The sequence below is a fragment of the Zalophus californianus genome, chromosome 2, assembly GCF_009762305.2.
Source record: "Zalophus californianus isolate mZalCal1 chromosome 2, mZalCal1.pri.v2, whole genome shotgun sequence".
Classification (NCBI taxonomy): domain Eukaryota; kingdom Metazoa; phylum Chordata; class Mammalia; order Carnivora; family Otariidae; genus Zalophus; species Zalophus californianus.
This window is the reverse complement of record NC_045596.1, coordinates 21,359,710-21,610,298: the sequence shown is the minus strand read 5'-3', so window position 1 is coordinate 21,610,298 and position 250,589 is coordinate 21,359,710. Positions and strand designations below refer to the sequence as shown.

General features: G+C 39.2%; 4 protein-coding genes across 16 annotated transcripts; 3 read left to right on the top strand and 1 right to left on the bottom strand.

Annotated features, from left to right (window-relative positions):
• Positions 1-34,219: 34,219 nt before the first annotated feature.
• On the bottom strand, positions 34,220-230,877 carry TBC1D19 (TBC1 domain family member 19). Of its 12 annotated transcripts, XR_003520789.2 has the most exons (24): positions 230,496-230,877; positions 200,902-200,974; positions 199,900-199,945; positions 193,708-193,783; positions 180,248-180,322; positions 178,985-179,048; positions 177,968-178,014; positions 173,772-173,882; positions 166,456-166,528; positions 161,730-161,768; positions 159,891-160,003; positions 147,132-147,206; positions 143,837-143,899; positions 114,036-114,120; positions 111,826-111,870; positions 101,432-101,464; positions 99,679-99,788; positions 96,961-97,052; positions 91,011-91,126; positions 86,107-86,177; positions 84,186-85,099; positions 60,790-60,865; positions 59,876-60,052; positions 34,220-34,324 (listed from the first exon to the last, which is right to left on the bottom strand). XR_003520789.2 is itself a non-coding variant. In XM_027598897.2 (23 exons), exons 6-23 carry the CDS (start codon positions 193,720-193,722, stop codon positions 85,025-85,027), a joined length of 1,302 nt encoding a protein of 433 aa, XP_027454698.1. In that variant the 5' UTR covers positions 193,723-193,783; positions 199,900-199,945; positions 200,186-200,308; positions 200,902-200,974; positions 218,723-218,924; positions 230,496-230,619; the 3' UTR covers positions 78,909-85,024. The 12 variants fall into 12 exon arrangements, 9 of the variants coding, with proteins under 9 accessions (XP_027454698.1, XP_027454697.1, XP_027454704.1 ...); XR_003520790.2 differs by lacking the exons at positions 34,220-34,324; positions 59,876-60,052; positions 60,790-60,865 and adding exons at positions 78,909-82,331; positions 83,318-83,387; XM_027598897.2 differs by lacking the exons at positions 34,220-34,324; positions 59,876-60,052; positions 60,790-60,865 and adding exons at positions 200,186-200,308; positions 218,723-218,924 and having other exon boundaries at positions 78,909-85,099; positions 230,496-230,619.
• Positions 135,878-136,165, top strand: LOC113924738 (small ubiquitin-related modifier 2-like). Of its 2 annotated transcripts, XM_027598906.1 has the most exons (2): positions 135,878-136,031; positions 136,089-136,165. In XM_027598906.1, exons 1-2 carry the CDS (start codon positions 135,878-135,880, stop codon positions 136,163-136,165), a joined length of 231 nt encoding a protein of 76 aa, XP_027454707.1. The 2 variants fall into 2 exon arrangements, with proteins under 2 accessions (XP_027454707.1, XP_027454706.1); XM_027598905.1 differs by having other exon boundaries at positions 135,878-136,165.
• Positions 138,195-139,616, top strand: LOC113924737 (endogenous retrovirus group PABLB member 1 Env polyprotein). The gene has a single exon (XM_027598904.1). The coding sequence runs from the start codon at positions 138,195-138,197 to the stop codon at positions 139,614-139,616; it is 1,422 nt and encodes a 473-aa protein (XP_027454705.1).
• Positions 230,878-236,546: 5,669 nt separating the features above from the next.
• LOC113925950 (cytochrome c oxidase subunit 7C, mitochondrial-like) lies at positions 236,547-236,726 on the top strand. The gene has a single exon (XM_035726416.1). The coding sequence runs from the start codon at positions 236,547-236,549 to the stop codon at positions 236,724-236,726; it is 180 nt and encodes a 59-aa protein (XP_035582309.1).
• The last annotated feature ends 13,863 nt before the right edge of the window (positions 236,727-250,589 follow it).

Below are 250,589 nucleotides of genomic sequence, written 5' to 3'. Positions count from 1 at the left end.
GTTTTAAGAGTTTTAACATATTAACATAGTTTTTTAAAAGCCACCCAGCAGAGCAAAAGCAAATCAGTGGTGCCCACCAAAGCTAATCAGTGGGCTTCTGGAGTCATTTCTATTATTAAAAAGGATGTTTGCTGTGTTACTGCTTAATTTGAGGTGTTACATGAATACTATTGATCACATAATATCTCATAAGTGCTAAAGCAGTAGGAGTGATAAATGCTCCCTGTAGAAAGAGGAGTCAAATTGTGACGAAGACAAAAGTAGAGAGGTTCATAACTGAAAATGATGAGGAAATGAGCACTGCTTCATTTGCACACAGATGAGTCCTCGGATAGTATTGTTAATTCTGAAGACGAAAGACAAATTGTGCAACAGGTAGAACATGCTATGCCTACACTTTTGACAGCAAGAGACTGGAAAAATGATTGATGGAAAAAAATTTGAGTATGATGGAAGAGACTATGCTTCTAAATCAGATGCCTACTTACCTAATCTTAAGTCACATAAGACTAAGTGTTTGTTCTAGAACTAAAGCTTAGGATGGTAAAATATGTGTTTCGGGCAAAGTGTGGTCCCATGGGTCCACAGCACCAACCAAATATTTATAACATCTGTGAATTATGAGGCACGAAGTTGCTAAAAGGTTCTTACAACACTTGAAGAGATTATCTAAGAGGGAATTACCTACCGTCAATTTCAAAGTGTACAAGGTGTGTCTATTTTTGGAAAAGATGCCGTAGAATATACAAGAGCAAGGAAGAGAAAAATAGACTTATTTTAAAGTTGTAAAGGGTGACCCACCTCACTTTTTTGTGGAAAGTTCATCCAGATACTGCAGGGTTAAGCCTCTTCTTAATAAGTTTGAATGTATATAAATATGGCCATAAGTACAGCCATTTGGAATTGAAACCCTTCATGAGGAGAGGAGGAGCTCCTATATCTTGGTTCCAGGAAAGCCATGTCCTTACTGGAGGCTTATTTGAGGTATGGTGTCTTTAAGAATACAGATTGCGGGGGCGGGGGGGGGGGGGGTGTTGCATCTGGGTGGCTCAGTCAGTTAAGCATCCAACTCTTGATTTCAGCTCAGGTCATGATCTCAGGTTTTTGGGATCTAGCCCTGCATCAGGTTTCGTACTGAGGGTGGAGCCTGCTTGGGATTCTCTCTCTCCCTCTGCTGCTACCCCTCCCCCCAAAAAAAGAAAGAAAAAGAAAGATTATTGTGTTCACACGGCCGTTTACTAATTGTGTGACTTTGGCCAAGCTACTGAACATCTTAGCCATAGTTTCCCCTCTGTAAAAAGGCAATAATAATGGCACCCACACAGGGCTGTTGTGAGGTAAAAGCTGTTGTAAAGGTACCTGGTGCACAGTTAGATATTATTATCTGAACTCTTGAGGGTGTTAAGGACAGAGCTTGTTTTCAATTAAATTGTGCAAAAGAGGAAAGTGAAAAATAGAGCACATAAAACAAAGCTGGGCACATAAAAATGTTTACAGCACCATATGCCTGGGGAGGGGCAATCAGTGATGATATTTTAATCCAGGTTTCCAAGAAAACAGGACCCAAGGTAAAGGCTTATATGACAGCAATTCTTTAGAGAGTGTAACTCCAGGGAAGCAAGAGTTGGGGAAGGGGGGGAAACAAAGGAGGGAAGGAGATAGCAAAAAATCCAGAAGATGAAATACTGAGCTGGCAACAGCTATGCAAGGAAGAGTGCTTGCTGTCTTGCCTCACCTGATGTCCCCATAGAGGACTTGGGAGACCATAGTGTTTTGGAACAGAGACAGGAAGAACAATGGTTCCTAGTTCCCATCAGTCAAAGGTTATTGCAGGAGACATGAACCACCCCCATCCCACCGCCCCCATACTTTTGAGTCCTGCCTCCCGCTACTCCAGGCAGCTGCCAGGAAAGCCAGATCCCTCAACAGCAGTAGCATCATCCATGCATGAGCTCAGCTAGCAAGTGAATGACAGCCAGTAGCACTTCCCAACTGTCCATCTACAGTTTGGCAGTGTCTATCACCTCTGGAGCTACAGGGGAAGCCACCCCCCCAAAAAAGCTGGGGATTCAAGGCATTAAGTGAGACTTTGTTAAGTCATATTCCAAAGCAATATGAGTGACCTGGAGCAAACAGCCTCACAACATCAAGACCACTACCACCAAGGCTGCCGCAGAGTTCAGTAAGCCTCCCTTCAGTGAAGATTGAAATATTCTTTCTGCAATCTAGAAAGATGCTGTTGCAGTGTGGTAATGTTCTAGAATGGTAATCGTAGCTTTAAACAGAAAATTATGCAAAGCAAATCCAGGGAGGCACACAAACTGGGTTCAATATAATGATAATGGCAGAAACATGGGAGGACTAAGGCATTAAAGGCACTGTGAACTAAGAGAAGCCCTTCATGCTTTCAAATACTAAATGCATTTTAGGGGTCAGGTACTATATTAGGTGCTACAATCAAAGATAAATAAAATAATCCCTCTGTCCAAGACCTGAGGAGCTCACAGTCACACAACAATAAAAAGGTAGTCATTTATTTCATTCATTTATTCATGCTTTGTTATTTAATAATTTCTGTCACCAGCAAATGCAGGTTCTACAGCCTCTGCTGTGGTTAAATTGTTAAGAAAACAGGTTTGTTTCAAGAAGTTATTTCCTCGGGCACCTGGCTGGCTCAGTTGGTAGAGCAGGCAACTCTTGATCTCAAGATTGTGAGCTGGAGCCCCATGTTGGGTGTAGAGATTACTTAAAAATTTTTAAAAATCCTTTAAAAAAAAAGTACTTGTCTCAAAACATTAATATCAAGTGAGTTTATGAATAATTTCATATTTCACATAATGTAGCTGCCAGGAACTGGTAAATGTTTTAATATTTACACAAAGGTGCTCCAAAATGTGTTTGCAATAGGGAAGTGGAATAATGACAGGAGAGTTTGGGAGGACAAGCCTTCTGACATGGAAAGGAAGGAAAGCAGAAAGCCTGTAAATGTGGAGGTTCAAATTATGGAGGAGCACATTCTCAGAGCATTATTGCCAATCCAGAAGGAAGAAGATGATGCGATTTTAAAGTTGTCTCTCTAACTGGGACAAATTTGTGTTATTCAGCTAAAATTCATTGGGTTCTTTACTATGTGCTACAATTTAAAAAAAAAAAGAAAAGAAAACATCCCATGGCATTACATTCTTACTGGGGAAGCTGACGGCTGATATGTGAGATAAATAAGTAAAATATGTCATGTATTAAATACGGTAAGTGTTAAAGGGGTTGAGAGGGCAAGGAGGGTGGAAGTGACTTTTGAGTAAAGACTTGAACAAAGTGAAATAGTTCTACAGTTATCTGGGGAGAGAGGATCCCTGCAAGCAGAAAGGTTTTGGGAAAATGGTGTGTGGGGCTTTTTCCAGGAATAGCAAGAAGGTAAGCATGGCCAGAGTGGACCAAGGGAGTAGTAGAAGCTCTAAGAGAAGTCATGGGGACCAGAAAACGCAGGTGTTACAGGTCATGGTAAGAACTTTAGCTTTTTCCTCTGAATGAGTTCAGAAACCAGTGGAAGATTTTGAATAGCGTTAATGCCATCAGACATACTTTTTTTTTTTTTACTTCTTATTTAAATTCCAGTTAGTTCACACAGTGTAATATTAGTTTCAGGTGTACAATATAGTGATTCAACACTTCCATGCAACACCCAGTGCTCATCACAAGTGCCCTCCTTAATCCCCATCACCTATTTAGCCCATCCCCCACCCACATCCACAGGCCTACTTTGTTACAGCATCACTCTAGTTGCTTCACAGCAGGAACAGGAACAAGAGTTAGGAGCCTCCTGCAACAGTCCAGACGAGACGATGGAAGTTTGGGTTAGAATAGGGGCAAGAAGTGATGGTTAAAAGTGGTTGAATTCTTGGTAAATCCTAAAGGAAGAATCAACAGGCTTTATAGACCAACAAAATACGATGTTGTATTGTACAATATTGAGAGCAAACTGAAAGATAATGCTGAAATTTTTGCCAGAAGCAACTGGAAGAATAGAGGTGCCTCCCATGGGGAAGACTGTGAGGAGACTGGGTTGGAGGCAGGTGGTGGTGGTGGTAGAGGTTTAGAAGCTTATTTTGGGGTAGGTTCAACTGGAGATGCAATTAGGCATCTGGGTGAAAATATTGGTGAGCAGTGTAATATACGATCCTGGAGTCCAGAGGAAAAACCCACACTGGAGACTTTAATTTAGGAGCCATCAGTATATAGATTGAATTTAATGCCACGAGATTATTCACACGTTCTCTAAATGTACCCTCCTTGTACTGTTCTTCATGCGCTAACAGGTGCAAATAAAAGGAATAGTACTTATCACAGCAAGGAACAAATTTATAGACTTCACTACCCATAGAAGTAGTACAAAATAAATATTTGAACAACTGCAAAGAAGGAATTTAGTTCAACTGATGATCAAATGATCCAAAGTGACTTTATCAAGGGAAATTCAGCAGCTCAGGTTTACATACTGCACCCCTCACCCAAAGTTTGAGATGTCAAAGAGGGTACTTTGGAACCCATCAACCCTGGTATCGGTCTACAAATTTTTGCCACTGAAAAAACAAATATGCCTGTATTAGTTTGCTAGGGCTCCCATACCAAAGCACCACAGACCGGGTGGCTTAAACAACAAAAATTTGTTATACAATTCTGAAGCTAGAAGTCCAAGGTCAAGGTGTCAAGTAGGGTTGTTTTTTTTCCTAGGGCTGTGAAAGAAGGCTCTGTTCCCTGTCTCTCCCGTGGGTTTGTAGATGGTTATCTTCTCCCTGTCTTCCCTCTATGCACGTCTGTCTCCAAATGTCCCCATTTTGTAAGGATACCAGTCATATTGAATGACCTCATTTTGACTTGATTACCTCTATAAAGACCCTATCTCCAAATAAGACCACATTCTGGGGTACTGGGTGTTAGGACTTCAGCATATGAATGGGGGGGGACAATTTCAGCCCATAACAAGGCCTATTAAAATAACAAAGCTAAATTTCAAGATTCTGTTGAAGCTTAAATGAGTAAGTACCTGTTATCTGAGACAGTACTGGCACCTGATAGGCAATCAAATGTAAAGTGGCAGAAAATATGGTTTAAAAAGCAATAGTGATCTAAGTACAATCCCTAAAAGAACCTTCTGTTAACATGATACCAGACATAAATTGGCTATAAAAATAATGAAAATGTCACTTACCCTCAGAGCCAACCAAAAGTTGCAGATATAAGTGTGTTAAGTGATCCTAAGACCTGGAAAATCATTTAGGTTTTAGAGTTGACATGATACAGATTCAGAAGTCCACCCAACAAAAAGAAAGTCTTAATTTTTATGTGTGCTAATTAAAACTCTTCTGTTTGCAAAGGACATTCAGTTGCTCAGGTTTACACACTTTGTGTTACTAATAACACAATTACTGAGTGATTACTGATCAATCAACTGATCAATCACAGCTACTAATTGATTACTAATGCCAGTCACTGTGCTACTTGCTGGGCATCAGAGGTTAAAAAAACGGAGAATGTCTGCTCCCAAGCAGCTTTCCGTCTAATGATGGAGACATATAAATAAAGATTTACAGAAAAAATATGATGATACAGGAGAAAATAGAATGCTCCTTAACTACAGCCTGCCAGGGAGCTAGGGAAGACTCCTTGGAGGAATAATAATTGAGATGGCTTTCAAGGACAAGAAGCTGTTACCAAATCAAAGACTAACTACAGGGGCGCCTGGGTGGCTCAGTTAGTTAAGGGTCCGCCTTTGGCTCAGGTCATGATCCCAGGCTCCTGGGATGGAGCCCCCTGTCAGGCTCCCTGCTCAGCAGGAAGCGACTTCTCCCTCTGACCCTCCTTCTAGCTCATGCTCTCTCTCTCAAATAAATAAATAAAAAATCTTAAAAAAAAAAAAAACTAGACAAAGAGGAAGAGAAAGGCATTCTAATCGAATAATATCATCTGAACTTTTATTAAATGAATAAAGTAAAATCTTTCTTAAAGAAGAGTAAATATGCACTGTGAAGAACATATTTTGCTCAACAATAGCATGTAAATAACTGAAAAACAGACCTTGGCATTGCATGGCCTCAAACTCTTGTGTGTTTGTGTGTGTGTGTGTGTGTGTGTGCATTTTAATATCAAACCACTTCAAAAACTCTTAGTATACCCTATTATAATTTGAAAGATTTAAGCCTAAAAGCAGATTTCTACCTAATGAGCAATGTGGTTGGACAGATGGAAGAAAGCCCTAGTAATGTACATGCACAGGAGCAAAAATGGGTGGCAAGGGATCTTCAGAAAAGCTAGTGGCTTATTATTTTCAAGTAAGAGAAAGAGGTAACAATGGCAATAAGGCTTCTAAGAATTTGAGAAGTGATATTCATTCTTTGGTTGCCAGGAAGCTCAAAGTGAAATTTCCTGTGAGATTTTAATAATCATATAGGAACTTAAACCTATGTAACAGCTTACTCTCCTTTTTCAAATTCTTCTGCTCTATCAAAATGGTGATTCTCTACCTAGAACTGGAGAATGAAAGGGGAGAGACCATTGAATTACAGATAGAGTTAGTTTGAAATGTCTTTGGTACATGCAGGTACAAAAATACAGTAATAATTTCAGTATCAATCTATGACAGAGCTCCCAGAGAACAGGGTGTAGACCTCTTTTCTACCTACACTGACTCTCTGGTACTTTTATCTGCTCTCATGGCTTTCAATGCCATCATCTTTTGATGACTCCCACACTCATTTCTCCAGCTCAGAACTATCTTGTAAACTCTGGGCTCATTGACATCTCCACTTGAATATCTAACTAACATCTCAAATTCACACGTCCAAAAACCATGCTCCTGATACTTTCTCCAAAACCGGCTTCTCTTTATGGTCCCCATCTCAGTCAGTGACTGAGACCTTTCCTCTTATCCCTACATCTAGTCACCCAGCAAATCCTATTGACCTTACCTTTGAAATAATAAAATAATCTGACCATTTTTCACCACCTCTATAGCTACTGCTCTGGTCCAACCAAGTTGAGTTGCCTGGGTTATTGCAGTTGCCTCTTGACTGGCTTCCTTATTCTGCCCATGCCGTCCAAATTCTATTCTCAACACATCTGCCAGAGACCATGGTATTTCTCTTTTGAATACTCTCAAAGCCCATCTTTCTTGGAGTAAAAGCCATAAAATGGGGACAGGATCCTGTGTTGTCTGACTCCAATTACATCTCTGACCTCATATCTTATTGCTCTCCTTCTCCTTTAATCTGGGGGAGCCCCAGGGTCTCCTCACTCCTGGAACAAACCAGACACACTGTTCGCCTCAAGGCTTTTGCATTTGCTTCACCTTCTGAAATGTTCTTCCAAAGATAACCACATGTTTGCTCCCTCATCTGTCTCTTTCAGCTCTTTGCATAAAGGTCCCCTCCTCAGTGGGGCTTTCCCTGACCACTCAGTTTAAAACTGCAACCCCCACATCCACCCACAGACAGTTTTTAACTTCCTTGCCTGCATTCGTTTCCCCCATAGCTCTTATCTTACCTAAAAAAGAAATATATATTGTATATACTTGCCATATTGCCAGTCTTACCCACAAGTATGTACGTTTCATGAGAGTAGGCATTTTTATCTTTTGAGCCCAGAGAAGTGCCTGGTAGAGTAGATGTTCAATTACTATTTGGTGAATATTGAACGAATCAAGGACTGAACACATAGATCTAGAACCCAGGTAGGAGTTTCTGCCAAAGATTTTTTAAAAATGGCAGGGTGTCATTTGCATATAGATCCAAGAGGTGGATTACTCAGAGAGAATGTGCAACACGAAAAGAATAAAGAGTTGAAATCAATCTTAGGAACAGGTAGAGAAAGAGGTGGTGCAATGAAGGGGCCTGAAAATCAATAACAAAAATGTACAAGGAGAACCAAGAGAGAGTGAGCAACAAAAAGACAAACTTTCAAAAGGACTGGTTAGCAATGTCAAACGTAGCGGAAAGGTGAAGTAAGACTAGCAATAAAAAGTGTCCATAAAAATTGCTTAGCTATTTAGAAGGAAATAAATTTGCTGGTCATCTTACACTATATCCTAACTCCAGACAAATAAAGTGTTGAAGGCAAAACATCAGTGAAGAAATATACTCTTAAGAGGAAAGAATTTTCTAAGCTTAAAATAAATTACATAATTTACAAACATACTAACTGATAAATTTGACTCCATTAAAATATACAGTATTCTTTAGATCCAAAGAGAAGCCAAACCAAAATGAAGAGGCAAAAATAAACTGGGAAAAATATGTGCAGGAAATTTGACAATAGGAAAATTATCTTCTATTAAAAAAGAAAACATACTGTAAGAAAAATCTTCAGATTCTAATATATAAAAGGGTGAAAATATGAGCAGACATTTCATAAAAGTGGAAATATAAACAGTTGGAAATGGTATACATGACTAATAAATGAAGAAATACCAGTTAAAACAATGCTGAGACTTTTTCCTACTATTAACATAGTTTAAAAATATAATTATGTCAAGTAAACTGTGAAAAAGAATTACTTAAATACTGTCAGTAGACCTAACCAGTTATAGTCCATTGAGAAATTTATTTAAAAATAGAATAAGGGGTGACTGCATGGCTCAGTCGGTTAAGTGTCCAACTCTTGACTTCTGGTCAGATCATGATCTCAGGGTCGTGAGATCGAGCCCCACCTCAGGCTCTGTACTCAGCTTGGAGTCTGCTTGTTCCTTTCCCTCTGCCCCTCTCTCCCACCACTCTCTCTAAAATAAATAAGTAAAATCTTCTTTTTTTTTAATTAAAATATGGGGTGCGTGGGTGGCTCAGTCGATTAAGTGCCTGCCTTTGGCTCAGGTCTTGATCTTGGTGTCCTGGGATCGAGCCCCGTGTTGGGCTCTCTGCTCAGTGGGGAGTCTGCTTCTCCCCCCTCCCATGTGCTTCTCTCTCTCTTTTTCTCAAATAAATAAATAAAATCTTGAAAAATAAATAAAATAAAAAATAAATTAGAAAAAAATAAAATAGAATAAGTCACAATTAGCTAAAAGGTAGAAACAATCCAAATGTCCATTTACAGGTGAAGGGATAAGGTATGTATGTAAAAGGAATGTTATTCAGCTTTAAAAAGGAATGAAGTCTGACACATGCTACAACATGGTGAAACTAAAACATTTTGCTACGTGAAATAAGCCAGACACAAAAGGACAAATAGTGTATAACTCCAATTATATGATGTATCTAGAAAAATCAAAATCATAGAGAAAGAAAGTATAAAGGTAGTTGCCAGGATCTGGAGAGGGGGAAGTAGTAAGTTACTGTTTCATTGGTAAAAATTCCATCTGGGATGATGAAAAGCTCCGGAGATGGTTAGTGATGATGTTTGTACAACATTGTGAATGTATCTAATGCCACTGATTTATAAACTTTAAAATAGTTAAAAGTGGTAAATTTAATTTATGTGTATTTTACCGCAAAAAAACCCTCAAAAAACATATATAACAAGAGTCTTAAAGTGACCCAATAATTCACTTTTAGAAATTACTCTTGTGGTGGGGCACATGGGTGGCTCGGTGGGTTGGGCATCTGACTCTTGATTTCAGCTCAGGTCATGATCTCAGGGTCGTGGGATCAAGCCCTGCATCGGCTCCCTGCTCCCTGGGGAGTCTGCTTGAGATTCTCTTCCTCTGCCTCTGCCCCCTCCCCCACATTCGTGCTCTATAGAAAGAAAGAAAGAGAGAGAGAGAGAGAGAAAGAGAGAAAGAGAGAGAGAAAGAGAGAAAAGAAAGAGAGAAAAGGAAGGAAGGAAGGAAGGAAGGAAGGAAGGAAGGAAGGAAGGAAGGAAGGAAGGAAGAAAAGAAAGAAAGAAAGAGAAAGAAAGAAAGAAAGAAGAAAGAAAAGAAAGAAAAAGAAAGAAAAGAAAGAAAGAAAGAAAGAAAAAGAGAAAGAAAGAAAGGAAGAAAGGAAGAAAGAAAGAAAGAAAAGAAAGAAAAGAAAGAAAGAAAGAAAGAAAAAGAAAGAATTACTCTTGTGGAAATAAACCCCAAATTAAGCAACATGTTTATCAGAATGTTATTTGTCATTGCAAAACAACTCTTTGGAAACAGAATAATGGTTAAATAAACGATGTCAAACTTCTACTAAACTGGAAGCTCCCAGACACTGGGTACTAGCCTGTTCTTGCCCCCACTTCATCTCCATCAACTTCCTGTGCTTGGCACAGAGAAAATACCCCACAGATAGTTGTTGAATTAATTAATATGGTGAAATGTTATATATAAGAGTATTTATAAAGGGTTTCATGACATAGGAAGTGGCTTGATATAATAAGTTTAAAAATCAGGATAAAACTTGTATATACAGTTTGATTTCAACTATGTAAAACAAGGTTACTTTTTATGGGAGATAATGAATTCCCTTATTGTTTAAGCCAGGCTGAACTGTGGCTTCTTATTACACCTGAAAGCATCCCAACTGATCTTTGCACCCACACAAAAACTTCACTCATAAGGAGTTCCTCGTGCTTTCCCAGAGCTTAGTAAAGACAGACACAGAGGGCGCCTGGGTGGCTCAGTTGGTTAAGCGACTGCCTTCGGCTCAGGTCATGATCCTGGAGTCACTGGATCGAGTCCCTCATCGGGCTCCCTGCTCGGCAGGGAGTCTGCTTCTCCCTCTGACCCTCCCCCCCCTCATGTGCTCTCTCTCTCATTCTCTCTCTCTCAAATAAATAAACAAAATCTTTAAAAAAAATAAAGACAGACGCAGAAAGTAAAAAAAGTAATGGTACAATTAATAAAAGTTACCTGACAGCAAGGAAGAAAACAGGAAAATTATTTAAACAAAACACAAAAAAGCCATTGCGGTACCATAAAAACACAGCCGGCTGGAGCATTTAGTGGAGGATCAGAGAGTTTTACAGGCTTCATAATTTTTTAAGCTATTCTTATAATGATATTTGTAATAATGATCCTGAGTCACCAATAATGATGCCCCATTTTGGCAATGTATTCTGTTTGGGAGGATGGTGCATTATATAACACAGTTTGGAAGGATTTTCATTAAAATGTTTAAAACATTTAAAAGCTCCGGGATTTACGGGGGTATACTGAAATGAAATTCTTCTGGAAAACTCACTTAGATAGAACTCTTCATTTTCCCAATGTTGTTAAAGGGAGATGAAAAGTTGTTTTATTTGACCATCTAAAAATTATTGTATTTATCTTGCAAATTGGGTTTTCCTAAAATCTGGAGTACCTAATGATCACTTGGGATGGGATGGGGGGCTTGTTAAAAATGTAGTTTCCTCTGCCCTTCCTCCAAAGATTCTAATTTAGTCGGTCTGGAATGGGGCTTAAATAGTGGCATTTTTAACAGACACCCCAGATGATTTGATCCAGACATTCCGAAACAGTGGAATCAAGCTATAAGGACTTAATTTAGGAATTGCTGGAGAGTTCTCTGTTTTACCAAACCTCCAGCTCAGACCATATCAATGCTTGTTACTCTGCCCAAAAAGAGGTAAATTATTTCGGGGCACCTGGGTGGCTCAGTCAGTTAAGTGTCTGCCTTTGGCTCGGGTCATGATACCAGGGTCCTGGGATCGAGCCCCACGTGGGGCTCCCTGCTCGGTGGGGAGCCTGCTTCTCCCTCTCCCTCTGCCTTCTGCTCCCCCTGCTTGTGCTCTCTCTTTCTGTGTTAAGTAAATAAATAAAATCTTTAAAAAAAAAAGGTAGATAGCCTCACTTCTTAAATTAAAAGAGAGTACTAACCTACCTAAAATAACCTGCTGCATTTTCAAGGGATTTGTGGACCATGCCTACCCTGACTTTAGCGAATGTTTTATGATTCCATTTTTAACTTTAAAGAATTCCTGCTCTGCTACTACTAATATTTAAAGTTTGGCTTAACAATAGGCCTTATCACAGATTTCATATTTAATGTTAATAACAATGTAATCTATGTTATTAATGGTCTCTGATGTCAGTACAACACTTTTTCTTTTTCTTTTTCTTTTTTTTTTTTTTTTTTTTGATACCTTGGTGGAGGGTGGATTATGCGTAAGACACTGGGAAAAACATATAATGAGTTTAGGGGAGTTTCAACCAAATGTATGGCATGACTAAAACGTTTGGGGAGACATAAATTTACTTCACCATGGCATTGATTTTTTTTTTTAAATAAGCATGAAGCTTTAAAAAGTGTCACGATACCACTTACATGATGAATATAAAATAGTCAAACTCTTAGAAGCAGAGAGGAGAGTAGAATGGTGGTTGCCAGGGGCTGGGGAGGGGGAAGCAGGGAGGTGTTAGTCAAAGGATATGAAGTTTCAGTTATACAAGATGAGTAAGTCCTAGAGATCTGCACAGCACAGCAGCTGTGGTTAATAATACTGTACTATACACTTAAAGATTTGCTGAGAAGGTAGACCTTATGTTAAGCATTTTTATCATATCATCATCATCATCATCATAAAAGGGCAGGAGCAAACTTTTGGAGGTGATGGATAAGTTTACAGGATAGATGATGGTGATGTTTTCATGGGTATATACTTATTTCCAAGCCCATCAAGGTATATTATGTACAGCTATTTGTATGGCAAAACATTTTTAAAAATGAAAAGGGTTATGTAAATCCTTTCCAAAAAATGTTTTTAAGTATAGGAATTATTTTATCACTCAGTGATTTCTATTATATCATGTTTCTGCCAGTGGCAAGCAATATTTTTCCTGCTTCTTCTCATCCCCTTTTTCCTCTTTATGACAAGTCTGTGATTGAAATGAACATTTAGATACCCAGATATGGGGTCTACCTTCATTTTCTGCCCCCTCAGGCTTGGGTATCCCTAGAAAATAGGTTTACTCTCTGTAAGAATCTGCTTTTTCTGGTACCTGTAAATTCTGTCTTGTTTTTCCTGCACCACTTATTCATTTCCTGAGAGTCTCCAACATACTATGCTAGACATAAAAATATGCAGATAAATAAATATACCCTATCTTTGATTTGCTCACAGCCTAGTGGAAGGAAAACAGACATATAAGCGAATAATTACAGAACAGCATAATAAATACTGTAAAAACAGGCTGTTGGGTCGCAGGAGAAAGAGTGACTAATTCTGCCTGGCCAATTACAAAAAGGCTTCTTGGAGGAGGTAATATATGACCTGGGTTTTGAACAGGTATAAAACACGTAGTTCAGGCAGGCATGGGGAGAGGGGAGGGCCTGGAATGTTTGGTAGAACAGATGGAATTTGGGGACCAATTGGATATGGGAAATTGAGGGAAGGGAGAGAATTGAAACTGTTTCCAAAATTTTGTTCATTCATTCAATTTAGCACCTACTCTGTGACAAGAGAGTGACTAGATGAAATTTCATGAGGTGAGAAGGAAAGCAGAAGGGGAGAAGCTGATTTGGGGGATGAGTTCAGAGGTGAACATGTTGACTGCCGGTCTCCTGCAAAGCCTCCAGCTCCACTGGCCTGTCGTGCCCTCAGAAACATGGCTGGTGAGAGGAGGGGCAGGTCTGGGCTGCAGACGAGGGGCAGGAACCACCAGCGAAGGAGGGCCTGGACATGCCCAGACACACAACTTGTGGAGGCTGATGAAAAAGAAAAATGTGGGTCCCTTGTTCAAACAGCAGGAAAAGAGTGCCGTTAAAGTCATGGAATGTACTGAAGGCTCTAGAATACAAGAGTATTTTCCTCCCTTCTACAGTCTCTCAGCACGTCATGGAGGTTTTTATTTGCTGTTTAATGTTGTTCTAAATCAATAAAAATTTAAAATTACTGGCATGAATTTTACCATGAATCTTTGTAGTGTGCCATGCCAGTTCTCAATGTAAACACCAGAACACTTAACTTGGAATCACTAAAATTACACAACATAATTTCTTGGCTTGACCCTGGAAGGTGACTCAAGCTAGTCAGAAGAAATGAACCACAAGCTAGACTCAGGGAAATTAGAAGGAGGAAGAAGAGGTTCCCCCCTGCCCCGGGGCACAGTTTTGGGCCCAAAGGATTTGGAGATACTTACAGGGCGAACTCAGTGCCTTGCAAGTGCCAGGGGATCCGGCCTGGGACTGGCAAACCCTCCTGCAGGTGGACCGGACAACTGCCATGTTCCCCTCCCACCAGCGCCCAGGCCAATGTGCCGCACCCCAGCAGGGGGCCAGGAAGTCAAATCAGGCATCTTCCCTTTATACAGGCTAGCTGTCCCAACCCACTGCAGATGGGCAACCCCAAGGGTATCGCAACCTCTGTGCCAAGATGTGCTAGGTATTTGGATCAAGGGTGGTGAGGGGCTGGCCTTGGCCAACTCGCACACTGAATGATCAGTGCTGCTGACAACCAGCTGGGGGGCGGGGGTAGGGGCGACAGCCACCACTGCTGGGCCTCGCCCCGAGATGCCACTGGTTGTGACTTCAACTCTCCTCGCACCTGCGCTCAGATCCCTGCCAGGTGAAGAGCAGCCATTTGGGCAGGGGTAGGGGAGGCATGGGGGGATGGGAGCAGGCGGGACCCAGGGGTGCAAAGATCAAAGGGAAGGAGACCAAGAACCCTTCCCAGGGAGGCAGGGGGAGGAGAGATTGCACAGAACTGAGATGCCAAGGCTCTGGGACATGTTCCTTTGTCCCATCAGACTTCACCCACAAGACACACACTCAAAGATATTTTAAGAACTTCAAGACAGCAGCTGCACGGCATTAAAACCCAAGCATGGAGGCTTTCTGAGTGTGGGCTCCTGTGCAGCCACATTGGTTGCAAACCCATGGAGCCAGCTCTAGGCTCACGACATCACCCAAGAGGCTGAGAAAATAGAAGAGGGCCCAGCAGAAAGACTAGGGAGCCCCAACATGAGAGAGGAGGGTGGGGAGGGAGCCAATGCAAGGCAGAGATGAACAGGCAGAAGAGAGAGAGAGGTAGGCCCAGAAGGTGACAGAACTACAGGATCCTCTGCTAGGAGGCAGGTCTGCAGAGATATTTCCTGGTCCCACAAGCATCTCAAAAATCTGAGCCAATGTCTAAAAATTGGAAACATTCTCACAAAAACCAAGCTTAAAAAAAACAAAAATCAAGAGATTTTAACAGTGCTGGGTCTACAGGACTCCGTGGCCAAAATGGAGCCAGAGACGAGCAGCTGCTGGTCCCCTAGAAAGGGCACGTGCCCCCCCCCCCCGTGTGACGGGTCTTCACGGGCAGCTGTACCGGACCCAGTTTTGCCCATCACTGTAGGCACGTGGGTCAAGAAACCCGGGCCTGCACTGCTGTGACCAATGCTGCAGAAAGGTCAAGGAAGAGGGGCCTAAAAATAGGTTAGTGGATTTGGCAAGTAGGAAAACACGGGTAACATCTGAATCGGAGCAGTCTGAATGGAGCGATGGAATAGAAACCAGATGGCAGTGGGCTGGGACGTGAATGGGAGGTGATGAAGTGCAGCCGGCAAGGGGAGAGGCTCATTTTTCTCAGATTTATTTTGTCCTAAAGGAGGGTGATGGAGAAGCAGTTCGAACCCACCTCACCATCCGTGTTCCACCCGCATCCTCCTGCCCACATGCTTTATGACTAAAGAAAGAAGTAAAGCAACATGACTTGAAGGAAGATCTCTGTTTAAAATTTTACATTCTAGAAAAAAAAAAAAAAAAAAAAACAGCCAGTTCAAGACCAGCAGTGGAAATTAACTGGGATTTTAGTGTCCCCTGTTAGCACGTCACACTCAAAGATCCCAATCATGAGTATTTATTGCTGTCGGCCTTGGTGGCTAGGAAAAATAAAACTCGGCTATTTCAGACTAATTCAGAGGGAGTTGTTTTATTTTATTTTTTAAAGATTTTATTTATTTATTTGAGAGAGTGAGAGAGAAAGAGAGCACAAGTAGGGGGAGTGGAAGATGGAGAGGGAGGAGAAGCCGGCTTCCCGCTGAGCAGGGAGCCCGATGTGGGGCTCGATCCCAGGACCCTGAGATCACGACCTGAGCTGAAGGTAGACGCTTAACTGACTGAGCCACCCAGGCACCCCTTTTTTGTTTTATTTTTTAAGATACCTTAAAACATTCTATCTTAGGGGAACGTAATTTTTTACAGCAAGTTTCAGGAAAAACCCGTTATGTTTGTATGGCAGAACAACACAGAATTACACATTTAGGCGCTCCTTTAGAAATTGAGAAAACTATTTGACAGCCCTATATATTTTTTTTTTAAATAACAAGTAAACTATTCAGATCCTAAGCTGTTGTGTAAAATAAGCAACATTCCTCTTTTCAATTGTTGAATAAACTAATCTTAAAATAAATGGTGACACCTGTTTCCACCTGCTGCACCGTTGTTTGGATGTTTTAGAGGCTTGTTTGTTCACACAGAATGTAATTGAGAAGGCTGATATTTTATCATGGACATAGTTAGGTTTGGGTTTAGCAGGCTCTGCATTTTATGAAAGGTCTAACTTGGTCAAGTATGCCCTATCCCCAAAGTGGGACTTACCAGAATTTTGACAGCTGAGCACCCCTTGCTTGGTGCTACGAGAGATGCTCTGTTCTGATTTGTTAACGGATTTCCGTGAGGTGATTTAGGTCAAGGTTTGGAACCCTAACAAAGTACTCAGATTTTCACCGTGGCTTCCGCTAGCCCGTCAAAGCACAGGAAGCCTGGCGGCTCCCTCCGGGGCCTGCTCTTTGCCAACGACATACAGCGTGGTCTGCAGAGTTCACCGGGGTCTTGTGAAAGATGCAGCTTTCCCAACACTTCATCCTGGGAGTTGATGTGATTTGGTGACTTTGAGTGGAGGTCAAGTACACGAGACAGGCTACACTTACTAAAAAAAAAACGAAAAACAAGGGGGAGATTGTATAATTCTTTTCTGCTTCTTTTTAGTGAAGTTATGGAAGGCAACTAGCCTTGATTTAATACATTGCTGACATCATTAAGAAAAACCCTTAGCCTAACTCTAAATCCCCTTCATCTACAACTTTAAGCATCACTCTGACGCTGATAAATAACTTCAGTCTGCACAAGAAGCTGCTACTCTCTACACAAAGTGCAGACTTGCAGGTCAGGGACCTCGCTTTGTACACACGACCCCAACACCTGGTCCGTCCTAGACTTGGATGAAGACAGGATGGGGAGCTCACAGGCGCATCGTTGGGGGTGTGGGGAGGGAAGGGTTCTGTGGTAGGCCCAGGAAATGGATGCCAGCAGAGCCAAGAGGATGGAAAAATAGGTCATTCTCACTTTCTTACTTCCTCATTCTTCAACTGCTCTTTAGCCATTAGAAACCTAGATTCTGTCCCCACTGTATCATTGAAACTGATGTCTGCAAACCCCATGGAATTGTCTTCAACATTTATTCTCCTTAACACCTTGCAGGAGGTGACTGTAGAGGCAAGTCCCGTTTTTCATGAAGTCTTCTTTTCCCTGAACCTCCGGTGCTCAGAACTGTCTTGGTCCCCCTGCTACTTCTTTACCTCCTCTCTCGCACCTCCAGCACTTCGTCCTCCTACCCACCTGCCCACAGGCATCCTGTGGGCCTGGCTTCCCTTACTCTCGCCCTTAATGATCTCATCCAGTATTATGTTTCTGGTTCTCTCTTCTCTGCAGATGACTACCCAATCATGTTATATAAACCCAGCTTCTTTGCCAAGTTGTAGACCAATGCCAATGAGCAGTGTAGTGGAAAGAGCTAGAAAATTGGAATTAAACTCAAACGAGATGACAAGTGAAGAGTCATAGTGCTCCAGAGGCCGATTCTTTTCTGCCTCCCACAGCTTCCAAGTCACTTTACTTCTGTCTCCCCGACTTCTCCTACTGCCCCCCCACCTTTCTCTCAGTGAAACAGGGGGAGAATTGTGGTGCAACCTTTGATTTCTCCTCTCTCACTCACCTCACCCCCACAGCCTCTAAATCCTATATTTCTGGGAGGGTTTGGATCCTTCTCCTCCTTCCAACCCATCACACTCGCCACTAAACAGAACAGTCTTCTCATGCACAGCTCCAGTCACAGCACCTGGCTGCAGGCCTCAGTGAATCTCCTCTGTTAACCAAAACCAGGACAGACTCTTCTACCCAGTATTTGAGCTCCTCCTCGACATACACCTGCTATGCCTCCTGGCTTCTCTTCTCACCCCTGTCCTGTTCGATCACCACGCCCCAGCCAGATTGACGATTTCTCCAAATACCCCCGCAAACTCTCTCACCTCAGGGCTTCTGCTCATGGCAGTTCTCCCCGACAGAATGCCTTTCTGTCTTTACCCCTTATCCTGACTTTAAGGCAATATTGGTCTGCGTTTGGACAGGAGAATAGAAACCGCTCTAGGGAGGCACCTGGGCGGCTCAGTCAATTAAGCATCTGACTTCGGCTCCCGCCGTGACCTCGGGGTCCTGGGATCAAGCCCCACGTCACACTATGTGCTCAGCGAGGAGTCTGCTCGTCTCCCTCTCCCTCTGCCCCTCCCCTCACTCCTGCTCTCTCTGTCTCTCTCTCAAATAAATGGATAAAAGCTTAAAAAGAAAGAAAGAAAGAAACAAACAAACAAACAAACAAACCACTCTATGCGTTTCAAACACAAGGAATTCCATACAGAGAATCGATTTCAAAGATGCTGGAAGGGTTGGAAGAGCAAAAGGGAGGAGGAAGGGGGCTGAAGGAGCATAAAAGGAGCCACAGCTAAGCACCCTGGGGCTAACACCCCTCAATCTACACCTGCTGCTTGTGCCGCTTGTCGGTTCTGGACGTGCCAGAAGTTTGCTGCCTGGACCAGGCTTCGGCAGCTGAAGTGGGGCTGCTCGGCTGGGGCCGTGTCTGCGGGAATCAGTCCCCACTCCGCTGCCGCGAGTCCAGCAACCACCTCACTCCCAGAGCCGGAGCAGGACTCCTCGGCTGCCTGCGGATTTCCCGCTGCGCCCAGATGGCAGGAGAGTCTGGGAAATGTCATTTTCAGACACCTGGCCCTGCCTCTCCCAAGCGCAATACAGAAGGGCAGGTGGGACTGCGAGTCAACAGGTGAGTACCCGGAAGAGGGCCCAGTTCCGACGCCAAGTGTTTCCCAAAGTATTTCTTGACTTTTCTCTTTTCACTTCTCCCCATCTGCCCTCCCCACCACCCCCAGCTATAAGAAACTTCTCCCTCTTTGAAGTTTCATCTGAGAGACACACAATGAGACCTGCGATTACGACGTAGTTTGCTAAGCACCGAGACGAAGGGGTACAAGAGTCGGAGCCCACAAGAACGGTGTTTAAGCCAATCCGGGAGGGCCAGGAAGTGGTTTCAGAGGAAGCCAGAGTCGGAAGCCAAAGAGGTAGGGGTCAGGGAGAAATGGTCTTGCTAGAAAAGCATGTACAAAGGCCCGGTGGTGAGACAGGGCAGGTCATGTGGAAGCACCAGGATGTGTGCAGAGCAGTCAGCGCACAGATTTTGAAGTGGAGATCGGGAAAGAGGACGGTGGGGAGAGACGGGGCTCAGGGAGACAATAGGGGTGACATCCTGCAAGGCCTGTAAAGCCACTTCAAAGACTTTGGACTCTATCCGGCCAGCAAAGGGAAGCCACTGAAGGTTTCCAATAAGGATGTGACACGATCAGGTATTCTTTTAGGAAAGTTGTGTGGAAATAACCTATGAGCAGAAGTTCCACGATCCACTGAAGCTGTCAGGGCACCAGCTCCCTTTACCAACCGCCCCATGTGTCTCAAGGTGCTTTAGAGACATTTGATCTCCGAAAGGCTCCTCTCTCTTGAGATTAAAATCTCATTGTTGTTGTTTTTTTTTCTGCCACCCACTCTATGATTTCACTTATCTGCCATCCTGAAGAAGGAAAAACTAGAGGGACAGAAAGCAAATGGGCAGTTGCCAGAGGCCACGAGTGGACCCAGAAGTGGACTACAAAGGGGCACCAGGGAGTTTTTGGTGGTGATGGAAACAGTGTTTCATGACTGTATGTGTCAAAACTCATGGAACTCGGCACTGACAAGAGAGATTTTTTTCTGTTTGTAAATTATGCTTCAAAAGCCTGAATTCAAAAGACAAGAGAATATCTTTCCTCCCTACTGAATCCTGCACGGGCACTGCATCCCTGATTTCTCTGTTGCACCACCTCCTACCTTGGCATTTGGGAAGTCTGTTTACAAGTGTCAATTTTTTCTTTCTTTCTTTCTTTCTTTCTTTCTTTCTTTCTTTCTTTCTTTCTTTCTTTCTTTCTTTCTTTCTTTCTTTTCTTTCTTTCTTTCTTTCTTCTTTCTTTCTTTGAGGGAGAGAGAGAATCTTAAGCAGGCTTCATGCCCAGCACAGAGCCTGACGCAGGGCTCTATCTCACAACCCTGAGATCATGACCTGAGCCGAAATCGAGAGTCAGACGCCTAACAGACTGAGCCACCCAGGAACCCTTATTGATTACTGGTGTCAATTCAAATCTATCTGTTCCTTAATTTCTCTTTCTTCTGTCTCATTGTGAGCATATAGAAATGCAACTGACGTCTGTGCATTGATTTTATATCCTGCCACTTTGCTGGATTCCTGTATGAGTTCTACCAATGTGAGGGGGTGGGTGGAGTCTTTTGGGTTTTCCACACAGAGTATCATGTCATCTTCGAAAAGCGAGAGTTTGAGTTCTTCTTTGATGATTTGGATGCCTTTTATTTCTTTTTGTTGTCTGACTGCTGAGGATTTCTAGTACTATGTTGAGCAGCAGTGGTGAGAGTGGACATCCCTGTCGTGTTCCTGACCTTAGGGGAAAAGCTCTCAGTTTTTCCCTGTTGAGAATGATATTTGCTGTCGGCTTTTTGTAAATGGCTTTTATGATATTGAGGAACACACCTCAATATCGTAAAAGCCATATACAAATAGGAAACAAACTGAGGGTTGCTGGAGGGGAGAGGGGTGGGGGGATGGGGTAACTGGATGATGGGCATTAAGGAGGGCACATGATGTGATGAGCCTTGGGTGTTATATGCAACTGATGAATCACTGAACTCTACCTCTGAAACTGAAAATCCACTATATGTTAACTAATTGAATTCAAATAAAATTTAAAAAAAAATCTATCTGTTTGCCAGCAAGTACAATCTCTCCTTGCTTGTCTCTGTGTGTCTGCAACCACGATTCAGCTCCTCGAGGACAATGGGCAGAGCTTCCTTACATTCTGATTGCTTTTCCTGCAAGAAGTAACTCAGCACTCACTAATTTTGAGGGAGTATATTTCAAGCCAGAGAAGTGATTTCAGTTTTGATGGACTCATCGGAGCCTTTGCACTGATTTCCCTCTGGCTTCTCCAGTTCCCATCCCCAGCCTTTCCTTTCCTCTTCGTTCATTTTCTCGAGTCTCCCTGTGTGCTTCTGTACAGATATGAAAAGTTCCAACAAAGCAGCATGCACACCTAGGGATCAAACAAGAAGATAAAATGACTAATTGTTTCAAATGTGGAAAGTAAAAAGAGGACCAGCGTTTCCACCATTTTGCCTACGAAATGAAGGTGATCGCAGACTTCTGGAGCATTCTCCCCAGTTGGACAAGCAGCAGCCTGAAGCCTGGCAGCCACTGCCACCATGTTTTTGCAATGTCAGAAGCCTGTGATTCTAAAAGGTATCAGGTTTCCAAAAAAAACAGAAGGCTACCTTTGGAGGATCAGGGAGGGATTTCCCACCCAGAGTGCGGCCCTAGGGTAAAAGGATTATTTTACCGTAGTCATTTGCCAAAAATCTGATTTCCCTGAGTTGTGTCGAAAGACAAATCACATTTTAAATAATCCAGTTTTATTTTTGTCTTATGCCCTGGAAAAATCTGACACGTGGAATTCTTGATTTTAACTGTTAGGTGTTTAACATCACCCGTGGCTTGCCCAGCATGTAGAAATACTTGTTGAAATTACTTTCATTCCAATACAATGACCAACAGAATAACAAGATCGGGCATTTTGTTTTTGCTAAGTAGCTTGAAGTTGGTATACATTATAAACCTGGGATATGTGGGCCTTATCATTTTCATTCAATAGCATCTTGAAACTTAAAGACAGGTATCAGCAACCTGCTGCCATGGGCCAAATCTGGCCCACCACCTGTTTTTGTAAATAAAGTTTTATTGAAACACCACCACTCCCATTTGTTTACATATTGTCTATGGCTGCTTTCCACACAAGAGCAGAGTTGTGCAGTTTGGCAGAGATCACGTGGCCTGAAAAGCTGGAAGTATTTACTACCCGACCCTTTACAGAGGTTCAACAACTGCTGCTCTAAGAGACAGCATTTTCCAGAAGCAGTTTCAGAATTCTCATCAGTCCTGTGCTCAGACCTTATCTTTGAAGTTAAGAATGGAAAAGTAGCATCTGTGTTGTGATAATCTCTCTCACTAGTACAGATATTTTCTTTCGAATGAAAACTAGGAAAAACGTTAATTAAATTATTGTGGTTTTTTTCCCCTTGAAAATATCTTGGGCAAGGTTTTCAGTTGGCCTTCTTTGTGATATATAAAATTTATGCCCATGTGTCTATGTGTTTTCACACACCTCTAATGGTAAAAAGCTTCAAACATCTTATCAGAAAAAGCAATCACTCTTACACTTGGTGGGTTATTGACATTTTGGGGTACCAGCAAACATCTAAAGATCCTTTCTTTACAGTTAGACATGGGGAGATGCACATAAACCCAAACTCTGGGTATAATTTCAAGAGTTCACAGGGGTCTGAAGCCTCCTTGGACAGTCCGGGTGAATTGCTTCTTTATGGAAAGATGAGTCTCCACAGGTGGAACTGCAGGCACCAGCCACTTTGAAGAGGGGGCTGTGGATCGGGGCAATCCCCGCAGCTGTGAAAAATCACACCTCACAGGCAGTCACTTTGTTTTTCAAAACTGAAGTCTTAAAGGGTGTTTAGGCTACAGACGCAGATCCACGTCCTGGTTCTGTGTGGTCGCAGATACAAACAAAATCTTGAGTCAGTGTCTGAATTGCAGAAGCTGTCATCTGGTGGTTAGGGGATCTGCAGGAATTGAAGACAACTGCCGAGGTCAGAGGCGATAAACGTCCCAGGAATATGCAAACACTGCGTGGCTCAGAGGGTCCCACGAGGGCCCCTCACGTCCTTGCAAGGACCTCTCCCTTATCTCTTAGTTTTGTCTACACGTGAGCATGGAGTGGAAGTCAGTTCTACAGAAACCTCTGCTCTGCCGAGGCAGATGTCACATGCACTTCCTATAACTCAAACGACTACAGAATAATCCGGCCAAGTTAAAGATGGGCGCCGAGAACTCTCTGGCGAAGTTTCACTGGTATGCTGACCCATGGCACTCAAAAGTGGTGGCCAAACACTGGTGTTTATCTTCTGCATATAAGTATTGTTTATTCGTAGATGGAGGAGTGGGGGATTTGCAAGCACTTGCCAAGTTGAGTAAACAGTTATGTCATCTTCCGTCCAGATTCAAATGTGAGATTAAGTGCTCCTGTGGTAGGGTCAGCTTCTTACACAAATCTCTTTTGTGGACCTTGGCCACGGTGGGGGTGGTTGGGGGCAGGGAGCCATAACTGGATGAAATGGCCCAAATCACGGAAGCCCCGTTCCTCGAGGCCAGCTCCTAGATGCTTCCTGTAGCGTTGATGAGTGTGAATGGAATGCAGAAGCAATCGCCAAAAGCCAAGCTATCGATAAGGCATGCTGAGATCCTGTCCCAACGCAAAACTCTGGGTTGGCCCTGTGTCAGACTACCTTGCTTGCTAGAATAATTCCCGGAGTGCAAAACCCCGCCTACTAGGTAGTCAGCCATGTTCTTTGTTCTTTGTCCACGGGCATCACCAAGTGCCACCTGGACCCAATGCAGCAACAGGTTTTAGTCCTGATGACGTAAAAATAAACAAACAGAAAAATCGTACCTGCCTCTAATAAACCTTTATCTTGAACATTTGGTGAGTCACTGCTGAGCCTAGATAATTTCTCTGCTAAATAATAATTGTCTCTACAGGTAAGTGATCAGTTTATCCTTTTTTTCTGTTGAGCGGGGGGAAAACTGGAGAGTTTCCCAACTGCACTGTAGCACCCCGCCACCCATCTTCCCCTCTCTGTGCAATTGCAAATGTGTTACCTGTAAGGAACTGGGCTAGGAGTTAAGAAAGTGGGTGTTGGTTTTAGCTCCCCAGTCACTAAGTGGCCTCAGGCAAATCCTTTAACCCTTCTTGAGCTTGTTTCTTCAGCTATAAAAAGATCAGTTAGGAGATGATTTCTAAAGAAACTTCTAGCTCTAAAATGTGATTGTGTGAAGTTTGGGAATACCTCAGGACACTCAAAGGAACTTTAATTCCCACAGCGGGAACTGAGTCCCAGGAGGGACATGACCTGTGTATTATTTAAACAACTGAATCGCAATAAGGCTTTTCCCATTAAGGCATTTGGTGCAGGCACATACTTCATAATAACCTTTCCAGGAGCTCACTTAAAACTCCATTAAAAAGCAAACATATTTTTTCAAAATGAGCTCCTTCTACTTACCTGTTATTTGAGCTTTGTGTTTCCTTCCAATCTTGAGTTCTGGGCATCTGCGGATGCCCAGGCAAAGTTCGGAGCTCTCCAGAAAGATAATTGGTTTGATAAAAGTTGTAGGTACAATGACTAACGGGTATAAATCAAATGGATTTGTCCTATTCTCCCTTCCTGTCCTGTTCTTTCCTCCGACTCTTCTGCATCACAGCCTCTACCCTTTAAAACAGTAATGTGGGGGCGCCTGAGTGGCTCAGTCGGTTAAGCGTCTGCCTTCAGCTCAGGTCATGGTCATGGTCTTGAGGTCCTGGGATCAAGCCCCGCTTCGAGCCCCCTGCTCAGCAGGGAGTCTGCTTGTCTGCTTCTCCCTCTCCCTCCCACCCCAGCTTGTGCTCCCTCATGCACTCTCCCAAATAAATAAATAAAATCTTTAAAACAGTAATGTAAAAGCTAACATTTGCTCAGTGCCTCATTGCCAAACACTGTTCTAAGGGCTAACTCTGAATACAACACTTATAATATTCTAAGTCCTTTCCATTTGTTAATTAAGCAAATTTTCCCTACAATCCTATAAGGTAGGTACTTTTATTATCCTATTTACCAATGAGGAAACTGAAACAGGGAGGTTAAGTAACCTGTCCAAGGTCACACAGCTAATAAGTGGCAAAAGCAGGATATGAAGGTGATCAGGCTCCAGAGTCCACACTCTTTTAACTACTTGACCATAGTGCTTTATACTTGGGCATCGTGGATTCGAGAAGCAATGTTTTATAAGAGGAGTTTTTAAAATGTCATTCCATCAAATACTTCTCCATCTAAGCAAAGGCTAATCTAGAGATGATTCGGAATGATGAAGTGATTTCCATTTGATTCCAATGATTTCAGCCAGAAAGAAACAGCCACGAAATTGTGTGGAAATACAGAAACGGATGTTTCTGTACTCTCTTTTCATCCCATAGTAAATTTCTGGAGAAACTGTCAGAAGAGTCTGCTTTAGACCAAGCTAGAGGTCACAGATCAGGCTGCCTCCATTTAAGGCAGACAAGGCTACAGCTTAGGAGGCTTAGGAGGCTAAAATTAATATCCCTGGTTGGTGTACATTAAGTCAGTTTGGGAGCTGTGATCATAATGGGCGCCCCTTGCATTCACCCACACAGACCGCTGATCCTCTTTGCCCAGTTTATGGAAGAGGAACCCGAGCCTCTGAGTACTTGCTAATTCTCCTGGGCTCCACCCACCTGGTGAGAACCAGGACTGAGGAACTCCGACTTGAAGCACAGGGCAGGTTCCATCCAACCCCTTAAACCTGCAGACATCAAAGTAGCTGCCAAACCAGATTTTGGAGGGACGGTTTCAAAGTTCTTTCTTTTAGGAATCTGCAGATGTGTGTTAAGTGGCTTCTGTCCATCTCCAAGCCCAGGGAAATTGTCCCATCCTCAAAACCATGTGCTTGGATGTAGCGGTGAGTAGGTGGGTGCCCGCCTCATCTTTTTGACCCAAATGGTGGATCTGGTGACTAAGATGAGAGATCTTTTGAATAGTAATACATTTAAAGCTGAGTGTTTTAATCAAGCAAAAGTGCAAATAAAGTGTTTTCAGTTTTTCTGTTGGTCGTTTATTGTGATACAACTTGTGGTGGGGAGAGAATGCTTATGAATTGTTTTCTGTCTTGGTTCACCAGAGTCATGATGGGAAGGTCAAGCTATCCCGGTTAAAGTTAAAAATTAGTTACCGTTCCCCATGATACGATTGAATAAGCACATTAACGGTTTATACAAGAGGCTGTGAAAGCTTCTAGGGAAAAAAATATTATGTAACCAGTTTGGGGTGGGGGGAGACTTCCTCATCCCCATCTCAGGAGGGGGCTGAACTGCATGACTGGGAGGTTCATTCCTATTTCATAACTATTATTATTTCTCCGAAGGGCTTATCTTTTACTGCTAATAACATTTCTCTCTGAGCTGCTTTCTCTGCTCTGTCCTCTCCATCTACGTCACCACCCACACCTAGAGCCATTATAAACATCTCCCCAACACCGGGCACTAATCTTCAGTAAGTAGAAACAGCACTGTCTTTTCTGCCTGCCAACGGGGTTATAAACCTTGAAATGTCATTATGCCAAGCTTTACTGGATTTTGTTGTTAGGGTGTTTGAATATCCAGCTGAACCCTATCTAACAAAATGCGTGCGGACATCAACTATAACAATGACTTCCAAAATGAGTGTTTTGTAAGATGTATTGAAGAGCATTAAGAGGTATTTATGATTGTAACAGCCCTATTATCTTAACAATCTTCCGATTTAGAATGAAAAACACAGCAGTAATGCATTCATGTTTTTCTTCCCCTAAATAAGCTGTAAGTACTATAAGCAGACAATAAGGGCACTAATATATGTAAGCTTTAAATTGTTTTTTTTTAAGATTTTATTTATTTATTTGACAGAGAGAGACAGAGCGAGAGAGGGAACACAAGCAGGGGGCGTGGGAGAGGGAGAAGCAGGCTTCCCGCCGAGCAGGGATGACCTGAGCTGAAGGCAGACGCTGAACGACTGAGCCACCCAGGTGCCCCTAAATTGTTTTAAATATGCTGCTTTTCATTATTATTATCATCATTAACTATGTCTTATCTAAGTTGCTGGACGAAATTGCTCTAATATAAGATTTAAGTGCTTTTTTTAAGAATGTGAAGTTCTACCTGCAGTAGGAACGACATTTTCCTTTGATGACAAAAACATGGTCTTCAAATGAAAAATCTTTTTAAAAATGCAAAGAATCTGTCCTCTATATTCTCTCAGAGGCAATACAGATGGGTGTGAGTCCCAGTTCTGTACGCGAACAAGGAGACTTTGGCTGACTTATGTAATCCCTCTGCATCTGAGTTTCTTCATTTCTGAAATGGACACAACAAAACAAGTTGCTTCAGAGAACTGGTGATGATCACAGGGGTTGTTTATATCCTTTGTAACTCAGTAAACATTCTATATGGCTTAGCTATTATTATATCCTGTTACTAACCATTAATGTTTATTGAGGGCTTAACTTGTATGAGGAGGTCTGTTACAAGGGCTTCACTCATTTTATCTTAATGATATTGTAAAAACCCTATTAAATAGATATTATTATCTCCATTTTACAGATAGGAAAATGCGCAGAGATTTTCAGCAGTTTATCCAAGGTCACATAACCGCTAAGGGATAGGATTCGGTTTTGACTCCAGAAAGTCTGGCTCCAGACCCATTTTAATTAACTAGTATAATCACACAATAGTACCTCTCAAGTCATTCTACATAATTCATGGCAGGTCAATGATACAGAAAATTGTAGGAAAAAATTTAAAGCAATGGGCAATGTGTGTTTCCAACCAAAATGCATCCACTAAAGCCTGGAGTTTTTTGCACATATAGAAAATATCATTGGAAAAATAACTAAAATGTCTGATAATGAGGCATCACCTTATCTATCCAGTTACTCCTGAAAGAAAAGAAAAAGATTTCCAAACTTTAAGGTGTGAAGAGGCAAATCTAGAAATATAGAAAATATCAAGACATATTTGTAAATGATATATCCATTAAGTGGTTAATGTCAAAAATATATAAAGAACTTGTACAACTCAACACCAAAAACAAAAAACCAATCCAATTAAAAAATAGGAAGAGGAACTGAACATTTTTCCCAAGAGGACATGCAGATGGCCAACAGACACATGAAAAGATGCCCAACATTACTCATCATCATTCCCATGCAAATGGAAACCACAATGAGATATCACCTCACATCTGTTAGAATGGCTAAAATCAAAAAGACAAGAAATAAGTGTTGGCAAGGATGGGGAGAAAAAGAATCCCTCATGCACCGTTGGTGGGAATGCGAATCAGTACAGCCGCTGTAGAAAACAGTATGGCATTTCCTCAAAAAATTAAAAATAGAAATACCATATGGTCCAATAATTACACTATTGGGTGCTTACCCAGAGAAAATGAAAACACTGACTTGGAAAGATATATGCACCCCTAGGTTTATTGCAGCACTGTTTACAGTAGCCAACCATCAATAGACAAATGGATAAGGAAAATGTGGTGTATACACACACACACACACACACACACACACACACACACACACACACACACTGGAATATCACACAGCCATAAAAAAGATGAGATCATGCCATTTGAGACAAAATGGCTGCAACTAGAGGGTATTATGCTAACTGAAATAAGTCAGACTGAGAAAGATAAATACCATGTGATTCCACTCATAAAAGGTATCTAAAAAAAAAAAGAATAAACAAACAAAAAGCAGAATCAGAACTATAAATACAGAGAACAAACTGATGGCTGCCAAAGGGGAGGGGAATGGAGGGTTAAGCAAAATGGGTAAAAGGGAGAGGGAAATACAGGCCTCCAGTAACAGAACTGAGTGAGTCATGGGTTAAAAGGCAGAATATAAGGAATACAGTCAATGATACCATAATAGCGATGTAATGGGACAGATGGTAGCTACGCTCGTGGTGAACCTAGCATAATGTATAATATAAACTTGTCAAATTACTAATGTGTACGCCAGAAACTAATGTAATATTGTGTGTTAACTATACTGAAATTAAAAAAAAATACATAAAAATACATAAGATCAGATTTTTAAAAAAGAAAATATCGCCACAAATAGCCAACCAACATATGAAAAAAAATGTTCATTTTGATTGTACTTGAGACAATAGTAATTTCCAGTGTGTGTGAGCATGTGGCAGAACAGCAGACGTACAGACTCAAACAGCATTCTGCAAGGCAATTTGGCAACGTGTAGCAAAAGCCTTAAGCAAGCATGGCCCCTACCCAGCAATTCCACTTCTAGGAGTTTATTTCATATAAAGAAATGCATAAATGTGTTCATTTAAATATTATTGATAATAAAAATTTGGAAACAACCTAATGAGGAATTTATTATACATATGGCCATGTAAGTTTATTCTAAGGAAGTGGCCATGGGTGTGTGCAAAGATTTATCAACATAGATGTTCATGATAGGAAATAGTAAATTTAAAGAAAGAAGAAGAAGAAAGAAGAAAGAAAGAGAGAAAGAAAGAAAGGAAATGACTTCAGCTGTTAAAAAGAAGGAACTAAACAAATCATAAAGCACCTACATGATTTGGAAATTATGTTACAGAAGTCCATAAACATGCATATGAAAAGACTTAAAAACATACACTACAGGTTAGGAGTCATAATTACAGAGTTGTAGTATTAAAAGTGAATTTTGCTTTATTTTCTTTGTGTTTTCCAGACTTTCTGCATTAAGTAGTACTAGAGGGAAATAGGAATATTATAATAAATGGAAATAAATATTTATTTCGGTGTGAAAAAAATTTCTGGTCCATATTATACAAGATTTTAACTACAAGTGACAGAAAACCCAGATCAAACTGCCTTGACAAGAAGGAAGTGACTGCTTTTCATGCTTCAGGCATGGCTCAATCCAGGCCTCAAAGTTGTTAGGACTTGGTCCGCCTTCTTTCACTATCTCTTAAAGTTTCTCTCTCTCTCTCTCTTTTTTTTTATTGCTTCATTTTTAGGAATGCTCTCTCCATAAACATTCATGGTGCAAATATGGTGGTGCAAATATGCCCTCCAAGATGTTTCTATCTTCTTCCCTCTGCAAATTCTTCAACTGCCTTTTTCATAAGAGTTAAAAGTCCTGGATCTTATTTTCATTGGCTATCTTGGGACAGTTTACTTATCCCTGATCCAATCAAACAGTCCCATGAATGGAATGCCCTGACTGGTTATGCCCCGGGTCACATGTCCACTGCTGGAGCCAGGAGGTGGGGTCAGCTAGGGTGGCAGGCAGTGAGAGTGGGGGAAGGGTGGTTTCTAAGAGACAATGGTGTTCCATGTAGAAAAGGAAGAATGGAGGTTGCCGGTGAACTGAAACCACAATATCAGAGAAACAAAAACACATTCACCGCGGATTTCAGTTTCTCTAGATGCTGGCGATGCGTGGGTAAGAATAGAGTGAGCAGCCTTGAATCATTTAGGTCTCTTGTGTTTGCACCCGACAGAGAATCCAATTAGACCCGGCTTCACCAACAAAGAGAATTTATTGACTTACATAAATGAAAAGTCCAGAGGTAGGGCTGGCTTCAGGTAAGTCTAAGCCACCCGAGGAGCTGGCTTTTATAGTCTCTCCAGTTTTCAAAGTGGTGGCAGTTTTATCTCCAGATTCCACACAAAGGCTCCTGGCAATTCTGGGCTCTCTCCCCCCAAGGGGAGCAAATTGCTTCAGCCGGTCAGCACCTCACATCCTCACACCACACTGGGCGTGATCCGGGGACAGAGAAGCTGTAGTATTTACCATACAGGTCCGGGGAGTGTCAGCCCTGTCACTAGCTCAAATTGGAAGGGGGTGAGGAAGCTTGGTATTAATTCTTCAAATGTTTGGTAGAATTCACCAGTGAAGCCTCCTTGTCCTGGACTTTTCTTTGTTGGTAGCGTTTTAATTACTAATTCAATCTCTTTACTAGTAATAGATCTGTTCAGATTTTCTGTTTCTTCATGATCCAGGCTTGGTCAGTTGTATGCTTTTAGATATTTGTCCATTTCTTCAAGATTGTCCAATTTGCTGGCATACAATTGTTTAGTCTCTTATGATTCTTTTTGTTTCTGTGGTATTAGTCGTAATGTCTCTTGTTTCATTTCTGATATTATGTATTTGAGTTCTTTCTTTTTTTTCTTGGTAAGTCAAGCTAAAGGTTTGCCGATTTTTATCCTTTCAAAAAGCAGCTTTGGTTTCACTGATTTTTTTTTCCTATTGTCTTTTTAAACTCTATTTCATATATAATTTCCATTCTGATCTTCGTTATTTCCTTCCTTCTGCTAGCTTTGGGTTTCATTTGTTCTTCTTCTAGCTCCTTGAGGTTTAGTTGAGCTTTCTCTTTTTTCCTAATGTAGGCGTTTATCGCTATGAATCATTGGCCCAAATTGGATCACGAACTCATTCCTGACCCACCTATGTGGCCTGAGGAATGGGATACATGATTGGCTTGAGCCTGTTATAGTCCATTCCTGGAGCTGGGGGCCAGGTCAATTCCATCTTGACCCCCAGTAAGAATGGAAGAGGGGTGTATCCACAAGGAAGATCAAAGTTCAGAGGGGGAGAATCCGTGCTGGGGAGGTAACTGGCAAATGTCTATTCCAACTCTTGAGGAGTTTGACGTGTTCAAAACTCTACCAGTTGTACATTTTTGAATGGGAAATATTTATTAAAACTATATCTTGCTTGTGGCTCAGTGCAGAATATTTCTAAAGTGTACAGCTAAATGAAGAAGCATACATTGGTCGCAGATCTTTTTTTAATATGTATTTTCATGAAATTTCGTTGAGGGAAACATATGGGGCTTTGAAATGTCAGCACACTGGGAAGGAAGGCAGGAAGTGTAAAGAGTTTTGTGCTCCTGTCTCTTTTATTTACAGAGTGGGTTCAAAGTCGTGCAGGGTTAGCGAGGAAAACAAACACAATGGTCCATGCCTGCTTGCGATGACATCTGTCCACCAGGACAGTCACTAGCTTTTGGTTTTGAAGGGTTTTCGGTAGATGGCACAGGCGAGGGATGACATGTTTTCATCTCCAGAAGAAAGTTTGCACGAATCCTTTCAGAGCCAACCTCTTCTGTAATAAATAAACGTGCCTCTGCCAGAGAAAGCAACAAAGAAGCCCTCAGCAACTGACAGCTTAAGAGAGAGAGAGAGAGAAAATAAAATCACCAAGGCTAATGTCATTGCAAATGAGGGACAGCTTTGAAGGTTACATGATTAAAACTGCTCTGCGCAGACAACAGCAGGGCTCGGCATATGATGTGACTCACTGATCTGTTTTCCCACGTGGCAACGGCTGCAGAAAAATCCCCCATCTTGTCTCTCATGAGTCAGCGGAATTCTGCAAAAGTGTCACAAAATGTCAGTGAAAACATTTCTGCCACCAGGGCCCAGGAGATGATAGAAGTGGGGAGAGGGGATCCCAAAGGGAAGGGGTGTGCCTGGCCACCAGAGGTCTGCCACAGGTGAAGGAGGGTTCCTCGGCCGGCTGGTGCACAGCAGCTGACGGGGACAGAGACCCCAGCACAAGCCTGGGGTGCCCTGCCCAGGCTTCCTGGCTCCCAGCCACGCCCACAGAGCATGGACCCCTCACCAAGGACCCATAGTCTCCGGCAGTGAAGGGAGATTTCCTTTCTCTAATCCCAGATTCTTGCCAAGACCCTTTTATCTGTTGGATTTTCTGGGTCCAAGACTTGGGTCCGGGTCCCGTGAGATCCCAGGGGCCCACAAACTTGGCTGAGTCCCCCAAGGAAACGGTTACCAGCTCTAATGTTTATAAGGAGCATTTCCAAATCTGAATTCAGCAGTGCTCACATAAATGCCCACGGAGCATAGAATTATCCTGATTTCATTAACTGCTGAATTGATGAGTCATAAAAACGTCGCATTTGAAAGCCATTTTAAGGTTAGATTCTATTCCACTTCCAAAGAACTTCTGAGTGTATACGATGACCTGCTGAAATTCAGAGCCAAGTGTAAATTCACCAAGCGATTCCTTACCAAATGATTTCAAAAGCAAAAGTATAATAGCCCTTTAAAAAAGTCTCAGCCCAAATTACGTTTAAAATGGAAGATAGGTGCACTTAACTCTATTTGCTAGGATGTAAGGTGGGACCTTTAAGAGAAAGGAGAGTTTGGACTCAAATGCCCTTCAAACAGTCTGGAACCTGCTGAGTGTTTATGCACATGCGTGCTTAAGTCCAAAGGTGCTCTTGGCCATGAATCACATTAGAACCCACGCATCCGTACGCCGAGTGCAGCAACACAGGGCTCAGGGCATGCACAAACCTGAGTAGAGACATTCCCATTCGTTTAGTAACCAGTCAACAGATATTTATGTGCCTAGTATATTCCAGGAGGTGTTCTGGGGACTAAGAATTCAGCCATGAAGACAAATAAATCTCTGCACTGATGGAGCTTTCAGTCTAATGGGGCGAAGGACTATCACCAAATGTTAAATGTGTAGTACGTGAGGTGGTGGTAAGTGATAAGGAGAAGGGTAAAGCAGAGAACACGTATGAAGTTTGCAGTTTTAGACAGAGTGGCAAGAGAAGACTGCAGGGAGAAGGGGTTATTTGAGCAGAGAACTGAAATTGGTGAGAAAGAAAGGCCGTGATGTGAGGGAAAAGCATTTTTGGCAGAGGGAAAGGCAGGTACAGGTGCCCAGAGGGCATGAAATGTTTGGGTAGCCTGAGAAAGAGCAAGAGACCAGCACAGTTATAGGGGAGTAATCAAGGCTGGGGCCAGTATAGGATAAGGTCAGAGAGGCGTCTGAGAACCACACCCGGGAGGGCCTCCGGAGCCAGTTAGGGGGTTTGGACTTTATTCTGAGTGAGACAGGAAGCCGTTGGAGGCGACGGTGTGGCATGGCCTGATGTAGAGATTAACAAGGGGCGCAGACTGCAAGTGACAAGAGCAGAAGCAGGACCAGCATGGCGTCTGCTATTGCTATGGCATGACTAGGGCTACTGCAGTTGGCAAGGTGAGAGACACGGGCCGCGTGGACCAGTGGGAGCACGGGACGCAAACGATGAGGACTGATAAGAGGCTGGATCCAGTTAGACTTTCAGTTCTTACCTTTTTTTTTTTTTTTTCTGTGTAGACGCTTCCCTCCTCTCTCCACCCTTCTCCACTCTGTTCAGGGCACACAGAAGCAAAACAGCGTGGGGACGGGTGCACTAGGACCCCAGAAGCATCGGAACACTTTCAGTCTTCCCCGACAACAGGTGTTTCATCCTAGCCACTTTGCTGGGGACCATCTCTGGTCCCCAGAACCTTCCTGGGCTTCTGTCCTGGGAGAGGAGACAGACACCCAAGGTCAGAGCAAGGTGCTCACAAACACTAAAGAAAAAATTACAGCTACCCTTGTTTTAGGAACCAGTTAGTCACTGGGGATTTGTTTTGTCCTTGCTTCCAGCAGCAGGCCCCCAGGAAGCTGTTATCTGAGGAACACTGGACAGCCCAGAGACTCTGATCAGTGTGGCACTCACTGCCGGGACCCACAGAACACATCTGAATCTGCTTTGGAGGGTGTTTCTTCAAACCATGTTGGGCTTTTTTTCCTTTCAACTTGTTATTTCGCTATAACTTCAGACACAGAAAAGTTGCAAGAATATGACAAAGATTTGTCACGCATATCCCCCAAATGTTTACGTTGACTACATTTGTTTTATACAACCACACACGTTTTTTACGCGAACTTTTTGAGAGTCAGCTGCAGTGATTGTGACCAACTCCTCCCATTTTGCCTGGGACCTTCCTGATTTTAACATTGGAAGTCTTGCCTCCTTCAGGCCCAGGCCACCTGAGACAACTGGTCACCCTAGCTAGAGCCACAATGCCCCCTTACCTGTAAATACTTCAGCATGTGTGCACTAAAAACAAGGACATAACTATTGTATGGTTATCAAAATCTGGAAATGAACTTTGGTACAAAAGCCTCTTCAATCTACAGACTACATAAAGTTTTCAGATTTTGCCAGTCTTCCCAATCATGTCTTCTGTAAAAAAGAAAATCCCAGATCGTGCATTGGGTTCACTTGTCGTGTTTCTTTTTTTTCCTTCATCTGGACCAGTTCCTCAGTCTTTGTCTTTTGTGAGACTAATATTTGTGAAGAGTATAGGCCAAACATTATGTAGAATGTCCCTCAGCATGGGTTGGTTTGATGTTTTCACACAATTAGATTCAGGTTATTTGTCTTTAGCAGGAATCCCACAGAAGTGAGGCATATGGTGTTGATTTATGCTGGGAGCAGGCATATTAACTTTGATCACTTGATGGAGGGGGGGGGTTTCTGCCAGGTTTCTCCCCTGTAAAGTTACTATTTTCCCCTTTGCCATTAATAAGTAGGTTGTAGGGAGTTATTTGGAGACTATGCATCTTGTTTCTCATCAGGCTATCCCATTTGTTTTAATATCCATTGATGATTCTTGCCTGCATCAGTTATTTTTATGATGGTTGCCTACTGACTGAACTTTATTTTTGAATATTTTAACAGTGGAGAATCTTCATGAGGAGAAGGGGCTTATGGAGGAGACAAGTTAGAGATAATTATCGTACCATGTAGCAGGGGATGGCAAGCTACAAGCCCCAACACCAATTTTGCAAATAAAGTTTTATTGGAACACAGCCATGCCATGTGCTTCTCTATTGTCTATGACCTACTTTCACACTACAATGGCAGAATTGTGAGGTTGTAACAGAGACTATATGGCTTGAAAAGCCTAACGTATTTACTACCTGGCCCTTATAGAAAATGTTTGCTGACTCCTAATAAAAGGGGGAGACCTCCTCTGAATTGAATTTCAGTTCTGTTTAACTCACACACATAGGGAGCACTGATCTGCTCTGTAAGCCCTGAGGGGTGGGTAACGGGTAGTAGTGGGCATTTCTGCCCTAGAACTTAGAAATGTGTAAGGCTTCGCGCACATGGGTCAGCATACATACTACAGAGGTGTCATGCCATGTCTTACTTAAGAGAGATGAACTCTGTTTTTCTTTTAAAGTATAACTATAAATTACCAAGAAGGAAAATTACACCAAGACATGGTGATTAAATACAATTACTGTGATTAGCCTGACCCAAATCTTTGCATATCAAAGTATCGCCAAGTCGTGTAAGAATGTCCTCTCTACTTCTAGCAAATCTTTGGCACAACAGAACTCCAGGGATTAAAAGAACAACTTTCAAAGTGTGTAACATAAGGGGCGCCTGGGTGGCTCAGTAGGTTAAGTGACAGACTCTTGATTTTAGCTCAGGTCATGCTCTCAGGGTCAGGAGACGGCGTCCTGAGTCAGGTTCCGTGCTCAGCGGGGAGTCTGCCTGATTCTCTCTTTCCCTTTCCCTCTATCGCTTCCACCACCCCACGCTCTCTCTCTTTCAAATAAATAAAGAAATCTTTAAAAAAAGAAGTGGGTAACATGAAGACAGAATCTGTTTTGGCATTAGATTCAATAAGGATAAATAATAAGGGTTATTGGGAGGTTGAAAGTATCATCCAGTCATTTACATGTGAAATCACTTTTATTTCCAGAATGTATCTTGTTTACTAAAGCTTCAGGCAAGATTAGGCTAAACTGAATGTGTTGCTCAGAAGGCTCTGTTTTGTGATAGGAAGAGGAAGTTCTGGAAAATCAATGAAGAACTCAAAGGAACTTAAATCTTGTTGATTGTTCCCTTTTATGGGGAACACCCATGTAGTGCTGGAAAGACCAGCTCCAGGAAAAGATCAGGCCGAGCCTATATGATTAGAGAGTTACATATCTTTCTGACGAATTTTGTCTGAACACACGCACACACCCAAATCGATCTAGATTTTTCTAGAGCCCAAACAACAGTTTCTATTGGTAAAAACTATCCATAGAAGATTCTTGCTTGAGATAGTGTTGGGACAAAGAGGCAAAGAGAATTTTAGGGGCACCTAGCTGGCTCAGTTGGTAGAGCATGTGACTCTTGATCTCAGGGTTCTGAGTTTGAACCCCATGCTGGGTGTAGAGATAAGTCTTAAAAAAAAAAAGGGGGTGCCTGGGTGGCTCAGTTGGTTAAGCGACTGCCTTCGGCTCAGGTCATGATCCTGGGGTCCTGGAATCGAGTCCCGCATCGGGCTCCCTGCTCAGCAGGGAGTCTGCTTCTCCCTCTGACCTTCCTCCATCTCATGCTCTCTCTCTACCATTCTCTCTCTCTCTCAATAAATAAATAAAAATCTTTAAAAAAAAAAGAATTTTCACGACTGATAGAGTTCTTACTAAAGATTATTGCTTTATGTTCTAGGAAGCATGTGACTTTAAAGCAGATGAAGCAGCCCCAAAACTGGATAGGATATTGAAGACTTGGAAGAACATAAAAATGAAACCCCATGTAATTACAAAATGGTGGAAGATAGAAAAGGAAAAGTGGATTGATTAGTGTAAGACTAAAGCACCTGAGCTTCTGCCCAAGACACTCACTGAAGTGGATGATAGAAATTAAGCTCAGGCAGCAAAGAACAGCTGAGTCCTGAAATGGACATCAAGGAAGGAGATGGGGAAGACCATGGGCTCTCCTTTTTCAAGTCGCCTGTGGCCTCCTCTGGTCTCAGAACAGAGCATAGGTATCCTTTGCTCTAAACAAATTGTTATGGATTGCATGTTTATCACTCCCTCCCAGTTCATATGTTGAAACCCTAAGCCCCCATGGGATGGTAGTAGGAGGGGGGCTTTTGGGAAGTGCTCAGGTTAGAGAAGGTCATGACGGTGAGCCCTCTTGATGGGATTAAAGCCTTTATAAGAAGAGGAAGAGATATAGGATCTCTCTCTCTCTCTCTCTCTCTCTCTCTCTCTCTCTCGCTCTCATGTGAGGATGCAGAGAAGATGAGGTTATCCGCTAACCAAGAAGCGGGCTCTCAACCAGATACCGAATCGGCCAACACCTTGCTCTTGAACTTCCCAGCCTCTAGAACTGGGAGAAATAAATGTTGTTTAAGCCATCCAGTCTGTGGTATTTTTGTTATAGCAGCCTGAGCAGAGACCCAAAGCAAACACGCTTTTATCCAGAAGAGTTGGTGGGGGAGGGGTTTAGAATATTCAGAATAGGGGCGCCTGGGTGGCTCAGTCGTTAAGCGTCTGCCTTCGGCTCAGGTCATGATCTCATGGTCCTGGGATCGAGCCCCACCTCGGGCTTCCTGCTCGGGTGGCGGGGGGGGGGGGGGGGGGGGGGGGCGGGGAAGCCTGCTTCTCCCTCTCCCACTCCCCCTGCTTGTTTGTGTTCCCTCTCTGGCTGTGTCGCTCTGTCAAATAAATGAAATCTTTAAAAAAAAATTAAATTTCAAAAAAAAGAATATTCGGAATAACTGAATATTCTAGTTTCTTAAGAAACTCTCTGTATTTCTTTAGAGTTTCCTAGACATTTTCACATAGAGTGACTGGTTTTATTACCACAGCACACTCTGAAATAGGCATTATCAGCCCCTTTTTACAGATGGGAAAACCAAGGACCAGAAAAGTGAAGGGAGTGCCCCAAATTAGCCAATCCATACACTCGGGCCTCTTGAGTTCAGAACATTTTTCCAGGGCAGTACAAGGACTCTGATTTATCAATTGGTCTGTGTGCAGCCAGAAGCAAGTAAGTGTTCACTCCAGAGGGTTGAAATGGACAGACTCTAATAAAGGGGTTGCTTACAAGGTGTGGACAAGGTGCAGAGAACAAGCATGAAGTGGGTACATCCAGAGGTCTGCAGGAGTGGGGAGCTGGAGGAGAAGGGGAGGGCATACTCTTCCCCAGTTCGCAGCGTCAGAGCTGTGGATGTGCATTAGGCTGCCGGGCAGGAAGGGCCAGTGATGGACACTAAAGCCAGAGGCAGTGAGAAGAAATACTCCAGCCTCGCTCCCCCGGCCTTCAGTTCTCCAGCCAGTCCCTGCACTGGCCATCAAGTGAGTCAGCCAGAATGAGCTCATCCACTTGACTGGCCTCCCTGGGCAGAGGGCAGGATGGAGGAGTATGGATCCAGGCGGGGACAGGAAGGAGGCAGGCAATGAAAAGGGAAGAGCCAGCACTCCAACTTCATAAAAAAATGCTTACACTAAAGTAAGGTTGAACATAATTTATCGGCCCATAATCGCTTACCTGACGCTCCTTGGGTCAGATGCATTCTGGAATTCAAAATATTTTGTATTCTAGACAAATAATAGTGTTCATAAACTATATATTATATAATGCCCCCCAAACAGAAACTAAGGCAGCAGTCTGTAGTCAAACACATTCTATATGCCTGCAGCAAAAGGTATGAGTATTTGTTCTGAGGTAAGTGAATATAAATTAACTTCTCCTTAGTGTAGGTTGATTTTTGCTACCAAATGAATTTTGGAATTGTGGACAAGGGATTATTGCCATAGTTTAATGTTCAGAAAGCACCCCAGGATTTTGTGGCATCTTATTGTCATTATTGCAAATGCTGATTGTCTTTCTTTCACTACCTAGTTATGTATATGTATTTTTCTGGATCCTAGGGAAAAAAATGCAAATTTACCTCATACAGGCTTTTAAAAATATATTAATGTAAAAATAAAAGAACATGGCAATCCACTCTGCAAAAGAGTCTCTGTCCTGGAAATGATTCACAGTAGAATTCAACTTTAAATAGCAAGCATCCCGATCGTTACAATTGGGCTTTGTCGACAAAAAGTGGAGTGACACGCTACTTTTCCTGAGTGGCACTGGGTACTATGTCACGGATGGGCGCCTGAGAGTGAAGAGAACATCTCCGACCCTCTCTCCCCTTGGACGCTGGGCGTGCCCTGGAATGCCCACGTTAGCAGCACAAGGAATGGCTTCGTGGAATTCAGTGGGGATCTTTAGTGGTAATTTTGTTGGCAGGCATTCCTGGTCTCTGAAGCCCTGAAAGACACAGTTCTCAGAACGACTTAACAGGAAGCCTCACCCATGAACACAGGAAGCTGAGGAAGGAAGGAAAGATGGCAGTGCTGGGGGAGGGGCAGTAGAGGGAACAATAAGCAAAGTCACATGCCTTGGGACCGTGTCTACGTGGTCAGAGGAAGCACCCCATCCGCACCTTCCTTGCCGCCCCCAACACTCTTCTAGGTACCCTGCACTCTGCTGGCCCCAGATCACTCCTCGTTTCCCAGGCCGCCTCAGACTCGTCCCGCCCTGGGATATTACGCTCTGGAAAGCCTCCTCTCCCTGCTCCGCATGCTCCCTAAGTCCATTGCCCAACTATCACTGTCCTCCATGACCTTCAGAGCCAAAGCTCACCTCTTTGACGGGGAGGACTGGCTGCCTTCTCTTTGTTCTGGCAGGCTGCAAAGTGGTTTCGACTTTTCCCCAAGATGCTCACCCTATTTTTGTGTGTGTGTTAGAGGAATTGTTTTATTCCATTTCCAAAATTAAAAGCCTTGTCCACTTACTACTTTTTTCCCATTAATTCATCAAGCATTTATTCAAAACCTCTTCCGTGTAGCTAGGGGTGCTAGGCTTCAGACTTTGAAGATAAGTAAGATGGGCTTCCTGCATCACGGAGCTTACAGTCCAGTGGGCAATATGAGAACCGAGCAGTCTGGGAGCACGTAAGAGGGACAGGTCACCCAGCCAGGGTGCCTGTTTGTGGGGGGCGGTCAAGGAAGGCTGAAACCTCGAAGGCAGGTGGAAAGTAGACCAGTGAATGGAGGGGAAGGATGTTGCTGGCACAAAGAGAGCATGGCCCAGCGCCAGAGGCCTGAGGATCGAAATATATTCCAAGAACTGCAAGTCACTGAGCATAACTGGTACGTGGAGGTGAGGCGGGAGGGTGCGATGGCGACCGTCCTGGGGAGAGGTGAGGCTGGACCGTGAGCAGCGCAGCCTGATGCTGAAGGATCTTGTCAACTCTGCTATGGGATTCAGGTTAGTCCACGGTGGCTTCTGAGCGGCCTGGACCAATGAGGCACCCCATCAAGTCTCAGATCAAGGTATGATTATCTGGTATCTTAGAAGCAGATTTTGAGACAAAGATTCAAGTGCAAGCAGGTTAATTGGGAGGTGACCCCAAGAACTGTTAGGCGTGCGAGGAAGTGGGAAGGGAAGGCGGCCACCACAGGGAGCGTGGACAAGCAGATGTTGCTGTGAGGGGCTCCGCCTCTGGAAAGCTGTAGAATGAGTTTTGGAGTCATTCTCCTTGAGGGGTGAGGTATTACCCACTGGGGCTCCCCCTCGGTCTTTGTTCAAGGGCGACTCTCAGGGGCTTCAGCACCCCGGCACTGTGGTCTGCCCTGAGTGAGGGGCCACGGGTGCCTTCAGTCAGAGAGGACCTGCAGGCACTTGAAGAGGAAGCCTCTGGTGCAGATAGCTTGTGTCCTGTATACATCTGGTTGTCCGGATGGAATAATCTGGACAATCACGGCAGGTCTGGGAGTCAGGGCGGGAAAGAGATGGCTCACCCAAGGGGGAAGAGAAGAGAGTTTTTGCAGGAAGGCAGAGTTGACGAGGTGTGGGCAGGCGAGGCAGCCACGAGGAAAGGCAAGTGGCCAGGAGTCCCAGCACCCCGAGGTCTGAAGGGGGGACCCCAGCCTCCTTACCCCTCAGGAGGGACAGCCCTGAGGCTCGTTCTACAACATTGTTTTCCAGAGGTCTGAGCCCAATGTTCACCATACGCACCATGGACGCTCCCCGTCTTGGCCGCCTTCCCCTTCCTGGCCCACTTCCCCACTCCCCTAAACAGGCCTTCTCAACCCTGTTAACCTTCTTGGTGGGAGATGGTGAGAGCCGGAATGGAGGAAAAGAGGTCCCCCAACAAGAGTGTGGTCTTAGGGAGAAAATTGCAGCCCTGCCCATGGACAGCTTGCTAGACAAGAAGCAGAGGGCAAAAGCACTGCATCCCTTCTCATGCCCGGGCCCAAGCCGGAGGACGGGGAGCACCAGCGATGTGATGCATCCCAAGAGCAGCATCTCCCAGGGCACAGAGTGGGGAGGGCAGATCAAGAATACCCAACTCACCTCTCACACCAGAATACAGCCTTTAACCTGCACCATTCAGATTGCTATCTCTGCTGCCAACAAACTCATTTCATGGCAAACACGGCTTTATCCAACCCTGCTTTATGCTTGTGAACTCCTTATAATACAGTATCTCAATTACTTTTCATTGACCCCATACTTCTTTTGCCTCAAAATAACTGGGTCAGCTGGACAGAGCAGGTGTTAGTACCCATTCCCTATCGATCCAGGAGTCCAAATCTTATCTTTAGCCTCAAAGTCCAGCATTCGTTCCAGTACACTATGTCCTCCCAGGAGTCAAGGTCGTCGGTGCTCAGCAAGGCCCATGTTCGGAGTGTTCAACATACATCTCTGTAATTGCCTAGTTGGTGCTCAGAGTCAGTAACCAAACTTCTTGATTTCTGAAGGTCCCTGCTAGCATCAAATTTCTTGCTTTGATAATGATCTGACTTAAATTAGACGTGACCTAGGTGGTGCTACAGATCGTATTTTTGTGCCCCCCCCACCCACCAAATTCATGTGTTGAAATCCTAACCTCCAATGTGATGGTATTGGTATAGGAGGTGGTTGGGTCACGAGGGTGGAGCCCTCAAGCACGGGATTAGTGCCCTTATAAGGGGCTGCAGAGACCAGAGTTTTCCCTTCCACCATGTAAGGACACAGGGAGCAGACAGGCATCCATGAACGAGGAAGTGGGCTCTCACTAGACATGGAATCTGCCAGCACCTTGATCTTGGAATCCCCAGCCTCCAGAACTGTGAGGAATACATTTCTGTTGTTAATAAGCCACCTGATCTATGGTATTCTGTTATGGTGGCCTAGATGGGCTAAGGCAGGAGGGTACATTCTATCTCTTTAACTGTGGAATTTCATGGAAGATCTACTTAGGCAGAGGGAGGCTGACAGAACTAAACTTGCTGAATGCCTACTGGGTGCCAGACAACTTGTAAATGCCATCACTTTACAGCTGGAGAAACCAGAGCCCAGAGAGGCTGAGTAACTTGTTCAAGGTTACACATCCAGTGGGGCAGATCCAGGAATGGAATCTATGTCCCACTGACCCCAAATGCTTCGGTGAAGGTTTCCAGTGGATTATGGCTAAGAAAATCAATCCTATTTTTTAGAAACACAACAAACAAGGTAAGGAACCATTTTGGGGTCCTCAATGACACACAGTCTGCCTCTTGCAGAGATGTGTCCTTGAGCTGTACCATCAGCAGTGGCTCGAGCCTGGGCTCTGGAGCCATATTGCCATCATCCCACCCTGGCTTGTCATTGATCCTTTATTCCCTGCGTAACCTTAGATGAGTTATCCAAGCTCCTGGTGCCTCAGTTTCCCCCCCACCAAAGTAGGGTCAATAGTAGTCCTTGCCTCTAGGGGTGTAACGAACATTAAGTAAAGCTCAGGGTGCCTGGTGCAGAGCAAGCCCTCAGGAAGATCAGCGGCGAGGATGTCTCCGACTCATGACCTGTTCTAAAGACTGGAGGGGTGGACCTGGAAAGGCCGGGAATCCAGGACCCGGAGAGAGACCCACGGGGCCGAGGCAAACGACCAGTGTTCCCTGTGGGTGGGAGTGAACCAACCGGCCAAGCGAGTGGCACCAGGAGGGTGGGCGGGTCTCATCAGAAACGTATTTTGGTCTGTGGTTTCTCGGAGGCATTTTTATCTTTCCCAAATGACCCTCTGGGGAAAATGAGGCAGCTCGATATATAAAAATAGCGAGGATGTGAGAGAGGAAGTGAGAGGGTTCCCAAGAGTGGGCCGAGCAGCGGTTGCAGAAGCTGAGTCAGCCCCGCACCTCCACGCCGCGGCCTCTCCTCAGGGTTGTCCAACCACCTGAGGGGTCTGAACGACTTCCTCCTCCCTGGACGGAGGCCATTGTCTTGATGCGGTGGCGTGGCGGCTGTGTTTATGGCGGGCTGACCTTGACTGAGGCAGGGCAGTTACCGGGCTCTCCACCTCTAAGGCCCTCTAAGGCAGGAGGGGGAAGACTCTGCCTCCCCGCTGTGCCTCCCAAAGGAGGGAGGGATTGTGCGCCGACGCCCAAGAACCTCCTGCAATGTAACAGGGAAAAGCAGGAAAGACTTTGCCTTCTCGTGGGAGTCAGAGTGTGGGGGAAGGAGGTGTCTGAATTATTCACTCACTCACCCGCCCACCGCTCACTGGGTGTTGTGTTATTTCCCAGGGCTGTCCTACCAAGTACAAACTGGGTGGCTCGAACGGCAGGAATTTATTCTCTCACAGTTCTGGAAGTCCAAAGTCAAGGTGTCGGCAGGGTCACGGGCTCTCCGGAAGCTCTAGGGGACAATCCTCGGTACCATCGCTGCCTCTGTCACCCCACAGCCTCCTTCCCTCTGTGTCCTGTCTGTCTCTTCACGTGGCCTCTTATAAGGACACCAGTCATGGGATTTAGTGCCCGTCCTTATCCAGTATGATCTCGCCTTCGCTCGTTGCATCTGCAAAGACTCTAGTTCCAAATAAGATACCATTCTGAGGTTCTGTGTGCCTATGAATTTGGGGGGGGGGGTGGGACACTGTTCAACCCAGTTTAGGTGTCTTCTTTATGCCAGATACCCTGCCAGTTGGCCTGGATAGGGATGAGTAAGTCCCCCCAGGATGTCACAGTCTACAGAAGAGGTAGGCACATAAGCAAATTATTGTAATGCTCTGACCTGGACACAAGCTAATGCTTCACATTTATTGAGCACTTACTAAGGGTCTGGCACCATTTTAAACAATGTACATTTTCTATCAGCGAATGAACGGCTCAAGAAAATGTGGGATTTATATGCCAGGAAACATAATTCAGCTGTAAAAAAGAAGGAAATCCTGCCATTCGTGACAACATGGATGGAACTTGAGGGCATGATGCTAAGTGAAGGAAGTCAGACAGGGAAGGACAGACACTGTAGGACCTCACTTATATGTGGAATCTTAAAGAAAAAAAAAAGGAATTCAGAAACACAGAGAACAAATTCGTGGTTTTCAGAGGCAGGGGGTTGGGGATGGGGGAAATAGGGGAAGGGGGTCAAAAGGTATACACTTCCAGTTGTCAGCTAAGTAAGACCTAGGGATGTAGTACACAGCGGGGTGACCGCAGTTAAAAAGACTGTATTGTGAATTTGAAAGTTGCTAAATAGATCTTAAAAATTCTCATCGTAAGAGAAAAATCTGTAGCTACGCGAGGGGATGGATGTTAACCAAACTTATTGTGGTCGTCATTTTGCAATATATACATAAATCATTATGGTGTCCATCTTAACCTAATATAATGCTATGTGTCAGTTATATCTTAATAAAACTGGAAGAACATTTAAATTTTGAAAATTAAAAAAAAATGTGCATTCAAACTCATTTCATCATCCTAGAAAGCCTAGGGGGTGAGTACTGCTATTATCTCCGTTTTAGAGATGGGGAAACTGGGCTCCAGAAATGCTGAGTGACTTGCCATAGGTCACAGAGCTGGCTCCCTTGGCTCTGGAAGCCAGGGCACACCTCCCTGAGGAGCTGGCATGGAGGCAGAGACTTGTTGGAGGAGAAAACGGGAGCTATGGGAAGGCTGGAGGGCAGATGGGGCGAGCAAATGTTCCAGGCAGAGGGACGAGGCGGTGCCAAGGCCGTGAGTCAGGCCCAAGCTTGGCATGTGTGAGAGGGAGGGGGGTGGCGGCGGCTGAAGCTCTCGGGGAAGGCAGGGAGGAGCCAGGTGAGCATAGACGCAGGGGCCCTGGGGCCTGACTGAGTCTTTATAAGTCTCTTGGGCTGTTCCTGCAAAACGGTCCACAGCAGAGCGGGAGGGAAAGCTGGCTCAGGTAAGGGCAGAGGTCAGGAGGAAGGGCTGGGTTTGGCTTGCTGTTGACAGGACCGCTGGTGGCTGTGAAGGTTGTGGGGGGAGAGAAATCCCGCTTGCAGCCTGAGCATCTGGGGGCGCAAGATGCCCTGGGGAGATGGGGAGGGTGAGGCTGGGCAGGAGTACTAGCCTGAGTTTAATATGTGTTAGGCATTTGTTGGCTTTTGAAGCCGAGGGATCGAATGTGAATGGGGCCCTCCTGGGAGAGAATCTTGCTGGAGCCACTTCTGTGTGGCTCTGCTCCTGGGACCCTGGTTCCCAAACCTAGTGATCCAGTAGAAAACTCTGGGGGGCATGTTAGAAATACAGACTCCTGGGCCTTATCTCAGACGCACTGAGTCCTGATGTAAGAGCGTCCAGGAATCAGCAGTGTTAGGAGGCCTACCGTCCTTCCACAGTCAAACTTGCTTTTATTAAGCACTTCCTCTGTGCCAACACTTTCCAGTGCTTGTTTTTTTAATCTCATGAGTTCCATGAGATGCCTTCTCCCCTCCCTCTGTCTCAGGTGAGAAGGAGAAGGCTGAGAGCATCTCAGTCACGTGCCCCCTGTCCCAGCAAATGCATTCGGAGCGGCTGGGGGACGAGGAGCTGGGCCCACCGTCTGTAACCTTGAATGCATTTCATGAATCTCCTGAAATCTTCAGGCCTCTTTCTTTCAACGAAGGGCTTTCTCCAGGGCCTGTGGCTTACTTCAGAAAAGCGGTGTTCAGCTTCTTGTCCCGAGTCTGGGTTAGAATGTTGCAGCCGTCTGTGGATCTCCTCTTTGAGTAAACATTTAAATCGGATTTGAATTTTTCCTCTTCAACCTTTCTAAATAAAAATAAATCTCGCCCTCTGGACTGTGTCGGCTTTCTTCCCGTTTATTTAAGAGCTCCGTTTATCCTGCTGAGTGCCGGTGAAGTGGGGCGCAAGCAAAGAGCGGATGGCTGTGGTTAAAGGAAGGAGAAGGTTCTGCAAGCCCGGGCTGACGCCGCCCCGCAGCTGCTCCAGCACAACCCGGCCCCAGTCCTGCCTCCTCGCTGGGGCGCAGCCGGAGCCCCTTTTAGCGGAGCGAGCTTGCTTCCAGGCTCAGTTGCAACCCTTGAATTTGGCTGAGTTGCGCGGGCTCCCCCCCAGGGGACCGGCTCTGGAGGGAGTCACGTCCCAGATAGACTCCCAGATACCGGGGGGGGGGGGGGGGGGGGGGAATGCTCACGATCTACCCTCAGGGATCACAAGCTGTAAACTTTTTAATGACGCAAAGAAAAAAAAAATTGCTGCTTGCTTTTATTTTTTAGGCGTTAGATCCCCGGGCCCTCAGAGACAAGTCAACAGAATGAGAAATTAGGCTGACCACTCACTGACTTCCATCTGAAATCATTTTAATCCACTGAATTCCAGAAAATTGCACTTTCCCTACTCCTACTGCGCCCCCTCTTCCCTTTGTTTGTAATCTAGCCGCCCGCTTTCCAAAGACACGCAGGCAGTGACGATTCTCGTTCAGAAGGACCTGCAAAATCAAAAATGAAAAAGAGACATTCCGCCCCTCCCCTCGCCACCCCCCACCCCTCCCGGTTCCGCCAGACCCCCAGCGGCTCGCCAAGAGCCACCGAGGAACAGATTTCCTGTCACATCTGCTGCGGCTGGTCGTCCACTCCCACTCCCTGTTCATCCCCCCAAAGGCACCGCTGGCCACAAACGGGCTGCAGTCACGGAGCTCGACCCGGGCGCTGGTTCACGTGGGGGCAGCCCTTCTCTCTTCTGCTTCTTCCGGAAGCGCCGGGAAGCAGCCACCCGCCCTCCACCCAGCCGGGTGACCCTGGGCAACTCTCTAGTGGCAGGGCCACGTCCAAACCCCCGGTGCATGAAGCCAAGCCTTTACCGTCTATACCCTCGCTCCTCTACTCCTTGCCCGTGGCTTGCACTTAGCTGGGAATAGACTTCACCTTCCGTGCAAGCCACGGGAAGGTCAGGAGGCTCGGGTGGTGTTTCTGGCTCAGTAATTGCCTTGCTGGGGGGCTCTGGGTGAGGGAACAATCCTCTCTGAGCCAGCGTGTCTCCGACTGGAAAACAGAAATCTCCCAGGCAATAGCTATCGGGCTCTACAGAAATCGGCTACTAAAAGATAAATAATAGCTGAATCTTGTTTATTTTCTTCTCTTTCCCCCCTTTTCCTTTTTAGTTGTTCTGTAGCATCCTCAGTGCATCCTTGTTGCCCTAACCTGTGTAAACAACTTACTATTTATCTGTTAGGGACCGGATATTCGGGTTTCCCCAAGTTCACGTGTTGAAGTCCTACCTCCAAATGTGATGGGATGAGGAGGTGGGGCCTCTGGGAGGTCCTGAGGGTGGACCCCCATGGTGGGATTAGTGGCTTTCTAAGAAGAGGAAGAGACCTTGGAGTTTCTTCTCTTGGCCCCATGAGGATAAAGGTGGCCATTGGCAAGCCAGGAAAAGGGCCTTTCCAGGGAATGAAATCTATTGACACCTTGAGCTGGGATGTCAGACTCCAGAACCGTGGGAAATACATGTCTGTTGATGAAGCTACCCAGTCTGTGGTATTCTGTTATAGCAACTGGAGGAGACGAAGACATCAGCCTTACACTATTTTTCCTCCTTGTTCATGTAATCGTCCATAAACATCAAAGGACATCTGTATAAATACATATATGCTTATCATTGTTTTCTTATTTTTATATTTTTCTGTATCTAGCTTTTTTTCTCCAGCACCTAATGGAATCCCTCTTAATTCACTAAGGTTAGCTCCAATTTATTCTTCTTAACGACCACATAGAACTCTATGGTGTAGCTGTAGTACAACTTCTTTAACCATTCTCCCAAAGATAGTATTTACTTTGTGTCCAGTTTTTTGTTTGCTTGTTTAATCACTGTTTACAATGGAGTCCATTTCTGTGAAAACATGTCCTTAAGTCTTAAAGCTTTCACTCCTCAGGGATATCACGAAAGATGTTGCCATATTCCTTTCCAAAAAATTGCATTAATACGTATTTCCAACTAGATATGTACTAGAGTCCCCACATCCCTTTTAGCAATAGGGATTATTGGTCCCCCATTTTTCCATCTGATCAGTGTAAACTGATGTCTTGTTGTGACTTTACTTCCTATCTCCCTCCTAACACCTGAGTTTGAGCGTCTTTCCATACATGTGTTGGTCACCTGGAATTGCTTTTCTGTGAATTACCTATTCACATCCTTGGCTGTTTTAAGGGTGTTTATCCCTGACTTACTTGTTTTGTAAGAATTCTTTGTGTATTATAGCTGTTCACCCTTTGATCTCTGGGTTGCTCCCCAGGCTAGTGTTTATCTATTGACTTAGTTTAGGGTGTCTTTTCCAAGCCAGAGCTTCTCATTTTTATCTCATCAAATATGTATATATGTACTTTATAACTTCTGAATTTCCAATATTGATTGAAAAGCTCTCACCCACCCTAGATTTTACATATGGTGCTCCAATATTATTGTTGTTTTAATTTTTACATTTAGATCTTCAGTCCACCTAGAATTTATTTTGTGTATGGGGTAAGAGAGGGGCTCATTTTATTTTCTTCTGGTTGGATAGAGTCACTCATTGTCCCATCTTTATTTTATTTATTTATTTTTAAAAGATTTTATTTATTTATTTGAAAGAGAGAGGGAGAGCACAGGGGGAGGGGCAGAGGGAGAGAGACAGGGAGATAATCTCTAGCAGTCTCTGTGCTGAGCACAGAGCCAACTTGGGGCTTGATCCCAGGAACCTGAGATCATGACCTGAGCTGAAACCAGGAGTCGGACGCTTAACCGACTGAGCCACCCAGGCTCCCCTCATCCTTATTTAATATCCAATCCTTCCCCACTGGATTGAAAAAAAATCACTTTTTAAAAACAGCTTTATTTTTTTTTTAAGATTTTATTTATTTATTTGAGAGAGAGAGAATGAGAGGCAGAGAGCACGAGAGGGAAGAGGGTCAGAGGGAGAAGCAGACTCCCTGCTGAGCAGGGAGCCCGATGCGGGACTCGATCCCGGGACTCCAGGATCATGACCTGAGCCCAAGGCAGTCGCTTAACCAACTGAACCACCCAGGCGCCCAAAAACAGCTTTATTGCTTTTCAACAACATGGACAGAGCTAGAGAGTATAATGCTAAGCCAAATAAGTCATAGAAAGACATACTATCTGATTTCACTCATATGTGGAATTTAAGAAACAAAACAAATGAACAAAGGAAAAGAGGGAGAAACTAACCAAGAAACAGACTCTTAACCATAGAGAACAAACTGATGGTTAGCAGAGAGGAGGTGGGTACGGGGCTGGTTGAAATAGGTGATGGGGATTAAAGAATACATTATCATGATGAATACTGAGTAATGCATAAAATTGTCAAATCACTACATTGTACACCTGAAACTCATATAACACTGTATGTTAACTATACTGGAATTAAAATTTAAAAACTTAAAGAAAAACCAGTTTTATGGAAGTATAATTTACACACTGTGAAATTCATCCATCATTAAGTGATTTGAATAAGTCGATAGAGTTTTGCAACCATGACAATCCAGTTTTAGAACATTTCCATCACCCCAAAAAGTCTTCTTGTATCTGTTTACCATCTAGCTTAGGCAACCAGAGACCTGTTCTCTATGTCTATAAATTTGCCTTTTCTAGACAAGAAGAATCACTTTTGTCCTACTTGAAACTATAAATACATGGTTAGGACTCTCTGTTTTGTTCCATTGATTCATTTGTTTATCCTTCAACCCATTAGAAATATGAGCAAAGAATATGAAAAGTTTTTGAAAAGGAAATACAAATTACTCTTAAAAGAGGCTCAATCACACTCCAAATAAGAAGGAAAAAACAAGTACCAATGAAAATTATGCTAGGATACCATTTTCACCTTTTTAAAATGGCAATAATCCAAAAGTTTGTAACACACCATGCAGGAGAGGCTATGGGCAAACCTATTCTTATTCATTTCTGGCAAAGGCATAACCCCTTGGCGTAACCCGTATGTAAGGCAATTTGGCAGTATTTCCAATGCATATTTCTGGCAATAGTGATTTGGGGAAATTACTCTACAGATATATTTAGGAGAAAAGACGTGGGTACACACACACTCACATTGTAACAGTGCTTACAGTAACAAAACATTAGAAATAACCTCAACATTCCATAATAGGAAACTAGTTAAATAAATTATTGTGTATCTATACAATGGAAGGTGAAGCATCTAAACACTTTTTTTAAAGATTTTATTTATTTATTTGAGAGAGCGAGAATGAGAGAGAGAGAGCACATGAGAGGGGGTAGGGTAAGAGGGAGAAGCAGACTCCCCGCTGAGCAGGGAACCCAATGCGGGACTCGATCCGGGACTCCAGGATCATGACCTTAGCCAAAGGCAGTCTCTCAACCAACTGAGCCACCCAGGCACCTGGAAGGTGAAGCATCTAAATAATAAAGAACCAAAAAGCTCTTTTTGTACTACAAATATCTTGGAGATTTAGTAAGTAGAAAACATGATTCAGAGTGTATAATTTGATACCCTTTATGTAGAAAATATGGGAAAAAAAGATTCTCTATGTCTTCCTATCTATCTATCTATCTACCTACCTACCTACCTACCTATCTATTTAAATTCTGGAAGGATGTACGTATAGTGGGGGGTTAGATGAATCTGGGCAGATGTGGGACAAGGACAGGAGGCAAGTTTTCACTGCATAATCTTTTCCCTTAATTTTAATTTATATTAAATTTTTGCCTATTCAAAATTTTCTCTTAGCTATTCTCAGGCATTTATCCTTTTGTATACAAATTTATCCAATTCTCACCTTCTCAACGCTGCTGGCCTTCCAATTGTAATTGCATTAAATTTATATCTTAATTTTGGGAGAATGGATTTTCACATTATGTTATCTTCTCAACCAAGACTGTTAAGTTTTTTTTTTTCCATTTGTTAAGATTTGGGTTTAAATACTTTGATAAGATGTTATAGTTTCATTTAAGTGTCCTTACTTATTAAATTAATTTCTAGAAAAGTTTTTATTTATTGTGAATGAAACATTTTTTTTCAGCTGCTTATTGCTAGAAGACAGAACATTCAGTTCTTTTATTAATTCTAGTAATATTTTACAAGATTATCTTGGATTTTCTAGGCATATAACTGTATCTAAACAGTTTAGACACTTTCAACATTTATATCAGTTATTTCATATTCCTGTCTCAATGCATTTGTTAGAATCCCAAGACAATGTTAAATAATAGTAATGATTATGGCTTTCCATTCCAGTTCCTGATTTTAGTGGAAATGGTTTTAGCATTTGCCATTTAGGTTATTAGGTTAAGCCACATGTGATTGTTGTTTTATAGGTCTAAAAGAGCTGGACATTGGTGATTTCATATGATTCCATATGAATGTTTGCTCTTGGTTTCCACACCTCTTTTGCCTGAAGTTTTTATTAGAAATGGCTGTTAAGGGGCACCTGGGTGGCTCAGTTGGTTAAACATCTGCCTTTGGTTCAGGTCATGATCCCAGGGTCCTGGTCCTGCTTCGTGCTCCCACCCCCCCCCCCCCCCCCGCGCCCCGTTCATGCTCTCCTGTCTTAAATAAATAAATAAAATCTTCAAAAAAAGAGAAAGAAATGGCTGTTAAATTTTATCAAATGTGTTTTGGGCACTTGTTGGTAGGGTCCTTTGATTTTTCTCTTTTAATATCGTGGTGGACTGTTGCATGGATGACACCAATGAAATACACTCCCCAGTATTTCCACTTCTGTAGTTTTTCATGTGATTTCAGCCAACTGAACATTAGCAAGCATGATGCAATTGGAGCTTGAAAAGTCCTTGTACAAGGAAATTGGTCCTCTTAGAACACCTCCTTCCCCGGAAGCCAGACATTATACCGTAATGAAGCTTGGGCTAAATTACTAAATGATGAGAAGCCATCTTGGATGTTCCAGCCCTAGCTGAACTCCCAGTGAAGACAGTAACGAGTCACTCAGTCACACTGTGTGGAGCAGAACTTCCCGGCTGAAACCAGCCAAACCACAGAATCACGAGAAATAATACATTGTTATTTACTTAAAACACTGGGTTTTGGGGTCATTTGTTAAGTATTAATAGGTAATTGGGAAAATGTTGCAGTAATGAATTACGTGACAGATTTTCTTATCGTAAACTGTTGAATTATTAGAATAAATGCCACTCGATCGTGAAGATATTATTTTGATTCATTGCTGGATTCTATTGGCTAATTTAAAAAGTTTTTGCATTCTTAATTGATTGGTTGATCATCTCTTTTAATACTGAATTAGAGAACTTTCTACATTTTTCTATGGTCTAGAATTACTTAAGTAACATTTAATTATCCCTTTAAAAATTTTTTATTTTTATTGAGATATAATTCAACAAATAACATCGTAGAAGTTTAAGGTGTACAACATGCTGATTTGATACATTACCACTGTAGCATTAGCTAACATTAATTATCTGTTTTTAAAATCTAAAAACTTTTTAAATTTTCTTATGATTAATTTTTATATTATGTAGTTTGTTTAAAAAATCAAACATTTCTCATATTTTCAATTGCACATCCATTTATGACTTTTGATCTCTTCTGTATATGTGGTTTTATCTTTTTTATTTTTAGTTTTTTTTAAGATTGATTTTATTTATTTATTTAGGGAGCACGCACAAGTGGGGGGAGGGGCAGAGGGAGAGAGAGAATCTCAAGCAGACTCTGTGTGGAGCCCAACTGGGGCTTGATCCCAGGGCCACATCTTCTTTATCCATTCGTCTGCTGAAGGGCAAAAGAGATGGGTTCTTAATGATATTAGTTGAACCCTTGATCATTATGTCTGGAGCTGATTTGTCCCCTTCTAACATTCTAGTTATGTGAATAAATTCCACATTTGTTTAGTAAGTTTGAATTGGGCTTCTGTCACACACCATAGGAGGAATCCTGATAGACACAGCATGGGGTGGGATTGAAAGGTCCAACCCTCTAAACACATGCTTGGGTCCCCTGACAACCTGCCCTCATCCTTTGGTTACCTAGGGACTTTTCAAAAGCCACCTTTATTGCTCTCATCACTTAGGCTATTCCAAGGGTTTCAGGAGTTCTGTGACAGAAATGGGGATGAAGACAAAATATACATATATCTTACTGTAAATCACCATATCACAGGGAGGATAGATACTTTTACATTAAGACAGATATGGGTCAGAGTAAAAGGGGAAATTTATGTGAATCTTTAAGATTTCAAAGAAATCTTATGCTTATGGCAGGCTACTTCAGCCAATAAACTCTCGATTTTCTGGTGACATACAATTATGATGTAATTGCTCCCACCTTAAGGAACCCCCCCCCCCGCCGACCCCATATTTTCCTCTAGCTATGGCCCTTTTATTTACTTCCTTTATAGCTAAGCTCATTCAAAAGGTATCTACACGTATTGTCTCTACTTCTCTTCCTCCTAGTTCTTCCTGATGGGGTGGCCTTATCAGTATTCTGCTCCCATTTTGCTCTTTGCCCAAGTCTCCAGTAGCTTCCATGTGGCTAAATCCAATGATCTGCCTTCAGCTTATATGACTAATGCAGATCTGATGTAGTTTGTCAGCCTGTCCTGGAAACACTCTTCACTTGGCGTCTAGGACCTACTTTCTGCTAATCTCGTCTCTCAGAGTGGCCACTCCTTTTCCGTCTCTTTTGCTGGTTCTTCTTATTTCCAAGACCACTTGGAATGGGGGCCCCGCGGTCTTGGCCCTTTGATGTCTTCACTGTCCACGTGTTCTGAGTGGTGATCTTAGCCAGTCTCACAGCTTTAAATGCCATCTATATGCTGACAACTTCCAAATTTATGTCTCCAGCCTGGACCTTTCCCCCGAATTCCAACGACATACTTGACATCCCCACTTGGATGTCTAATATGCATCTGACTTAACACACCCAGAAAGGAAACTCCTAATCTTCCCACAATAAACCAGTTTCTCTCTCATCTCTTATATTTTTAGGCTTCAAACTATAGATTCTTCTTTTATTCTTTCACACTAATACTCTACATCCAATCAATCAGAAAACCATCTTGGATCTATGTTCAAACTATATCCAGAGTTTCCACTGGTACCAACCACCCCGGTCTAAGTTTCCATCATCCATCATCTCTTGCTCATATTACTATCTTAGGCTCCTCGCTGGTCTCCTGGCTTCTGTCTGTGCCCACTCTAGGCCATTTGCCGCCCAGCCACCAGACCAATCATTTCAATACATGTCTTTGCTTGGAATCCTCCAATGGCTTCCCAGTTCACTCAGGGTAAAAGCCAAACTCCATCTGATTGTCCTCTGGCCTTCACTCAATCTGGACTCTTCTTACTCATTGCATGCCAACCACACTGGACTCTGTGCTACCCCTCAAACGTACCAAGCCTGCTTTTGGTCCAAAATTCTTCCTCTGGAATGCTCTTTCTCAGCTCTGAACATACCCTGCTCCCTCATCTTCTAGGTCTTGGCTTAAATATCACTTTTCATGAGTCCTTCCCTGATCACTTTATTTAAAATGGCATCCTCCCACCCCACTCCTGATAGGTACTATTATTCCTCTATAATTAATTTTTCCCTGTTTATCACCTTTAATGCACCGTGATTTAATGTATTTATTCATTTATTCTCTATCTTCCTACACTCTAGAGTAAGCTCCATGAGGGCAGAGATTTTTTTTGCCTGTTTTGTTTGTTAACTGTTTTATCACCTGGTTGATAGCAGGTGATCAAAAACATTATTTGAGGGGTGCCTGGGTGGCTCAGTTGGTTAAGCGTCTGATTCTTGATTTTGGCTCTGGTCATGATCTCAGGGTCATGAGCTTGAGCCCCGCATCAGGCTCCATGCTTAGTGTGGAGTGTTTGAAATTCTCTTTCTCCTTCTCCCTCTGCCCCTCCCCCCACTCACGTACACTCTCTCAAATAAATAAATAAAATCTTTAAAGAAATGTTATTTGAATGAATTCAATCAATGATTAAAGAATACATGACACCAGTTTGTTCTCTACCATTATAGCTCTTCTCTAACACATCTGAGATTCTCTGCAAGAAACAACCAAGGGCCTTGCAGAGTTTGGAGCAGGAGAGAGAGGGTGACAAAGAAGGATTTTGAGGCAATTATCCTGAGGACACTGTGCTAGATGGATTTGGGAGTGGGCAGGGAGGCATGGGGAGCAAACAGGGAGCAGGCTGGCTAGTAGGAGGTTGTTGTAATAATAAAAATGAAAAAGAACTAATGCTGATGTTGGGGGTTAAGCCTTTGTGACTGGGACAGAAAGGCAGCACTGCAAGAGAAATACCAACATCTCAGAGGTGGTTACTGCTGAGGCGGGCTCAATTATTTTCTTTCCTTCCTTCCTTCCTTCCTTCCTTCCTTCCTTCCTTCCTTCCTTCCTTCCTCCCTCCCTCCCTCCCTCCCTCCCTCCCTCCTTCCTTCCTTCCTTCCTTCCTTCCTTCCTTCCTTCGTCCCTCCCTCCCTCCCTCCCTCATAGAAGCAAATTATCTCAACGATTATATGACTGGGAAAGAGAAGATACTATTTTTTGCATAAATACCATTATTTGGTTAAAAAAACTGTCTATTTCATCCAGACAGTATCTCTTTGAGAAAAGCAGTTGTCTTTTATTTTCCTTCAAGAAACACAGAAATGTACTAATAAATGCCTCAATTTATTTTTCTACAGTGCCTTTCTTTGCCCCCCAAATGCAAACTCTACAGCCGTATAGTAAAAATATATTTTTAATATTATCTTGACAATAATCTAAGAGCTAAGACTCTGGACTTAGTGGAAGAAATCAGACAAAGAAAAACACCGTATGATCTCACTTATATGTGGAATCTAACCCCAACAACAACAACAAAACTGACCAAACAAAAAACCAAACTCATAGAAAAAGAGATCGGATTTGTGCTACCAGAAGTAGGAGTGGGGGGCGGGGGAATTGGGTGAATGTGGTCAAGAGGTACAAACTTCCAGTTTTAAGATAAGTTAAGTGCCAAGGATGTCATGTACAGCGTGCTAACTTGAACTCTGTTGTATAGTACTGAAAGTTAAGAGAGTAGGTCCCAAGAGTTCTCATCACAAAGAAAAAAAAGGTATTTCCCCCCCCCTTTCCTGGGTATCTATATGAAATGATGAATATTAACTAGACTTACTGTGATCAGTTCATAATATATGCAAGTCGAACCGTTATGCTGCACACCTTTATTCAGTGCCGTTATCTCAATAAAACTGGGGGAAGAAAGACTCTGGCCACGTAACTTTGCAACCCTTAAAGATAATTCTGTCTCTCCCTTTCTCTAGGTCATTTTCTATCTATCCATACATTCAAATACCATGATAATGGCACTTATGTTTATAGCTCATTTATATATGTTCCAGGCACCGTGTTAGGGACTTTGCCTATGTTAATTCCTTGAATTCTTGCAATGACTTTATGAAGTAGACCTACTGCTATAGAAACTCATCGTAGATTCTCGGTATCTTAGAATCTTAACAAATACGAGATGTTTTCACTCAAGTAATAGTTCAGGGCTGGTATTTGGCAGGTGGCCTTCCACTTGGTGATTCAAGGACCCAGGCTCCTTCCATTTGGTGGCTCCATCATCCCACAGGGCTTCCGGGGCCCGCAGGCCCCCTCGGCCAGCCAATGGGACAAGACAGAATGTGGAGGGTGACCGCAGCAGTTTTTATGAGCCAGGCCTGGAATCAGTGCACCTCACTTCCCCTGGGAAAACCGAGGTCTAGAATGTTAAGAAACTTGCCCGAAGTTGCATCAGTAACAACCGCTGGGGCCAGGACTCAAGCCGCAGTCGTCGGCCTCCAGCGTGCGGCTCTTTACCGCTGCAGCTACCACGACGTGCCACAGAGGTCGGCTCAAAGAGACGGCTGGTCATTCAAATAAATGAGGACGAACAACAGCAACCAAAGCAACCGCCATGTGCCCCCACTTCCCCGCTCTCTCTCCAGCTGCTGTCGTCCCCGAGCGCAGAGCCAGGAGGGCCTGAGCCGCGGCCAGGCGCTCGCCCACCAGCCACCGGGGCGCAGCCGCACACGGCGCTCCGGGGGAGGGCGCGGCCTCCGCACAGGAAGTCAGCCCCGTGGGGGAGGGGCGCAGCGGAAGGAGCCGAGGCGCCGGGGGCGGCGAGACCTTCCCGTAGTGCCCCCTGACACATCGCGCTTCTGTCCACAGTAACAGAGAACGTCACCTTAGCGTCGGCTCTGTCGTGGGGCCAGGGCAGCGGAAGGGCCCTGAGCCTGCTTCCATCCTCTTCGCTGCCCACCGTCCGAGGGACGCGCAGAGCCAGAGGGAGGGTACACGTGATCAAGACGCGCGGGAGGGCTCAGAACCCAAAGGAGCGGATTAAAACGACGGGTCCTCTCCTCACAAAACGCACATGTCCCCGGAACTTTGCAGACTCTGCAGACTCCCGGAGGGGGATCCCGGAAGGACCCCGTTAAGATGCGCCGGACTCCGGGCCGTCTTGAGCTCCGGCGCTCGTGCTTTCTGAAAGCCGTGAGCCGAGAACCTCTCCCCTCGCCTCTGCTGCCTCCTGTTGAAGGAAACCTTGTAGGCAGGCACCTTGTAGGTTGTGCGTCAGCCTCCGCGTGGTCGGCTCGGTGGCGGGAAGCGCTGGAACCGCGCCCCCTGATCTGCGGGCGGCCCGAGGGCCTTCTGCACTGGGCCCCGTGAGAGCGGATTCACCGGCAGCATTTATCCGCCAGGGGAGTTTTGCGGGCCTGGTTTCCCTTTGTGCCAGCTAATCTTTTTTAAAAAAATCATTTGCTTCTTGGGCGCCTGGGTGGCTCAGTTGGTTAAGCCACTGCCTTCGGCTCAGGTCATGATCCTGGAGTCCCAGAATCGAGTCCCACGTCGGGCTCCTTGCTCAGCAGGGGGTCTTTTTCTCCCTCTGACCCTCTTCCCTCTCGTGCTCTCTCTCTCTCAAATAAATAAAATCTTTAAAAAAAAATCATTTGCTTCTTAACTGTCAAGGGCGGGTTTTGGGGCACAGCTGCCCGTGGGGAGGGAGGGGGTGCTGGCTGTCACTGCCCCGCGGCTGTCCTGGGCACAGGAAGTCCAGGGGCTACTTGTCAGAGGTAAAGGGAACTATAAATACTGTAGAAAATGAGAACCTCCAAGTTCAAAGGAAGTCCGGATGTGGCCAAGGCCGGAGCCCAGAGGGAGCCGTTCTGCTTCCTGCTGAACCTTCAGGATTCCTCACGGGGCCTCCGGGGAAGAGCCAGAACCCCTTGGCGTTTCAAGGCCTCCCGACTCAGGCCCCAAATGGACTTTCTGACCCCGCGAACCCGTGTCTCCAGTTAGCTTCCCCGAGCCACACTGCCTGTGCCTCCAGCTTTTCTAGGTACACGTTCTCATCACGCTGTTCTTCCAACAGATTGTCCTTTCCCCCTTTCCACCTCGGTCTGTCTTGTCTCAGGCCCGCTTCCAATTGCGTGTCCACCTGAAAACTTTTCTAGACCATTACCACTAGGAATAAACATGGTGGCTCTTCACTGAGTACCTGCCATATGCCAGTTGCTTTACAAACCTTATCACATTTGATTCCCTCAATAAGCTTGCAAGGCAAGTCTTATCATCTCTCTTTTATGGGTGAGGGAACTGGGTTTGACGGGGTTAATCACATCTCCTGAGGTCGTTCAGCTAGTAAAGGACAGAACAGCAGCTCTTGTCCAACTGGCTTCAAAACCACTATGTTATGGTTAGGCCACTGTACCCATGCACGTGTTCATCTCCCCATCCCCCCCTTCCCCATCCATCCATTCAACTGACACATCCTTTTGTTCCTCCCTCAAATACCTACATGGAGCAAGGCAGCTCTCTCCCTCTTCCAAAGTCCTGTGGCACTCAGTATCTGAACCCCTCCTGTGGCAGCCTGGTGTGGTACTTCTTCCCTCCTAGTGTAGACCTTACCTTATTAACTAGATTGGAAATGCTAAGACCAGGGATCAGGCGTTCCTCATAAAGTCTCCCATAGCACTTTGGGCAGACTGGATACTTACTGACAACTGGCGAATGATTGAATTACTCTGCTCTTATGAGCAGCTGAGAAAAGCCACGTTCCCCAGATGACCAGGAGCCCGGAGGCCATGTCTTCAGGTGACCCGGGTCAGGGAAAGCCATTCACGAAAGGTCAACAGACGAAAATGGCCTCTTGCTGGAGTCCTGAGTCAGAGTCTCTGGGAACCCAAAAGAACCTAGTTTACACTCTTTTAAAACCTTCTGACAGGTACACACACTGTCAAAAAAAGTCTGCAGTGAGCATGGAACTTCAGCCTTGAGACTATAATCACAGGAAATGTGTTCAGTTTTGTAGGCAACCGTAATTCTTTTTTTCCCCATCTTGCCTGCCCCTTTATATTACAAAGGGATCTCTGATAACTGGAATACAAATCTAAAATACTCTTCAATGGCATGCAAGGTGATATTTTTAAAAGCTCCTACAGATCCTGGTCCTCTGTAGCACAAGGAAAGGGAAATGATAAAGTAGCAGTTGTCAGAACCTCTTTCCTGTTTACACAATCAGACGAACAGACAAGCCGTCCTTTTAAGTCACAGTCATCCATGCACATACGCACCGTGCGTCTTTGTGTTGACTGAATGCTGTGGTCCCCAGGCACACCCCTGCCCCTAGGTTGGCTCAAGTTCTCCTCTCTCTCTGGTCCTGGTCCCCCTTCATGCATTATTCACACTGCACTATAGGATGATTATCTGTTTACCCGAGTGTTTCCTCCACCAGACTGGGAGCTTCTTGAGGGCAATAACCATGTCATCATCGTCATTATCACTGTTACCGTCACCATGATGGTGATAGGCAACATTTTCAATGCTGACTGTGTGATAGGCATCGTGTCAACTGCTCCACATGCATTACTGGAACCCAATCCAAGCAATCCTATGAGGTAGGTGCTCTTACCATTCTCAGGGGCCATTATGGTTTTCTTCGGTCCCAGCATGCATAGTTCATCAAAGTCTATCTTATTGTGAAAGTTCTTAAAAGAGAGAGAGAGAGGGAAAAAGAGAGAGATTTAGAAGTATTTTCTGTCTCTACTGCAAAAGAATTTGTCATCCCTGAAATACAAACTTTTTGAACCGAATTGTAAAGATTGCCAATACAAAGTCAAAATAATAGCTGGGGGGTGGGGGTGGGGGAAATAAAAGACAGACCAGGTGTGAAACTGCCTCTGTGACCTTGGGCAAGTCCCCTCACCACTCAGAGCCTCACTTTTAACATATGTGAAGTGGGGGTGATAAAATGTGTCTTGTGGTTCTTGAGTGTAGGCACAGTGTCTAGCATGGCATGTGACCCAAAGCTGGTGTTTAATAAAGTGTGGCCATTATCATCATTTTCATGATCAGTACTCACCCTTTAATATCAGACAGTAATAAAATCTGAGGTTTAGCATGAATTTATATCAAGGTAGTTTTTAACTCTCTACAAATAATTAGCCAATGTTCCCGAAGGCAGAGAACTACTTCTTCCTTCACAAATTCAAAAAATACTCAGTATTAGAACATGAACTTGCCAGGGTGCCCGGGGTGGGGGGCACTCAGTCAGTTACATGTCCAACTCTTGATCTCAGCTCAGGTCTTGATCTCAGGGTCGTGAGCCCAAGCCCCGCATTGGGCTCCATGCTGGGTATGGAGACTACTTAAAAAAAAAAAAAGAAAGAAAAGGAAAAAAAAAAAAAAGAATATGAACTTGCCATGCAAGAGATTTAAGGATACTCAAACATGTTATTTTGATCAAGAGTTAAGATCTTTTATGTCTTCAGAAGATTCATGGGACTCATTTTAGATTGGGGTCACCACAAAAATTCCTGTTCTGGGTCAAGAGTTAACATGACCACACAGAGCTCTTGCTTGGCAGTAGCTGGAGGCCTTAGAAGCTCTGCAGGTGGGGGGAAGCAGAGGCAAACAGAGCGCCCCTGGGAAGGTCTCTTGGGTATATCAAAAGACTAACTTTGGGAATGCCCACCACAAGGGTTTCTTGTGTGTTTTAAGTTGCAGCTGGGTGGTTTGCCCAGTCATTCACTGGCCCAGGCATTTGCCAGTAGCCTGCAGAGACAAGATGATGATGAGGCCAGCTCCAGGCTGGGTTCCTGGGCTCCTGCCAAGTGCCTTGGGCAGTCACTAGACAACTTTGAGCCTGGGAGATAAGAGGCTTAGACAACAGCCTTAATCTCCCTGGCTTTTCCATGCTGGAGAGCACAGAAGTGCTCACAAAGACACAGCCTCCAGGATTCTTTACTGGGAGAACTACTTGGGGTTAAAGGACCCTGGGGATCCTTGCCCTGTTGCTGTCAGTCACCACAGCCTTTGTTACAGCCAGGGAAACGGAGAAGGAAGAGGGTCAGTGCCTCCCCCCGCTGCCCCCCGCCCCGATTGGGTGTGAACAAGTTCATGCAGGTTGTTTTCTATCCCTGGTGAAGATACCGAAGGAGTTCTTCCTGAGGTTGGAAAACAGGAGAGGCCGTTTGAAACCAAAGCCACTGAGTGGCTAAACATCTCAATAAGGTTAACACACAGGGCTCCTGGAGGAAGGAGTGTGAGCTCAGCTCTGACCTGGCTCCCAGGTGACCAGTACAGAAGCTCCGGGAAGCTTCCCGGGGACAGCAGCCACCAAAAGGCAAGCTCCGGGAGCATGTCTGTGATGGCCTGAGCCATCTTCCCTCTTAGGGGAAGTACGAGGAACACCCATTTCTCTAAATTAAAAACTGTGGGAGAGCGTTCTTTCTCAATTTATTCACCCTGCCTCTATCCTCCTGTCTTATGTCTCCCGCATCTAGCTACTATTTTGACATTGTATTGCCAATCTTTACACTCGGTTCAAAAAGCATACCCACTTTATTTCTCAGAGATGACAAGTTCTTTTTTTTTTTTAAGATTTTGTTTATTTATTTGACAGAGAGAGTCACAGCGAGAGAGGGTAACACAAGCAGGGGGAGGGGGAGAGGGAGAAGCAGGCTTCCCGCGGAGCAGGGAGCCCGATGCGGGGCTCGAACCCATGACCCTGGGACCATGACCGGAGCCGAAGGCAGTCGCTCAACGACTGAGCCACCCGGTCGCCCCTCAGAGATGACAAGTTCTTTTGCATTCACGGGGAAAAATAGGATTGGCTAAGGTCTCTACCAAATTGCTTTTTTTTAAGTGTTTTTTATCTTGGAAGAAGATGTTCCAATTTGTTCTGATCTTCCTGGTCTATTCAAAATGTTCTTCAGGAGGCCTTCAATCTGAAACCATATTTTTCCTTTCATCCATTTCAATAGAAGGCCTTTCTCTAATGCATGCAAGTCATCATCAGTGATCAGCATCTAGAATCAATCACTCCTCATGCCCTTAATTAAATCTTCAAGCTGGAAACTGTGTAGTGAGATTCTTTATTCAAAATACCAAGAGAAAACATAAGCAGGCCTCATTTCTTGCTGTAACAATGCCAGTTTTCCATAATCTGACCTTCACCTGACATCAGTGGACCAGAACCTTTCTTCAAAGCAGTGTATATATTTTTATAACCTAGATGCACCAGATGACGACAGAGGATTATCTTCGGTCATTAAAGATGCTGGAACATTCTTTATTACAGAGGGAAAAAATAGCCCCGCGGTTAGTTATGATTCCTGTTTGCAAAGCTGACTTGAGTTGTCTTTTGTTGTTACAAGGTGTGGACTCCAACTGTAGGATTAGAAGTACCTACATTCTTTAGAACCAATATTTAAAAGCAGATTAGATACGTGACTCACACATTCTGCAGTCATATTTTGCAGAATAGCGAGAGATATGTGTGATCATTACATATGCAAATACACTCACAAACAAGGAAACTATCTGTATTCTTTTCCCTGAGCAAGCTATATTTATTTTCAAGGGAAACTTAGTGATGCAATGCTTTCGGGATATATGCTACGTTTTATTCTTCCACGATCTTTTGTTTGTTTTATAAGAAAAGAATCATGTTGTTTTCAATCCATAAATCATTCTGGAACATGAACAAATAAATGATAAGTTACAGGGAAAACTGGCATTGCCACAAGATGCCAATGTCAAAAGAAATTTAGTTCGACAATGAAGATTTTGGTCATTCCTAAACATAGAACAAATGATAGTAAATTTAGGACAAAGATGCACAGCTGTGCAAGTAATAAAGAGTCTAACTCCAGTTTTGGTGTTGGGCTGGTGACAGCTGTAGAGCTCACCACTCTTCTTTCCCTTTCTGCCCCATATCTGGGTAAGCTGATGAGAAAGAGCAGGGCACCATTCCTTCCGCACCAGTGGGAGGAGCAAACCACACAAGGCCTGGCCACCCCAGCCTTTCCTAACCACAAGAAAAACCAATGCCATTTGCCTTTCCCTGCTCTCTTGAGCCATTCTTGGACCTCTTTAGACACGTGTCCTGCACTCCCCTTCTCCCTCCAGAAAGCCTCAGAATGTGAGTAATAAATCTTATCATATCCTCTTGGTGTGTGCGTGTTGCATCACCAGTTTTGACATCTGAACCAAGTTTTGGGTGGGAGGAGTCCATCCCACCTCTGCAGGGTGATCACAGTATGATATGATCCCATTAAAAAGTTTTAATGTACACATACATATTAATAATCATACCTTTTAGCAGAAAAAAAAACCCACATAGAAATACACTGAAACATTAACAGCGGTCATCTCTGAGCAGTAGGATATGGGTGTTTTCTTCTTCATATTTCTCTGTGTTTTCTGAAATTCCTGCTCTAAAGATACGCTTTTTTATATGTACGCAAAAAGCATTGTAACATGCAACATGGAGTCAAAAATGTTCTGCCGTAAGTAAGAGAGAAGGAAAAATGCTCAAATCATTTTGATCAGTTTTAACTTTACCTAATCCTGAATTACATATACAAAAAAAACGAAAATCAAGCTTCACACGATCTGTTCTTCTCCCTCTCTTCACAAGAAAAAAAGAGGAAGCATAAGTGCATGAAGTTAAGTTTCACTTTTTAGGAAAGTTTTAATCTAATCTTTGAAACTATTTGGATGAAAGTCAGCCTGGGGAAACATTTTTCTGCTAAAAACAATTCTTTATCCTCGGGGCTCAAAGGCTGAACTGAACTCTTTTAAACCTAGAGCCATTTAAAAATGTTAATTAAAAATGTATTAACCTTAGCATCTTGTACATGTGTGGCCATTCCTTGTCTCACAAGATTTTCACTCTAGGGGCGGTGGGTCCTGTTCTGTAAATTTCCTATTCGATGGATTGCTGGGGGGAAGACAAGACACTCGCGCCTTCCTCTGGAAGAGGCATTACTCCCCCCATCCTAGAGCTGAGGGAACAGACATACAAGGTCACAGGACTAGGTGGTGACAAAGCTAGTCTTCAGAACCAGGCAGACCGATCTGAAATTCCCAACCCCCCTTCCCTCTGGGTGATCCAGATGTAAAAGGGGCTGAGCAAACAATGATGTTTTTCACTGGAGCAGTGTTTCGAGAACTTGAGCCTGCACTGCAATCCCTGGAGGGCTTGCTCAGACACAGGTTGCTGGATCCCACCAGGGCTCAGACTCAGTAGATCCAGGATGGTGTCTGAGAATGCTCATTTCTAACAAGTTCCCAGGCAATGCTGATGCTGTTTCCCAGCAACCACTCTGAGAACCAGCAGGGTGAAAGCAGAACCTTAACTCTGGGGCTTTTCAGGGCAGTTGGTTCCAGGCCTGGATCTTAAGAGCCCTTAGGGAGCTCCTCTAATTCACTGGATGCTTAAGGCTGCCAGAGGGTCTTAGTGGTGACGCTAAAACTTCCAGTCCCAAAGACAGCCCCCTCCACACCCTAGGACATTTCCCTGCTTGTCAGGGGATCTCCTCCAGAGCTGCTTCCTCCTCTGCTCTCTCTTGGTTAATTAGCCACCCCCCAACAGGTGAGATTTCATTAGGCCAATTACTCATGGAATACGAAATTTCTTCTTTTGTTGTAGCTCTCAAAACAGCTCCATTTAAATAGTACTCCCAAGAGGTGTTATTAGGATTAGGGAAGTGAAGAGAGGGGCTTATATCTACTTAAGACTAGTCATGGGAGACCAGACCCTAATCCCAAGAGGCTGGGTCCAACCCAGATTGCACCTGGCCGTGGATACTAGCTGGGACAAGGGTTTTAGGGAGATTGTTTGAACCTCATCTGGGGAATGAAGCCTTCCCTTGGCCAGGTTTCGGGAACAGTAAGGATTAATTATGCTACCAGCAGAGAGGAAAAGCCTGCTCAGCCTTTGAGCTACATTAACTCTTTTAGGTCCCAGAGTGGCTTTCTCTGAGTCCTTAGAAACTGGCAAGAAATGAAACAGAGTCTTCAGAATCTAGAAAATAAAACAGTGTTATTCCAGAGGGTCAACACGTGTCCTGATGACTGCTTTTGCCTGGCATGTGGAAAAGGCTTTGTAGGTAGTGCCCAGAAAAATGTCAGCGAGGGCGCCTGGGTGGCTCAGTTGGTTAAGCGACTGCCTTCGGCTCAGGTCATGATCCTGGAGTCCCGGGATCGAGTCCCGCATCGGGCTCCCTGCTCAGCGGGGAGTCTGCTTCTCCCTCTGACCCTCTTCCCTCTCGTGCTCTCTGTCTCTCATTCTCTCTCTCTCAAATGAATAAATAAAACCTTTAAAAAAAAAAAAAAAGAAGGAAAAATATCAGTGAACAAACCCCCAGGAAAAATACACAGGATGATCTCAATGTAGAAACTGAGATTTAAAGAATCTTCGACTTGGCAGTCTTTGCAATGGGCACCCTAAGGTCTCGGTTTTTTCCCTCCCCAACACCATCGCTCTTTTCTTTCTGTCAGACCTAGAGGAAAGTGAGTCAGTTTGCTCTGGCCACCGGGATTCTGGGTGAGTGTTCGGCCACCTCAGGGGCAGGGCCAGGTAAGGCTGGCAGGGGATTCCTCAGCCTTGGGGCGTCCAGAGGGAAGCCCTTCCTCAACCTTTGCCTCAGGAGCAACCATCCCCGCTCCACTGCAGGCCAGTGGGTTTGAGTCAAAACTCTGGGCGCAGCTCACCCAACCCGGGGCTGCCTCACACCCAGCGAGTCCCAGACAACCTGCTGCTGACAGTAGCTGGGGTCTTGCCAAGGGAGAAAAATATGTAAATTATAAGCTGGAGTGAGAACGTGTTAAGTCCTGCCAAGCTGCAGTCGTCAGACCAAACCTTGCATGTCATGAATGGGGCCGGGATGGAAACCAAATCGAGTTCTGTCCTGCTGTGTACACTTTTAGGCACTCGTCGCCGGGCGCTCGCTCTCCGGCTTGAGCGCCTCAGGGCTATGGCCTCGGCGTCTGCAGTTTGGACTTAGTCCAAAGCCCAAGTACGCAGCAGGTGCCCCAGGGAGGAACCCAGGGCGAAGGGAGGGAAGAACAGACTAGGGAAAGAAAAAGTAGACAGCCGGTGAAGGCGCAGGCAGCCAGAGAGAAGCGTGTGCTCGCCCCGTGGCTGCCGTGCCGCCATCTGATGCCCCGGGAACCGGCAGCCTGTCTGCTAGGTGCGGCTGCTTAGCCCAGCGCCAGGTGTGAAGTAACCTGGAAGGACCTAGAAGAGCCTGCAGCAACCCCCGCCCCCAACCCCCGTCTCCCAGAGTTCCTTGTTTCATCTCCCGCAAAGGTAAGCAGGCCAGGGCTGTGCCTTTTGGGATCCCGCCCTGATCCTGTCTTATTCAGACTGATTGGGGTTGCTGGAGGAAACCCCAGGTAGTTTGATTTGACACCAGAAACTCCTGGGACCAGCAACATCTGTCATCTGGGAACTCGTTAGAAATGCAGACTCTCAGGCCCCATCCTCTACCTACTGCCATTTCAGATGCTCCCAGGTGATTCGGAGGAACAAAAGGTCTGAAGAGAACTGCCTTAAGCACGGGTTCCCAAACCTGGCTGCACTTTTAGGGAATCTTAAAATATATTGATACCTGGGCTCCATCCCCAGAGATTCTGGCTCCATTGGTAGGGTTGTAGCCTAGGTATCGGGATTTTTAAATGATTCTGTAGTTATTCTTTTTTTTTTAAAGATTTTATTTATTCATTTGAGAGAGAGAGAGAGACAGAAGGAGCCCAATCATTTGAGAGAGACAGAGAGAGACAGAGCACAAGCAGGGGGAGAGGCAGAAGCAGACTCCCTGAGGTTCCCAGGGAGCCTGATGTAGGGCTCGATCCCAGGACCCTGGGATCATGACTTGAGCTGAAGGCAGATGCCTAACCCACTGAACCACCCAGGCGCCCATGATTCTGTAGTTATTCTAACATGCAGTAAAGTTTGAGAAACACTGTCTAGATTTTTCTGCTAGACCACTGCTTCTCAAAATTTAATGTGCACAAAAATTGCCAGGGGATCTTGTAAAAACTCAGTAGTCCTGAAGAAAAGGATATTCCTCAGTTCTAATGAGCTCCAAAGCTCATTAGATGCTAATGCTGCTGGTCCAAGGACCCTTCTTTGAGCAGCAAGGTTATAAGACATGGGAGAGTGACCACTGAAAGAAGGGCAGTGAAATAAAAACAGGGAAAATCAGGCTGTGTGACATATGGACCTGGGCAGCTGGGTAGTGTGGGAGAAAGCCCTCAGGATACAGAGGTAATCAGACTAGAGTTCTAGCTTTCCTGCTACCAGCTGTGGAAACTTGAATAACTTACATAATTTTTTTGATCATCAGTTTCCTTAGTTGAAAAATGGGAATGGGAAGGCCTATCTAATAGAGTTATGTAAAGATATCCGGTGACCTACTCTCCCAGGGTTTCCTGTAGAAGAAAACCCAAACAAGGAAATGCAACAAACACTAAAAATTATATTTCAAGAAAACTTTCTTGAAATTAAAAAAAAAAGGTCTGAGGGGAGTCTGAGTGGCTTGGTCAGTTAAGGATCTGCTGCCCTCAGCTCAGGTCATGATCCTGGAGTCCCGGGATCAAGCCCTGAATCCCGATCAGGCTCCGGGCTCAGCGGGGAGTCTGCCCCTCCCTCTGTCCCTCACCCTATTCTGGTGCTCTCTCTCACTCTCTCTCAAATAAATAAATAAAATCTTAAAAAAAAAAAAAAAAGATTTGAAATTACACGTTGAAACAGCACACCATGAACCTCAGAAGATTAACACAAGGGGCACCTGGGTGGCTCAGTCATTAAGCGTCTGCCTTCAGCACAGGTCATGACCCCAGGGTCCTGGGATGGAGCCCCACATCGGGCTCCCTGCTCCATAGGAGGCCTGCTTCTCCCTCTCCCACTCCCCCTGCTTGTGTTCCCTCTCTCACTGTGTTTCTGTCAAATAAATAAAAAATCTTAAAAAAAAAAGATTAACATAAAACAACCAACATCAAGGCATATTTTAATTACATGGCTTTAAAGAAAGAGAAAAAATCCTTAGAAAATGCAGTCAAAATCAGCAAGTGACTTATAAGGAAAAGATCCAAAATCCCTTTTGGGGGCAGAAGAAGACAGAATAACATATTTAAGATAGTCAAGGAAATAAAATGGGAGCCAAGGATTTTATATCCAGCCAAACTTACTTTCAAGTAAAAAAAGATGCATACAAGCTGTAATCAACATGCAGACTTTGGGGATTATTGTCCTTCTCTGAGTCCTTCTTCTTCTTTTTTTTTTTTTAAAGATTTTATTTATTTTATAGAGAAAGACACAGCGAGAGAGGGAACACAAGCAGGGGGAGTGGGAGAGGGAGAAGCAGGCTTCTGCAGAGCAGGGAGCCCGATGTGGGGCTCGATCCCCGGACCCTGGGATCATGACCTGAACCAAAGGCAGACACTTAACGACTGAGCCACCCAGGCACCCCTCTCTGAGTGCTTGAGAAATCTACTAGAAATCGAAGCTTCAGACAGCTAAAATGATTAGGAAGCCATCAGCATAAGTACTGATGGTGAGTATTCAATATAGTAGCTTGTAGAACACCAAGCCTAAATAAGGATTATATGGAAGAGGGGTGTAGTATTTCTGACTATATGCTCTGACATATGGTCAGAGATTTGGTGCAACTATAAATAATAGTATTAGAATGATGAGAACATATGACAAAGATATTTAAAAACCCTCTTGTGTTGGGGTGATAGTTTTGTTGTTTTGAGACTATGGTATGTGAATTGTTGGATAAAAGAAATAAATGGTTATAGATATTTTATTCCACCATCTCTTCTGTCCTTGAGAACCATGATTATCAATGTTGAGAAAAGGAGATATAGATATAATATAGAAAAGCTAAGATAAAAATACTGTAGTTTGTATTGGAATTGGAAATTATCTCTGAACTCTTGAAAAAGCCTGGTAACAATGACTAACCTAATAGCAATGAATGACCCTAACAACCAGGTTGTGGCTTTAAAATACTGTGTTCCAATAAAAGATACCAGAACTTCCTGAAGAATTAATTGGCTGTTTTCAGGTTTGGAGTGGAAGATGCACAAGATGAACCTGGAACATTCTGTCATACCAGACAGCAAGCTAGCTTTCAGTGATGACTAGAGTTGTGCCAAAAGGATGTAGGAGCCCCTTTGAAGGGGCAGTCACTGACCAAAGGTGGAGCAATTTGAGTTTCAATCATGACAAAAATTGCAATGGATTGAAACCCATAGAATTTCGCATTTAAATCCATTATGTTCCTAATGATATTTAAAAAAACAAATGACCATCTTTGAAGAATAATAAGGAGCTAACCGATGGCCTTGATAACTGATAAAAAGAAAGAATCAAGCATCGTCCCGGCTCTCCTATACATACTGTGCCAGATTATTTAAATACAATTCACCATATTAACACATTAAGAGAACAAAACCATATGATTATATCAGTAGATGCAAAAAAGTAATTTTATAAAATTCAGCATTAATTCCTAATAAAAACTATCTGTAGACTTGGACTAAAAGGTAACTTCCTAACCTGACAAAAGGGATCTATAAAAAGCCTACTGTAGGGGCTCCTGGGTGGCTGGTTAAGCGTCAGACTCTTGGTTTTGGCTCAGGTCTGATCTTAGGTTCGTGGGATCGAGCCCACGTTGGGCTCTGTGCTCAGTGCAGAGTCCACTTGTTTCTCTCTCCCTCGCCCCCTATCCCCAGCCCCCACCCCTGCTCTCTGTCTCAAGTAAATAAATAAATCTTAAAAAAAAAATCATCTACTGTAACACCATACTTAATTGAGAAATAGTGAATGCTTTCTTCCTAAAGTCAGGAACAGGGGGAAAGTCCACTCTCCCAACTTCTACTCAACATTTTATTGGTAGTTTTAGCCAGTGCACATAGGCCAGAGAAAGAAATAAAAGACATCCATATTGGAAAGGAAGAAGGAAAACTGTTCTTATTCATAGATATTATCATTTATGTGGAAAATTATAGGGAATTTACAAAAAACAGTAGGACTAGTAATGTGTTTAGCAAGGTTTCAGTCTACAAAAATATTTCTATATGCTAGCAACAATCAAAAATTGAAATTAAACAATAATGCTTATAATAGCATCAAAAATGTGAAACTTAGAGAAAGCTCTGACAAAGGCTGCGTAAGACCTATACACTGACAACAAATGCAGAGATATGCTGTGACAACATTGCTGAGTGGGATTCAAAAAGACCTAAATAAATGGACGTATACCATGTTCATGAAGTGGAAGCCTCGATATTGTTAAGATATCAATTCTACCGAAATTGATCTTTGGATTCCACAAAATCTCAATCAAAATCCCAGAAGTCTTTTTTGTAGAAACTGGCAAACTATAATTCAAATGTGTTGAGGACTGAGCTGGGTTGAGCTGAGAGTGCCCTGAGCTCCCAGGCATCAGAGTAGCCGATTAAGGCAACAAGCCAAAACCAAAGTATCAGTTGAGCCTTTAACCATTACTGCAATAGTATAAGCAAGAGGCTAACCTGACAAAAGTGTCACCCTCCTTTTCCATTTTGTCCCATGAAACAACTCCAGTTGAAGGTGAGGTGTATCAGCACCAATGCGGGGAATTGTCTTTTTTTTTTTTTAATTTTTTTAAAAGATTTTTATTTATTTGACAGAGAGAGAGACACACTGAGAGAAGGAACACGAGCAGGGGGAGTGGGAGAGGGAGAAGCAGGCTTCCCGCCGAGCAGGGAGCCCGATGCGGGGCTCGATCCCAGGACCCTGGGATCATGACCTGAGCCGAAGGCAGACGCTTAATGACTGAGCCACCCAGGCGCCCCGCGGGGAATTGTCTTAATGCTCAAGGAACCCCAAACAAAAGACTCCTGCAGGGGACCAGGAAGAGAGAGAGAGAGGGAGGAGACAGAAGTGGAAGAGTACCAAGTATTGAGTCAGAGGGGAAGACAATGTCTTCAGGTCCTCCTCACCCCCAGCACCCTGAAAAGAAGATCTTGGCAGAGCCCCTGAAGAAGGCCCCTGTAGAAGACCTCTGATAAAGAGGCTTCCATAAGAAGGCACCTGGGCTGGGAAGGCAGATATAGTGAAGAGCACAGCCATCCAGGGGAGGCTGGTCCACATTGCAACTTCTTTTAGAGGCCGCACTGTGTTGGCTGTGCACCAAATCTGGTGTGGGGGCCGCTCTTCCTCATGGGGCCTACCAGGTGAAGCCTTAGCAATTGCCTTTGAAAAAAAAAATTACGCATGGGTTTTTGTCCAAGATCAATTCCTCAATAAAAGATGCAGGCGTACCAGAACAGCCAAAACAATCTTGAGAAAGAACAAAGTTGGATGGCTAAAACTACTTGACATCACATTTATGGGCATAAATTATTCATAATATTTCCTGTAGCTATAGCATGGCCCTCATTTCTGATACTGGTAATTTTTTACTTCTTTCTTTTCCTCCTGATCAGTTGGGATAGAGGTTTATCAATTTTATTGATCTTGCCAAAGAAACAGCTTTTTTGTTTTATTGATTTTCTCTATTGTTTTTGTTTTCTATTTCATTAATTTTTGCTTTGATCTTTACTATTTCCCCTTTTATAACTATTTTTGGTTGAATATTATTTTTTTCCTAGTTTTTTTAATGGAAGCTAAGATGATTGATTTGGAATCTTTCTAGTTTTCTAATATAGGCCTCTATAGTATAAATTTCCAACTAAACACCAAAAATTTCCAGATACTGTGTTTTCATTTAGTTCAAATACTGTCTAATTTCCCTTTCTGATTTATTCTTTGATTCATGGATGATTTAGCAGTGTGTTAGTTTCCAAATAGCTCAAGTTTCCTCCAGTTATCTTTGCTATTGGTTTCTACTATAATTCCATTGTCATCAGAGAATATACTTTATATGGCTGGAGTCCTTTTAAATCTGCAGAGACTTGTTACACAGCCCAAGATATATTCTGTATTCATAAGAATTGTGTGTGCACTTGAGATGAATGTGCATTTTGCTGTTGCTGGATGAAAGCCTCTATAAATGTGATTAGATAAAGTTGGTTATTAACATTGTTCTTTTATATCCTGATTTTTCTGCCCACTTTTTCTGTAAATAATTGATAGAGGGCTGTTGAAATCTCTGACTATAATTTTAAATTTGTCTATTTTTCTTAGCATTATCAATTTTGCTTTATATATTTAGAAACTCTGTTGTGTGTATAAATGTTTGGGACTTCTATGTCTTCTTGATGACTTTACCTTTGCTCATGGTAATGATCTTTGCTTTGAAATCTGATTTGTTTGATTTAATACAGTCACTCCAGCTTACTTTTGATTGGTGATAGCATGCTATATCTTTTATTCATCCTTTCACTTTTAATCTAATTATATTTTCATATTAAAATGGGTTTATTATAAGGACGATGTATTTAGGTATTGGGTTTTTGTTTGTTTTTATCCAATGTGTCAATCTCTGCTTTTTAACTGAAATGTTTACATTTAAATCTTACATTTAACGTGGTTATTGATATGGTTGAGTATTTTGTTATTTTCTATTTTCTCTAGCTGTATTTTGTTTCCTTTTCACTCCTTTTCTGCCTTCTTTTGAACTGCATGTTTTTATAATTCCATTTGATCTCCTTTAGCTTATTAATTATATCTTGGTGGTTTTATTCTGGTGGTTGTTTCAGTTTTTATATACATCTTTAACTTATTACAGTGTACCTTCAAGTGATGACATGCCACTCACGTACAGAACCTTATAATATATAGAAATATATTTCTACCCTACTTGGCTATTGTGCTGCTCTTGTCACATATTCACTTCTACTTCTATATAAACTTGATGATTTATTGTTATTATTTTTGCTTTACATGGTTTATTTTTTTAAGTTTATTTATTTAAGTAATCTCTACACCCAACATGGGGCTTGAACTCATGACCCCGAGGTCAAGAGTCATGAGCTCTTCTGACTGAGCCAGCCAGGCGCCCCTACATGGTTTACTTTTAAAATGAATTTAAATACTAAGAAAAAAGTTTTTATATTTATTCTCATGATTATTATTTCCAGGACTCTTCATTCCTTGGTATAGATGCAGATTTCCTTCTGATCCCATTTTTCTTCTGTTTGAAGACTTCCTTTACCATTTCTTTTAAGGCATGTCTGCTTGGTGATGAGTATTTTCGGCTTTTCAATGTGTGAAAAAGAGTCTATTTCCCCATTCATTTTTGAGAGATATTTTCACTGGGTAAAGAATTCCAGATTGACTATATGTTTTTTGCAGCACTTTAAAGATGTTGGTCCATGCTCTTCTATTTTGCATGTTTTTTACAGTAATATGCCACTATCCTTAACCTTGCTATTCTGCACAGAATGGGACTTCTTGGGCTGCTTTTAAGATTTTCTCTTTATCACTGGTTTTAACCAAGTTTATGATGTGTCTTACACTTTTTCCAAAGACAGTAAAATACACATTCATTTCAAGGGCACACAGAATTCTTATGAATACAGAGTATATCTTGGGCCAGCTAACAAGTCTCCACAGATTTAAAAGGACTCCAGCCATATAAAGTATGTTCTCTGATGACAATGGAATTATAGTAGAAACCAATAGCAAAGATAACTGGAGGAAACTTGAACTACTTGAAAACTAACACACTGAATCAAAGAATAAATCAAACAGGGAAATTAGATAGTATTTGAATTAAACGAAAATACAATACATGGAAATTTTGGAATGCAGCTAAAACAGTGCTTAGTGGGAAATTTATCCTATATGCCCTATTTGGCACTGATTAGCATTTTACAGATGAAGAAATTGAGGCTTATAAAGATTAGGTAATTTTACCAAGGTTGCAGAGCTAGCAAATGTTGGAGCTGGGTTTCAAATCAATGTCTAATAGAGTATAAACAAAAATATAAGATATTGTGAAAATATTTGCTTTCAACAGTAGTGACTGTTCCCTCTGTGTCTAGCACAGGAGTTACTAAGATGCATGGTTCCCTATGCACAGGTATAGGAACTCTTCCTGTCTCTTCCAACCATCTCCCTCACATGGAATAGGTGTCTGGTGGTTCCTTAGAGGAAGGGTGTTGTTCCTACTCAACAGATGAGTCCGCTGACCTTATCCCGGGGCTGAAGTCCAGGGTTGACCTTCTGTCCAGGGGAGTCCCTGTTCCTCGTACACTGCCCCCTTACATTTCTGTACTTTGCCACCAGAGCCCAGACCTCTGACAGAGTTGGGGTTCTATCAGCCTGTCCACTGATCTAAATATTTCTTTCCATACATGTATTCAAGTCTTTTTATTTACTTCAGGCTCTCATACATGAAATAATCATTCAGTCACTTTTCTCCTACACTAGGGGAGGTTGCCCAACAACACAAAAAAATTGTGTGCCCTTTTTTGAAGGTAAGGTGACAAAGGTGACTTACAAAGGTAAGTCCTTTGAAAGGTGACAGAGAGAAAGAGAAAAACCTGCCTGTTTCTCCATATAGAGTCTTACCATTGACATTCTAATCCCCATTCATTCATTCATTCATCCATTCTCTCTCTCTGTCTCTGGGTCAGTCCATCACTGTACATGCTATGGGTGCAAATTAAGTTGTGTATTAGAGATAATTTGTTGCTTTCTATATTTCATGAAAACTTTGCAGTGATTCCATTTATAAAGGAGGGATCCTTTTGTCTGAGCAAAGAAAACAGTCTCTCCCCAAGCCATGAGTAAGTTGAAATAATGAATAGGCAAAAGCCAAAAGAGGGAGAGGAAAACTAAATTCCCTGGGTGGGGGGAAAAAATAGCTAAGTCACCAAACTACTGCAGTGCTCTCTCAGAGACAACCACAACTGCTGTCTGAAAAGGAAGCTGACTATAATTAGACCATGCCAGCCTCAGGATGCTGGAGGGAGCAGCTGTCCCACCACAGAGTAGTCTGGACCACAGCAGAACCGATGGTTCAGTCACCTCTGAGAGGACCAGCCCGTCCACACATCCCCGTCTATCCCATTCTCCATCAGAATTCCAAGCTTCTCAGTTATCAATTATCCAAACTTCTTTCCTTTAATGGGACCTAATCCCCACCCCACTTTTTATTCCCCTCCCTAGGAAAGCATTTCCCTTTGTCTCTTGGAATTCCCAGTTCCCAGTGTGAGATCCATAAACCGTATTTTTCAACCTCTTCTCGGAAAGTTCTCTTCACCTCCTTGCTTAACTAAAAGCAGGCTGTATCCTGGGGACACGGTTTCTTTGCCGCTCTCTTGAATGGATTATTTCTTCTCTCTTACATTCAAAGTGATTCAGCACCAGCCTTACTTGGCAATGCCAATTTGAGTTTTACTCCCCCTTCCCTCTTGCAAACCCCTTCTGCTCCTTTGAGGCTCACACCATCTGGTCACACCACTCTTCCTCCTCCAAGTTACAGTTACTAACTAGTAGCTTCCGAGTCTTTCCTTCTGAGTCTCAGAAAAACTAACTTGCAAGTCTGTTTTCTTCTTCTCCCCTACTTCTGTCATCCTCCTGGGTGACTTCAATATTTATACGGATGGTTCCTCCAACACCATGGACTCTTGGTTTCTTGACGTCCTCATATTTTCAATGATGTTCTCCTTTCCTCTACTCTATCCAGCATGCCTTAGATTTTGGCATCAACAAAAATGGCACCAAGTTCAAAATTTCAAACACAGATACCCCATTCTGGTTACGAACATTATCCTTCCAAGTTACTTGCTGAAGTACCCTGCCTTCAAAAATGCTTTTTTACTTTTTTGTTTTTACCTTTAATCCTCCCACCCCGCTTTATCCATATCTATCATCACCCCCTAGTTATCCTTCATTTCTCTTCTTTTCTAGCTTATATTCCATGACCCATCGTTGCAATTTCTCCCTTGCAACCCTTAACTTTCTGGCCCAGGTGAATAAGGCTTGGAGATCCAAGAAACAGCACCTGTTTTCCTGCCTGAGCTCTGAGTACTTGAGAGATAAAAATAAAACCTGGGCAAACGAAAGCTTATGAAGATGATATATCATCTATCTTGCTGATAAAGTTAATCTCAGGGAGTGTGACTTAATTTTGTAGCAAGGACAGGTTTTTCAAAACTTGTGCACTCAGTGATGCACTGAACAACTGTAGCCACCCCCTCTTGCCACCACCCCCGCCCCGCCATACCCTGGGATCCAGACTTTCTAAAGCCAGGGTGTAGAGGAGCAGTACAGAACATACACTTGCTTTGGGTTGTTGGATCCCAAGAGAAATATGTGAGAAAGGAGTTGGCTTTATATGCCTACTCACTGATCCCAACTTCATCAATAATATAATTTGCTCCTGTCCACGGGGGGAGGGAGTGAGGAACATTACGCCAGTGAACAACGTCCACATGGAAGGAAACGTTAGGACTTGGCAATACATTTCCCCCAACACTTCTCTTCCTCTGTTAACGCTTGTCTTAAAATCGCCCAACTTTGTGGGGTCTTTTCCCTGTCAGTACCGGAGAGAAGGTTGTCTTCAAAATACTTTTACACATTTTATCTTATTTGATCATTATAAAAAGCCCACGAGAGACACTGGACAGGTAGAATCATCTATTTCATAGGTAAGAGAATTGAAGCAATGTGAACTTACTATCATATGTCACAGTTGATATAGTAAATCTAATTTATCTGAGAGGAGGTGGATTGATTTCCTGTTGTTGCTGCAACAAATCACCATACACTAAGTGGCTTCAAACAACACAAAATTACTATCTTATAGTTCTGGAGGCTAGAAGTCCTAAAATCAAGTAATCAACGGGGCTGGATTCCTCCTAAAGGCCGTAGGGGAGAATCCGTTCCCTTGACTTCTGCAGCTACTAGAACGACCTGCATTCCTTCCTCCATTTTCAAAGCCGGTAGTACATCTTCCAACCCTTCCCTGACTCTGACACTCCTGCCTGCCTCCCTCGTTCCCTGATAAGGACCCTTGTCATTACACTGGACCCAGCTGACAATCCAAGATAATCTCCCTTTCTCAAAATCTAATTTAATCACAGAAGCAAAGTGCCTTTTGTCATGTAAGGTCACATATTCACCGGGTTCAGGGACTGGGACATGAACTTTTAATGGGGGACCATTATTCTTCCTACCACAGGAGGCAAGGCACCATTGCTTGCAAAAAGAGGGGTCAGTATGCTATTTATATAAGAAGTTCTGTCTCTTACCACATTTGTTACTAAGAAAGCGAACATACAAATACATATAAACATTGAGTGCTCAGCAGAATACCTTGTTCTGAGTAAAGCATTTAGTGTTTGTTGAATAAATATATACACACCACATTATCTGAAAACAAAGTTTTAAGGATAAATAATAATTGAAGAAGTAATACAAAAACAATCGCCTAGTTAACATAAGAAAGATATTGATAACACCTGAAGCCAATTGCTTAAGCTAAAACGAATAATTTGAAGAAGACATCTGGATCATCAGCAACATACAACTGACCAAATTTATCTTCACTGTGTATCAGTATGTCTCCCCACCTCATTCTGAATGTTTCATTTCCTCCCACTGTTTTATTCCTAAATTGACCAAACTATTACATGGGTGTATATTTAAAATATTTATTGCACTTATTCAAGAAAGAAGTACACTTAATTTAAAATTAGGTGAACTGCAACACTTCTATATTCTATTGCAAGTTCTAGTCAATGAATAAAAAAAACATGTAGATTTGAAAAAAATGTAAAATTGTCTTTATTTATAGATGACATATCGTATATGTAGAAAATCTTAGGGAGGCTACAAAGAGGGGTATTAGGAATGTTTAGCAAGGTCTCAGGATACAAGGTCAATATTAAAAAATCAATTGTGTTTCTATATATTAGCAAACCACTGGAAAGTGAAATTAAAAATACCATTTACAATAGCATAAAAATGTGAAAGAATTAAGGATATTTTAACAAAATATGTACAGGAGCTCTACATGGAGGACAAAATATTACTGAATGGAATTAAAGAAGACGTAACTAAATGGAAAGGTATCTCATGTTCATGGATTGGTAGGCTCAATATTGTTAAAGTATCAATTGTCTCCAACTGATTTATAGATTCAATGCTATTTCAATAAAAATCCCAGCATCTTTTAAAAAAATTTTGGTACCAAGTGGAAGAGCTGGTTCTAAAAGTTATTTAGAAATGCAAAGAACTTGGAATAGCCAAAATAATTTTGACATAGGAAACAAAATTCGAGGACTTAAACTACCTGATTTCAAGATTTACTCTAAAGGTACAAAATTAACACAGTGTGGTATTGGATAGACATAAATAGACATAAATAGACAAGGACAGACATAAATCCATGGAAGAGAATAGGGTCCAGAAATAAACCCACAGATATATGATCAACTGATTTTATACAGAGGTGCTGACATAAAAGGGATAGTTTTTTGTGTGTGGGTTTTTTTTGTTTTTTTTTTAGCAAAGAGTGCTGGGACATTGCATATCCGTATGCAAAAACATGACCCTCAATCCTTAACTCTTGTACTGTACACAAAATTAACTTAAAAAAAGCATTATAGGCCTAAATGTAAGAGCTCAAGCTATAAAGTTTCTAGAAGAAAACATAGGAAAAAAATCTTTGTGACCTTCAGTTATGGAAAAATTTCTTAGATAGGACACAAAAAACATGAGCCCTAAAAAAAAAAAGATAAACTGATTCAATAAAATTAAAAATTTTGCTCTTTAAAAGATACTTAAGAAAATTAAGAGATAAGCCACAGGATGGGAGAAAATGTTACAAGACGTAAATGTATCCAGAATAAGAAATTCTTACAATTTAAGATAATTAAAAATGGGCAAGATATTTGAACATTTTAAAAAAGAATATGTATACATGGCAAATAAGCATGAAAAGATGCTCAACATCATTAGTAATCAGGGAAATGCAAAGTAAAACCACCTATTAGAATGATCAACATGATAATACCAAGTATTGGTGAGGATTTAGTGCGATTAGAACTCTTACGCACTGCTGGTAGGAACGTAAAATGGTAGAACCACTTCAGAAGAGAGTTTAGAGGTTTCTTGGAGAGTTAAATTTATGCTCACGTATGACTCAGCAAGTCTACTCCTATGTATTTACTCAAAAGAAAGGCCGATCTATGTCCACATAAAGGCTTGCGCACAAATGTTTATAGTGGCTGTATCCGTAATACGCCAAAATATGAGTACATGGATGCCCTTAACAATGATGGATAAACAAACTGTATGAAATAGTCATTCAATGAAATACTGCTCAGTAATAAAAAGGAATGGACAACTAATCACACAACATGGATGAATCTCAAACATTATGCTGAGCAAAAAAAAACAGACAAAAAAAGAGTACATATGTGGAGTGCCATTTACACGCACCTCTAGAAAGGACCAATCTAAACTTTAGGGACAGAGCAGATGAATGGTTGTCTGAATGGGAGATCAAATGGGAAGGGGCTTAAAGAGAATTGTTTCAGATAATGGAAATGTCGTATACTACAAGTGATTGTGGTGGTGATGGTGATGTGGGTCTATACGTGTGTTAAACCTTACAGAACTGTAAAATTAAAATGCATACACTTTACTGTACATAAATTATACCTTAGCAAAGTGGATTTAAATGCAAAAATGAAGTGTTTCTAAAGTTATGAAGTGCTTATAAAGTTATGAAGTGTTTTTTTCTCTCAAGATATTCTTTTCTTTTGGGAGGGAAGTTATTCTCCCTGTGGAGGCAACTCCACAAGTCAACTTAGTGGGTAAAATAGTTGTGTGACACTGAACAAGTTATTACTCTGAACTGAGCAAGTTTCCTTATCAGTAAAATAAGTGAATTAGGTTAGATGATTTCATCTGTTCATTCAACAAACATTTATTAAAGCCCACTATGGGGTAAGCACAATGCCAGCTCTAGAGATATAAAGCTGAAAAAGAAACCATTTTGGCCTTTAAGGAGTTATAGTCCAGTGGAAGAAAGACAAGCTAACATATGATTATGATATAACTTATGTATGAGGAGAATTCATAAGAAAGCAGTCTTCCCTGATGATGCAACACCTGAGTTGGGTTTTGAGGTACAAGCAAGAGTTCAGTAAAGAGGGAAGAGAAGGCATTCTAAGCAGAGGGTGCTATATGGGCAAAGGGCCAAAGCTGAGAGACATACTGTGTGTTTAAGGTACTTCAGGTGGCTCAGTAGGTCTGGAACATAGAATTTATCCTTGTAAGGTCATGGTGTGTCTTGAATGAAAAAAAGTTAAAAAAAAGATTCCTCCAGTTTAAGCAGTGTGTAGACAGGAGTCCCGTACCACGTAATGATACTCCTGTTGTAGTGGGTCATCTAAAAGGTAAAATAACTGCACCTTCAGTTAGGATCCTTTCTGTTGCAAAAAGAATCTTTTGGCTCAGGTAACGAAACAGTCCAGGGGCAGATTGGTAGAATGTGACTGGGGGATCAACAAGGTCAACAGAGCAGCTTTTCATGCTTTCCATTTCTAGGCTGCAGCTCCAGACCCTATATCCTCTCTTTTTTATGCCCAGCTTTCCCAAAAGATTAAACCGAAGTCTTGTAATCAAGTTTCATTGGTCCTCACTGGTCTTAGATTTTTGCACTGATCCTGAAACAATCCCTGTGGCCAAGAGGGATGGTACACAGTGACTGGCTTGACCAGGACGCAGAGGTCCTGGGGTGGAGTCAGCTTCATCTGAAGCATACGGTGCCAGGGTGCAGGGAAATCTCCAAATAAAAATTAGAACCTTTGTGGAAGAAGGGAGACTAGTAGATACTTAGGAGGAATTATGTTTTAAGAAAAGCAGATCCCAACAATTTTTAGAATAAGTCAGGGGATACAAACACAATGGACAAATTCTTTTTTTATCCTCCATACTTAGGACCAGTCAATGAAAACTGACTTCAGAATAAGTGATGTGAGAATCAACATGCATACAAAAAACTGTCACTCAATATTCTTAGCACCCATATTAGTGGATGAGCAGTTTTATGAGAACAAAGAGAAAGGCATAATTATTCCAATATACAGACTCCAGGGTGTCTTCACAAGAGAGATTTTTTTTTAGTTGGGCCTTGAAATATGGAGGTCCTTCTGGCAGAGACAAAGGGCATGGCCACAGCTGGTTGAAGATGATCAAGTAACCTGGTGACAGTGAGGTATAGGATAATGGATCAGAGTGCGGGCCCAAGAATGGAAAGACCAAGCTGTGGAGAATTGTTCCTGCTATGCTACAGAGCCCAGACTTTATCCTTGAAGCAATAGGGTGTTGTTGAATTTTTAGGCATGGAAGTGAAAAACCGAGCCTGTATTTAGAGAACTGTAGGAATAGACTAGACACTTCCCGAGAGAAGAAGGAAGGAGATGAGTATAGGGAGAATAAAGCTAAGTTTGAAGCAGAAGGCTGAGGGGGTTCAACCTTAATGGTCTTTATTTTCTCCATGAAATAGGAAGAGAGCGTACCTGCTGAGTGTTAAGAGGGTGCTATGCCGTTAAGACCTGCTGGAAATTTCAATTAGCCAGAGTGCTGCACTACCAAAAGGTTCTATCAGAGAGATTGTTCAATAAACTCTTCCATCATATAAAGTCACACATATTACATTAGTGGGTGAACTGAAATCCAGAAGAGCCGAACACATTTTGCCTACTAGCTTATTTTGCCATCAGTGTGAATGCTGCAGACAGAAAGATTACCTGGTTAACACCGGTCACTCGGGGCCTTGTGACCACTAGCAGAGCATATGTGGGGGCTTCGGGGGTTGGTAGGAGGTGGCCTAGGAGGACACAGGAGGAAGGAAGCCAGGAGGGGCAGTGTGAGGAGTGCGGTGAGAGGCAGAGGGGGCAACACAGCCCGACTGCCCTTGATGTGCTATTTTCAACTAGCAGCTAAGCGCGGCCGGGAGGGGTTTGTGACGGCAGCAAAATGTGTAGCAGCTCTGGGGTTCGGATTCAGCTCTGCTGGCTGGAACCACCTGTTTCAGATGAAAGGATCTGCTCTGCCATGTTCCAGATTTCATTTTTTATAGTATAAAGTCAGACAGATGTTAATGAAGTTAAGCATTCTTCATTTATATCTTTTTCCACTTGGCCTTAAAATGTCATATTTAAAATTAATACCAACAACATCTTACATTTGCTTGGTGCTTTGCAGTTAAAAATCAATCACTTTCAAATATATCTTCTCATTTAGTCTTACTCAACCTGGTAAGGTAAACAAGAACAAATACAATAATTTCCTATTGCCCGCCCCTCATACCCTCCACCCCCTCAATTACAGATAAGAGGGATTAAATTATCTAGGGACTCACTGCTAGGACAAGAACTCAGTCTAGAGTTTTTCTACTAGACCACTACATTTCTGTTTTGGAAAAAGGCTTATGCATATTCTCTTAAAGAAGCCAACAATGGGCATAGCTGTATACAGTTGACCTTAACCATTTAAAACTCCAACAGGGAAGAAAGGAAGACAGTAGTCAAAGGTGTGTGCTTATCTTCATGATGAATGTGCATTTGCACACACCCAAATGGCAAAGCATATGATTATAACTGAATCACTTTCCAAAAGCAATGAAATGGGGTTTCTCAAGAATCAATCACTGAATAATAAATTATTATTTTGTTTTCAATAAGCACCGATGAATAAAGCATAAAGATTTTCAAATTAAGAACTAATTCTATCAAACTCCATCACACTTGCAGTCTTGTGCTAAACCTCAGAAATTCCCTAATTTATATATACTCTTCAAATAAAAGACTCAGGAAATACATCTGGACAAAACCTAATACAATTCTAGGCATTCAGTAAGAGCATCAATCTCTTGATTCAAAGTTGTGTTGAAATTTTGACTTTTTTTTTTCACATTCTATCATTCCAAATTACAGAAATGGTAGGTCTTTAGGAAGTGATATAAAATAAAACCCTTCACCTACAATAAAGACCAAAATAAGACTGATGCCCAGCATAATGTCTTCAGTTCTAAAATGAATGTCTTATCGTACCTCCCGCTAGTTTCTCAGCTGCTCTGCCCTGGAAGTAAATCTTGTTAAACCAAGATTCAGCAGAAGCGGATATGCCTTTGATTTTTCATTCCCTTCATTAAATCCGTGGGTGTCCTCTCTGCATTCTTCCAAAGTGACAGACTCCGGCAGCATCAAGTCTTCTAAGCAAGAGGTGGAAGGTTGAGGAGTTTGAAGAGATCACTCTGTAATTTTCTTTTTTCGGAAAGTGATGAAGAACATACTGTCAGATGGAGACAACTGGATTTGACCTGCCCCACTGAGACCTTTCAGGGAGAAATAAAGTGGAAGGGGATCTAGAAGATGTCCGGTGAGAGAAAAGTCGTTAAGAACACTAAAGTACGTTTGAATTCCATTACCTTTTTCAAATCTTCCCACATTCTACGCCACCCCTGGCTCTGAGTGAAGAGCAATTTACAAGACAAAATGATACATTATCTAGAGATAAATTTGCAAACTGACAGAAGAAAATTGTCCCAGAGGCTACATTACCTCTTCAAGTTTATTACAGTAGCTTGAGTTCTTATTGCATATATTGTTACATGCCTTTTACAAGTCAGGAGTATATATATATAGTATGCTCAATTTAGCAGAAGTTATGTCTATTGCTTCTCTCTTGAAAATCAGCAGCATGCAGTGCAATATTTGGTGTGCGGAGTTATTGTTTCAAAAAGTGAAAAACTACTTAGGTTTAAATGAAGAGGGAACATGATCTTTATTGGCTTATATGCAAAGTTTCATTTTGGTTTTATGCAGTTTGCATAGTTCATGATTATTTTCTAATGAAAAACTAGATGTGTTGTCAGTGACCTTGAAGAAGATCAGGTGACAGTAGCAAACAGAAAAATTTGAAGAAGAGGCATAACTTTTAAAGTAGAAAGGTCAGCAAGAACTGCCTGAAACAAAAAAACAGAAAGAATTATTAATATCAGTATTCTAATGGGCAAAGGAAGCCACAATAGAAACACCACTGCAATGTAAGTCTGGCATTGACACCCTCTCTAAGATCTTCACGTGTGTCCTAAATCTGCACTGAAGCTATAACCTCCCTTCTCTTTTCTGAACATCTTAATGTTAGAACATGTGCAAAATGCTAAAATGTGCAGTAGAAAGTAACCTGGACTTTTGCCTTGAGCCTTCTTCAAATATACAAAGTAGCAGGAGCTTATAAGAGGTCTAACATTTCAACTTGCTTCTATAAATAAACGTACATTGTGAATCTTGGTCCCGTTATTCTAGTATACGGAGTATCTGGCTTCAGGAAATCATTTTGAGATGGAACTAATGTTTATTCAATTGCAAGATGCATAAACATCCTCTTCCCTTTAAACAAAGAATGTAGGCAGCTATTTTAAGGGTAAAATTTAAATTTCTATGAGAGATAACAAATAGAGTAATATGGTAAGCCACTATTTAACTGAACTATGTTTCAGGTATAAATTATACTATTGAAAAGAAACCAGCTTTAAAGAATTAACTCATTATTAAAAATAACCAAAAAATCTTGTATCTTTACTGTATCATCTGAATGCATGGTCTTTAACTCTCTCAACTCGTTTTTCCTTGTCCTAGCAGAATACATGGATGTGAACAATAACAAGAAAATGCAATCGAAGCCCCAGTAGCTGCTACTAAAATTTCTGGGTATCTTGGTTCCCCCATAATGGTTATAATGGTTTCCTATAATAATCTTGTTTGTGATTCCTTCACAAGAAGATTGTCTTCAACTGATTAAGGAATCTTGAGTACTTAATATTACTTAGCTTGAAACTTACAGGTTTTACCCGAGTTAAAAAACTAGGCAATGAGTAATGTGTATCCTATGCATCTGAGACCACAGGGCCTGGGCCTGGCAATCTCTCAGGGACTATTCCCAGCCCCTCCGAGTGAAACTTATCCTTACTTCGGCTGCAGCCAGTGATGTCACCTCCATCAGGTTCACTGCTCGGAAAGCAAACACAGCAGCCGCCAGCACTGGAAAAGAACGCATACTATTTCAACTGCTGGACTACCCATCAGCCTGACACACTGACTGCTATGCCCACACCTGCCCCTCACCAGGAGGGCTCAGAGCTTGCGATTTACATGACTGCCCACAGGCATTCTGAGTTGAGGCCTTGTGATGAACGGAAACTGTCTGCTCCGGAGGACAGAGTGCCGGATGGCTAGATAGACCGAATCCCACAGGTTTGGGAAAAAGGAAAATTCAGTGGCCTTAAAAGAGCCATTTTCAAATTGCTTCTTTCCTACCTATGACTTAAGCCTAAGTTCTTAAATATAAATAAATATATAACAAATATAATAAATACAAATAAAGGTTTATTTTAATGCAGGTATTTCTTACTAATGCAACAGGATTCTGAAAAGTTATATGGAGACTGTATTTGTAAATTTATCAGATCATGTTTCGTATCTATCAAGGGTGTATCCTGATAGACATGTGCAATAAAGCCTTTTCTTAAAAAATATTTTTCTAGGGGCACCTGGGTGGCTCAGTCGGTTAAGCAGCTGCCTTTGGCTCAGGTCATGATCCCAGGGTCCTGGGATCGAGCCCCACGTCGGGCTCCTTCCTCAGCAGGGAGCCTGCTTCTCTCTCTCCCTCTGCTGGCCGCTCCCCCTATTTGTGCTCTCCCTCAATCTCTATCAAATAAATAAATAAGATAGGGCTGTGCGGAGAGCTGCTGTGGACTGATCCTGAAATTTACATTAATGTTGGCTATAGGAAAAAGAAGTTGAAACTTTGAAAAAAAATTATAGGACACCTTAAGGGTCAATACTGTACATGTAGTAGACAGCAACATTTGGATTTTTGTTTCTATCAATCATATGCCTATGACAAGAAAATAATGCTAACGTGTAATCCGTCTTATTATATAATCTGTCATAAAACCCCATGTGAGGGAATGCATCATCATGAACAGCAAAATGACCCGAATAAGAGGCAGGTACCCTGACAAGGAGATGGTGCTGCCTAAAGATGACTCTTGACTTCTCCCTTGTTTTGTCTTTTTTATCACCAGTGGTGGTAGTTTCCTCCCCATCCAATAAGTCCTTGAAATTTAGGAAATAAATGGTAAGGACTCCTCAAAATTATTTGGAAGACTGGCTCCTAAGTATATGGCATCGCTAATGCAAATATATATATCTTTAAATACATTTTTACTATGGGAATAATAATAATAATGCTAATGATAATTCACATCAACTCTATGAGTTAAGGACCACTGCTAGCCCCATTATATGAAGATGGAAACTGAGGCCCAGTGAGTTTGGAGGACATGTTCGGAGTCCCACAGGTAGAAAATAGTAGAGTGAAAACTTAACCTGGCTCTGGAGCCTGAGCATCTAACCATTCACTCTGTGATGACTTTATTGAGATTGAAAGTAAGTAGTAATGACTCTTCCCTGACATGAAAATCTGGGTGCTTTCCTATGAATCGACATCTCTGCTGTCCTTCAGAATGGTTTTCCAGAGATGGCCTGAAGCATGATGCTATGGTGATCCTGGGCTCTGACAGGTAAGTGGTTGTGCCTGAGGAGAAGTCAGCATCCAGACCTCTTAATTTCCCCAGACAGACACTGAGTGCAACCAGACCAGACTGGGAAACACAGGCATTTTTCTAGGGTACAACAGATTGTGGACAGCCTGGCAAAAAAAAAGAAAAGCATTGCAACTAGTTAGACAGGAGAACTCTGAGGACAAAAAAAAGATGGCACCAGTAAAACAAAATTTAAAAAGTCAAATCAGCTGGGATTATTTAATGTATAACAAGGGATACCAGAGATCAGGGACAAAAAATTTACCTTTTAACAAAAAAGGAGAAAACTTAAGTACTTTAAAGTCACTAAGCTTCTAAATTTATAAGAATATCAAAGAAAAGAATTTCTGTGGACCAGCAACTTCTTTATAGATTTTTAAAATCTGGAATCATTTTGACAATGGGGACATCTGAGAAGCTAAGGAGTGTGATTGCTACTTCCTTTTTTGTGTATAATTTAATAGAGTTGGTGAAAGCTTGACAGGATGGCCAAATTTTCTGCTGTAGCAGGAAAGAGTTTTACATGGCGGGAAATTGTTTTTCCAAAGGTAGATAAGAGGGGGGAAAAAAAGATCAGTTTGCTAATTGACCTCAGCATCCCAAGTGCTTATGTGCTCATAACCTTTATTTATCTTGGTGTCACATCACAGAAGTTCCTTTGCGTCTGCTTCATGTTTGATTTGCCCAGCCCTTCCGCAGAACACGTTTGTTTGCCAAGGAGTAAAGATCTCCACTTTGGGATATTCTCAACTGCAATCATGCTTCACAGGAAATAGAGAAACTCTAATATTTACCTGTCATCTTTTAAGCTATTCTCATCGCTTTAATTCTAAGCAACTCTATCATAAGCATTAAGACACTTGTGCTTTAAATTGTTTTTCAAAAGACCCTAATTAATTCAAAATTAAAGCCAGTAATATTTACTAACAATTTCTAAAGACTATATAATGACTAACTTGAGCAAAAAAGGTGGTTCCAAAATATCCATTCCAAAAAATGTCTGAAATAATAAAAACTACTTTGGGTATGCCTACACGAAATGGTCTACTCCATGGCTCTTTATCTGGATTCATGGTAGGGGAGTTCCTACCAGTCTAGTACCATTTCTAGATGTTCTATAATTCTTCTCTGTTGATTTAAAAAAACACTCAGGGAAAGTGGATGGATGCTACAGTGCAGACTGCATTTCTACCTCTACAGCAGTAACATTTTTATTAATGTATTGAGCTCACAGCAGAGTGCCTAGTTTAGAGCAAATGCATTATTCAACATTCATTTATTTCTCTCTCACTTGAGTTTGCTGGGGGGTTTTAAGTCACAAAATGAGAAAATTTAAATTGGAAGCGGTCTTGAAGGTCTTCCAATTCAACATTTCTTTCACAGTAGAAAACCTCTTAACCTTTGGGTGACAGTCAAAAGCCCATTCTGTTTTGAAAAATCTTAATTATTACTTTCTTATACTGAATCCCCCTAACATGCTCTAATATCTTTTTTTTTTTTTTTTTTTTTGAGAGAGAGAATGAGATAGAGAGAGAGCATGAGAGGGGAGAGGGTCAGAGGGAGAAGCAGACTCCCTGCTGAGCAGGGAGCCTGATGCGGGACTCGATCCCGGGACTCCAGGATCATGACCTGAGCCGAAGGCAGTCGCTTAACCAACTGAGCCACCCAGGCGCCCCGCTCTAATATCTTTTTGAAATGATACAAAAAACTATACACAACACTCTTCAAACTTTATGACATACCCAGACGAGGTTTATTTGCTGGAAAGTCTAAAATCCTGTTGCCTGAGAAATGGTAGCAGAAAACAAGGCTTCTTAGCCTGGAAAGTAGAAGCTTTGGGGAAAGGCAAGAGTAGAAAAAACATGATGATGACCGTGGTTTAACAGGAGTACATTTTAACAAGGTATATTGTCCAGAAGTGAAATAGGCTATGTTGTCAGACAAGGACTCCAACACTGAGAGTTCAAGCAGAGGATGAGAACTGCCTATCAGAAACATCTAAAAGAAGTCACAGAATTCCTCTACCTCTAGATTATAAGTATCACTGCCATTCAGCCAAGAGAAATGAGGGCAGACCCTTCTTTTCTAAGTCATACCTGTGTGGGCTTAAAATCCAGTTGAGATAGAAAGATAGTAGGAATTGTTAACAACATCAGTAAGTGGAATCTCTGATTACACCAAAGGAGATGTTTATCTTTATGGCACTTTATTATTACTGTAATTTTCCTTTTTGAAATGCCATACAATTACTCTAGACCTCTCAGCATTCAAGAATATGTTAATATGGTACCTAAAGAATCTTCTGCAAGAAAAGGGTCCTCTTCAATTAAGCATTATTTCCACAAACCCAGAGAGGTATCTTCACAATGCTATCAATATAAGGTAAGGAAATGATGTTCTCATGCAGGTTAAATAATTTATTCAATATTACACAACTGGAAAAGGTTGGGCCCAGCACTCTGCCAACTTTTCTGCTCTCCACTCATTGTTGTGAAAACCTTGTGCTATTTATTTGAATTTCCTGATAACCCCAATGATTAAAAATAACTGAGCCTATTTTGTATAAGAGAAGCAAAATAATATAATTAATAAGAAATCTGTGCCCTATGTATTATCCTACAGTTGTCTTGTGTGTATATTCTATTGTAAGAACTGCTTAATTATAAATAAGAGATAAATCTGTGGCTTCCTGAAAAAAAAAAAAGAAAAATTTTTTTTTTTTTTGGCTTAAGAGAATACCTAAAAGGGGAAACTCAACCACCAGAAGTCAGAGACTGTTAGCAAAAAGGAAAAGGTTTTGAATTCAGTAGAAGCTGAAGTCCAGAAGAGCTAAGATTTCCATTCTGTAGCGAGGCTCTGTGTCAGTCTGCATTTTAGGCAGTGGTTGGGAAGGGGCACAGAACAGACGCTGAGATATCTGGGGAGCCAGGAACAGAACTGCAGTATACACGCTACACAGACTTCACAGGTGCTGAGGGATAGTAAGCCCTTGCTCAACTAGAAATGAGGGAGGAGAAATGGACTTCCCTGGGAGCAAAGAAGAAAGACACCAAGAAAGAAGGAATATACCAGTGTTGGGATGTTACACATAAGTATCTAGACCTCAGAACTTCAGTACTTGTTTTCTAAGGCAGATAGATCTATTAAATATTTATGAGTTAGAAACGACAGATAACTATAGACTCAAACTGCAATTACAGATGATGAATGTTAGAAGGGAAAGGGGCTTTATTATAGAAACGTGTGTTTTACAACAAGCACTTATTACCAGCAAGAATTTCCAGGGAGTTGTATCCTAGGATTCTATCCCACAAAAGCAGGAGTTGATCTGTAGCTAAGTATCCAGAGAAAGCTCGAACCATCCATTTAAAGGATATGCGAAGTCTGTAAACAAAGAAAAAAGAAAATACATTTTACCAGTGGCTTTTCTTATTACAAAAAGGCAGTATCAGAAGAGTCAACCAATTCTATTGTTTAGGTAACTTCTCTGTGAGGCTTAGAAATCACCTATGCATTTAAATCTTACATGCTCTCTTAAAAGCTGCAGAAGGGCAATGGTGAGAAACCATGAGTCTTCAAATTAGTGGTCTCGACATATTAAGAGGAAAAATTATATCTGCTATGTTATAGTTCAGCCTTTAGAAAACTCACTCACTTCTATGTTCTGTTTTTCAGGGTCTGAACTAATTAGCTATGGATGAGGTGGTCTTAAGAGTCAACAGTTCTTAATAGTTTGAATCATGATTATTTGAATTTTTATTCCAAATACTTAAAAGAGTGCTTGGTAGCTGTATACTTTTCCAATTCAATGAATTATATCCCATTTTTCAGTCAAATGGCTACAAAGGATGAATAAAATAAAACAACAGGCAGAGTCTTTGAAGACAAAGAAAAATAGTTTTAAAGCTATAAAGGACCTTAGAACTAGATTTCTGATTTCAAACCCTTCATTTTAAAGGGGAGGTTATCAGAAATCTGAAAGGTCAACCAGAAAATTCAACTGATTTTGAAAAAAAAAAAATCCTAAGAGATATAAGACTCCCTTATTTACAAGTAGATTACATTACAATAATAATTTCTCTCTGCAATCAGGAAATGAACTCTGTAGCTTTGGTGCCTTATGAGAGAAACCAGTCCCTCACACTTCTGTACTATCTATTAGCATCTAAACATCACTTGACTGCCCCTGGGTGGTGCTAGGCAAACTCTTTGCTGGAGCTGTTATAATATTATGTAGATAGTATCTGTGCTATTTTCTTAAAGCAAAAGAAAGGGACCTAGAGATTGCCATTGTTGATGTGGTATTAATTCTCTTAAGAGAATTAAGAGATTCTTAATTAATTTAATTCTTAAATTCTCTTAAGAAAGTTTTGGCCACCTGATATTTTAAATTAAAAAGATCATTTGACTTTTTAGTCTAAATTATTAATGTCATCCAGTTTCATTTTACTGGATCTCTCATAGTCTTACTAGAACAATAGCACCACACATTGTGCCCCCTCCATATACAGTGCAGAATTAGTTTCTTAGAAATAGTTTATTGAGGTACAATTTATGGATAGTAAAAATTTACCCTTATTAACACACAGTTCTATGAGTTTTGTTAAGAACCAAATGGAAACTGTAAAACTGAAAAATACAGTAACAAAAACAAAACAAAAAACATCCCTCATTGGATAGATCTAATGGCAAAATGGTAATGACAGAGAAAAGAGCCAGTGAATTTGAATACAGATCAACAGAAAGTGTCTCATCAGAACCATAGAGTAAAAAGGATTGAAAATAAAATGAATAGAGTTTCAGGGACCTCTGGGATGAGACCAAAAGTTTCAACATTTGTATCACTGGAATCCTAGAAGAAAAGGAGAATAAGTATGGCACAGAAAAAAATATTTGAAGAAATAATGGTTGAAAATTTCTTAAATTTGGCAAAAGACATAAGCTTACAGATTCAAGAAGCTCAGCAAACCCCAAACAGGAAAAACACAACAGAAATCCATGCCCAGCCACATCATAATCAAACTGCTGAGAACTGAAGACAGAGAGAAAAAATATTTTTCCCTGAAATGTTTGGCAGAATTTACCAGTAAAGCCATCCAGGCCTGGAGTTTTTTTTTGAAGGTAGAATGTGATTAATTAAAAAATGTATACTGTAAACCCCAGGACATTGTTATGGACTGATTGTTTCTGTTGTCCCACCCCTCCATTCATATGTTGAAACTCTCCCCTGCAGTGTCATGGTATTAGGAAAGAGGTCTTAGGGTGGTAGTTGGAATGAGATGAAGTTATGTGGGTGAAGCCTTCAGGGTTGGGATTAGTGCCTTCATAAGAATCATGAGAGAGCTTGTTTCTCTTCTCTGCTCTCCAACCATGTGAGAATACAGTAAGAAGTCAGCAGTTGCAGCCTAGAAGAGGGTCCTCACTAGAACTCAACCATGCTATCACCTTGATCTTAGACTTTCGAACTGTGGGAGATGTTTCTGTTGTTTATAAGCCACACAGTTTATGGTAATTTGTCATAGCAGACTAAACTAAGACAGGTATCTATCAAAAAAATGTTTTAATAAAGGTATATAAAAAAAGAAAGGTATAAATAATAATCCAATAGTAGAGATAAAATGTAATAAAAATATTCAATTCAAAAGCAGGCAGGAAAAGAGGAAAAAAAGAATGAAAAGACAAATAGGGGCATCTGGGTGGTTCAGTTGGTTAAGCTGCTGCCTTTGGCTCAGGTCATGATCTCCAGGGTCCTGGGAACCAGCCCCGAACTGGGCTCTCCACTCAGCAAGGAGCCTGTTTCTCCCTCTCTCTTCCTGCCGCTCCCCCTGCTTGTTCCCTCACTCTCTCTGTGTCAAGTAAATAAATAAAATCTTAAAAAAAAAAAGACAAATAGAAAATGTCTACCAAGATAGTAGATGGTATCAATTGATATAACTTTAATTCAATAAAATCAATTATAAATGTAAATGGAATAAACACTCCAATAAAAAGACAAATTGCTGCACTGGAAGACCCAACTATACTTTTGACAAGAAAGGCACTTAGAAAATAAAGAAATTGATAATCAATACATTAAAAGTAAAAGGACAGAAAGAATATACCATACAGATTGTAACTGAAAGAGAGCTGGGATGGTTTTTATCAAACACAGTAGATTTATTACCAGGAATAAAGACATTAAATAATGTTAAAGGGATCAGTTCTTCTAAAAACAGAGCTTCTAATGCATGAAGTAAAAATATACATAGCAATGAAGGAAGAAATAGACATATTCACAATTATAATTAGAGACTACCATTTCTTGCTCAACAATTAATAGAAAAAGTAGACAGAAAATTAAGTTTGTAAAGGCTTGAACATTATCAAAAACTTGCCTTTGTTGCCATTTACAGAAAATTCTGCTGAACACTAGTAGAATATGAATTCTTTTCAAATGTACTTGGAATATTCACGAAGACAGATCACATTATGGGCCATATAACAAACTCCGACACATTTAAAAAAATTGAAATCTTATGAAGCATGTTATCTAATTGCAACATAATTAAAATAGAAATCAATAATAGAAAGGTATCATAACTTTCCAAATATTTAGAAATTAAACAACACACTTCTATATAACCCATGGTCAAAGAGAAAGTCACAAGAGAAATTAGGAAACACTTCAAGAGGTGCCTGCGTGGCTCAGTCAGTTAAGTGCCTCACTCTTGATTTTGGCTCAGGTCATGATCTCAGGGTTGTGAGATGGAGTCCTGCATCAGGCTCCATGCTCGGGGGGTGGGTGGGGTGGGTGGTAGTCTGCTCAAGATTCTCTCTCTTCCTCTGCCCACCCCTCCATCCCCCTCTCATGCATACTCTCTTTCTCTCGAAAGAAAGAAAGAAAGAAAGAAAGAAGAAAGAAATGAAAAAACATTGTGAATTGAATGAAAATGAAAACACAACATATCAAAATTTGTTGTGTGGAGGTAATGTGGTGCTTTGAAGGCAATTTATAATAATATTGCTTATATTAGAAAAGAAGAAAGGTCTCAAACTAATGATCTTTCACCTTAAACAAGAAGACAAGAGCAAAATAGACCTAAGGCAAACATAAGGAAGGAAATAATAAATATAAGAGCATAAATCAATGAAGTTAAAGACAGAAGAATAGAGAAAATCAAAGAAACCAAAACATGGTTCTTTCAAAGAAGAATAAAATTAATAAAGCTCTAGCCAAAGAAGAAAAAAGAGAGAGAAGATACAAATATCAATCTCAAGAATGAGAGAGGTGTTGGTCACTGTGATTCTCTAGATATTAAAAGGTTAATTAAGAATATTTAGGGGGGGCGCCTGGGTGGCTCAGTTGGTTAAGCGACTGCCTTCGGCTCAGGTCACGATCCCAGGGTCCTGGGATCGAGCCCCGCATCGGGCTCCCTGCTCAGCGGGAAGCCTGCTTCTCCCTCTCCCACTCCCCCTGCTTGTGTTCCCTCTCTCGCTGTGTCTCTCTCTGTCAAATAAATAAATAAAATCTTAAAAAAAAAAAAAAGAATGCACGTACGCAGAAAAAGGAAACTAACAAAAAAAAGAATATTTAGGGAATATTATGAACAACTTTATGTCCATAAATATAACTTAGATTAAATGAACAAAGTACAAAGCTTATTCAAGAAGAAATAAATAACCTGAATAGTCCTATTATCTACTGAAGAAATTAAATTCTAATTAAAAACCTTCAACAGCATCAGTTCTAATTCATAAAAGCCTCTGAAAAATTGATTTCTAGCTTGACAATTAAATTTTTGTACTTTCTTCTGCATAAGAATTTTAATGTTTGCCATAAGTCATTGAAATAAATTCGTTCCTTTTCATGATTAAAGTACATAAATAGCTAGAAAAAATCAGGACTTTAGTTTCTAGCAGTGAACTAGATGTCTTCATCCTCGTAAAGCCTCATCATATACAAATATTCATTTCACAAGAGTAAAACAGAGGCCAATTTACTACAAGTTTAAGAAAAAAAGACATGTGCAATATAAAATATTTCTGCCACATTCTTGTTTTATAATCTTAATCATTAACAGAATCTTGTTTTTTAATGGCTACAAAGGAAAGAGTATAATCTCAGTGTTATCAATGGATGATATGAAGTAGTGTTTTATAAAAGGTATTTCTAAGATCTAAGATGTCTGAAATTCAATGGTGCTTTAGAGAAAGTATATATATATATGTATATATATGTATAAAATTTTATGTATATGTATAAAATCCTTCACTATTGAAACAACTTCATGAGGTAGGAATTCTCTTGATTTTAAAGATGAGGAAGTTGAATTATCTTGATTTAAAGAAAGAAAATGAGACTTAGATGAATTAAATAATTTTATCAGGATTATGTAGTTTAGTAAATAGAATTTAAATCCTGGTCTGTCTCTTAAACCCACCCCCTCATCCATCCGTCCATCCATCCATCTGATGTGGATTCAAGTGTGGAGTAAACTAAACTATTGTATTTCCCATTAACTACATTTGTGGTCCCAAAGAGTTAATGCTCCTTTCAAATATGCCCTGCCAATAGGGGAAACTGGTTTCACAGAGGGGAAGAAGTGACAAAACATTAATAAATCATTTAGAAACTTCTGTTGCCTTAGACATTGTTATTTTAAAAAAAGAGAAGAGAACCAATAATATTGAAGTCCAGAGGTACCATACCTACATGTTCACTGATAACTCATATGGAGATAAATGAACAAATGTTCAAACTTTTAGAACAAAATAATCACAGTGTACAATCATTACTAGGTTAATTGATCTAGTTTCCTTTAACAAAAGACAGCAAACTTTAACTTATATAGCTTTCATTAAGTTGTTCTCTGATAAATTTAGCCTAAACTGACTTTAGTATTATCACATTTCTTATGTAGTATTTGTGTTCACAAATTTTTGCCTCAATTTTGGCCAACACCTTTCCTTATGAATAGAAATTAGTTCATTTTGGTGATTCTTATACCAGGCACAAAAATCTCAGCAAATAAGAATTTATTAGGATTTTGGAAATTCTTCCAAGAATTTTTGGCACAATGTAGAGCTATACTCTATTACTTGATAATTTTTGTTTTATTGGAGAAATTGTTAGTTTAATTTCTCTAAAGAATTACTGTATCTTTAAAGGTGCTTTACAATGATGTAACAGAACTTTTTGATGTCAATCTATTCTTCAATTAGGAGAGAAAGGTACTCACGGTTGAGCCCCAATTTCTCGGAGATGATAGAAGAGCTGGGGGAGATAGGTTTGAAGAAGAGTTTCAAACAGCAAACAGAGGGACACAATACCCTGGATATAATAACAAAACACAAGAGAAATACATATTTTAGTATTTAAAAATTAACTCTGGCAATAAATTATTCAAATGGAAATGAAAAAATTATCAACATAAATATTTTTTATATTGTCTAAGAGTAAAAAACAGGAAATGCTCTAATGATCTCTAATACTTTGTTTTTTAAAGATTTTATTTATTTGACAGAGAGAGAGAGACAGCGAGAGAGGGAACACAAGCAGGGGGAGTGGGAAAGGGAGAAGCAGGCTTCCTGCTGAGAGGGGAGCCTGATGCGGGGCTCGATCCCAGGACCCTGAGATCATGACCTGAGCCGAAGGCAGTTGCTTAACCAACTGAGCCACCCAGGCACCCCTCTAATACTTTGTTTAAAGATACATTTTTTTCCCTATTTATGGATACTTACTAATATAGGTATGCTAAGGAACCTCCTTTTTAACACAATAGGATCCCCATATAATCTGGTGTATAATATTCAGAGAATCCAAGGAAAACATCATTTTATAGAAAACCTGCTACTTTGTAGGCCCTATTTTATCACTTATGTCCAGCAAACTAGTTTTTCCTGGCTACATTCCAGTTTCCAGGTATTTCTCTGGTACTATAGCCACACCCTTGACTCTCTCCCTCCATATGTCCCTTCCCTTCCGGCTGCCTCACCCATCCAGGAAAATATTTCCTGCTTTTCTCACTCTTTCTTTGAAATCCATTCCCAGGGGAAGACTAACTACAGACTGTTTGAAATTTGCATCAGGAAGTTATCAAACAAGCATGTTTCATTACCTTAGTATAAAGATATATATATATATTTATTGAAATCTACTTTGTATAAGGGCATTATTTGTAGAGGACAAGAAGTAACGAATTTAAGCAGATGGTTTTTCAAGTGCATTTATTACTTGACAAATCTGAATAAAGTCTTTCTTGTAGCTCAACATTCCTCAGGGTTGATCTTTGTGAGGAAGTTTTTAATCCTCTTTGTGAGTTTCTAAGGAAAAAAAGGCTGGCATGGTTCCAAATAGTTCAGTCTGGCTACAAGCCAGAAAAGGAGCTGACTGCCTGTAAGTCTATTCCACTGAATAAAGAAAGGGCAAGAGGCAGGGCTGACCCCACCAATTCAAAGAGAAAGGACACCTCAAGGTCAGCATGGAGCTAGAGAAGGAATATCCAGGGTTGCTCGATGTCAAGATTCAGTGCTCTGCACAAGGAAAATACTGTGGGTGTATACTGGGCAGCCAGTTAAAAAAAAATTTTTTTTTAACTCTGAAGCATAAAATGATACAGAATATGAGAGTAAGAAATCTGAGGCTAAAAATGAGGTTATTAGAAAACAGAATTATTGGTATATTTCTGATTACTCTAGACTAAAAAATTAATGTAAGATAAGCACTAACTCTAGTTGTCTCACAGAACAGGAACCCAAGATAATTGGTGGTGCTTCATTTGTTCATCAGAGACATCCTGGATTTCTGTTACTTGTCAGCTTCTACTAGCAATGTAGGAGAGCAAAGTTGGAGACTGAGGGAGGTGGACTAGGAATACACAGGGTTAAACTGTGCAGGATAAAGAAAAGCAATTCAGTTTAATAGCAGTGACAGAGTCTTCTCTTCAGGGAAATCTGGTAGCCCTGGTACATTCCAATTTAGTGTTTCTTCTGGAGAGTCAGTTGAGTTATCCACAAGTAGACCACAGCAGGCCCAAAGGTGAAAAAAGGATAACTAAAGTAAAATAAATACTGTTTTTACTCAGGCTCATGGGTGGGGAAAAAAAGATGTGATAAGGGACCAGCCAACATGAAATAGATAAAAATGTTCGACTCCCAATAGGCTCCTCTTGGACGTTCATATTGAGGTCAACGGAGCTATCTACTGAACACAAAGAAAGTATCCATGGTAACTGATAATTAGTCAAATATGAAATTGAAAAACAAGTGACAAATAAATGTTTGATTTTCATTAACAAAGAAGAAAGTATTATGATAATCACAACAACAATAATAAAAACAGCAGCCACTTATTTACTGAACACCCGCCAGGAGCCAAGTGCTACCGTGGTGCTCTGTAGCCCTACAGAGACGTATTAACCTCATTGCCTAGATGAGGACGTCAGTGCTCAAAGAGGGTAGGCATCCTTGTCAATAATACAGACATTTTTATATGTGTTTTCTGTTCATATATAAAAGATAATGTAAATGCAACTGATCAAGACCCTTTTCCTCCCTAATTACCACCGTAAATACTTAAATATCAATTTCTTCTTCTCTTTCATTTATTCTGTAGAATGCTTGACATCACAAATTAAAATTTGTTGCTTTATAATTTAACTGAGTAGGAGACTTTTTCTTTTTTTTATTAAAGATTTTTATTTATTTATTTACTTATTTGAGACAGAGAGAATGAGAGAGAGAGAGAGAGCACATGAGAGGGGGGAGGGTCAGAGGGAGAAGCAGACTCTCTGCCGAGCAGGGAGCCCGATGCGGGACTCGATCCAGGGACTCCTGGATTATGACCTGAGCCGAAGGCAGTTGCTTAACCAACTGAGCCACCCAGGCGCCCAGGAGACTTTTTCTTAAGGAAAGAAAACAGATTAGAGTCTAATTTGACCCAATTTTTATGAACTTACAGAAGGATGAGAAGAGATGGAATGGAGTCTGAAGAAAAAACGCACATACATCTCACGGAATATCTGATACAATTTGGAAGGTTCATGGTAGAGAAAACAAAGCGGTGCAACTGAAAGAATAAAGAAATTAATTGATAACATTGCAGAACTATTAAAATTTTAGAAAATAAATTAATGAAACATGAAAGAATAAATCAGTATTTTATAGTAATATTCAAAGACAAGTTTAAAGTCATATATATTGCTTTTTCATGTTGAAAAGGAAATATATACACATGTAAAAAGTTCAGTCATTAAAAATTATAAAGAAAGGGGTAATTAAAAACCACCATAATCCCAACTTAATGGAATGACACAATGGAATTACATACTTGTTCTGAGTAAGTGGTTGTTGCTAAGGTGTTTGTGGCTGCTTAACATACATTTCTAAAATAGTATAAAGAAACTCTATCAAACATTTTGCCTCATCTACTTCCTTAGGAACATTAAACCTTAGCCTACTTAAGTGACCAGACATGTGAATAAGCAGAGTCGGAGTCAATGTTGTATTTTGTTCCCTAAGAATCGCTAGATTTAAACCTTCATGACATCATTAATGTCCTCCAAATCACTCAAGTTCACTTTTTAAAAACTGTTTACTTGAAAAATTCTTGCAGTTGGAATTAAAATAGATAACACGCTAACATTTTTATTATTAGATTTAAAAATTTATATTCTTAACCTTTTTGGGGTTTTCTATTTTAAATTCCTCACATATTTATAAAAGAGAAATGTGCTGAAAGGTCATCATAACGTTATGTATTATGTTATGAAATTTTGGTTGCTCAAGAGAATAAAGCAGAGTGCCTTGTAATTCAAGCCTGTGATCAACACCATCAAGGGTAGCATAATGCAAAGTTCCTAGGTCTTCTGAACCCTTTTCGTTGTCTGCTAGTTTTAAAAGTCTTACGTTATGTCATTCACCATTATTGCCCGATGTTGAACACAGAGGGGCTTTTACAAAGAAAAGTGTTAATGTGTCGCTGATTCTTTTTATAAAAGTAAAACATTAAGGTATTTCTGTTTAGTGTAAAGGTGGGGAGATAGCAGTTGGGGTGACAACACTCTTCAACATGTTTAAATGTAATATGTGACAATTTAAACATTAAATTGCATTAAGGTGCAGAGCATTCTTCCTTTTGCTCATCTTCATCAAGTTTCTTGCATTCCTCCTTCAGTGACACCTAAGGATGGAAAGGCATTCAGGGTTCTCACGCCTGCACATGCGCTTTTCACATGGTCCCTCGAGACGTGCGAGCCTTCAGTGAAACCTGCTGTCTATGCCAGCAGTCTGGAGAAAGCATAGACTCAAACTCAGTGTTGGCCCTCCCTTCACATTCTTTCTGACCTATTATTTGTTTAAAAGACTTAGGAGAATTAGTTCAGGAATTTAAGCAACCTCATTTTCCACCTATGAGAACTAAATATTAACATGTATCTCTAGTTTCCATCAGATTAGAACCTGGTCAACACAGAAGCACTTTCACAGTATGCTCTAATTTTAATTTGTTAAGCAACCATCATCTGAGAAATCGTGATGACCCTTAATTTTTAAAAAAATTTAATTGGAGATATAAACAAATACTAAACTCAGTGTTTAAAAATATTCACAATAACTTGTTAAGTGGGTGGGTGATGTGGTATAAAGTATGATCTTCGCGTTTAATTTTCTAAAGTGTGATAAAAACAGTGAATATTTTAAGGCTCAACTTACCATACATTGAAAATCCATGGAAAGGGATTACACCTAAAAAAAATTTAAAAATGTTTCTTTTCAATTAGTATACCCACTGAGTTATTGGTAAACTTCAGGGGATTAAAACTGAAAATAGAAAGGTTTCCTATTTTTGCTTCAACTTTGTTCATGAATGTCAGAAAGACTTAGTGACAGTAACCAACAACAACAAAATGCTTTTTAATACTTGTATAAAAACAAACTAGAAGTTTTCAATATATATCCAGTTAACTTTCTACTGATAATGTTGAAAAACTAAAACTATGAATATGTTACAAAACAAGACAAAAACAGAACAAGGCAGATCACAGAACTAAGTTTAAGAACAAATTATAATGGTCTCAGAAAGTCAACAGATTATGTGCTTCCTGAAACAACTTCATCCTGTATATTAGAATCCAATCTGTTAAAAAGATAAGTGGTTGGCTTACACAAACCAGCTGGGTAACCTCAGGAAAGTCACCGAACTTCCTGAGTTACAGTAACTGCTTGTCATGCACAGGAACTAAGACTGTCTCTGAAATATCATCTAGCTCTAAAATTCTATGTTTAACAATTTTGCCTAGAGCAAATACAGAAAAATTTGTAAGATCTAAAGAAAACTGGACATAGGAGGACCTTCCAGTTTAAGAATCTTTACCAACTTAAAGGTCTTTTGCTTCTAGAAACTGAAAAAATTTAAAACCAGATTAGATTCACATTACAAGTCAACATTCCTAATGATGTGATAGCCACCAGCTCGAGTTCCAAGGAGCACTTAGAATGAGGGCCCACACACCATCTTTCTTCAAGTTTCTCTCTCTGCTTATATCTTTGGTTGAGTCTCTTTTTCTTCTTATGAATGATCATCTTTTTCTACCTTCCCTCTCTGCTGCTTAATTTTATTTCTTTTACTAATTATAGGCTTTTAACAAATAATAAAAAAGTCTGTCTTTTCTAACTTTCCTACAATAAAATTGTTGACATCTGAAAAAAAACTGAGAGGAAAATGAGTTAATAGACATATTTTGATGCTTTACAGAAATGTAAATACATATTACAATAGGTACTAAATACTACATCTCAAAGCAGGTGGCTATTGTACCAAATCCCTATATCCTTACTGCAAAAACCCTTTTTCTTTCCTCTGTAAGCTACTGCAGCAACATTTGAACAAGCAGGTTAAGGTAGTCAGAAATGGAGGTATTACTATTAATATTTTCATCTTCTACAAATATGTATTAAGGATCTGCTAAGGATAGGAATACCCTAGTCCAGATAAGCCACTTCTAATTAGGAAGCTTATTGTGAGTGAATTCATGAACTACCAAGCAGGGAAAAGGGATGCATACATTAAGACGACTAGTGGCTAATTGCACTTCCCTCACATTTTCCTCAAGTTCTGAAATCTACAGCTGCTCTATAAGCAGCTAGGTTATAAGCTATTTGAGGCAAGGGGCACAATTCATACTGTGTCTTATCTTCAGCACCCAGCACAGTATCTTTTACAAAATGAGATATAAACTGATGGAAATTTGAGCATTTATAATCAAGTCTTTTAAATAAAATGTTAAAGTACAACAGAGAACAAACTAATGGCTGCCAGGGGGAGAGAGTAGGGAGGGGGATAGGCAAAATGGGCGAAGGGGAGTGGGGGAAACAGGCTTCCAGTTATGGAATGAGTAAGTCATGGAGATGAAAGGGACAGCATAGGGAATATAGTCAGTGGTATCGCAACAACGCTCTATGGTGACGGACGGTCGCTATACTTGTGCGCACAACATAATGTGCAGACTCATCCAGTCACCCTGTTGGTCACCTGAAACTAATGTAACATTGCATGTCAATCAATGATACTCACATAAAAAAAAATTAAAAAGTGAAAAAAACATTGAAGTGTAAGATTCATTTATGAATAAGTAATTAACATGTAGGACAGGAAGCTCTCAAAAACTCAGTGTTTAAATTAGAAATGGGCAAGAAGTCATACAGACATGAATATGAATTCTGTGTGACTCCAGGCAAGTTACTGACACTCTCTGAGTCTCTATTTTCATTTTTTAAAATGGAGATAAACAAGACCAACTTCACTGAGCTGTTCTAAAGCACCTGTGAGTTAATGTCCTTAAAGTGCAATAGTCTAGTATTTAGGACACAGGAGATGCTCAACAACCGTAGCTATTTTATGGTCTCAGAAGGGAGAGTACCACTTTTAAGTATCAGCTTAAACCTAAGAATATCTTTTTTTTTTTTTTTGTATTAGATAAGGGTTCACTTCAGCTTTATCAAGATTAACCAGGGCTTACGATTCCAAAAAAGGGTGCACAGTCTGCTCTGTTGAAGAAGGACAAAGTGAAATTCTGGCAGACAAAAGTAGAAGGCATAAGAAGCAGTGAAGAATCCATTAACACTCTCAGGCACATATCGCCTAGAACATTTCTTTGATCTCAGAGGTTGTCATGTTCTTGGCCAGTTTTCCAAAATCCTTTCCTTTGCCTCTCATCACTTCAGCCTTTCAAGGGTCAAGTTTCATGTGCGTGGCCATCATCCAAGAGTGTACTTCTAACAGGCGTCGGGATGCTTGGGACACTATCTTTTCTCTGGCCTTAGAGTTCTGCAAGTCTGCCATAACTGATTATTTTAAGATGCTAAGCTTCCTTTGTCTATCTAAAGAAAGTCTAAAATATGAACTGCCTGTCCCATTCAATAGGAATAACTTTATAAAGTAATGGTTTCATGGGCCTTTGACATAGCTCAGAATGGTAAGCATGGTCAACAAAAATAAATCTTGAACTAGATAAGATATAAATAGTAAATATGACTCAGAAAATACACCAAATATTAACATGCTTTGCACTTACTAAATATTTTCCCTTCATTTCCTCACTAACTCTGTTAATACATAGCATTTATAATTGTATCACAGCTCTCACATCTGACTCACTTTAACATCATTCCAAAGTTTTATACTCCTTCATTTGGGATTACTTAGTACAGTTTATTTAATTCATTTGTGGAAATAATCATTTCCTTTGGTTATTCTCATTCTACATGTAGCCTACAGGTAAGAGTTGGCATTAGGACAAAGGTTACATTGTTTTCTAGCTATTTCTGTTATCTTTCTGAATTAGAACTTCAGAATATGACTTTATTACTTTATTTCAGTAATTAAAATTTCCCAAATATTGGACCACAACCATATTTAAAGATCAACCTAAAAATCATACTTTAAATACAATTTTCATTAGGCTTTCAATTTATGTCTAAAGTTATACATCGAATAAATTTTGGATTATGAAATGTTTTTAATCTATTTAATTAATAAAGATGACAAAGTACATTGCTATTTATGAACCTGACACTTGTAAGAGGATTTAAAATGACATATTTTCACTATGTCTTCCAAGAGGCTTTCCTAATCTTTGTTGTGAGGGGCTGTCCTGTGTACTGTAGAATGTTTAACACCATCCCTGGCCTCTGTTCACAAGATACTGGTAAAACCTCGCTTCCCCTGGCTCTGACAACCAAAAGTGTCCACAGACATTGGCAAATGTTTCCAGGGGGAGGGGGGTGGGGCATGGAATTGCCCTTGGTTGATAACCACTGATCGAGAAACCCACACTCCTCTGCCTAATGTCACTAGCAACTAATTATTTTCTCTTTTCTTGTAGGAAACCAATGGTATTAGCAAATTGTGGTGTTTGTTTATTGAAGTCTCAGTCAGATCTGTGTGTATTTCTCCTGTAAGTCTTGTCCCCTTGCTTGTATTCTTGTTCCTCTATGTTTTTCTGTATTCACTCCCTCTTTCATTTGCTCTCTCATTCCATAATGTTTACTGAGCAGTGACTTTATGCTATGCATGATTCTCGGTGCTAGATATGTTGGTCATCAAAAGGTCCTTGTTCTCTTGGAGCTTACGTTAGAGTGACATTTTTATTCCACATAGTAGTAAGGACGATCTCTGAAGTGGAGAAGAGATGTCACTGAGAAGAGTAGAGTAGGGAACTCCAAAACTCCGTCCCTCTGCTAAAGCGATGGCTAGAACTGTTAGATCAACTTTTTTTTGAGTTCTGGAATCCAATAATAATAATAAACCTTATAACCAAGGAAATGCTTAATGAAAAAAAAAGCTGCTGAATTTTGAAAAGAGAGCATTATGATATTTTAATTTACCTACCTATGATGGCCCATTGTACAGTTTGGTGGCAGCTATGAAGATATAGCCCCCCATGTTCCTGAGGCAGCTTGCTGGGCCCAGAGTGAACAATATGGGTCTTGAAACAAAAACCTGTGGTTGTGTGCCTTGACCTGTCTAGTAGCTACCTGAGGGACTAGGCTGAAGCGACCTACCCACTATCAAAAGCCTTTAAGTGTAAATATACTCCCTGCAGCTCCCTGGGGCAGCAAGGACAATGGATGAGGTAAGCAGTAGACAGACTGACAACCCTGGGAAGGAAGAGGCTGGGGAAGGATAAAGGCTTTGAAAAGCTCCTCTCTATTCAGGGGAATCTAGAAAAGACCTAAGAAGCACTTCAGCTTTCACTTCTGCCAGACTCCTAGGCTCTGCTTAGGCAGGAAGCGAAGGCTAAGGTAGAACTATGAATGGCCTCGCTAAGCCTTGAAGGAGTACTAGCCTGCAAAGCCTGGAGTAATTTTTTTTTTCTTTTGGTTTCAGATGTTCAGGGAAATCTCCGTCAGATTATCAGCTGACCACTAAACTAATGGAACAGAGACTTTAGTGGGCACTCAATACAAAAAACACAATCCTGACAAAAGCAGTTTAGAAAAGTCACTAAACAAATTAGTTTTTAGCACACAACAAGCAACAACAAATTCTGGGGAGGGAAGCCAATCTGATTCCTAGTTACCACCCTCTAATAGTCAAGATATCTAGTTATCAACAAAAAATTTACCAGGTGTGCAAAGAAATAAGAAAGTACAGCCCAAGGGGATCAGGAATACACTTATCATGATGAGCACTGAGTAATGTATGGAAGTGTTGAATCACTATATTGTACATATGTACTAATATAACACTGTATGTTAACTAATTGCAATTAAAATTTTAAAAAAAGGATAGCTCATTCACAGGAAAACAAGAAATTAACAGAAACTGTCCCTGAGGAATCAGCCCAGACACTGGACTTACTAGACAAAACTTTTGATCAACCGTCTCCCTATCTGACCTGGTCCCTAAGTCTCCTACCTCACCTTGTGCCAGATTATGTTTTGCTCACTGTCACCAGTCATGCTGGCCATCTTGCTCTTCAAACCATCAGGTATGGCCCTGTCTTAGGCCCTTCACCATGCTATATACTCCCTCTGGAATGTTCTTCTCCTACCTCTTTGAACGGCTCACTCTGCATATTCTGGTCTCTGTTCATATTCTACCTCCTTAGAAGTACTTTTCCTGATCACCTGACCTAAAATAGCCACGCCCCCAACTATCAATTACTGTTTCCCTTCATTGTTCATGTCCTCACTCTCTGAAATTATTTTCATTAGCTATTTATTTACTTGCTTTTTGTTTGCCTCCCTCCCTCGAATGTAAGCTCCTTGACAGCAGGTACTTCGGGTTATTACTGCAGATCACCCAGCTAGAATAGAAGAGGGAGCCAGAGCAGGACTAAAGTATTAAATTAATAAATAAAGACAAGTTATATAAAGTGAACAAAAAATAAAAACAAGAGAAGCTTATATAATTCCTGTGAGGAGTCTCCTCAGCTCAGGCATTTTGCCTACCAGTCGTTTAGTGAATCTACTACAGAAATCCTGTCCACTAACAAGGCCTCAAATGAGGTGAGAGGGTAATGTCCAATGCCACTGTGGCCTGTCATTTCAACCCCAGGAAAGGAGATACAGGGAGGTGCCCCTGTGTAAGCACCTGCCTGGTCAGGGATGGGGAGTGTGTCAGTGAGCTGTAGGCCAGCCTCTCTGTGTGGGCCTCTGAGACCAAGAAAGCCAGGTCAGTTCTGGTGCCAGTGGTGGTAGAGGTATCCTTAAGATTTTATTTTTTTATTTTTTAGATTTTATTTATTTATTATTTGCAAGAGAGAACACGCGGAGAGGAGAGGCAGAGTGAGGGGGAGAAGTAGGCTCTCCCCTGAGCAGGGAGCCCGACGTGGGGCTCGATCCCAGGACCCCGAGATCACGACCTGAGCCGAAGGCAGACCGTTAACCGACTGAGCCACCCAGGCACCCCAGAGGTGTCCTTAAGATTTTTTTTTAAAGATTCTGTTTATTTATTTGAGAGAAAGAGAGAGAATGAGCAGGGGAGGGACAGCGGGAGAGGGAGAAGCAGGCTCCCCATTGAGCAAAGGGAGCCGGATGCGGGGCTTGATCCCAGGACCTTGGGATCATGACCTGAGCCGAAGGCAGTCGCTTAACCGACTGAGCCACTCAGGCGCCCCTGTCCTTAAGATTTTAAAGTAATCCTATCTTTGGCAGAAGTGAGTAATATAAAATGTTGCTTTGTATTGCCTTAAGTAAAGAATTAAGGGACAGCTCACTGACTAGTCTTTGTCTCTTCTTACTCTGCAATTTCAGACTCATTGCCCAGAGAGGAAAGTTCTCTCTGATTCTGGTAACATTCTAAAATAACCGGAAAGAAGAAATTATTCTGAAGAATTAAGTTTATGAACAGCTGTAGGTTTACCCCATTTAGCAATAAACTATTTTTATTCCGAATGAAAATCTTCCTAGAACCTATTCTACACATCTACTTTTTCACTATATTAGCCCCTTCCTTTTCTTCTGAAAGACACTTTAGTGTGCACAGTAACATTTCCCAAGGCAATAGGGTATGGTGATAAAGAATACTGAAGTCAAAGAGCTTTGGGTTCAAAGCCTGGCTTCGACATTCACCAGCTGGGCAAGTTGACACGCTATGCCTCAGTTTCTTTATAAATAGGGACAATATTCATATCTGCCTCAGAAGGTACCTGCCTTGCAAGGATTAAGTGACTAAGCACATGCAATGTGCTTAGCATGCTACCTGGAACACAGCTGCTGAGGCTACCATTATTACTATTACAGCAGTATGTTTCCTTGGTGCCTTGAGTTCCTAATAAAAAGTGCCTTAAATTATGGTAGTAGGCTACGACCCAGTGAGACGTTTTGAAGAGCTTTTACATAACATGGTCCCAGGCTGATTTTCTGGAGTTCTCTTATGTGCTGGTTTATTATTTTTCTGTTTTCCTTTGTGAAGCCTCCGATTTTCATTTCTACTGTTGTTATTAAGGTCCATTTCCAAGCTTCCAGTTTTGTATGGGGTGGGGGAGGCATAAACACTGGTAAACCAAGCTTGTTGGGCATGTGTGTAAAGTAAGAGCTAAAATGTTCTTTTTTTTTTTTTTTTTAAGATTTATTTATTTGAGAGAGGAAGCGCGCCCATGAGCAAGCGAGGGGAGGGGCAGAGGGAGAGGGAGAGAAACCCCAGCAGACTCCTTGCTGAGCTCAGAGCCTGATGCTGGGCTCGATCTCACAACCCCAAGATCATGACCTGAGCTGAAACCAAGAGCTGGATGCTTAACCGACTGTGACACCCAGGGGCCCCAAGCTAATATGTTCTAAACTAAGTTGAGAAAGCTCTCCTAGGAATGGAGAGAGGAGGAACTTGATGCCATGGACATCTCTTTGGGCTCTTCAGAGGTATTTTTCCTTTGATTTCCTGATTCTTCGATAAACATAAAAAGTTATCTGAAAATTAGGTTTCTGAGGAGGCAGAAGTATAACATAAATACATGTTAAAATTAAAAATCCTGTAATTTAGTTCAAATAAATACTCGTTAAACTCCTATGATGACTAGATGCTGGGAGAACAAAAATGAATATGGCCTTACACCTCAAGGAGCTTGCAATCTAGAGGAGAAGATAAAGCATAAACAAGTAATATCAAGACAATATAACAAGAGATATCAAAGATTTTCACACTGGATACTATGGGAGCCTAAAGAAAGAGTCCTTAACCTAATGTGGGGATGTGGGGAAGGCTTCCTGAAAAGCTTCCTGAGGTGAGCCCTGAGACCAGGTGAAGAAAGGCTTCTCCACACACCCGAATGGAGAGGTAATGAGGCAGGAAGCAGCACGGAGCTCTGAGAAAGTACGTCGGGGTGCATGTGCATGTATGTAGCTAATCATTTGATATTGCTATGATAAAGAGAAAAGTGAAACAGGAAAAGGGGGGATACAAAGCTAGGCGTCAGACTGAGTAGAGGCCTGAGTCAAAAGAGGTCCCTGAACGCCAGGCCGAAAGGCCATTAGACAATACTTGTGAAGAGATGGGAAGCCATTAAGAAAACTTTAAGGAGAAAAATGGCAATTTTTAGATTTTCCTTTTAGATGTAAAACTCAGACAGCACTGTGAAAAATAAAGCAAAGCTAGAAAAGGTTGGAAAAAGAGAGGCCCGTGAGGTGTCTATTACAATTAATAAACTAGAGATGGTAGAGCCTGGCTGAGGACAAGGCAGCAGTTGTGGTGAGGAAGAGAGGGAGGAGAGGTTCCAGGTGCATTTTAAAGATAAAATTGGATGGCCCTGTTGACTTATTAGATGAGGCGGATGCAAGACTGAGAGGAGACAAGGGTGACTACCCGGCTTTAGGGCTTGAATGACTGCTTAGATGAGAGCACAATGAACTGAGAGAGAAATAGCACAGTTTTTGTTTTGTTCTTAATTTCATCTTGTTTTTGTTTTCTTTTTTAAATAGTGGGTATAGGAAGACAAACGAATGCGTTCATGTTGAGATATGTTAAGCCTGAGGTCATTATTATAGAAGTCAGAATTGAAGATGTAAATTTTAGAGTAATGAACAAAGAGAACCAAGAAAGCAGGTAAAAAAGCCCGAGGAAAATGTGTGAACAGAAGAGCAGCAGACGAGGGGTGGGGGGGGCCATGGGGGAACTCTGGTGCTTCAAGAGGGGCAGAGGAGGATGGTCCGTGGAAGAACCTGAGAGGTCAAACTGACAGGTGCATAGGCAGAACAGTGCCCTGAATGCCAAGCATGACCTTCACATGGGGAGGTTGACAAAGAAGTGAAATAGAGCAGTAGCAGCTGCATGTTTTGAGCACTGGCTACATATCAGTCACTGTGCCCTTTTTATAGATTGTGTCTCATTTAATCCATCTGAAGCTCAGCAAAGTCATGTAACTTACCCCAAGGTCATAGGGTGAGCTGGTAGAACTGGGATCTGAACCCACGTCTGCTGGATTATAAAGCCCATGTTCTTAACTCTACTGGGGTGAAAGGACTTCTTCAGGATGCATTTAAAGTAGTTTTAAAAAATAGCTTTCCCTCAACTCTTAAGGTCCTGAGTTTTTTCCTGCCTTCCACTGAAATCTTTAGGTAGCTTTTATCTTGACATTTTTTCCCCCTAATACCTTTGAGTCTATTGAAAAGTCTCATGCATTCTTGCACTTGGCTTTAAGGTAAGTTTTTAATGAAAATTTTTTTGTTGTTTTTGTTGAGAGTGGTGGCAGAGAGGAGACAAGAATAAAGAGCATGAGCAATTTAGGTTAGAGTGGAGATAACAAGGACTACTTAACATTATCATAATGAGGAATGTTCTATATTGTTTTTCCGAAAAGCAGATCTTAAAAAATGTCCAATAATTTCGAAGGAATACTTAATATCTAATGAAGTCATTACACATTTGATCACTTTATATAGTCAAAATAGATTATCTTGGTGATATATTTCTTCAGAATCTTTTTAGAGATTTTATTTTATTATTTATTTGACACAGAGAGAGAGTGTGAGAGCGCACAAGCAGGGGGAGGGGCGGAAGGAGAGGGAGAAGCAGGCTCCCCGCTGAGCAGGGAGTCCCCAGGACCCTGACATCAAGACTTGAGCGGAAGGCAGACGCTTAACTGACTGAGCCCGCCAGGCCCAAGGCCTTCCTTTGACTTCACTGCAACAGTGATCGAATCAGTTGAGTGCATTGCCTGGTGTTAAACTTTGTTATTCTCATAATTTGGCAAGTGTGGTACTTACGAAATAAAAAGATTTCATTTTCTGCTCCCCCTGCTCTACTGCTCTCCCTGCTTGGGCGCTCTGTCAAATAAATAAATAAAATCTTAAAAAAAGAAGAAAAAAAAGGAAGGCCCTGGATGGACCCAGTCAGTGTCCCTTAGAGGAGAATGAAGCACCCTAGACCTAAGTCGGCTAAGCTTTCTCACAGACACCCCTACTGGTTTCAAGGAAAACCAGAGAGGGTGTGCACTGGCTTGCACAAACCTACCACAAACATGGGAAAGTTCACTAAAATAGGTATTCTATAGAAGGTTTACTTTAGATAATAAATTATTATCCATCTCAACAGTGGACAAGGTCACATTTGTTATAAAAGTTGTAATTTTCCTATTTCCCACTAGAGGAAGCAATAGTATTAGTCTTACCATTTGGTGGATAAAAGACTGCATATTCTTCTAGTCCTAGCTTTCCTGTAAGAAAAATCATAGAAGGTTTCAATATGATTAAAATAAATCTTTAAAAATTAACTAATTTTGTGGATGTACTCATGATGGAATTTTAAAACTACTATAGTACAATCTCCTTTGACTTCATCGAAGGATATGGAATTAATTTGAAAATCTACCAGCTAATCTTTTGATATTAGCAAATCCCTTCCTCAAAGTCAATAATATAAACTTAAGTATGAGCAACTGACACAAAGTAATTTAAAAAACAAATGCTTTCAACTTCCTTAAGCAGTTAAGAAGAGAAGCATCTATTTGGAAACATGGATTTGTTTTGCTAACTATAAATAATTCTAATCTAGTCATTAAAGTAAGTCCTAGGCTTTGCAATGCCTCATTAGTTTACACTCCTTTGGAATGTGCTGAAAAGTTAAAAATTAAATGCCTTAAACCATATAGTGGTAATATTTTCTGAATCCTAAAACAGTTCATGTGGTCCAAGAATGAGGCTAAATATTGGAAATCAGAATTGTTTCAGAAAATTAAAGTAACTTCAGCATAATCAAATGTTTAAAGTAGTTTTAAAAAACAGCTTTCCCTCAACTCTTCAGGTCCTGAGTTATTTCCTGCCTTCCACTGAAATATTTAGGTAGCTTTTATCTTGACAGTTTTTTTTTTTTTCTAATACCTTTAAGTCTATTGAAAAGTCTCATGCATTCTTGCACTTGGCTTTAAGGTAAGTTTTTAATGAAAATGTCTTTGTTGTTTTTGTTGAGAGTGGTGGCAGAGAGGAGACAAGAATAAGGAGCATGAACAATTTAGGTTAGGGTGGAGATAACAAGTCCTGAGCTTGTGAGTAAGGAAAGAATAGAATAATGAAAAGTGGACGTGAGAGAGAGAGAGGGAGGGAGAAATAGAGAGGGAGAGAGATATGGATGGTACAGAATGGGTACTAAATACGGGGCTAGTGAAAACCCTTCTAAAGTTCTAAGTGATAAGAGACTGGGAGCATCTGTTGTTCTATTGGTGTGACTCTGGTGGACTTCTAGATGAGGACTGGTCACCAGAAAGACCAAGTCATGATTAGAACCTTGGAATTTTCAGCCCCGTCTGCCATTTTCCAGAGAGGGGGACAGGTGCTGGAAATGAGGTTAATAACTGATCATGCCTAGGCGAGGAAACCTCCATAAAATCCCAGTAGTAAGGCGTTCAAAGAGGTTCCGGGTAGGCAGACACATCAACACTGGGAGGATGACACACCACCACTCCATGGGGGCAGAAGCTCCTATGCTCAGGACACTCCCAGAACTCGCCCTATGTATGCTTCATCTGGCTAGTCATCTGTCTTATCATGCCCTTTAATAAACTGGCAGAGGTACATGTTTCCCTGGGTTCTCTGAGCTGCTCTAGCAAATTAACTGAACCCAAAAAGCAGGTTGTTGGGCCCTCCCAATCTACAGCCGGTTGGTCAGAAGTACAGTGGGTAGCATAGGCCTGTCCTAGGGCATGGGTTGTAGTAATCAGGCCGACAGACTTGGGAGGTACAGGAGAAACAGTTTCTTTCTTTATGGGAACAGCAGAACGATCATACACAATGGGGTTATAAGCTTTCAGTGCTGGGTTTCACCACTTAATAAAAAGGAGAAATTGAGAAAGGCTTCCAGCTGAAATTAGATCTGTTGTCAGGTGATAGTAGGATATTGAAATAGCAATACCTTGTGGGCAGCTAGTGATAGAGAAGAAAGCCCTCAAATAGAAATTAGAGAGCTAATAGCATATAAATTACATCAAATTTTAAATGTGGTAGACCATTTTGAGGGAAGGAATAGAGAAGGGAAAAAAAGAAGTAGAAAAAGCAAATTCGTGTGATAAACTCATAATTAGGAGGGAAAATAAAAGTCAATAGAGATGACAAAAACAGCAACAGAAGGGAAGGTAAACAGGGAAGATAAAGGAGGTAACTCTAAGTGCTGCTTCTGACAACCACTTGCCTGTGATTGTGATGAGTTGCTCGGGCCCCGATGTGAGTAGGAGTGAAAGTATGGTTACAATAATCTGAGAGAAATCTTATTAAGTACTTTACAATGAAAGAAAAATTAACAACACCAATAAATGCTATCAAATATAACAGTCTTGGTATGATTTTGTAAGTCTTAAAGAATACTTCCTTTATGTAACTAAAATTTTACCTCTTATGTATGATTTTGGTGGTGAAGCACTGTTGTACGCAAAATGACCCAACACAGATGTATCCCGGGAAAAACAAAGTAATACCTGGGTACAACAGTGGAAGAAACAAACAATTAAGCACTGTTTTATAACAGGTAATTCATTGCTTTTTCCCTGCTCGGCAGGCACAGAGGTAGAATCTTTCCAGTTCAGTGTTGTGCCTGGAAATGGGAGGAGTGCCCTCTATTGGTACACCTATGCTAAGTGTTATAGTGGATGCCAAGGGTGATGGCCAAAGTTCACCGAAAGATTTCTCACTGTTAGCCACACAAACCTTGAACAACAGCAGATAATGTAAGTTACTACCAGTTGATTCTTTTACTGTTTTCTATCTGGAAGAGAGAAACAGCTGGGAGAAATTTAACCCGGTGACAAATGCGTAGCGGGGACCGTAGTTAATTACAGTGGCACAGAGTAGTCTGGGAAGTGCCGGAAACTGGACCTAGAGTCTTTGCAGGAATGCAGGAGCCGGCGGTTGGGCATTTCCTCAGGGTGGGAGGAAAGGTAACTCATGGCATCTAGAAGGGATGGCAGCTGGAGAACAAGTGGCAGACCAATACAGCTTAGGAGCTGGGTGTCCTGCCCAGCAGGTGGAGTGTGGTGTCTGCCTAGAGACAAAAATAGGAAGGGCAGAAAGTCAGAATCAAAGAGGTCCTTTGGAGGAACCGGGTTGCTGACACCAGCTTGGAACTTGGGGGGCGGGAGGTCCATCCCAAGGTGATCAGTGACAGGAAATCTGGGTCCTGGTATTAGAAGACCTGGGATTCAAAAGACGTTACTGAGAAAAGAATTGGGAATGACAGGAAAAGTCAGATGCCCAGTTAACAGAGCGGCACAAGGTCAGGACTGGACTAGCAGCAGGAACCAATGGAGAAACTGTGGGTCCAAGGCATAAGAAGGGGGCCCAGCTTTAGAAAAAAGAATAGATAAGGAGACTGAGCATCAGTGAGGCCCAGCGGTGAAATGTGTACCAACCATTGCCACTGATTTATTTTTATTATATTTTAAAAGACTATACAAGCAATACAAGGTTATGGTAAAAATCAGAAGTACAGATCATCAAAAAAGGACTTCGGTCTCTAGGTGGGCCCCTAAGCCCACCTGTGTTAACATTCTGATGCATATCCTTTCAGACTACTTTTATACATACACACATTTTTCAAACAGCAGAGTTATGTATGCAGTTCTACAATCTATTTTTTCTCAATAATATAAATATTCCCTGCCCACGTTTTTTAATGCTGCAGAAAATGTGCCACTATAGGGATAAACAATAGTTAATTTAACCTGTCTTTTATTGTTGAACCCTTAAGTATTTCCGCTTTTCCCCAACTATAAACAATGCTTCAGTAAAGTTCCCTATAGCTAAATATTTATGTACAGCTTTATTTAAATTCCTAAAACTGGACTAGCTGTCTGGTCAAAGCAATGGGCATTGTAAATCTAGAACTTTTGATACACAACTGTCCTCTAGATAGAGTCTGTTTTCTCTTTGTTTTTAATAAATACAGCAATAACATGGTACACCTTTTATTCTTTTTTTAAGATTTGATTGATTGATTGATTGATTGATTTATTTATTTATTTATTTATTTATTTGACAGAGAGAGAGAGACAGTAAGAGAGGGAACACAAGCAGGGGGAGCGGGAGAGGGAGAAGCAGGCTTCCCGCCGAGCAGGGAGCCCGATGCGGGGCTTGATCCCAGGACCCTGGGATCATGACTTGAGCTGAAGGCAGATGCTTAACAACTGAGCTACCCAGGTGCCCCCCTTTTCTATTATTCTCAACAAAATGGGCTATCAGCATCTTATAAGTAAAAGCAGCATTTTGCTTATTACTAATAAAGTTGAACACTTTTCCATTTGCATTTCTTTTGCTATTTTCCAGCTCATCATCTTAGTCCATTTTTAAAATTGATGTTTTTAAAATTGTTTAAGTTTTTTGCACATGAAGAATTCTAACCTTAATATGTTATGAATGGCTTTGCTCAATTTGTTATTTCTGACACAGAGATGTTCTTAATTTTTATATGCTGAAATCTACCAATACTTTCTTTCATGCTTAGAAAACTCCTCCCCACATTTAAAATATTCTCTATATATTCACCTAGATTATGAAAGTTTTCAGTGTTTTCATCAAATATTTCTGGTTCTTCTCCTTGGGTAATATATGTCAGCTTGTCTTTTCTGGCCACTTTGGGGTTAGGTGTGGCCATGTGACTTGTTCTTTAGTCAATGAAACAGATACGTGTCATTTGAAAATTTCTAAATGGAAGTTTCAAGAACTAGAGCAATAACCATGTTCCCTCTTTTCCCCTTCACAGCAACCATGGTTACAGTAATAGTGGTTACTCCACCAGCCTAGGTTCTGGAGTGAAGATGACACAGAGCTAGGTCCCATCCTATCAGATGGACATGACCATAAGCAAGAAAAAAATCTGTGTTGTTTTAAGCCACTGAGATTTTGGATTTGTGTGCTATTGCAGTATAATCTAGTACATCCTGACTAAAACAGGAAATTTTGTCTGGCACTTTTTTTAGTGGCTTAAAACAACAAAAATTTATTCTCTCACAGTTCTAGAGACTGGAAGTCCAAAATCAAGGAACTGCAGGGCCATACTCCCTCCAAAGCTTCTGGTGGAAAACCCTCCCTTGCCTCTTCCTTCCAGTTTCTGGTGTCTCCATGTGTTCCTTGGCTTGAAATCTCTGCCTCTGAATTCACATGTTCTTCTCTTCTCTCTCTTCTAGGTCTCTCTTTCTCTCTCTCTTTTTTGTTGAAGTATAGTAGACATACAATGTTATATTAGTTTTGGGTGTACAACGTGGTGATTTCACAATTCTATACATTATGCAATGCTCACCTCAGTAAGTGTAGTTACCTTCTATCACCATACAAAGTCATTATAATACTAATGACTATACTCCTTATGCTGTACTTCTCATCCCTATGACGTATTTATTTTATAACTGGAAGTTTGTGCCCCTTATTCCCCTGTTTTGCCCATCCTCCCACCTCTCTCCCGTCTGGCCACTACCAGTTTGTTCTCTGTATTTATAACTCTGTTTCTGTTTTTTGTTTGTTCATTTGTTTTGTTTTCTTAGATTCCACATATAAGTGAAATCATATGGTATTTGTCTTCCTCTGTCTGACTTATTTCACTTAGTATAATACCCTCTAGGTCCATTCATGTTGCTACAGATGACAAGAGAGACGAATGGATAAAGAAGGTGTGGTATATAAATACAATGGAATATTACTCAGCCATAAGAAAGAATGAGATCTTGCCACTTGTCTAGCATTTCTAATAAATTCATTTTATGGTAAAATCATTAACCTATCTAGAATTAATTTGAAACTGCACTGCTAGCATTCAAATTCTAGTTCCACCACTTATTAGCTGGTGACATTGGGCAAGCTACTAGACTTCTTGGTGTTTCAGTTTCCTCACGTGTAATATACATACCATAATAGTATCTACATCAAAGGCTATTGTGGGGATTATTTAATATATATAAAGTATGTTGGGGTGCCTGGGTGGTGCAGTCAGTTGAGTATCTGACTCTTGATTTTGCCTCAGGTCATGATCTCAGGGTCATGAGATCGAGGCCTGCGTCAGGGGGGAGTCTGCTTGAGAGTCTCTCTCCCTCTCTTTGCCCCTCCCACTTGTGCTCTCTCTCTCTCTCTAGAATAAATAAATCTTAAAAAAAGTGTGTTGAACGGTACCTAGCACATGGGGAATATTATTAAAATGTTAGCTGCCTACTACTACTACTATTACTTTAATTTTATTTTATATTCTGTATTCCCCCACTCCCTTAGTATATTTAACTTGGGGTTTGTTTTTATTTATATGGCTCAAGACTGTCATGTTTCTTCAAATTTAAATTTTGTTTATCCCCATTTCTGGAAAAGTCTCAGCCATTACCTTTTTGAATGATGCCTTTACCCCATTCTCTATTCACTTCTACTTGACTTCTACAAGATGTAAGACTGAGCTACACTTATTTGACCTGCCATATTTCTTAATTACTTTTATTCTGTGCTCCATTCTGAAGGACATCTACAGATGTTATCTTTTTAAATCAGTTCACTAATTCTTTCCTTCTGTTTCTCCTATGCACCAGCACTCTTCTAGGTCCTTGGTGTTTGGGATACCACAAAGGAAACAGACAAGCAAATACACAAACAAACAAAAAAACCTCTCTGTGGAGCTTAATTATGGTGGGGGCAATAAATAGCAAGCATTATAAATAATTACATGATATGGTATTTTAGGTTGTAAGTGCTATGGAAACACAGTAAAGGGGAAATGGAAAAGGATGGTTGCCATTTAAAAGAGAGTGCTCAGAACCCTCTTACACTGTTGGTGGGAATGCAAGCTGGTGCAGCCACTCTGGAAAACAGTATGGAGGTTCCCTCAAAATTTGAAAATAGAGCTACCGTCTGGCCCAGCAATTGCACTACTGGGTATTTACTCCAAAGATACAAATGTAGGGATCCGAAGGGGTACATACACCCCAATGTTTATAGCAGCAATGTCCACAATAGCCAAACTATGATGGCCAGATGTCCACTGACAGATGAATGGATACACACACACAATGGAATACTACTCAGCCATCAAAAAAATGAAATCTTACCATTTGCAATGACGTGAATGGAACTAGAGGATATTATGCTAAGTAAAATAAGTCAATCAGAGAAAGGCAATTATCATATGATCTCACTGATAAGTGGAATTTAAGAAACAAAACAGAGGATCGTAGGGGAGGAGAGAAAAAAATAAAACAAGACGAAACCAGAGAGGGAGACAAACCATAAGAGACTTTTAATCAGAGGAAACAAACTGAGGGTTGCTGGAGAGGAGGGGGGTGGAGGGATGGGGTAACTGGGGGATGGTCATTAAGGAGGGTACGTGATATAAGAAGCACTGGGTATTATATAAGACTGATGAATCACAGGCCTGTGCCTCTGAAGCCAATAATACATTATATGTTAATTAATTGAATTTAAATAAAAACATGTCTAAAGGTTAAAAAACAAACAAACCAAACCAAACCAAACAAAAACAGAGTGCTCAGGGTAGGCATCACTGAGAAGATAACATCTTTTTTTTTTTTTATGTTCAGTTAGCCAACATAGAGAACATCATAAGTTTTTGTTGTAGTGTTCAATGATTCATTAGTTGCATATAGATAACATCTAATCTAAGACTTGAAAGGACTTGAGAAAGTTAACATATGGATATCTAGGGGTGGAGCATTCCGGCATCCAGCAGTAGAACTCTCCAGGCAGAAGAGTCAACAATCGAAAAGGTGCTAAGGCAGGACTATGCCTGATATGTCAGAGGAACAGCACGAATACAACTGTGGCTGGAGCAGATGAGTGGGAAGAGATATGTGAGAAAGGTAAAGAGAGACCGAATTATGTGAGGCATTGCAGGCCATTGTCAGGATACTGGCTTTCACTGGAAGTGAAATGGAGAGCCACTGCAGAGGAGTGTAATGATCTAACTTATATTTTATAAGGATCACTCTAGCCACTGTGAAGAAATTGGCCGTGGGGGTGGGGCAGGTGCAGAAGGATGGAGACCCTTTAGGAAACTACTGGTAATGGCTTGAACTAAGCTGGTAGCAGTGAGTGCTGGGCACTGGGATGTGCCACCCAGATTCTCGTTAGGAATAAAGGACTTAGCTGCTAGTAGTGCTGAAGCAGACAGTTCTCAGCTGCTCTCAGCAGTGAGCTCCTTTTAGGGAATGCCTCTGCTGAAGAGAGCTATTTTGCTCAAGGATCATGCCCCTTTCCTGGAGTGGCCTGCATCCAGTGACAACTCATACATGGCAAAAAGGTCTGAATTTCCTGCCCCCATCTCAGGACAGGTCTGAGGGTTTATCTCATCTTTAGAAGTCTCTGCAGCATTAGCTGAGGCTTCCATTTATATTGTATTGCAGCTAGACTTCGTTCTCTGCTCAATCCTGCTTCATTCACTGCCCTTCTACAGGTGTTGATCGCAAGAGCACTCCCTAATAAATCTTTGGCATGCTAATCTCAATCTCAGTCTGCTTCCCTGGGAACTCAATTTGCAACACAGTGGAAGTGGGGAAAAATGGTCAAATTCTAAATATAATGTCAGAAAAATAGGAATCAAGGATAATGCCAAGTGGAAGGATGTCTGATTTGAGTAAGTGGAAAAATGGGGTTACCATTAACTGAGATAGGGAAAGTTGAGTGGAACAATTTCAGAGTGATTTCAGGGCTTCAGTTTTCAACGTACTAAATTTCAGATATCTGCAAAATACCTAGATGAGGTACTGAATAGGCAGTTGGAGATACCAGTCTGGAGTATGGGAGAGAAGTTTGGACTGAAGATACAAGTTTAGAAGTTATCAACATATAGATGATAATGAAAGTCACACGCTAGTTGAGCTTGGTGAAATCAGCAAGTAAGTAGGTATTACTAGAGAAAAGAACACGAACTGAGACCTGGGACACACTTTAACATTAAGATAGGAGGGAGAAGGGAAGGAACCAGTCTTGGAGATTGAGGAGTAACCAAGAGAGGTGAATTTCCCATGATGCTAATGAAGGGTCTTTAGGACCTCTATTAGGATGGGTCCCTTTGAGTGCTGGGGGTTGCTGGGAGGTGGAGTGTGCTGGGAATTGCTGGGAGGTGGAGTGTGCTCTAAGTCAGGAGGGGAAGTCAGGCTGTGATCAGAAAACATTTCTATGTATGCATTTCTAGTAAACTGCCTAATAAGATCTCAGAAAAGGGAGACCTGAACCTCTTATTGTTCTAATAATTTGTTATGATTTCCCCCCTTGTTTTAAGCCATTATGCATGTGCTTACCTAATTATGATTCATTTGTAATACTGTATTTTCTATGTTTAAAGGGTTTTCCAAATGATATAAACTTTAGGTTCCCAAAATGCTAGATTTGCCTCTGGTGACCAGTGAAGTAAGAGAAGAACCAAAAAGAGTGCAGTGTCTTAAAAGCCAAGTGAAGAAAGGGCACAATTGGGTCAAATGCTGCTGAGAGATCAATTAAGAAGAGGACTGACCATTGGTCATTGGATTTAGTTACTGGGGACCTTCACAACAGCTGTTTCAGCTCAAAAGGTAGAACACCATATACAATGTACAGTATCTGACTTTTTTTTAACTTAATGAATTTTAGAGATCCTTTCATACCAGTACATATGAATATATTGCTGCTTTATATAGAGCTGCTTCATTTTAAGAGCTACATTGTATTTCATTATAAGTATATACCATAATTTATTTAATGGGTTAGTCCCCTATAAATGAACATTTAAGCAATTTTCAACTTTATGCTATTTCTGGCAATGCCAAAGTAATTTGCCTTTTACTGTGTCATTTTCGCACATATATGAGTATCTCTGTAGGACAAATACATAGAAATAGAATTGTCCAAAGGATATGTGCATTGAAAACTGTGATGAATGTTTGGCTATGTATTCACATTCTGTTATCTTCTATCCAGCATTTCTTTATGTTTATAGTGTGAGTGAGCTTAGCTCTTATGTTGTCCGACTCTTTTTTCCACTGTATATTCTAAATGATTACTTCTCATATTTAAAAGAGTAAATAATTTTAATATTTTACTTGGTAAACAAACATTTAACTGAATTATTTCATTAGTTCTAAAAGCTGTCAGTTAATTCCTTTGAATTTTTATTTATCTATACTTGATAATTTTATATTCTTTCTGATATCTGTAACTCTAATTTATTTTTCTTATCTTATACATTGGCTAGAAAATCCAAAATGATTCATGTTCTTTCTTTGCTTTGGTGGGAATATCTCTAGTATTTCAACCTCAAGTAACATTAATTATGTTAAGATGGCAAATGTTGGTTTCACATAAATATTATTTATATGTCATGAAAAAAATATTTCCATTCTTTTATATAAAGTGCAAAAAAAAGATGTTAGGTTGCATAACAGTGTGAATATACTTAACACTGTACAGTTAGAAATGGTTAAGATAGTAAATTTTATGTTGTGCTTTTTAAAAAAATTTAATAAAATAGTTGTTATAAAATACAGTTTCAAATATGTTTCAAATATGTTTTGGTCATCTATTGACATAACCATATCTTTTTTGTTGAGATATAATTGACTTATAGTAACATTAGTTTCAGATATACAGATATACAGCATAATGATTCGATATTTGTATATATTGTGAAATGATCATAATTATATAATTTTTATTTTTAGACCTATAATTGTGATGAATATTTGCCAATAATGTAGTAAAATCATTAAGTTCTAAAAAATTCTAAATCTATAAAATTTTATCAAATCAGTAAATAATATTAATCTCTTTCCTTGTCAAAACTTCCTGTACCACCATGGTAGGTAAAAAAATAATGCCCCCACAGAGACACCCACATTTTAATCCCAGAATTTGTGGACATGCTATCTTACATGGTAATAGAAATTATGCAGATTTGATTAAATTGAAGATCTTTAGAGCAAGGGATTATTTATTATTTATTATTTTTTAAGTGTTTTTTTTTTTAAGATTTTATTTATTTGAGAGAGAGAGAGGGAGCACATGGGGCAGGTAGGAGAGGGGCAGAGGGAAAGGGAGAAGCAGATTCCTGGCTAAGCAGGGATCCCAACTCGGGGCTTGATTCCAGGACCCCAAGATCATGACCTGAGCCAAAGGCAAATGCTTAACCGACTGAACCACCCAGGTGCCCCTTAAGTTTTTTTTTTTTTTAAAGATTTATTTCTATTTATTTTTGAGAAAGAGAGAGAGAGTGAGTGCAAGTGGGGGAGGGGAAGAGGGAGAGGAAGAGAGAAAATCTCAAGCAGACTCTGTGTTGAGAGTGGAGCCCAATGTGGGGCTTGATCCCACAACCCTGAGGTCAGGACTTGAGCCATAATCAAAAGATAGACGCTCAACTCACTGAGCCACCCAGGTGTCCCAGGAAGGGATTATTTTAGATAATTTTGTTAGGTCCAACATAACCACAAGGATCGTTTTAAGTGAAAGAGAGAGGCAGCAGGGTCAGAATCAGAGAAATTTGAAGATACTGTCTACTAGCTTTGAAGATGGAGAAAGGGACCATGAGCCGAGGAATACAGGTGTATTCTAAAAGCTGGAAAAGGCAAGGGAATGTATTCTCCTTCAGAGCCTGTAAAAGGAACACACACAACTCTGACAACACCTTGATTTTAGCTCACTAAAGCTCATTTCAGACTTCTGATCTTTACAACTGTAAGAAAATATACTTGTTTTAAGCCACCAAATTTGTGGCAATTTGTTATAGCTGCAATTAATAAGCTAATACAATTAATATAACTAATAAAGTAACATAGCTAATATAATAACAAACTAATACAACCAATAATAAATTAATATAATTAAGGTAAAATAAAGCAAAAGGAAAATATACTTATGAATATCTTTCTAGCATTGCCTGGAAAGAGAACAATTTCTAAAGAAATGTTTGTATTAACTCTCCCTTAGCAGGCTGGTGGGAACATACTAATATTAGGAGAAGATCTGTGCTTAAATATACACTCCTTGAGGCAAAGACAAGATATCTGAGACTGCTCTAGAGAGAATACCGGTGACTGACTGTAAGGTGATAGTGCTGGAGGTGGTACGTCAAACACCATGCTCCGGTGTGCCACCCTAGCGTACGAGCAAAGAGCTGCCAACTGCCACTCTAACCTGGGCTCTTTGAGCTTCTGAGATTCCAAATTTGTATCTGTAAGGAAGTAACAGTTCAATTGTAAATTTGCTATAAATTTTTGTGATTATATAAAGATGACAACTTCAATTAACCAGAAACTCACAAGCAAATTAACTAGAAAGTTTAACTTTGATTATTTAGTAATTAAGTGAAAATTGAACTTCATGAGGATAAGGTTATACATGGTAATGATTTACTTTATTCAGGAGAGCTGTAAGAAACTGCATGTGTAAGTCCCAACTATGGTTTATACAGTAGAATTACACCTAAAATGTCCACATGTAGCTACAAAAGATTTACTTGAGCCTATAGTTTTCTTCAGTCTCCTGAAAACATATTTCTGGTGAATGTTTCTAAAAAATAAGTTATTTATGTAATAAAAAGCACATAAGAAACAATGGATATCAACTGGAAATCACTTTAACTTAGAACTATTACACAACTGTTTTCAAACCAATTTGGAGAATTTCAAATGATGAATTTTCAAAAATGATTCTTTAAAACACTCTTCCCTGATTTAAATTTTCATAAATTAAAGGGCAAAGTGGCTGACAAGAACTTTGAAATTGGGCAGGCCTAGCTTGGGGTCCTGGTAGCTGTACTGAGCTTGGGCTCTGAGCCTCTGCTTCTCCATCTGTAAAACGGGAATAATCCTACCTTACAGGTTAACAATTAGCTATGAAATATATCTAGAGCAGATCCTGGAACCTAATAGGCAATGCATAAATAAATGACAAAAGTGCTGACAATTTCACTTGCAATGACTGGAGAATAGTGGGAGAAAATTAAAAAAAAAACAACAAAGCCTTTTTTTCTGGACTAGTTTCTTGCTTAGGCATGGGCTCTCACCTTCTTAACACATTCTTATAGAGAAAAACAAACATTTAAAATCTTTCCCTTCTCTGTCTCCCTGGCTTCCAACCTATACATTCTTTCTGTATGACTAATCTGAATTCCTGGAACCATCAAGTTTACAGCTACTGAAAACCTGAAAATCCAGTCATTCTTGATTCTTACATCTCTCCCAACCTACTATTTAGCCAGTCACCAAAATCTACCTTTGATAGTTGCTCTTCCTTCCTCCCCCCCCTTGCCTTCCTTCCTCCTTCCAACAGGTATTTATTGAACACACACTACATGGCAGGCACTGTGCAAAATATATTGTATGTCACATAGTAAATGCAATGGAAAAAAATAATGCAGACATGCAGGATAATGCACGCACACATGCACATGTCTACACTGGGAGAAGTTTAAGTTTGCTACTTAAATTAGGACCTAAAAGTGGTCAGGAAATGAGCCTCGGGTAATAAGGCTTTTTGGCAGAAGAACAGCTCCTGGGAGCACATATATAAGCCTGGAGTTTAAGGGAAAGGTCCAGAAAATGGGGAGTGGTCATTACATGGATGATATAAAGCCGTGAGAATAGATGAGATCACCAAGGGCAAAGACAGAAAGAGAAAAGAGGTCTGAGGACTTATCCCCGGGGTATTCCAGGATAAGACAGGGAGAGGAGGAAAAACCAGGTGAATGAGAATGCCCGCTAGTGAGACAGAAGGAAACCAAAAAGCACAATATCCTAGAAGATAAGTGAAGGTAAGTGAAAAAAGAGAAGAAGACAAGGAGAGGGGATGATTAACCAAATGAGAAGAGTAAGATGAGAAGTGGGAACTAACTGGATTCAGCAATATGAAGTCACTCGTGACTTTAGTGGAACAGTTAGGCAAAAAAAAGTAATAAAGAAGGATTCAAGAGAGAATAGGAGGATAGAAATTGAAAACAGTATCTACAGATTTTTTTTAAAGACTTTTATTTGTTTGAGAGAGAGAGAGCATGAGCACAGGCTCCTTGTGTATGACCTGAACCGAAGGCAGACTCGTAACTGACGGAGCCAGTTCCAGGATCTGCTCTAGATATATTTCATAGCTAATTGTTAACCTGTAAGGTAGGATTATTCCCGTTTTACAGATGGAGAAGCAGAGGCTCAGAGCCCAGATTTTTTAAAAGAAGTTTTGCTGAATAAAGGAACAGAGGAATGGTGCTGTAGCTGGAAGGAACAGGGATCAAGAAAGATTCTTGTTTCAGGGTGCCTGGGTAGCTCAGTCAGTTAAGCGTCTGACTTGGTTGGGCTCAGGTCATGGGCTCAGGTCATGATCTCAGGGTTGTGCTGGGCTCCCTGCTCAGTGGGGAGTCTGCTTCTCCCTCACCCTCTGCCCCTCCCCCCAGCTCATGCGCATGCGTGCTCTCTCTCTCTCTCTCTCTCTCAAATAAATAAATCTCTCAAAAAAAAAAAGATTTTTGTTTCATTTTATTTTGCTTTGTTTTTTGGATGAGAGGAATAACAGCATATTTGTATACTGAGAGGAGGGATCCAATAGATATGGGAAAATTGACAATAGAAAAACTAACAATTGTACTGCTTTTGAGTACCAAAGTGACATGAGTTTTAGCGTCCAAATGTAGAGACTGATTTTATCATAGATCAAAGCAGGGACAGTTTATCCATAATAAGAGGAAAGGAAAGCTGAGTATAATGGGTACAGGCGCAGGTGGGTGCAGTACACGTAGTGGTGGGAGTATGTGGGGTTCTCTTCTCAGAGCTTTGACTTTTTTCAGAAACAGGACTCAAAGCCATTATCTGAAAGAGAAAGAGGTGGAGGTATGAAGAAGACAGGAGGTGCGCAAAGTCATCAAGGAGAACGGATGGATGACTGAACTGGGGAAATGAATAGAATTTCTGGGCAGAAATAACTTTTGAGGTCATGAATGTAAAGCATACTAAGGTCATGAATGTAAAGCACAGCTAGTTACCATGGCTGCATCTTTCTCTCCAGCCACATACAAAAGCATACTGCTGCCGCAGAATTGGTAGAGAATCGTATTTCACCAGGGTTAAGGTTTTGTCAGGTAATTACTATTAGAAAGTGGGAGGGAGGCAAGGGAGTTGGACATGTATTCAAGAGGAAGTGACTATAATGACTGATCATGGTATCGACATTTCTTTGTTTTCTCTTGTCTATTCACACAGACCTTGCTCTCTAGCAGGTGCCCATTAATGCGTTATCACCTGAACCACTGGAGCTGTTCATTGCCATGCTAAGCTAATCTCTCCTTACCAGTCACCGTATGCATGTGGTTCATGTGCATTTTTGTTTTTTCCCATTCTCCTCCTAATTCCTTGCCTTTAAGAACCAGACATTTCTTACAACATTTCTGTTCTGAAGTCACCCCTAAACTGTACTACTCCTAGAATTTATGTCTACTTTAACTGTATTTGCATGGCACATTACCTAGACTTATATCAGAACATTTATCAAATTATAACTATGCATTGGCCTTTCCCCTCATTTTCCACTAAAACGTGAGTTTGATAAAATCCTTTTATGTGGCACCTAACACAGTGCCTGTATCAGAACACACTCAATATAATGTGACGTGGATACATGAATAAACGATATTTGATTGTCCCTCGGCCTTTCTTAAACTCCATTCAGTGGCATTAAAATATCTGTAAGTATGGCATACTCTGATATGTTAGTACTGCTGAGTATATGCTAGATAAGCCAAGCATTGGATAGAAGATTTGTCACACAACAGAATGAGTAAGTCCCCATGTCTTCCCTTTACTATCTAGGAATTCTTCCTTATGAATATTTTATACACTTTGGACCACAAGTTAACTTTTATAGGTTGTCGTGATGTACTAGAACCCCAAAATGATTAAATCACCCAATTTACTTCTGTGGAATGAAGAGCATCTTCTGTTTGAAAACATTTTAAAACTGACAATTTAACACTTTAAACATCACAAAGTATTTTTAAGAATTTCATGCAAAATAAAAACTAACTAAACTCTGGAATACTAAAAAGTTGGCCTATTACTCAAAGCATTATTTGTATAATATTCAGTGTTGTTGCCTATAAAATTTAGGTAACTAACATGAGACACTTGGGAGCAGTGCCTGGTGTATCCTTGTAACACAGGCCCAGATTTCCCTTAAAGAGGGATTACTAGACGTTTTCTCATCTATCTATGGACATAGCAGTGTCACATGCCATCTAACTTTGTAGTCTAGTCACAAAACTCAATAAATGGGTTAGGACCCAGGGCATGGCCAGAAACATTAAAATTACTCCATTATCATCAACAATTTCCTCACAGAGCAGTTGTGTAGCTAGAAGTTCTGCCAAAGGAAAGCCTATAATTAATGATTAAAAAAAAAACACAACAAAATAAAACAAACTATGTCTTCTCTCTCTTTCTCTCACACACACATAAATTCACATATATAAATAATTCTTTTCCCAGAGAAAAATCAGAAGTCAATTTCTTTTAAGAGAATATTGTTTTTAATACATACTATTACATATATTTTTACTACATAAAATGAACTTCTCTCTTCTTTAGTCAGACTAATTGTAAAATAAATCATTAAAAGGTGTGATCATGGAAAGTGTTTCCTTAATAACTATCTGCATAATTCCCAAAGACAAAGCTTATGTATTATAATTACCCTTTTCTTTATTTTATAGGGATAAAGATCCGCATTAAAGCTTATTTAGTATTATTACTGAAGTACTAAAAGTAGCAAAGCCCATGAGATCTAGCTAAAAAAAATACAATTGGGACTGAAATATTGATAAGAATGGAAAATAAAGGTTAAAGCACCCTCCTACAGTATTACTGTCTGTGATATGAATTAATATCCAATGCTTTACATAAACACCTTAAAACAATTTCAAAACATTTTTTATGTTGTTTTGTCTCCTTAGCTAGAATGTAAGCCCATCAAAGGTAGTATAATTTACATATAATATAGAGATCAATAAAGATCAATAAATATTTACTGATGATTACTCTGCTTTTTTCAGAGATATATCCATTGTTCATAAATAATTCTGTTTGTCAGACTTAGTCACTTGTAAGTTTCCAAGTTTATGTGAGAGCGGCAAATATATATATATATATATATATATATATATATATATATATATATATACTGGGCTTCTTCCTACATATACATACCTATGAGAAAGCTTAATTTATAAATTAGGCACAATAAGAGATTAAGAACAATAACTAATAATAAAGAAGAACAATTATAACAATACTCTGTAATATAAAATATGTGGATATAGTCTGTCTCTCACAAAATGTCTCGTACTATACTCAACTTTCTTCTTTTCGTGAGGATGTGAGATAATGAAATGCCTACGTGATGAGATGAAGTGAAGGGAATAATGTAGGCATGTGATGCAGCCTTAGGCTACTATTGACCTTCAGACTATACATCAGAAGGAGGATCATCTGCTTCTGGACCATGGTTGACTATGGGTAACCGAAACCATGGAAAGCAAAACTATGGATAAGCAGGTACCATTTGTACCTTCAAGGGTTAATTCTGGAACTTATTTCAAAAAATTGTTACCACTCTCATTTCAAACAATACCCTTACTGATTCTGTTTGCTGAAGGAGGCAGATTTGTAACCTGGAAAGTCCCTTTTACCACCACTAAAAAGCTTTTCTAACTGTAATTTGAAATTGACGATCCTCTTCTCTCCAGTCACCAAAGGAGATGAAATTGTCAACTTTACACTTTCTCTTTACACTTTACCCACACACTGAAGTAGAATAGTCAACATGTTATAAATCATGTCATTACTGATCTTTAGTTGATATTATAATATATATATTCATATATTTAGTGTTTCATGTTCCGGATTGAAATAATTAGCACAGGAAGGACCAAAAAAATTTAACAAGTTAGTTAAAATTTTTGCCAAGCAGTAGATATTTAGTTTGTTTGGTTTCATTTGTTTTATATCTTTAATACTGAGCAACATTAACTAATCTGTTTCCCTTAGGAGTGAGTTCACAAAAAGGGTCTATCACATCTAGACCTAAACTTGACTTAAGGAAATCTCGAACCCTGTACAATGACAGCCAATAATTCCTAAAATTAAGCCTTTAGATAAAAGAAGAAAGCTTCCTTCTCAACAATGAAAAAAAAAATCAAACCTCATCAATGAAAAACACATGATGTTAAGATAAGCATTTTCATTCAGGATCTACAGCATGGTATGTACTAGGATTAACAATGAGGACCAAAACACTATGGAATTTATATGGGAGAGACGATCATAAAATAATCAAATAAGCCATAATAAGAGCTATAAATAAAAGGTATGAAAAGTACTACATAGTACTTTAAAAAGCACATTTCAGATGGCCAGACCTTGTTTGTGTGTTTGCGTGGGGGAAGTAGGGTGTAGGTCAGGGAAGGTATACATCAGGAAGTGATACTTTAGCTGAGAGCTGAGGGAGAAATAGGATTTACTTGGGGAAGACACGAGGGTAACAGTCTTTCACATCAAAGGAACTGTAGGTCTGATGGCCCTGAGGTAGAAAGGAACACAGGGCACTTGAGGAGTGAAACAGTCAGTGGTTGGAACACACCGGGCAGGAGAATCAGGACAGAGGTAAGCAATGTGGCTGGGGAGGTGAGCCAGGCATGTAGGGTCATGGAGGCCCCATGAGGGATTTTGATCTTTTTGGTTTTAATCACACAAGTGGCATGGATTGATTGGTGTTTTTAAAAGAACATTCTGGGCAATCAGATAAGAAAAAGAAACAAAAGACATCTGAATAGGCAGAAAAAACAAACAAACCAAATTGTCTTTATTTGTAGATGATACTGAGACAGGGAAACTGGAGGGACCCCAAGAGAAAAAAATTGTTTTTTTTCCCCCTTTGCTTCTGTTCTTGCTAGGACCTGCACCCTTGCCCTACGCATGCCTTAATGTATGTCCTCCTCATAAGGGATGAAGATTTAATGATTTCTTTGGAGTCTTCCAGCACGACAGATACCATCTAAGGAATGACCAGGTGAGGCCATCATGTGCATATTCCAGACCACTGTCACTGAGCACCTTGACACTAAAACCTTCTGGCTCTAGGGAATAAGTGACTATGACGGACACCTGGACCCTGTCCTTGTTTTGACCAGTTCCTGGATGCCTGAGAAGACACGTGTACCAAACCACAATGTCAATAAAAACCCAGACCCCAAGCACAGGCTCTCTTGTTTCCTTTCTGAGGCTCCCAGACACTCTATCTGATCTGCTCACTCACTACTCTTCCAATAAACTCTTCTTTTGCCTCCTGCTGGCTTGAGTTTGATTTCCATCCCGTGTGCAGCCAAGGACTCTCTTGGCTGGTCCTGTGGGACACCTTCTGGGTCCTCAGACCCAGCTTGCCTGCATCATCTTGGCGACCACAAAGGGACCCACAGAGGAACATCGGTATCCCCAAATTGAGTCTGCGAAGCACAGCTTGGCTTTCGGGAACTGGTAAGTTCCTCCTCTGGGAAACAGAGCTGGTTTAATGCTGATGTAATTTTTGTCTCTGTGCTTCTCTGTTTTCTTCCTCCATTCTCCAGGGAGGAAGAGAAACTGGGAAAACTGGTCTGTGAACCTGCTCTTCTTACTCCCCACTCTCTCTGTGCTCTGAAACTTTTTACTCTGGCTTCCAGACAACTTCAAGGCTGTTAGTTGTCATGAGGGACTGAGTCACTCAGCTCCGAAGAAAAAGGACACTTGTTCCTTCCCACTGAAAGGTGTTCTGAGGCAACTAAGGACCAAGGGAAGTATCAGAGATGATTTGGGACAGGTGTGGTCCCATAGAAAAACTTCCTCCCAACCATGGTAATTAATTTTTGCCTCACCCAGGGATGCACACAGAAGGATTGATCATCCAGGGCTCTGAGCCCCCATGGTGGTTTTAGACCGCCACTGGGACAAACAGACAGATAAGTGGGGAAGATAGGCCCCCTGGTTCTCCCCATAAGTAGCACATTCGATCTACCACATGCTTTCCCTAGAATAGAGTCTGGACTTCTCTCTCTCTCTGTTTTCCACTGCCAAGTGGCTGTCTCCTCACGGCAATTCTGGGACATTGGAATTATGCTGGGGATTGGTGGCCAATCTTGTCGAAGACCAAAACTCTTAGAATAAAGAGTGGTCCTGGTGCCCCCAGTTGCACTGGGTTTTTGGCATATAGGGATGAGACACATGGCATCTTGTTAGATGAGGGAGAAATGTGGCAAGCTGGAATCTTTTGGACCCTTTTGCTCACTATATGCCAGACCCTATCACTCCTCTACACTTATTTCTATCCCTCTGAATTTTCGCCTTTTTGGCCCTTTAAATTGTTCACCCAGTCATTGAGGAATTATATTGTCTGACCATAGTATTCAGCATTAGCAGGCTTCCCTATCCTTAAGAAATTATCTCTCCTTTTGGTTTCTAGGAAACCCCATGACTTTGATCTGATTCATTTGGCCGGGGCCACTGTAGCCAATGACGCTCTCCTCTGCCTTAGATCTCTTGCATTCTGAACAATATCATCCTAGAATCTTTGCCCCAGTCTGACTCCTTGCTTACGGTCCTAAATGGGGGCAAGAGTGAGCATTCCCATGGATTCCCGTTTGTTTATTACATAATTAGGCACAACTTATGCTGGAGAAGTTGAAAAAGAAGAAGCTAATATTCTATTGTAATGAGGCCTGGCCCCACTATCACTTGGGGGACCAAGAAACCTGGCCCGCAAATGGGAGTTTGAATTACAATACCATTTTACAGCTTGATTTATATTGTAAGAGGGAAGGGAAATGGAATAAAGCGCCTTCTGTGTTACCCTTTATGGCCCTGTATCAGGACCCCAAAGGACAATGTAAAGTTTGTGTGGCCTGAGTTCCTAAATCAGGGAGACACTTGACATCCTGGAACTGATTTTGATGTTTGATCTGACTTGGGGGAAACCTACAGATCTTATTGATTCATTGCTGCACTGTAGAGGAGGGAATGAGACCATGCATAGTTAAGCCAGTTAATTCGATAAAGTAAGGGAAGAAACTCAAGGAAAGGGTGAAAACCCGGCTCTCTTTGGAGGGTCTCTGATGGAGGCTTTCCAGAAGTATACCAGTACTTTCTCCAACTCTCCAGAAGGGCGGTCAATACTCCCAGTAAGGGCCCAATTCTCCAGAAGGGCCCCAATTCTCCAGAAGGGCCGTCACTGTTGGCTGTGCATTTTATCCTGCAATCTGCAGCAGGTTATCAGGGGAAAATGACAGAAGGCAACTGGTGGGCCCTAAATTCCTAAGAACCAATTATTGGATATGGCTTTTGCTGTCTTTAGTAATAGAGACAGGGCAGAGAAGATGGACCTGTTTGTCCAAAATAAATGCCATGCCCCACTTTTGCCACAGTAATGGGGAACTCCAGGATGGATCCCCATGTGTAGAAACCTACAAGGCCGGACTCTGGCAAAGCCTGGCTCACAAAAGGCTGGGGTTCGCAATCAATGTGCCTTCAGTAAGACGGACAGCCACTGGAAAAAGGATTGTGCCCACCTCAGAAGGAAGGTGGGTCCAGCCCCAAAACCTTTGCTGGCCAAAGTTACAGAGACCTGAAGGGGCCCGAGCTCTCCCTATGGCTCCTCCCGGACATCTCAACATAACCAAGAGCCTCAGGTGATCTCTGGTGGGGAAAGTAAGGATACTGAATTTCTGTTGGACACAGGAGCCACTTACTCTGTCCTGACTCAGCCTAATGGGCTTCTATCCCAGCACTCTTGTACAGTTACTGGAATAGACGGATGGCCACAGGTGAGACAACTGACTTGTCCAGCAGCTTGCGGCATGGGCTGTCTCTTGCTTTCACATAGCTTTCTCCTGTTACCTGAATGCCCTACTCCCTTACTGGGAGCAACTTACTTGCTAAGCCACAAACAAAGGACTGACAGACCCAAATGTGGAGAAAACAAAGTTTATAATGGTAATGGGCCTAGACATGCAAGTGGGAAATAATATTTATGTGCCAGACAGTATACCGTCCCATATTACAATCAGAATAATGCCCAATGTATGGGAAACAGAGGTTCCTGGGAGAGCCAATAATATTTCATCGTTATCTCCCTAAGACCACGTGTAGAATATTCTTGGAAAAGACCAGAGACCCAAGAAGGTATTCAGCCTTTAATTAAGACATTTTTGAAATATGGATAATTAACCCCTTGTAAGTGACCCTGCAATATCCCCATTCTACCAGTTAAGAAGCCAAACGGGGAGTACTGCTTTATCAAGGATTTGAGCACAATGAATGAGGCAGTGATTCCTATTCATCCGATAGTCCCTAACCCTTTTGCTATACTGACACAAGTTCCCCCAGATGCAAACTAGTTTACGGTATTAGACTTAAAGGATGCTTTCTTCTGCATACCGGAACACCCTGACTCCCCATATCTTTTTGCTTTTGAATGGACTGACCCTGATACTTGTGAGATCCCCCAGCTGACCAGGATGGTGCTGCCTCAGGGGTTCACAGACAGCCTACATTTGTTTGGGAATGCTTAAAAATGGAACGGGGGCGGGGGTTACAACAGATTAATGGAACTTTACTTCAATATGTGGGTGATATATTGATTGCCATCCCTACAAAAGAGGATTCTGATGAAAATACAACCCTCACCCTTAACTTTTAGGACAATGGGGATACAGAGTACCTCCCCAGAAAACCCAGACTTCTAAGGAAAAGGTTCAATACCTGGGCTATGTCCTCACTCCAGGGGCACGGACACTGGCCAGGACAGAAAATCAGCCATACTGAATATTTTAGTACCACAAACAACAGGCAGTTAAGAACCTTCTTAAGCATGCTAGGCTTTTGTTGCATTTGGATTCCAGGGTTTAGCCTTATGGCCAAATCCTTTTATAAAGCATTACAAGGAAGTGATTTAGAACCCCTGGAATGGAATGATGATTGCCACCAAGACTTCAAAGGTATGAGAGAAAAACTGAGCACTGCTCCTGTCTTGGGGCTCCCAAACCTGGAAAAAATCCTTCACCTCATATGTCTGAGAAAGGACAGGAATAGCCTTGTGTGTCCCAACTCAAAAACTCAGACCTGTTCCTAGCCCAGTAGCTTCTTTCTCCAAACAATTAGATCTGGTAGCAGAAGGATGGCCAGGATGTTTACCAGCAGTGGCTGTGACCACCCACCTAGTTGGAGAAGCTAGCATATTTACTCTAGGAAAACATCTGGATGTCAGGATCCCACATCAAGTCCAAGGGGTTTTAGAAGCCAAAGGGCACGAATGCTTAACAGGAGAGAGATTACTGAGGTATCAAGCCCTCCTCCTTGCTACCCCTGATGTAACTAACCCTCCAGGTGTGTGGAGGCTTAAACCCAGCTCCTCTATTACCTGATGAAGGCAAGCAGGTACCTGCTTTTTCAGTGTGGACACTGAAAAATAAGTGTGTTCAAGTAGGACCGATTTAAAGGACAAACCTTTGCCCAATCCAGAGGCCGAATGGTTTACAGATGGAAGTAGGTTTATGCATGAGGGAACCAGAAAAATCAGATGTACTATTGTCAGCCTACAGGAGATAACTGAGGCACAAGCTTTCCCTCCCCATACTTCAGCACAAAGGCCCGAACTGTTTGCTTTAATCTGAGCACTACGACTAGGTAAAGGGTTAAAGTTAAATATATGTCCTGATTCTAAATATGGCCTCTTAATATTTCATGCCCCTCCAGCCATCTGGAAAGGGGTACTATCAAATTCAAAAATCTCCCCTATGAAACATAAAGGGAAAATTTTAACATTATTAGAGGCTGTACAGCTTCCTTGGGAGGAGCCAGCTGTACATGGTAAAGGACACCAAAGAGACCAAACAATAAGGAGCAAAGGAAACGATTTTGCGGAAAGAATAGCAAAAGGGGCAGCAAGGAAGAAAGAGCTTGCTACACAGGTTTTAGCTTCCAGAAGGTCCTCTGCAAGAAAGAAGCCCGAACTATGCTCCCTCTGAGGCTCAATGGGCCTTACAGAAGGGATCTGAAATCGACTGGGATGGTATATATTAAATAACAAATATGTACTCCCCAAGGCATTGCAATGGAAAATAACTGAGCCTTCTTCTGCCACTCCCGGGGCTGCTTGTGTGCTCGCTCGGTGTGGACCTGGCACCTCTTTGGTGAAGCGGCAGCTGAGGAGACTCCAGTGCTCGCCATGGCTGAGGAAAAGCCCAAGGAAGAAGTCACGACTGAGAACAACAATCATATTCATTTGAAGGTGGCGGGGCAGGATGGTTCTCTGGTGTACTTTAAGATTAAGAGGCATACGCTACTTAGTAAACTGATGAAAGCCTACTGTGAACGACAGGGTCTGTCCGTGACGCAGGTCAGGTTCCGATTTGACGGGCACCCGATCAAGGAAACAGACACGCCGGCGCTGCTGGAGATGCAGGATGAAGATATAATTGATGTGTTCCAGCAGCAGACAGGAGGCGTCTACTAGAAAGAGAACTCGCTACTTTACTCCAGGACCCTGTTCCTCCGGATCAAGAAGACATTCTCAGGTAGAAAACCACAATTTGGTCCCACCACACCCTGACTACTGCAGTATAGTTTTCTCTGTTCTTTCATTTTCCCCTCCCGCCGCCCTTGTCTTTCATTTTCCCCTCCCCCTTCCCTTGGTGGACATAAAGTAACTATATATGTGCACAAGCACAATTGCCCTTTTTTTTTTTTTTAACTAAATGGCCAATGGTATGTTTTGATCAACATCAAATGGAGATGGGATAGGGGAAAATACTGGTTCTGTGAGACTACCCCCTCTTTCCATTTGTGGCATGCTCAGTCAGCTCTTACCTTTATATTCCAGCAAGTTGTTTTGCTCTCACGGTTTAACAAAAAAAGAACAACATAAAAATCTTTGCATACCTTGTTTGACTGGAGAATTTTAATGTTTTTCATTTATCATTGTAAAACCAAGGACAATTTTATAACTTTTTTGTATGTAGCCATTACATGTAAGATGATCTGTCTTTAAGTGGGGATAAATTACTCTAAAAGAAATGAATCCTAGATTGTTTTCCTTTCAAGAGTCTTGTTGTTTAAATAAACTTCTTGTTTAAAATGAAAAAAAAAAAAGCAAAGCAGCAAATACATGACTCCACTCACTTTGGCAGAGACACTATGGAAAATCGATTGCAGCAAGTATTCAGAGGAAAGAATCTAGCCAAAACTCTTAAGAGAAGTTACCAGGGCATGTGAGATCTGTGTCAGAAGTGACGCAGGGCCCCATCCTAAGCCTCCCCTTTGAACTGAGCCAGTTCAATAGAGAGGCACTTACCATGGGGAAGACTGGCCAACTGACTTCACTCAAATGCCACCCTCTCTGGGATAGAAGTATCTGCTGGTTTATGTGGATACATTGACAGGGGAGGTAGAGGCCTTCCCTATTAGAACAGACAGGGCTTTAGAGGTTTCTAAGACCTTTTTAAAGGAAGTCATACCTAGGTTTGGACTTCTCTGGAGTCTGCAAAGTGATAATGGACCCTCTTTCACTGCTAAAATAACACAATTATCAGTGACCCTAGGGATCTGCTATTAACTTCATCTCTCATGGAGGCCTCAATCTTCAGAAAAGTGGACAAAATGAACCACATCTTTAAACGAACTTTGGCAAAACTCTGTCGAGAAACTCATGAAACATGGTATAAACTGCTGCTGATTGCTTTACTCAGAACAAGAGTGGCTCTTTGGGCGCCTGGGTGTCTCAGTTGGTTGAGCGACTGCCTTCGGCTCAGGTCATGATCTTGGAGTCCCGGGATCGAGTCCCACATTGGGCTCCCTGCTCAGCAGGGAGTCTGCTTCTCCCTCTGACCCTCTTCCCTCTCGTGCTATTTCTCATTCTCTCTCTCAAATAAATAAATAAAATCTTAAAAAAAAAAAAAGAACAAGAGTGGCTCCAAAGGGGAGCCACTTAAATTGAACCCCTTTGAAATGACATATGGAAGACCTTTTCTCACTGCAACTTTATGGTTTGCTAAGGAAACCAATCAAATTTTAAAATACATTCCTAGTCTGGGTAAAGCACTAGTCTCTCCAAAAGTATGGAAATAAAGTACTTCCAAACCCCACTGAAGACAAGCAGTCTGTGCCAATGCCATCAGGGAGCAAGAGACCATTAAAAACATGGAAAAGGGGGTCACCAGAAGATGAGCTCAAACCAAGGTGGGAAAGGGCCCTATCAGCTTTTACTCAGCACCCCCACAGCAGTAAGACTTAAAAGGTCTCTTGAGCTGGGTTCACTTGTCCAGAATCAAACCTATCTCTCCTGAGTCTCTGCAGGAGCCAACTTTGATACCGTCTCCAAGGGAAGAAGGGGACACATATGCCTGTGAGCCTGTCAACGAATTAAACTATCTTTTCAAGAAAATACTGCTGCGGTGTCTACCTGAAGCTCCCAGCATCCACCCATGCCTGTGAACCTGAGGAAAAGACTAAAGTTGCTGCTCTGAAGGACCAATAAGTAAGGCTTGATGGCGCTTTTAAAATCTTTCACTTTTCTAAATTTACTCTTTACTTACCTATCTCTAGGAAAAGCTAATGGCCCCAATTTATTTTTGCAATGGGCTCAACACTACGCTGACAGTTTACAGAAAAGTTCCTGCTGGATTTGTGGCCTCCTCCCTTTATCCAGCACCTCAGGCCTCCCATGGTGGGTTTCTCCTTTACAAGGCAAAGATTGGCATTACTTACACCAATATGTAAAAGATATGGTTTTCCAGCCAAATACAAGCATATATAGGGACATCTCTATCACTAACGGCAATGTTTCTTGTTGGCCTATGGTAAATATTACCTGGAATTCTCCAGGCCATAAAAGACCTTTTTCCTACCCCCAGACTGCCAAAATCATGACTGAATACGCCAACTCTAAGATGGAAAATAAGAAAGCATTGTGGGGAACAACTAAGCCTAATAATATGAGATATACCGAGGATGGCTATTTTCAAGTATGGGATGAATTTATGTGGCTTACTCCTACCATAGGCCAATTAAACCAGAAAGCTCTTTTATGTTGGGAGCAAAGAAATCACACCTATGATGCCTGGCCTAATAGCACCCGTGAATTAGGATGGCTCTCCCCAGGAGCTTGTACCCATATCATTGTTTTACAAGCAACTGACTGGTTTGCTACTGATTGGATAAGACGACCAGGCATCAGATGGTTAGCACCCAATGGAACTCAATGGCTATGTGGCACAAATTTGTGGCCTTGGCTACCCCCTGGATGGATAGGGCGTTGTACCCTGGGTTTTCCCTGGATGCAGGGGAGATTGCGTAAAAAATTATCTATGCCTGCAAATTATCCCCATCTACTCCATCGCTGGACACGGTCAGTCTTCCACTGGTATGATCACCTGTTAGGTATTTTCCTGCCCCAACTGGGAATAGAAGACATAATCTGGCACATAGAGGCCCTCACAAACTATACCACACACGCCCTTAATGATACTATGCATGCACTCAGCCTGTTAAATTCTGAAGTTGCATTAATGAGAAAGGCTGTATTACAAAATAGGATGGCCTTAGACATAATAACAGCAGCTCAAGGAGGAACCTGTGCTATCATTAAGACTGAATGTTGTGTATATATCCCAGATAACTCAGCTAATGTATCTAAACTTTTATCAGACATGCACAACCAAATTGAAGCAATGTCTGACTCCTCTAGTTCCCTCAATGATTGGATTTATTCCTGGTTTAGTGGAAATGGATGGTCTTGGTGGAAAAAACTTCTTTTACTAGTAGTAGCAATAGTTCTGCTAGGGCTTTTGCTTTGCTGTGGGAGCTATTGTTGTTGCATGTTCTGCATAAGTATGTCAGAAAAATTATCAGAACGGATATTCTCTAGGAGGCGTTCTATTTTAATGATGAGGCCTCATGAACATCTTTGACAATCTACAAGTAGGGGCCCTTCATTTAATCGGGATTTTTATGCGTTCCAATAGGCAGGGTCTACAATCCCTTTCAGCCTGAAGAAGCTACAGAAGATGAGACCTTCGCCCTTCAACACCCCTTAAGAATACAAGAATGAAAATCCCATAGCAGGGAATGAGACAGGGAAATCGAAGGGGACCCCATGAGAAAAAAAAAAAAAGGTTTGGCTTTTTTTTTTTTTTTTTTCCCTTTGCTTCTTTTTCTGGCTTCTATTCTTGCTAGGACCTGCACCCCTGCCCTACACATACCTTAATGTATGTACTCCTCATAAGGGATGAAGAGTTAATGATTTCTTTGGAGTTTTCTACACAACAGATACCATCTAAGGAATGACCAGGTGAGGCCATTATGTGCACATTATAGACCACTGTCACTAAACACCTTGATGCCAAGACCCCCAAGCTCCAGGGAATAAGTGACTTATGATGGACACCTGGACCCTGTCTTCATTCTGATCGGTTCTTGGATGCCTGAGAAGACACATGCACCAGACCACAATCATCAATAAAAACCTCAGACCCCAAGCAAAGACGCCCTCTTTTCCTTTCTGAGTCTCCCAGATACTCCATCTGTATCTGCTCTCTATACCTTCAATAAACTCTGCTTTCACCTCCTGCTGGCTCATGTTTGACTTCCAACCTGTGTGAAGCCAAGGACCCTCTAGGCCGGTCCAATGGGACCCCCTCTGAGTCCTCAGACCAGACCCACCTGCATCAATATGAACTTATATACATAAAAATCCTAAAGACTCCACTAAAAAGCTGCTAGAACTAACTAATCAACCAATTCAGTAAAGTTGCAGGATGTAAAACCAACATCAGAAAACAGTTGCATTTCTTTTTTTTTTTTTTAAGATATTTATTTGAGAGACAGAGAGAGAGCATGAGAGAGTGGCAGAGGGAGGGGGAAAAGCAGACTCCCCGCTGAGCAGGGAGCCCAACACAGGGCTCAATCCCAGGACCCTGAGATCATGACCTGAGCTGAAGGCAGACACTTAACCGACTGAGCCACCCAGGCGCCCAACAGTTGCATTTCTATATATTAATAACAAAACAGCTTAAAAAAAAAACACCCAATAATTCCATCCCCACAATAACATCCAAAAGAATAAGATGCTAAGGAATAAATTTACCCAGGGAGGTGAACGATCTAGACTGATAAGTATAAGACTTTGATGAAAGAAATTGAAGAAGACACAAATGGAAAAAAATCTCCGTGTTCATGGATCAGAAGAAATAACATTGTTGAAATGTCGATATTATCAAAAGCCATCTACAGATTTAATGCAATCCCTATCAAAATTCCAATGGCATTTTTCACAGAAACAGAAAAACCGATCCTAAAACTTGTAAAAACATGTGAAGGACTCTGAATAGCTACAGCAGTCTTGAGAGAGAACAACAAAGCTGGAGGCATTACACTTCCTGATTTCAAAGTACACTTCAAAGCTACAGTAATCAAAAGCTTATGGTACTGGCATAAAAACAGATACAGAGATCAATGGAACAGAATCAAGAGCACAGAAATAAACCCCTGCATATACAGTCAACTCATATTTGACAAGGGAGCCAGGAATACTCAATGCAGAAAGGATAGTACGTTAATAAATGGTGCAGGGAAAACAGGATATTCACATACAGAAGAATGGAATTAGACCCCTATTTCACATCACTCACAAAAGTAAACTTAAAATGGATTAAAGACTTAAATTTAAGACCTGATCCATAAAACTCCTAGAAGAAAACATAAAGAAAATCTCCTTGACATTGGTCTTGGCAGTGATTTCTTGGATATGATGCCAAAAGCAGAAGGAACAAAAGCAAAAATAAATGAGACTCCATCAAACATGAGTTTGCTTATTTGTTTGCTGACTTGGTTGAAATATCTTATTGAGGTTCATTTCTCTCACAGTGTGAAGCCTCTGATGTATGTCAGAGGATGCAGCCTTGTGGGTACAGTCACTCCTCGATGACACAAGTTTTAGCAGGGCTCTCTTTAATCGTCTCTCTCTCTGACCTCTCTGTTAAGCTTTCTGCCCACCCCCCCTTCCGTATCACAACCAGATGTTCAGCTCCACTAACTGCCAGGTGATTGCTCTACTGTTTTCAACAACATTCTCGGGTATAAATTGTACCACAGTCAGATACAATTAAATTTTGAATCCTTTACAGAAGATATTTTATAGGCCAGTCTTTGAAATTTGTTATTACCCAGGCAAGGCTCTTCCCAGCTGTCTCCTTCTCTGGTCTCTCTGGTAAACTAGGTGGCTTGTAGTTTTAGCTCGCTACTCTCATGAAGCTAATTGCCTCCTCTTAATTGCCTATCATTAAAATCTCCATTGTTTTAGAGAAGCCCATTAAACTTGAACTTTCCCACATTCCATTTAAAGTCAGTTCTTTGTGGACAGCTTCATTGGTCGCTTTTCTTATGTCCCTGGACAAAATCTCTGAGTCACCACTCCGGAGCTAGGAGTAAGACTGTGGCCCACTTCTGATTTCTGAGGACATTGGTTGGGGACAGTAAACTTCTGGTGTTCTCAGCTTGCCTCTCCCAGTGGGGAACTGCCACCCTGTGAGCAAACTGGGGTGAGGGAAGTGGGGCCCCAGTGTTCTCAGCCTATTGAGAGCAGGCAGAGCATTTGGGGCAGAGGCCTACCCTATGAGTGGAGGGTAGGTGGAAGAAGGGAGCTTCTGACTTCTTGGCAGCAATATTCTGGAATTTAGCATCTGCAACAAAGAACTAAAGGATATGAGAAATACTGGCTACCTACACCTTCTATAGAGCTAGTGTAGCCCTTGACTGGAAGTTAAAGGGAAAGGGAACCCCATCTTCTTGGTCACACTCAGATGAACTGAAGCTTCTGTCTTGTTGATCTGGGGGTGAGGGGAAGGAGAGAGTGTGTCTTGGCTCAAGTGTCACAGACTGTTCTTACTGGGATTTAGTAGCTTCTCTTGAATAATTTTCTTTTTTTTCTGATTTGATGTATGACCTTAGGACCATTTTCAGATACTTAAAATATTTTTGTTTTTAAAATAATTTTTCACCAGTTTTCTGCTGGGGATGGTTCCATAATTCCAAAAGTGCTAATATCCACTCAATTTTCTTAAGTTTAGAGGTCATCAGTAAAATAACACTAATATATAAATGAAATGTTAACTTTACCCATATATTCAGAATTTTACTGATTACTAACAATTAGACACTGGGTATACATACTGGTGACATAAGTAAACTTTCAGATTTTTGTATTTTCTAAATTTTAAATAACTGACTTTACATTAAAAATGGAATTTTAAATCCTTACTATTTTTTGTAAAATAAAAAATTAATCACATATGTGAAATCATTAAAATCCTCTTAAATTTGTTTCTAAGGTTATTTCAAAATTTAATTTTATCAATAAAGTCTTTGGATTTCAGTGCTTTGAATAAATAAACTTTGAGAGATTCCTTTTTAACTCTTTTTCTTAAACAGACGCATACTACTACCACTATTACCAACAGAAATCTGTTAATCCAAACAACTAGAACTGATTTATATTTACCCAAGCTGAAATTAGTACGTGGAAACTAGATATTTTCACCGTGACATTTATACTGACACTCAAAATAAAATTATTAACATATATTTGTGATCTTTTAAAAAAGAATATCATCTAGGCAATTCTATATAAATTACACATTTTCTATTTATGATACAATGTTTTAATTTTAGTAGATATGAAAAAGACTTAGGTAAGGACCCAAACATCTACAACATCAGCATATGAGATGATCAAAGAATAAACAAGACACCTGAAACTGATTTAAAAACATTTAATTATTTATTCAATACTTTTAATAGAAAAGTGTCATGTAAAATGCTTTTTCTAAACATCTTGGGATGGCTTAAGTATGTATTTAACACCCAATTTAAGAATCTGTGCCTATACCTCTCCTAGTCATCACAAATATGACCAAAAGAAACAGTCTAAACACTCATTTGAGAACTCTTATTCTCCCACCCAATTCCACGTAAGAACAAAAGTTAACCTTATTCTAAACTGAGAATATTTGATAAAGAACAAACATGATTTAGATTTCAGGAGGATTCAGTTAAAAACAGAGATATCTCCTAAAGTATGATGAATTAGAGCACTTAAAACAAGAACATTATATGTTTTGATTTTTCAACTTACCTGATATAAATAATCTTCAAATACAAAATAATAATCATCATTGCTTGCTGTCAACTTCACATCCTATAATTAAAGGTAGAGAGTACTGAAAAGAACCTAAAGGAATATGTCTATAGTGCTATGACATAAATGCATTATTTAGAAATAACACTGTAATGATTTTACTTATGTATGATTAGAAATGTCTCAATTAGATTTCATCACTGTATAAATTTACTTGACTAATATATATACATTACTGGACCTCAAATTGCCCACAACTTTTTAGGTTCCGTTAGTAATTCCTTATTATTTATTTTAATTTTTATCTTCTTTTAATCTAATATTTAAGTGTTTTAAAGTTGGAAAAGCAGATGCAATCATAACATCCAGAAGAAACCATAGCAAGCTGGCCCGAAATTACTGTTCCAAAATCATCCTCTACTGTTCAAGTTCACATTCTTGCCATTCCCTTGAAATACCAAACATCTTCCATACCATTGTGATTATTCATTTGCAGGTCATTGCATATTACCCCACAAACAACTGTTTATCTTCAAGAAGTCTATAATCTCACCACAGAAATATGGGAACAATTATAAAGAAATATTAAAGAAATTCAAGATAATATTGCTCAACCTATGAATTTCAACCAGGCCGTTGAGTATAGCAGCAATCAAGGGAGGATGAAATGAATTATGGATGATTCTGGAGGTAGTGAATATGTGCTAAGTCTAGAAAAGCTTAAAGACACAAATTAAGAGAAAAGAAAGGGGTCAGTCTTCCAAGTCAGAAGACAATATGGGTAGAAGGAGAGGTCATGCATTCTCAATAGCGATGATATTACCTCTAAGGGGGTGAGAATTAGTTCTCCAAGGCCAAAAAATTTCACATATTACAATGGTTTATAGACCCCCAAATCTTACTCTTTGGTATTTAATTTTTTATATTAGAGAAAAATTAATTTTTCTCTTCAGGGAGCTAATAATGAAGAAAAGGTTGAGAAACACTGGCATAAACTGTCAGGTCACAGTAAGTGGTGCAAAACTGTAGAAAGTGTGGATACAAGGCAACTTTGTGGGAAAAAAAAGTACAGTCCAGAGAAAACATTGAACAATTTGGCTTAGGGAGGGTTTGGTGATGTTCTAATTTAGTATTGCCTTGTTCCAACCATTCCTTCAACTACTAACATAATTTTACTTTATTTTCAGTTAAATTAAAAATTAGTCTTTGCCATAGGGAGTTGTAATGAAACTTCAAAAAATTTTTTTAAATGCCCATTCTCTCCAAAGCTGACTTTAATAACATTTGGAGTTGCTCCAAAAAGATCAGCGAAGGTCAACACACACAAATCAGGAACAACCAGAGACAGATATCTTCCTAAAAATACTCAAGCTGTGGACTGTCAGGATTGATTCTACTAAAACTTACATTTAATTTTTCAGATACAGACTGTTTACCTCTTCCTTTACTGATTCAAACTGAAATTCATCTTGGCAGCAAAGAGAATTCTCATGCTAGCCCTCCCTGACTTTCTGAACTTCTTCCCTTGTGAGTCTTCTTCATTTGAATAGAAAAATGGTTGAAAGGTCTGAAAGCTCAAAAGATCTCTTAACGCTAGTGCTAAAATAATCCCCTGAGCACGACTGTTTGACCTCAGTTAACAATAAATAGTACCTGTGATCCAAACCTATGTAAAACTTCTGAGAAAGTCAAGACTTTGCTTCCTGTAGTGAATAGTGATTTAAAAAGTATGGTTGTGAAGTTATCTACATTCAAATCTTGACTTTGCTACTTAATATGTGAATTTAACTAATTTCTCTAATCTTTCTTTACTTCAGTTCCCTCATCTGTAAAATGGTAAAACAACAGTACTTCCTATTTTGCTATAACACATGTCAATATGTGGCTGGGGGGGTAAGGGAACGATATCTGTTATAACATGGAAACTGTGTTGGTTCACATGCAACTTTTCTTTTACTGGGGGTGCCAAAATTGCAAGAGTAGAATTACAACCTCCAACAAGAAAGGAAAAATGCCCTCAGCTCAGCTGCTGCACAGGCATGAGCCCTTATAATTGCATTTCAAGAAAATTAAAAACAAATGACCGTTTGAGGGGCTCCCTCTCCAGACAGGCGCACCCCTGGCCCACACATCTCCCCTAGGTGCTTCCTCTTGTGCCCACCTTAACAGCAACCCCAGGGGCTCAGTGTACCACTTCCACCTGCATTCTGTTAGCACTTCTACTTCATTATATTTGTACATTTTTAATAGCTCCTGCAGGAGTAGCCTGCTGGAGCTGTCCAATTCATCTTCCAAACTATCAATAATTGTTTTTGTTCGTGCTCTGGTTACAAAGTTGCAAAAGCTACCCCAACACTATTTTTCCCATAAACTCTATTATCTTTAATGTATGATTTTACTGAATGTAAGGCTTTTTCCCAGGGGAAAAAAAAAGGTACATTTATCTATAAATGATACCTAAATGCTGGTATCTGATACTCTTAAGGTAGTTTTCAGGATTAAGGACAATCTATGTGAAGAGTTTGAAACACTGTATGGCACATGGTAGACAGTCATTAAACACCAGGTGTTGTTATTAACCTTGGTCACTTTCCACCCATAAAAATCTTCAGGTCCTCAATGTGTAATTTTCTCTCTCCCATTTGTGAGGCCTGAAATAACATGTCCTTCTTCTCTATCTTACAAGTCCTAAATTAAAAATCCAAGTCTTTTAAATAGCCCAATTATTAATCCAGAATCAGGCATATCCTGTATCATGCTTATACCATCTACATCTCAACCCTCAACTCAGTATCAGATGCCTGGAGACAAAAACTCAACGTATCCCTATCATAAACCTTGAGACGTGCTTGACCAGATGTCTAAAACTACAAAAAACTAAAAATAAAAATGAATTCAATACAAGAGAATAAGCAAGTAGGCCCTAAAGAATCATGAGATAAATAAGATAAAAATATTAGTCTGATTTTGACTCTGAAAAATATAGTCTGATTTTTCTTTCAGTTGAATTTTTATTTGGTTTGTGTGGAAATGTTTATCATTCTTTTAGTCAAAAATGAGAGTATCAGGAAAGAATCATGAAGACAGCTTCAAAGGAAAGGAGGATAATATTGACTGGAGACTACAAATTTTGAAAATGAACCTTACCTTTACAAGTACAATGATCACTTACAATTATTTTTCAAGGTTAACACGTATGATCATACAAAGCACAGGTCCTGTATGTTAAAGACTCACAATAATTGTTTAATGATATTACTGAAATGAAAAAACTATGTACACCTTCACTTACTTTATAGATTAGACTGTCCACCAAAAGGTCATGTTGTATCACATTGGTCTTAAGCTGCTCATAATATAAGATATCCTAGATTTAAAAGTAAAACAAGCAAACAAAATTAAAGGTCAATCAAATTTATAAAGTCAGCCTCAAATTTTAATAAATAATAATCATTAATACTATCATAAACACCAAGAGGACTTCATTTTATTCACTTCTATATTGCCATGCCTGGCCAATAGTAGATACTCAATAAATATACCTAATCCCATCAATTTAGGATAAGATCTGGGCACCTGGTGGGTATTCAATCAATGTTTGCTAAACTGATTAACCATTAAACTTTAATAGCAAATACAATAATATTTATTAATTATTAGATGCCAGAAACTGTTTATTAACCCATACATGGGTTAACTCATTTAATCCCATACCAACAAAATAAAATAGTTCAGTGATTATTATTCCCAATTATATTTCAGAAACAGATCCAGAGAAAAAAACAACTTGCTGTCCAAGTCCACAAAGATAGTAAGATTTGATCCCAGGAAACCAGGCCCTAGAACCTATGCAAAAACTACTCTATATGCTTTTCTAATATCTAGATTATTATAAAATAAAAAGGTTAAAGATCCTAAATCATCCCAGCTAGTAAAAAGCAATCATATAGCATATGAAGAAGTCAGGTTTTTTTTAATATTAGAATATGGTCCCATAACACCATAAAATCTGATTAATGGTACACAGTGAAAAGATTAGGCTAATGTTTAATTTAACAGAGAGTAAGACACAGAAGATAGAGAGGGGAGATGGAAAGGAGAGAAAAAAGGAAAAAGGAAAAATAGGGAAAGAGGGAGGAGGGATTTGAGACTATAATCCAGTTAAGCATCAGGTTAGTAGCTGATCAGGGCATTCAAAAAATAGAATGAAGGTAAGGATCAAGTGGATAATAGTTGTCTTAAAGACAGATGGAAATATCATCCCTCATTGCTTTAGCTGGCCCTTGTGTTCCTCCCAATGCCTCCAAACATCTTTCAGGCACTTTTAGCCCTGGTTTCTGCCCATATCCAAACACGGCTTGGCTCTACTCGTACACACCAACCTGTATGACTCTTTCTGAAGACATTTCCTCAGACAAGTAAGAGGTGACGGAAAGGGTCGTTTGGGACAAAGAATATCTGTTGTGAGCAGCTGCCTTGGCAGGATGGTGTCCGACCCTATGTTTCCTGAAATATGATTTCTTAATCTTGAAAGATGCTTAATGCACAGTTCTCTGGTTTGGGTCAAAGTGCTTTTTGCCTAAAGATAATCTAGAGATTTACTGGCTATTTTTAGTCATTTTAATTTTAATAAAAAAGCCTTACTTTGTTCTTATTTATGATGTTTTGATTTAACTTCCATTTTATCTATTGAATCCATTTCTCTCACTAGAATAAAAGAACATTCTTTTTTTTTTTAAGGTTTTATTTATTTATTTGACAGAGAGAGAGAGAGTGAGAGCAGGAACACAAGCAGGGGGAGTGGGAGAAGGAGAAGCAGGCTTCCTGCTGAGCAGGGAGCCTGATGCAGGGCTTGATCCCAGGACCCTAGGAGCATCACCAAAGCTGAAGGCAGACGCTTAATGACTGAGCCACCCAGGAGCCCCATAAAAGAACATTCTTAAAGACAGGAACAGTACCTAATTCAAATACCAATCCTTGACAACTGACAAAGAGCCTAGTATTATACTTTAATGTTTTCTAGCAAACTTTAGAGTGGAAAAGCTAGTAAGTTTAGAGTTATACCTCTTTTTAAAAATCAAATAAATTTAAAATCACAAACTGATACGTGACTATTAAAGAAGTAAAAGAATCTAAAGCTGGATAAAGAAAAAGGTAATAATCCTTCCTTTTCCCATTCTGCCTTCCCAAAGAAACTAATGTTATTTGTATTGTATTTGTAACATTATTTGTAATTTGTATTCTTCCATAACTTTCTCTATGCTTGTATAAATATACACTTATATGTAGGGGTTTTAGTTTTCATTTTTTAAACATAAACTGGAATCACACTATACTCATTATTCAGCTTCTCTAACTTAGCTATATAGCATGGTCATCCCTCTATGTTAATAGGTATACATCTATCTTTCTTCTTGACAGCTACCTATACTTTAATATTTTTTAAAGCTCTGCCATAGACAGATCACCATTTATTTAATCATTCTCCTATAGACACTGAAGTTGCTTGTCACTACAAGTAGCACTGTAATAAATATCCCTATACACGTGTGCTTTTGTATCTATGGGATACACTGGCAAAGGAAGGAACATAGGCTGAAGGTTTTATATATATATATATATATATATATATATATATATATATATATATATATATATATATTAGCTGGACTACAGTTTGCCTGATCATTTTCCAAAAATCATCAATTCAAATTCCCACCAGCAAGACATGAGAGCAAAAACTTACCTATATCCTCACCTCTTTTAATTTTCTCACGGATGAAAAATGGGGTCTTACTGTTGTGTTAATTTGCACTTTCCCAAATATCAGTAAAATTGAACATCCTCTCATATGCTTATGGGGCATTTGAATTTATACTTCAATGATTTACCTTTCATAACACTTACCTATTTTTCTATTCGATTTTATTTATTTTATTAGTTTTTGGGCTATTTATAGTGAGGAATTAACCCTTTGTCGTTTGTATTACAAATACCTTTTCTTCAAAGAAAAAAGTGTTGTTTAATTCTTGTTTAGGGCACACATTGACAAATTTTTAAGAAATTCCTTATGGCAGGGCGCCTGGGTGGCTCAGTCGTTAAGAATTTGCCTTCAGCTCAGGTCATGATCCTAGTGTCCTGGGATCGAGCCCCATGTCGGGCTCTCTACTCGGCAGAAAGTCTGCTTCTCCCTCTCCCACTCCACCTGCTTGTGTTCCTTCTCTCTCTGTCTCTCTGTCAAAAAAAAAAAAAAAAAATCTTTAAAAAAAAATAAAAAAATAAAAATTCCTTATGGCTTTGGGTTTTCTTGCTTGCCTTAGGTAAGGCTATCCTATCACATGTTTATACAAATATTTTTCTATTTTTTCTAAAATTGCTACTTTTTATTTAAATATTTATAATCTACCTGAAGCTTATTTTTATATGTCATAAACAAAAGGTCTGTTTTCTTTCAGGAAGATGGTTAATTATCAACATTATTTATTAAGTGAACCATACATTTCCAATTGAAATAAAACTTTATTACTTCTCTATCAGAAATGGACAGATTCAGCAGGTAGAAAATCAGTAAAGGATAAAGTTGAACACAACACCATTAACTGGATATAATGGACATCTATTCATTACTTCACCCAAAAATAGCAGAATATACATGCTTCTCAAGCTCACATGGACCATTCACCAAGACAGACCAATTCTGGGTCATAAAACATCCTAAACAAACTTGAAAGAATGAAAATCACACAACATCTGCTCTCAGATCACAACGGAATTAAGCTAGAAACCAGTAACAGAAAGATAACTGGAAAATGACTGAATACTTGAACATTAAACAACATACACACGGGTCAAACAAGAACTCTCAAGATAAATTTAAAATATTTTGAACTAAATGAAAATGAAAACAACTTATGAAAATTTGTGGGATGCACTGAAAGTAGTGCTTAAAGATAAATTTATAAAAGCATTGAATGAATATATTAGAAAACAAGAAAAATCTAAAATCAATAATCTAAGTTTCTACCTTAGGAAACTAGAAAAAGAAAAGCAAATTAAATCCAAAGCAAGCAGAAAAAAGTAATCATAATATTTAGAGCAGAAATAAACGAAATTGAAAACAGAAAATCAGTAGAGAAAAATCGTCAAAACCAAACTGGTTCTGGGGCACCTGGGTGGCTCAGGTGGCTAAGAATCCAACTCTTGGTTTCAACTCAGGTCATGATCTCACAGTCATGGGATCGAGCCCCATGTTGGGCTCTGCACTCAGTGGGGAGTCTGCTTGAGATTCTCCCTCCCTTCCCCTCTACCCCTCCCCCACTCACATATGTGCATGCACATGCTCTCTCTCTCCCTCTAAAATAAATAAAATCTTTTTTAAAAAAAGCTGGTTCTTTGAAAAGATCAATAAAACTGATGAACCTCTAGCCAGGCTAACTAAGAAAAAAGATGACACAAACCACTAATATTAGAAATGAAAGTGAAGACGTCACTACAGATCCTGTGGACATTAAAAGGATAATAAAGGAATACTATAAACAACTGTATACCCACAAATTTGATAACCTAGGTGACATGGACCAATTATATGAACAACACAATTTGCCAAAATTCACACAAAAAGAAATAGACAACCTCAATAGGCCTATAACTGTTAAAGTAATTGATTCAATAATGGATAACCTTCCAAAACAGACAATACTAAGCCCAGAGGGGTTCACTACCAAACGTTTAAGAAAGAAATTCTACCAATCCTCTACAATCTCTGTCAGAAAACAGAAGCGGGGGAATACTTCTTAACTCATTCTACAAGGTCAACATTACCCTAATACCAAAAACAGACAAAAACAACACAAGAAAATAAAAATACAGACCAATATCACTCATGGAGACCAAAAAAAAAAAAAAAATCCTCAACAAAATTTTAGCAAAACTGAATCCAATAACGTATAAAAAGAATTGCACACCATGACCACATGGGATTTACCACAGGTCTTTAAAGCTGGTTCAACGTTCGAAAATCAATTAGTGTAATCTATCACATCAATGGGTTAAAAAGAAAAAAAAATGATTAAATCAATAAATAAAGGAAAGCATTTGATAAAATCCAACATCCATTTATAATAAAAACTCTCATAAATTAGAATTAGAGGGGAACTTCCTCAACTTTCTCAACAAGAATATCTACAAAAAACTTATAGCTAATGTTAATCCTTATGCTGAGAAACTCAAAGCCTTCCCCCTAAAATTAAGTGCAAGGCAAGTGTGTTGCTTCTCACCACCATTTTCAATATCATGATGGAAGTTCTAGCTAGTGCAGTAAGACAAGAAGAGGAAATAAAAGGTACACGGGCTGACAATGAAGAAATAAAACTCTTTGTTTGCAAATGATATGACTGTCTATGTTGAAAATCCAAAAGATTTGACAAAAAAACCTCCTGGAACTAATAAGCAATTATAGCAAGGTTGCAAGGTTAAAACATTAATATACAAAAGCCAATCACTTTTGTATATACAAGAAATGAACAAGGGGAATTTGAAATTAAAAACACAGTATCATATACATTAGCCCCCCAAAGAATAATTTCAACTTACGTATAAATCTAAATAAAACAAAATATGTATAAGATCTATATGAGCAAAACCACAAAATTCTGATGAATGAAATCAAAGAAAAACTGAATAAGTGGAGAGATGTTCCATGTTCAATATTGTCAAGATTCAAGATGTGCATTCGTCCTAACTTGATTTATAGATTCAATGCAATCCCAATCAAAATCCCAGATAATTATTTTGTGAATATCGACAAACTGATTCTAAAGTCTATATCAAGAGGTAAAACCCAAAATAGCTAACACAATATTGAAGGAGAAGGAGGAGATTTTAGTCTATATAAAGGGCGCCTGGGTGGCTCAGATGATTGGGCATCTGCCTTCGGCTCAGGTCATGATCCCGTGGTCCTGGGATCCTGCTCTGCGGGAAGCCTGCTTCTCCCTCTCCTGCTCTTCCTGCTTGTGTTCTCTCTCTGGCTGTCTCTCTCTCTGTCAAATAAATAAAGTCTTTAAAAAATAAATAAATAAAGTCTATATAAAGAGATAAAAGACCCTGAATAACTAATACAATATTGAAGAAGAACAAAATTGGAGGGCTGATATTACTGAACTTCAAGACTTACTATAAAACTATAGTAATCAAGGCAATGTGGTAATGGCAAAAGAAGAGACCAATAAATCAATGGGACAAAATACAGATTCCAGAAATAGACCCACATAAATAAAGTCAACTGATCTTTGATAAAAGAGCAAAGGAGATATGAGGGAGTAAAAAAAACAAAAAACAATCTTCACAAAAAATGATGGAATAAGTGGACATCCACATACAAAAAAATTAATCTAGATACAGACTTCACACCTGTCATAAAAATTAACTCAAAATGGATTACAGACCGAAGTGTAAAGTGCAAAACGATAAAACTCATAGGAGATAACATAGAAGAAAACCGAGATGACCTTAGATGTGGTGATGCCTTTGTAGATATAATACCAAAGACATGATTCATAAAAAGAAATAACAGATAAGCTTGCTGCATTAAAATTAAACACTTGTGCTCGGCAAAAGACAATGTTAAGAGAATGCGAAAACAAGCCACAGACCAGGAGAAAATATTTGTAAAAGATACATCTGATAAAGAACTGTTATCCAAAATATACAAAGAACTCTTAAAATTCAACAATAAGAAAACAAACAACTCAATTAAAAAATGGGCTAAAGAGCTTAACAGACCTTTACAGACACCTCAACGAAGAAGATGTACAGCTGTCAAATGAGCATATGAAAAGATGCTCCACATCATATGTCATCAGGGAAATGCAAATTAAAACAACAAAATACCACTACACACCTACTAAAATGGCCCAAACCTAGAACACTGACAATACCAAATGCTGGTGGAGGTGGAGCAAAAGGAACTCGTGTTCATTGCTGGTTGCAGTGCAGAATGGTACAGTCCCTTTGGAAGACAATTTAGTGGTTTCTTACAAGACTAAACATTCTGTTACCATACAATCCAGCAATCTTGCTCCTTGGTATCTACCCAAAGGAGTTGAAAATTTATGTCCACATAAAAACTTGCACATTCATGTTTATAGCAGCTTTATGCATAGTTGCCAAAAGTTGAAAGTAACCAAGATGTCCTTCAGCAGGTTAATGGATAAACTGTGGTATATCCAGACAATGGAATATTATTCAGCACTAAAAAGAAATGAACCATCAAGTCATGAAAAGACATGGAGGAACTTTAAATGCATATTACTATGTGAAAGAAGCCAATCTGAAAAGGCTGCATAATATATGATTCCAACTATGTGACACTCTGGAAAAGGCATAATTATGTAGACAGTAAAAAGATCAGTAATTGCTAGCATGTTGGAGGGGAAGCGATGAATAGGTGGAGCACAGAGGATTTTTAGCGCAGTGAAAATCCTCTGTATGATACTATAAGGATAAATACCTGTCATTATACATTTGTCCAAACCCTTAGAATGTACAACACCAAGATGAACCCTAAGGTGAACATTGGATTTTGGGTGATTATGGTATGTCAGTATAAAAGTTCATCAATTGTAGCAAATGTACCACTCTGGTGGGGGATGTTGACAGCTGGGGAGATGATCCATGTGTGGGGCACAGCAGGTATATGAGACATCTCTACACCTTCCTATCAGTTTTGCTATGAACCTAAAATTGCTCTAAAAAAATCAAGCCTTAATAATTTTAGTTTGAGTGATTTGAGTGATTTTATTTTTATATTTTTTAAAGACTTGTTTACTTATCTTAGAGAGCGCATGCACATGCATGAGTAGGGAAGGGGCAGAGAGAGAGAATCTCAAGCAGACTCCCTGTGGAGCGCAGAGCCCCACACAGCGCTTGATTTCACAACCCTGAGATCCTGACCTGAGCTGAAACCAAGAGTTGAATGCTTAACCGACTGGGCCACCCAGGCACCCTGAGTGATTTCAATTTATCATTTATTTAATTTGCTATTTTAAAATTTTGGGTTTACATTTATATTAACATAAAAAAGTGAAGTTAAATCAAAGAAAATACTTCTTTAGGTAATATATACTGCAAACATGTATTCACATCTATATTATTGCCTATAATTCAGAAATTCCCACAGGGAATTTCTTTTTTTTTTTTTTTAAGATTTTATTTATTTGACAGAGAGAGACATAGCGAGAGAGGGAACACAAGCAGGGGGGAGTGGGAGAGGGAGAAGCAGGCTTCCCACGGAGCAGGGAGCCCGATGTGGGCTTCGATCCCAGGACCCTAGGATCATGACCTGAGCTGAAGGCAGATGCTTAACGACTGAGCCACCCAGGTGCCTCCCACAGGGAATTTCATTTTAATTGCTATTCTAAATAGTAATTTGTAATTGCATTTGTAATGCTTTTTATTGTAAATTAATAAACATCCTTCATGACCAATGCTAGAAAGCTAATAAATATTTTAATAAAAGCAAGTCATTAAAATTCTAATTTTAGGGCAGTATGTTTCCATAAAGAAATACATCTTCAAAATGCTGTGAATAACTAAACATCTATAACTCTTGACATCTAACAGTGCTACTGACAAAAATCTTTTAATTCTAGAAAAAAAAAACATATGAGATAATTTGAGACCTAGAAGGGACCTTTGAAATATCTAGTCTATTTGCCTTATTTACACATTTAGAAAATGAGATCTGGTCAAGTTAACTGCCTTAGCTAACATTATAGAACTGGCTAGTGACTGAACTAGTCTTCCCAATTCCAGTCTATGGTGTTTGGTTTCAATAACTTTTAGTGTAATTTATCCATATAAAATGAAAGAAAAACATGTATAGGAGAGTTGAAATTATAACAATGTTATAGTGATAAGGGATGATTTTTATATTAATAGCTTAATTTTATTCTATAAAATACATCAGTATTTATAAAATGTAATGATTACCAATAATATAACAGGATATTCTTAAAGAATATTTTGTATAAGCTCCAGTAATATAGATATTTAAGAGTAATAAATTATAATTATAAAAAGCAATCTCTGAAAAACAAAGTAGCCCAAATTTTTAGTATCAGAGAATATTTAAAGTTTAGTATATATATTTGTTTGGTATTTTATGCAGACTTACACTACTGTAACTAAAGAAAAAAAGGAAATGTACTCTCAGGAAATGAAAGACCTCAAAGAACATTCCTAACATTTTACAGTTCATTAAACATCTAGACACTCTGCAAGATACTGACATTCACAGATGGTGAAGAGGGAAAAAATCTCTGTCCTCAGGCACTCAACCTAGAAAAAGTGGCAGCCAAAAAAGTAAGAAGTATGGTACATTTTTCTCTGTCTTTAGGCCTTTGCTCCTGCCCTGGTTATGACGGGAGACAAAGAGAAGGAAGTATCTAACTGTAACGTAACGGTGATGGAGCTGGGAGAAGACAAGATAGGGGAGAGAATGTTAGAAAAGCTTCTCAGAAAAGGTGATGGAATAAGCTGTGTTTGAAAGACGAGTAGGAGTCTCCAAGCAGACAAAATCTGAGAAGGTTGTTTTCAGGAAGAGGACTGCGTGGTGCAGAGAGACAATAGCGTATCTCTGGTGGTCCTCAATGTGAGGACCACAAACACATCTAGGTAAAGATTATGCCTTTTCTTTTAGACATCATGAGTCTGGCATACTTTCAGAACACATATTGGGGTTCTTTTTTTTTAAGATTTTCCTTATTTATTTGAAAGAGACAGAGCATGAGCCAGGGGGAAGGGCAGAGGAAGAGGGGCAAGCAGACTCCCCACTGAGTGGGGAGCCTAATGCGGGGCTCCACCCCAGGACCCTGAGATCAGGACCTGAGCTGAAGGCAGACGCTTAACTGACTGAGCCACCCAGGGACCCCCACATACTGGAGTTCTGTAGGCAACTGGAAATAAAAGTTTTAGGGTTAAGAGAGAGCTTGGTTGAACCCAGAGTCAAAGCCATTGGGGAATAAGTGACTTGTGGATGAGACAGTCCAGGAAACATGTACAGAAGGAAAAGAGGATCAAAATGGCACTCTTAGAAATACAAGCCCTTAAGGTCTAAAAAAGGAACTCAAATGGACACACACACACACAAAGGAGAACAAGAGAATGAAGAACTAAGAAACTAGGGCAAACTAAAGACCAATATTTCAAGGGCGGAGTAGGCAAGAGTATCAAAACGCAGGAGATGTAAAGACTAAAATGTGTCCACTGTTCTTTGGTGACTTTAGCTAGGGCAGTTATAGTCCTGTAGTGGGGTGTATGCCCAGACTATGGTAGACTGAGTGATTAATGATTTTAAAGAAGTAGATGCTGCCACCATAGACTTTTCTTTCAGAAGGTTTAGCTATAAAAGTTGAGGAGGCAAGAACAGGTGCTGGTGCAGTTAAGTTTTTACAGGTTTGGTAGAAGGAATCTGAATGAGTTTTAGGATGATTTCTGTTTTCTCTGGGTAGGAGAAGGTGTGGTGTTTCGCTAAGACTCGGAAAAGAAGTGCTGAGGAGAGTGAAGGTCAGAAACAGGCACTGTGAAGACTAAATGAGCTGACCAGGAAAACCTAGGAAGGTCAGGAGTTGTTGTGGACCCGCGTAAGGTTGTGGGGAACCTTATGAACTCACTAAAGGAAATGTTAAATATTAATACTCATCCTGGCTTATTTTATCAGTAAGGAAGTGCCTAGAGCAAAGTATAGAGAAATTTTTTGTATTCTTTAATTAGCAAACTGAAATTAGGCAAAAACGTTTAAAATCTGAATAATGTTTACTAATTATGTATATTTTTATATACACCTAGAGATTTGCATAAAAGAAAATATATAAAAAGCAATCCTTTTAAACTTATCACATATTTTCTTAATAAGAGAAAAAATCAAAGTTAGTAATGTTCTAGTGAAATAAATTACTAGGAACTTAAAGCATTATATCCAGCTTTCTGTTGAGATAAGATTTTTAAAAATATCCTTATGGGTGTGAAATGTGAAATATCCCACTTATCTCTCTAACTCCTTAATTATGATGCTATGTGTAGCTTATTTTAAGTGATTGAAAAGTAACTGAACAAAAAGTCCTGATAAAGTATTCTTGATAAGAAGCAACCACTCCCCCATTCTTCCCCCACCCCCCCAATGTAGTACCTATAACAAGTATTTTGGAACTGTTTGTTCCAGTTTGTTGAGGTCATACTTTTACAGCTGAAAATAAGTGTAAGCGATGGAAGGTGTTTTATTCAATAAAATCAAAACTGCTTTTCTGATAATACCAATTTCTATTTACAAACTTGCCATTTTGCATTTAAAAGTTAAGATGACTATTAGCTCCAAAATTCAAGTGTAAAAACTGCCTTTGTATATTATAATAAACAGTCACTATCTGGGATTACTACTTTGATTCTAGGGTGATACTTCTGGAAAAATTCTAAGTTTGTTCTTAAAATAGCAGCAGTTAGTTCCTCTGGAGAGACAGATTTTGTTAATCTAGCGCCTGATTAGTGAACTTGGTAGGTCATCTACATGGTTAGATCAGAACAAGAGTTACCATCTCTTCTCCAAGAGCTGATACACTCACAAAAAATGCCCAATATACACTCAACATCTATACCGTAAGCTGTTACTTCTAGTGTCACCACAAAAGATCAGCAATATCTGGGGCGCCTGGGTGGCTCAGTCCTTAAGCATCTGCCTTCAGCTCGGGTCATGATCCCGGGGTCCTGGGATCGAGCCCCGCGTTGGGCTCCCTGCTCAGCCGGAAGTCTGCTTCTCCCTCTCCCACTCCCCCTGCTTGTGTTCCCTCTCTCACTGTCTCTCTGTCAAGTAAATAAATAAAATCTTTAAAAAAAAAAATCAGTAATATCAGTTGGTCTAAAACTTCTCTGAAATAAATCACAATGTTTATTCTTTCAAAAAGGAAGTGATTTTTGACAGTGCTGATCATGGAGATTTAAAACATACATATACACACAAGCACACAAGTATTTAATTTGCAAAGGTTAGAGGTGTAGTTTTTATTATAATATTTAATTTTCTTAAAACTGCATTATTATAAATTATAATTAAGTTGTTACATAATAAATGCTACATGTAAGTATTACTTTATTACTTCCGTTAATGGTGACCATTCGTGTCAGGCCCTGTGGTAGAAGACTAACATACATCATTTCCTTTAATCACAACCACTCTATGATATAAATATTATTACCTATATTTAAGAATGGGTAAATTGAGGTTTCAAGCAATTTAAATTGCTCAATGGCTCATTTCAAATAAGTTGAGTAAGCTAGGAGTTAAAACCAGGTCCATATGATTCCAAAATCCATGCTTTCAAGGACTAGGCTAGGGAAGTATCAGTTTGCTATTTATTAAAATCTTTAAGTGGATTGATTATATGATCAATGGGCTTAAAGCAAAAAAAGTAAAATTTTTTTTCAAAAGGAATCAATGTCTTATATCATTTTTCCTTATTGAATCTATTACCTGTCTGTTGATTTCTCTTCATATTCATTATATTTCCTAAAATAAAATGTTCCTATACTTAGAAAAATAATATTCCCATATAGTATGTCAATTTTTAGAACCATAAAAATAGTGCATGTTTCAAAAGTAACTGTAGGGAGAAAGGGTTCATTTACATATACTGGGTGGTCCTTCTTTATTTCTCCCTATTCTAACAACACAGTTCTACCAGATGTCTTCACTGACCTCCACTGGCAGACTCCATTTCTTAAATTTTATTTACTGGTTTTTGCACCTGTAAGTTTAAAGTATTCAACTAATTATCAATAACAAAAACTTCTATGTTAAGCACACAGTGATTAAATTCTGTTAATCTTGTCTTGGAACTCAAAACTATAGTGACTTTGAAAAGAAAAAAGGGGGTAAATATATTAGACTAAGAAACCAAAGTAGAGGAAAAAAAAGAAACAAAAATATTTCTATTTTGAGTAACTGGTCGTTGAAGAATAAATATTAATAGCTCAAATCTGACCCATCCTTTTTCCTTCTCACCTCCGGTTGACTGGAAATATTCAAAATGAGAGCCCATAAGTCTGCTCTCAGTGCTGTGGGGCTTCCTTGTCGGATATACTGTTGAGCAGCTGCACCATCTTGTTCTGCTAGAACTGTCAAAAATGTAGAAAGATCTCATTAGAAAATTCATAATGTAAGAAATAACACTGAAATCCTGAATTAAAATATCTTCGGGGAAGCTAACATTTCATCTTATATCTAACATTACATCATGTCTGGAAAACCTTCTTTTACTCTCTGAATTTTGATGTGGCCCTATTTACAGCCCTATATGTGTCAAGCCTTAAATTCTCCCACCTTCTACCTAATCTGGTAAAAGTTTTTAATGTAAGTATCTGGAAATCACTTTGCTTTAACTATAGCTGCACATATATATATATATATATACATACATAATCTTTGGGTTCCATGATTGAGTAAAGTCATATTTACAAAAAACTCAAATTTCTTATGCATATTCTCTAAGTCATGAATGTTCTAGTATTTGGAAGTAGTATGGTATTTGAAGTATTATGGTTAAGAATTATAAAGATGATGTGCCCTGGGTGTTATATGCAACTAATGAATCGTTGAACACTACATCAAAAACTAATGATGTATTATTATATGATGGCTAATTGAACATAATATTAAAAAAAGAGAAAAAGAATTATGAAGGATGTAAGATATCTAATCTATTAGATGACTTCCTAGCTATCTGCCAAAATCAACAGAAAAGAGAGATTTTTTTTTTAAAGAAAGAGGTAAAAAAATAGAAGATCTAATAACCTTTAAGAAGGCCAAAAACTATTTGTAAGCAGCCAAGTTCACAAAATTAATATATTATCCTTTTGCTTTCATTTTCATTTTTATTTTCTTTAATGAAAAGACTAACAACTAAGTCTGGAAATAAAGGCTCTCCCAAAACAAACAAACAAAACAAAATAAAACAAGCAAAAAAAAAGATATACCAGACAACTGCTGATATTTATCTAACATAATGTTTTCTTATTATTTTCTTCTTAAAAGGGAAAAATAAAAGCTTATACTAAATGAAAATGACATAACCTAAAGAAATAAAGGGATCATATAAAATAAAAAGAGATGGGACATATTCTTTAGTTTGCAATTGTGTTTAATACAAACATCAAACATATGAAGGAAAAATGATGAAGTCTTGAATAAATATGATTTTGAAAAATTGAACTAGGGAGTTTAGAACATGACAATACAATTGCCATAGAAGATACTTTGTGACACAAAGACTTATCTGTACTTCGTATTTCAAAGACAAAACAAGATTTATAAAAACAAGGAAAAGAATCTTCAAAAGGTAGGGAAAAATTATTCCCTGGAACACTAAGAGCCGCTTTGGCTATTAAGTCTTACCATTGTGAAGAGTCATCGAGAAGCATGAAAGTTACAGTTTCTCCTGATGCAAGGGCATATTCCCATTAACACTAATGAGAAGTGTGTCGGTGCATCAAAGAGAGAGCCTGCCTTTTTGATATTAAAATGAAATTCTATTGCTGAATGGAGTAAGCTAACATTCTTGAAGAATGTGTGTCTGCATTTATCATTTCCTTTTTAGTGAACCATCTGTGTACTTCTTTATCTAACATTTATTGATGAAGCCAAAATGATGCATTTCTCCTCTTTATAAAGATTCCCATTATACTAACTACACAACTAAATATTACTCTTTTTTAGATTTTTAACTTTTTAGAGACTGAATTTCAGTTGGAGGTATAGAATGCAAACATTGACTTCAGACTGTATACTTTCATATATGTATATATGATATACTTTCATTTTCAGAAAGTATAATGAAAAGCTTACCTTTTTGCCCAATACGTACGTGCTCATTTTCAAAAAGTTCTAAAAATGATAAAATAAAATTATTAGACACAAATATGATCAACCACGTTTAGAACAGTATTAGGTATATTTTTTCTGCTGTTGATACTGTTTTAAAGCTGAATGGCTCTATAGAGAACTACAAGAATATGTATCTTTATATGTAGAAAAATCTTTTTTCTAAGTTGTTTAACGTTTATGGAAATTAAAAATAAGTACATTTAATCAGAAGAAAAAACTGATAATTTTCCTTTGTTAAAATAAAATAGAATATCTTTTCACAACATTTTTCTGTTGTCTACTCATCTTGACAGCTTCATTTGCAAAAACCCTACTTCTGCTCTCTAATCTGCTATGAAAGCATAGCTGAAAAAAGCCTTAATGCTATTATAGGTAAAATTCCACTATACAAATGCCATTTTAAAAGATTATATGGGAGAAACAAAGATTTGCTTTTTTTTTAAAAGATTTTATTTATTTATTCATTTTGAGAGAGAGAAAGAGTGCGCAAGTGCAAGAGAGCAGGGGGAGGGGCAGAGGGAGAGGGAGAGAGAAGATCTCAAACAGACTCCATACTGAGTGTGGAGCCCAATGTGGGGCTGGATCCCATGACCCTGGAGATCATGACCTGAGCCAAAATCAAGAGTCAGGTGCTTAACTAACTGAGCCACCCAGGCGCCCCAAAGATTTGCTTTTAAAGTACCAAACATAATGGGAAAAGACTCAATAAACTAAATCACATTAAAAAAAGAAAAAACTTCTATTCCTCAAAAGACACCATGGAGAGTGAAAAGGTAAGTCGCAGAGTGGGAGAATATATCTGCAATACATATACCTAGCAAGGGACTTGTATCCAGAACATGTAAAGAACTGCTGGAGAAGATAGACAACTATCTGACACAATAGGCAAAACACGTGAACAGGTTCTTTACAAAAGAGGAGAGACCCAAAGGACCAGTAAAGTTACGAAAAGAGGCTCAACCACATCAATCCTCAGAGAAATGCAATTAAAACCATTATGAAATACACACCCATCGTAATGGTAAAATGAAAAACAGACAATTCTACATTCAAAGGAAATGAAGCAAATGAACTTTTCATACAAAGGTGGTGGGAATGTAAATAGTGCAGCCACTTGGAAAACTGGCAGCACCTGCTAACACTGAATGTATGCACATCCTAGGACAATTAGCATACACCTTAAAGCATGCTTATGTGCCCCAAGGGACATATACTAGAATATTCATGGCAGCATTACTGGTAAGAACCAAATAGTGGGGACAACTCAAATGACCATCAATAGTAGAAGTCATCAACTGTATGATCCCATATCTGTAAAGTAAAAAATAGGCAAAACTAACCTATGATGCTAGAAGTCAGTGTAGTTGTTACCCATGGAGGTGGTAGAGTCTAGAATTATACTTGGAGGCTTCTGGGATGCTGGTAATACTCTATTTCTTGATCTAGTTAGAGGGTTCACAAGTGTTTTCACTGCATAAAAATTCACTGATCTGTATACTTAGGATTTGTGTCCTTTTCAGTATGTACGTTATACTACTATAAATGTTATTCAAAAATTAGAGCAAAAAAAAGATTTATGAAACTATGAGAGGGAAAGATTTTAGCTCTTCTCCCCATCCCAGAGAAAATCATTTTTTCAATTTCCTTTCTTCTTCTTTCTTCCCACCAGCTGAGAAAGGAGGATTTGTTAGCTTCTACAACAGTGATTAGTTTGCCTTTTCTAATAAATGGGATAACCATGTGTTAAGGGCCATGAACTTACATGTGACTGTCTGGGTAAGTAGAGCCTGGGTCCCCTGGCAACCTGGTGACCATCTTGGCACTTGATTCCCGCCTCCCAATTTCTAGCAGTCCTGCTTTGAGGAGTAGAGAATAAAAACAACTGCATCAACTAAAGAGACTATCAGCCTCCTCTAGCAGATGTAGTTTCCTTCCTCTGCTCCAACTGTCCCTTGTATGCCTTGCATGTAATAATAGCAAATACTACACTGATTCTTATCTGAATCTTACTTTCCACTATATCTTCACCAAGAGTAAAGATTATGTCATATCTTTGTGTTCACTAGTCTCTGGCCCTTAGCGGGGTCTCACATTTGTTGCGTCACAAGTGAATCAAAGAAGAAAGAACTATACTCCAGATTAAGAAAACAATTAGGCTTTCTAAAACATAGCTACTATAGGATTTAGAATAATATTAAGCAATTCTTTTTTTTAAAGATTTTTATTTATTTATTTGAGAGAGAGAGTGAGAGAGAGAGAGCACGAGAGGAGAGAGGGTCAGAAGGAGAAGCAGGCTCCTTGCTGAGCAGGGAGCCCGATGTGGGACTCGATCCCAGGACTCTGGGATCATGACCTGAGCCGAAGGCAGTTGCCTAACCAACTGAGCCACCCAGGTGCCAATATTAAGCAATTCTTAAGGGTTATTTCAAAAATGAAAAACATAAATATCATTCAAGGTTGTATTATTATTATTTTCTTTTCCTTTTGTTATATATATATGGCTATCACTGGCCATGAACAGAAATAGAAGATATCTGTCTTAGTCTGTTCAGATTACTGAACACCCACAGACTGGGTTATAAACAACAGAAATTTATTTCTTACAGCTCTGGGGGATTGGAAGTCTAAGATCAGGGTGCCAGTATGGTTGGGCTGTGGTGAATGTCCTCTTCTGGGTTGCAGACTGCTGACTTTTCTCTGTGTCCTCACATGGTGGAAGGAGCTAGAGAGTTCTTTCACAAGGGCTCTGATATTATCCGTGAGTGCACCACCCTCCTAACCTACTCACTCTCCTGAGGCTCCACCTAATACCATCACCTAGGGGATTAGAACTTCAAAATAGTTCAGGATAAAAACATCTAAACCATAGCAATATCTTCTTCTGTAAGATATCTGATACCTTCTTATAAAATGAAAAAGGACTATCAAAGGGGTTAGGAGGGGAGGCAGCATATAATGGCAGACTTGGGAGGCAGACTGCTTAGTTTTGAATCTTGGTTCTAGCACTTACTAGCTTTGTGACCTTGGGCAAATTACTTAACATCTCCACTTCTTCAACTTTAAAATGGTAGTAATACTTCTATCTCACATGACACTAGAGAATTAAAACCGTAATGTAGTATAACTAGATGCCACCAGAATGACTACAAAGAAGATGGCATACGTCAAGCATTAGCAAACATACAGGACAACTTCTACCCTCACACCTTGTTGGTGGAAGTGTAAACCGGTACTACCATTTCTGAAAATTCTTTGGAAATTATCTACCAAAGCCGAACTTATGCAAACCCCAGGAGAGAGAAATTGTCTTCCCAGGTGTATACTCAACAGAGGAGTATATGTATGCTCACCAAAAGAAACATACTAGGATGTTCATAGCAGCCTTATTTGTAATAGCCCCAAACTTGAAACTTCCCAAATACTCATCAACAGCCGAATGAATAAATAAATGTGTGGTATATCAATACAGTAGAATATTATAATGCAAAAAAATTGCCCACAAATACATACAATATGGCTGAATCTCACAAACATAATGTGGAATAAAAGAAGTCAAACATCAAAGGGTAGATACTATATGCTTCCATTCATATGAAGTTCAAGAACTGGCAAAATTAATCTATACTGCTAGGAATCAGAATAGTAGTTATCTTTGACAAAGGGAATAAAGATTGAAAGAGAGTAGGAGGGGCCTTCAGTTTATTGATCTGGATGGTATTTTAATAGGTGTGTCCCATTCATAAAAATTCAATGAGCCATTCTCTTAGGATATATGTATTTTTCCTTTTTTAAAAAAAATATAATCTCTACACCCAACTTGGGGCTCAAACTCACAATCCAGAGATCAAAAGTCACACTCTCTACCAGTTGAGCCAGGCAGGCTCCCCTGTACTTTTCTATATGCATTATACATTAATAAAGTTTTAAAAATGGTAATAGTACATACCTCCTAGAGCTGCTGGGGTTAAAATGAGATAATACACAGGTAACATATAGTATGTACTCAATGATTTTATTATATTTACTATTATTACTAATAAGAAAGAGCCAACTTCCTTATTTTACAGAGAAAGAAACAAGTCCAGAAATGTAAAGTGACTTGTCCAAGTCACATAGCTAGCCAGTGGTGGAGGAAAGACTAGAACAATTCCCCTACAATATAGGCCTCCATATTTTAAGTCAATTTTTACTTCTTGTTTATTACAGCTAAATACTAACCTGGTCTTTTATGAAAAACATATTGTATTTATGCACAAAAAGAGAAAAGCTGGGGAAATGTTCTGTTTGGTTAAGATTTAAAAGACACTAATTTTATAGCCTAAGTTTATACAAGGTAGAATATATGTATACAATTAACTTGTTGATACAAACAGTAATAAAAATAGATAGTAATGGCCAGAAAATGAAAATATGAGTGCTGCCAGTGACAATTTTACCAACAAAATGACTTAAGTATGTTTAATGACTTTTCAAAATTAAAGACCTTCCAATAAAAAGACAAAATCTTGTCGAATTCTGATAATTATACAGAATTCTATCAATAATTAACAGTAATCAAGGAGAAGCAAAAAGTATGCTTAGTTTTCAGACATAAAGAAGTTACTAGATTAATTTGGAAATGACAAGAGGAGCCTTCAGCTCACTCTCATTTATCATTAGTTATCTGCTGTATGGGGGAAACACTCACCAGGAGGTACTTGTGTAGAATCATCTATACCCAGCTGTCCTGTAGTTAAGCCCAGCTCTACAAAGAATTCTTTCTGAAAAATAACACACTGAGAATTAACATACATCTCAGGCTTTGCTACACAGTATCAAAAAATCAGCCTCCTCGAAACGTAAGCTTAAATAAAAATCACAATGTAAAATGAATCTTTGCTTCATTCAAATATCTTAAAAAGAAGATGATATTATTGAGCTTTTCAAGAGTAATGTGTTAGTCAAAATTTTGCCTTTTTAAGTAATAGACTAATCAGTAAAGTAAGACGTGATAATTATACTTCTGAGCAAAGAACTAGTAACATTCAAATCTTTCCTGAAACATACACACACAGTATGTGTAGAACTCAACAATTTTACCTTCCAAATTCATTGTCTAAAATTCCCAATATGATTCTCTACCTGTTTTCTATGGTACTGTACTTCACTTTGCTTTTAATCAACTAAACACTGCAAACATCCAAAACAACTTAAATTAATTTTTAAGTAAAATTAGACTTTCAAGTGTTCTGCTAAACTAAGAACAAATTAGATTTATTTTCCAGACTTCCTCCACTTATCTAGTAATGTCTAGGGAAAGTAATCATGTTTGTCTGTTATTTTTTAAATATACAACAACCCCATATTATTCACATTATTTTTATTCCCTAAGTAATTAAATATTTCTATTAATATTTGCCTCAGTGTTTTGTTATTATTCTAATTGCTAAAACCAAACTTCCTTCTCCTTGGAGAAGGAAGATGGAATTAGTTTTAATCCTTCATAATTATATTATTATTTAAGTTAGTGATTTATTTCTGCCCCTCATAAGACAGTTATCCAGCCTAACATGCACAGTCATTTCATTTTTGTATTGATTTTAAATAACTGATGCTATACTTCAATTTTTAACTAAACTTGATTTTTATATATACTTTTAAAAAGCACTTCAATTTATGTTTCCAATTTTTAATGACTAAAGAGGAAAAGTCCCTTCATACTACAGAAGGGACCTAGATCCAATAAACATGTCAATATTAGCTTCTGTAATCACAGTGGAGAATTTTACTTATGGTAAGACATGATAAGGCACAGAAACAGAACTCTGAACATGCATTTTCTATTTCACTGCTCTGTACTATTTTTCATTCAATATCAGTAGACCTGCACCCCAATCTCAGATTTCCTTCAAAACTCACCCAACATACTAGGCCTTCTGGGATGCCTTCCTTGATATTCTGGGCTAATGGAAACAACTTTATATGCTGTATGTATTACCTTTTATAAACCTCTACAAAGCATAGAATCACATCATATTGAAATTATCTTTTTACTGTCCATCTCTCCATTAACCTGAAGCTCCTGGAAGGCAAGGACTCTGTCTTAAAAATATTTGTACCCCCAGTAGATTGTGCTAAGTGACACATAGCAGAGGGGCTCCATAAATACTGAATCACCCTGTTGAGCTCTAGTTTCCAACCTGTTGCCGCTATATGACTGAAACAGTAAATAGGAATGAGTTGACAATTTCACTTTGAAGTTAATAAATTTCAGTTTATTTAAAAAAATGTCTTTTTAACATGGATGAGTCTACATAACATTGTAAACTAGGTTTGAAAGCCATCTATTATAAGATCATTTGACTCAGTGAGCCTCACCAAGTTCAATACTCATACACACAGACCAGGGTCTCAAATAAACCATGCATCCTGGAGCCAGACACCAGGCCACATGACTCAAGGAAGGCAGGAACAACTAGCCCTAGTCACAGCAGGAAGAGAAGGACTAACCATACTCTTAGTGGGGATAGCCACAAGTTTTTTGAAAATTAGCCACAGGCTTTTGGTTCTTCAATAGTTAAGAATGAATCCACATCAGCTCCAGGTCCCCCCAGACAGACAGAAGACATACCTAGTCCCACTCACACACATGCTAAACCTTTTCATACAGTATCCTTCCCCTGCTTCTTTACCTAGCAAACTCCTTCAAACTAGTCCAAATGGCAGTAACTCTAAGAAGACTTCCCACCACTTCCAGCAGAAGAATCTGCCACTTCCTCTTCTGTATACTTTGTATAAACTACTACAAACAGGACTTCTAACATTTTTAAAAAATAACTTCTTAAAAATTAATTTTTTAAATTGATTAGATTTTTAATAGTAATGATTAACAGTTATATACTGCTTACTAAGTTTCAAGTACCATCTACATGCTTTATATTTTAGTTTCCTAGGGCTTCCATTAAAAAAAAAAAAAAAGTCCTACTAACTGGGTGGCTTTAAACAACAGAAATTTATTCTCACAGCTCTAGAGGCTAGAATCAAGGTGCTAACAAGGCCATGCTCTCCCTGAAGACTCTAGGGGAGATCTGTTCCAAGCCTTTCTCTTAGCTTCTGGTATTGCTGGCAACCTTTGGTGTTCCTTGGCTTATAGATGCCTAACTCCAATCTCTGCCTCCACTGTCTTAAGAAACTCTCCTCATCTGTCTCTCTTCTGTGTCTCTTCTCTTATAAAAACACTGGTCATATTGGATTTTGGGCCCATCCTATTTCTGCAAGATATTACCTTAACTTGATTGATCTGCAGTGACCCTATTTCCAAATGAGGTTACATTCACAAGTACTGGAGGTATGGACTTCAACATATCTTTTTGAGGGACACAATTCAACCTATAATTTACATCTTAACTTGTTGATCTATACAATACTTCTATGAGATGTTATTATCTCTCTTTTACAAATAAGAAAACTAAGGCTCAAGGTCAAGGAAACTTGCCGAAGGTCACATAGCCAGTAAGGGGCAAAGCAAAACTTTAAACCCCAATTAGGTGGCTTTAGAATCTAATCAACTAACCATCATGCTATGCTGTCAGTTTAAGAAGTCAAAACAGTTAAAAACATGTAACAAGAAAATAGCAGTTCCTTATCTTATACATTCCTCCTCCATACGCACACACACGCACACACACGTACACACAATCATAACTGGCCACTACCCAGGGACAACCACTTTCAGCTTTTTTTCTGGTATTTATCTCCATATGTCAGGTAACATATATTGCTATTTTTATCAATTTCAGATATCTATTGATTTTTTATTGTAAATAAGGATTTTAGCTCAGGTACATTCTCTTTTCCTGCACCATTCCAATATGATTATATATCAATTCTTGATTAAATCCATATTAAGAGTTTGCATTATGACTATTTAAATATTATTCACTGCTGAGCCATGTAGTATGCTATAAATGTTTCCTTTGTTGTACTATCTTTTGTATAGCTCATAATTGAATCATTTTTTCACATACACAATTTTCTCTAATCGTTTATCTCTTCCTTTACCCTTTAACAACTCTGAAAAGACCCTTCACAATATAATTTTGCATGTGGTCAAACTTTTCTTGGCAGGCATTCATCCTGGAACCCTCCACCTCCTGCTTCAATCTGGAATCCCTGTGCTCTCGTCCTACTGCACACCCTTTGCCCTGAAACTTCTTTTCACTCTCATTCTGGAAATTTTTCTTCTCTTAGGTTGGAACCCTATTTCCTGGGTTCCCCTATTTTGCTCTTTTTATGAGCTTGTTTTGGAGGTTTTGGTAACAGTTCCCCAAATAAGAGTAAATATTTTAGATCACATATATCTGAAAATGTCTACTCCAGCCTCACATCTGATTAACTGTTGGCTACATACAGAATTCTTGGCTTGAAATCATTTGGATTGTTAAAGGGATTACTTCAGAATCTTCTGGCTTCCAGTTTTGCTGCTGAGAAGTCAGATGCCACTCTAATTCCTGACACTTTATATGTATTCTATTTTCCTTCTATAAAAAGTTTTTAGAGTCTTCTTTTCAGGGGCCTTGATATTGGTCTTCTTTCATTCATGGCATTGGAAAGTGGGTGGGGACCTTTTCATACCAGAGATTCCTATATTTCAGGTCTTGGGAATTTTAAGAATTCCCTTACCACTGTTTTCTCTTTCTGGAACTCCTACTAGTCAGATGTTAGACCTTCTGGATTTATCATCTAGGTTAAAAAAAAAATCTTTTCCCTCTTATTTTTCATCTCTTTGGCTTTTTGCTTTTGTTTTGTCTTTTTTTTTTTTTTTTAAGATTTTCTTTCTTTATTTTGACAGAGAGAGAGGGAACACAAGCAGGGGGGGTGGGAGAGGGAGAAGCAGGCTTCCCGGTGAGCAGAGAGCCCAATGTGGGGCTTGATCCCAGGACCCTGGGATCATGACTCAAGCTGAAGGCAGATGCCTAATGACTGAGCCACCTAGGCGCCCCTTGTTTGTCTTCAGATAGAGATTTCCTCACCTTTGTTTTCAACTCTCCTACCATATTTTTGATTCCTAAATGTTCTTTTTCATTCTCTCATGTTTTGTGGTTTTAATGAAACTCTGTTCTTGTGTAATTCTTGTTTCATGAGTAGTGTCTTCTCTCTGAGAATATTAATGGATTAAGTCTTCTATTGGAAAGAAGTGTTTAATAGGCTAATCTCTTTGTCCATGTGAAGATGACCCCGGGTTTACCTTCTCCCAGCACTGTTGCCCTGAAAATGTTCTGGATCTCACACACACCACATATACACACATACACACAAACTGTGGCAAAGGAATGCCAGCTACATTACTAAGCAATGGACTTCACTGAAAAAATATGACCCTTGATGATAAATTACATTTGAAATAGAAAACTGTGAGTAGACTATAAAAATCTATTAGAAAACACAGGTCTTAGCTGCCTGGTGTGGTGTCTCTTGATAGGACCTGGAAGTCGTGCTCATGTGCATTACAAGAAACATTTCCTATTGTGTAGGACTTCCCTATGTTGTACCTACATAACTGTCACTTCCAATTGCATGCATTCCTTGTCGGGGCTGGGAAGTAGCACAGGATTGGCTGTAAGGACTCCCAGTGAAGATCCACGTAATAAACAGACATGCTATGTTTTCTGTCCCGTCCTATTCTATAAATCTAAGTGAACCTGATGCCAGGTTATGACCTATTGTACCCTGTGAGTGCGAATGTAACTCCAAACCTAAAACAATTATTAGTGCTCATGATAAGTGTTCATTCCCTAAATTGGTTATTTTTCTTTTTTTGGTTTTAACTTTGGTTTCTGCCTTTCAAATTGGAAGATTTCAAATATCTGGAGATCCTAGGCTGGTCAGTCATATTCAGGAATGAGGCAATCGACAGGAAGCTGTGTCTGCAAGGATAGGGCGTAGGATGCAGTAGAGGGAGCGAACTGGGCAGGCACAGTGATGGAGGTAAGGGATGAGGGTATTAGTCTCATCATTGGTCAACTTTCACTTAATTTGTTTTCAAAATAGTGTCTCATTCCTGTACTGCTCTAAATCCGAAGTCTCTGAATTTTTAGCCTCTCTGATTCTTTTTCTCTCATGAATATGTCTCTGGTCTCCCGTGGGGAAGGAGGAGTCATCTGAATATGCAAGGTGGTAGGAGTCTATAGGTCTACTCTCTCCTGATATAGACTTTCACACAGTCTCATTTTCAACCCTATTGCTCACCAAGGCCTTCTATAACATGTGGTGTCCCCAATTCTTGAGCCTTTCCAAAGTTCTATAGAGAAAATCATCTTGCTTCTTGTATCAGTTGTGTCCAGTCAGAAAATAGAAATCATGCCAGAAATGTGAACAGGGAAGAATAGAATTAGCAAATGCAAAAAGCAACTATGACTTCTAGACTGTTGAAGAAGGAACCAAGAAGGAACTAAGAACTCAGGAAAGGGTCCCCCTTGCCCTCAAGACTGAGATTCAGACTTTTTTTTTTTTTTTACAAAATTCTCACCATGGTAAGTTGTAGTTACCATCTGTTATCATACAAAGTTATTACACTATTACCGACTATATTCTCTATGCTGTACTTTTCAGTCCCGTGCCTTATTTATTTTGTAACTGGAAGTTTGTACCTCTTAATTCCCTTCACCTATTTTGCCCATCTCCCCACCACTCCCCACTCTGATACCCACTAGTTTGTTCTCTGTATTTGTGAGATTATTTCTCTTTTTTTGTTTTCTATTTTAGATTCCATGAGATTCAGTCTTTTTTTCTAAGATTTTATTTATTTATTTGAGAGAGAGAGAGAAAGCAGTGGGGAAGAGTAGAGGGAAAGGGAGAAGCAGGCTCTCCACTGAGCAGGGAGCTCAACGTGGGGCTCAATCCCAGGACCCTTGAGATCATGACCTGAGCAGAAGGCAGACACTTAACTGACTGAGCCACCCAGGTGCCCCAGATTCAGTCTTTTAAGGAGAGAGAATGGCTACCCCAGGAATGTTCATGGGGGTTAGGGGATGGGTGAAGAAACTTGTCAGAGGGCACAGTCTGGAGCTGGTTTCTCCATGCTGATAGGCTGCCTTCCGAACATAGGAACCAGGAAGGGAAGTTCCTTTTTCTTGTTATGGTCTGCAGTGCTCCTCCAAAACCTTCTACTGATAAAGCCTAACATCAAGCCAGTTAGTAAAAAAGGAATGTTTGTAAGATCTAGCTCCAGCATAATAAAGCAGAGCAAAAAAAGGTGGATATAGAGCTAAAAGATAAACCGATCATTGGCATGCCTCTCATCTGTATCTCCCATCTTCTAGAGAGAGGCATTTGCACTTGACCTTCTTTCATGTTTAAGTCATTTATCATTTTCCTACCAGTTCTCCAACTGAATACATTAACAGAGCTATAAGTTGTTTCCTAGTTTCACCAATGACAGTATTTATAGTTCTGTGCTCCTTATTGCTTTGGGGTGATTAGCAAAAGAAGGAGTGATAATTTCTTAACTCCATTAGGAATTCTCCCCACCTTTCTATAATTGCTCTATTTTAACACTAACTTCCTCACCAAAATGTGATAGTTTCCAGAGCAAAGACAATCTCTACCTCATCTTCCCTTTCCTTTTCTCCCTCAGTGCCTCATCCTGTTAAGCTTAATAAAGGTTGGTTTAATTAAATAAAATGTACATTCTTTAAAACTTTTTAATAAAATTCACAACTTGTTTCAGTGAGTTATATTGCCATAGATCACGCACCTGAATCCCAACAAGCTGTCTTATAAGTCTATGCTGTTGATTGAAATGAGAAAAAAGCAAAAGCATTTATAGGTCCATGAAAGCTCATCTTTAGTCCTACCAGCAAAGTAACTCACTGTCTATATAACATATTGACAATAAAAAAAAAACTTTCACTTAATTTATTTAATAAGCAGACAGTCCTGTTGCTTTAGATATATGCTGCACTAAAATATTTTTCTAATGGCTGTCTTCTAAAATATGTAATATTTTGAAATGCCTATACTTACCAATTCAGGGATGTCTTTTACTTTCAGAGGTACTTGGATTAAACCCAAATGAGTCCTGAAACTAAGAGAATCACCATTTTCATAATTTGGGTTGCGAAGATTAATTAACACCTTTAAAAACAAATCCAACAAAATTGGTTAGTTTCTTAATAGAATGTTTACACTTACAAAATTGGCAATAATATTCTTGGTGTATCACCACAAAATTAAAAACTATTTGGGGCTATGCATATACTTTAATTACATTCTAAAAAACTATTCAATTGTATTGAAATGTTAAAATACCATAAACATGCTTTAAATTTAATATTCCAACTGGTGATCTACCATATGAAAGTCTAAAAAGTTAAGAATTTAGTTAGAATGAAAAATCTTTTGATGGTAATAAAAAATAAAAATTGCTTGATTATAATATTTAACCAAGGAAGGTGATAGAAAAATAAAAATTGCTTGATTATAATATATGCCAGGGAAAATTTTAGAATCAACTCTAGCCCTTTTAAAAACAGCCATTGACAACATTTTTAGAGAGATAGGGGAAATAATACTGAAGGGTATTGCCTCTAAACCAAACCCACAAGGAAAAAAAAATTCAGAAGCCAAGCTAACAAGAAAAACCATTTACATACTTTTCAAAATTAATCAGATAAAAAAAGTCTTAGACATTTACATACCCTTTAATCTAGAAATCGTACTTCTATAAGTATGACTATCGAAATAATTAAGATGTTTGCAAAGACAGTGCAGAAAGAATGTCAATGAAGTACTGTTTATAGCAGAAAAATATGAAACAACTTAAACATTCCATTAGAGGGAATTACTTAAGTAAATTATAGTTAATTTATATCATAAAATACAATGGCATTTGCCTCAATTAATATAGGTAATGTAAGTAATGACATGGAAAAATATTCACAATATATTCAGTTAAAAAATGTATAATAATGTAGTGTTTATTCCTGTGTGATGGCATTAAAAGTAATTTTTAAAAAATTTTCTTCTTATGTGTGTTTTCTTATTTTTCTAACAATTAACATACATTTTTATGTAAGAATAATTATAATTTAAAAAAGATTTTTAAATTGAAACTCTTGAGGAAAAAAAAATCAAGAATCCAGTGCAATGACATAGATGGAACTAGAGAGTATGATGCTAAGTGAAATTAGTCAGTCAGAGAAAGACAAATACCATATGATCTCACTCATATGTGGAATTTAAGAAACAAAAAAATGATCATAGGGAAAAAAAGAGACAAACCAAGACACACAATCTTAACTATAGAGAACAAACTGATGGTTACCAGAGGGTAGGTGGATGGGGGATGGGTAAAATAGGTGATGGGGATTAAGGAGCACACTTGTGATGAGCATGAGACAATGTATGGAAATGTTGAATCACTATATTGCACACCTGAAACTAATATTACACTGTATATTAATTAACTGGAATTTAAATAAAAGCTTAAAAAATAAAAAACATCCAGTGAAGGAGATTATGGTAACAGAAATACTATCATATCTGAGAAAGGGATTAATGAACTGATAACTAATCACTGATAAAATGCAATGTGCTATGATGCCAAAACAGTTTCCTAAAATTGCAAACACTAAATTGAAACTAAAAATATCAATATTATTTGTTAAAAAAATAAAAATATAGCAAAGAGTCAACAGTGCTAAATGCATACTAATATAGAACAATGCAATTTTAGCCTAATTACACAAACAAGGGATTATACTATACAGGAACCTCACAAACGTAGCAGAGAAAAGAGAAAGAAACAATGAATATGTGGGTGATAAAGAGAAAACATTAGAAATGCAGGAACTATAAGGATGTAATTATAGACAATGTTTTTTAGTTAAAGAAGAATCTCAGCCTGAATAATAAAAGGATCAATGCATCAACAGTCCTGAAGGAAACAGAATGTTATGACTATTAAGGAGAAAGCATAGTTAAAGATAACCATACAAAAATTACATGAACTTTTGGCCCTTAAGTGCTAGAAAAGGGAAGAGTTTAGGAGAAATCTTTAACAAGCTATGAGAAATAACACCATCACCATAAAGGCAGTTTCTGACCAAACTAACTTCTCCTTAGAGTTAAAAGGAGATTACAGTTGGGGAGCCTGGGTGGCTCAGTCAGTTAAGTGTCTGACTCTTAATTTCAGCTCAAGTCCTGATCTGAGGGCTGTGAAATTGAAGCCCGTTTTGGGCTCTGTGCTGAGAATGGAGCCTGCTTAAGATTCTCTCTCTCCCTCTTCTTCTCCCCCTCACTTTCCCCACCCCCCAAGTTGGTCTCTCTCTATCTCTCTAAAAAAAAAAAAAAAAAAGACATACTACAGTTGACTCTTGAATAACACAGGTTTGAACTGCATGGGTCCACTCAAATACAGACTTTTTACAGTACAGTACTGTAAATGTTTTCTTTTCTTTATGATTTTCATATTTTCTTTCCTCTAGCATACTTTATTGTAAGAATACAGTATATAATACATATAACATACACAGTATGTGTTCATTGACTATTATGTTATCAGTAAGATTTCCAGTCAACAGTAGACTATCAGTAGTTAAGTTTCGGGGGAGTCAAAAGTTTTATGTGGATTTTCGACTATGCAGGGGATCAGAACCCCTGCGTCGTTCAAGCATCAACCACATGTTTTATGCAGGCAAACTAGTATCAGAGACAACAGTTCAGAAAAGAAATAAAAATAAAATGTGAAAGATTTATTCATTCTTTTACTTATTCATTCAAGACCTATTTATTGAGCAACTATGTGCTAAGTACTACTCTACCTGTTGGAGATGGAACAGTTAACTTGCAGCTGGTTTGTGGTAGCTCTATGCTTATCTCCAGGGACACCTGGATGTCTGGGAGTGACCCTTGGCCAAGATGGGATGAAATATACTAACTAGTCATTTATACTGTGCTATTTAATGTCCCCTGGAGGCAGTCCATATCAGTTTATTTAAATTGTTTCTTGAAAATGTACAGATCGTTGGTTTCACCTGATTTACCAGTGGGGATATAAAAGACCCCTGGGGAAACTTGTGTCTCAACTCCCAAGGCCAGGGTATCTCACTTGTATCTTGATAGTTCATAACCCAAAAACAAAGCATGTCCTATGCAACTAAGAAAGGGCCCTAGGAGCTATGCCTGGAAGTTTGTGTCTCTTTGTATTTGTATGTGCTTTCTTTCTCTTGCTGAAACAAAAGCCTTCTGTGGTTAAATCCTGTAAAGTCCTGTGAGTGTCTTCCATTATCTGACTCTGTAATTGTTGCAGCAGTGCACAAAACAGAAAGAGAAGCTCCTGCCCTTGCGGATCTTCCATTTAATAGGGGGAGGCAGGCAATAAGCAAAATAGAAAAAGAGAATGTTATATAGTGATAAATGCTATGAAGAAAAAAAGTAGGAAAAGGCTAACAGGAGTTCCAAGCAGGGGGTTTGGGGGAAGGCTTTGCCAAGAAGGTGACATTTAAAGCAAAGACATAAGAAATGAGGGAACATGCAGACAAGTATCTGAGGAAAAAGCACTGTGGGCAGAGAAAACAAGGAGCAAAGGCCCTCAGATGGGAGGAAGCTGAGGGAAAGCAAGGAGGCTAAAGTAGCTGGAGTAGAACAAATCAGGACAAGTTATAGGAGATGAACTCAGAGAGGTAATGGGGTATCAGATCAAACAGGATGTTTGACGCCACTGTCATGACTTTGGCTTTTAAGTAGAATGAGGTGGGGAAGTGCTGGATACCAGAGGAGTGGTTCATTTGGAATGGTACCTAAAGGGCTTCCTCTGGGAACTGCACTGAGAACAGATTCTGGGTGGGCAAGGGTAGAGTAGGAAGACCAGTTAGGAGGCTACTTCATGTCTTCCCTAGACTACTCAAACAGGGGAGGACTGAAAAAGGAAAAAATTCACTGAGCATCTATATGGGCCAGGCAACAGACTACCTGATTTACAATTACTATTTTTTAATCAAAATCTTCCTAATTGATTTTCTTGCCTCTAATCTCTCCATATTCCAATGTATTTTCCAAGAGCTATTTCCAAACACAAATCTGATCATGTCATTCTACTGCTTCAGTGACTCTAGGGCTTTATACATGTGATTCCTCTGCCTGGAGATATTCTTATATCATCATTTCTTCCACATTTTTTTCCCTCATTAATATACCTATATTGATCCAATATAACCTACCTCCAGAAAATCCTTCGGTGCATAAACAGGTCTGAAAAGGCTTAAATCTGGAATTAATAAAATAGTTTAGAACAAAATTTCAATTAATACAACATATGAATGCTTATTAATATCAATGTTAATGACTCTTTCATACGTTACTATGCAGCTAGATTAATTCAAACTTGCAGAGTATTGATAATTTGTCACTCATTGTCTTAGGCACAAAAATGAAAAGGCAATCACTCCCCTTAACAGCCTAAGATGACATATTCTGGAAGAAATTAAGAGACTCCCCTTCATAAATCTGTAATAGGTTTATAACTGAATTGAAAAAACAATGTCAATATAACATAAAAGCTCTATATGAGAATTCTCAAAGTACACAGAACATAAATAATACTTTCTTAGTGAATTCCTCTAGTTGTATTGAACTGTTCTCCCTTTTGAGCTTGTATAACACATTGCTCCTCTAGTACAGTACTTATTTCTTGCCCAGTCCCCACACTTATTTTTAAAGGAGTGGTGAGGGATTATGTGCATGTCTATCTATACAATTATATGCATATATTTATCACAGTAAATGAGATATAGTTGTCATTCATATGTTTATAAAATTGACTGACTCCATTTTAACCATCAAAATGAACCCAAATAAATACTTAAAAACATTAAGAAGCCTCAAAACTTTTCACCATTTAACCTATCTTTAAAGCCTGAAAAATATTTACCTTAATTATGAGCCTAAGAAATCCACTGAAAGATTTAATCTACTTTACTATAAAAATGTTTTCAAATGCTGTTTTAAAAAAGGATAATTGATTTAAATATTCTCGAAATAATGTAAAACATTGGCCAAAGTTAGGAATTTTTAAACTGCAAAGTAGAAGTTTAAGCAAAAAGGTAGAGGAGAGTAATTAGCAGGGAAGGAAAATTGCTATCTTTCCAAAAGAATTGTTAAATTTGTTATTTTGGATCCACAATTAAAAAGGCAATTTGTTTCCTACTACCACATTTTGAAAAAAGTTGTTCATATACCTGGTTCATCAGTTCCCATTTCATTCCATTTACTGAGCAGTTCTTTCTGTTCTCCAACTGGCCTCTAAAAAAGGTAATTTTAAAATTGGTTTCATTTTGTGAAGTTTAGCAATGCAGCTGAAAAATAAGAACCAATAACTTATCTAAAAGTTTGAATAAGCTACCATAAGAAAAAATAATTTCATTACATATGGTGAACTTTTTTTGGAATTACTCTTAAATTATTGTTATTTAACTACTATATCTAGTCTCAAAGGCTCAGGCAGAATGTGATACTAATGAGCCCAAGAAAAGAAGGTAAATGATCTCTACTGGCCAGTAAATTTCACAGAAAAACTGCCCCTCAGCCACATACTACATCTCTTACCCCATCCAGCAACCTCAGAAATGCATCACAAGGGGGACAGGCCAAGAGAGTATGACTGTGAGTCAGTAGCATCATCTTCCTATATGAAAGACAGTATATTACACAATACTACATACTTTGACAGTTTTCCATATAAATTTATCCGTTTTTTTACACCATCCTTCTGGTGCCTTCACTGACTTGTCCTTGGGTATTATCCAAAGTTCATCTACTATATCCTGTCCCACGACAAGGAATAAATAGCAAGTAGGGAGAATAAAGTGAAGAGAAACTTGTTTTTTTCCTACTCAGGAGCAGCCAAAAAGAATCCAGAGCATTCCTCAAGTGGCTTTTCTCTTCCTCTTTATCTCTCCCCTCTGAAAGCCCATAGTGACAGATAAATGTTGAGAATTAGATCTCATACTACTACTATTAGAACTAAATAGTTCAACAGAGAGATGACAAATCACCTTTCCATTCTCTATTTTAACCCTGAAAGATGGTACCATACTGGCTATTACAAGATGATAGTATGCCTGAACCGCATCTCTAATTCAAAAAATATGGTTATTGTGCTAATTGGCCAAAAGTAAGGAGACCAAAGATAATTAAAATTCTTAAAGTACATTTATAACACTTATAACCTTTACAGCAAAATTTCTAAATAATCTATATGTAGATTATATACTGTATTTTTATTTATTCTCAAGATATGCTTCATTAAAAAAAGCATTACAGTATATGTAATAGAAATCTATTTAGAATACACCCATGTAAGTGGCCTTTTACAGATTTTTATTTCAAAACAAACTGATATACTGGTTTAAAAAAAAAAAAGATAAATCTGCCTAACAGTTACAACTTCGTGGTACTCCTAGTATTTGATTCACAATAAAATACTTAAATGTTAAAAGTACCTTTCGTGCCAATGGGATACTCAGTTCAGTGCACATACTATTTAAACTCTTCAAAATTCTTTTTTCCCAACTTCCCTGAAATATAAAGAACAACTTATTATTGTTTCTGATTAACAATACCAAAAACAAATTTTTAAAAAATTAAAGATATTATGAGTTATATAGAAATGGTAAGGTTGGTTGAGATTGGTTAACTTCATTCATTAGTTTACTCAAATATTGATTACTGCCTACTATGTGCCAGATACTATCCTTAGTGCTGTGAATTAAGCCATGAACAGAAGGTTTCAGTCCTCATAGAACTGATGTTCTAGGGGAGGATGGCAATGAGGATAGGTAAAAAAAAAAAAAAAAAAAAAAAAATCAACAACCCATATTATAAGAAAAAATAGCAGGTAATAAAAAAGTAAATTACATTTAAGCATTTTATAAATGTTCGATACTCAGAAATCCCATTAATAACCTAGTAAAAATAAAACTTTACAGGAATTATTATATTGTCATTTTTCCAACCAAGACATTTCAGTCCTAAATACTTCAGCATGAATGTTCTAATAAGAACCTTCTCCTACACAATAACCACAATATCACTATCACACCTAAGAAAATTAGCAATAGTATTTCACATCATCTAATACTTAGTCCACCATCAAACTTTTCCGGTTGTCTCCAAAAGTTTTTTTTTAATCCACAATCCATTAAAAATGCATGCATTACATTACATTTGGTTGTTATGTCTCTTCTCATGTAGCTGAATCTAGAGTCTCTTTGTCCTTTTCTTTTTCATGATATTGACTTTTTTGAGGAGTCCAGGCCAGTTATCTTGCAGGATGTGTTACAATCTGGATTTGTCTTTTTTTTTTTTCTTGCAGCATTGATTACCTTCTTCTCTAACCCCTGTATCTCTTTTAAACTTGAAATAATAAGTTCTTTTCAATAGTGAGTCATAAATTGATTACGCACGTATACCATGTTTTAGTAAATTATTCTTTTTAACACCAAGCTAAAATGTCATAACATTTTTTTTTTTTTTGGTCTTTTTACTAAACATGCCTACAGGCCACTTCCAACTCACTGAAACCAAAACAAAATAATACCAAAGCTTCAAAATTTAGACCAAGAGAGGAGAAGAGAGCTATCTATAACATTATTGATAATGGACAGTTATATCCAGTCAATAGAAGTAGAATAATAATAATAATAGCTCCTTTATGTGGTTGTTATAAAGATTAAAGATGTAAAGTGCTTAGAACAGTGACATAATAATGATAATAATAATCAGTCAATAATGATAACTTTTACTATAGCTATTATTGTTCATAGCTTCCTCCTTAACACATGTATGTAAATGCATTACCCTCTTTATCTGGAATATACTCTCCATGCTCTACTCTCGTCCCCAACGTACTTATTCCTATTATCTGAATAAATCTTATTCACCTTTCAGGTCTTTACCTCTATTAAGCCTTCTCTTCCTGGTCCCTCACCCCAGGTGGTATTAGGCACCTTTGCTTATAGTCTCTAACAGCACCCACCCCTTCCTTCACCTACCATAGCACATAATCACACTTTGTCTAGCACATTATAGATACTCAATGATGGAACAGATTTCTACTCTAAGTAATGTTGCAAGCATTTTAAAAAATTTCGATACAGGGGTGCCTGGGTGGCTCAGTTGGTTAAGCGACTGCCTTCGGCTCAGGTCATGATCCTGGAGTCCTGGGATCAAGTCCCACATCGGGCTCCCTGCTCAGCGGGAAGCCTGCTTCTCCCTCTCCCACTCCCCCTGCTTGTGTTCCTGCTCTCGCTGTCTCTCTCTGTCCAATAAATAAATAAAATCTTTAAAAAAAAAAAAAAAAAAAAAATAGAGCTGTATGAAACATATAAGCCTTGGTTCACTAAATATATAGAAATAGATTTTCAGGAGTAAAGCTTCATAAATTATATGAAATACTGACAAAACTAATCCCATTTACTGGTTTATTTTCCATTCTCTCTCTCTTTTTTTTACTGTAAATATTTCTCTTAGATCCAAGACTTAAAATACATTTGAGCACCTTATTCATGATCAAACATTAGTTATAACAATAAAACCCACTTCCACCCCCAACATCCTTATCCTCAATTTATCTCAATAAATCTTACTCAACTTTCAAGTCTCAGCTTAAATATCATTTCCTCTAATAAGTCTTCTGTCACTCCCTTCCCCCACTCCAGACTGTGGGGGGAAAAAGATACAAGAAAGCTTATTTTGGAAAAGAAAAAAGTAATTTTAATTCAATAATTACTACAAAAATAAAATTTGCATAAAGATTAAAAATCCAATCCCTGGCGTGCCTGGATGGCTCAGTCAGTTAAGTGTCTGCCTCCAGCCCAGGTCATGATCCCAGGGTCCTGGGATTGAGTCCCCAGTGGGGCTCCCTGCTCAGTGGAGAGTCTTGTTTCTCTCTCTCCCATTGCCCCTCCCCCTGTTTGTGCTCACTCTTTCTCTCATTCTCTCTCTCAAATAAAAAAATAAAAATCTTTAAAAAAATTAAAAATAAGAAAAATCCAATCCTTGATTTGTATCACTTATTTTATTATATAAAGAAGCAAATTGCTATTATTGAATTATGATTCCAAATATTCTCATTTTCAGTCATGCATAAAAAGGCTCTTGAACTGATAAAAAGACAGTAATCATGGACATAAAAACAAAAAGTTACAACAGACATCAATGTGTGGCTCATAATACATACATAATACATAGATACATTTTTAAGACTGCAGTACACAATACTGTATAAAGCCTATTAAAGCCTACTAAAAACTCAAACATGAAGGCCATTCAAAATAGAATGACATCTTCTGGAATGACACTTCAAAAAGATATCCCGAAACATATTTGTTAACGTCTCCTTTAAAAAATTATTTTGGTAAAAACATCTCATTCAAGTGTTTTCTAGAAAGTACAATTTTTAAATGATTAATCATAGTTCTCCTAAATGGATAGCCCCTGCTACCAAGTATTTCAATTTACCAACCTGAAATTGAATGTAATTCAATTAGATGTAATATAGAGAGAAAATAGTTAAGGCAAAAAGTTACACAGAAAAGGAATCAGACAACAGAAGAAAGCATTCTGAAAGAAAAGAGTTTGGAAACTGCCACATAATTTACATGTATTTACACATGTTACTTTATTAATCCTGTGAGACATGTATCTTTACCTTCATTTTATGAGTGAGGAAACTAAGATTTTATTTATTTGCAAGAGAGAGAACATGAGTGGGGAAGGGGCAGGGAGAGAGGGAGAAGCAGACTCCCCACTGAACAGGGAGCCCCATGCGGGGCATGAATGAGGAAACTTTTTTTTTATTTTTTATTTTTTTTAAAGATTTTATTTATTTATTTGACAGAGAGAGACACAGCGAGAGAGGGAACACAAGCAGGGTGAGTGGGAGAGGGAGAAGCAGGCTTCCTGCTGAGCAGGGAGCCTGATGCGGGGTTTGATCCCAGGACCCTGGGATCATGACCTGAGCTGAAGGCAGACGCTTAATGACTGAGCCACCCAGGCGCCCCTAAATGAGGAAACTTTTAAAAGAAGCACATGAGAGTAGAATGAGAAAGAATATTAAGAACTGAAGCAATGTTGAACAAATCTTTATTCAATTATCATTTTTATGTGCTCCACAATTGAAGCAGGAACTTAGAAATAATCCGGAAAAGAAGAAAGCATAACTAAAAATAAGAGGAAAAGAATATTAAATTCAGAAAAATTGGGATTTTTTGTGGCTAGAAGAGGGGAACATGAGGTGTTATAGCTGAAAATTCAAATAATGAAAAGATTTTGATTCAACAAACATTTATTGAACACCTATTAAACACATGCCACTAAAGATGAATAAAACGGCATCCCTGTCTCTAAGAAACACATCACTTTTGTTGCGGGAGTGGGGAAGATAAGACAGACACACAAATAACATGAGACAGTTTCAAAAAGGTCACAAGGGCTATATCAGCCCATATGCCATACACACAGAAAGAACAAAAAAGAATAAGCAAGGAAACAGGGCGCTAGGTATGTCAAAACTTCTAGTTGTTAATAAAATACAAACCACTTTTTTTAAAGCCTAAAAATACTGAAAGAAAAGTAACTCCAGGGCGCCTGGGTGGCTCAGTTGGTTAAGCGACTGCCTTCGGCTCAGGTCATGATCCTGGAGTCCCGGGATCGAGTCCCACATCGGGCTCCCTCCTCGGCAGGGAGTCTGTTTCTCCCTCTGACCCTCTTCCCTCTCGTGCTCTCTATCTCTCATTCTCTCTCTCTCAAATAAATAAATAAAATCTTTAAAAAAAAAAAAGAAAAGTAACTCCAGTGGTTCACCATGTCTTCCTCCCCACTCCCTATTCCATATTTATGACACAATGCAAGGTCAGCAGGGCTTTTCCAAGGTACCGCTTTCAAGAACTTCAGTCAGATGATCGGAGAGGTTATTTCCATAGAAATCTTGGGTAGTCAGAAAAGTCATTTCTATTGACATCAGAAAGAGGAATAGAATTTCCTGACAGTGAGGGGAAATCCAAGATGAAGAAAGCAGTTGCTCGCAACCTGGGTTATCCTTTAGGTTCCCTCAAGAACTCTAATCTGAATTCAGGGGTACTCCTTCATTGCTTTGTTTACTTGCTGCCTCACTGACTGACATGTGTGGAACGCTTTCTCTGTGCCAAGCAGAAAACTATGACCAATGAGTAATATTATAAGGAGCAAATGACCGTTTAATAAGAGAAAGAAACTTTCCAATAAGTAGAAAGGCTTAACTGAAATGGTTCATGTGAGTGAAATCCCGAGTTCCCTGTTTCCAGAAGTATTCAAGCAAAAGGACATGAACTTGAGAGGTTGGATCCACTTCCACTCCCCAGTTTTATAGATAACTTTTCTCAGGCTCCATCTGTACAGGTGACTAAACAAGCCCAAAGTCTCAAAAATAAATGCTCAAAAAAAAAATCATAGTCCTGGCTATTATTGAAACTAAAATATCAATATATATTTAGCACACACAGAAAAAGAAGTGGAAATGGCAAATAAACTATTGAGAAATGACAGCACACTAATGCAAGATATAAAGAAAATAATGGTTTCTGCCCAAAAGACTTATGAAATAAATAAAGCCTTAAAATGCTATTTAAAAGAAAAACGAATGGCCTTTTACATTTAAAATGTTTAATAGGAAGACATTACCTTTTACCTAAACCCATATCCTCTCCAAATGAAATTATTGTTGCCTTCAAATCAGTTTCCCTAACAACTGGAATCTATGGTATTAAGTCAAAGGATTTCAAGAGTTTTTTATAAATAAGGTAATTTCTAAGCCATGAGAAGCAAAAAAATTACAAAAGAATCACAATTGTATTGAAATCTCTAATTTGGTATTACCTATTGCCTTGCTACTTTTTTATAACAACTAAAGTAAATAAGTCTTTAAAAGCCATATAATTTAGAGTGTATAGACTATAAAATTATGAAATTAAAAAATTATTTCCTTAACTCTGAAAAAAATAAAGCACAATAGTTATAACCCAGCTATCTAAAGGAGAAAGATTTTAGTAATTCTCTCACTATAAAAGTAACACATTTATTCTAGATAATTTGGAAAAAAGAACAATATGTAAAGAATAGAATAACAAATAAGTATCCATAAATTTCTATCAGCCAAAAATAACCACTGTTAGTATTTTGTTCTCTTCTTTCATTTTTCCTATGCCTGTGTGTGTACAATTGAGATACACACGGGTGTGTATACATATACACATGCATATACATATTTAATTAGAGTGGAATTATACTGTTTTATATTTTGCTTTTTCCACTTAAGATTATATTGTATACACTTTCCTATTTCATTATATTCTTTCAAAAATAATATTTTTGATGCCTGTCTTTTGGAGATAACATGCTATATATATACAAACCCTACTGTTATTCATTTAGATTCTTTTAAATTTTTTAACATTATCATGAACATAAATTTCTGCATTTCCCTGATTCTTCCCTTTAAATAAGTTTCCAGAAGTAGAATTACTAGGAAAAAGGGTGTGAATATTTTCTAAGAGAGAACATTTTCTATTTTTTGTTTATTCAATTCACCCATCATTAAAAAAAATATCCACTGAGCATCTGCCATGAGGCAGGCACTGTGCCAGATGTTTGAAGATAGAGTTGTAAAAGGAGAGAGACTGATCCTGCTTCACAGAGAGGGCAGAATCTAGATGATAATACACACAACCCAAGTACTGTGGTAGGAGGCATAGGGGGCTTCCTGTATGGAGGATTGGCGACAAAGAAAAAGTACCTGAGAATCTGAGATCTCAAGGTCAGAAACCATCGTGTAACCGGACACCTGAGAATGTGCAGAAGTTGGCCAGAATATGTGGGATTTGTGGGGAGGCAGTTCCAGGTAGAAGCATGAGCAGCAGTTCTCCTGCTGGAACAACTGAAGGAAGTCAAGTATAATTAGACAGAGAAGGCAGATGTGTGTGGAAGTGGGCAGGGGAGTGGCAAGATGAGGAGGAACAGTGTGAGGACATAAGAGATAGGACCTGACTGGTAAAAAGGAGCAAGATCATTTATAGTTTTGTAAGCAGAAATAAGTTGCAATTGTACTCTAAACGTCTGGGAAGTTTTGGGTTTTTAAAAAAAATTGTATTTACTTATTTGAGAGAGAGAGCACGCTTGCACCTGGGCTTGAGCAGGAGGAGCAGCAGAAGGGGAGGAAGGGGGAGGGAGAGAATCTCAAGCAGATTCCCCGCCAAGGGCGGAGCCCCACGTAGGGCTCCATATCGCACCATGAAATCATGAGCTGAGCCGAAACAAGAGTCCGACGCTTAACCAACTGAACCACCCAGGAACCCCCTAAAAGTCTGGGAAGTTTTAAGAAATGGAGTTACTAGGGACACCTGGGTGGCGCAGTCGGTTAAGCACCTGCCTTGGACTCAGGTCATGATCCTGGAGTCTCGGGATCGAGTCCCTCATCGGGCTCCCCGCTCAGCGGGGAGCCTGCTTCTCCCTCTGCCTGCCGCTCCCGCTTGCTTATGCTTGCTCACTCTCTCTCGCTCTTGCTCGCTCTCTGACAAATAAATAAATAAAATCTTCTTAAAAAAAAAGAAATGGAGTGACTAAACAGAAGGCAGAAAGATCAATTAGGAAGAGGATGAGAATTGAAGTCACATAAAACTAACAAAATTTTCCTTTTTATTTAGGTTACTGGATTGACAGAGAACTGAACAAATTCCACCACATGGCATACCTTGAATTGAGCATTTTGGGAGTGGATAGAGAAACAGGCTAAATATCATCTGGTAGTACAGATTCTAGAGCCAGACTGTCCAGGTGGAAATCCCAACTCTTCCACCTACTGGTTTTGTGAAACTGGACCTAAGATCCTAAGAGTAACACACCTCACAGGCTTGTCATGAACATTAAATGAGTAAATACTTGTAAAGCACTAGAATGGTACCTGGCACATAATTAGAGCGCTATGTGCTTACTAGTACTATTTCACAAGAAAATTCATATAGTTAATCACACACCATATATCAGTTTCTTCAAATACTGCTTTCTCTAAAAGGTGTAGCAAAGTAGTTCTCAAATTATTTTACATGGAAATAGGGTTTCACGGTCACGTAAGCTTGAACAACACTGGATTAAATAAAATTAAACAGTTTCTTTACTGAAGAATATCTTAGAGCCTAAAACAAATTGTGTGCAACTAAACTAAGGACTACTGAACTAAAACCCAAAGTATAAAATAAACATCCATGAGTCCACAGTGATATAATAACTGGGGGGAGGGAAGCAACTCTTCCATGCAGAAACACTCCAAATAATTTCTGTAGAGACTCCCACCTCAAGGAGGGGGAGCATAACTCTCTCACCTTACATGTGAACCATAAACAGTGACTTCCTTCCAAAGATAACAGTATATACAAGGGGGTGGGGGGCAAAGAGTGACTTTGCAGTGGAGCAACCTCACAAATACCACCCAAGCCAGGCAAGCCAGGTCAACATCAACAGTGCCAACCATGTTGACAGTATATACCCTGACATGATGTGAGGACCATAAATGGCACTCTCTGTCTGTGGTCTTCCTCCAAGAACCAGCCCCCCCCAAGTCTAATCATGAGAAAAACATCAAATTCCAACAGAGGGATATTCTACAAAATAGACCAGTACTTCTCAAAACTGTCAAGGTCATCAAAAACAAGGAAAGTCTGAGAAACTTTCATAGCCAAGAGGAGCCTAAGGAGACATGACAACCAAATGTAATGTGGTTTCCTGGATGGGATCCTGGAACAGAAAAAGGACATTAGGTTAAAACTAAGGAAATTCAAATAAAGTATGAACTTTAGCTAATAATAACATATTAATATTGGTTCACTAACTGTAACAAATGTACCATAGTAACTTAAGATGTTAATAATAGGGGAGACTAGGTGTGCAATCTATGAGAACTCTGTAATATCTTCTTAATTCTTCAGTAAATCTAAAACCTTTATAAAAAATTAAGTCCATTAATAAATCATAAAATAAATTGTGATTCTAGCAGTGAAAGGTACAGCACAGGGAATATAGTTAATGGAACTGTAACAGCATTGTATGATGACAGATGGAAACTACACTTCTGGTGAACATAATGTATAGAGTCATCAAATCACTATGTGGTATACCCGAAACTATGCTGAACACCTGAAACCCTGAAACTAATGTAACACTGTGTGTCAACTATACTTCAATAAAAAATCAGTTCAATTAAAAACCACACATTTTTAAATAAATAAATAAACTGTGATTCACCAAGAGGAAGGCAGTGTGGGCCTCAATCTCCAAACTTATTTGTCCATGGCACCCTTTTTTGTGGAGCATCTCTCAGGGCTAGTATTTAGCAGAAAACACTCTGGAAAATGCTGATGCAGTATAAGAAACCTCTTTCCCTCATCAGTCCAGAAAACTGAACACCAATCTAGCTTGCCAAAAACTGCAGAGAGCTGATTTACATCCCAACTCTGAAGACACAATCAAGATCTAAGTGAAGTTCAAATAACTCATGCAACTTTAATAGGAAAAAAAAAATCAAAATTTTCCAGGCTCCAGTTCCAAAATATTTTCTGCCGACCTGTTTTACTTAATAAAAGGGGAAGGAAATACTAACTGGATTTTTTTTTTTTTAAAGTTCTTTCTGATTGTAAAGAGCAAAGAACAACTTAATAAGGAAACACCTATGCCCAAGTCCTCCCTAGTGCTCCTACAGAATGTTTTGGCCACCTCCCCCACAGCACATAGCACTTTCTACCTTACATTACAACTATTTATGCCCATGTCTTCTTTCAATGATTAAACCATGAGTTACCCATAGGTGGAATCTTTATCTAATTTTTTTCTTTCTTTTAAGATTTATTTATTTACTTGGGAGAGAGAGAGGGGGAGAGCGAGCTGGGGAGAGGGGCAGAGGGAGACAGAGAGAGAAACCCAAACAGACTCCACGTTGAGCACGGAGCCCAACATGGGGCTCGATCTCACAACCCTGAGATCATGACCTGAACTGAAACCAAGAGTCAGATGCTTAACTGACTGTGCCACCCAGGTGCCCCATATCTAATTTATTTCTGAATCTTCATAGCACATAGTAGAGAGTCTTTTAGCAGGCATTCAGTAAAGATCTTTTAAATGAATATCACAATAATTGGTAGAAGAGATGGCAAGGTATTGAAGTACTGGTCAGGTATTAACATCTAAGGAGTATTGAACTGAAACCCAAAGTATAAAATAAACATCCATGAGTCCACAGTGATATAATAATATCAAGGAGTACTGAACTAAATTATTTCCTACACCAATAATTAATAATTATCATTAATTTGACATAAACTTCCTAAGTTCTTGCTACATAAAGGTCAGTATGTTAGATGTAATGGGTATAAAAAATGTTTTTAAATTGTTACTGCTTTCAAGAGGCTTATAACAAAAGTCAAAAAGATGTACATAGAGATTGCTATAATAGAATGCAATTTGTGATAAGAACCATAAAATGACAGTGTGCTACAAGAGTCCAAAACAGGGAGAGATTCTTTTCAACAGGGATGGTAACTATCACAGAGAAGAGATGTCATCTGAGCTGACCCTCACAAAATAGATGGATTTTCATAATGCTAAGCAGGCAGAAAGAGCTTTCCGGGACAAGAAAACAAAATAAGAAAAGTGTTAAAAGATGCAAGAGGGAAAGGCACAACGATTCCCTTGGAAGGGCACATAGGACAGTTATAAGAGAGCAAAGATTGATAAGGTAGAAGGGGAAGCTAGGGACAAACAGTAAAAATCCTTAAATGTTGCACTTTGGAAAAGGAACTTGTTAGGCATTCGTAGTCACTGAAGACTTGGGAGAAGGCAGTGAGATACGTTGTAAGGTTTCACCCACTTGCAGCTAAAGTTAATTGTAACAAGAGTACATATGACGATGGGGAGGGAGACAAGTTGAAAATCAGGATGCGAGTTAATGTCTGAAACAAAGTTAGCACTCAATAAAAGGCAGTCGTCCTCCTCATCATCGCTATGATCACCATGGTAATGGCCTTGATAATAAAAAAGGACGAAAAGGCTGTAAGACTATGGGAAGAAATAACTTACAGAACTTAATGACTATTTGGACATGGAAAACAGAGACCAAAGATATTTCAAGTATAAATTACTATAGTAATGATGAATTAATAGAAATAGGAAGGTCAGGAGGAGATGCTCATTTTAGGAATAACACAATAAACTCAGTTTTTGACATATTGAGTTTGACCTCACAGAAGAAATGTACAGTAGATAGTTGATTATAGAGGATTAGAGGCAAAAAAAGATGAGGCGGCAAAGAAGAGGGAAGCTGTGGAAACCTGAATGAGAGGACCTGAATGTTCTTAATAAACGAAGTGGCGAACGTTAAAAATATTTAAATGTTTAAAATGAGAGAGAGGTAGAATTAGGGGCTACACAAGCGTGAAAAACTGGGAAAACCTAACTGGAAAGCAGATAACGCATGATGAATAATAATAAAAGGACTGACAGGCAGTAAAATGAATCCACTGAAAGACAAAGAAATGGATTTAGACTAAACTGAGGGTAAACATAGAATTCATGTGACTTTCCTAAGTAATTCCACATTCTGGGAGAAGAAAATAGATGACAGAGGTAGGCTTAGGCTGACGACTGGAATGGCAGACAGAACAGAAGTCTAATGCGGCAAGAGACAATGAGGTGCCAGGGAGCACACTGCTGGAACGGGAGTTATGCCATCCGGACTACAAAGTGAGCCAACTGCCCAATACAACAGGGAGCTTAAGAACTAGATGACTCAGGAAGAGCAAATGAAAGAAGACAGGCAGACACTAACTGGCAGAGGAGGTATTTAGTGTGACCACAGTTAAAGAATCAATTATTTCAACAAATCCTGTTCCATGGGCTAAGCACTGTGCTGGATGCCGAGGATAAAAAAACACAGTCCCTGCTCTTAAAGAATGAATAATGTGGTGCAGGGATTGACAAGCTTCCTGTGAAAAGACAAACGGCAAATATTTTAGACTTTGCGGGTCATACGGTCTCTATGCAACTACTAACCTCTGACATTGCAGTGCAAAAGCACCCACTGACAATATGTAAATAAATGAATGAGACTATTTCCCAATAAAAGGTATTTTATTAATTCCTATAATTTTCACGGGTCACAGATATTATTCTTCTTTTGGCTTTTCTCCCAGTTGCAAATGTAAAGAAAATATTCTTAGCTTGCCTGCTGTACAAAAGCAGGTGGCAGGGCAGATCTGGCCCACGGGCTGCAGCGCACCAAGCCCTGAGTGAATGGGCAAGTCTGGGAAGAAAAGAGAGGAGTGGCATGTATCTATAAACGATACATACACTTACCCTTCCTATGCGTTCTCAGCAACTAGCAGCAGGCTTGAAGAATGGACCTATGATTTACCTCTTTGCCTCTTCTTTTCCATCATGATAGGAAAATAACTTTATTATCTTCTTTCCTATACCTAATATGCTAAAACTGATACTTTCTCCAAACCCTTTGGAAATTTTCAGATTTCACCAAAAAAATATTCAGACCCAATCTTTTTATTTTTTTGAGTTTATATCTTTACAACAAAAGATCGAACAATTTTTTCACACATGTATCATTTAATGATTTTGCTTTATGACATATCAATAGTACTGTCTGATTGTTAGACCTAAAGGTACCACCCAGAGATACAAACATATTACATATTTCCTCAAATATCTCCATGTTTCTTGTTTATATTGCTTCCTTTCACCATCCGATTTTGAGAGCTTTTAAAATGAAAATAAAAGTTGAAAAATAAAAAAGCTGCCCCACACCCACTGCTTGGATTGTGATAACTCAAAGCAGCAGATTCTTTCTCAGGAGCAGAACGAACCACTGTGACAAGTGAAGCTGGGTGATGGGTTTATGGGAGTTCTTTGGGGTATATTTGAAATTTTTCATGATAATCTCTGAGACCACAGTTGAGAAAGGTCGACTGTGTGGTGCCCATTAAACCCCTTGGCAGCGGTAGAGAGTCACACTCAGTAGCGCGAGGAAGGCTTGCAGAGGTGCGCCAGGCCACACTGAGGTGAATGGTCCAGAAGGCAGGGGCATGTGACAGGGCCTAAGTTTCTACTTTAACAGTTTTTTACAGTTTTTCTGTTTAAAAATCATTCTTTTTTGGGCACCTGGGTGGCTGAGTCGGTTAAGTGACTGCCTACGGCTCAGGTCATGATCCCGGAGTCCTGGGATCGAGCCCCCCTTCAGGCTCCTTACTCAGCGGGGAGTCTGCTTCTCCCTCTGACCCTACCCCCTCCTGTGCTCTCTCTCTCACTCTCTTTCTCAAATAAATAACATTAAAAATCTTAAAAAAATGAAAATAAAATCATTTATTTTTTTAAAGTGAATTTTAGTTGTTTCAGCCCATTTTAGGTAGCAGGTTCATCTGAGTTCTGTGACAGAATACAGTGAGTATACAGCAGCTTGCTGTGAGAACAAACCCGTTTCAGATACAGTATCGGTATCACTGGCTTCAAAAGCCAATATTTTAAGGGAAGAGTGAGTCAGTTCATTCCCATTTCATTCTTTTACTATCACAGAGCAGGAGGAATAAACGGTCACATAATACTTTTATCACATTTAAAATTTCAGGCCAGTACGGTACATGATTTTTTCTTCCTTCTACTCAACATTTTCAGGATTACTGTAGTTAAGTAGGTGTGCTCCTTAGTTGCTAAAAGTAGAAAGGAAGAGCATGCAAATACTATTCACATCGCTGGACTGGTTCTTACCCGGGCTTCCATATAATGAATAATATATACTCCTGACGATTAGGATCTTTCATTCTGTATTATATAACTTAGCATGGAAAAATAAAATTAAAAATGAACAATAGCCAACCTGTGCTTTCCTCATGTAAACCAAAGGTTCTTTCAGATGTTCAGGAGGTGCAGCAGGATGACTAGGTAAAGGAAACCTAGGGATAAAAACAGGCAGCTAAATATTGTGCATTATCTTGATAACTAATTAATTCTCTTTGTTAGAAATTACTTACCTCTGTGGTCCATGTCATAAATGAAATAGAATATCTGTTAGCAATTTTGTGTGTTTATAGAAGGCACAACAACATGATAAAGCTTTCTTATCCTGCTAATACTGTAGTTTTAGATTAGCAATTTACTTGTTAAAAGTTGAACTGCACAATAATCTGAATTCATAATCTGAAGTAATTTTAAAATTACTTAGTTTTGTAAATGCTCATGTAAAAATTGTCAGAGCTGTTATTTTTAGCATATAAATATTGTAACATTTAGAGGAATTTTTTAAGGTTGAAAAAAATCCATGAACTTGCTAACATATCAACTGTTTTCATTTATCCCAATTTCCTTTTCCATATGATTACATATTTTTTACATAGTTGAAATGATAATATAAATACCATCTTTAAAAGAGCCATGTTTTAATATATAATACATGAATTTAATAAAAATTTAAAAGTGTTAATGTCTTGTTTTCTAGGTAACTTTACATTCATATTCAAAATGCACTGTTTTTATTAAGAAAACATTTACTTATTCAACAAATATTTGAGCCATTCTAGGTACTAAGTATACGGTGGTAATTGAGACAACACCCCCTGTTCTCATATACCTAACATTCTAGTGAAGAAAGACAGTCAATAATTATAAAAAGAAACAAATTAATAGAACAATATCAGATAGTAATACATGCTATAAGAAAATGAAAGCAGGGTAATGAGATAGAAGTGATGTGCAAGGGTAGGTATCTAGGGGAGCTAATACTTGAACTAAGACATAGGTGAGAAGGAGCTGACCATATAAAGATCTAGGAAAAGAATAGTTCAGGCAGAGGGGCAGCAAGCACAGGACCCTGAGTTAGGAACATTTGGAATGTTTAAAAATCAGAAAAAGCCAGAATGGTTGGAATATAATGATTGAGACACAGTGACATGAAATCACAGAAAGCACAAAAGGAAAATGTAACAGTTCAACATTTACTTAGAGATTCCAGTGTCTTTCACAAGAACAAATAACTCCTACTGAAATTAGTCATAACACTTGTACCTACAGCAAAGCAACCATGTTCCAATACTCAAGAACCGCACAGTGAATTTTCCTTTCTTTTTTTAAAATTTTATTTATTTATTTTTATTTATTTGACAGAGAGAGACAGCGAGAGAGGGAACACAAGCAGGGGGAGTGGGAGAGAGAGAAGCAGGCTTCCCGCTGAGCAGGGTGCCCGATGCAGGGCTCGATCCCAGGACCCTGGGATCATGACCTGAGCCGAAGGCAGACGCTTAATCAACTGAGCCACCCAGGAGCCCCACACACAGTGAATTTTCAAGAAATGCCTCATCCAAAGTGGGACACCAACATGTAAAGTGTTTATGACATACCAAGCTTAATTAAACCTACCCCAGGACCTAAGAGTAAAATGCTCAACTGTCCAAAGGAAACATTTCTGGAATAGAAAAAGCAACCTGTTCAACCCAATTTTTAAAACAGTTTCACTAATTACTTCTAGCTAATTGTTTTTTCCACTAAAATCTGTACTCCATGTACCTAAATAAATCTTTCCCCACTCACAAATGAAAAAATAATGATATATATACCTCAATATTTCTTCATATATGCAAGATAGTTTAAAAACCATATATTTCATACTGTTCATTATATCATTTGTAAGGGACCCATACTTTAGAATTAAATATTGTTTCAAAATCCCTTCATTTTAATGATAATTATTTCTAAATTTAATAAAACTTAGAAATTTAGGATTGAAACTTGAGAGAATTTCTGATAATCTTGTTATTTAGTACACAAAGAAGTTTATCCATAAACAGGTAAGAAGAGAGAGCAACCCAAAAATCATTAATGTTAAGCCAAATCAAGTTAGATTTTTATTCATTCAGAAATATTTAATAAGAACCTACTAAGTGTTTAAGGTAATAGAAATATCAGTAAACACAATAGGCTAAAATTCTGTCCTTGTAGAGCTCATGTTTTTATATGAAGAGATGAAGGTTGAAGAAACTTGTGCATCACTCTTGACTCCTGCCTCTTCCTGTGCCTTAAGTCCCTGGAAATACTTCTCTTTTTTCCACCCACTGACAGACAACCAACATCTCTTGCCTGTATTCATCTGACAGGTTCTTAAGCAGTCTCCCCTCCTTCCATACAATTTTCAACCTACTTGCCAATTTGGCTATTTAGCCAAGAGCAATGTATTCCTTATTCACCAGTAACTGCATTTCCAGTGTCTAGCATAATGCACGGCACATACTAGATAACCAGTACATTAGTGAGTGAATATAATATGCAAATATGATCATGTCACTACTCTGCTTAAAATTCTAAAATGACACCCAAATGCTCTTAGGATCCAGTCTAAGAAAGTTTAGAGGGGCGCCTGGATGGCTCAGTCGGTTAAGCAGCTGACTTTTGGTTTCAGCTCAGGTCATGATCTCATGAGTCGTGGGATCAAGTCCCAAGGCTGCACCCGGCATGGAGTCTGCTTGAAAAATTCTCTCCTTCTGCCCCTCTCCCAGCGCAGCTCCCACGTGTTCTCCCTCTCAAATAAATCAATCAATCTGATAGACAGATAGCAAGCCTTGAGGGAGAAGCACATCCCCACCTACATATCTGGGATCATCCTTCACCATGTCCCTTTCCCCGTACCACTCAGCCATACAACTTCGCTCCTCCAATGTGCCACACTTTTCCACTTCTAAATCTCTAAGCTTGTTGCTCCCTTCTTCCTAAAGCACTTTTCTTCTCTACTCCTTCCCCTGACTAATGCTACCTTAGCTTTTTTATCTCAATCAGAATATTGTTTCCTTCGGTAAGCCATCATGATGTACCCAGCGTGAGTTAATTGCCCGCCCTGTGTGTTCTGCGTACTTCCTCATCATAGTACTTATACTGTACTATAATTGCCTCCTTAAACCGTGTGTGCTCCACTGAGATATAAGCTCCATGAAAGCAAAGACTATGCAGCTTGTTCATCATCCTCAATTCCTAGCTCAGTGCATAACACATAGCAAGTACATTTAAAGTAACATTCAAAAGAAGGCAACGAAGAACTATATGATTAGTATTTTGGAAGTACTCTGGTCTACTGCCTGACACTCTTCCAGCAAATGCCATGAATGTCTATAAAGACTTAACCATATCTTGTGGTCTAGTGAAAGGTACACATTATCTAAAATCTTTCCATTTTTGGTCCACTACTGTTCAACATTCACACCTCTCTAAAGTATGGCAGATATTTGCATCTATCTACTATAAAAGTAGACTATGGTATATGTTTTTATAATATATACCTATATAGAAAGACTTTAAAAAGGTTTATTTATATTCCTTCAAGGATGATAGGTAACCTAATGCTTTATCAACTGTTCTACACAAAGTACAACTAAGACAGAAAAAAAGGTGCATGTTCCATGTAAAGACTGTCTTAATTAAATCTTTTTAGTAAGTTTAGGATTAATAACTACTGGGTATACTCAATTCAACAAATATTTATTGTGTGTTAGCATTGGTTGGTGGCCCAATAACTACCTACCTGCTGACTCAATACCATTTATTTGAAGGTACTAAAAGAAATATAAAATATAATTCTTGTTTCATAACACTTTTAATCCAGGCAAGAGATAAGATAAACACATACGTGAGATGTAGTATCAAACAGCTGGAGGTCAAGACCCATTCACTACCATTTACTAGCCATATGATCTTCAGTAAACTATTTAAGTAATTTGAGCCCCAGTTTTCTCTTCTGCAAAATGGTTATAATAATAAATTCCACAATCATAGAGTTGTTGTGAAGATTACATTCCATAAGGCAATGTATTTAAAGTGCTTAGCACAGTGCTTACATAAAAGGCTCATTTAATTATGTAAATTGCCTATTAAATATTAACACAACAATAATTAAATAAGATTGATCCCATGACCCCCAAATCATGACCTGAGACGAAACCAAGAGTCGGTCATTTAACGGACTAAGCCACCCAGGCACCCCAATTAAGTAGTCAATTTTAAGTGGGAAGAACTAACCTAGGCTACAACTAAAGTTTCAGGTAAATAACAGAATACAAAAATTCTTCTCTCTCTTTAAACAAGAATTAGACAAAAATTTCTTTTGACATGTTTACTAAAATGAAGTGAACAATTTTCAGGTATCATCTGTATAGTTCATGTGTCTACACCTTTATTAGGTAAGAACGTATTTTTTCTACTCTGTTTAACCTAGTGAATTCTTCAACTTTACTTTTTGCGCTCTCTACTTGTCCATCTAATGGTTTCTGCCAGTGAAAAATGCAACACAATATACTAAGTCCACTTTATTCTTCTGATTTATGTTAGGGGAAACATTTCTTCTCCACCCTGGATGTGTCCTTCCCTGTGAAAAGAGCTCCATTACTGTCACATTCTGGGCCTCTCTCCAGGGTTTTACTTGCTACACCACAGAAGAGGTTTAGTGCCTTATCCAACTTTTAAATTTTGGAGTACTAAACTGAACATGCTCACCAATGTTATTTAACTGGAAGATTAAGTCCATTTAATTCTGGAGTTCAGTTAAAGGACTCATTTTGCTCTTGCACTAAGCTGTGTCCTCTTATCTAGTCTTTATCAGTAATCAAAGTATAATTTTGATCACCCACTTGCCTTTATGTTTTATCTTCTCAATTTCTTCAAAACCCAAATGAGTAAAAAAGATAGTATTATTTACTCCTTCAAAAATCCCAACAAGTTATTCAAAAATATTTATTTAATGTCTATTGTTAAGGTACTGAAAATAAGACAATGAATGAAATACTGTCCCTGCCATTAAGTAAAAAGGCATTCACTGTTCACTCATTGAACAATTTTCAGGAATGGATTAGACTACAAAAATAGCAATCACCCGTAAAATCTCCTCAGATGAGAAGCCACTGTTTGTAATTACATACAACCAGATGCTTTTATTCCACCAGTATTGGAAACAAAGAACGTTAACAAGCTTCCTGTATAATAGGCAAAGAGAAAAATCACCATGTTCATATTAATTTAAGTAACCTGTGGCATCTCTATACATATCGTACACTTAAAACCTTACTTACCATGATAAACATCTATTCCTTGGTGACTAGTACCAGGGATATGGTCACAGTCAACTTCAATAGCACTTAAATATATTATTTAAGAATTTATAAATCAACTGGGAAAATGGTGACAAGCAAAGAAGTAAATACTAATTTTTAAAATGTGCGTCCAAGCACAGGTCCACAGGCCTTCATCTGCGTCTCTGTTTTAGAAACAGTTCTGATAAACTAGATTATCTTGTTTCCCAGTTAACAGCAGATTAGAAGGGACAAGTTAGGAACAGAAGTGTTAGAATCTAGAGAATGCTAAAGACACAGGCACACTGATAGCAGTAAAAAAAAAAAAAAAAAAAAAAAGACGTAAGAACTCCATTAGACTATAAACTCCATGAGGGTAGGAACTGAGTTCTTGTTCTATACTATATTCCCAGTGCCTAGCATAGTGCTAGGTAGGTGCTCAATAAATAACTAATGAACAATGGAATACTGAATAAACTATAAAAGCTAACTCTAGATCTTTATTCTTTATAAGGACAGTTTTATATACCTCAACAGACTCTGAGGGCAAGTCCAGATTAACAAAAACACTGATTTTCTTAATAATGACACCAATTTTGCAAAAAAAAAAAGTAATTATATTTAGAATGGTTGCTTTATAAAGACAGAAAAAGGGTAATATCCAAAATGGCAACAATTAAAAGAAGTTGATAAGCTTCAGTTATCTGAAATAGTAACTTATTTCCCTAACCTACACTGGATAAATGAATTGTTAATATAAAAATTTTGGTGGTAAAAACCCCACCTATTCATTGTTCATTCTCAGGCAGGACTGTAATTTTTAAATGTATTAACTTATGTGAAATGTTATATAAATACTAATGAAAAATAACAATATAACGAGTGTACACAGCAATACTATATTCATTACTTACAAAGTAAATACAGCTAAACATAACAGTATCTCAAAATAGGTAGGAAAAACTCACACACTCAGCTCACTATAAACAGCATTCTGAAGTTTCTTCTCCCAACCTATTTTTTAAAAAAAGAATAAAATATAGGAATGTGTTAGTTTTAAAAATAAGCATACATTATAATTAATCTCACTAAAACTCTAACATCATATTCATTCGTGAAAGAATTTTATCAATTGCCAACTGCTGTGTAAGTGTTATTAAGGAATTATTTCCTATACATACACTATGTCCATTGGCAAACACTGAGTAGCAAAATTATCAGTATGACACTATTTTTTAAGTAAAACTATTGTACCATTTTCTCAGGATGGGAGAAATCCTTCTTCCATTGCTCAATGAACACCAAAACAGTGCTGGCTACCACACTACTAGTACTATCAGGAATGTGCCAAGGGAAGGGCAAGGAACAGCCAAGCACCTGACAAAGATAGATCATAAGCAATTAGTTACAACTACCTAGTCAGTAAACTCCTGAACAACAGAAACATTATTATGAGGTACCATTAGACCAGTGAGCTTGGCTGCTAATTACTTGAATTTTTCTGGGTAAGTAAACCACTTAACATCTCAATTTCTGTGTGCAAAGGTTAGAATAGGGAACTTCTCTTCTTGCTCTAAAAGAAATTAGGATTTTCTTTTCTTTTCTTTGAAAGGATAGAAAAGAGGAAGGGGAAAAAAGTGTAGAAGGAAAAGAAACCACAAATGAAAAGTAGAAGAGGAATGCTTAGAGAGGGAGATCCTTCATACATTGAGGATGTATGTTGATCCGGAAGTAAACAGCATTCAAAACTGATTAATTTAATGCAGTGATTCCCACAGTGTTCCTGAATTTTTGCAGCATTTTATTGAAATATCTGAAAGTTCTGATTCTCATCAAATAGAAACCTATCCACCCACTGTTTCACACTTTTTAATGAGTAATTGGAAGTTTGAGGATAAAATATTCCCTCCAAATAAAGTATTTCCTTATTTTGCCTTAAAGAATTAGGAGGAAAAAAGCAACTTACAAACCTGATATTTTAAAGAATTCCTTAATATCTTCTTTTAGTGATTCAAGTTTAATCTCAGGTCTCTGAAGACAGGCCTAATTTTAGAAAGAAGAAGAAAAAGAAGAAAGGAAAAGACAGAAGTCAAAAGTAAGTCATTTGGGTTGATATTTAATACGAGTGAAAATTTTAAAAAGGATGTCCAGATGTGCATACTATTTTAAAAATCCCTTTTTGAAGTCAGAGCACTTTAGAATTATCTAAATAGCTCATAAGAGAGAGGACTTTTTCATCTACTCTTAAAATACAGGATCTGTGATGGTACACTGCAGTCTACTCAAAATATAAAAACTTGCAGCTTATGAATACTTAAATTTTTATCTTATGAATATTTAATATCTATTTTCCTAGTAGGAAAAATACTCAGATTTTATAAATTCATTCTCTTAATATTATATCAAACATATACGGTGGCATTTACACCTAAGGACCAAAAAAGCCAGTTGCATCCCTTATAAATAGATCTTTGAAAAGTGTCTTCCTCTTCAGATTGCTGCTCAATGCAAACCTTCATTTGTTGTGCATATTTATGGAAAACACAGAAAACTATTAGTTCACAAATACTTATTAGTGTCTCCTTCATCTTTAAGTGCATGCTTTCTAGCCTATTGGTTTTTCACACTGTAATTTTAACAAAAAGTAATAATTTCTCCAATTTATAATGGCTTTGATTATTTTCAGTGTTGATCTTTCATCACCTAGCTCTTTCTATTAAGTTCTAAAAGTCTATTTCTTAAGAAGGCAGTAATTTTAGGATAACTCATGATAAGCATTTCAAACCTAAGAAATCAAAAATTGATCTTATCTTCCACTCATACTTTGTTCCTTCTCTTCTATTTTTTAATCTTCATCAGTGAAATTAACATGCACTAGATCTTCTAAGTCAGAAACTTCAGTTATTCTTAATTTCACTCTAACTCCTCAAAGATTCCACCTCTTTCTGGGAAGATGGCTTTGGAGGCAGTGAGTTATTTTTTGGTTTGCGTAGTTTTTTGTTTTATTTTTTAATCTCCCTGATTTCCACATAAAAACAAACCAAGCAACCGAATAGGAAAACCAAAATCCCATGGAAAACATTTATAAAACTTGGGGATGATAAAGTTAAAATACAAACAGCTAGGGACAAACCAACAGCCACAGACCTGTATGGTATTAGCATTTGTGCAGGAAAAAGCAAAAGGAAGCAGTGGGATATGTGATGGATGTGAAAACAGGAGGAACCCCAAAATAGCCAACACTGTTTTCACTGGAACATATGAAAAGCCAATTTTAGAACAGGAGCTAAAACTTGGAGGGGTTTTGCCTAACTAAAGATAGCAGATGAGGTGTGAAGAGACTGTGGCAGCCTAGCACCTATGAATTCTTGACACTGACTAACCAGCGCCCTCTTTCCAAACGAGGCCATAATGAGGAGAAAATACTGATAGAGTAATAAAAATTGAGGATGACAAAGAACCAATGCATTACCTTGAAAACCAGTAAATAAAGGAAAAGGCATGTATCTTGCCTTTCCTACAGAAACTGCATCACAGGGTAACTAAATAATAGATAAGGGGAAATTCTCTTGATAAAAGTATTCCAGCTAATAACTAAAACAGATGTGATATAATTAGAATATCACCATTTTGCAGCCCCTAATAAATTACTAATTCTAGGCATTGAGAAGAAACAGCTGTTAACAATGCAAAAGAAAACCAGATATTATGTGCTTCTTAACAAAAGAGCACTCCACTTGCCAACAGTCATGGCCAAAGGGATGACACCTCAGTCTGACCAAGACCCTGGTCCAGCTGTCAATTTACAAGCCATACAAAGGACAGAGGAACATGTTAAGCTGCACCATGAGGGTGCAATCAGAAAAACCCATGATATGAGATATACCAAAGGTCAAATGGCTCTGTTCTTTAGCTCATAAAGTGTAAGGAAAACAAATGGAAGGAGAGAAAACCTGTAGATTTAAAAAGACATATCAAAAAAACTTCTTTAGGGGTGCCTGGGTGGCTCAGTCGGTTAAGCAACTGACTTTTGGTTTGGCTCAGGTCATGATCTCAGAGTTGTAGGACTGGCCCCAAGCCAGGCTCTATGCTCAGTCCGCTTGAGATTCTTTCCCCTTCCCTCTCCCTCCCCTCTGCTCCTCTGCCGACTCCTGTTCACGCGAGCTCTCTCTCTCTCAATCTCAAATAGATAAATCTTTAAAAAAGTTTAAAAATTAAAAAAATTTTTTTAACTTTTTAATTGGCAAGACCAAGTTAGAGTGTCTTCATGTGAGGGATATATATTCGGTCAATAAAACTATTAAAAAATGCAGGAAAGTGATTACCATAAAAATCAGGCTGCTTGGGAGAAAGGAGTTTGTGATTGGGGTGGGGCAAATGGAGGGGTTTCTGGTTTGGCTGGCAAAGTTTCATTTTTTTACCAGGGTGGTTGTTACAATGTCATTCATCTTATAATTGATGACATTACAGGTTTGTATTATACTAGAATGTTTTATTTTACAATAAAAAGCTATCAAAAAGGAAAAGGAAAAATATGTTTCCCAATTTATTCCTTCTCTCCATTCTAAAGTCCCACACTTAAGCCTAAATCCTCATCATTTCTCATTTGGATCACTGTAACAGCTTCCGAACCATACATCTTGCCAATTTATTCAAACTGCAGCTACTCCCCACCTGGCATTTTTACCTCCCTTAGTCTAGTTTTTCTTCTTTCTTACCATTTATTACCTCCTTATACGCCATATGATTAATGTATTTACTATGTTTATTGGTATATTTTCTACCATCCTACATTAGAAGTGATAAACTCCACTAAAACAGATATCTTTGTCTTTCTGCTCACTGTTATGGCTCAAGTGCTTAGAATAGTTACTTTCACACCGTAGGTGATCAGTAAATGTTTATTGAGTAAATGAACCAATTTCTCCCTTTAATAATCCATCCTCCAGCATTTTCTTCCTGAAACACAAGGCTTTCCTAACTGCAAATCTCAATAGCATAAACAAGAAATCTAAATTTTTCAACAAGGCACACTTGGCCCTTCACAGTGCAGACCAAGTTATCTTTCCAAATTCATCAGCTGCTCTTCCACCAAGCTAACAACATCCTGTCTTTTGTCACACCTCCTCCCCCCAAGACACCCTCCTATTTAGTCGCAGTGGACTACATTCACTGATTCCCCCAACTGTTAAATATTTTAAGGGTTCCAGGCTTTTGTTCATGTTGCTCTTCAGATGCAAGTGCTCCCTCACCACCCTGGCAAATACCTACTAGCTTCCAAGACATCCCTCAAATACCGCCTCCTTTCTCAGTTTGTCTCTACCACTTACCTACAAAGATAGTACACTCGGTTCCTCTGGTACAGCACTCATCAGATTATATTGTCATTTTCAGCTCACCTATTCTTCTTTTTGACTCTTAAATTCAAAGGGCCATGACTTCATTTTTGCCTCGCAGGCACGGACTCAGTATTAATTGTTGCTTGACAAAATTATATTGATCAAACCATGTGCTATCCTTTTTATCCAATTTTCACCCAAATAAACAAGGAACTTTATAAAAGTTATTTTTAACTAAGGAGACCGGTTTCCGGTCTGTTATTCCTAGGATTGTAAAAGCGGCAAAACCTTGCTCATTATTCAAAAGTATCAAAGCAAAAGGAAACAGGTTTTCTCTTACTAAGTCTGTATTTGGAAATGACTCTGAGGTGGCATAATTAAAAGAATTTCAAGAGAAAAAATTGGTTATTCCTTCTAAACATTTTCAATATTTTAAGGTTGCTAGACCTCCTAGATATATTTTTTAATCAAAGGCAAACCAAATTCATAATCATCAATGTTATTATAAAAATCTTGAGAAATTTGGGGCACCTGGGTGGTTCAGTTAGCTGGGCATCCGACTCCTGATTTCAACTCAGGTCACGATCTCAGGGTCATGGGATTGAGCCCCATATTGAGCTCTGCGCCGAGCATGGAGCCTGCTTGAGATTCCCTCTCTCCCCCTCTGCCCCATCCCCCCACTCACAGTCTCTCAAAAAAGAAAATTGAGAAATTTGAAAATCAAAAGCAGGCCAGTGACAGGAGGACAACATGGTAAGGCAGTTTTCAAACATGTTTCAGCAGCATAACGCTTTTTTCAAATGAAATCTGAACCCAATTAAAAATCCTACTATAAAAAAAATCTACTATATGAAACATATTGAAAGTGATATTAGTAGACAATGAAAATAAGTATTCTCTCATTGACTAAGGTATAATTACATTATAAGCACATAGCTTTATTATGATATAGCCTCAATATCCAATCTGTTTTTGTATTTGGTTTTGGTTGCTCAACATAAAGAAGAAGTCTTGATTCACAGAGATAAGTTGTTGCACTTTTAATAGCCTTCTTGGCAATCTCAGCACACTCCCAAATTAAACTGCTGTGGGAAATCGAAAGAGGAGTACTTGGAAATTTTATTTTGAAAACAAATCATTGAAGGGGCGCCTAAGTGGCTCAGTCAGATAAGCGTCCAACTTTTGATTTCAGCTCAGGTCATGATCTTAGGGTTGTGGGATTGAGCCCTGTGTCAGACCCCACACTCAGCCTGGAGTCTATTTGAGATTCTTTCTCTCCTTTTCCCTCTGCCTCTTCTCCCACTCATTCTCTAAATCAATCAATTAATCAATAAAATCTTTAAAAAAAAAACAAATCACTGATATTAGTTATCATAAATACAAAATCAGACAAAGAGCTTCTGATGCTTATGACTCTCAGAACTACACATATCATGGATATTACTACCACATGATGGCTCACTTGTCCCACATCAGTGCAGTATACCATGAAGGGAGCCTCTCTGAGCAGATGCACCTGTGCTCTGCCTACCCCCTGCAGGAGTACCCTCACTTGCACAATGAAATATGAACGCACATGTGCAAACCCAAATATTTTGAAAGACCAGCGCAGAATTATATCCTTCCTCATCAATGACACAGTTACAAGTGTCTCTAATATATGAAGATGATGAAAGCAACAGCATTTTTTCCTGGGACTTCTCTAGAGACAAGTTAACTTGGAAGCATAACAGTGGATTATGAAGTATTTAATATAACAACAAAGCATTTGAAAGAGTGGTGCTTCTTAATATATTTTTTAAATTAAGAATTTTTAAATAAATAGGACATTTTCTGAGTCCTTGGGTATAAAAGATTTTAAAACTATTTGGGACTAAATGAGGACAGGATTTGGCATCACAAGATTTTGAATTATCTCTCTCTTTTATTTATTATCTTAGTATAATATATACAAGTATACAAGTCATTTGACTTGTATCTCAGTGTTCTTTATTTAATAGGGAAGGTAATACCTGAACTAGGTTATTGTGAAACTTAAATAAAAAAACTTTCAAAGTTATTTTTAGTTGGGAAGTCCAGTGTAAATTGAAGTTGTGTTATAAAATATGAGGTATCCAGCTGACAATGGACTAAACGTAAAAGACTAGCAGGGAGGGAGTGCCTGGAAGTAAAGGTTTTTTTAAAAATCTACAACAAAATTTAACCCTTTCTTTAAACAAAACACCTCTAACTCACTATAAGAGCTGGTAAAAATATGATAAAAAATATAATCCAGGGGTGCCTGGGTAGCTCAGCTGGTTAAGCATCTGCCTTTCGCTCAGGTCATGATCCCAGAGTCCTGCGATCAAGTCCATCAGGCTCTCTGCTCAGTGGGGAGGTTGCTTCTCCCTCTCCCTCTGCCTCCACTCACCCTGCTTGTGCTTACTCTCTCTGTCAAATAAGTAAAATCTTTAATATATATACGATATATATACATTTATATATTATATATATTTATATATTAATATATATATAAAATCCAGCAAGTGTTACATTACCCTGCATATATTCTTCACTCATTTATGTTGATATTTCTGACATCCTCCACCATTCTGCACTCTAAAAACACATGACCATCTTTGCTCCCGCTGCCCTTGACACACACACACACACACACACACACACACACACACACACAAATTCAGTTTCTTTCTACTTCCACCAGAACAGTCTTAATCCAAAGCACTGGCCACTGGCAATCTTAAATTTCTAAATCTGGTAAGTAAAGAAAACGAGAAGCAAAGTGGCTGATGTTGTGACTGAGTCCAAGAAGCTGGGAGGTAACCTGAGACTAAATACTGCATGAAGTACTAACCAGGGCATAGCAAGGTCTAAAACAGGGGTTCCAAGGATCTTTTAACTCCCTTTAAAGAGACCCCATCCTCTCCACTTCTCACTATGCCATCATGCAAATCCTGGACTTCATTTTTCTGTGTCTGAAGAATCACAGAATTTCAGGGTTAAAAGAAGCTACAGAGTTCTAGGTCAACTAACCATTTAATAAAACTCTCTTCTTCAAGTGGTTTTCTAGCTTAGAAACTCTAAACTAGGGTGAGAGTTAAGATGGCCAAGTGACAGGGAGACCCTGGGCTTGCCTCGTCCCTCAAACACAGCTAGACCAACATCAAATCATTTTGAACAACTAGGAAATCAATTTGAAGTTTAACAATCTGCACAATCAGAGGGAGATGCAAGGTTCAGAGTCGTGAACTGGGGTAGGGAAAAACCACCAGGCCGTGGAGGGAAGGGAGCCCTTTACATGGAGAGAAGTCAGGGAGAGAGGGGGAAAGAGCAGTGGGGAGGGTTCCTGCAAGACGCTGTGGTGTGGGGATCCCCTGGATCACACTGGGAGAGAACATGCCCCTTCCTGGAGTACATTTGGAAGAGGGTATATTGCCTCTCCAAGGACAAAAGGCCCATCAGGTGCCGCTGAGTGACTGTTCAACAGCCTGGGACAGAAGCTCACTTGGAGGGCAGAAAACCTGATCACAGTTTTTCGCTGTGATCATAGACTCCAGGCACCTGTGTGGCCCTGCAGCCGCTTTTCTGAGACAGAGCAGTGCCAGGCACAGCACTGTGAGGCTCTCCTCCAGGGGAGGGAAGTAGGTCCACGCCTTGTTAGGTCCTTTAAGATTTCAAGTTTTGAACCCCAGCCATGCCAGAGATAAAACACAGGAGAACTTTGGCTTGGGCACAGACAGATTGAGGGCAGGAATCTGACAGAAGCCTGGGACACAGGAGGGGAGACTGTTCGCTTTTCTATAAGAGCTTTCTGAACAACAGCACCCCTGAGTTCCCCTCCCTGGGGGAAGAAAGAGAAGGGTGATGCCATCTTCCCCCCACACACACCCCCTCACCCACCAGCACCATCAGACTTCAGAGAGAAACACAGTGCCCCCAGTGAAGGCTGGAGTTGCTTACAACAAACCCCACCCCCCTATGCCTGGTATGGGCATTTTTCCTAGGGCAGGTCTGACTGTGAGCCAGTGCAGCAGGCCTCTCCCCCAGAGGACGAACACAGGCCCTCTGCAAGTGTCAAGTCGAATGATCACAGAGTGCTCTAAAGCATCAGTTTCAGTTCTGGTGAAAATAGGACCAGGCTTTTGTTTTGTTTTGTTTTGTTTTTCCCCCCTTTCTTCTTTGGAATCAGGTTTATAGTTTTTTGTTCATTTGTTTGTATGTTTGTTTGTTTCCTTTTCTTGTTTTTTGGATCAGGCTGTTTTTTTTTCCTATTCTTTTTTTTTCCTTTGGAATCAGGCTTATAGTATTTTGTCTGTTTGTTTCTTTTCTGTTCCTTTTCCTTTTATCTTGATCAGGGTTTGTTTGTTTGTTTGTTTCAGGCTTATCTTAACAAACAAATCAAGGCACACCCAGTTAAAGGTCCAAACACTTCCCACAGCAAGCAAGGAGGAACTCTGCAGAGGACTGACCTGTGGGAAAGGGCAGCCAAAACACATTAGCAGAGTACACACAGAAACACTTCCTGAAGTGCCAGACCCTGGACAAGGTATGACCCCCTCCTTAATATAGTATTACTCTTAGGAGCAGTAAACATAACATGCAAAAGACAGAAACCTAGACAATGACAAAATGGAGGAATTCTCCCCAAAGTAAAGATCAAGAAGAAATCACAGCCAAAGATTTGCTCAAAACAGATATAAGCAATATACCTGATTAAGAATTTAGAACAAAACTCATAAGAATATTAGCCAGGCTTGAAAGAAGTATAAAAGACACCTTGCTGAGGAGATAAAAGACCTAAAAAGTAGTCATGATGAACTAAAAAATACCAAAACTGAGATGCAAAACTGACGAATGTAATCACAACACAGATGGAAGAAGCAGAGGAATTAACAGTTGATACAGAAGATAAAATTATTGAAAATAATGAAGCTGAAAAGAAGAGTGAAAGAAAACTATTAGATCATGAATACAGATTTAGGGAACTCAGCAATTCCACAAAGCACAATAATATCCATATCATAGGAGTCCCAGAAGAAGAAGAGTGGGGGAAAGGGACAGAAAGTTTATTTGAACAAATTATAGCTGAGAACTTCCCTAATCGGGGGAAGGAAACAGGCATTCAAGTCCAAGAGGCCCAGAGAACCCCCCTCAAAATCAACAAAAACTGGTCAACACCAAGACATATCATAGTGAAACTTGCAAAATACAAAGATAAAGAGAGAATTCTGAAAGCAGCTAGGGACAAAAGGTCCTTAACCTACAAGGGTAGACACATAAGGTTAGCAGCAGACCTGTCCACAGAAACTTGGCAGGCCAGAAAAAAGTAGCATGATATATTCAACATGCCAAATGGGAAAAACATGCAGCCAAGAATACTATATCCAGCAAGGCTGGCATCCAGAATGGAAGGAGAGATAAAGAGTTTCCAAGACAAGCAAAAACTAAAGGAGTTCATGAATACTAAACCAGCTTTGCAAGAAATATTAAAGGGGACCCTTTGAGCAGGAAAGAGAGGCCAAAAGCAACAAAGACTAGAAAGGAACACAGACAATCTACATGAAAAGTGACTTTATAGGTAATACAGTGGCACTAAATTCATATCTATCAATAATTACTCTAAATGTAAAGGACTAAATCTCCAATCAAAGAACATCGGGTGTCAGAATGGATAAAAAATAAGACCCATCGACATGCTGCTTACAAAAGACTCATTTTAGACCCAAAGACACCTCCAGATTGAAAGTGAGGGGGTAGAGAACCATCTATCATGCTAGTGGACATCAAAAAAAAGCTGGAGTAGCCATACTTAGACAAACTAGATTTTAAAAGAAAGACTGTAATAGATGCAGAAGGGCACTATATCATAATAAAGGGGTCTATCCAACAAAAGATTTAACAACTGTAAATATTTATGTCCCCAACTTGGGAGCAACCAAATATATAAATCAATAACAAACTTAAAGAAACACATTGATAATAATACAATAATAGTAAGGGACTTTAACACCCCACTCACAGCAATGGACAAATCATCTAAGCAGAAGATCAACAAGGAAACAATGGCTTTGAATGACACACTGGGCCAGATGTATTTAACAGGTATATTCAGAGTATTTCATCCTAAAGCAGCAGAATCCACATTCTTTTTGAGTGCACATGAAACAATCTCCACAATAGATCACATATTGAGTCACAAATCAAGCCTCAACCAGTACAAAAAGACTGAGATTATACCAAGGGTATTTTGAGGCCACGCTATAAAACTTGAAGTCATAGAAAATTTGGAAAGACCGCAAATATGCGGAGGTCAAAGAACATCCTACATGGGTTAACCAGGAAATTAAAAAAGAAATTAAAAAAAATACATGGAAGCAAATGAAAATGAAAACAAAAACATGACATTCCAAAACCTTTGGAATGCAGCAGAGGCAGTCATAAGAGGTAAATATATAGCAATACAGGCCTTCCTCAAGAAGCAAGAAAAGTCTCAAATACACAACCTAACCTTACATCTAAAGGAGCTGAAAAAAAAGAACAGCAAATAAAGCCTAAAACCAGCAGAAGGGCAATCATTAAGATTACAACAGAAATAAATGATACAGAAGTTAAAAACAAATAAATAAAAACAGATAAATGAAACTAGGAGCTGGTTCTTTGAAAGAATTAACAAAAATTGACAAACCCCTAGCCAGACTTATAAAAAAGAAAAGAGGAAGAACCCAAATAAATAAAATCACGAATGAAAGAGGAGATATTACAACCAATACCAAAGGAATACAAACAATTATAAGAGAATATTATGAGCAATTACATGCCAACAAATTGGGCAATCTGGAAGAAATGGATAAATTACTTGGATAAACAATCAAAACTGAAGCAGGAAGAAATAGAAAACCTGAACAGATCCATGACCAGCAAAGTAATTGAATCAGTAATAAAAGATCTCCCAACAAACAAGAGCCCAGGGCCAGATGGCTTCCCAGAGGAATACTACCAAACAGTTAAAGAAGAATTAATACTGCTTCTTCTGAAGCTATTCCAAAAAATATATAGAGAAAAGGAAGGAAAACTTCCAAACCCATTCTATGAGGCCAGCATTACCTTGATCCCAAAACTAGACAAAGATCCCACTAAAAAAGGAGAATTATAGACCAATGTCCCTGATAAACACGGATGCAAAAATTCTCAACAAGATACTAGCTAATTGAATCCAACAGTACATTAACAGGATTATTTACCATGATCAAATGGGATGTATTCCTGGGCTGCAGGGGTGATTCAATATTCGCAAATCAATTAATGTGATACATCACATTAATAAAAGGAAAGATAAGAACCATATGATCCTCTCAAAAGATGCAGAAAACACATTCGGCAAAATACAGCATCCTTTCTTGATAAAAACTGTCAAGAAAGTAGGGATAGAAAGAACATACCTCAACATCACAAAGGCCATATATGAAAAATGCACAGCTAATATCATCCTCAATGGGGACAAACTGAGAGCTTTTCCCCTAAAGCCAGGAACACATCAGGGATGTCCATTCTCATCATTGTTGTTCAACACAGTATTTGAAGTCCTAGCCTCAGCAATCAGACAACAAAAAGAAATAAAAGGCATCCAATAGGCAAGGAAGAAGTCAAACTTTTACTCTTTGCAGACGACATGATAATCAATGTAGAAAACCTGAGAGACTCCACCAAAAAATTGCTAGAACTCATAGAGGAATTCAGCAAAGTCATAGGATATAAAATCAATGTACAGAAATCTGTTGCATTTTTATGCACCAATAATGAAGAAGCAGAAAGAGAAATCAAGCAATCAATCCCATTTACAATTGTACCAAGACTGTAAGATACCTAGGAATAAAACTAACCAAAGAAGTAAAATATCTGTACTCTGAAAACGATAGATTATGAAAGAAACTGAAGAAAATATGAAGAAATGGAAAACCTTCCATGCTCATGGACTGGAAGAACAAATATTATTAAAATGTGTATACTACCCAAAGCTATCTAACACATTCAATGCAGTCCCTACCAAAATAACACCAGCATTTTTTATAGAGCTAGAACAAATAATTCTAAAATTTGTAGGGAACCAGAAAAGACTCTGAGTAATCAAAGGAATGTTGAAAAAGAAAAGAAAATCTGGTGGCCTCACAATCCTGGACTTCAAGCTCTATTACAAAGCTGTAATCATCAAGACAGTATGGTACTGGCACAAAAACAAACACATAGATCAATGGAACAGAATAGAGAATTCAGAAATGGTAACCCACAACTCTATGGTCAACTAATCTTCGACAAAGCAGGAAAGAATATCCAATGGAAAAAAGACAGTCTCTTTAACAAATGGTGTTGGAAAAACTGGACAGTGACATGCAGAAGAATGAAATTGGACCACTTTTTACACCATACACAAAAATAGACTAAAAATGGATGAAAGACCTAAATATGAGACAGGAAACACCAAAATCCTAGAGGAGAACACAGGCAGCAACTTCTTTGAGCTTGGCTGTAGCAACTTCTTACTACATGTGTCTCCAGGGGCAAGGGAAACAAAAGCAAAAATGAACTATTAGGACTTCATCAAGATAAAAACCTTCTGCACAGTGAAGGAAACAATCAACAAAACTAAAAGGCAACCTACGGGATGGGACAAGATATTTGCAAATGACATATAGGATAAAGGGCTAGTATCCAAAATCTATAAAGAATTTATCAAACTCAACATCTAAAAAATAAAAAGTACAGTTAAGAAATGGGCAGAAAACATGAATAGACATTTCTCCAAAGAAGACATACAAATGGCTAACAGACACATGAAAAAAATGCTCAACATCACTCAACATCAGGGAAATACAAATCAAAACTACAATAAGATACCACCTCACACATGTCAGAATGGCTAAAATTAGCAACACAGGAAGCAATAGATATTGGCAAGGAAGCAGAGAAAGGGGAACCCTTTTACACTGTTGGTGGGAATGCAAACTGGTGCAGCCACTCTGGAAAAGGGTATGGAGGTTCCTCAAAAAGTTAAAAATAGAGTTACCCTACCACCCAGCAATTACACTACTATGTATTTTTCCAAAGGATACAAAAATACTGATTCAAAGGGGCACATGCACTCCGATATTTATAGCAGCATTATCAATAATAGCCAAATTATGGAAAGAGCCCAAATGTCCATAGACTGACAAATGGATAAAGAAGATGTGGTATAGATATACACAATGGAATATTATTCAGCCATCAAAAAGAAAGAAATCTTGCCATTTGCAAGGATGTGGCTGCAACTAGAGTGTATTATGCTAAGCAAAATGCTAAGCCAAATAAACAGAGAAAGACAAATACTATATGATTTCACTCATATGTGGAATTTAAGAAACAAAACAGATGAACATAGGGGAAGGGAAAGAAAAATAAAATAAGATAAAAACAGAGAGGAGGGCAAATTATAAGAGACTCTTAACTATAGAGAACAAATTAAGGGTTGCTGGAGAAGAGGTGGGTGGGGAGATGGGCTAAATGGGTGATGGATATTAAGGAGAGCACATGTTATGGTAAGCACTGGGTGTTATATGTAAGTGATGAATCACTAAATTCTACTCCTAAAAGAAAGGAAAAAAGAAAGAAAGAAAAAAAAGAAAAGAAAACTATAAACTAGCTTTCTAGTTTAGAAACTCACTACATCCCTACCTTAGCCAATTCCACCTTTGAATTATTAGAAAATTCTTTACTATGAGCTAAAATTGATTCCTCATACCATCTTCCACCATCACACCCCCCCACACACCCCCACAATGTCACAAAATATAAACTTAATCCCTTTTCTATTGGAGACCTCCAAATATTCAAAGAAAGCTACTGAGTCTTCCCTAAAAGCTTCTTTTCTCAAGGTCACATTATTTCCAGATTCTCCAAGTTCTCTTCATATGACAGATTCTTCTTACCACCCTGCCCACTCTTCTATAAGCAAAGTCCAGTCCAACTTGTCCACTACCATAGTAACTTTCTAACTGATCTCTCTACTTTACTCATTTCCCTAGACCACTGATTCTCAAACTTTTAAACCTCAGGACCCTCACTCTCTTAAAATTGAGGCTCTAAGAGTACTTTCTTTATGTGGATTATATCTACTGATATTTACAGATTCAGAAATTAAAACAGAAAAAAAAAACCTTATTTGTTTATTAGTATGGAATTTCCCCCCCAAAAAATTAGAAACTGAATTACCTCATGATCCAGCAATTTCAATTCTGGGTGCGTACTTGAACATACATTTGTACACTCATGTTCATAGCAGCATTATTCACAGTAAGTAAAATGTGGAAGCAACCCAAATGTCCACAGACAAATGAATGGATAAGTAATATGTGATATGTACAATCAAATTCATTGAGACAGAAAGTAGAATGCTGGTTGTGAGGGGCTATGGGGAAGGTGGGAATGGAGAGTTAGTATTTAATGGGTACAAAGTTCTATTTTGGGATGAAAAAGTACGGGACACAGATGGTTACTGATGGTTGCACAACAATGTGAATGTACTGAATGCCACTGAACTATACACTTAAAAATGGGAAATTTTATGCATATTTTACAATAAAAGTATTTATTTATCTGTTTAAAAATAACACTATAGGGCACCAGGTGGCTCATTCATTAAGCGTCTGCCTTTGGCTCCGGGTCCTGGGATCGAGCCCCACATCGGGCTCCCTGATCAGCAGGAAGTCTGGTTCTCCCTCTCCCACTCCCCCGTTTGTGTTCCCTCTCTTGCTGTGTCTCTCTCTGTCAAATAAATAAAATCTTAATCAATCAATCAATCAATAAAACACTATAACCCATTATATATTAGCCTAAATATTTTTATTTAAAAGAACTGTATTTTCAGACACAAAAAATTACTGAGAAAAGGAGGCACTGCTTTACATTTCTGCAAATCTCTGATGTTTGGCTTAACTGAAGACAATTGGATCCTTCAATCTGCTGTGATATTCCATCTGTGGCACTAATATTATTTTGATTGATGTATATGAAAAAGATCAGTGTCACACAGATATGTAACTGGAAAGGGAAGGGTATTTTAATATCCTTTTCAGATATTGTAGATATTCTCCTGTGATAGTATACCAAAATTTGACTAGTAGTTTCCTAAAAATTAGTTGCAGTGTGGAATCTGAACCTCAGTAAAGTTTTCACGCTTTATTACGTAAACATGTAACGCTCTGCCTTGCACTTTGAACCAATCTTCTACCTATATATGATTTCATAACATTATGCATTGATCATTTTGAATATTATTAAGTGATGCAGTGGACACATTTCATTAAACAATATCAAAAAGTAACATTCTTTAACATCACCATAAATATCATCAGAAAAGTCTTTAAGTATTGAGGAGCCATCAAGTTCACAGTGATGAATTCAAGTTGTTCTAGAATCTATGTGTCTTTCATCTCTGTATCCCAAGAATCAGCACAATAGCTATCACATAGTACGTACTTCATAAACATGTTCTCAGTGAATGCATTTGCACTAAAGATTCCATAGACCTACACCTGCAAAACTCCATAGGAAACACAAGATGATTGCCCTTGTTTTCTGAAATTTTTAGTCCAGACATGAAGATATCCAAAAAAAAAAAAAAAAAACTAATGCTACCATAAGAAAAAAATACGTTACAACAGAGGTATCATCCTTAGAGACAGGAACAATTAATTCTAATTGAAGAACTGGAAAAAGGGAAAAAAGGAGTATAGGCTAAGTAAACAGACTGAACAAAGGCATAGGGATGTTCTTGTGCACTATCACTTTGTGGAATAGCAGAAGTTCCAAGAGACATGTAGGAAAGAATAAAGTGGAAGATGAAGCTGGAACACTCTCTCCTATTCCTATTTATTGAACTCACCAGTGCCAGATTAATATTCTTTTAAAAATCCTTCATGTCTTCACCCTCCTCAAAATATGTCAATGACTCCTTCAGTACTTACAGAATAAAAGCAAATTCATTCTGGTATTTATGATCTTCTAAAAACCTAGTCCTACAAACCTATATAGTCTTATCTTTTGTTGGGAAGGAAAAATTTTCCTCTAGCCTTCAGAGATTCTTCCAGCTGGTCTAAGAATTAAATTGACATGAAACAGAATAACAGGAGAAAATCAAATTTAATTTCATACATATGGGAAATCCACATACATAAAAGGTTGAGAATAGAAAGGTAAAACGAGGTATATGTGCCATCCTGAGCTAAAGAATGGGGTAGAAACCTGGGGCTTCAAAGGGAAGGAAGGTAACCCACAGAGAGTAAGAAGAGCAGATGTTTCATAATTAGATGTTTGCCCTCAGATAAAATTTATCTCTGGTAATAACACTTATTCTGGGAAACACCCAATTTAGATTCTTCTAGGTAGTTAAGTGCAAAAGTTTCTTTTGAGCCTGCAGGATCTCAACTGCCTTCAGCTCAAAACAGTCCACATACCAAAGTGGCATGTTTTGGGGAGACTTGTTCTGAACTCCTTCACTCTTTAGAAGTGCCCTACAACAGAAAACTTCTGCTTAACCTTCTCGCTGTTTCTATACTGGGAATTCACTCCAATCTTCCCTCCTTGAGAGCTAGCCAAGCCTTCTCTACCCCCATCTGTGTCCTTTCAGTATACCTATAACCTAGTATATGCCTATGAATTTACATTCTTCTTTCAATATTAATTAAACACCTCCTATGTGCCAGTTGCTGAACATAAAAAGAAAAACAAGACATGATTTTCCCTCACTCTTGAGGAACTCACAATGTATTGAGGGACATAAAAAGCTGGGGTGCCTGGCTGGCTCAGTCAGTAAAGCATGTGACTCTTGATCCTGGGGTCATAAGTTCGAGTCCCACAATGGGTGTAGAGATTACTTTAAAAAAAAAAAAAGGCTAAGAAAAAGTGTGATAAATAAATGCTCTTTCCTGCATCAATCCACAAACATTCTTCTCATTAACAGCACTGTTTTGGACATTGGCTAATTTTTCCCATCACCACCACAGAAGAGAAGCTCAGTTAAAACATGCTGAATTGGGTATCTCCATTCCTTCCTAATATTTTTGGTTCTTTATGAAATGGTAGACCACATCTGTTTCTGTAATCCAAGTAGTCTCAGTGGCATGCACTGTAGCCAGGAATGAGTTTTAGTTACAAATTGGAAATTTTGGTGCTATGCAAGCTGACCATGCCTTACACTCAATCTGTGTTGTATAATTCAAACCCTACTTTGGTCTCTCTCACCTGAAGATAGATTCCTCACCGGTTTTCTTTTGCCGACATCCCAAAGCTGACCCACTTCTCTGCCAGCACTGTCTGTCTTAACCCCCTTATTCCACATCTTTACTTCTTAGCCTCCTTTCATAATATACTTTATGCCTGAGACAGTCTTCAGTTCACATTTAGTTATCAATCTTTTCTCTCTTGTTTCAGCTTGGCCTTACCTAATTCAAAAACCCTATATAAGCTTCTCTAAGCAACTCAGTGCTGAAATAAAATACAAAGAGATAATACTTACTTATTCAAAGCAATCCCATGTATTAATAGTTATCTTACCTGCACCACCCCCCCAGTACATAAATTCTATGGAGAAAAGAGGTTTCTTATTTTGAAACGCTATACACAATAATTCATTTCTACACTGTTGTTAGAGGTGGGGGAGAGACGGTAAAGTATCCCCCAAATTGAGAAGGTAACCACTCTGGAAAACAGTACAAAGTTTCCTCAAAAGGTTAAAAATAGAGCTACCCTACAATCCAGCAATTGTGCTACTAGGTATTTACCCAAATGATACAAACATACTGATTTGAAAGGGCACATGCACCCCAGTGTTTATAGCAACATTATCAACAATAGCCAAATTATGGAAAGAACCCAAATGTCCATTGATTGATTAATGGATAAAGAAGATGTGGTGTATATGCACAATGGAATATTACTCAGCCATCAAAAAGAACGAAATCTTGCCATTTGTGACAATGTAGATAGAGCTTGAGTGTATTATGCTAAATGAAATGCATCAATCAGAGAAAGATAAATACCACATGATTTCATTCATATGTGGAATTTAAGAAAAAAAAACGGAGGAATAGAGGGGATGGGAAAAAAGAGAGAGAGACAGGAAGGCAAACCATAAGACTTTTAACTTTAGAGAACAAACTGAGGGTTGCTGGAGGGGAGATGGATGGGGGATGGGTATAAGGGACAGCACTTACTGTTTTGAGCACTGGGTGTTATATGTAAGTGATGAAACACTAAATTCTATTCCTGAAACCAGCATTACACTATATGTTAATTAATTAAAATGTAAATAAAAAACTGATACCAAATCAATCAATCAATAAAAGAGAGAGAGAAGGCACTGTGAGACCAGAAAATGAAACTCCATACAAGTTACAGAGAGTTTTACCAGGTAACTTACTGACAGGGGTGGATCAGGCAGATGATGATTCAGGCACTGTATAGCTATTCTCCACAAAGTCTTGACCTTAGTCCACAGATTTTATAGTGCGACAGGATGTGCAGAGGGGCAGTGTAGTGAGATTAAAGGGTCTGCATGCACCTCAAAGGCTTTGCAGGCACCTAATTAACAGCCAACCTTTAATTAGATCTTGTGGTACCACCTGTGCATCAGGAAGGAGAAAGACTATGTTATCTTTAATGGATTCATGGGAGGTCAAAGCAAGCCTCCCCCCATCCTAGCCTTGGTGGGCATTTCTAAGTTACGTATAGTAATCTCCAAGGAGCCAGGAACACATAGCTCCAAGAAAGGTCATCCAGTAAACATGAACAAAATGAAGGGCCAAAGATGCAGTCAGTATTGTCAGCACTCCTACAACTGTCTTACTTTCCAGGATTAAAGAACACAACAATAGCCAAGACAGATATGGGTAAGAATGACACTAGTCCTTGGTTCACACTAAACACAGTCAGAGTGCCTGAATTATTAATTTATATATCAACTGCAGTAGTCCAATCTGAAGCTTAATGATGTATGTCAAATCCTATCCTAGAGAAAAAAAAAAGACAGAGGATGGTAAGTTCTACTCATGGTACAGGTCTTTCAATACCAATATATGTTCTGGGGCACCTGGGTGGCTCAGTCAGTTAAGCATCTGCCCTCAGCTCAGATCATGATCCCAGGGACCTGGGATCAAGCCCCGCATTGGGCTCCCTGCTTGGGGGGAGAAACCTGCTTTTTCCTCTCCCTTTCCCCCTGCTTGTGCTCTCTCCCTCTTTCTCTCAAATAAAGAAATAAAACCTTCAAAAAATATATACATGTTCTATCTATGTCTTACAGAAAATATATTTAATTAAAATTTATTTAAATCCATTAAATTTTCATTTCCTTAAAATAAATGATAAATGAATGTCAGTTTCTTCTCTTTTTATGATCTCTAAATTATATATGTATATATTTCTGATAATGATGAATGAAAAAAACAATATTTGAGATATTATTTCATAAGTTTTTTAGTAAGGGACACTAGCATTGAGATGCTCTGGGGTTCTAGACTTATGACAACATCCTATCAATTATATTATTCCTTCTCTCTCCAAAGCCTATCTTCTTTCAGGTTCCTTCCTTTCACAATTCTATTATTTATAATAACAATCAGAGCATCAAGACTTATTAAACACTTAATGGAACGGAAATAACATTTGAGGTTTTACACAACATCCATTTTAAATACAAATAATGAATGATACAAAATAACAATGTTGATCTTTGTGCTAAACATCAAATTTAGATTAGGTTATCATGGTAGTGTCTAGAGGATGAGTGAGCAAATTCGATTTTAAGATGTAGGTCGACTTCATAACAAAGTAACTCAAGAAAACTCAGAAATCAAAAAACACCACCCCTTTCCAGAAACACAAAATTCCATGTTATCACACTAAGATCTTGATAATTAAACTTTAATCTACAAAAGGATATATTAAAATACAGTTTAATTATACTATAAAAAAGAGGTGCTAATGGGGGGGTCTAAAAATCATTTATATTTCTCTTTGAAATATTCTGTGTGATTTTATTTTTCTAATTAAGTTGAACCAATACTGCTCTAGCACTTTCAGAGTATACCCAAACAGACAAAATGGAGACAGTACAGGAAAAGGCTCGTGGCACGAAACTGCCCTCATGATTAAAACTGTAAAGGCATGTAACAAATAAGTAGCCAGTTGTTTAAAAGTATGTTACTAAAACTGATTGTAGCTTGCCTTTTAAGAGTTAGCTTACTTCTACTAAATGTCTGCAGTAGTGGATATAAGCTAAGGCAGGGATGCTGATCAGCCACCAGCTCTTCCATCAACTTGTAAATGTAAGTCCCATTTTGTGAGGACTGAAGAAGATATTATGCCCGGCACATTGTAAGTGCTTAGTAAATGGAAGCCTGGATATCGTTAAAGGTCCAAACAAGATTGCTTAAAATCCTCAAGGCTTCGTATGGCCCTTAGAAAAATGGTCAAAATCCTTGATCATGCCTACGAAGCTTGGTGGTACTGTTCTTCACTCTACTCTTTCAGCCAAGACCATTTAAGCTCTGTAGGTCTTATATAACCTCCCAGTTTAGTGGCCTGTAGTATCTGGAACTTTTTTTTGGTAATATTTATCATACCTGTATTTATTTTTTAAATGTCTGCTTTCCCCATTAAAGTATAAGTTTCATGAAGGCGGGAAGAGAGTATGTCTTCATTGTTTTGTTGTATTTTATACCTACCAAAATGACTGGCATGAGCCAGTGCTCAATATGTATTTATTAAATGGAATAAATCCAGATTCTTCTTCTTTAATGTTGATTATAATGGTATATATGGAGTATCTACTACTTTACTATGTGATAAAAGATTACGGAAAACATCCTTACCATTCAAAGTCTTATGTGGGACTCTGTTTTTTATATCTTTAATTTGTCTGATATAAAGATTGCTACCCCAGCTTTCTTTTGATATCCATTAGCATGATAAATGGTTTTCAACCCCCCCCCCTTTCAATCTGTAGGTGTCTTTGGGTCTAAAATGAGTCTCTTGCAGACAGCATATTGATGGGTCTTGCCTTTTTATCCAATCTGATACCCTGTGTCTTTTTTACATTCAGAGTAACTATTGAAAATATGAATTTAGTGCCACTGTATTACCTGTAAAGTCATTATTGTTTCTGTATATTGTCTTTGTTCCTTTCTGGACTATGTTACTTTTGGGCTCTCCACTTAAAGGATCCCCTTTAATATTTCTTGCAGGGCTGGTTTAGTGATCACAAATTCTTTTAGTTTCTGTTTGTCCTGGAAGATTTTTTTTATCTCTTCTATTTTGAATGACAGCCCTGCTAGATAAAGTATTCTTGGCTGCATGTTTTTCTCATTTAGCACCCTGAATATACCATGCCAGTCCTTTCTGGCCTGCCAGGTCTCTGTGGATAGGTCTGCTGCTAGTCTAATGTTTCTACCCTTGTAGGTTATGGACCTCTTGTCCTGAGTTGCTCTCAGGATTTTCTCTGTCTCTGAGATTTGCAAGTTTCACTACTATATGTTGAGGTGTTGACCTATATTTATTGATTTTGAATGGGGTGCTCTGTGGCTCCTGGATTTGAATGCCTGTCTCCTCCCCCAGATTAGGGAAGTTCTCTGCTATAATTTGCTCCAATATACCTTATGCCCCTCCTTCTCCCTTTTTCCTCTTCTTCTGGAATCCCAATTATTCTAATATTGTTTTGCTTTATGGTATCACTTATCTCTCAAATTCTCCCCTCATGATACAGTAGTTGTTTCTCTGTCTTTTTCTCAGAGTCTTTATTCTCCATCATTTGGTCTTCTATATCACTAATTCTCCTATCCGAGCAATTACAGCCTCCATTTTTATCACATCTCATTAATAGCCATTTTTATTTTGACTTGATCAGATTTTAGTTCTTTTATTTTTCCAGAAAGGGATTCTCTAGTGTCTTCTATGCTTTTTTCAAGCCCAGCTAGTATCTTTATAATTATTATTCTGAACTCTAGTTCCAACATCTTACTTATATCCATAGCGATCAGACCCTGGCAGTCAGTACTGCCTCTTGTTCTTTTTTGAGGTGAGTTTTTCCATCTTCTCATTCTTGCAGAAAATAGTTGCTTTTCTACTTGTAGAACTGCAGCTATTCTTTTCTTAGATCTCCAGTTGAGTTCACAGGTGTTCAGAATGATTTGACAGCTATCTAGCTGAATTCCTGGGACCAAATGAAACTAAGGTCTCCTACTCATTCGCCATCTTGGACTATCTCTCTCTTGAGGGATTTAAATTACACATAAAAGGCATGGCAAAAATAACAAAAGGAAAGAGCCATAAATGAGTAAAGTGTTCTAAGTTCTAGCATTACATAACAGGGAAATAGTAAAGTGATCATTTATGAGACTATAATTAATCAAGAATAAATTCTGTAACCTCTAGGGTAGCTATTTAAAGAACAGTAAAACAATGTGTAACTATCACATTAATGGAGAGAAAAATAAATAATAAAATATTTGAATAATAACTGAATAATCAAAACAAAAGAGGGAAAGCAGAATATGAAGCAAATGGATTGAATAAAAAAACAAATATTAAGACCAATAATACAAAACTAATTCAGTAACATACAAATACAAAACTAATGTCAGTAAATTCATTGAATACAAATAGACTAAATAATACAATTAAAAAACTATGGTTGTTAGACTGGATTTAAAAAACAACTATATGATGCTGAAGCTTTCAAGAGACACATCTTACATACAGTCACTGTAGGGTGAAAATAAAAGTACGGAAAAAGCCATAACATGCAACCACTAACTAAAGAAAGCTGGTATAATTATACTAACATCAGACAAAACAGACTCTAAGGCAGTAAACTTACTAGAAATAAAGGACATTTCATAATGATTAAGGGGTTAAGCTATCAGGAAGATAACACAATATAAATCTTACACAGCCAATAAAATAGCCTTAAAATATAGAAAGCAAAAAATTGAGAGTATTGAAGAAATAGACCAATATATAATCATGGTGGGAGATTTTAACATATTTCTTTCAATAGCTGATAAAATAAGCAGAAAAAAAACTTAATAAGATTATAGGAAAGGTAAGCAGCATAATTAACAAGTGGACCTCAGTGGCATATAGAGATAAACCTAACCCAACAGTGACAGTAAACACATTCTTTACAAGTGCACATGGAACATTCAGAAAAATTGATTATACACTGGGTTATAAAGTAAGCCCCTTAAATTTTAAAAATATTTTATCAGTCAGAGAATGTTCTCTGACAACACTAAAATTAAGCTGGAAATTGTTAACAAAAATAAAGTATCTCAACTGCTTAGAAATTAAGCAATATACTTCAGAATAACACTTGCATCAAATTAAAAATCACAAAAATATTAGGAAATATTTTGAATGAAAGGACAATGAAAATATGACTCATTAAAACTATGGGATACAGTTAAAACAGTGCTTAAGGGGATAACTTTAAATGCATATTTTAGAAATGAAGAAAGGTTTCAAATCTTTGATGTAAACTTCCATTTGAAGAAACTAAAAACAAAACAAAACAAAAAACAGCAAATCAATCCTAAAGAAAGTAGGAGGCAATTAATAATAAAGAAATGATCCAAAATCAAGGCAAAATCATCAAAGCCCAAACTGCTTTTTTGATGAGATTAACAAAATTGAGAGACCTTTAGCAAAACTGTTCAAACACACACACCACACATGCACACATACGAATTACCATTATCAGAAACTGCAAAAGAATTTTCAGACATTAAAAAAATATATGTTTAATATAAACAACTTTAGGCCACTGATTTATATCATTTAAATGAAATAAATCCCTTGAAAAACAAAACTTACTAAAACTCACAATAAAAGAAATAGAAAATCTTAATACTCCTATATCTATTAAAATTTAATGTTCTTAAAAATCTTGCCAACACAATATTAAAGAACAAGAACAAAGTTGGAGAACTGACACCACCCAATTTTTATTATAAAGCTACTGAAACCAAGACAGTGTGGTAATGGTGAAAGAATAGACAAACAGATCAATGGAATAGAATAGAGACCCAGAAATGCCAACACAAACACAGTCATTTAATCTTTGACAAAGGAGCAAAGACAATTCCATGGAGCAAAGATAGTCTTCTCAACAAGTCAACAAGTTGTATTTGAACAACTTGACATTCATATGCAAAACAAACAAACAAACAAACAAACCTATATGCATACCTCATACCCTTCACAAAAATTAACTCAAAATGGATCACAGACCCAAATCAAATCCCAGAACTATAAGACTTCTAAAAAAAGATAACATAATAGAAAATCTAAGTGACTTTGGGTTTAGCAATTAATTTTTAGACACAACACCAAAAGTACAATCCATAAAAGAAAAACAATGACAAGATGGACTACATTAAAATTTAAAAACTTCTTTGCAAAAGATACTGTTACGAGAATGAAAAGACTAGCCACAGATTAGCAGAAAATCTTTGTACAAGACATAGCTGATTAAAAAAAAACAAAAACAAAAAATCTTGTACCCAAAATATACAACAAACTCTTAAAACTCAACAACAATCTAAAATGGGCAAAAGATCTGAAAAGACACCCACCAAAGAAGATATACAGATGGCAAATAAACATCTGAAATGATGCTCAGTGTCATAAGTCATTAAAGAATTGAAAATTAAAACAACAGTGAGAATATCACAATACACCTATTAGAATGGCTAAAACCTAAAGCACTGGTAACGCCAAATGTTGGGGATATGGAGCAACAGAAACTTGTTCATTGGTAATGGAAATGGAATATGGTACAGCCACATTGGAAGATAGGTCATTAACTTCTAACAAAGTTAATCATAGTCTTACCATACAATCCAGCAGTCATCCTCCTTGGCATTTTATGTCAACACAAAAATCTACACAGGAATGTTTTAGCAGTATTATTCATAACTGCCAAGACCTGGATACAACCAAGATGTCCTTCAATAGGTGAATGTATAAATAAACTGTGATACATCCACATAATAGAATATTATTCCAAAAAAAAGCTATCAATAGAGTCACAAAGAGACATAAAGGAACATAATGCATATTACTAAGTAAAAGCAGCCAGTTTGAAAATGCTACATACTGCATGAATCCAACTATATGACATTCTTCAAGGTGAAACTATAGAGACAGAAAAGTCAGTGGTTGCCAGAGGCATGCGAGGTATAAAGGGAGAGGGATGAGTAGGTGGGGTACAGAGGATTTTTAGAGCAGTGAAACTATTCTGTAAGATACTGAAAGAGCAAATATATGACATAACACATTTGTCAAAACCATTAGAACTGTACAACACAAATCCTGATGTAAACTATGGATTTTATTTAATAATTATGTATCAATATTGGTTCACGGATTGTAAAAAAGTACCACACTAATGCAAGATGTTAATAATAGGGAAAACTGTGTACAAGGGAAAGGGGAATATATTGGAACTCTGTACCTTCTGTTCAATTTTGCTGTAAACCAAAAACTATTCTTAAAAAATAAAGTCCGCTAAAAAAACAAAACAAACCTTCCCAAAAGAAAATCTAAGACACAGACTTTATTGGAGAATTCTTCCAAAAATCTCAGAAAGAAATAACACAATCTCATAACACTCTTTCAGCAAACAGAAAATAAAAAAGGAGGGATCACTTCTCTACTAATTTTATCAGGCCAGCATAAACTTGATATAAAGTTTGTCGAAGACATTACAAGAAAGGAAAATTACACACCAATTTTTCTCATGGACATAGATGCAATCCTTTAACACTTATTACTGGAGTTCTACTAATACATAGGATGTAGAAAGCCAGCACAAGAACGTCTCTCCCACCCTAATAATGAGAAAAAATGGTATAACCTAACAAATCATCATTTGTTCTTGAACCCATCAGAAAATTGAAGTTGTAGGACAATCAAGTGAATTAAGTTTCAAAGAATAACAAGTCTTTCCAAGGACAGAAGGGACTCCAAACTATTTCACCTTTGGCAGAGCACAGGAGGAAAGGGAGGCTACCATACAAGCAAAAAAGAAGAAATCAGTTAAAATTTTAACTGTAATAGATTGTATGTGAGCTAGCATTTCAGTTTAGAATAACTAAAAGCTCAAAACACATGGGGAATTTACACTCTCATGCTCTTTTCCATGAGTCTTAACCAGGTGCCCATCCAAAAGAATGACGGCAAAGCCAGGCACTGCAGAGAGCCCCCTTTTGTGGCATAGGTGCACAAGAAGGGATAAACTGCCACTCCAGGACAGGCATAAAACCGTGCTACCTTGCCTAACTTTCCACTCATGTGAGGAACAGGTCTTAAACCTCTGAGGGAGGGCTCAGAAAACTTCCTACTCTGAAGACAAGGCAATAATTAATTCTTTCTGGGGGTCAGATAGATGACCTTGCTCATGGGAAGGTAAAAAAAAAAAACTATTGGGCCCAGGATCCTACACCAGTACAAAGCAGAGGTGAGCCAGCACTAGTGAGGATCAGGAATCTCTCTTTCACCCGTTATCAGCCACAAATACAAGGCAGATTTTGGTTGCCAAGGGGAGAAGAGGAAGAAACAGAGAAAGACCCACTCCCAAGGCACATGGACTAAGACAGGACCAGTAGAATAAAGAATGCCTGTACCTACTATGAGCTTAGGACTGAGTAACAAACAACATTCTACTGCTGAGGGAAGGATAAGAGCATGGAGAGAGATTTCTCTCTGTGGCAATGGCAAGCAGAGGCAGATGAAAGCACAGGATGTAGAACAAACACTGAGAAAAACCTTCCAGTACTCCAGGGCCCTTTCTAAGCACAAAGTTACAGCAGCAGCCCACCCACTAAATTTGAATCCTATGGTACACCGAAGCTAATGACAGTAATAACAAAACTCAAGCCAAGCTTGATCCCCAACTATACTGACTGAAGCTTCCATACTCAGTAAGCCTCCACACTCACTTGAGCAAAATTGCCAATCTACTTGACCTAATCAACATTTATAGAATACCAAGAGCAGAATGTTCATTCTTTTCAAATGCACATGGAACATTCAACAAGATGAATAACCTGAATAGCCCTGCATATATATTTTATTTAAATTTTTTATAAAAAAGGTTCCCACCAAGAAAACGCCAGGCCCCAGTGACCTTACTAGGAGTTCTACCAAATATTTAAGAAGGAAATAATATTAATTCTATACAAATTCTTCCACAAAATAGGAAAAAGGGAACACTTCCCAATTCAATTTATGAAATCAGCATTACCTGATAACAAAATTAGACAAAGATGTTAAAATAAAGCTACAAACCAATATTTTTCATGAAAATATTCACAAAATCCTTAACAAAATATTAGCAGATCAAATCAAGAAATATATATATATATAAAGGATGATGCATCAAAACCAAGTGGAATTTATCTCAGGAATGCAAAACTGGTTCAACATTCAAAACCAATCAGTTATTATTCACCATATCAACATGTTAAAAAAAGAAAAACCACATGAGCATCTCTACAGATACAAGAGAAGTATCTAACAAAATTCACCATCCATTCATAATAAAACTCTCAAAAAACAAGGAATAAAAGAGAGCTTCCTCAACCTAGTAGAACGCATCTATACACTATTGCAGTGGAGGCACTAGGCCATGCAACAAGGCAAAGGAGAGGAAAGGAAGGGAAGGGAGGGGAAGGGAAGGAAAGGGAAGGGAAAGGAAGGGAGAGGTGGGGAGGGGAGGGAGAGAAGAAAGAAAGGAAGGAAAGAAGGAAGGAAGGAAGGAAGGAAGGAAGGAAGGAAGAAAGAAAGAAAAGAAAGAAAGAGAAGAAGAAAGAAAAAGAAAGAAAGAAAGAAAGAAAGAAAGAAAGAGAGAGAGAGAGAAAGAGAGGGAGGGAGAAAGAAAGAGAGGGAGGGAGAAAGAAAGAAAGAAGAAAAGAAAGAAAGAAAAAGCATACAGATTGGAAGGAAGAAGTAAAGCTGTCTTTATTCACATATGATACATGTTCTTGGAAAATCCTATGCAATCTACAAAAGGTGGTACTATAACTAATAAGTAAGTTTAGTGAGGTCACAGGATACAAGGTAAATATAATATACAAATATCAATCATATTTCTGCATACTAACAACAAACAATTGGAAAATGAAATGAAAAAATCAGCATTTATAATAGTATCAAAAAAATACTTAGGGGAAAATCTAAACAAACTATGTGCAAGATTTGTATACTGAACTATAAAACACTGACAAGAAAAAAAATAAAGAAAATAGAAATAAAGAGATAAAATATGTTCATAGGCAGAAAATTCAATGTTGTTTACATGTCAATTCTCCCAAAATTGATCTACATATTCAACATAATCCCAATCTAAATCCCAGCAAACTTTTTGTAGTAATTTACAAAATGACTCTAAATTTTATATGGAAAAGCAAAGGACCTAGAATACTCAAAACAATCCTGAGAAAGAGGAACAAAGTTGGAACGTTAATTACCTGATTTCAAGACTTACTATAAAGTTACAAAAATCAAAACAAATAGATCAATGGAACAGAACAAAGAGCCAGAAATAGTTGTGTGTGTGTGTCCTAAATCAATTTTCAACAAAGGTGCCAACGAAATTAGTGGAGAAAGGATAGGTGTGTCAACAAATCGGTACTGGAAATAGGTGTGGTATTGGACACCAATCTATCTATACCAAAAAATTAACTTAAAATGGATCACAGACCTAAATGTAAAAGCTAAAACTATAAAACTCCTAGAACCAAACATAGGAAAAACTTTTTGAGACTCTGGGTTAGGCAAAGATTTGTAGGTAGGGCACAAAAAACCACAAATCATAAAAGAAGAAACTGATTAAAAATTGTCATCAATATAAAAAATTTTGCTCTTTGAAAGATCTAGTTAAGGAAATGGAAAGAGAGGCCACAGATTGGCAGAAAATATCTGCAAGATGCCTATCTGATAAAAGACTTGTGTCACATATAAAGTATCCTTACAATCCAACAATAAGAGAACAAACACAATTTTTTTAATGGGCAAAAGATTTACACAAACTACTTGACCAAAGAATGTATTAACCTATGGTAAGGTGCTCAGTATCATTAGTCATACAGGAAATGTAATCAAAGCCACAATAGGATATCATGCTTCTACCAGAGGACTGTAATTAATAAATAAAAATTAACTAATAAAAACTGATATCAAGTACTAACAAGGATGCAGAGCAACTGAAACTCTCATAATTGATGGCGGAAATGCAAAATAATACAGCCACTTTGGGAAAGTTTGGCAGATTCTCATAGAATTAAACATACACTTACCATACAACTCAGCAATTCCACTCCTAAATATTTATCCAAGAGAAAAAAAAAACACAAATATTCAAGCAAAACCCTTTACCAAAATGTATATATCAGCTTTATTCATAATCTCCATAATTGGAAACAACCCATAACTATAACGGAAAATGCCCAGCAACTAATGAATGGATAAACAAATCACAATACATCCAAACATGAAATACTACTCAGCAGTAAAAAGGAACAGAAGTAGTGAAATACCAACAATATGAATAAATGTCAAAAGCATTATGCTAAGTTACAGAAACCAGACACGAAAATTTATATACTGTATGATCCCATTTATATGACATTCACACAAAAAGGCAAAGATCTCCTGATCAATCTCTTCATCCAAAGAACTTAGCACATTAGAAAATACTCAGTAAATGCTGGATGGAGAGAAAGAGGAATCACTGCAGAGAGGACAGAGAGCAAGAAGGTGATAGACTAACGGAAAGCAAAAAGGCACCTGGGGGTCCAAACCCACCCACAGGTCGAAAAATGTGAGGGAAGGCGTGGCCCAACCCATCTCTACTGATTCCAGCAGCTTAAAAAAGGACTATGGTATGAATGAATAGCTTCAGCATTCTCCGGCCTAAAGAAAGGCGGGATGCGCCCCACCCTGCTTTAAAAATCTACTACCCCACGCGCGAGGCTGAGCAAGTGGAGCTTCCACCTGCAAGGGAAGCTTTTCCGTGCCCAGGAGCGGAGTCGGGGAGACCCAGGCGGGCTCCCGCTGAGGTCAGCGGGTTGCAGACGGAGAGCAGGCATCACCGCGGCCCCGCCCGTCTCCATCCCTTCCCGCTCGGCCTCACTCACCCAGGCCTGCCGTTCCAACTGAGCGTACAAATTGGAGCCCTTGAGCTTTTGGACTATCTGGGCAATAATGAGAGACAGATCCGACTCCTCCTGCAACATTTCCCCTGCCCTAGCCCGCCAAGCCGCGGGGACAGGCTGGCGCAGAGAGAACGGGCTACGGGGTCCCACTCGGGGCCAGTGACACTTCTCCGGGACCTTCTCACGCTGGGACTCCCCTAGCGGGCGTTACCAGGCAACTGCCGGGCCGTGAGTCCGTTCCTCTCTGGTCCCCCCGGCGGCTGAAGGTCCCAGCGCCTGCGTTCCGCTGGCGGAAAAAAGATGTGGTTGCGGGTGGCTTTTCGTTCCATTGTTCCCGCTTGGTGTACGCCTAAGAGGCAACAAGAGGAGCGCTTTCCTCCGGAGATACGGTGCCTCTGATGCACCAGGGGAATTCAGAGTCGTGTATTTTTGTGTTTTATTATAACGGATTATTCCTTTTCCATCCTTCAATCTCTGCAGAAACAGGGCTGTACACACAGTTACATAGAAAATTACTGCCAAGAATTACCAGGCTCTGACACTAGCTGTGTAAACTTGGGTGAGGTGCTTACGTTTCAGAACTCAGTTTCTATCTCTGTAAAATAACACCAGTTCACAAGATGTTGTGATGATTAGCTGAGGTAACAATTGTGAAGGTGGCTAGCGCTGTATTTATCAATTGGTTTTATTTGCACTTCTCCTGTTTCTATTCTGCGGGGTCTTATGCCAGGAATAAATAGACAACATCTTCTCATCAAACAGCTACAACTTAACCAAGAAGGATTTATTTATTAATAGGCTTTCTGTGAAGCATTGGCAATTCAAGGATGACTAAGACATTGTCCCAGTCCAAGGGGTGTACCATCTAGATGCCTCTGCTTCTATGTATTCATCCATTCAATCATTTATTCAAAATTCATTCAGCTTTCAAAAAGAAAAGTCATTCAGCTTTCAACTTATTGCGCATTTACATACAAGAAACGGTGTGGGCACAAAGGTAAATAAGACATGGTTCTTGCCTTCAAAGAAACATATCAAAGGTTTTTAGTAGAACTAGAAGGAACAGATTTAGCTAATTGAATGGCATTCCCAAAGGCAGTTAGAAAAATACCTGTGGAATAATATAAACGTTAGAATAACCTCACCAAAATAATCAAGAATTAATTTCAAGTGTGTGTCTGTATATTCTTAAGCAAAGCACGGTAAGATTCCAAGAAAACAGATCAAGATGACTGCAAAAACTACTCTAGCCTAACTACATTAAACTTGAATCAGAGGATCTGATTCAATAGGACTCTTGTAGGATCTGCTAATCTGATTTCTGGCAAGTTCCAAGGAGATTGTAGTGCTGGTGGTTCAGGAACTACACTCTGAACACTAAAGGACTAAAGCAGGGACATGATAGAAATTCCAAAGGACTGGGCCTTTGGCACCCATGCACAACACCTTGGCATTCATAACACCACTGTTCAGAGTATTGTGATGGCAAATACAGATTCCAAATAACCCATTTGGTCCTATTTGTTTATTAAAAACAACTTTACAGTCAAATGCTCTACCCCTGAGCTATACCCCCTGAAAACAACTTTGGAAAGAGGCAGGCAGAGAGGAAAAAGTACTTAAAGGCAATTAATGACAGACTCCACAAAACACGTAGTTTCTATACAAAACATTCCCCCTACAATTCAGAAATTCTCCAGCTTGTAGAGGAATAAATCTCAACTCTTTACAGCCTCTCCATCCCAACACCCCACCCATCCATGAATCTCCAGCACAAACGTCACTTTGAACAAAAAAAAAAAAAAAAGGAAAACTACGGAGAGACTTCTTTTGAGATTGGAAGGGGGAAGGTGGTTAATAACTAAAAAGATAAGAACATTTAGGTTGAGAAGGGTCATAAAGCATAGGGAGGAAAGAAGGTGAAACTGTGGAGTGGCAGAAAGTCATGGTACCTGGAATCAGAAAACAACCTAACTCCTTTTCTGCCAGGTATCCTTTGGTTCCTTCCCCTGTCAGAGTTTCAGCTTTCTCATCTGTAACAAGAGGATAAAATACCGACCTGAGGGGACACTCTGGGGAAAGATGTACCTTGTGTTAAAATATTTTTTAAAAAATATGAATAAATGAAATATTAAAATTGAAATAAGTAAATAAAAATAATGTCCAAGCTATTGACAAGGGAATGGAAAGTAAATAAGTGTAGCAACATGTGTGAAAGTGCCCAGCACAATTTTTTGCACAGAGGTTTTAAAAAGTTTTTTCCAAGGAGAAAATAATTTGCAGTCTTACAGCAACAATTAAGAAGTTTGGATTTGATTCGGAAGACATGCCCAAGCAAAACAAACAAACAAACAAACTTAATCCTAGTATTAAAGATTTGTTTCTTACGCACATAGAAGCAGGTGTGTTAGGTTATAATTCAATTCTAGAATGCCCTCTGTTCTCTTTCTAATTCAATTTAGCAAAACTTTTCAGAACACTTGCTCTGTGCTAAGAAAGGCAAGGAATACAAAGATGAATAAGAAATGTCCTTTCTTCGAAGAAATTCTCAGTCACAAAGGGATGGTGAGGTCAGTACACAAAGAGCTATAATGGTAGATGGGCCCCTTTAGACTCCCACCTGTGTATCTGGAAATTTTATTACTCTAAAGTCATTGTCTAATAAAAAGCAAAAGGTGCAGATTTCCATCTCCATCTCACAAGTAGAACTTTGCCTTGGAAATCCTTATTCTACTCAGAGTGGGAGGGAATTGGGAAAACACTCTAAGAGATGAATAGCAAAAGGAATCCAATCTCATCTGAGTAGCTAAAACTATATAAACAGAAACAAAAGTAAAATGAATGCAGAGAGAATTCTCCTCAAAATCCCCTCAAATTCGAAGCAAAGGCACTTCTGGGCCAACATGTGTAAGGTTCTGGGCTCAATCCTGCCTTTTTCAGATCTGCTCTGCTTTGATTTATTGTATATATAATATTGTGTCAGATATCACTGTGGGTGAGTGGGTGGAGGGAAGCCACTGACCAGTGGCCTCACATGAGCAAAGATGCGGACCACATCCAAAACACCCTGTGAGCGCCACACAAAACTGAGGCTTACATAAACTCCAGGATCTGCAATGAAAGTATGTTCAGCTGTTGTTTTAGGAGACACTGCTATTAGCATGCTGTATCTGCAGAATAGATTGAATTGTATGTTGTCAGGAATTTACTTAAATAAAAAGTATTTTTATTGTGTGTTGTGTGTACCATGAATATCACAGGCCTCCTTGTCTTTGGGAACAAATGAGCTCATTGTGACACCGGTTATCTGTCACTGGATCATTAGCCCCCATATGCTTAGCACAGGACCTCGGGCTCCTCTTCAAAGTCTCTTCCTGTTACTTCTGGGAGTCCTCAGGAAGTGGCACATGTGTGCTTAGGAGCAAATCTGGTTGTGATCTGCTCTGCCTGCTTTGGTGGTGTCTGAACCCTCAAAGCTACTGTCCAGGGTGCTGCTGCTTTTTGGTGCTCCCAAAGCTGCAAAAACCCAGAGATACTTAAATCCCAAGGCTCACAAAACCCCTCAGGAACAAAGCCCCTTAGGGTTCTGCTTGCCACCTCCCTTTACAAGGTGGTCAGATCTCCTTTCTGAACACAAGCTGAATAGAAGACCATGCTATTGGAAGGGAGCAGATTTTGCTACCCCAAAATATGTCTCTTTGGCATAAAGATTACTTTGAGCTAAAGGCATTTAAAACCCAATAGATTCAGGAGAAGTTCTTTACTCAACCGCTTAAATTTATATTGGAAAGGGGACCTGTACCTGGAAGAGAGCTATTACCAGAAATATCATTTCCCCTAAGAAATTTATCTGCATAAGGAGGCAACCTTTGTTTCCTAAACATCTTCTTTGCCTTCCTGTGAATGGTATTTTCCCCTTTGTATCCCCAAACCCCTACACCTTGCCTTAGCTCAGGATGTTATATAAGCCTGAATTGACTAGCTGCCCTTTGAGTCTTCATATTTCTCCCCATCCATGAAATTTTGTTTGTTTTTCTCCTGTTAATCTGTCTTAAACCAATTTAATCATTAGACCAGCCAAAGAACCTAGAATGGAAGAGGAAAAAGTTTTCTGCCCTTCACTATACTCCATTTCTCCATCTTTCCTGCCTCTGGACCCAAGCAATTATGTGTAAATGGGGAAGATTGGGCTATTGGTTCCATGAACACTCTCAGGGACTATGTTGGCTTCATGTTAAATATAAAACTCATGGGAAAAATCCAAGTAACTGGTTTAAATCATAGGATATTTATTATTACCAACAAGTCTAAAGGAATGTACAAAGGCTGGTTTAATGCCTCCACAACATCATCAAAAATCTAAGCTCTTTCCTTCTTTACCATTCTGCCCTCCTTAGCATGTTGGCCTTCACCATTCAACTTAGTGTCCTAAGGTGGCTGCTGCAGTTCCAAATTGACATTCTTCTACCACTGCCTACAAAGGGAGGCAGGAAGAAGACAAAATAAAGGAGTTCTCAATGACTTTGTATGTCTCTTCTTTTTTTGAGGAAAGATTATTTTTCTAAGAAGCCCCCAAGAAGACTTTCCCATGAATCTTATTGCCCAAAGCTGTGTCACTGACCACCTCTGGCCACAAGAGAGTGGCAAGAAATGATCTGGTATTTTATCTTCAATCCTGGGAGAAAGATGAAGGAGAAGAATGGTTTGTTGGTTCTACTAAATTGTCCAAATAACTTCAGTCTCAGATTGGCATTGTGATATGAACACTTGTAGGTGAGAATTCCTGACTGACATTCAGGCTAATTGGACCACAAATAAAGTAGAGTTGGACAATATCCAGATCATTTATTATCCACAGAGTTGGTTGCGTGAAGTTCAGAATCCGGAATCTAAATTATAGTACTTATTGATGTGGCATTTTCTCAGTATTATGGGGACATTATAAAAGCTAAAAATAAATAAGGTTGACCCATTTGCAAAATAAGATCTATAAGTAAAAGATTATGTGACAAGAACAGAAAATTTGCAAGTGTTGTTATTTTTAAAAAGACAAAAATTGATGGCTTGTGAGGAAAACAGCTTGTTCATAAATAACTTTCTGTGAAGGCCTCCCTGTATATGGAAGTCAGTCTACTGGAGTTCTAGGTTATTCTCTCTGGTTGTACAAGCAGAAGTGAGCACTGGAAATAACCTATTCTCTAATATAATCTGTACTGCTTGGAGCAAAAGAAGCTTACTGCTGCAAAGTGATGGATGGCCTAGTTTCTCCAGACACTTCCTCTAGGTTTCAGGTAACATAGTAGAGCAGGATCTACTTGACTCATTTTCTCCTCAGTTCTCTGGTCATAGCTTTGCTTTCCCACCTCCCCCAGCCAAACTATACCCCCCCCCCACACACACACACTTCCATTCCACGATGTTTCCTTTTTAATTATTCTTTCTTGTTTTGTACCATCTTTCCTCCATTGCCTCTTAGGAAACTTACATATTGTCTGCCATCTTTTTTTCTTTCCAGAAGGCATAGCAACATATACAAGGTAAATATATATATATATGAATAGAACAGCTACAATATTAAGTACTTGAGATCAAATTGAAGACCGCAGTGGGGCCTGTCCCTGTCCATTAGGGAAGGAAAAATTGTCCATAAAGATGCATACGGGGAATCAGGGTTAAGTTATAGACCTGGAAGAAGATCAAAAACTATCTGTCACAAGCTTAGTCATGTAGGAACAGAGCCAGTGAGGAGCAGAGCATGGACCTCTAGTGCATAACCAGCCACCCCACCTGCAGATGCCTGTTAATGGGAGGGCTCCTAGGGAAGGGGTCATCAGGTTTATTACCAGGACTTAAGTTGAGACAAGCTCTGTGCATTGCAAAGAGCAAAGCCATGGACCCTGGAACAAAGTGGGTGTCTTGGTAAGGAAAAGCCTTTCAAGTGAGAAACTGAGGGGAAAAAAGGAGGACTTGGCATGGTGCGACCATTTCCTCCTCTTGGGTCTCAGTGCCTTTCACAGACCTTCCACCAGCACCATGTTGGGACAGAGCATCCAGAGGTTCACACACAGAAGACACTATGAGGAGGGCCTAGGGAAAAATTTGCCATTTTCAGTGAAAAACAAGTGGCAGCTACTAATTATGATGACTGTGTACTTTGGATCTGGATTTGCTGCATCCTTTTTTATAGTAAAACACCAACCACTTAAGAAATAAGGATATGTTAGTTAATCCATGAGATAGATAAGAAGAAAAGCACTTTAAGACATGCAATTTCTTTGAAAAATGGATCAAACTCTTAAATTCAACGTACTTGATACGTTTGTAAATAAACTTATGGCATGACTGAAAAAAAATGGGAAATTGAATTAAGTGTTTGATACAGAGAAGAAAGAGAACAAAAGACAAAGACTACAATAAAACAATGTTTCTCAGCTCAAATATCCTTGAGTTCTTATGCTTTATCTCAAAAATTCATGACACGGTAAGTGTATTCCAAAATATACCTTTGTTTATTTCAATATAAAAATGTTTTAAATACAGCAACATCTAGAAAATTAATGTATCATGTGTAGCCTTGGTTGTCAGCATACTCTGCGACACACAGCTGAGTGCCCCCCACCATATGCTGTCCCAGAAGTCTCAGAAATATTGAACCTAATAGCCCACATCTGTACCCTATGCACTAACATACCCTGTTTTATCTCCCCTTCCCTATCTCGCTTCCCCACTCCACTGCATGTATTTGCTGAGATCACCCCCAATACACTATGAACCCTCAAATTTTTATTCCATAGTCTGCTTCTGGGGGGACCTAATCTACATCTAGTGCCTAATGTGGTGCCTGGAAGGTAGCAGGTACTTCTCAAGTGGTCAAAAGAGGAATGATGATTTCCAAATTTCTCCAGGTGAAACGGCTTGACTGGAGTCTTGCAGCTTTAACTTCAAACTTCCAGCCCAGCAGAGTCTTCCAAACTTTACATTTTTATATTAGAGAAGAATGACAACAGAGGTATTATCAGTAGGATTCTCCAGAAGAACAGAACCAATAGGAGATAGAGATAGAAATAGATTTATTTTAAGAAATTGACTCACATGGTTGTGAGAACTAGAAAATGTGAAATCTATAGGGCAGGCTGTCAAGCTGGAAATTTAGCTAAGAGTTGATGTCTTGAGTCCAAAATCCACAGGGCAGCACACTAGAGACTCAGGCTTTCTAAGTGACAGTCTTGAAGCAGAATTCCTTCTTCTCCAGGAAATCTCGATTTTTGCTCTTAAGGTCTTCAACGGATTGAACAAGGCCCACGTTATGGAGGGCAATCTGCTTTACTTAAAGTCAACTGATTGTAGATGCTAACCATGTCTATCCACCAAAAACATTCACAGCAATATCTAGATTAGCGTTTGACCAAACAACTGGGCATTGTAGTCCAGTCAGGTTAACATTACCTGGTTAAATTTTTTTTTAAAGATTTTTTTATTTATTCATTCGAGACACAGAGATACAGAGAGAGAGAGAGAGAGAGAGCATGACCAGGGGGAGAGGCAGAGGGAGGGGGAGAAGCAGGCTCCCCGTGGAGCAGGGAGCCTGATGCAGGGCTCGATCCCAGGACCCTGGGATCATGACCTGAGCTGCAGGCAGATGCTTAACCATCTGAGCCACCCAGGCGCCCCTTACCTGGTTCAATTTAACCAACACAAGAGGTACCTATCTTCATAATAGAGTTCTTTAAAAGCCTTTGTCCTGGGGCGCCTGGGTGGCTCAGTCGGTTAAGTGGCTGCCTTTGGCTCAGGTCATGATCTCAGGGTCCTGGGATCGAGCCCCGCATCGGGCTCCCTGCCTGGTGAGGAGCCTGCTTCTCCCTCTCCCTCTCCCTCTGCTGCTCCCCCTACTTGTGCTCTCTCTCTCTCAAATAAATAAATAAAATCTTTAAAAAATAAATAAGTAATAAAAGCCCTTGTCCTAGCCATTCAAGCATCCACAGAATCCTATTCTACTTTGACCTCCTCATTGTCTCCCTAATATCCTCTCTCTACCACACTTCAATTTTGATTTTCTGTTTTATGGAGAACTTTGGCCATTTACATTGCTGCCTTATTCTTCTGTTCCTCATTTGTCCCTGCTGAATTGGACTCCACTCTTGGGCACTGGCCTCTTGAGCTGGTCCAAAGCCCCTAGCAGAGTACCTCTTGGCTGTCATCTGGGTCCAGAGTGGTCCATTCTGGTGGATCCCAGATGTGATATTTTCCAAAGTTCTAAAACAATACAAAGTTTAATACGTAGAACTAAACATGAAATATGTCAAATAGCACTTGTGTTAAGGGAAAAGGAAAGTGGCAAAATCAAACTTCAGCCCCAAGGAGGAAGGGAGGAGAGGCTGTGATTCACCACTAGTATTTTAGTCAGATCTCCTGTGTGTGTGTGTGTGTGTGTGTGTGTGTGTGTGTGTGTGTGTGTGTGTGTGTGTGTGTGTGACTTAATATCTAAGCACACTGGAAACATTTTAAAAGAATATCTTTGACACATTATATCAAATAAATGTTTCCATCTCAAAATACTCATGTGCTGGAACAACTTCACTTGACAATACAAATAAAGCAGATAGGAAATGTGGATGGTTAAAGAGCACTTTTAAGGTATTCAATTTATGAGTAAAGATGTAAAAGTTTTTATAAATTTTAAGAATTACTTTTTATATTCCTGCAACACAGACTGTCAGAATTAGAACAAACCTGGGAAGTCAAAAATTTTATTTCCTTTTGACAGAGTGAAATTTGTTCTTTACAAGACTAAAATTAAGAAAATTGCTTCACATCACAAAACAAGATGGAGGCAGAGTTCCAAGTTCACACTCAAATTTTCTAATAATTCAACTCATGCTTTCTCATGATTCCAGAATGTTTATTTTGGGTGTTTATGGTTTGTTGCTGCCATTCTTTTCTATATTTCTTCCTTCCTTTCTTCCTTCATTTCTCTCTCTCTTTCTCTCTCTCTCTTTCTTCTCCAGAGCTGCAGAGATTCAATTTGGAGGGAAAAATATTATTTCATTTAACCCTTATAACATTTCATAAGATAGGGGTTATTTTCTCTGAGTTTTACAGATTAAGAAAATGAGACTTTAAAAAAATAAGACTTGAATGTTAGATAACTTGTCATAATTCACAATAAAGTTCATAATAACAGAGCTTGAATTTGAACCCAGTTTCTTTGACATCACATTGCCTCTCTGGGATAAATGAGGGTAATTTTTGCTTCGAAAATTTTTAGGTCCCACTAGTGCCTTATAAGCCCAACGAGTGAAACTAGTGATAAAAATGACAACTTCAGAAGTTTTCAGAACTCCTCTCTTTTAATAATGATAAATTTAAATTTGAGAACTTCTATTGACTAAAGAGTTTACAAAGTTTAAAAGGGGATAATATTTCCTTTTATTCATCGTGCATTCCTGCACATCTCTATAAGAAGTTCCTATGAACATCTTCCAATATCTTCCTCTACATTATTAATTTCTAGGCATTAGGAGAATAATAAGATTTTATTAAGTCTTAGAGATGCAATCTTGAAAATGTAAGAAACATGATTAGTAAGAAAAAAGGAATGTGGGACTCTGCAGCTAAATAACACTATTTTGATCTGTTCTTCTTGAAAATGTATAATGTTTTTCTAATAATAAATGGAGGGACCTAAGGGTCAGTTTGTTATTCTTCACTTCAAAGATAATAATAATATTCAGGGAATTATTAGTTTTGTATCTGAGAGCAATTACTCCTTCAAGCCATTGCTTGATTTAAATAGGTTTTATTAGACTTTGAAGTTTGTTGGCATCTACCCTAGAGACTATTGTTTTGCCAGAAAGATTTTTGTTGGCTCAGTACTTTCCTTTAGTGACTAAATGACTTGATCACAGAGACTGGGATGTTGTTGTTGTTGTTTTTTTAATTAGTTTCTTTATTTTGGGGGGGCAGGAGAGAGAGAATTTCAAGCATTCTCTCCGCTGAGTGCAGAGCCCAATGTGGGGCTCGATCTCACAACCCTGAGATCGTGACTTGAGATGAAATAAAGAGTTGGACACTTAACTGACTGAGCCAGCCAGGCGCCCCAAGACTGGGATATTGTTAAAAAATTATTTGAAGGAATCTGATTTAAATTTAAATGAGACTCATCCTTAGGCTCTTCTGAGAAGAGAGAATTCATGCACAAGAATGTAGTTGTCATGAGCTTAGGGGTCTAAGTCCCTTGGTTCTTGGGTTTAGATACTAAGATCTACTTATGAGCTGTGTGATCTTGGGTACATTTCCAAGACTCTTTATTCCTTGGTTTTCTCATCTAAAAAATGGGGATAATACTACTTCCTACTTCATAAGGTCAATATGAGAATAAAGAGTCACTGGGTTTCATGTCCTTCAAAGATGACTGGTCCCTGGTAGGTCTGAGAGAATTTTTATCCAGAACTTCTCAAACTTTGGTGGTTATTAGAATCTCATAAGGAACTTGGTAAAAATAAAAAGCCTTATTCTCTCTCAGTGAGTCTGGGCCTTCATGTTCATTATTGGCTTCTAGGTGATGATACACATCAAAGACTAAGAACCACCAGCTTAGACAACAATAATAAGGGTTTGTTCATCTTCTACATATGCCAGGCATTGTGCTCAATCTAAAGACACAAAGAAGAATGCATCAATCCAGGTTCAGCTGCAAAATCCAGACACTGCTCTAGCTTTCTTAAGCAGAAAGAGATTTTATACAGATCATAAAATACGTATGACATAGCAGGAAAGACTTGAGGAGCTGCTTCTAGACCAGGGTTCCCGAAATGACTCTCAGAACATTGTCAATGTGGCCCCACCAAGGTGGCTGTTACCTCTGCCACGGCCAGGGGTGGAAGAATCAGATGATACCGCTCAGGGGTGCCTGGGTGGCTCAGTTGGTTAAGCATCCGACTTTTGATTTTGGTTTATGTCATGATCTCAGAGTTGTGAGATCAAGCCCTGTGTCAGACTCCATACACAGTGTGGAGCCTGCTTAAGATCTTAAGATTCTTCCTCTCCCTCTCCCTCTGGCCCTCCAAAAAGAAGAAGAAGAACAACAACAACAACAACAGCAACAACAAGAAGGAGGAGGAGGAGATCATCCCGTTCGGGAACTGTTGAGTTTGAGGATATGCTGCCTTGGCTGCCATCTGACGATCAAGAGTCTACCTTGATCACCACAATAACTGCCTCACAACCTCCTTCAAACCAGGACTGGACACTAGCATGCTGCTACTTAGCAGCCCAGCACTTTATGACTGTGCCTGTCCCAGCAACACCCACAGCAGCCTGAAGATGGCCCTGCCTCACTTCCACCTTCCAAATTTCCCTCGAGGACATCTAATCGGTGAAACCAATTTACATTTGAGACTGGAGGAGAATATTTTAAGCTCTCTAGCCTCTACAGTACAGGAAGACACACTGGAAGGAAGTTGGAAGGGATGCTGAGTGCCAATCTTCCAATTCCATCATAGACAAATGTATTCGTTGGCTAAAGCTGCCATAACAAGATATCAAAATACCAGACTGGGTAACCGAAATAACAGAAGTCTATTTTGCATGGTTCTGGAGGCTAGAAGTCCAAGATCAAGGTGTTGACATGTTTGGTTGCTCCTTAGGCCTCTCTCCTTGGCTTCCAGATGGCTGCTTCTCCCTGTGTCCTCACGTTTCATCTGTGACTGTGCATCTCTGGTGTCTCTTCCTCTTCTTATAAGAACACCAGACCTATTGGATTTAGGGCCTCACCCTTATGACTTCATTTAGTCTTAATTACTTCTTTAGAGGCCCTATTTCCAAATACAGTCACACTAGGAGTTAGGGCTCCAAATTATGAATTAGGGAGGAGAGGACACAACTCAATACATAACAGTAACTTAGACAAGCCTCTTCCCTGGAAGAATTTCCTCTAAGAGAAAAGGTTATGAAACAACTGCAGGTGTTAAGAGCCATAACAGAAGTAGGTAGAGATTATGGTAAAAATACAGCACAGGATGGAGGTGAGCCTTTGATGACGGGTTGTATGTGCCTGTATAGAGCTTATTACTGGAATCCTTATCCGTATTAATTCTCCTTTTCCATTCCAGAGGTAGAGTTCTAGTGCAAACTCCAATGCCCAAAAATAATGGGGAGAGATGGTACAAAATGTTGCCTATAGGAGATTGCTGACATTCTGTACAAATCTCCACTCCTTTGACTTCAGGAGCAACCTGATGGCTGATGGGCTACAGGGAGGAAGGTAAGACAGTTTTGCCCATTAGTACCCTGTGGATTGATTTAAAATACAAAATAAAAGGTGACAGTTTTGAACATTCACTAAGAAGCAGGTTCAGTGCTAAGACCTTTACATGTTTATTTTCTTTAAGCCTTATTTCAAAATCATCTAGACTTTCCAGGATTTGAATCTGGGCTGTCTCCAATGACTGGTTTCTTATTTATGGTGTCAAGAACCTGGATCCCTTGCCTTTCTGATTCATCCAGGATTCTAATCCCTGAGGATCACTGCAGGGAGCATACCAACCCTGCAGTTCAAACCTTCCATCTAATACCTTAACTTTTTTTTTTTTTTTGGTCAAATTTATTTCTGATTTTTAATCTTTTAGCCTTCTTTTGAATTTTTACCCATAAAATCACTTAAATTATTTAATAATAATTAATAATCATTTCATTTTATTATTTATTTTTCAATCATCTGGCTCTGTTTGTTTTATTTAGTCTTGTTCTTTAGTCATTCCTGTTTCCAATTTCTCTAATTGTCTTAGAGGAGTTTCTCCTTTGCACAGCAACTTGGAAATCAGTTTTCATTCCAAAGGAAAGAAAAAGATAAAATTAAGGCCATCTGCCTTTGGTTTTTGGATACTCATTTAACAAATATTTATTCCATGTCTCTCATGTGTCAGGCTCCATCCTAGGCCCTGGAGATCCAGCAATGAGCTAGATCATCAAGAAAACTGACCTTACAATGCTCACACCCCATGGAGGAAATGGACAAGAAAAGAAAGGATAATCACATTTTCAAAAAACAAAACATTGTGATGGGTGGTGTCTGATATGTGGACTAGGTGGTCAGGGAAGGCATCTCAGAGGTGGTGACATCTGACAAGGCTGACCCAGGGTACTTAGCCATTGACGTCAAATTATACTCATCATCCAAATAATTAACACACTCTTAAAGGTAATTATCACTTTTATGAAGAAGTAAAAAACAAAGGAAAGAAAGCCCAAGCTGCTAGTGGTTAGATGCTTGGTAGCTGTGAGCAGTAAATCTTCTAAAGACTGATGAAAAGCTGTGGCTAAGAACAGACCTCCCTCATTTGGTATAATCTCTTGCTTTTTTGTGTGTTTTTTCTCTCATTTTCTAGGCACTAGGGATTTCTTCACTGAATTCTTAGATGAGTGTGAATCCTTGAAACTGCAAGTTATGTGTGCCTGTTCTTTCTTATTAGCAATCAGTAGAACTCAGGGCTGAGCATTCCAGAGACCCTGCCATTCTATTGAAACATCTCACAATTTTCTAAAAGATTTATTTATTTATTTGAGAGAGAGAGAGCACGGGAGGAGTGGAGGGGCAGAGGGAGAGAGAGAATCCCAAGCAGACTCCCCACTGAGTGCAGAGCCTGATGCGGGGCTCCATCCCAGGACCCCGAGATCATGACCTGAGCCAAAATCAAGAGTCAGGTGTTCAACCGACTGAGCCACCCAGGTGCCTTATTGAGTATGTATATTTAAAAGACACCACAGTTAAGCCAACAGTGTGCTGGCTTCTGATTACAAAGTTGCACTGGTTCACTCCGACCCTTTCTCTTACGTGATATTTTTCTTTCAGCGAATTTTTGAGAATATGAGTTGTGCATTGCACACCAACTAAACTATGTTCTTTCATTAAGCCAGTAATCATCCAAATCTGTGCCTTAAATTTCCAACTATATTCCAGGTAGAAACAAATTGTTCCTTGATGCTACTATAGGTTTGAATTTGACTGTGTCCGTTACTGCAAATCTGAATGATAAAAAACTCAGGCTAGAGAGTATGATACTAAGCAAAATAAGTCAGTCAGAGAAAGACAAATACCATATGATTTCACTCATATGTGGATTTTAAGAAATAAAACAAATGAACATGTTGGGGGGCGGTAGGGGAAGAGAGGAAAACCAAGGAAACAGACTTAACTATAGAGAACAAACTGATGGTCACCAGAGGGTAGGTGGGTGGGGAATGGGTGAAATAGGTGATGGAGATTAAGGAGGGCACTTGTGATGAGCACTGGTGTTGTATGGAAGTGTTGAATCATTGCATTGTATACCTGAAACTGATATTACCCTGTATGTTAAATAACTGGAATTTAAATAAAAAGTTGGGGGAGAAAAAAAAAACAAAGCCTCAGACGGTCATTTAATACTTGTAAACAGCTATATGCTTGTCATTAGGTAGCCAAATTACCCAGACAATTGACTGTTGGGTTTTGTTTTTTGTGTTTTGTTTTTTCTAATATTCCTCCAGATGATTCAGTGTAGATGCAGCCAAGGAAATCTTTGAATCATAAATGCCCAATTTTCATGGCAGATTACAAATTTCTACAACCACTGTGACTCATCAGTTTTTTTTCAGAAAGAACAGTTCCTCCAAGGACCAGGATTTTGGTTTCTCAGTCAATTTTCCCAGAAATTCTTTGATGCTAATTTTGAATGTAACCTTTGCTCTTTAAGATGAGCTTCTGAATTTTAAACACAAAATGGAAATACTTAATGAGGAAAACATAAAACAAATAGCCAATTCAGATCTTATTCACTCAGTTACACATTTTCCTTCCTTGTAAGGCCAAGCAAAACAAAAGAGAGCTGAATGGAAAAATCACTCTTAGAGGTTCACACATCATCTGTGAATATTTCCTGTGATCTCAGGAAGCCTGGGAGAAGAATAGCTTTGTCTCTCCTCTCCTCTTCCAGAATTTGATTTACAACAAAGGAATCATACCAGTCAATATTCTCTAGGTTTGAAGTATATGAGATATGTGTCTTTCTGGAGCCACGAGAGACTTCTGGCCTTGTAAAATCATGCCATGTGGTATGGTGGACAGAGATAGACCTGGCCACACATTCAGGGGATTTAGGCTCTCAATCTGGTTCTGCTACAAATTAGGTGTGTGGCGGGCGCCTGGGTGGCTCAGTTGTTAAGCAACTGCCTTCGGCTCAGGTCATGGTCCCAGGGTCCTAGGATTGAGTCCCACATCGGGCTCTCGGCTCCATGGGAAGCCTGCTTCTCCCTCTCCCACCCCCCCTTGCTTGTGTTCCCTCTCTTACTGTGTCTCTCTCTGTCAAATAAATAAATAAAATCTTAAAAAAAAATTAGGTGTGTGGCTCTTTGGGTCTTAGTGTCTCATCTGAAAACATGATGTGGCTAACCAACAAGATCTTTAAAGATTTTCCATCAAAACCTATGACGATGTAAAGCTAACAAGGAATCCAGTGGCTCAACAATATTGTATTTTAAGGAAGGACATCTTTGGTAATATGATGAAGGACTCCAGTATTAAAAAGAATCTATTGGGGTGCCTGGGTGGCTCAGTCGTTAAGCACCTGCCTTCGGCTCAGGTCATGGTCCCAGGGTCCTGGGATCGAGCCCCGCATCGGGCTCCCTGCTTCACGGGAAGTCTGCTTCTCCCTCTCCCACTCCCCCTGCTTGTGTTCCCTCTCTTGCTGTGTCTATCTCTGTCAAATAAATAAATAAAAATCTTTAAAAAAGTCTATTGACTTTTCTAGTATTCTACTATATATTAAATTTCATGAATATACAGACAATTAGAAAAGTTTAATGCAAGTAATAATGATTAATCTAGGGACAAAAGGTAATGATTATAGCAGATCAAAACAACACATCAATAGGCACTGGAATAGTAACATCTCCTACTGCTCAAATATGGTTGAGTTAGATCTATGAACATCAGCAAAAACAACAAACCCCAACATCCTGTGACTGGCCAGTGTCTAAATAACAATAACACACTTCAAGATACTTTCCTAATCAATTCAAAGTTTAGTCCTCGTATTATCAGCTTCCTTGTTTATTAAAGCATTTGGATTTAGACTTCCTTGTCTTCAGTTTTCTTATCTATAATATGTTTGGCCAAAATAACTCGAAGATTGTTTCAATCTCTAAAACACTGAGAGTCTATATTTTTGAACAGTTTGAAAATCTGGACTCTAATAAATTAAATTCGACTAATCTAAGAAATGTATGTTATCAGATATATAGACTTGGGGAGAGGCATACCTTGCCGGAGAGCAAAATGACTTCCTAAATAGTTTCATCGCAGAGATATCAAAAAGGACACTGCAAGTCTCATGCCCTTCCTTCCCCCAGAAAACCTCTCTTGCTGCCTGATTTATAAAATTACAGATTCGTCTAAGACCTTGTCTTCTGGTAAAATACAAATGCTTCTGGAAAGGTCATGCATTAAACACTATCAGTCATTTTTACCTTTGTTTGAGTGACTTTTTTTTTTTCCAGTTTGACCCTGCCTTATTCCATAAATGATTTGAAGCTGCTTACTGGAAATGAGTTGATCAGATTTGATGAAAGTCCATGGGGACCAAGAGAGAATGCAAGAAGGAGGGTGCTACCAACAAGAAAAGCTTTATGTAAATTGTAAGTTGCAAGGTATTGTAAAAATATTAGAGGTTGTTATTAATAAAGGAAGGGCTGGATGGCTAAAGATAAACCTTGTTCATTTTCCAATGATTCAGTCTACTATTTCAACAGGTCAAATTATTCTTCATTCTTCTTATGGGGTTTAATGTTCTTTGTCTAATTCTTTGGACAGTCTGTTAGAAAAAGAAATACATTCATAATTTGCTCTTTACCTTGCTCATGTTGCTTTCCCATTTCCTGAATGGCATAAAATTCTGTTAGCCACTGTGCTGTCTGGGAGCACTATTTGCCCAGTCTCATGATCTATTTCCTGGAAATGCAAAGATCCTTTCTCTGTCTTTGCATAAATAGGTGTCTATTAAGCTCAGGAAGGAAAAAATGACTAATTTTAAATGGCTCTCTCAATGTTGCCGGAGCTGATTATAGCAAAATGAATAGTTCTAGCATCAGACAGCAAAGAAAAGCCATAGCCCATTTTCAGAGGTACAAATTTTAACCAAACACAAAAAAATTCATGTCATTTCCACATTATACTGTACAGATTATATTTTGTTTAGGTGAGAAAGATAACAGAGCTTTGAAAAAAGAAAGCTTTAAACCCTGAGAATTAGACTGAAAATAACTTACCTTCCTGGGAAATACCAGCCCATGAAGGAGACCTACTACAGGGTCAGAGAGCCAAGAAAGAGGAGACCTTTTGAGTTAGCCTTTCTAACCCTGCTGGTAGAATCTAATCTTGAACAAATAACTTAAATATTTTACTAAGAAACTCTTTTACCATTATGTAACAGTTTCCAGAATAGGATTAGTGAATCAATATTAGAAGCTCTACTTATATGCATTTGTCTTCTGAAAATAAATTTACGCTTCAGTGTGATTTAGTAAAAAGATTGCCCACCCTTATTCCACATTGCCTGTGGCCATGTTGCACACTCAGGGTGGGAAGTGCACAGGGGGAAAGGTTTCAGAGGGACTGACCATAGTGGTCTCAGGCTATTCCACTTTTCAATAGTTTGGAACACATAGATTTGAGCTGTGGGAAGTGGATTTACAGATTGTGTGCTCATGTTTCAGTGAAATCAACCCTTAGAAAATGGACCACCAACAACAAAGCAACAACAAAAGATACCTGCAAATAAACCGTAAAGGCAAAGCTGTTATTTTGTGACTAGTCATACAAGCCCTTTGTCAATCACGTGTCATTGTAACCTATTGTAAAAAACAATGATAGGACTAGAAATTGGCACTATTCCTTGCAAATATTAATAAGTTTATTTGAAATATAGGTTTATATCCATTCTCATAAGCAATGACCCCCCTTGAATGTATCTCGTGGTTTGGATATTAGTTATTGATAGCCTGGTGGCAGCACAATTTAAAAGGACCCTTAAAAATCAAGCAGGCAAGAAGGATTCTGGGAAGATGGCAGAACAGGAGGCATTAGGAATCTGTCTCCACACTCAGACAACAATTATACTGGCAGAATCTGTCTGATGTAGCTATTTTGGAATTCTGGAGTCAGTTGAAGACTTGCAACTTCCAGGGGAAGGCTTGAGTGGTAAACTTTGGTCAATCTTAGCTTTTAGCTCAGCAACAGCTACTTACCCACTCTGGGGGCACACAGCTGTGCGCTTGTTCCTGGAACTGCTTGCAGGCTGCTTGTGGGAGCCAGGGGGCAATAAAAATCATGTCCTCCACATACTGGGGCTATGTATTTGAATTGCTGATTGCTGCTTCTGATCCCATAAGTGTGGCCACAAGGTGGGCAGTCCTGTTCTTGCGCCTCCTTCTGTGTTTATAAGCCCCTCCTCATCCAACTGAAGTCACTTCCCCAGGGGTTTAAAGGATCAGAGTCTTTGTTTTCTCTCTTCGCTTTTCTCCTTTTTCCTCCTTTTGGGGTCAGACATTAAACACTAGGACATTTAGGGGTGCCTGGGTGGCTCAGTCGTTAAGCATCTGTCTTTGGCTCAGGTCATGAGCTCAGGGTCCTGGGATGAAGCCCCACGTCGGGCTCCCTGCTCAGTAAGGAGTCTGCTTCTCCCTCTCCCTGGGCCCCTCCACCCCAATGGTGTTCTCTCTAGCTATCTCTTTCTCTGTCAAATAAATAAATAAAATCTTAAAAAAAAAAAAAACTAAGACCTTCAAAAGCAACCACATATATAGGAGAAATTGGAAAGTCACCACGCATGCCACTAAGCCTAGGAAAAGGCTTAGTCTCAGAAAAGACCTAACAAAAAATACCTTAAGTTTACAGCTCAGGCTGCTCCTTGGCACAGAAATAGCCTACAGCAATCAAAATAATGCCAAACAGAACAAAACCCAGCAACACCTAACGAAGGGGAACAATCTGATTTCATTTGACTCAAATGTTCAGTTTTCAACAAGAAAATCACAAGGCATATGAAAATATAGGAAAATATGACCCACTCAAAGGGAAAATTAACCAAACACTATCTCCAAGAAAGACCTGACAGATGTGTCAGACAGAGACTTAAAAACAACTATCTTAAAGATGATCAAAGACAAAAGAAAAACCTGAAGAAAATCAAGAAAATGATGTATGAACAAAATGTAAATATTAATAAAGAGAAAACTAGATAGATAGATAGATAAATTCTGGAGCTGTAAAGTAAAATAACTAAAATAAATAATTCACTAGAAGAATCCAAAGGCAGCTTTGAGGGAGCAGAAGAAAGAAACAGCCAACTTGAAGATAGGAAATGAGAAAGATTTTCGAAAGAAAAAGATGGAAGGAAAGATAGAAAAAAGATTTTAGAAAAGTAAACAGAACCTAAGAGACTTGTGGGACACCATCAAGGAGAAAAGGAAAGGGAAAGAGGAAGAGAGAATATTTTCAGAAACAGAGACCAAAACCCCCCAAATTTAATGAAAAGCATGATTATAAACAATCAAGATACTCAACAAACTTCAAGATGGATAAACTCAAAAAGACGCCCACTGAAATGCACAGTAATCAAACAGTTAAAAGACAACAAATCTTTAAAGCAGCAAGAAAGAAGTATCATCACATACAAAGGATCCTCAATAATATTATCAGCAGATTTCTCATCAGAACTCAGGAAGCCAGAAGACAGTGGGTGGATATATTAAAAGTGCTAAAACAAACAAACAAAAAGCCAAAAAACCTGTCCACCTATATCGGGCAAAATTGTCTTCAAAAGTGAAGGAGAACTCAAGACATTCCCAGATAAACAAGCTGAAGAAGTTCATTACTTCTAGACCTTCCCTGCAAGAAATGCTAAAGAGAGTTTTGCAGATTGAAAGGAAAGGACACTAGACAGCAACTGGAAGTTGCATAAAGAAATAAAGATCACAGTAAAAATAAATACATGGGCAATTATAAAAACTATTATTATTATAACTTTGGTTTGTAACTCCACATTT

Bases quoted from the DNA above. Each gene is read 5' to 3' on its own strand.
- LOC113924738 (XM_027598905.1), top strand. From the start codon at position 135,878: ATGGCTGAGGAAAAGCCCAAGGAAGAAGTCACGACTGAGAACAACAAT.
- LOC113924737 (XM_027598904.1), top strand. From the start codon at position 138,195: ATGGCGCTTTTAAAATCTTTCACTTTTCTAAATTTACTCTTTACTTAC.
- TBC1D19 (XM_027598894.2), bottom strand. From the start codon at position 230,594: ATGTTGCAGGAGGAGTCGGATCTGTCTCTCATTATTGCCCAGATAGTC. The intron at 114,121-143,836 runs GTAAGTTGAAAA...TGTTGTACCCAG, and splicing joins TTGAAGATTATTTATATCAG to GTATTACTTTGTTTTTCCCG. The intron at 97,053-99,678 runs GTAAGTTCATAA...TATTATATCCAG, and splicing joins CCATCTCTTCTCATCCTTCT to GGTATTGTGTCCCTCTGTTT.
- LOC113925950 (XM_035726416.1), top strand. From the start codon at position 236,547: ATGTTGGGACAGAGCATCCAGAGGTTCACACACAGAAGACACTATGAG.